We start from the raw sequence: 234,410 nt of genomic DNA, 5'->3' as shown, positions 1-234,410 counted from the left end.
GATGGCCTTGGTCTCAAGGAGGGACAGGGGATGGAAGATAGGAGGGGTCAGAATGATCCTAACTCCATAAATGCTTTCACTTTCTGGACGTGGGACAGAAGTGTCACCCTCGCCCAAGATGCCAGGTAGACCTTTGCAAGACCCAGGCCCTGTCTTGCAGCAGCTCTGCTGTATCACTAAAATCACATTGATAATAGCTAACTTAATCACCTCCTTCTCCTGCCTCCCCTGGAAGAGCCATTCTGAAGTGTGGCGATTAACCCTGTCCAGCTTAAGCTCAAGAGGCCTGGGCATGTGCACAGCAGATGGAGTGGCTCCAGTAAAGGTAACTGGCGTCCATTCCCGAAGGCCAGGGGAAACAGAGCGGAAGCTGACCCACGCCTGCTCTCAGCAACTCGTGGTTTCACTGTGGGAGGAAAGCAGCAACGACAGACCAGGACTTGGTTCAGAGGAGGGCCTGGTCTCTCTTCTTTGCACGGCTGAGCTCCCTTTTATATACCGTGTGATATGCTAAGCTGAATGGTTTTGTAAAAACCCACGCACAGAGCAATAAATGTTCCTGAATGCAAACTGCCTTTTTTAGTACTTTTTTGTTTGTTTGGCCGCAGTATGTGGGATCTTATTTCCCCGACTAGGGATCGACCCTCACCCCTTGCATTGGAAGCACAGAGCCTTAACCACTGGACCACCAAAGTCCCCTTAATACTTTTTTTTTTTTGCGGTATGCGGGCCTCTCACTGCTGCGGCCTCCCCCACGGCGGAGCACAGGCTCCGGACGCGCAGGCTCAGCGGCCATGGCTCACGGGCCCAGCCGCTCCGCGGCATGTGGGATGTGGGATCTTCCCAGACCGGAGCACGAACCGGTGTCCCCTGCATCGGCAGGCGGACTCTCAACCACTGCGCCACCAGGGAAGCCCCCCTTAATACTTTTATCTGTTCTACTCACCACCTTAGCAGGGAGAAGCTCTGGGTCAGATGGGAGGGAGGTCATGATTTTAAACATGAGAAACCCAATTTCTCTGCATCATCAAATACCCCCTAGATGTAAGCCTTCCCTGCGAATTGTGCCCAGGTTTGGACCTGTGGAAGCTGGGTTCATCGCTCCCTTGCCTGTGTCAGCTCTGCTTCTTTCTGATAAGAACTCATCGTGGGCTATTACTGGCATCAGTCTCTAAGAACAGAGATCTTTGATCAAAATGCTTTGTGTTGTAGACCTCTGCAACATAACCGAAAATCATCTGAGGAGACTGTTCTGCATGCTTAATTTACTCTTTCCTCAGTTTAAACAAATGCATTCAGAAATGTACTTCCAAGTTATTCCATGGCCTTCCAACTGAGCTCTTTTAAATCCAGCAACCTTATATCTAAATTGCCCTGAGAGAGACCTTCCACATGACCTTGTATTCAGCCCCTTCTATTCTGGTCCACACCACAGTCTCCAGTAAGTATTGGTTCTCAGTCAAGATCAGTTGCACTGGGCTTCCCTGGTGGCGCAGTGGTTGAGAGTCTGCCCACCGATGCAGGGGACACGGGTTCATGCCCCGGTCCGGGAAGATCCCACATGTCGCGGAGCGGCTGGGCCCGTGAGCCATGGCTGCTGAGCCTGCGCGTCCGGAGCCTGTGCTCCGCAACGGGAGAGGCCACAACAGTAAGAGGCCCGCGTACTGCAAAAAAAAAAAAAAGAAAGATCAGTTGCCCAGAAATGGTAAGTGTGCACTGTCTGATTCAGTCATGGGCATGATTCCTATTTTTGGAGGCTAAATTTTCAAGAAAATTACTATTACAAAAGTAATGTTTGCTATCTGAAATAATTCAAAATGAAGTGTATAGAATAAACGGTAAAAGTAATCCTTTCCCTTGATCCCACTCAGGTATGGAATGTTCATATATATATAACATTTAAGAGAAAGACGGGATCATGCTGTATATACTGTCTGCAAATTATTTATTTTTTCATTAAAAAGTATCTTGGATATCTTTCCATGAGTGTAAATTTTAGAGCAGGAAACAGGGGCCCGTGGATCCCCAGGGGAATCCACGAGTGGACTTTAGGAGTTCACGCACCCTGAAATTTTATGTGAATACACATGCATTTTCCACGGTTCACGGCATCTTACACGTCTCAGAGGGTTCAGTCACCCCCAAATCATATGAACAAAAACATCCCAACCCCATATTCAAGGCTTTTTTGGTACTGGCTGCTCTAAAATCACAGTTAAAACTTTTAGACATCATTGTTGAATTGCCATGGTGATATATTAGTCTAATGATGACTTTTATGAAATTGCTTTTAAATGCTAAGTATCTTCAAGCACAGAAACTCACTCTAACTCAGTAACTTGCTCAGTAGACCACATTGTACCTCTCTTTGCTCTGTAAATTTTGCAGCAGCCTTGGGCCAAAAGCAATAAAATCTGACCTGGACAAATCTGTGTAGTAACAACTGTGCTATTAATGGGGTCTCTGTGCTGGGAGGCTGCGTGATGTTCCATCCAAACAAAATGGAAAGTGAAAGGCGAGTGAAAGATGGTCCTTAAGTCAGGTAACCATTTCAGAAAAGAAATGGTGAAAGAACTTGAAGTCTAGGTTGCAAATCACTTTCTTATTCTTTGTTTTCTCCAAAGGTAGCACAGGTTAATGCTTGTTAAAAATTCTCCTAGCAACTCTCCAACCCTGCTTCATCACAGCTGGAAATTATCTCGTTAATTTATGCTTCCTTGTGCATTATTTGTCTCCACTGGCACCTCCCCAGAATGTGATCTGTCTTGGTAGTTTCTGTTTCCTCAGTTGCCTAGGAAAGTGCCTGGCAAACAGAACTTAATCAAAGTCAGTTGAATGAATGAATAAATCAGTGAATGAATGCTGCCCTGCTACAATCAATGAGAACTGAACGCCTGGAAAGCGAGGTTGGAGTCGTTCACCCTTCCTAATTGTCAAGACACAGGCCCACGTTCCCAAAGGAATAATGAAGAGAAAGATGCCCGTTTGCAAGTCACGACTCAGGCCTGCAGCAGCTCAGCCCTCGGCAAGCCATCTACTCCAGCTTTGAGGGGGTATGAAGGACAAACGTCTTTTCCATTCCCTGGCTATGGAATGGGAGAATGCTGCTTTTTAATTTTTAACCTCGTCTGCTTTCTAAGGTGACACAATGCACCAGCGTGTACCATGCAATGATTTCTCCCTCCGACACAAGTGGAAGGGGCTGAGTGGAGATGCGGAGCAGCTGCTTTGCTTTTCACCGGCACCCTGACCCTGTTCAGACCCAAAACAGTCAGCAGCCTGTCCTCTGGGCCTGCCGGGCAGCCCAAAGCCAGGTAAGGAGCCAAGGCTCCCGGGGGGAGAAGTGGCTGCCGCCCGCCCTCCACCACCCCCTCACTAGCACAGCCATGTCGTTTCTTGGACTCATAAATCCCAAGCCAGTATTTGATCCCACAAGGCAAGATTGCAGTTATCTGGGTGGATGGGCCTGTCACGGGGCCTGTAGACAAACCGCAGCCAGGCTGGGCCGCGCTGGATCATTAGTCACCAGGACAGAAGTTCTGCACCGGGTCAACCCCAGGGCCAGTCCAGCTCTGGCCTCAGACGGGGCCCCCAGAGGACAGCTCATTATTGTTCTCAGGAACTCAAAGTCAAGCCTTCCTGTTCTTTGGGAGGTGAGGGGGGAGGCAGGTGAGTAAATAAATCTCTCACATCTGTCGGCAGTGCTTTTCAAACGCTAGCGTGCATAGGAATTACCCCAGAGAGTGTGTTATAAATGTAGATTAGCTGACTCCATCTCCAGAGATTCTGATTCAGTGGGTCTTCTTCTAAGATGACCCTTAAAATCTGCCATCACCACCTCAAGGCTGTCTGTGCTGCATCCCAAACACTGGTTTCATGTTGTCTAGGCATTGCTCCCCTCCCTCCACCCACAACCCCCAGCCCTGTGTGGGAGGCTGCAGAACAGTGAGAAGGGAGGGCTCTCTGGATTTCTGGCCCAGTGCAGTCCACGCCTCCTGTGTTAGCTCACCTGCGCTGTGTGGGACTGGGACCAAGGAGCAAAGAAGGCCAAGCCCGGAGCCGCCTGGGCCTGACACTGGGGAAGCAGGTCAGCTTCTCAAACGATAACATTATGGACAATAATAACATTGGTTACCATTAACTGAGCACTTCTACATGCCAGGTACTGTGCCGAGCAGTTTCTGTGCGTTATCTCATAAGGCAACAACCCTACGTGAGAGGTGCCACGGTTCTGCCCATTTATCAGATGAGGTACTTTCCAACCTCAGCTCTATGACTACGGAGGCTGTTCTAAACCCTGTCTCTCCAGGTATGGGCCAAGGACCAGCAGCAATGGTATTTGCGATGGCTTTTAAAATATGTCCCCAGAGTCTTGAGTCTCTGCCTGACAAGGGGTGGAGCTTAATTTCTCTCACCTTCAGTGTGGGCTGGAGTTAATGACTCACTTCTGATGAATAGAATACACAGGAGTGATGGTTTGTCACTTCTGGGATTGTGTGTAAGGAGACTGTGGCTTCCGTCTTCAGGGAAGCCATGCCACGAGCTGCCCTATGGAGAGGCCACGTGGTGAGGATCTGAAGGCTCCTGCCATCAGGGACTGACGTGCCTGAGCCTGGAAGCGGAGGATCCAGTCCCTTCAGAGACTGCAGCCTGCTGCCATTTCACAAGCTGGCTCTTCACTTCTTAAGAAAGCCCAAGCCACAGTCATCCAGCTAAGCTGCTCCCAGATTCCTGACCCTCAGAAACTGTGTGGGATAACAAGTACTTGTTGTTTCATACTGCCCAGTTTCGGGGTAATTTGTTATGCAGCCATAGGTAACTAACATAGTATTGTCTGGGAGCCTTTGAGAAATGCAGACCTCAAGCCTCACCCCAGAGGGGCTGCATCAGAAGCGCAGTGTAGTGAGACCCCAGCCCAGATGATTCACACGTACCTGAAGTTTGAGAAGCACTGTTTTAAGCCACTCCATTCACAGTCAAGAATAGAGAGATGAATACATATCTATCTCCCAAGGGAAGTCTTTTAATCTAGCTCATCTTGTGTCTTTCCTCTTTTGCCCTTTTTCACTCCAGTAAGGAAAGCCAGCATCCTCTGCCCATCGCTCCACCCAGGCAGCCAAGTCCCTTGCTCTGCTGAGCATCCTTTCCCTCTGCCCCAGACCCGGCATGTGACAAGTGCCTCCTTGCACAAAAATCTCAGTAAGGGTTGATGGGAAACCGCTCAAGGGAGTACTTTAGATGGGAACCCCAGGAGAATCATGGAGGCCAGATAACACACGAATTGGGAAAAGTACCCGAGGGATGTGATGCCATAACATAAAAGTGTGAGTTTGATTCATTTCCTTGACACGGGGCCAGCTCGCCTCTAGGGGTCTCCTCCCTTTGGGGAGTTTTTAGTGACTTCAGAGGCCAAGTCAACATATTGGAGAGGGAATAGGAAGGGGGTGGAAGGGGGTGTTTTGATTTCAAGTTATGAACAGAGGGTCACTGCGAGAACCCGTATTTGGGTGGTTGTTTCTTTCTTGTGTCTGTTGACAATGTGTGCCTGCTCTGGCCGCTGGGCACAGAGACTTCCTGGGGGCCTGAAGGCCAACTCAGGCCTTCAGACTGGGGAGGCAGCCTCCAAACTGGGTTGGGTGTCCCTCCTCTGTGCTTTGATAGCACCCTGGGCTGTCCTCCCTTATGCTGTTTATCCTCTGTAATTGCTGACTTACTTCTCTTCCCTCCCACACTGGAAGCTCTGGGAGGGGCCGTGTCTCAGCCATTGTTCCATTTATCAGAGTGTCTGGCACACAGTAAGTGCTCAATATTTATTTGTTGAACAAATACATGAATGAAGATTCCCTGTGCCTAGAACAGTGCCTGGCCCTTGCTACGCATTCAGTAAAGGGTTATGGAATGAATGAGGGTGTGCTGATCAGTGTCTGGAGAGGTGAGGAAGTGGTGGAGCTCTTGAAGGAAGACCCCGGAAATCCTGGGAAGCCCCTGGAAAGCTGCAGCTGCTCTGCCTGGGTCCGTCCCTCTCACACTGGAGCTGACTGTAGGCTTAGCTAGAGCCCGGCTTTCATCATGCTTGTTGCTCCTCTCACTTCTCTTGACTTGATAAATAGAACTGAACTTTCTGGTCTGAAAGGTGCTGCCTTATTGATTCAAAAGCTGGCAACAGTGACCCCAGCACAGAAACATTTCCTGGGGATCAAATAACCGGCTCCTCTCAGCACTCATCAATCTGCAGCCTGGCTACACGTCCACTTACTCTAGGACTTACTACCTGAACCCTAACCCTAAGTCCCCCAGGCCAGGAGATGGCCTGAATAATTTACTATCATCTTGATTTCCCAGGGTTGTAATTTAGAAGGGCTTGCTGTCTGAGGCAAAACAAAGCAATACCTTGGTTCACTCAAGGTTCCGAGTGGTGCTGCTTTCATGGAATGAAAATAATAATCCCATATCAAAAATGCTTTTTTTTTTTTTTTTTTTTTTGCGTTACGCGGGCCTCTCAATGCTGTGGCCTCTCCCGCCGCAGAGCCCAGGCTCCGGACGCGCAGGCCCAGCGGCCATGGCCCACGGGCCCAGCCGCTCCGCGGCATGCGGGATCCTCCCGGACCGGGGCACGAACCCGCGTCCCCTGCATCGGCAGGCGGACTCCCAACCACTGCGCCACCAGGGAAGCCCCAAAGAATGCTTTTTACACAGATTTTCTTATCTGGCTTGCATAAAAAGCTAGAGATAACCATTAATACCTCCAGTTCATAAATAAATAAATGTGCTGACGGAAGTTGAACAGTTGTCCTCTAGTACAGGTACAATGCTACTGCAGATGATAATAATAAAATAGTGACGACGGTTATTTCTTTAGTGTTTGTCGTGTGTCAGGCCCTGTACTTAGTACTTTTTATAGATAATCTGATTAGACGGTCACACCAGTCTTATAGATGATGCATGACTATTACTCTCATCTGACACTTAGCAGTTACTGAACCTTAGAAAAGTTAAATGACTTGCCAAGGATTGTGAAGCAAGTCTGGTTCTCCTAGCTGCCACTCTGTAAACTCCATTAGGACAGGGACCACATCTACCTAACCCTCTACTGAGCCCTCATGGCCAGCACAGAGCTAGCAGGCAGTAGGGGGTAAGTGCCTAGTTCTTCTGTTTCCAAATCTGACGTTCTTTCTGATTTTCTGTTCCGTCTCAACCATGAAGAAGGCAGGTCAGTGCCATGTGTCAGGAGGCCAGCCGGGCCCATTTCGTATCCATTGCCAAGGCTTTTTATACTCTGAGCCTCAGCTAGCTCACCGTCAGAATGGTCCTGGTTACAGCCGCCGTGTATCGAGCAGACTGCACGTGCAGCCGTGTTTCAGGCACTCTGTGGACCTTGACTGGGTTCCCCACACCACCCTGCAAGGGAGGCATTACTACTTCTGAGACAGGTCAGCTGGATTCAGAAAGTCGAAATAAGTGGCTAAGGTCACGTAGTACCTAAGTGGCAAACCTGAGATGGAAGCCACATGAATGTCAAAAGCAGACTCCACAGTGTCATCTCTCTCTCTCTCTAAAACAGCTCTATTGTGATACAAGAAACCATGTAATTTGCCTATTTGACCTTTAAAATCCACTGGCTTTAGTATAGTCACAGAGTTGTGCAACGGTCATCACAATCAATTTTAGAACATTTTCACTACCCCCCAAAAGAAACCCCTTACCCATTGGCTGCTTCCTACGCCAATCCCTAAGGCTCTCTCAGCCTTAGGCAATCACCAATCTACTTTCTGTCTCTATAGATTTGCCTATTCTGGACATTTTGTATGAATGGAATCATATAATATATGGTCCATTGTGACTGACTTCTTTCAGTTAGTCTAACGTTGTCAAGGTTCATCTAGGGTGTAGCAATATCAGTACTTCACTCCTTCTTATTGTCCCATAATATTCCATTGTATGGATATACCACATTTTACTTATCCATTCGTCAGTTGGTAGACATGTGGATTGTTTCTGATGTTACGTCTCTTACCCACCCTATTTGCCTCCCAGGGATGTTCTGAAGACCAAATAAAAATTAGGAAAGCATTCTCTATTCTAAAGTTCTGTACAAGTAGGAGACACCAGTTCTGATTGAGCTGATGGAAACAAACGAGGGCAAGTTGGTTTATGTTTATTTGTTTCCAACGAAGCACAGCATATCCTGCAGCAGTAGTTGGAAATTTAGTGAAGGACTGAGAACTGTTTGTGTTCTTATCACCGCTAGTGCCTCTTCAGCATGCCATTCTGTGATAATAGTTTCTATCTTGACTTTTATTTTTTGCTATAAAACAAATGATAGCAAGTGACTCTTTAAGGGAATGTTTTTTATTTGGAGTGATTCAAAAGTCTGGCATTTCACTTTTTATGGAAAACAGATCTATCTTCTGTCACTAAACTGGGGAATTGTTGACTGGAAATAATCTTACTAAACCAATTAAAAAAACTATTCGTGGATCTTTCTCATCAGCAGCTCAGCAATTCATATATCTTTCAGATATCAGAAGGGGCTAATCATGTGTGTGTTTCTAAGGAATCCACTGTGTATATTTTGTAAACACACTTAGATGAACCCAAGAAGAAAACCAGGACAGTTAGGAAACTTGCATCCTCTTTTCTTCCTTATCCTGGGGTGAAATGAAACAGAAGTGGGAGATTACGTTCTTTTCCTCCTCTTAATTGAGCAAACAAGGAATTGTTTCAACTAAGTCCTATAAAGATGGCATATGCCCACAAATATCCCTCGTATATAACACACTTTCGGCTTAGGTTTTTCTGCAGCCAGCCTGAAGGCAGTGTAAAAATGTCCCTGTAAAATCCTTCCTGTTTTCAGCTAGAGGCTGCTTCTACTATTTTCAAAGGGGCCTCTACACAATTCAACAGATTTATTGAGTGCTGACTGTGTCTGGCAAAGGACGTGGAGACAGACATATAGAGAGGTACCAGCCGGAGCATGAGAAAGGTGATCACCAAGACAGGAAGGAAGGACTAGAGTGGGGTGGAGGTGGGCGGGGGAGAGAGAGAGTGGGAGAGAGGCTGTATTGGGATAGCAAGTAGAAGGGCCGAGATGAGATAGGCACGAAATACTAAGAGCTACTATTTTTGCTTATACATGTACTGTTTGCTAGATACTATGCCAAACACTTTACACATATTTCTTCATCCAACCAGCACAATTGAATACTGGTAACCACCACCAGAAGTGGAACCACAAGTAGGTATCATTATGAACCCCCCTTTTAAGATGGGGACTTACTTGTCCAAGTCATACCCTCAGTGAGTGATGGAATTCAGGCCAAGTTCCTAACCACTGCTCGAAACCACCTCTCAGTCAAACAGAAACCAGCCTACTCAGGATGCTCCATATAAGAGAATACTTTTTTTTTTAAAGGAAAATGAAGTGTAATTTTCTCACTGCAAATTAGGCAATTTAGCTCTGAAATCCAAGTGCTGAATATGAGAAGATCAGAGTTTAACACTTTCACCATTTGAGCATTCTTGGGCTGCATATGTTATTTTGGTGGCCCTAGGTAAGGCTGGGAAGAGGGTGACTTTTATCTGTGGTACTTCTAAACACCTCCCTTTCTCCAGTGTTCAGGGCTGCTAGCCTGTTCTCTACCACCTTTCAAAGGACCTTGTGGTTGCCCATTACACCCAAGCTGTCCTGTGTCCCAGATCCGATATTTGTTTCCTGAGGTTATAGAGGCAGTAGGATCTAGAGCTGGAAGAGACTGAAAGACATTATCTGCTCTAACCCTCCCATTTTGCAGATGAGGAAAACTGAGGCCCAGAGAAGTGAATCACCCCAACTCACAGCTGGATAATAGGTCTTTGATGAATTGTTCCTTCTTATGTATAACTGTTGCTGCTTTTTGGAGAAACATGAAAGGAGCCCACAGAATTCCCTAATGTCTGAGATCAAGACCACTGGCGGTTCTCAAGATGATTTAGGTGATGTTCAACAGCATTTCACTTCCTGTCAATCCTTCTGGTTCAGGTCAAGGAGATAATTTCCATTTGGCCCTGTGTTTAACACCTAACACTTGGTTACCTCTAAAACAAAGAAAGAACAAAGCTCAGGCTCAGAGTCTCTGACAGGCAACTAGCCAGCAAGAGTCTAATAACCTTGTTTTGTTTTCATTGTACTTATTACTATGCCACTATTTATGGCAAATGATACTGACTTTCTCCTTACAGTACTGATACAACATTTCTCCTAAAATGTATCTATTTATGTTTTTAAAAATTGCTAAACTCTTTTAAAAAAGATTTATTTATTATTTATTAATAATAAATTTACTATTAATAAATTAAAAATTATTTATTTTTATTATTTATTTTTGGCTGCTTTGGGTCTTAGTTGCTGGCATGGGGGATCTTTGTTGAGGCATGCGGGATCTTTTGTTGCAGTGTGAGGGCTTCTCTCTAGTTGTGGCACACAGGCTCCAGGACACGTGGGCTCTGTAGTTTGTGGCACGCAGGCTCTCTACTTGAGGCACGTGAGCTCAGTAGTTGTGGCGTGCGGGCTTAGTTGCCCCGTGGCATGTGGGATCTTAGTTCCCTGACCAGGGATTGAACCTGCGTCCCCTGCATTGTTAAGGCGGATTCTTTACCACTGGACCACCAGGGAAGTCCCCAAAATTGCTAAACTCTTAAGCAAATAAAATTTCAGATGGTTCACAAATATGATAAAAATCTTCATAATGGTAAGCAAATGACTTAAAAGCAGGAGACATTGCTGTAAACCATTTGAGTGGCAAAGAGTCATGATTTGGGCCCCTATACAGGCCCCTGAGGCAGGCATATCTCAGATCACACTGCCTAGCTCCTTGCCTATTACGAGAAGGGTCATCTTTGTGTGAGGATTAGGGATAAATTCATGTTGACAAATCACTTAGCCTCATCCATTGCCCGCCCCAGGATCCTAACATTCCCATGGTCTGGCTTCTCCCTGGTGTGCCCATTTGTTCCTCTTCCCCCTCGCTACCCACTTTTCCCTCTAATCCTGCAATGACCTTAAAGTTCCCCTCTCTTCTCACTGTAGACTCAGACACTAAAGATGCCAGATACCACAAAGGAATTACTTCACACGGAAGAATGGTGAGTCACTGTGGCCTCCCGGACCAGACTTCAGTGAATGAAAGAATGCTGTGTGGGGCAGTGAACGATGCTGGTCTGGGGGCTCCTCACCCCGCCTCTCGGGAACTTGGTGGGCCTCCATCTCTAGGCCTCAGTTTCCTCAGCTCTACAACAACTGCCCCGCTAACCCAGAGGACTCTGGGAGTTCAAATGGTTCTGTCCTTCATTGATCTCACCTCTTGGCTCACAGGGAAGGTGGGATAAAGAAAGGAGGAGAGAGGAAACTGTGAGGGAACAGGGGTTTTCCTGATCTGTGAAATGGGAGAGAGACGTGTAGCCAGTTAGGGGCCCAAACTCATAGGGTTGTTATGAGGATTAATTAATTAAGACAATGTCGGACTTTCCTGTGGGTCCAGTGGTTAAGACCCTGAGCTTCCAATGCAGGGGATGCGAGTTCTATCCCTGGTTGGGGAACTAAGATCCCACAAGCTGCGTGGCATGGCCAAAGAGAAAAGTAAATAAATAAACAGATTGTCTTAGAAAGAATAAAAGCTCAAATTAAAAAAAAAAAAAAAAGACAATGTCTAAAAATGTCATACCACAATGCCCAGCACACAGTAGGTGCTCAAACACGATGGCTAGTCTCATTGTCATGGGACTGCTGAAGAGGTGAGCCACCTTCTAGACACAGTGGAGGACGCTGAGAGGTAGCAGGCTTCACCCAGTGTCCTTGAGTGGTGGAGTCATCCCTCAACCTGGACCGGCCTCCGTAGAGTCTAGATGGAGAATGGGCCCATCCCCTTCCCCTGGCTCTGACCAGGGACAGAGGGCACAGTCAGAAAATTAACACCAGGAAGAGAGTTAGGGGATTGGAGGCCCCTGTTTAGAGAAAAAAAAAAAAAAGACAAGAAACTAGGCAAAGGTCAGGAAATCAATTTTTCTTTTCTCCTTACAGATCTATAAGTTTAGAGGCTTGTAAAGGTCAGTGTTGTTTTTTTAAAGTACCTCCAGGATTTACATCCTGAGTAACACTTGGTTTCCTCCATGGTAAACATGAAGATCCAATTAGTTTTCCCTATAATTCAAAGAGATCCGAGAAACAGGGACCTTTCCGGTTGGAGTCAGTTTGGCTATAAAGTTTCTTGCTACATTATTCTGAGGATGAACTTTAATCCATATCTTATCTCCTGTTTGAAAATGAACATCCCTTTTCTTCTTATCATAATGTTTCTGCTTTCTTTTTCACTTTCCCCCCTTTCCTTAGGAGCCTTGGCCATATTCCTTTTTGGCAATTAGAGTGGATTCTTCATACTTAGTTATGTGCTGCACTCAGTTACCTTAAGAATTTTTCTCCCTGACTTGACTCCAGAAGGCATTTTAAGGTCCTGTCAAAGCAGAATGTTGCTGGAACCTGAGCTTTCTGGGCCCCGATTCTAAGTCTTTTACAGTGACATGAAATGGTGATCACTGAATATTTCTCTTTTTTATGGCATCCTTGGTCAGGGATGAAATCACCGATGCAGCCGTTCCATGAACCCTGTTTACAAAGGCTGCTTCTCAGTCTCTAGGTCTCTCCCTTTCCCTCTGGGTTTACTAATCCAACCTGGTCTGTCCCAGGGGACTGCAGGGTGAGGTGGGCAATTGCCAAGTACAAACACTGCCCCCCTCCCCAGGGTGGGCTTTCTTCTCATGCTGTGCTGGTGTGCTGCCATGAACAGGGCTAGTTCTGGATTCCTGGGGTAAGAGGATGGGGGTGTTCTTCACCTCCTTTCATGGAGGGTGAGAATCAGTGCTCCAGGCCCTTCTGAAAGGCAGGACCGAGCTTTGAGTAAGAGAGTCTGTGCATGAGCTAAGAAGTTGTGCAGCTGGAAATCTGCAGGAATATTACTTTGTTCTCTTTTGACCAAAAGAAGAGGTGTGAGCTCTTCAGCGACAAGAGAGTGTCTTGTACAGAGATCATTTGGAAGATTTGGCAGGAGACACTGGTCCTCTCTAGCACAATCCCCAGTTGACTGAGGATCCTGATAATCATAATAATTAACATCTACTGAGTGTTCACTATGAACAGGCCCCGTTAGAGGCACGTTACATGTATTATCTCATTTAATCTCAGCAGATACTCCCTACAAGGTAGATACTATCATGGTCTCCATTTTACATACACAGAAACCAAGGCACAAGCAGTTTAAGTAACTTGTTCAAAGCCCAACAGACTTAAGTGGCAGAGCACATTCCATGTGGCAGTTCAATACATCGTTTTTTTTCTCTATCTTTGATGAGAGAAGAAAAGGATGATGGATGACCACGCACCTACCCAATATGGTTCATTTATGAAGAGGTGTTTTCCCTTTTGCCTCTTAAAAGATTGCCATTTGGCTTTCCTCTTTGCCTGTCGCCTAACAGTCTAGATAGGAAGTATATCAAATCAGAATGCATCCTGAAGTTGCAAAGAACAGAGAATCCAACTCAAACTGACTTTATAAAGGAGATTTTTTGCCCTCACGTAATGGCAAGTCCAAAACTACAGTGATCCAACACCTCGGTAACGTTAGCATAGGCTTAGTTTCTTTCTGTCTTTCTGTACTGCCTTCTGAGGCATGTACTTCTTCCAAAGGCTTACTTTACTTCATGGTGGCAAAATAGCATTCTTGGCTTCATATGTGAGCAGCTGAGAAGGTAAGAGAGCACTTCTATTCTGGCATTCCAAGCAAGAATCCAAAGATTCACTCTGGTTGGACAACTTAAGTTGTAGCTAACCCTTGAATGGAATCCTCCATTCAGTTCCAGGGGAGTGGAATTTATTGACTGACTTAAGCCAACCAAGGATCACCCCTATAAACAAGGGAAGAATCTGCTTCCACTGGCTACATGGGATATAGAGAGAGGTTGGATACCCAGATAAAATCTGGGTACAGTCAAGAAGGGGAGAGCATATCAACAGAATGAGCACTGGGTAAATAATTCGTATCTTTGAATCATTTAAAGATAAAGCATGCTTTTGGCTGAAAGTGATAGAATGCCCAATGGCTGAAACGTAGGAGATGATTAATCTCACTTTGCATGAAATGTGGAAGCAGGCCGTTCCAGTGGGTGTAGTGGCTCAGTGATATTCCCAGGGACTTGGGCTTTTTCTCAGTTTCATGCTCAGTGTTTCAGCAATGGTCACAAATTGCTGCTAGAGCTCCTGGCATTACCTTCTCAGATGTGACCCAAACAGGAAGAAGCAGGAAGAACGCAAATAAAAAGGCTCTCTACCCCATGCATCTTGTCTTTCACTGAGGTAAGAAAAATCTCTCCCCCAAATATCCCAGCCATCTCTCTCTTCATTCCAGCTGGCCTGACCTGGATCATACGGCCATCACTAGCTGCACAGGAGGCTGGGAAAGTGAATACCTGCCATATTCAGTCTCTGTCATGGGAAGAGACTGGCAAGGAAAAAATGGATGGAGAATGGCCTTGGGTAATCATCTAGTAATGTCTTGTTTTGGTAATTTTGTGCAAATGAAGTGAAGGCCTGCCCTAAGATTTTACTAGTATCCATTACAGAGAATCTGTAAAATCTGGCTTAAGGTCTTTTCAGCAAAACTCAGACTCACAAGTAGTTAGCATTCATCCATACTATCTTCGAATACAAAGTTCAGTGTAGCATTAGGTATTCAAGTGTTGACATCAATGAGAGGTTTATCGGAAACGCATTTAGGCGTCAGCCTACTTTACATTGTCAGCAGTCAAGGAACACCTCACACCTAGTTAAAAATCAGACATCTAAAGTAGGCCTATAAAAATTGGAAATTCCAGGATAGACTGTTAATTAATCTGAAGTCTGCTTTTTCGAGATGGTGAAAACATTTCTCTACTAATTAACTGCCTAATCTTCAGGGCTATAAGCTCAGTCTCAAAGTACATTACAAATATCCTGTCACTCAGTAAATTGCAGCTAGTATCAGCAAAATATTTTTGGCTTATTTGAGGACCGGCTCAACGAGGCCAAGAAAGTGACTCAACAGATTAGAGAAACGGTAGAGTGAAAGATGCTGAGAACAATCTGATTACACGCATATACATCCATTATGTTTTCAGTTTCGAACTATTCCAACTGTGGACATTCTTTTTCCTCCTAACTTCCTTTGAAAAATGACATGAACAAATTTTTCACTGCAGTTGGAAGCAGATTCTGTTAGAAGAAAGAGGCCAATACCCGGTGAAACTGTGACAAATGAATCTGCTAGGAGGAAAGAAAAACTTAGAACATTCAGAGAGCTGAGGATCCAGGAGTAATTGCAGTTGGGCTGGGTAGGGCCAATGTAGACTTACATTTAGTACTGACTCACAACCAACATTTCATGGTGCTTTAGCATTTATGAGGCATTTTTACTTACGCTGCCAGTTGGCCCAGGCTCTAATACATCTCCACCGGAGCATATTTGGTATGTACAATTATACTGGGATGTAATAGGTATTATTTTTGGCAACCCAGCAGGTTATTCCTCATCTTCCCTTTCTGGCAGCTGATTCAGTCCTGGCCAATCATAGTATCCATTCACCTGAACCCATGGAGGACCAATCAGGGTCTTCCCCTGGGATTTTGACGTACAGCCAATAGCGTTGCCCACCCACCTCATCAGCACCCCATGCTGCAAAGCTGGAAAGTAAGACTGGAGCTGTAGGGGAGAATAATGGAGATGAAGAGAGCTTAGCAACTCTTTTGGACCCAGGATCAATCTTTGCCAGATGCCAGACCCCTTGGGATGTCCTAGTTAGGTGAGCCCAAACATTCCATTTCTGGCTTAGCTAGTTTGGGTTGAGTGGCTGTCACTTTCATAGAAAGTCCTGATTGATGCCACCATTTAAACAATCTACAATCCATCTTTGCACGCACGTTCAGCTTGAACTGAGGCTCTTTGACACAGTCTCCCCTGATGACTCTCCTCCTACCCTTCTTCTTTCCAGTAGCCACATCACTCACTGATTGTACCAGCTGGCACAGTGTCAAATGCAATCGTAATATTCCGTGATTTTTCAAATGTCTTTTTAGCTGTATTGTATGTAAAGTCTTATGGGAATGGATAATACAGTCCCCAGTTAATAAACGGGAGAAGTTCTGAAAGGAATTTTGGAAGTTGTTTGGTTAGAACTTGAAATACATGTCTCCAGAGAAGTAATATAAGCAATGGTTAAATTCCCAGGCTAGCTCACAAAAGCCTATTTTATGAAAATGTGTGTACAATGGCAGAAAATCACAGAAGTATGCAGAAAACTACTGCTTAGAAAAAAGTAAGTTTGATTTGAGGAAACCAGGAGGTAGAAACAGGCTTTTCTGGACTTTCTGGAGAAGCTTTAGAGTTGTGTTGTTCTTCTTTTTTGAAAATCAGTTTCGATTTTTACCAAACTTATATATTCACGTGGTTTAAACAGTCAAACAGTTCTCCAAGATTTACCACAAAAAAAACAGCAGTTTCCAAACCACTCCGTGTCCTCAATTTTCTGTTTTATTTTGGAGGCAACTGCTTTTAAATCTTATAGTTGTTTCATTTGGTATTTAACACATATATCTAAGTCACTTCTTGAGTTTTCTATTTCAGGCATTATCTGTTGATTTCCGATAAGGCATATAAGAATTCAGTTTCCGTCCTCACCTGCCCACCCTGGTACGCAACACTCACACCCTCATCTTCTTGATGCAGATCTAGCATAAACCTTTGGTTAGATCGATATTTAGTGTTCCCATTATCACGACTAGATAGCATGCAATTCATTACTGAGTCACGTAGTACAAAAAAGTATGAAGATTACTTTCCCTTTGTATCACGACACTAAGTTTTCCTGGGATTAATAATTATCTTATTTTTTGTTTGTTTGCTTAAGTTGTTTTAAAATTAAAAAAAAATTTAATTAAAAAAATTTTAATTGAAGATTTAAAAATTTTTTAAATTAAACATTTTTTAACATTTTTAACAACAAAGTTTAAAATTAAAAAAAAATTTTAATTAAAAATTTATTTATTTTTTTTTGGCTGCGTTGGGTCTTTGTTGCTGTGTGCGAGCTTTCTCTCGTCGCGGCAAGGGGGGCTACTCCTCGTTGCGGTGAGCGGGCTTCTCATTTCAGTGGCTTCTTTTGTTGTGGAGCACAGGCTCTAGGCACACGGGCTTCAGTAGTTGTGGTGCACTGGCTCAGCAGTTGTGGTGAACGGGCTTAGTTGCTCTGCGGCATGTGGGATCTTCCCAGACCAGGGCTCAAACCCGTGTCCCCTGCATTGGCAGGTGGATTCTTAACCACTGCGCCTCCAGGGAAGTCCCTGCTAAGTTTTTATGTAATTATTAATTTAGCTTCAAATTCTCTCCCAGTTAGCTGTATATCTTCTCAGTAAGTTCAGAAAAATATCATGTCTTCTATCAATTTCATCTTTTTGGAAACTTCACTCCCTGCACCTTCTGAAGTGGTTGTGTTTCCTGAGCCTAATGCACAGCCGCTATCCCAGGATCTCCCTTCTTCATTACCCCGGGGGATTCCTTTGCCTTACTCTTGAGTCGGATTTCTTGCTTCCTGAATCTTAACTTTCCTCTTTCTTGCTTCACTCCCTCATTTGGGCGGCGTACTTTTTCCTATAGGAGCTTTTTCTTCTTTTTGGTAAACTTAACATAAAATTTACCATTTCAACCATTTTTAAGTGGCATTAACTATACTTACATTATTGTGCGACCATACCACTATCCATCTCCACTTCATCATCCCAGACTGAAACTCTGTACACATCAAACAACAACTCCTCATTCCTACCTCCCCACAGCCCCTGGTAACCAATGTTCTACTTTCTGTTTCTATGTATTAGACTATTCTAGGCACCTTATATAAGGGAAATTGTACAATAATTGTCTTTGAGAGTTATGAGAAGTACAATTTTTGAGAATATGCGTATCCAAAAATTATCTACTTTATCACTTAATAATAACTTGGCCAGGTATATAATTCTGAGTTGCATAAACTTTTCCCTTTTAATTTTGAAGGCACTGCTTCAGTATGATATACCAATTAGGATCATGGGCTCTGGAGCCAGTCTGCCTGTTTCAAATCCTAGCATTTATTACCTCTGTCATTTGGGCACGTTTGTCAGCTCCTTTGCACCTCAGGTTTCTCACCTGTAAAATGAAGGTAATAATAGCACCTATTTCATAGGGTTGTTGTGAGGATGAATTGTAAAGCACTTAATACAGTACAATATAGTTAGAGTCTACCTGAACTATTAGCTACTATTGCCTTGCAACTTCTGCTGCTGTTGAGAAGTCTGAAGCTGTTTTGATTCTTGATGCTTTCTAGGTCACTCATTTCTTTATCTTTAGAAGTAGCTAAAATCTATTTGTACAAATATTCTGAAATTTTATAAGGATGTTCCTCCATGTAGGTTTATTTTCTGGGCACTCAAGAGGTCCTTTCAATCAGGAGACTCATGTCCTTCAATTTGGGGAAATCCTATTGATTAATTAACTTATTTATTTAATGACAGTCTCCCCTCTATCTTTTTCTGTCCTCTCTTTCTGGAACTCCTATCATTTAGTTGATCTGGCCTGTCCTTTATTTTCACCTATATCGTTTATCCCTAGTCATTGTTTTTCTTATAGTTAATGTCCAAGAGCTCTGCCTTGTTCTCATTTCCCTTTTTTTTTTTTTAACAGCTTGTTCTTGTTTCATGGGTGCATATACTCTTTTATCTCTCTGAGAATTTTCATGAAAAAAAAATACGGGTTTTCTTTTCCATTAATAGCCTTGGTTTTTGCTGTCTGCTCTACCATCTCTTTAACATTAGAATCTTTCTTCTAACAACAAGTAATTCTTGGTATCTGCCAAGTGGGGCAAAAAAAAAAAAAAGCTAATTGGAAGTTGTGCATGTGTGGATGGGGTTTGTCAGCTATGGGCTTGGATCTGATCAGGAGCCTGTCATGTCAGTATCTTTTCTCTTTTCTCTTTGGCGGGCCAAATTCACCAGAGAAGAATTCTGCAATCTCCTCTCTGGAAGACGTATGTCAGGCTTCCAGCCTGCTGGAGAAGAGGGCTTGGGCAGTATTTAAATTTTCATTTAATCCTCTTGTTTTTAATGCACGTAGCCTCTCCGGGAAATAAGCCTCCAGTGTCTTGCTGGGGTGGAGGACGGTCACCCAGCTGTAATGACTTGGAGAGGGCATTGAATTGCTTCTTCAGTAGCCTTCCAACTACAGCTCTGTGTTCTGCGGTTTTCCAGTTGTGCAGTGCAAATTAGGATTCTTTTCACTGTTCATTATCAACAGCTTAGGAGTCTGCTTTCTTGGGTCTTCTGTCAGTTACCACTAGATTTTTTTTTTTTAAACGAGAGCAATTGTTCATGTTGCACTTTTCACTTTACTCATCAAGAACATCTCTCCAAGTCAATAAATATTCTCGAAACTATGTTAATAGTTGCCTTGTATTCCTTCATATAAATGTACCATCATTTATTTAACCCACTTTCTACTGCTGGATAAATTTGGATTCTTTCCAAATTCTTTCTATTATAAGCAACTGTGTGTGTTGAACATTTTTGTTGCAAATGTTCTGTTTATGCCTTTAATTATTTCCTCAACTTCAATTCAGTACTACTTCTGTCAGCACCGTCAACACTTTTGACCGCTCATTAGTCCCACGAGATGCTTTGTGAAATAGGTTCTGCAGACAAATACGTTTGGGACTGCTGAGATTCTGTGTGGGTCGGTAGTTTAAAAAGCTCCATAGGTGCCTTTGTTGTGCAGTTCAGTTTGGAAACCATCTTGATCACAGACTCTGCTTCTGTTTTATCCAAGAAAAGCTGTGCTGTTTGAGGCCTGAGTGAAGCAGTATTAGAAAAATTGGCAGGTGTCTCAGTCCCTTTGGGCTACTATAATAGAATTCCATAGACTGGGTGGCTTATAAACAACAGAAACTTATTTCTCACAGTTCTGGGGACTGGGAAGTCCAAGATTAAGGCACAGGCAGATTTGGTGTCTTGTGAGAGCCCACTTCCTGGCTCATAGGCACCATCTACTAGCTGCGTCCTCACATAGAGGAATGGGTGCAGAAGCTTTCTGGGGCCTCTTTTACAAAGACACCAATCCCGCTGGCCTCTGTTTTCATGACCTATCATCTCCCAAAGGTCCTACCTCCAAATACCACCACACTGGGGATTAGGTCTCAACAAATGAATCTGGCAGGCAGTGCGGGGGGAGCGGGTAGGGGGCATAAAACATTCAGCCTCCTGTAGCATGGCAGGAATATGTGCGGCTCAGAATGACAAACAGGGGCTTCCCTGGTGGCACAGTGGTTAAGAATCTGCCTGCCAATGCACGGGACATGGGTTCAAGCCCTGGTCCAGGAAGATCCCACATGCCGTGGAGCAACTAAGCCCGTGCGCCACAACTACTGAGCCTGTGCTCTAAAGCCTACGAGCCACAACTACTGAGCCCGAGTGCCACAACTACTGAGCCCATGTGCCACAACTACTGAAGCCTGCGTGCCTAGAGCCTATGCTCCACAACAAGAGAAGCCACCGCAATGAGAAGCCCGTGCACCGCAACGATGAGTAGCCCCCACTCGCCGCAACTAAAAGAAAGACGGCGTGCAACGACGAGGACCCAACGCAGCTAAAAATAAATTAAAAAAAAAAAGGCAAACAGCCCAAACAGCCCTTTGTGCCTTAGCACAAGGCACAAAGTATAGCCCACCTACCTATCCTCAGGATGTGCTCAGAGCTCTATACAGCGGGAAGTAATGCTTTGGGCATAATTTCGTTTAAAAAAGTTCATGAAATAAGGCACAGTTTGTTTGGAAGTCAAACTTTATAGTCTACACTTGGAAAAAAAAAACAGAAAAAAAGAATGTTTAATTACCGTTGAGAATTTTGAGAGAGGGCTCCAGATAGAAAAACAAGCACCATTTCAGCAATGTCAAACAAAGAGCCAAGTCTAGTAATTCTCAAATTATAGTGAGCAGACACTTCACAAGGCAAGCTTGTTAAAAATGCAGATTTCTGGGCTCATCGCTCGTAATCTAACTCGTCATCTATAGTGTAGGCCCTAAATCCGGAACCTACAACAAGGATTCCCCCAGGAATCTGCTGTAGGTGGTTCGTGGACCAAAATTTGAGAAACTGGCATCGGCAGTATTTTGCCAGAAATCACTAGCGTTGCTTGAATCTGGAAACTTCTCTGGAGTTCCCTTGTTAGTTGTCACAGGATCTTGGGGTTAAGGCTGAGAACACTTTTTCCCATCAAACAGGGCACCAAGCCCAGAAGATGTGCTGGAGTGACCCACTTTGGAGTGGTTTTAACGGAGCCCAGTGTGTCAGGCAAACGTTTGCGATGGAAGGGTTTTCTAACCTTCTTGTCTGGCTGGCTGTCTATTTCCTGGGCTCACTTAAAATTCATGCAACCCCCTCAGAAAACAAGGCTGTCTGGCTGAAAGGCTATACAGACCCTGGCAAAGGGCTTCAAAATTTTAAACAAGCAATTAGAGAAAATGAGAAAACTGGTCGGCTTGATGTTTGGTCCAAGGAATAGGAAATGGCTACTCAAAATTCGGAAGCACATTTTTGGGGGTCTTTTTGTTCCTCTCTGCACCTTAACTTTTTGTGCCCTAACATGCTCCTCTTTCATCTGAGGCCTGTCTGCTACTCTAGAGTGTGATCAAAGCGCCAGCGCTCCAATCTTTGACCCTAATAAGTAGCCAACGCCCTCACAGACGCTGGGCCGGATTTGGCGTTCGGGCTGCGGCGTGAGGCTCTCAAGCGCTCGCACGAATTTTACTGCGAGCTCGAAAAGGGGGCGCCGCCTTCGCGGCCCAACTGTCCTCCCCATCCCCAACTGTTGCCCCTTCCGGCCACCGGCTGCAGCCTTGCTCGGCTCGTAGGCTCTCGGGTCAACGGTCGCGGGCAGAGAAGCCCACGGGGACCTCGCGTAGAGCAGCCCCGCGTCCCCGGAAGCTCAGGCTCTCGGGCGCCGGGCCGCGGCGTTCTGGGAGGTCGCTCTGAGCGCTCCGCGGCCCGGCCCACCGCATCACTCACGACCGGTCCCCGCCGGGCCGCCTCGGTCCCTGGAAGACACCGAGGGTAAGCACGGCGCATCCCGTGGACGTTCTGGAAGCCGGCGCGGGGCCGCGGGCGAGCCCCGGGAGGGAGTCTGGGTCTCCGGCGGCTCCTCCGCGCGCCCCGGGCGCAGGCCGCCGTCTGGCCCGAGCCCGCCCGGGTTTCAAATTCAGATACGCGGCGGCTGTGCGGCTTCCCTCCGCTCCTACCCGCCCTACAGAGCGCGGTGGACCTGTGGGCCTTTCATTGCGCGCGGACAACGCTCCTGCGTGGCACTGGGCGGAAAAGTCCCTGGGCACCGGCTGTGTACCCCCAGCCCAACCTCACTTTCTGCCCTTGTACACACTGCCCTTGCCCAGCCAGGCCGCGTGCCCGTCTCGACAAGTTCACCCCCGCTCGCCAGCCAGAACCAGCTGCCTGCTTTCTCTTTGCTCAGCTCATGAATCCCCTCTAGAAAACAGACCGGAAGGGGGAGCTTTGGGCCTAGAGAAGGTTTTTCTGTCCCAAAAGGCCCGCCTCCCGCGCACCTGGTTTTAATAAGAGCCTAGGGAGGAATACGGCCAGGGACCTGAAGAATCCCCAAGAAATACTGTCTAGAGAGAGAAAGAAGGGCGCACACGGATTGTACTTGAGCAGGCGCAGTCACTGTACAAGGTTGTAAAGACCTCGTGCACTTTTCAACTTTCTTTGGCTTGGAGAGGATGTAGATGGTAGTGATGTTAGAAATGGCATATAAACAGCAGTTAAAAACACATCTATTAACATCAGAGGACAAGGAGATTGCACAGTTGTGGACAATGTATTCTTTTCTACCCAGTTTTAGTAATAGAAAAGGAATATTGAAAACAACTTTGCCCGTGCCCCATATTCCCCACCGCCTAGTCCATGTGCACACAGATGTTTACATAATTGCATTTCAAATTCTGGAACAAGGGAGGTGAGTTACCTCCTAACAGAACAGAAGCCTTCTTTAGTTCTGAGCAAAAGATCTCTCAGTACGTGAACTGGAAGTTATAGATTGTATCATGCTTTCAACCTATGTTATAAAAGTTTAAAGGATAAAGGACATGAAAGGCTTTTTTAAAAGACCCTAGTGAGACATATATATTCACACACATTTTCTTTGCTCTTCAGTTAAATCCAAGAACAAATTTTCCAGTATAGCGCTTTGATCTTTGCACTCTTAAGAACTCAACTCTACCTTGTACTAGAATTTTGAGAACATTAATTTTTCAGCAAACATTTCTTAAACCCCTAATCAGCGTTAAACCAGAGAACTCATGGTTGTACTGATGTCCCCTCTGCTTGGAACGATTATCTCTTGCCTTTGCTTCCCTTGCTTGGCCTAACTCAGATCTCTGCTTCCAGTATCCGTTTCCCTGCCCACCGTCATACACCAAAGATATTTTATTTCTTCAAGGCACTTACCACGATCTGAAATTATTAATTTGATTATTGCCTAGCTCCACCACAGTCATTTAGGGACCTGGCTGTTTTATTTGCTGTTAATGTCCTAGAACCATACACTGGCCAACTCCCGGGGTCTACCAGGACTTGTATTTAGTATATACTAAAAAAAAAAAACAAAAAAAACTTTGCAGTTTAGAGTGTAGCCTTGGGAGCATTTGCTAAGTGATTGTGACCCTCAAGGAAATGTATCCTTCCCCCCCACCCCACCCCTTTTTCCCCTGGGTAGCTTGGGTGCAGCTGCCGTGTGACCCACTGGCCCTTCTAAGGACCCACGCATGGTGACCCACCAGCCCCAGGAAGTAGGCCCTGGAGGCAGCTCATGCAGTTTTTTTGGGTCCAGATCTTGGACTAGAGAGCGAGTGGGATTCTCCCCCAGAGGCCTGGGACTGCTGGCCACACAACCCCCCTGACCCTTTAGCACTTCCTAGTGCTTGGCTGCATGCATAAGTTTCCAAAGTTCATGGTGGGAGCTGCTTATGAAAGATGCGCTGTTATTGTTGGACTCCCAGCACAGGGAATAATTAGGGGAGTGACATGCGCTACAGTCGAGGTCTTTTCTTGTGGGCTGGGTCATTCACGAAGCCACGACCGGCCTGTTGCTGGCAAAGGCTCTGGATTCCTACGTGGTTCACTTCTTGGAGGAAGCCTGGGTGAGGAAGACGCTGGGAGTGGGGGCAGAAAAGTTTGGAATCTTCCGTGGTTCCTCGGGGATTGATTGTGGTTGAGAACCACCTTGGGCAACACCGAGGTAGAGTGTCTGGGTCCGCTTGCCTTTCCTCAAGGCCACTCTGGGCTCCCGGGGCCTTACAGGCTGCCCTGCACGTCCTGGGGGCTGAGTTAGAGACCGCAGCAGGGGGAGGAACCCCGAGGTTCTGGAAAATGCCAGTTGCCAGCAAGGAAGAAGCTTTTCCTTAAGCTCTGCAGTGCCCAGCATGGTGTTTGGCACATGGTGTGTGTTTAATAAATGTTCATTCAAGTATGAAGCGTGAGAGTGCGCTTCGAACTGTGTTTCAAGCCTGGCTGTGTCGGTGGACAGGGACTCTCGAGGCATCCCCACGGCCCACACTCCTCACTGTAAGATGCGAAGAATGTTATCCACTTCATGGGGTGCTTTTGAGGGTTAGATGGAGTAAATACTGGAAAGTAGTATACTCAGAGCTTGGCACGTACTAATAGAGTAGGTGCTAACACATTTTTAAAAAATACAATATGGGAAAGGTAGCAGTTACCTCGTGGGGGAGAAACGGGAATGGAATCAGGAAGGGGCACACTGGGGATTTCAAAAGTAACCGTCGTTTTTTCTTTCTTAAACTGGGTGGGTTTTGTGATATTGCTGTCCTTTATACTTTACGTCTTATAAATGTTTTAGTAACTGCTCCATATATGATAAAACATTAAGACCGCTCACTCTGATGTCTCCTATTTGTGTGACCGTGTCTTCTTCTTGCACAAGCTTATGAGGGAGGAATTATTATTATTTCCAGTTTACAGATGTGGGAACTTAGGCTAAATAACTTGCTTAAGTTATGCACAGGTAAATAAGAGATCCCGGATTTAAATCAGTCTGTGTTCTTGACTGCTCTGTATGGCTTTCTTATGTGTTGCTGATATAGCAGGTTGTATCTACGCTTTAGAAATGACGAAATTCATTACCCTACCAATGGTCCACTGACATAAAACTGCACATTATGACTTACCTGTGTGAATCAGTATATTCTCAACTGTGTGAAACCAAGACTAAATATAGAAATAAGCGTGATCCAGAAATGGCTGATTGCAAATTGCCACTTCTCACCCTCTACTTGAAATTTTGTATTCATCAAAACTGCCTACTGTTCTCAGTAGTTCACTTAATAATGAGAAATGCTATATATTTTAATTTAAAATAAATGCATATAAAATGGGATGCCACTTATATGTGTTTTATTTACTTTTTATCTAAAACACATATGAAATCTCTCTATAAAATATGTATTGGGATTCCATCTAAGATTTCAACAGAAGAAAGGTCCAGGATGCAAGAAAAAGAAAATTGACTATTGCTGGTTTAAGAATATAATTGACGGGACTTCCCTGGTGGTCCAGTGGTTAAGATTTGGCCTTCCAATGCAAGGGGGTGTGGGTTCGATCCCTGGTCATGGAGCTAAGATCCCCCATGCCTCGCAGCCAAAAAACCAAAACATAAAACAGAAGCAATATTGTGACAAATTCAATAAAGACTTAAAAAAATGGTCCACATCAAAAAAATCTTTAAAAAAAGAATATAATTGAGGTTTAAAAATTTGATAGTATGAAACAGCTAAATGTCATTCAACAGACACTTGTTAAATGTTTTTTTTGTATAAAGCAGCGTGTTAGGCACTTAGGGAGAATACAGAGATGACTAGGATAGTTTGATATTCAGAGTTGTTTGTAGTCCTTCAATGTGTAACATGTTAATATACTATTGATTGTTTTGAGACGTGATTGTTTGAGACTTCTCTAATCAAAACTGATTGTATTATGAATTATGAGATTCCAACAATTGAAGTGTTTGGGAGAATGCAAAGCAAAGATCAATGATTTCACAGCAATTCCTGTATTTGAGCTGGACTTCAAAGTTGGATAAAGACAAGGAGAAAATGAGAAGGTTCATTGAGGAGAGCAAATGCGGGGGCGGGGCGGTGGTTAGGAAATCTTGAGGGCTGTAAATAGTTCAGTTGACTAGAACGTTAGGTGGGAGATGAGGCCAGGAGGGCAGGTTGGAGTGAGAACCACGAAGAACCTCACTTGCCAGACTGAGGGGTTTGGCTTTCCTGATCCAGTTGGCAGTGGGGAGCCACTGAAGGTTCCTAAGTGTAGTTGTGACATGCTCAGCACTTCCGCCTAGAAGCATTCTTCTGATGGTGGTTGTTAAGAGGGAAGAAAACAAGATGTGGAGACCAGTGAGGAGGTTTTGGGGATAGTCAAGAGGGACAATCATAAGGACTTCAACTAGCATGATGGCAGGGGACATAGAAAAAAAAAGTTTTGACGGAAGAGGTATGGCTGGAGCTGAATTTATAGTTTGATGACCGATGGAATGTGTTGACAAAAGGAGAAATTAAAAAAGACTCTAGGGCTTCTCTGGTGGCGCAGTGGTTGAGAGTCCGCCTGCCGATGCAGGGGACAGGGGTTCGTGCCCCGGTCCGGGAAGATCCCACGTGCCGCGGAGCGGCTGGGCCCGTGAGCCATGGCCGCTGAGCCTGCGCGTCCGGAGCCTGTGCTCTGCAATGGGAGAGGCCACAGCGGTGAGAGGCCCACGTATCGCAGAAAAGACTCTAAAGATTTGAGATTGGATGCCATTGACAAAACAGAGAAGTCAAGAGGAGGAGCTAGGGATATTTTTAAATAAATAGTGCATGAGGATGTGAGAAAGCTGGAGTTGAAATTTCTATCCTGCAGGACTTCTCTGAGCCTTTAGAGAAAGTATCATACACCATTTCCCCAGCTGACCACAGAAAGCCCCTTTCCTCCTCCCCAAACATTTTTCAGAACGCTGTTTGGAAATGTATCAGCAGACCAGGCCTGCAGGGAAAGAGCAAGCCGAGTACTTTGGACCTTTAACAACATCAGTACCACAGTACAGCCAGGACACACCTCATAGGACACCTCACACCCAGGACGCTGTGTTCTGGGACCCAGGTCAGTTAGTATTTGCCCCTCTCTTCCGGCTGCTGTTCTAGGTACCACTTCATCATGTCTTGGGTTTATAGCAAAGGGAAAGTGCAGTATCAACTTTGAATGGAAGATGAGTGCGAATTTCACACTCTTTCCTGAAGGGTTGGGAAATTTGGGGGAGATTTTGAATTTTCTTAGGAATCCTTTCTCTTCCTCCTGAAGGGCTAGAAGACATGGAAGCCCTGTTTCTATTATTGGTGCGCTGCTACTGTTCTTGTTTAGACATCATTTCCTTTAGAACAGGGTCCTTGGGTTTTGAAACCTCATGTATGTATTTAAAATCATCCAAATGGACTCATCTCTAGATTTGCTGCAAGCTCTCCAAGTGACATTTAGGGACATGATTCCAGTTAAATCAAAGGCTCCCCTTACCACAAAGTCATCTCCATGATTTTTAAAAAACTATTTTAAACACGAATTTATTTTAACTATTTTAAAATGTATAATTCAGTGACATTAAGTACATTCACACTGTTGTACAAACCATCACCATTATACATCTCCAGAACGTTTTCATCTTCCCAAAGTGAAACTCCATACCCACTCATTTCCCATTCCCAACCCCCAGCCCCTGGCAACCACCATTCTATTTTCTATGAATTTGATCTCAAGGGACATCATATAAGTGGAATCATACAGTATTTGTCCTTTTGTGTTTAGCTTATTTCACTTAGCAATCCATGTTGTAGCGTGGGTCAGAATTTCCTTCCTTTTTAGACGGAATAGTACTCCATCGTATGTATATGCCACATTTGTTGATATCTGTAGACATTTGGGCTGCTTCCACCTACCTGTGATCTTGATTAAGTTGTTTTTTTGCGTTATGCGGGCCTCTCACTGTTGTGGCCTCTCCCATTGCGGAGAACAGGCTCCAGATGCGCAGGCTCAGCGGCCCAGCCGCTCCACATGTGGGATCCTCCTGGACCGGGGCACGAACCCGCGTCCCCTGCATCGGCAGGCAGACTCTCAACCACTGCGCCACCAGGGAAGCCCTTGATTAAGTTTTTTAAGTGGTCCCTGCATGGAGCTTCCTTCTGCACAAGTTGGTGATGACTTTTGGGTTTGTTTTAATTATATTTGAGTTGATAATAGAAAATCACAAATCATCTCATTAAATCAAGATGTGAAATTGGTTTCATTAAACTTTAGAGAAAAAAATGCTTCTTAATCCCTATTTCAAGTGGATTTGGATAGCAGTTCTGGACTTGATTGGAGGGCTTGGTCCCAGGAGCTAACTGGTGATTCCTGGCAGGAGAAAATCCCTCATGATTTGGGAAGGGACCAGGGCTAGCTCACTGATAGCAGTTCAGTGTTAGGGCCTGCTGTGCTTTCCTGCCTCCTGGCGTGGCCTCAAAACAGTTGGGTAGAAGGGTGGAAAAGTCAGTAGGGTGTTTGGAGATCCAGGCTCAGACACCATGGAGAAGAATTTGGGAGTTTCCCGGGGACATGCTGCTTTGGAGGCTGCTTTGGTACTTAGTTTTGAGTTGGAGAGAATGGATTAGAAGAGGACTTTGGTGGAATGGGGGGGACGTGGAAACTATGAGTACAGAGGTCAGCTGAGCTTCCCACACTATCCTTTTCTCCTTCCCAGAAGGCTTTTGTTCGGAGAAAACAAAATAATTTTGACCAAGCTGTTAGGTTGGAATAATTTCAAGGAAATTTAATGAGGTTTCTTCCCCCTTTGCCAGCCTCACAGAGAACAACCAGCTTTATGATGTGAATCTATCGATTCTCAAATTATGCCCTGTGGTGCCTGGGGGTGCTGCAGTAAACTCACAGGGTGCTGTGAGATAGTTTAAATTTTTAAGGAAGACAGAGCTGTACTCAACATCTGTGGGATGCTCAAGAACCACTAGCTCGAAGTGTTCGTAGTTTCACCATGAGATCATGCTACATTCCTTTAATGATGTCACATCTTAGCGGAGTTGGGTTTTTGGTGGCTGCTGTGATAAAATCGAGTATGGGGGTGGAATCAGTGTGGAGTAGGAAATGAGGGGAGCAGTGTCCCATCTGATTCCAAAGTTTAGGAAGTTGTACAGTGCCCAATAGGTGTACACAGTACATGAATAAGTAATTGTGATCATTTAAGAATGAAATTAAAATTCTTTTTCACTTTATCTGTATTATTCTTTTAAATGGCTACTAAATTACTAGGACATAAATAGTAAGTTGTTTGGACTTAACTACTTAACAGGTGGAACTGGTAGGTATTTCTTTCATCCCAGGGGTGCCATAAAAAATTACTGAGACACCACCGGCACTGTGTACCAAGAGATTTTGAAAATCTTTGCTTCAGTCTATCAGAAAATTCTCAAAGTTGTGTATTTACTTTTAAATACATCAAATATGGAACTGGAGATGAGATGACAAGAGAAATAAACACTCTGCTTTGAGATTTTTCTGAATTAAATAGCTTTATTTTTCTATTATAAAATTATTATGTATTGATTATTTTAAAAATCCAGAAAGATACAAAATAAAACCCTCCATGTTACCACCCTATTTTTCCCTCTCCCCCACTAGAGATAACAGCTGCTAACATTTTGGTGGGTATTCTTCCAGACTTTGATTTTTCCTGTGTATGTTTAAGAATAGATATTTATAAAAATTGGACCATATAAATTCTATTTTGCTTATTCCTTTTAAAAATTCACTGTATTGCAGCTATCTTTCCATGTTAACATGAGTAGAGTTGTAATCACACATAATGTGTATATATTTACTTTAAACAGATTTACAAATACACTTTGAAGGGAGAAAAGCCTTTCAATTCTAAAGGCCTTATTACTGACTGGTGGATGATTCCACTATTAGAGTAGCTCAACCATGCCCCCTTGTGGCCTAGGGCAATATTTAACATTTTTCTTCAAATTTGTGTGTAAGGCCTCGTAGTCTGACATGGAGGCTACAAAAGTGAATGAAATAAGATCTTTTTAAGGAGCTTACAGTTTGTAAGAGGAGATGAAATATAGAGTTAAATAACTATGAAAGGGAATAACATGTAATTAGACATATCTGAAGAGAGCTACCCATACGAGGAAGGGGTTAGTTCATCTTTGAAGATTAAAGACTTCATGGCAGCAACAACAATGATAACAGATAAGGTGTATTGAGTGCTTATGAACCAGGATCTGCTCTTTGCACTTTTTTATCGAAAAGATAGAATTTCCCTCCTCTAGGCCTTTAAACATGGGTAGAATCTTGTCTTAGAGGGGTGAAGAGGAGATGGAATGAGGGCAGGGGACAGTACTCCAGGTGGGGAACTGCAAGAGCAGACGCTGGGAGTTTGTACAGAGAGGAGTGGTGGGCCTTGCACTGGACCTTGCACTCACCTTGGAGTGATGTGGGAAATGACATTAGAAAGAGGCAAGTGCCTTGAATCCCAGCCTAAAGGATGTGATCTTAATTCTGTTGTCAGGCAACGGGAGGCAATGATTCAAGGTTTTTGATCAGGGGAGTAATTTTATCAGAGCTGGACTTGGGAAGATTAACTTTTCAGCAGTGTGAAAAATGAGAGACTCAGGGCAGAGGGGCCAGTTAAGAGGCTACTGCAATGGTCCAGGCAAGATATAATGCCCCTCAAGAGGTGCAGCAGAAAATGGAGAGGAGGGAATGAACCTGAGCTTGGTTAGAAAGCCAGCAATGACAGGATCTCTTTCTTGAGTTTTATGTTTTGATTGTTAATGTAAAACACTACAGTAACATTTCGTGAACTTTGAATGAAGGTCTTCATACCCAGTGGGTTTATTCTACGTGAACTAAATAGAATGATTTGCCAGTGTTGACATGCTGATTTCCTCCCTCTCCTCCAAGAAACTAGTTCTCTTGAGGACACCAGCTTGCCCACATTAGCTGACCACATGGACTGGTCATTTTGGCAGGGCCCAGGTCCTCTGGTAGGGCTCGTGATTCCTAGCCAGTCTCTAAATTTGTGATGGTGGCATAGTATTTGGAGAATGGTGTCACAGGATGTCTCTTTTTCCAATGAATATAAAACCAGAGGGAATGTGCTGATCCTAAGCAAATGGGATTTGGATTAGACCCAAGGAGCTGATTCTAAGGATGGGAGCTTCCTGGAATTGCACGATCAAGGCCACTATTTTGTGGCCACTTAAAAAGATGAGACGGTTAATTGAGATGGTTGGAATTTAGTGTGTCTTCCGAAATAATTCATTTTACTTACATTTATGAACACTTATAAAAGAAATCCTACCTTTAATATTACAAGCAGAGAATCACTAGAGCAGTGATTCTCAGAGCGAGGTCACCAATTCCTTGGCAAGCCATCAGGATCTTCTTGATGGGCTCAAGCCTATCCCATAAATGTAAAGGGTGTTATTTTATAATACAGAGTAAGACACATCAGCTCACATTTATCTCTTATGAAGCTAATAATAAGTGGATCAGACATCTTCCTCCCAGGTCTTCCTTATCACTGGCTTTCCTGTGCCTGTGTAGGCATGTCCCTATGGAGTATGAGGGTCCCTGATGTGGAGAGAAGTGATTATTTTGACAGCTCTTTGTGCATTTCCCCAGGAACCAGTGAACGTTTCTGCACTTCATGGGCCCTCTTACATATGGTTTCTTGAGCAACTACCTTGAGTTATATCACATTTTAAAGATAAGTAAGTTGAATAGGGAAACTAAGTCAGGGGTTTCTAGGGCATCCAGGACCTAGAATTTTGAAAGATTCACATGGCTTTTTTATCTGAATGTTAGAGAATATGCTTCTGTTCATGGGCAAAGAGGTGTGACTGAATATAATATATAACATAATATAATGCAGTTCTTGAATTTGTGGATCCCTAATTATCATGCTTGAGCTATTTCAAACTTTGCTGGAGTCATAATTCAAAACTAATCTGTCATTGGTATACAGCAGTATCATATTCGAAACCCTATCAGATTACAGTTATGTACTTTATCACTTTTTTTTTTTTTTTTTTTTTTTTTTTTTTTGCGGTACGTAGGCCTCTCACCGTTGTGGCCTCTCCCGTTGCGGAGCACAGGCTCCGGATGCGCAGGCTCAGCGGCCATGGCTCACGGGCCCAGCCGCTCCGCGGCATGTGGGATCTTCCCGGACCGGGGCACGAACCCCTGTCCCCTGCATCGGCAGGCGGACTCTCAACCACTGCACCACCAGGGAAGCCCTTTTATCACTCTTTAACCATTTAAATTACATTCCTGTTAATAGGATCTGTGTTTTAACGTCAGAGGGCGAATTGGTGGATTGCACGGTTCATGTCTAGTTGAGTTTTTTGTGGCTAATTGGCCACATATATACTAAGCTAACCCCTCTATTTAGAAGTGAAGGATTTTACTAAAAATGAGCATATTTTTATTACAGGCAGCTTAGTTTCATCTGCTTAAGTAGTTTTTTTAAAGATGAACCATTTTTCAGTACAACTGTATCTCAATGTGTTAACTGTATTTTTCAAATGCAGATTTTTTTCACTAGCTTAATGGGAATTCACAGAAATCATAGCCTTTTAATTAAAGCCAGTATGTTTCAGTGCCAGACATTCTGAAGGATTCCAATGAACCAAAAAAGAACACAATTTCTGCACTGGAAGTGTGCATATGGGACCCTTCAGAAGCCTGACAGAAATGCCTGATGGAAGGATTTGAAACAGGAAAAAGATTAATAAAAAGAACGTCAGAGTAGGTTTCAGAACAGTTTAAATAATGTGTGTAGCAAAATAATTTTCTACACCAAAGGGTGGTTTGATTGAAAAACTGTGACCCTTGCCTCGTCTTAATATTATAAAGGCTAAATCGAACTTCAGTCCATTTGAACTAAAAAAGCTATATTTTTCAAACCTAAAGCTGGTACAAATGACTGTATTTTCAGAACTAGTTCAGGTGGTCTGACAAGCAAAATTTGGAAGATTGGAAGACAAGGGAACAGAACATTTGAAATTGAAAAAATCCTTGGAAGTCTGGAGTATACAGTCATTGCAATGGCAGCTGTAAGGAAATCACAGGATACATTTGGTTACAGTTTGATCAAACAGAAAGAGCCTGTGACCAGAAGTCAGATGACTTAAATTTTAATCCCCGCCATTATGGACTTAACTATCTGTGGGACTAGACAAGTCATTTAACCTTCCCATGTGTCTGTTCTTTTGGTTGTGAAATAATGGTTATATCTACTGTAACCACCTTATGGTTGTGAGGATCCTAATGAACTATTGTGTATAAAACCTTCTTGAAAAGTAATGCTAAAGTGTTATACAAATGGAATTATTTCTGTGGTTTTGAATAACCATGGCCAGACAGAGAACATGCTTTATTTGTCATTGCCTCGCTCAAGTGCCTGGTGTTAAGGAAAGACTCCATAGACAGTGCTGAATGCATGGAAGCATGAATGAATGGTTCCTTTCGCTCTAGTTTTATTTTTCTCTGTCAGAGACTCGGGTCAAAAAAATAGAACTAAATGTGTGATTTGGAATTCTTTAGAGTTTTACACAGGTGCACGTGCTGGTACCCATCCAAGTCTGAGACACATGTATAAACACAAACATAGTCTGGTAGACATCCTAGTATTACATGTGTACAGGATGTTTGGTGGGATTTTTTTTTTTTTCCTGCAGTACTGGATTTGGCAACTAGAGCCCTGATAGAAAATGCAACATTTTAAAGAAAGCCAGTGACAGTTGTGGCCCCTCCCTTTCCCTTCTCCATCCCCTGCCTCCCCTCCACCCCCTACTTTGGGGCAGCCTAGTTGGTCCTCTACCTCCGCTCATTGACCCAGTCTCCTCTCCCATCCTGAAGGCCTTTTATGGAGGTTATGGAGGAAGGGAGAGAGGAAGAGAGTCTTTTTGGCCACAGCCTTTTGGAAGAGCAGTGTTGATGATTTTCTCCTCTTTCAGCGAGGGAGAGATAGAGGCTAGGGGGTAATTCCTTCAACAAATTAAATGGTGGAAATTCCTTCTTGCTTGCAAGAAGGGAAAATTGGCTTTAGGTTTCCCTACTGCTTGGGCTTGCAGATCTGTCCCCTGGCCTGCTGGAGCAGAGGAGAGGGCTGGAGCGGGATGGCAGGAGGCTGAGGGGGCGAGGAGTTTATCTTGGTGTCAGGCGTGCACTGTGATGAGGGCTGTAGCGCTTGACTCTCTTGCTGGTTTTCCCACCTGTGAGGGCGGCCCACTCGGTAAGGGAGCATTCTGAAGAATCACACGTCCAGCCCCAGCCTGCCCTGCAGGAGAGGGAGGTGATGAGATTTCAGTCGAGTTAGTTTGAGATTTCAAACAGAACTAACTAGCACTCCGTGACAGGAACCCAGAGGTAATGGAACTTGCTTGAGATCCACCACTCCAAATGGGAAGGGAGATTTGACAGCAGTGATTAAAAGACAGAAAACAAAGCAAAACCCAAACTGTTTCATGTTTGTCTGGCACTGAGCAGAGACTCTTCCATAAAGTTATTACCCTAATTAGAAACTGTCCTCATGTGGTTTGACTCCAGTTACTTAATTACAGAATCCAGAGTCTGAGCAGAAAAGACCTTAAACATAATTTCTCCGAGGCCAGTTGGTTTCAAATGATGTTCCAGGAAGTCCTGAGTGGTGGTGGCAGCCCACAGAGGTTGCTCAGGACCCCCTGGGGGAGGGGGGAGGATGGGTTTAGGTGGGGGGTGGGTATGGAGGAGGGTAAAGATGCCGAGAAGGTAGGTCTTCTGGTCTCTCTCCTCACCTGTAGCTAGAAAACTTTTGCTTTTATCTGCTTTATACATCAGTTTTCATTGTAAGATAACTTTTGTCCAAAGAATTCCCCGGTTAGAACAAAAAAGCCTTCCTTCAAATCCATCCCCCTCATTTCTGAGCTAAAGAAACTGAAGCTCAGACTGGGGAAGTGACAAGCTACAGGCTACAGAGCCTTGAGTGGCAAAGTCAAGACACAGGTCAGATAGTTTGACACCCTGTCCCAAACTGAAGGGTAGAGTTAGCCTCATGAATTCAAGGTGCCTTTATTAAGCAGCTATTAGATAGAGTCATGCGGTATGGTTTTCTTCGTCTTCTTCCTAAAAGGTTAATGCAGTTATTGCATCCATTTGGTGCCTTTACTGCCGGAAAAATAACAGCCAGCAGGAGCTTCCTTGGGTTCCGTCGGTAAGAGATCTCTGCAAGTCAAACACTATTAACTTTAATGAAGCGGCTTTGATGGTGGGGAAGAGACAGCGGACACCACATTTCCCTAACAATAAACCACTCTGACAGATAAAAACAAACAGGCTCAAGATAACGTATAGCGTTTTGAGAACAGGGCCAATAACGAAGGCAGACGGATGTGAGTTGGGGTTTCCTCTAAAGCTGCGTCCCTCCATCTGTTGTGGAAACTTCTAAAAGGCAGGGCAGGACGATCTAATCTGGCTTTTACAGAAACCACTGCCTGGGTTATTATAAGAATAGCTCTGGGAGGAAATTTTAAATAAACCTAGCATCACCCTGGGCTCTTTCTGAAGACCCTCTTTGCTCTAATTTAGCCATTGAATCCGAGTGCTGATGGTTTGTTTATCCAGTTCTAGCAACCTGGGTCATATACTCCTCCACCTTCCCTGCCATGGGGTGACCCAGCCTGCTGCTGTCCTCTCCCTGGGGCGTGCGCTCAGCCTCCAGAACCGAGCCTGTGACTGGCCAGCATTACACATGGAGCTGCCGCGGCTTACTCCCTCTTAGCAGAGCCCCCTGGAGAACTAGGCCTAAAACAAAAAGCAATTAACAACGACAACGCCTAAAACAGTCACGGTTAGACTAGGTTTGGTGCTAAAGCCTGTTGGAAGCAGCAAAGAGGAAACTGGTGTGTAATTTTGAGCTCTGACATGATTTGGTCGTTAGACATTAAATCTAGATTTCATTTAAACTATGGTGACACATATTAGTTTTTAAAAAATGTTTATTTCAGTTCCCTCACCAGGCTGTGTCACTTAACAAAACACCCTATATGACGTCCTTTCATGAGGGGCTGCTTTTATGTGTACAGTGGAGGAGGGTTCATTATAATTATACTTTTGAATTTTTAAGTCATTTTCTACATGTATTTCATGTATTTTCTAACTGGATCTTTACAACTTCTCTACTGAAGTAGATTTTCGATAGTTTCACTGATTTGCCCAGGTTCATCCAGGTAGCATCAGACCCAGCACTGGATGGAGTTCAAGTTTTATTCCAGTCTGACGGAAAGCTCTTAGGTTTCTGCGTGTGCGTGTGTGTGCGTCTTGGGGGTGGGGGATGGGGGATAGTGGCTAGAAAGAAGAGTCTGCCTGAATTACTTATTGAAATCCACAGAACCCTAGTGTAGCCTTACATACGAGGCTATTTTCTCTGAAGTGTCTTTCCTCTACTGAGACAATTAACAAGTTGCCCAAGTACCTGCTTTTATAATGGTAGTAACTATTACATAGCAAGTGCCCATTGTACTAGGCACTTATGCAAACACATAATCATATCTTTACCTTTCACACCAGTTCTAGAGGTGCTCTTAGTACTCTGATGTTCTACGTGAGGAAACTAAGGCTGAGAGACCTTAAGTAACTTGCCCAAGGTCATGAAGCTTCTGAACCCGTGCTTGTCCCACTGCACCACACCATGTTTGGGTTTGGGTGTGAACACGTGGTCAAGGCTGAACAACAGGAGAAAAAGAGGCCCTAAATTGACCAAACTATACATTAATAATAATAAAAACAATAATAACAGTAGTTACCATATGTGCTAGCCCTTATGCTAATATTTCACCCACATTATCTCATTCACTTTGACAGTGCACCCTACAGGTAGAGACTCCCATCGCCCATCAATGCCCTCTACCCCTTCATCCCTTGGTACTTAGCTTTAGATATTAAAATCCCTCTCCTGTTCTGTGATTTGACCATGAAAAAAATTGTATGTTAAATGCATATAGTTTGCCCTGGACATGCCACCTCCCCCTGCAAGCTAGAGATGACTTAAAGCTGGGAGAGAATCCCACTGGAGATTCAGAATAATCTTAACAGGCTGAAACATGCACTGAAACCTGCAAGAATAAAAATATGCAATTCTATATTAAGGGCAAATGTTCAGTTGGAGGCGATGGAGGTCTGCTTTAGGGGTAGCCCATGTGAAAAAGACAGGGGGCTCTTAAGTGTCCACAAGCTTAAGATGAACCAGCTATGTACGGGGCATGGCTACTGAAGCCGCAGATGCAATCCTAGAAATAGTTTTGAACCGTGGATTGTCCTGGGATCCCTAAGGAAACTAAGAGGGAATTATGTATTATTTTACAGATGAAGAAACCAGACATCTATTTATGAGATCACAAGGTGAATTTGGAGTCATTTCCAGGTGATGCGCAGAAATAGACTTGCTTAGATTAAGGTCACCCTCCTTCACCACACGGTTTCTGGTGGAAAAGGAGACCATCCCGTGAGGTGGTGGGCAGACGGAGGTCTGCGAATAGAGGCTGACCAAAAAGTAACCGGCACTCAGGGCTTTGCACGGATTACCTCATTACCACATTCCGGCCTCTTGGTGATCCCATGACATAGTTAATCTTAGTCTTACTTTTTAACAGGTTAGGAAACTGAGGCTTAGAGTGGTTCGGCAGAGGCTGCCTGTATGAAAATTTAAATTATACCTGGTGTGGGACTCTAACTCAAAGTTTGAAAGAAAGAGAAAATTCCCATTGCCCCTTCCCACACTTAGCTGAGATCAGATTTCTCTCTGATAGACACGCTAGGAGGACATGGGTTAATGAGGACCCTTACTGCAGGGGTGGGTGATGATGGCTGGGAATTAGTTCTAACCCCTGTGTTCAGGTCCCCGAGCAGTGAAGGGATTCGGGGTCCCAGGAACATACTTCCTTGTCTTCCAACATGAGAATGTCTCTTAGAGGCCAGAGTGACCTCTGGGTTTTGTGGGGTTTTGTAGGAAACATCCGTGGCAGCCCAGGAGTGATTCAGAGCTCAGATTTCTCCCAGGCACTATTTTCTCTGTATCACAGCGGCCCTCAGGATACTGTCTTCAACTTTGGCCACTCCAGGCTAACAGCACAACAGAGGCCAGTGAGAGTTTTCAATGAGGGCTGAAAGTAAGAGCTGCGTTAGGCCCGGAGTGTATTTTCCTCATATCCTGGCCTTTCTCACCCAATATTTTTATGTGCAGATGAAATGACAGTAAAATGAACATCAGGGCCTTGCTCAAGGGGGGAAGGACCGCAGTGAAAAGTAGTCTCAGGCACGTGAGTGGAGTGCTCGGTGGGGGAAGCCCCTGCCCACCCGCCTTTGTTTTCCAGGCAGTGAAGGACGCTGGTGCGCACTGGATGTCTGAGCCTTGGCTGTGTCTTGACCCCTTCGGCATGGAGTGCCCCCTTCTGGGCGGCCCTGCATTAGGCAGTAACTGAGCCCCTCACAGCCACAGCCCTGGTTTCCTTTTACCAGGAGGGATACAGGGCCTCTCACTCTTCTGGGCCTCTCCCGTTGCGGAGCGCAGGCTCCGGACGCGCAGGCTCAGCGGCCATGGCTCACGGGCCCAGCTGCTCCGCGGCATGTGGGATCTTCCCGGACCGGGGCAAGAACCCGTGTCAGGATTGTGGTCTCAGCCATTCTTTTTTTTTTAAATTTTATTTATTTATTTTTATTCGAGTATAATTGCTTTACAATGGTGTGTTAGTTTCTGCTTTATAACAAAGTGAATCAGTTATACATATGTTCCCATATCTCTTCCCTCTTGCGTCTCCCTCCCTCCCTCCCACCCTCTCTATCCCACCCCTCCAGGCGGTCACAAAGCACCGAGCTGATCTCCCTGTGCTATGCGGCTGCTTCCCACTAGCTATCTATTTTACGTTTGGTAGTGTATATATGTCCATGCCTCTCTCTCGCTTTGTCACAGCTTACCCTTCCCCCTCCCCATATCCTCAAGTCCATTCTCTAATAGGTCTGTGTCTTTATTCCTGTCTTACCCCTAGGTTCTTCATGACATTTTTATTTTCTTAGATTTCATATGTATGTGTTAGCATACGGTATTTGTCTTTCTCTTTCTGACTTACTTCACTCTGTATGACAGACTCTAGGTCTATCCACCTCATTACGAATAGCTCAATTTCGTTTCTTTTTATGGCTGAGTGATATTCCATTGTATATATGTGCCACATCTTCTTTATCCATTCATCTGATGATGGACACTTAGGTTGTTTCCATCTCCGGGCTATTGTAAATAGAGCTGCAATCAGCCATTCTTGTGATTACCCCTGGTAGCAGCCAGGAAGCTGGGCTGGTTGAGCAATTGTTAATTTCAGAACATCACAAAGCTCTGCCCTCTAGTGGGTCTTTGGGAAACATTCATATTCTCTGGGGAAAAAGAAAGGAAGCAAGACAACATTTAATGCTAACATGCTGATGGTATTTTAAATAGAATGGCCAGAGAGCGGAGTGCCTGGAACTTCACTGTGTTGAACACCTCTTTCTGCTTCAGTCACTCTTTCCTGGCCCTTGACAAGTTTGGGAACTGTCCAAACCAATTTAGACTATTTTAATAAAAAATGAAATGACACAGCCCTAAAAGCAAAACTCAGTTTGGTTTCCTTGTCCTTGCTCAGGAGGGTGCCTCTACAGCCTGTTAACTTGTAACTGTGGTTCGTTTACATTACTGACTGATAACACAGTTGATTCTTGGATTGTATCAACCTCCTCTCTGTTTTCTTTATGAAAAATCCCTTTGGCATTTCTCACCCTATAACAAGTTTTCTATTTTCTTGTGTGTAGAGAAGAAAATCCCTTTAGTAACATGTGTACCTTAATATTTAATTTTTTCCATTTTTTTTCAAAGTGAGGACGGATCTTAATTTATATGGCAAGCTGAACTGTGTGCTCCCTTCCTAAAGTTTTTAACTTTACCCTTAAGTTGACTCTTGCCTACTCAGTGACCCCACACCCTAATTTTTCCGTTTACTTCCTGTACTGCATTTGAAGTGCCTATAAATCACATCGTAGGTCAACCCTTTCCTTAACATGAATAATATTTGTATTCTCGCTGTGCAACACGATTTTACAACAATGCCAATTTATTTTTTGGCAGTCTAGACTTTCATTCTTTTCTTTTTCAAAGCCCTATTAAATTTCAAGCCTCTCTTTTAGCACTTGCAGCGATTACTGCTTTAATGCACTAACTTTTCTCTGCTCAAGGTGTATCTGGAAAATGTCACATGTGAGGGTCTAGGTGGGCTGACCCAGTTTGATGTGGGTTCAAAGCAAAATTGGGCCCAATCAGGCTGTGATGCGGAGGCAGAACCAGAAGAAGGGATTGGTGAGCCCAACCGTGTTGAGTGGATTCTCACCTGATACTTGGGTTGCTGCTTACAGGCTTACTGCCCCTCCCCCCCTCCATGTAGGACCCTCCTTTAATTAAAATAACATACTTTAATGATCTTGTAATCATTGGTTTGTTTCCAGAAGTTATCAGATTGCATGTGGAAAAGTCAGTGGAGCAGAAACAAGATCCACTGACCTCATCTCCCCAGTCACGGAGGAGGGAAATTCAGCATTTGGTATAGGGAGGATAAAAGCAGATAGAATTTTTATTTCAATCATATCTTCTAAGAGCTTAGTTTTTTATGATAAACTCTGGCCAGTTCCTTTCTTGCTATTCCTCCCCCTTGTGAAAAAATCATTCAGTTGTACCCGTTTTCGCTTGTGTCCTTAGTAGCTGTGTGTGTGTTGAATGTTCTCTGTTGGAGGACTTAGAATTCTAATTATTTGTGCCCTTACACAGTGTGAAATCACTGTGCGCCTGCTCAGGCAGTGAGCAGTATTTACAAATCTGTGGGAACTCAGGTCTTCAGAGTATTGTACCTCTCATAAAATCATGAATGTGGCCCAGTGTTTTAAAAATTGAAGTATAGTGTATTTACATTATTGTGTTACGATTGTGGCCCAATTTGCCTTTCAGAGAGGTGTAGCAGAGTGTTAAGAGGAAGGGCCCTTCAGCCAGATGAACTTTCTCTGTGACCCTGGGCATGTCACTTATCCTTTCTAAGCCTTATTGTTTTAATCTGTAAAATGGGAATCAGGACAACATTGGGTGAGGATTAAACGAGGTGCATATAAAGCTCCTAGTACATAGTGCTCAATAAATATTAGTTATTATATTTGAAGATGGAAGATCCATTATAGGATCAGCTTGTGTGGGATGAACCTGGACTGGGGGATCAGAAAGGCCCGAATCTGGACTCCTACCTCATCCATGTTAGCTCAGTGACTCTGGACACCTCTTATAGCCACCTGAACCTTTGTGTTCTCATCCATAAGTTAATGACCATATCCCTCAACCCCAGGGGTGTTGTGAGGCTTCTGTGAGATACAGGATGTACCAGGCTTGGCACAAAGAATTTAACAAATGTTAGCTGATCTCCAAATCCCCAAGTCTCCTAAGGTCATATGTACTGTCTCCAATAGGCATTTCAACTTCATTTTACTTGATATAAGTCAGAGATAAAGAAAAGGCAACCCCTTAGAATGACGCCTCCCCCTAAGTTAAAAACAACTATTTAACACTTCCTTTCTGACATCTTCAAAAACCCAGGAGCCTTTGGCTCCACAGTTTAAAATACTAACTTAACTGAAACAAATATTGCTGTTCTGTTAAAATTCAGTGAATGCATATCTTGGTACAAAATGATGGATTGAAAATTCTAATCATTCTGCTGTAGAACGAAACTCCCTGACTGGGAAGTGGTACACAAGTAATTTGGGCACCAAGCGCTTTGGGCATTAACAGTCTGGCTGGAAAGATGCCATCACCGCATACCTCCGGCATGCCTTAGTCTCCTGGCTCGTACCTACTAGCACAGCTCTGGGCAGAATTTTTGCTTGAGTGCCCAAAAGGACTTTTTTTCTTTTGTAAATAAAGAATTCAGCCGATAATCAGTGCTTTCTGGGGGTTGAAGCAGTGAGAGAAGGGGTTCAATGACACGGGAACTATATGAAAGCTTCTTTCTGCTCTGCTGAGACGTCTGCTCTGCGGGCAGGTCTGTGAGAAACGGACCTGCCAGAACACCCTCTCTTGGTGTGAGTGGTCTGTTTTCTGCTTACATACACAGACTTGATTTATAATCCCAGTCCGGACAGCATCTGAGTCTAATTACCTGGGTATATGAAAGTTCAGGAGATCTCAACTAAGTTAGCAATTCAGGGATGCGCTTTACCAGAAGCAGATGGAAAAAATAAAACACTTTAGTTTATGACTATTTTTCTATTTGGGGGAAGGAGAAAGAACAAAAAGAGTTGCCAAATTGATCCTTGTCAAGCACTAATTAAATATTATTCATGATTAATTCTGATGTTGATGTATTCAGCGTTTTAGCAGTGTCATAAATATCTGGAAGAATGAAATAACTCACTTTGTGTAGCTATAATAAATCATGCATACCACAGTCCCCACGTGGCCTCCTGAGCCATCCCCTTATTATTATTTTTTTAAATACATACACTTGTAGCGACTTTTATGGTGTGTTATTAGAGATGTGAGAAAATAATTTCCTAATTACGCCTTGCTGCCATTTCATTTAATTAAAAACAAATATTTTTTAAATTACAAAGAATGAATCTTTTCTGTTATTTAGAGATAGATACTGAAATATTTACAGATGAAATGATATGAAACCTGGGATCTGCTTTCAAAGAAGATCCAGGTTGTCTGGAAGAGGGGTGAGTGTTTGGGGAAATAAATGAAACAGGAGTAGCCGTGAATTGATAATTCTTGAAGCCCAGTGATGGGTCCGTGGAAGTTCATTATAATATCCTCTATTTTTGTATATTTTGTAATATTCTGTAATAAAAAATCTAAATTATATTTCCTTGGGAAGGGGCTCAAGTTTATTCTCCAAGAATGATGGTATAGTCAGTTTTCATTGTAAGCATGTGTTCTTTAAGTTACAAACCATGGCTCAGTAAATTTTGTAAATCCAGTTTGGGGTTGATAGACTAATAACGATGATGGTGATGAAAATACCAATAATAGCTTTTACTTAATTGAACATTACTACTGTGCCAGGCACCGTGCTACTTGCTTTACACATTTATTTAATCCTTAAGACTACTGTTAAATATTTTTACCCTGACTTTGTAGATGAATAAACTGAGACTTAAGGAGATTCCACTACTTGTCAAAGGCTACGTACTCTACGACAGAAATGAGGTATCCAAGGTTCCAAAGCTAATTCTTACTCTGTTTCTCTTTTTTAATTTATAAAGAGACTACACTTAGTGAGGCAGTTCGGCTGGAACCATGAATTCAGGTAATTTGAGCAGGAAGGGACCTTAGAGATGACGAACAGGTGACACACGTACTCCCTGCTCCCGTGCCCATGGTGGTAGCCATTGCTAATGGATTGGGGAACGGAATCGCACTCCAACATTGTGCCCCGGACAGCTCAATGGGCTCTCACCGTCTCACCAGTTGAGAAAACTGAGGCCCAGGGAGAGGCAGGACTCACTCAAGATCTCACAGCTAATAGGGGGCAAGGTACTCGTCTCCTGATGTAGGTCCAGGGTGCCTTCTACCACAATAGCTGAGGCTCCTTCCAGGTCCAACTTTCGGTGATGCTACATGTACGTGTTCATACCTGCAGCCGCTTAGAACAGTGCCGGGTACATGCTGAGTACTGGATCAATATTAGCTATTATTATTATTACTATAAGGAGGGAAAATGTAAAATATACCAACTCTAAGATGTAAGGGCTATGAATAAAACCAGATCAGGGTGCGGAAGCATCTGCCGGTTTCCTAAAATGGTAACAGAGCCCAGGGCTGAAGCTGGCCCCACAGCTGCAGCCTCAGGCTCCAGGGCCCCCGGCAACACAGGCTCCTCGGCCTTCCGTCCCCGGACATCGCTCCTCAGGAATGTGCATGAAAGGCCCCTCTCTGAGGGCTCTGTCCAGTCTAGATTGATGATGTAAAGCAGCCGACCTTTTAGCATCGCCTTTGTATGGCGTCAGCGGCGCCCCGCCAGCCTAACTGGCTCAGGCTTGGCTGGCTCATCAACCACTGAGTCCCTAGCTCTGAGCTGGCGTCCAGGTTTGGGCTTCTCTCATAATCTCAGGCCTCCCTCTTCTCCTCTGAAGACTTCGGAATCCTTGGACAACTCTAACACTGCCATCCACACACAGCAGAATTTCGTACATGCGGAAAATGTTCTTCCCACAGCCTTTGTTCTTCAGTGGCTTTGTGGGTTGGTTCTGCCTTCCCCAGGAGATCCAGGGTTGATGCAGGTATTGTGAATGGAGTTCGTTGTTTTTGTTTTTAAATCTGTGAATTAAATGGCTAATAGAAGCCCATGTAATTTGTGTGACAGGTGACAGCTTGTGTGAAAACAACTTACCCATATCCTGTTACACATTTGCATCCATTATGCTGGGTAAAAGCCGTATGTCACTGGTAGACCATTAAGTCGTAGTCACCAGTGTTTTCCTAGGTGAAAGGGTAATTATTTTTGCTGTTTGTTCGTAATATATTAATAGTCAGTGAAGAAGTTAGGGTGAAGGATTATTTCAAACAAAGTGACAGATCAAATGTGTGGAAGGCATAGTGATCCAGAGGTTGATAAGAAAAGCTCTTAGTGCAGAGATAAGCTTTAGTTCGGGATCTGCACGTGCTACCACTGATTGGCCTTTCAGATAAAATAGGTGCATACAGAAGACTGAATAGAAACTATGGAGAATAGTTTCGCTTTGGATGGAATCAGCTGTGCTTTAGAGTAAAAGCACAATTTCCTATAATGTTACATGCGTACTACCGGAAGTACACAGGGTGATTTTTAAGGCACACATAAATATTTTTTGTCTTAATAGTTATGTATTCGTCTTAAATGTGCTAGGAAGACATAAAAGCATACCAAACCTGTGATTTCTTGGATTATTTATTATTTATTTTGCTTAGGCTGAGGTTAAACTGGATATTTATGTTTTGAAAAGTGAGTTAAAGTAAATACATAAATAAATAATAGTAAAGGTGGTATTCAAATATGACAAAAATTGAGGTAAGGATATGCGAAGCACTGATGTTTAAGGAACATTGGACTAAAGACTGGTGGCCTTGGAACCTTGGGATTTGCCTTTGTTCACTGGGGATGACCCTGTGTCTTGAAATAATATGTCTTATATGATGAGTCCGTCTGGAGCTCTTACAACTTCCCACTTTTGCTTTAAATTTTCAGCATTGTAGTATTAATCTGTAACTTGTGAAGCAAAAAACAAACAAGTAAAAAACCCAAAAACTTGTGAATGTGATTCAAAGCATGTACCGGGGGAAATTTACTGGATTTTTATCCTGAGTGTGGGATGAAAAGAGTAAGGTCTTGAATGTGTGATTGGTTTAAAGGTGAGCTGATGTCTTGTCTGAACGCTGCCAACAACTTCCTACTTGAGCTCTGGGATGACCTCAACCTGACCTCAGCTTCCACATCTGTAAACTGGGCAGGGGTTGAGATGATCTCCAAGTTAACTTCCAGCCCTGCCTTTTTGGTTCAGTCAGAATTCTGGGAGACAAGAAGAGTGATGCCACCCTTAGTGGTGTGATGTTCTGGGAAGTTTAATGTATTTCTTAGTAACCCTTCTAAGAGGGTTACTAACACCGTAAACCCAACTGATCTCTTAAAATGAACTAATGACTTCTTTAAAGGGAACACCACTCATTTGGAATGTAAATTCAGATGTGCTCGTTAAAGCAAAACCAGGTCCCATTTCTTCTCCATCACTCCCAGGATCTTCGTGGTTATTGGTGTCCTTCACCCAGCTCAGAGAGAGGGTCAAAGATGATTTCCCAAGTGATAAAGCTGATTCTTTTAAACAGAGAGGGACTTAGAGGAGTAGGAAAGACAGTTCAATCAGAGAAGTTAGCTTGAACCAAGACCTGGAGATAAAAAAAGAACATGGCTCATTTAAGGGAGATGCAAGTATTCACCAATACAGTAAATGATGGTTGCATTGTGCCCCTGTGTGCCAGGCACTGTGGCTTAGAGCGGGAGTCAGGATATAGACAATGGTTTGGTCAGGCTGCAGTATGGGTGGCGGGGAGGGAGAAGATGCGTGAGGGGCTGGCTCGTGAAGGAGCCTCACAAAGGGGCCTCAGAGGCCTTGCTGAGGGTTGGGACTTCCAGCAGGCGCCTGTCCCATGAGGAGGCAGTGGTTGAGAAAGCTTTGTGATCAGAAGAACCGTGGGGAAGATGGAGGCTTTGGGATGTGTTTGCCCTTGTTTAAAGGATGGGTGTCTAGCTCTCCTCCAACAGCTCAGTGCCTGTGAGGGCCTTTCCTGTGAGGGAACCTTTCTGGCTCCAGTGATTGGAAGGCCTCTTTGAGCCTCAAATGATATTATACCTTTGTCCCCCTGGCTGGGGGCAGCAGGGAAGAGTAATGCCTCTGTTTCCATTGTGGCCTCAGATGCTGATTCACAAATCACTTAAAAAACATTTTTTTTTTTTTTGGTGAAAGCTGACTCTTTTCTTTGAGCTTCCCTGCTTGGAGATATTTCTGTGGATTAAAAAACATGGGCTTGTTTCCTCTTGCAAAATTCTTCACCTTGTAGCGAATTTGCCCAGACCATGTAAGGTATTGCTCCAGTGACAAGCGGCTTGTTCCTTCTGATGTTTTTAGACACAAGCAGCCGGTTCCTTCCCAATAAGCAGATCTGGATAAGCCCTTGCTAATTTGATGAAAGTGCAACATTGGAGTGCATGAGAGAACTGCTGAGCCAGGCGGCCAGAAGTGGGCAGGGCTTTTCAGAGAGCGTAGCTACGTTATGGAGAGAGGGTAAGAGAACCTGGCAACACAGCCCCATGCCATGATTCACACAGCTATTTAAAACTGCAGTGAAAAGGAGCGCCCCTCCGACCTTAAGCCCAAAATCATAAAAAAAGAGTTCTGCCACTGCTATCCATCATTAGAAGAGTTAAAAAAGAAAGGATGACTACTTGTCTGGTAACTTGATGGACGCCTAAGTTCAAAATCAAGCTCTGCTGCTTCCTTGCAGTGGGGCTTTGTGCAAGTGGCCGAATGTTTCTTTGTTTCCTTTCCCCTCTGAAGAGGGAATGGTAATATACCTTCCTTATAGGATTTTAGGAAGGAGTAAATTGAAAGAACTTGGCAAAGGTCTTGGTAAGTGTTCAATGAATAGTAGCTCTTGTTATTATCTGGTGGATTTTTTTTTTTTTTGATAGCTATCACCCTTCTCCTAACCCTACACAGTGTAGTAACAATAACAATTTACATGTGTAGACTACAGAGTTTAGCAAAGTTCTTTTTTTTTTTTTACAAATGTGAACAAAACTGAAACTGGGAGGTAAGACATCTTAACTGTCCCTTCCATTTTACAGAGGAGTAAACGGGAATCAGAGCTCTTAACTAATGTGACCCAGTTCCCAGGGCGGATAGAGGAGAATTGTTACCCAGACTTCAGTTACTTGATGGGAACCTTGTGTCACTCTCACACCAATGATGTCTTTTGACATTTCCATATAAACTCCACCCACTTCCTGTAAGTGAACTGTCCTCGTTCCTATGAATCAAAACACCACCAGTTGGGGCTTCCCTGGTGGCGCAGTGGTTGACAGTCCGCCTGCCGATGTGGGGGACCCTGGTTCGTGCCCCGGTCTGGGAAGATCCCACATGCCACTCCGCGGCAGGGCCCGTGAGCCATGGCCGCTGAGCCTGTGCGTCCAGAGTCTGTGCTCTGCAACGGGAGAGGCCACAACAGTGAGAGGCCTGCGTACCGCAAAAACAAAAACAAAAACAAAAAAACCACCACACACACACACAAAAAACAAACCACCACCAGCCACCTGTGTCCTGATGCGAGCAGCCACTGGGACACATCTGGTTTCCTAGTTTCAGGGCCAGTTAGGCAGGCAAAGGAGTTGCTGGGGACACAGCCAGGGGGAAACTGGCAGGGCTTGTTACTGATCATGCCTGGGACAGACCTCAAAAATCACAAACCCAATATTCCATTCCATTTGAGTTCAGGGCAAATCTCCTTGAGGTTGCCAGGTGGCCTTGGAAAGGTGACAGGTGAATACAAGCCTGGAGAGTGAGGGTGGCCACATGTTTACAGGGGCAGCAGCAGCTGCAGTGGTGCCCCCTCGACGCCAACGCCACCTGCGTAATTCACAAGGCGTGGGAGGTTGGGGCCTGGGAGTGTTAATAAGTCATCTCTCTCAGAAGACTTCCATTCAAGCCCTTATCCTCCAGTATCACTTTTTGTTGGTTGGTTATGGTTTATGGAACTGGGTCACCTGTTCTTTGTAGATTTTGGTCGTGCAAACTGTAGATCCTTCTTGTTAGAACGGGCCTAGCATTCTATAGTTTGAGGTATAGCTTAAATGCCATTTCTTTGTGTCCACAGAGATTAAGGTTACTGCAACTGCAGACCCAGTGTAAGCTGTTTTTGCAGAATGTCCTAGGATGTAGCAGAGCGAGGCCCGGACTCTGAGCACACCCACCTGGTTCTGATCTGGGTCGGCTCCCTGGCTGAGCACGACACTTCATCTCTGTGGCTGATGTTGCGTCTTGTCTACCACGAGATTGCTGAAGGAGTATCCAAGGCTCTTCAGCTTTTAAATTCTATGATATTTAAGCAGTGGTTTAGGAACAGTTTAGAAGAATTGATTGTGATACCTGGGTAAAACTGAGAATTGGTGAGTTGTGGAGACATGAATATTTTTATTCTTCTAAAAGTTAGTTTTGTAGCTTTACCAGGGATCACAAAAACATATCATTGAGCAGTTTCTATATATTCTCTTTGTATGAAAGCTAAAGCTTTTCTTTAAATTAAAAATGTGATTATTCTTCTTTCCTTTAAAAAATATTTTAAGAGGGGCTGTCATTCATTTCAGAAGTTCCTATGCCTGGTTTATGGTCAGAAACATGGAAGAAACATCTAAAGGGTAGAGGATTCTTGGCTGTCTCCCAGACCTGTGGAATCAGAATATCTGGGTTGTGGAGCCCAACAGTCTACATTTCCAAACAAGCAGAGAGTCCAGCAAACCCTCTGGGCGATTCTGAGGGACAGCCAGTTTTGGGAAATCACTGCTGACTTAACCTGAGTTGTGTGATTTTGGTGGAGCCAGTGTCTGATTCCTGGCTCTGCCTTTCTCTTTCCAGTAGTTTCCTAGTGCCTAAGGTGAGCCATGGGGAGTAATGTTGATTCATTAATTGTAAAATGCTTGGACGGGTGTAGGAGAAGCAACCCAGGCCTGTGCCAAGGACCAGGGATGACTTTTCCAGTCTGTGCAGGTTGATCCTTTGGCTGCATATCACACCCTGTCTTTGGTGCCCTGCAGTCTCTTTGCCGTGCTCTTCCTCTCCAGGGACTTCCGATCTCCCACAATGTGCTCCCGACCCAAAGTCGCTCCCTCCTCATACAAGTCAGCAGTCCCACCCTACTCAGATTGCTTTCTTCCCTTTTTGGGGGGAACAGCTTTATTGAGATATAATTGAAATACCATATGATTTACCACTTAAAGTGAATAATTCAGAGGTTTTTAGTATGTTCACAAATAAGTACAGTCATCTCCACAGTCAGTCTGAGGACATTTTCATCACCCCACAGAGAAACCTGTACCCTCATGCTGCCATTCCCCCATCTCCCCATTCCCCAGCACTAGGCAACTGCTGATCCACTTTCTGTCCCTATAGATCTGCCTATTCTAGACATCTCATATAAACGGAAATCATGTAACACATGTAATCATGTGTCTTTTGGTGACTGCTTCTTTCACTTAGCATAATGTTGCCAAGGTTTACACATGTAGTAGCGTGTAACAGTACTTCATTGTTTTTTATGGTCAAATAACATTCCATGATATAGATATCCCACATCTTATTTATGTTTGTCCATTGATGGACATTTGGGTTGTTTCTACTCTTTGGCTCTCTGAATGCTGTACTCTCGTGTACACGTTTTGTGTGGCTATATGTTTTCATTTCTCTTAAATGTATACCTAGATGGGGAGTTGTGGGTGATATGGTACCTTAAGTCAAACTTTTTGAGGAACTGCCAGGCTGCTCTGCACCATTTTACATTCCCAGCAGCAGTGCAGAAGGGTTCCAGTTTCTCCATGTCCTTGTCAACACTCATTATTTTAAGTTTAAAAAAAAAAAAAAAGATAGTCATCCTAATAAGTGTGGAGTGATATCTCATTGTGATTTGCTTTCTGCCATTTTTAAGGTAATTCCTACCAAATATAATTTATTTAATCCTTCCAGGAAAGACCTTTTCAAAATCAAAATTAACTTAATTTTTCACTGTAAAATTGCTAGAAAATACAGGTAAACAAAAATGTAGAAACCCCAAATCACCCACAATCCTACTACCTAGAGAAAACCAGTTTCTTACTGTGGAGCATCTCTTTAGAATCCTTTACTATGTAATATTTGCTTTTAAAAGGAGAACTCTGTAGACTCAGTGAAACCAATTGGTGGGATTGTGAGGGAGCTATTTTTGAGCAAGAAGAATCCTGACCTTTCTCCTTCCCACCTAAGACAAGACCAGGGTTGGGCCTCCTGGCTTTACCCCTGCATAGGTTCTGACCTGGGTAGTGGGTGGAAGGAATGCTCTTCTCTCTGACCCCAACAGTCCACTGAAAAATGTTTTTAACTTTCAGTCATGTTGGGGCTTCCCTGGTGGCGCAGTGGTTGAGAGTCCGCCTGCTGATGCAGGGGACGCGGGTTCGTGCCCTGGTCCGGGAAGATCCCACATGCCGCAGAGCAGCTAGGCCCGTGAGCCATGGCAGCTGAGGCTGCGAGTCCGGAGCCTTTGCTCCGCAACGGGAGAGGCCACAACAATGAGAGGCTCGCGTATCGCAAAAACAAATAAATTAAAAAAAACAAAAAAACCCCTTTCAGTCACGTAGCTGTTAGCTGTCAGTGAATGAAGATCCCTGATGCCACTTAGACTTTAAAGATGGCCTTGGGGTGAGGGTTGAAGGTGGCTAGGTTCTCTCACACCCTGAACCTAAGAAATTTTTTTGACATGATGCTACGAGAGGCATACATTAAAAAAAAAAAAAAAAAATTGATCACACTAGACTCATTGGATGAAGAAAAGGATACTTACTGCTTGTTGCAACACCATCTTTGGTAATCAATCCCACATTTTTGCATTGATTTTGAACAGGCAGTCTTTTTCTAATATAGCTAACTGTTTAAAAGTTGAACGGTAACTTCTTTGTTTTCGTAACAACTCAAAAGTTCGTTGTAAACCTGTGATTTGCATCTTCGAATGTTTTCTTCCTTATCAACGGTGGCATTCTAATTGGCAGCCAGATTCTGAGGCACAAGATGATTTTAGCTCCGATAATAAAAACGAAATATTATGGAGCACTTACTATATGCCCCGCTTTCACACGGATTACTTCACTCAGGCCTCACAACCACCTTACAAGGTATGATTTATCACTATCCCAGTATTATGGATGAGAAAACTGAGGTTCCACAACGTGGTCTGGCTGTGGAGTCTGGAGTGCTAGCATTCTCGAAAATGGTACTCGTCTGAAACTTGAAACTAAACACAACAGTACGGTTGAAGAAGAAAGAATTTGCTAATCTGGACTGCCTGTGCTAGTGCCCTACTCTGTGTGGATGTCACCCTCTGGGCTACCTCAGGTGCGGCCTCCCTCTGTCCTCCTGCCCTTATTATGTGGGAAAGAGGTTTAGAATGAAGTGAGGTCAGCCTCTCCTGCAGGGGACATCACTACAACAATAGCCTTTGTCCAATTAAGCACTTGTCCTGTGAACGCACTTGAGGAGCGAGATCTGGGAAGCCAGGGTGGTTTCAGCTCCTTCTTCTTGACCTTCCTCCCCGCCATCCCAAGGTCACGAAAGGATGAAGAGCTGGGAAGGAGCAGGCACAGCGATGGAAGGCTTCTGCGAGTGGGATGGTGATGCTTGGGGGGAGCCCTTGGGAAGGCACTGCGGGAGGGTTGGGAGGATTGTGAGTGGTCCAGGGCAAGAGGCAGGGACATATTTACTGCCAGCCCACTGTGAGCCAGGCTCCGTGCTGGGCTCTTTATGGAGAGTCTCTCAAAACAAGTGCTGTTGTCATAAATAGGTAGTAAAATCATGTTTTATTCTGACCACCTCTCAGTGAAGTCGGTGTTATTAGCTGCCTTAAATCCTTTTGGAACAAGGCTGGGTGTGAACAGCTAAGGCTGTCATCCCTGTTTGATGGACGAGTTTGCAGGCTCAGACAGATGAGATAACTTGTTTAGTGTAACACAATCCCCAAATGACAGAATCAGGGCTACAGTTCTGCCTTGATTCCAGAGGCGTTGAGAGTACATATTTAGCTTATTTTCTGGAGCTTAGGATTCTGGGTCCCGTGCTACCTTGTGGGGCCTTGGCGTGGGGTCAGAGTGAGCAGCCTTCTGGCCTGGTAGGAAGGGAGCCAGGATTCCAGCCAGGGTCCCTGGCCCCAGGGGCATGTGGAGGCTGCGATTGCTGGCCTCATGTCCCATCTTCTGCCAAAAAATAACTGGAGTGAATTAAGAGTTTTAAGCAGTGTTTCTGAAGCTTTTATCAAGCCTTTAGTGCAGGGACTTGGGTTTCGGGTCAGACCTAGGTTGGAATTCAGGTCTTGGGCTGCTTATATAAATTCTGTCAGCTTTCATTTGTGAGGAGGGGATAATACTGCCCATTTGGTAGATTTGCTGGGAAGATAATGCTTGGTACATGGTAATGCTCAAGAAATGTTAGCTATTACTCTTATCACCACCCATGAAGGACCTTCATGTCACCCTTCTACCGTCCACCCCCACTGAGACCCATTAGATTTAACCATTTTATGGAAGGTTATTCATTGATGCTGCCCTTGTGTGGAGTTTGCTGGTGGATGGGGGCCTTCCCTATCTAACTGGGAGACTCATTTGCTGCACTGGGTCTCCCAAGGCTGTGAGTAGCTTCCCCATTGACACCCATCTGGGGCCAGAGCTGCTCTATCAATCCTTTATTAAGACCAGTTATTTTTTATTTATGCTGCTTGCGGGTTCATTAAAAATGGCACTCCCTGTAGGGGATACTGCAAGGCTTTTAGCCAGTTTTTATCAGGTTGTTAGAGTAGATATGAATATTTTAATAGAGAGAAAGAGCAGAGCCTTCAACAAACTTAATTTGTTCTGGAATCTAAGCGACAGGTTTAACAGGGGTGCCAAGAAATTCAGTATAATCAGCCCAGCTAGTGGAATAAAGAACACAACTGAATGGACAAGGGGCCACATTTCCAGAGGGGCCACAGCAAGATTTTCCACCCCTGAGTAGCTGTAAATCACTGTATCCCTGGATCCTTTGAGTCCAGGTAATCAAGAGTAGCCACAGGCAGCTTCTAGGCTGAGTTAAGTTCCCAGGAAGCCAGGGGGAGTGTTTTTGCAGATGCTCTTTAACATTTATAGAATTGTTTCCCCAAGATGCAGATCTTATTAAATTATGTACAAAATAATGGATAAGCCAGATCACTGCTGCTCATCAAAAGCCTATATGGGGCCTCAGAGTTGATCACAATCCTAGATACAGTGGCTGGTTTCTTGATGTAGTTTAAAAAATATCCACTTGGGGGAGCTTTATGATTGACTTTTAAAATCTATATCAGCTTTTATCTGCGATGTGAGATCCATATGACTACCCGCCCCCTACACACACCCACGACAGTGACAAGCTACTGAAGCAAGCAATGGTTGCAGAAATACAATGATAAATCAGTGGGAATGGTTTTACTTTATGGGCAGTTCCCCTCTGGATTTTGAAGTTATTCTTGATTTTTAAAAAGCTTCCCCTTCAAACTCATATAGTTTAAAGATAAAATAAAGGATAGCAGTACTTTCTGCTGTTTCTTGGATGAGTGTTTTGCATATGTGTGCAGACATCGATGCATACTGAAACAAATGCATGTCCCAGTTAATGTTAAATAGCCAAAGCACCAGAAAAATTTCCTTTGAAGTTTCATGAACATGGTCACTTACAAGGAAGATAAAATCATAAAGCCAAATGTTTGAGCAGGGAATGCTGTTTTCCACTGTGTTCACCATCACTCTGTCTCTCTCTCAGAGAGGTGGGGCATGGAGAGGTCTAATGAAGGACAATCCCTTGCTTCCCTGGGCAGAAGTCCAGGTTCCAGATGGTCTTTGGGGTCTACCCAGATTTGGACAGTTTTGAAATAATGGAAAGCTAGTTAGGATTCCTAATTAGGACATTTGCTAGAGAATGTTGTCACAATATGGATGTACCATTAACCCACTTTACTGTGGAATAAAATGAAACCAATTATAAACCCACGTATACAAGTGTGACTCTACGTGTCCACCTGTCCCCACAGAGGGAACTGGATTGTTTCTTAGAGCGGGGTGGAATGGCTGGGTTATTGTCTGAATCTCAGTCTTATTCTGTTCTCTTCTCCTTCGTCCTCTTCTTTTGAGTTGTCAGGGCATTATGAACTCTCTTCTCATTTACTTAGTGTCCAATTATTGTATTAATAAGGCTTTGCTATTTTGACAAAGCCTCTTTCTTATTTTTCCTGCTCTCTTTCCAAAAGAGGAAAGGAAGAGTTCCGGAGGGTCACTTTTCAGCCTTTTGTCCCTTTGGTGAGGGGTGTCCCTGTCCCTGAGCAGCTCTGCCTCTCTCTGCATTTGCTTCCCTCAGTGCCATTCCCTCCCCTGCCAGCGGGGCTCCTCTCACCTTGCCCCATCTCTCTCTTACCTGACAGCCTGGCCTGTCAACACACGAGCATCACACTCCATTGTCATTGTCCTAGGAGGACAAGTCTTAGGTACCTGCTCCAGTGAGGACCAGTCTCCCCTCCCCCAGTCACTTGTTCACCATCTTCACTAGCCACATCGATATGACTTCCACTGCTCAGTGCAGGAGAAATCTCGCCTTCTTCAGGAACCCTGTTGCTCCTGCCAGGAAGGCTTTTCTTCAGGAGAAAAAAAAAGTGCTCCTCATTCCTATTTTCATAGTATTTTCTGGCCTTTTTGCTCTAATGGAGTGGTTTTTAACCATGGACTTTTTTTTCTTAGGAAATAAATCATAGGCAGAAGCCCCGCCCAGTCCACGCCTGACTTCCAAGGGCCCTGTAGCAGGTGGTTTCTTAAGATGCCTCTCACAGTCCCTGCAGACCCCTCTGCAAGAGGACTTTGCTGCTTCTCCGGAGCATCAAGGGGTGGAATCTGCTTCTCTTCCCCTTGTGTCTGGTGGCCTTTTGACTTGCTTTGACCAACAGAATGTGTGGAAGTGACACTGCAAGCCCAGCCCCAGCTTCTAGATGCCTTGCAGCGCCCACTCTTCCTCTTGGGTCCTTGCCCTGAGACTGCCAAGACCACTGGGTGAAGAAGCTGCTCTAGTTACCAGAGGATGGGAGGAGACATGGAGACGTGAGGCTCCCCAGCCAGCACCCGGCCCTGAGTGCCGGGAGGCATCTTGGACCCTCCAGCTCAGGTGCCCGCCAGCTGATTGCAGTAAGATGTGCAAGCCTTCCAGTAAAGCAGAGGAATCACCCAGCAAAATGCATAGCCAGGAGAGCTGGTCGGTCCTTTTTATTTTCAGCTGCTAAATTCTGGAGTGGTTTGTTATGTAGACATAGAACGGAAGGAGGTGCCCTTCAGGGAGGGGCTGGTCTGGTGTGTTAAGTCTGGTGTGTGTGTGTGTGTGTGTGTGTGCGCGCGCGCGCGTGCGCGCAAGCCAGCTTATTTTAACTTGTGAAACTGGTTTCTGCGTGATGCCAGTGTAAACAGGGGAGAGATGGCTTCCAGCTGCCCCGTGTTGCTGCTCCCTCCTGCCCACTCCCCGCCCCCTTCTCTCTGTGCACCGTACACGTCATGGCTGAGCTTGCTGTGTATGTTTATGCACCGTGAGCACTTTATAGATGCTCTGTGGAAAGTGTTACATAGAATCAGATTTATGTTTGTTCAGTCTTACATCGCTCACATCAGCCAAGAGATGCCTGCATCTAAGGGCACAGAAAGCCCCATTTGCTCTGATGACGGCAGGGGGAGGATCTGGGCTTAGTAGCTAACCCTACTCTCTTGAACTTGAGGTGCTCCAGTGAACCCCAGAACTGTGGATTGGAAGGCCGCTGCTTTAACACACTCCAGTGCCTGCTGGAAAACTTACAGTCACCAAGATCCTGAACTCACTAGGTGTGCCGTTAGGTACATATGTTTCTTTCCTACTGAAAGTGCATGACTTTTTTAAATCCTAAGGAGACAGCTCCTGGGCTGCTGTTGCACGTTAACCTGTTCCTGAACACTAAGCGTCCATTCTCCTAGTACCACCTGGATAATATAATGGTTACCATGTTCTCACTCCTTACCACGTGCTGCTTTCTGTGCTAAGCACTTCACATACATTGTCTCATTAGTCTTCCTAAAGGCCCTGTGAGGCAGGTACGATTGCACTTATTCTACAGATAAAGAAATGAGGACTCAGAGGGGTAACGGCATTAATCCATCAGGGCTGGGGCGTCGCACAACTCCAGGGGGCGCCATTCACCTTGTCGTCTATGTAGATGGTGCCCTTTGGTGTTGTGCAGTTCACAGGGTGACCCTGTCCAAAGCAGCGATCTAAGGGTTGGCAGAGCTGGGATTTCAGTTCTGAAGCCTGAGCACTTCATTTTATACAACTTTATTAAAACTTTTCACTTCACTAAGCTACTTCATTTCTTCTGTCTCTGTATAGTTATATATTTGAATGTCAGTCTATCCAGCCACCTATTCATCTGTCTATCCATCCATCCATCTATCCGTGCCTCCGTCTGCCCATCCCCTCACGCAGTCATCCATTTAGTGGAATCAGTGAAGGTATGGAGTATCTATTAAAGGTCTGAATACTCAGTTTCTTGAAATATACCTAGAAACGCTAATTTTATAGTACCTTTTCTTATAAGTTCACGTGGCATAAAATTTTTAATTATTGAATATCTAAAACAATTAGAAAAGCAAGTAATTGTCTAGAAACCCATGTACCCACAATTCAGATTTCATATTGTGCTATATTTACTTCAAATTTCCTTTGCCTCTCTTTTTTAAAGAAAGAAAATAGAACAATGAAAGTCAAAACCTACCCCCTCTCTTTCACCTCTTTCTCTAGCCTAAAGATGGCACGTCATATCCATGTCACATTCCCATGCATGGTTTTTTTACATTTACTACATCTGTATGTATTCTTAAATAATCTTTAGTGTTGTTTCGAGTTTTACAGTTTGCATTTACTATCAATGTGCTTTTGTACCTTGCTTTTGTCCTTCAACACTATATTTTTGAGATTTATTCATTTTGACATATACGCATCTAACTGATGGGCAGTTAAGTTGCTTTTACTTCTTTTGCTGTTACAACCGATGCTGTAGTGAACATCTTGGAACGTGTCTCCTTGTTCACACGTGCACGAGCTTCTGGAGGGTGGACACCCAGGAGTGGAATTGCACATCTTCAATTTTCCTTTTTAAAATACTCTCCAAAGTGGTTGTGCCTATTTACCCACACCAGCCCTATACAAGAGTTTCTATTTTCCCATATCCTCAGCAACACGTGGCATTATCTAGCAGCTATCAAATGGTACCTCTAGTTCCCTGAGAATCATTGCATAGTTATATAGGTCATTCAGGTTTCTTCTGCTGTGAAATGCTTATTTATAATTAATACCCTTTGCCTATTTTTCTACTAGATAGCCTCTGATTTTCTTATTGATTCATAGGAGGGTTTTTGTTTTCTTCTTTTCTGAAAATCTTTTCTGGAAACAGATCCTTTGTTAGTTAATTGCATTGCAAGTACCTTCTCCTAGTACTTGCTTTTCTTTTAATTTGGTTCTGCTTGTTTCTATAGGTCTTTGCCACTTTTATCCTTGAACATTTTAAAAGAGCTAAGTCATTTAATTATAGTACCCTTTCACAATATAATGGAGGTGTACACAGGTAAGTTTTCCCTACCTTTCTGCAGGAGAAATTTTTAGAAAACCATTTATTGAGCTCTTACTATTATAAGAGCAATGCATTATCCTAAGCACTTTACATGTATTGAGCAATCCTTTTAATAACACAAGGAGATGGGCACAGTTGTTATGCCCATTTTAAAGATGAGCAAACTGAGGCCCAGAGAGATTAAGTTATTGCCCCAAATTATGCAGTGATTAAGAGATAGACCTGGGATTAGAATCCAGGGAGTTAGTTCCAGGGCTTGTGTTCTAACACTAAAAGGAACTGCTTCTCAGTGCCAAGTTCCTGCTCTCCAGAGCCCACTGGAAGAGAGACACACGTAAACAGGCTCCATTTTGCAGTGAGACAAACTTGGGGCAGCACATGTTACTGTAGGAGACGAGAGGACTTCCTGGAATGGCCTTTGAGCTGAGTGAATGAGAATGAGATATTTGTGCTGGAAGTTGATGAAAGCAATGGTGAATGTGTGTGTGTGTGTGTGTGTGTGTGTGTGTGTGTGTGTGTGTGTGTGTGTGTACACTCCCTATGGAGGGTGGGGAAGGACATTCCAGGCAGGGGGAACAGCATGTGTAGAGCCCTGGAGAGAGCAGAGCGTATTCTGGGCATTGTGAGCAACCCAGTGTATTTGGAAGGTGGAATTTAGGGATGTGTGATTAGAAAAGAGGCCAGGCACAGTGCCTGGTATTTGGCTGCCATTATTATTTAATATATGAATGAATAAAAGGTTTTATTGTTACAAGTGCCATCATGAGGCAATCTCTTAATAACTGGAATGCCCAAAGCATTGTCCTTAATAATTAGGAGGACTGTTCTCCAAACCTCTTTGGTTTCAAACTTTGTTCCTGTATATATGAGGAAATGTGTGAGTCTTAACTTCCCTATATCAATAAACACAGTTTAGCGAGCTCAGTGCAGTCTTTTGCAGCTGAGGCTCCTTCAGGTCTCCTAGGTAAGCATTCAAATGTCATAGGTCATTACCGATTACTGGTCTTTACCTATTACTAGGTCATTACCTATAGGTCATTATTGGAGCTGTCGATGTGGCTGGTTGAGAAATTTGAGTTAAATAAATGTATTCCCTTGAAGACACATGTGGTGTAATGTGGGTTATTTATGCTTGGGATTGGCTTGTTTTCAGGTATGTATTGATTTTTTTCATTGATTCAACTCATTAGTTAGCACGAGGAACAGGCAGGACTTTTGGCTCCTGTGCCGACTCAGTAGTCACTAGAGTGTGGTTTTGTTAGGCAGAGGTGGAGGAGAGGAGAAACACAAGTCTGGCAAATGAAGTAGTTAGCAATGCCTTACTTCTTACCGCGGTGGGCTTTTGGCCTTGCCTGGTTGGGATATTGTAGTCATGAGGCTAGGAACAAGGTCACCACGTGGATCTGCTTTAATCTGTGTCCAGGGCTAACTCCACAAATGTTGTTCTTCCCCAGGGAGCATGTGGGTGATTCATAGCTAGATCCTCAAAGCAATTCAAAGCGCGTACTCTAACATACTGTAATGACAGTGGGTCAGTAGCTTCCTCTTTGCCTGTAAAATATTTATTGGGGCATTTATTGGCATAGCCAGAGGTCTGGTGCGGGGAGTTTCCTGAGCCCCAGGGAATCAATGTGCCTGGTGTCTCTTTCCACTGGACGACCTCCAGTCCTTGTGGCCACTGCAGGGGGTGGTTAAGGGGAGAAGGGAGGGACTAGGGATTCCCTTCTGGCTTCGGGGAGAGTTTCCTTTATTCCAAGCTAGGGGTCACTTTAGTCTTGGGGATGGGGTTGAGGGTATTCAGGGAGGCAACAACAAATCCCATCTTGCTGCTCAGTCAGTGGGAAGTTGCTGGTGGTGAGGGAGATGTGTTTTTGCCATCTTGAATTCAGATTCATATTTTTCCACAGGATCCATGTTATAGATGATACTTAAAATTTTCAGGGTAGCCCAAAATAGAAAAAAATTCTGTTTGCCTAAAATGTAACTGAAGAAGAAATGTGTTTTGGTTATGTTATGTTTCTATAAAAGGCAATAGTTTTCAAACGTTTTGCCCCCTGCAATGGAATCTTTCCTTCAGACGAATGTACAAGGAAGTGCAGTATATATAACAGATAAATGCAGAACTACTGTGGTTGATGCAGGATTCAGCCTCACTGTCGCTAAGTCTTGGTCCCTGAAATTCACTTTCCTTTCGGGTTGACATAACTAGTTAATCACTGCTGCCATCACCCATTCTCTCTTGAGGGGGCGCTGTCCACCTTTACTGCTGTATTGCAAAGGGAAGGGGTGGATACACAACTCTGGTCAGGTCCCTAAGACCAGAAGGGATAACAAGTTATTCCCAGAAGGGAATAAACATAACAACAGGGGGGAAAAAAAAATGGAAAACTAGTGGTTCTGAAAACTATTCTGTGGATCAGTGTGGGCTGGTTGCATAAGAATCACCTGGGAAATATAAAACAGATGAATTAAAACAAAAGAAAACAAAACATCTGGGAGCATTCCTCAGAATTCCAATTCAGTTGCCCTTGAGCAGGTCCTGGAATCTGTATATTAAAAAGCTGCTCAGGGCTTCCCTGGTGGCGCAGTGGTTGAGAGTCCGCCTGCCGATGCAGGGGACACGGGTTCGTGCCCCGGTCCGGGAAGATCCCACATGCCGCGGAGAGGCTGGGCCCGTGAGCCATGGCCGCTGAGCCTGCGCGTCCGGAGCCTGTGCTCCGCAACGGGAGAGGCCACAACAGTGAGAGGCCCGTGTACCACAAAAAAAAAAAAAAGCTGCTCAGAGGATTAGGAAATTTGCAAAGCTGAACCCCACTCTGCCTTCAGCTCCAGACTGGTCTCCTCCTTTGGCAGAGGGTGTCCCTCCCAAACACGGGGAAGGAAGCACATCCAGGTATGGGAAGAGGGTCCCAGGGAGGGACAGGAGTTTCTTCCCTGACTAAGGCTTGCCCCTACAGACTGGCTTCTTATGGAAAATCTGTCTCACTCCCATTAATTGCCATTAGGAGTCTTCACAACCTTCTCCACACAGGGCTGTGGCCTCACCCTCTGGCTTTAATGGAAGAAGCACAACAGGACACAATTCATTTAACCTCCCCCAAAGTGAAACCACAGATGGGACCTGAGGGATTGCTTTCTTTTCACTAATCTGGAACTGTTTCCCTGAGGTCTAAGATTTTTTTTTTCTTTAGAGATGTGCTCTAAGCCTAATGATCCATTTAAAGGAACAATCACAGCCACTAAACCTCTTGGGAAGAACCCTTAAGACTTTGTGTGACTCTGCGTTCCTCCCAGTCCTGGCTTGTTCCAGAGTCAGGCAAAAGGGAGCCCAAGGGTGGGTCTGAAGGAGAACATGAGTGTCCTTGATGCCTGCAAGAGCTGTGCGACTTTCTGGAGTGATTGTTGGGACACGGATGGACCAACAATTTTCTGTGCTGCCTAAACTAAGAAAGCATTGTGTTGAAAATATTTTTAAACGTTTCATTTAAACAAAGTGACAGGGTCATTCTAATCCTTGACTACTTTAGTTTTCCAAGGAACACAGGAGCCTCCAAAGAGTTGGCCAGTTTTTATGGGAAAGCACTTCTGGACTTTTCTTCCTGTATGTGATGTTTCTAGAAGGGCTGATGAGTGCCTGCACCCTTTCCATGTTCTACTCAGACAGTCTTGTGATATAGAGCCTGGCACGGACTATAGAATAGCCTCCTTCTTGGGGTGGCATTAGCTGTCAGCCTAAACCCATGACCTTGCTTGCATAATCAGTCAGGAACTGGCCCCCAAATAGATGGTAATATCCTAGTTTCCTGGCTTACTTGGCTTTCTTTTTGTTCTCCTTTATCCCATTCTCTATCTTTCTCTCTGAATTCTTTCCATATTCTCACGTGGAGAGAGCTTGTCAAATCCTATCACTTCCTGGCTGTTTGACTTTAGGTAGGTCCTTTAACATCTTCAAGCCTCAGCTTTCTCATCTTTAACTTGGAATTATAATAGTGCCAATCTCATAAGGTGGAGTCAGGACTGGTTACATAATTTGTGGGGCCCCTTGTTTAAAAATTATTAAGAATTTCAAAATGGTGATAGCAGGGTATTAAACCAAGTGCGGGGCGCTTCTCAGCACAGGACGCTGTGTGACTGCACAGATCACACACCCATGACTCCATGGAATCAATGAGATCAGAGGTATTACCATTGCTCTTATTATTTCATGTCTTCCACTTCCTCTTTGTACTCTAGATTTGCCAATAACAGCCAAACATGCCTCCACCAAAACACACACACACACACACACACACACACACACACACACACGTATTATTCAGTTCTTAGGGTCTCTTAGGTGGAGTCTCTGTGGAGTTTGCATTTTTAAAAAAAAATTTCTTGCTTGAACCTAATGACAGAAATCCGTAGGTATAAGTGATTTACTAGAACGTCTACATTTATACATTCTACTTTTCCTTTGATCCTTTTCCATGTTTATATCTGGGTGTAATTTTACCAGTTAATTTTGTATTCTCTTGTTTTCCATGTTGTTCCATAGTTTTCCTAATTTAGTTTTTAAAAAGAAAATCACTTTAAAAAATAATTAAATGTTAGTTCGTTGTTAACAATTAAAGCAGAGGCTCGGGCTTCCCTGGTGGCGCAGTGGTTGAGAGTCCGCCTGCCGATGCAGGGGACGCGGGTTTGTGCTCCGGTCCGGGAAGATCCCACATGCCGCGGAGCGGCTGGGCCCGTGAGCCATGGCCGCTGAGCCTGCGCGTCCGGAGCCTGTGCTCCGCAACGGGAGAGGCCACAACAGTGAGAGGCCCGCGTTCCAAAAAAAAAAAAGCAGAGGCTCTATATCCTGAAGAAGGAAACAGGCTAGGGCGGGAGGGAATAAGAAGGAGCCAAGACCTGGAGAGAAAGACAGAGGAGAGATTTCAAGGGATTAAGTGCTTTTGGTGAGTGGGGTTTGGGGTCCTAGATGAGTGAAGAGCATACTGGTTAATAATGATGATAATAATAGCTAACTTGTCGTGCTGAGGTCTTTACGGAGCTCATCTCATATGATCTTCACAGTAACCTAAGACAAGAGACGTGATTGGTATCACTAGTAAACAGAAGAGGAACCCAAGGCATTGGGAAGTTAAGTTACTTGCCTTAGGTCATATAACTAGTAAGTGTTGGATACAAATTGGAGCTACTCAGGCAGGCTACTGCAGAACTTGTACTCTTGTGTGTTTTGTGTTTTGTTGTTATAGCTGTTATTGTGACTGAAGTATTTTAAAGCAAGTTCCAGTCCTTATGTCTTTTCACCCCTACATACTTCGTTATGCATTTCTAGAAAATATTTTCTACATATTTTCTTATGCAACTATAGTACCGTTATGATACCTAACACAATTAGCAGTAATTCCTTGATATTACATATAATCCAGTCATATTCAGATTTCCCCCATTATTTCAAAAATGTCTTCCTTTAATCTTGATTCATGCACACCAGGATACAAATAATGATCTATACATTGCAATGGTTGTTACATCTCAACATTATTTTAATCTACAACAGACTCACTTTTTTAAAAATGCCATTAACTTGTTGAAAAACCTGGTCAACTGCCCGGTAAAAGTACCCAATTTGAATTTGTCTGTTTGCTTCTCCATGATATCATTTAACTTGCAGAATCTGTAATCCCTACACTGTATGTTGCCTCCTTTGGATATGTTGTTCTGGATCATCCAAAGCAAATGTTTGTTATCTCTTTGAAAGATAACGGGAAAGGTTTGATTTATTTCTCAATACCTTTGCTTTGGATTTGTTTTTAATAGTTTTTTTTTTTTAGATGTTGGGGGTAGGAGTTTATTAATTAATTAATTTTTGCTGTGTTGGGTCTTCGTTTCTGTGCGAGGGCTTTCTCTAGTTGTGGCAAGTGGGGGCCACTCTTCATCGCGGTGTGCAGACCTCTCACTATCGCGGCCTCTCTTGTTGCGGAGCACAGGCTCCAGACGCGCAGGCTCAGTAGTTGTGGCTCACGGGCCCAGTTGCTCCGAGGCATATGGGATCCTCCCACACCAGGGCTCGAACCTGTGTCCCCTGCATTAGCAGGCAGATTCTCAACCACTGCGCCACCAGGGAAGCCCTGGATTTGTTTTTAAATATCAGCCTTGTGTTTCCCCTAGGGATGAACCATCATTTATTTAACTATTTTTTCACTGCTGTTTTATATTTGGTTTACAGTTTTCTCCCCTTTTTACAATATGCTTCAGTGAACATCTTCACAAATATAATACTTTTTATCATTTCTTTAAAATGAGCACACAGATGTGGAGTTAAAAGTTATGATCATTTTAGTGGATCTTTAAATATATGAAAACTACTTTCCACAGGAATGCTTTTTTTTTTTTTACTTTAAAAAATTAAAACTTAAGGTTTCTCAGATTCAGTTGGAAGATCCCATGGGTTCTTTGGGTAACCACAGACTCAGGGGGTGGGTGTATAATTGAAGATTGGCCCCTACGGTATTTCCTGATATCTTTCAAAGAGATGACAAAGGAGGTTACATTGTATGACCCAGAACAACACGTCCAAGAGAGGCAACACACAGTGTAGAGATGAAATGAAGATAATTGAAGTGATGTCCAGATATACTGACTTAGTATGTTACAGTATTATGATTTGGGCTCATTTCAGTACACCTGTTTTAAAGGGGATTTTGTTTTCTTATGTTCTAATGGATTCTAGCTTGGTTGTTCTAATGAATTCTACAGAGAGCCAATTTAGATATCATTTCCAAAAGATTCTTAGTCAGCTGAAGTGTCATAAAGCAATGTAAAAACAAGAAATGAAAATCTCACCACTTTCCCAGTACTTGCTGTTACATTCCAGGTTGTTGTTTTTGTCTTGTTTTGCTTTTTTCATTAGATGATGTTTTACAGGTATCTTTTGTTCAGAATACTTTTTTTTGTCTTTAGGAATGAAGAATATACTACAATGGAGATTTAATAGAAAGGGTAAGTAATTAGAATATTAGTCTCACTGATTCCCTCACACCCTCATGCCTGCCTTCTTATCTAAGTCTGTAGCATCTTTTCCTTGCTTGTGTGATAGTACTTGCTGGCTATATTAGAGTTCAGCTAAGCTGCTGTAACAAGACACTCTAAAAGTGCAGTGGTTTAGCAATGTAGAAATTTGTTTCTCTCTCATATAACGGTTCCAAGGTGGTCCAGATATATGGGGCAGCCGTGCTTTATACAGTCATTCAGGAAATTGGGCTCCTCCAACTTTTTTTTTTTCTGAAAGCCTCTTTTTTTTTTTTGATGTGGACCACTTTTTGTTTTTAACCACAAATTATTTATCCATTTCATTTTAACTTTTTATTTTATATTGGAGTATATCCAATTAACAATGTTGTGATAGTTTCAGGTGCATAGCAAAGCAACTCAGCCATACATACACATGTATCCATTCTCCCCCAGACCCCCCTCCCATCCAGGCTGCCACATAACATTGAGCAGAGTTCCCTGTGCTACACAGTAGGTCCTTGTTGGTTATCCTTTTAAATTATAGCAGTGTGTATATGTCAATCCCAGACTCCCTAACTATCCCTTCCCTCCAGCCTCCCTGCACACACACCCACCCCCATCCGGTAACCATAAATTCATTCTCTAACTCTGTGAGTCTGTTTCTGTTTTGTAAATATGTTCATTTGTATCATTTCTTTTTAGATTCTGCCTATAAGCGATATCATACAATATTTCTCTCTCTGTGTCTGACTTACTTCACTCAGTATGACACTCTCTAGGTGTGGACCACTTTTAAAGTCTTTTATTGAATTTGTTACAATATTGCTTCTGTTTTATGTTTTGGCTTTTTGGCCTCGACGCATGTGGGACCTTAGCTCCCTGACCAGGGATCCAACCTGCACCCCCTGCATTGGAAGGCGAAGTCTTAACTACTGGACTGCCAGGGAAGTCCCTCCTCCAACTTTTGCACTTTGTCATCCCTTAGGATATAGTCCTTGTCTGTATGATTGAAGCTTTGCCCCTGCTATTCTGAGGTCCAGTTCATGAGAAAGAGAAAGAGGAGGTCTGTGACCATGGAGTTCCTTTTGACTCAGAAGTTGCACACGTCACTTCCACTCATGTTCCTTTGGTAAGAACTTAGTCAAATGGTCATATATAACTGCAAAGGAAGCGTAGAAGTGTAGTTTTTGGCTAAGCAGACGCATACCCAGGAAGAAGAGGAGAATAGATTTTGATGGGCAAGTAGCAGCCTGTGACATTATCTATGAAAGTGAGCTCTAGTGTCAGACAGACATGAGTTCCAGTCTTGCCTCTGCCACTGGCCAGCCATGTGACCTAGAACAAATGATTTATCATCTTGATTTTCTCATTAGAAAAACAGAAATAATAATTTCTACTTTATTGGGATTGTTATGAGACTTGAAGGAGTGAGTTCATGCGAAGTGCTTAAGAAAAAAGCACTGGCGGTTAGAAGCACAGAATTGGGAATCAGACTGGCAGAGTTAAAATCCTGGCTCTGCCGTTGCTAGTTGTGTGATTTTAAAGAAATTCCACAAAATTCTCAGAGATCTACTTTCTTCTATAAACTGGAGAGGCTATTAGTGCCTACCTATAGAAAGAATTCAATGAGGTCCCCCAGTGCTGGATTTTTTAAATGATTTATTCATGCTCAATAAATCATGGTGGCGTTTTTGTAGTTATTATTATGTCTGTTCATTTTATAAACTCCTGAGTTTATCTCCAAAAAAGAAGTAGTAAATTTAATTGTGTAAGCATGCACCTGTCATGAGTTGCTGCGTTCTCTTAAACCTCTTGTTACTGCTTTGCTCCTTCATCCTCTTAACATGCTTCGTATGCAGCTTGTATACTAGTTCCTGTTGGATTTCTTGGGCAAGCATCTACTGATGACTTTCTATTCTAAGTCACATAGACTGGGCTATTTAGTGTGAATTCTACAGCTTGTCTCAGAAGTTGAGCACAGTTTTTTCATAATGGTCTCAGTCTCATGCAGCCATTTTGAATGGATTTAGCTGGCCCAAAGAAAACGCTGTGGATAGCTAAGCAGTGTAATAAAAATGGAAAACTCAGGGATGATACACGGCTGCTTTAACCTCAGGATATCTCTCTCTTGTATCATTGCAATGACCCTGAATTATATTTTTCAGGTCTGATTTTGGGATTTCTTTGTAGAATTCTACTTCTCTGAGTTTATGCAGATAACCTATGGACCCATGATTGCTCCTGTTCCCTTCCATTGACCCTTCCATGATTCCCATGTGACTATAGGGACACTTTCCTCTTCCCCATCTTGCCACCCACTACTTACAGAGCTGACATGCTGCTATGTTGTACCATTGTGCTGTCCTGAATACTGTGGCATTCAGCCTGGCTCCAATGATATAAAATGAGGGGGTATAGATGCCTTTTTCAAACTCGAGACTAGCAAAAGACCAAACCCCCTTTTGTTTGAAACCATTGGAAGTGTAGTCTTGAGTTCTTGTTCTTTTAGAGAAACTGTGGGGTGGGTCCTTTTCTTTCCCACACACGCACTCACTGGCTGCTACAGTTTTGCATGGAGTAATTGAGCAAATGAAATACCAAACCTATAAAAGGTAGCATTATCAAAGTGAATGAACGAACACTTACCTAGCAGAACCATAAGACATGGAAAAATAGGAAGACAAGTTAATGATCTAGAAATTGTATAGCTTTGCTGTCTTAGAATCATGGCAGATGGAACATATGGCATCGGGTCATTTTTTGCATTGATATGAAAAGAAAATGAGTTTATTTTACAAATAAATGGAGTTTGTGTTTCTGTTTGCTGTTCATGACTATAATGTCTACTTCACTTGAAATGGAAATATGTCACCTAAATATTAAATATAGAGGACTTTTTCAGCTATTAATGAATAATTTTTCTTTACATGCCGTGACTTCATCCACTTCAGTAAACATTTTATGCTTTTCTCTTCGTTTGCTATTACTTTGTGTGATGAGGCTGTCTGTGAACAGAGGCATCTTAAGAAAAAAAGAGGGAATTGGTGAAAAGACAGACACGTTAAAATTATCATTTGCCTGAGTATTAGGATTTTAGATTAAGGCGTAGAATCAAATTCACTTCGTATTCTCATGGATTTTTAGATAAAACAGTATTTCTATTTCCTATTTTGAGATTCAGAATAGGCCCCGAATTCCACTGAAGTTGCCATTAAAAAAATCTACCACATTCATTGTCGTCATTGTAGTGGCCATTTATTATTTTTAACTTCACAGCATCCTTACATCAGAAGCTTCTTTTCCTTGTGGAAACCACCCCTGCCCTATTCTCAGTTCATGTGACCCAAGCCTGGCCAAAGCCCACAATGGGGTAAACAATGGGCTGTGTTTGAAGCCAGGTTAGTCCAAGTCAACTGTAAGACTTTTGAGTAAAAGGAGTTCTCTGTCCATTGAAATTTCTATTTTTTTAAAAAATTTTATTTATTTATTATTTTTGGCTGTGTTGGGTCTTCGTTGCTGTGAGCGGCTTTCTCTAGTTGCGGCGAGCGGGGGCTACTCTTCGTTGCGGTGCGCGGGCTTCTCACTGCGGTGGCTTCTCTTGTTGTGGAGCACGGGCTCTAGGCACGTGGGCTCATTAGTTGTGGCTTGTGGGCTCTAGAGCGCAGGCTCAGTAGTAGTGGCGCACGGGGTTTAGTTGCTCCACGGCATGTGGGATCCTCCCGGACCAGGGATCGAACCAATGTCCCCTGCATTGGCAGGCGGATTCCTAATCACTGAGCCACCAGGGAAGCCCCATTGAAATTTCTATAGGGAATGAAGTATGAAGCTGACAGAGGTGGTCTGGGCTTCTACATGGTAAGAGTCTGCCTGAGATTGAAGCCAGCTCGGAGAAAATTGATCCAAGAGATGGAGAAAGATTCTGACCCTATTGTTTGAGCCTGAAATGAGATTACCCCTGCCATTGAATTTCTTATTTTACCCCCAGACTATTCTGAGCTTGTTTCATCCACTTGCAGGTAGAAGAGTTCTGTCCACTACAATCATTATCATTTTCCTCAGGAAACATTTGTTCAACACCTGCATCATTGCATATTAACTACTTCACATGTAACAGGAAAATACTAATTATTAATAGCAGTATTAATAGCACAGTAAGAATAGAAGGGGTGCCTGTTCCAGTTTCCCATCCAATGTGGAGCTCCCTTCCTCTTTATTCTTCATTGATAGTCACCTTAGAATCAAAATCACTTCATTTTTTCAAGGATTGCAAGATACAGCAGTGTTTTATTTCCTATCCTGAGTTTCAGAAGAAGTCCTGAATTCCATTATCGTCCCTACTTTTTAAAAAATCCACTACCATGTCAAATAACACACTACCTTACAAAGTAGTGCATTCCAGTTTTCGAAAGTTCTAATTCTCAGAAGGTTTTTTCTTTTATTAAGTTGAAATATGTTTTATTTTTATTTCACTCATTGGTTCTAATGCTTGAAACCATGCAGATTAAAGCAAAGTCCTCTTCTACAAGATAGCACTTCATGTATTTGAAACACCAATCATATCTCTTCTCTGTCTTCTTTGCCCCCAGGTGCATAACTCCAGTTCCTTCTCCCATCCTTCACAAAATGGGGAATCCAGACACCTTGGTTGCTGTCACCTCAATTTACTTTTGTTTGTTAAATGTCCCTTTTAACCTGAGACCAGCACTGAGCTAGGACCTCCTTTGTTTTCCTCTAGACACTCATATGAGGGCAGCCTTATACCGAATTATATTTTGGGGCTTCTAGTTCCCATCCACACTTTCTGATTCATAGCAAGCTTGCTGTGAGCTAGTACTTTCCCTCCCTCTCATCCCTCCCCCCTTTTTTTTGGTCCAAACAGTTCTTAAGCCAGGTCTGTGTTTGAGTTTTGATTATTTGAATCTGTTTTAGGACTTTACAAAACAACCATAAGCTTTTGTTCCCCTAAATATCCAACACCATGTGGAGGGTACTATTTTGCCTATGTGTTTCTGACTCATTTGGGACCTTTGTTGTGTAAAAGACAGTCACTGTTGCTTGGGTCACTGACATAGCCCATTGACTAGATAAGAGTATTCGTTTTATCAGTTAGGAACTGTATTCAGATGTGGGTAAGAAAGAGTGGCTTAAATACACATGAAGTCGTATGGAGAGAGGCAGCCCAGAGCTGGGTATGATGTTTGCATAACACCACGTAGGACTCAGGCTCCATCGGTATTTATGTTCCACCATCCCAACACCTGGCTTCCATTCTCAACATTGCCTCATGGTCTAACATGACTTTCTGATATCTTGCCCACATTCTAGGCGGTAGGAAGGACAAAAGGTTGCTTCTCCTAATAGAACAAGCTCCTTTTAAGGAGTTCCCTCCAGTCCCCTCAGTCTTTTCACTTACATTTCACTGGGCAGTATTAAATCATGTGGACACAACTAGCTGCAAGGGAAGCTGGGAAATATTCTGGGTAGCAGCATAACCAGCCAAAAATTGGCGTTCTGTTACTAAGAAAGAAAAGAAAGTGGATATTGGGAGACTACCAGCCACACTCCTGGAAAGCTGTATGGAAACATTTTCCTTCTGGCCTTGGAAGTAAAGAGTGGTAAAAAGAGCTACTTAATTTTGACAATGTCTTTCCTTACTTTTGTATGACCTTTGGGTTTGGTGTGCTCTATTTTCCTCTAGGCCTATGTGGAAAGGTTAAAACGCAGTTGTTTCTTCAGTCCTCCCTCCTCCCCTCTTGTTTGCTTGCATTTAGTACTAATCTGCTGACCTTGCAGTGGCAAAGATGAAAATTGTTGGAGCTTAATAGTGTTTGAGTTAAATTGAACTCCTTCTTTAATACAGTAAGAACGAGGTCTGTCTTTCATTTTTTTTAAAAAAAATAATTTATTTTTATAAATTTATTTGTTTATTTTTTGGCTGCGTTGGGTCTTCGTTGCTGCACGTGGGCTTTCTCTAGTTGTGGCGAGCAGAGGCTGCTCTTTGTTGCGGTGCACTGGCTTCTCATTGCGGTGGCTTCTCTTGTTGCGGAGCAGGGGCTCTAGGCGAGCAGGCTTCAGTAGTTGTGGCACTCAGGCTCAGTCGTTGTGGCTCGCAGGCTCTAGAGTGCAGGCTCAGTAGTTGTGGCTCACGGGCTTAGTTGCTCCGCGGCATGTGGGATCTTCCCGGATCAGGGCTTGAACCCGTGTCCCCTGCACTGGCAGGTGGATTCTTAATGACTGTGCCACCAGGGAAGCCCCCGAGGTCTGTCTTTCTATCTTTAGTAACAACTGTGACAATAATTAAACTCAACATAATCTTTAATAAGGTCTCACTCTGCATAGTTCTGATACGCACAAATTTCAGTTACTGCCATTTAAATAACACCAGTCTGCCAACAACACAGTTTAAATTTTAGCTACCAATGTATTCACTGAGAAGTTGCATAAAGTACAAACTTTGCTGCTAGCTCTTTAGTCCACAGGTCACTACATAAGTGACAGATGCACATCATGATCAGTGACCAATCTTGTCACTTCTTTCAGTGATTGGTACTATGCATCTGTTACTGAGTTCACAAACAGACAGCAAAGTGTATACTTGTGTTGCTTCCTGGTTTCCCAGTGATAGACTCATGTGACATTTTACAAATATGGAAAATTAAAAGAGAATTATCCAATGAAAATGAAAGTGCAACAAAGAAACAAAAGTACTAATGCTGAAAGTGAAGTTAGAATCAAACATAAATGGAGAGTAGAAGAAATAGCGGATTGTGGGAATGTTGATACTACTGCCTCTTGAAAGACATGCGTCTGAAGGAACTCAGTGAAGGCAAATTTATTGACATAAATGAGGAAGGTGGTTGTATGAAAGGATAAAAATGTCCTAGAGAAGTGACACCAGCAAAAAGTTCACATAAAAGGAACTCTTGGAGATATTTCATGACATTAAAAATACAAGGGATAAAATGTTAGAAGCAGATGCTTCCAAGGCTGAAATAGAGACACAGATATAGAGAACAAACGTATGGACACCAAGGGGGGAAAGCCGGGGGCGCGCAGGGGATGAATTAGGAGATTGGGATTGACATATATACACTAATATGTATAAAATAGATAACTAATAAGAACCTGCTGTATAAAAAAAAAAAAAAAAAAAAAAAGCAGATGCTTCCAACGTAAAAAGCAGTGTGACGATTTACCAAGGCATAGAAAAGGTGCTGGCTTGTCAGTTATATGATGACAAGAAGGCAAGCACCACCCAAACTAATCTTGAAAATTTTTGTACAAATAAATAAGACACTTTATTTTTAGTGTTTTTAGTATAATACTTTAAATAATAGTGTACTAAGCAAACATCAGTTTTATTCTTTTTCTCATATCCTTATACATTTATAACCAATAGTGAGAGAGTTTTTAATGTTTTGACAAAAATTTTTAAAGGTCAGGAAACAATTGTAGTGTTTCCCATAAAGACAGTTTTGCACAGTCTCAACTTGCATGGTCATTTTATGGTCCTGTACTACAGTGCAAAGTGAGGATTGCCTGTGGTTCACAGAGTTGCACTGTTTCATACCCCCAACAATATTTGCAGCTCAGGAAAATCTTATCACCCCCATTTCATTCAGTTATTCATTCATATATGTCAATGAAGTCACAGAGATTATGTAGGTTCAAAATTACACAGCTAAATAACTGGCAGGACTTGAACCATGATAATTTCACTTGAAATTCATTCTTCTTATAGCCCCACTACCATGACACCACATTCTTTCCAAATAATCTCATTAATATGTGATGTAGAATCAGGGAAAATGTCCTAAAGGTTGAAGCCCCCAAATCTAATGTGTTCCATGTCACAGTCCACTGATTGGTGGATTAGTTATCATTCTTAGGTTGCAAGCCACAGAAACTAACTCTAACATGGTAGATTCATACAGTAATGGTTCCCAGTGGATCATGTCTCCCTGTAGCCCCTTTACTTGGGAAGGTTTCTTTGTCACTCCTCCCATTATCAGATGAAGTCTCTTCTCCCACCCCTTAAATCTGGGCTGGTTTTAAACTATCTGATGGGGGGGCGCGGATGGCATGAATTGGGAGGTTGGGATTGACATATGTACACTATCGATACTATGTATAAAATAGGTAACTAATGAGAACCTACTGCATAGCTCAGGGAACTCTACTCAGTGCTCTGTGGTGACCTAAATGGGAAGGAAATCCAAAAAAGAGGGGCTATATGTATATGTATAGCTGATTCACTTTGCTGTACGGTAGAAACTAACACAACATTGCAAAGCAACTATACTCCAATAAAAACTAAAAAAAAAAAAAAAAGTATCTGACCAATAGAATGTGATATAAGGGAAGTTGCAGCTTCTGCTTTTGTTCTCTCTGAACATTTCTCCAGTTTAGCGTACTGGAAGGTGAGATGCCACATGGAGAACTGAGGTGTTCTAGTTGATAACTCCAGCCAGCTTCCGAATAAGTGAGTGATTGAGGCAATCCGGGGTCAGTCAGCCCCCAGCAGATCTACCCACTGACTGCAGATGTTTAAATGAATCCAGCTGGTACCACATGGAGCACAGATACGCCATCCCAGCTGAGCCCTACCCAAATTGCCAATCTGTAGAATTGTGAGTAAATAAATTGTTAATATTTTAAGCCATTAAGTTTTGGAGTTGATTGTTATGCAGCAAACCACTAACTTAAATAGAAAAAAGAATTTATTGGGAGGATACAGGGTCGTTTGTAGAATCGAAGGGAAAACTTCAGAATGAAACAATAGAAAGCCTTGTAGCAGGAATTACTCAACAGTCTTGCCTGGGTATCAATTCTGGAGTGAATGAACTCCAGCTGTTTCTCTTGTTCTTGCGTTGTTCTACAGATTCAGAGTACTGAGGGAGAAAATTTGATGGGTCACATGTCCATCCTATGGATGTATTGATTTATGAGAGGAGAATCTGGCAGAAGGAACTTCCAGTTTCCTCTTAAGCTTTTGTACTGGGGGAGGCGATAGACACTTGGACTTATCTCCCCCCAGTTGTACACAAATACTCCCCCCTAAAGAAACCTAGGTGCTGCCAAGGAGGGGGAATGGATGCTGGACATCTTCAAAGTGACAGCTCTCCACTACTGTCACTTCTTTTCCCTGATGAGGATTTTAAAATATTTATGCAAAATTTGTTGTTTCATGGCAAATAAATGTGTGGGAAATAAAAAAAAATTATGCCCATATGACAGGCATATAAGTCAACATATGGAGAGAAATTGCATCTCGGATTGAGAAGGTTAAAGGTGAAAAGGGCTTCAGAGCTCATCACGGCCAAGGTCCTCATTTTATAAATGGGCAGAGTGCATTGAAGGTGATTAGGCCAAGGGTACATTGAATTCATGACAAAACCAGAACTAGAACCTAGATCTTTTTCTTTTTTCCTCTCTAACTCTCCGTAGCCTCAGTTGGATTTGGGAAGGAAAAAAAAATTGACCTAGAGTGTTTGAAATGTGCATGTTACCTTCCTTTTGGGTATTCTCATAGCAAGGACCCTTTGGAAGGCTTCTCCGACTGTGGGTGGCACCCTGCTTAGTTTCCCTCCCAGCATCCATCATCTCTTTCCCACTTCTAAACACTCAGGCCAATACAGGTTTCCCCCGCTATCAGAAAGTAGAGCGTTCCTGTGAAACCCTTCCTGAGCTGAAATGGCTGAACGTGAAGGAGTAATTAACTTAGGATACATGTTGCTAATGGATGCACAAAATAAACTGAGATAAAGCACAGGCATGGTTCAAAGCTGTGGCAGCTTGATGCTGAGATGCCCAGTGTATTTCCTGGGGAAGGAGCTTGGGGGTGCCACTCTCCCTGCTTAGGGTTCGAGCTGCCTCTGTAACAGCTGCCTGCAGAACAAATGCTGAACGCTGTTTTCTCTTTTTCATAAAAACGAAAATCCTTTTCCGATTTCTTTTGATTAGTGCAAACGTGTACGAATGTAGGTCTTTTGTAAAAGCAAAGTAGTATAAAGCAAACTTTAGAAAAGCAGAACTGTATCGCTCTGGACCAATCTAAACCTGAAAAATCAGAAGCGGTTGATGTTTCAACATCCAAGCCAGCTGGCGCTTGAATCAGGATAACACTGTCCTGTCAAAACTTAAACCCGCTTAGAACTTTGGTTTGGTGGCTGCTCCACACTGTATTTTCTACTTGTTTTAAATCTCTTGGTTTTTTGAAGGATATTTGCAGAAAAATAGCATCTTCGCATTCTTGTCAGATTCTGATGCATACTGTTTTTTCTAAAGTCCTAATCCTGTTAGTGAGACATGTTGATTAAACTGTATCATGGGGGATTATCGCATCTGAGAAGAAACCGCCAATTGGAGAATCTCAAACTGTATAAACATAGACCTATCAAGGAGAAAAGACCCTGATTATTATTAATGAAAAACTGTTGCAAGAGATAAAAACAAGGTAGTAAATAGGCAAGAACGTATTGAAGGAAAATTATTATAAAATAGAGTATAAAAAATATTTAGATCTCTGGTCTGGAAGGAAACAAGAAACAGTGGTTGCCTCTGGGAAGAGGTGGATGGCTGGAGATCAGGGTCTCCAATGGATCTCCAAAATTGAGATCAGACTTCTCAATGTTGAACCATGTCTTTGAAGCCTTTACCTCATCCCATTTCTTGTATCCTCTTTCAAATGTGGTCATTATATTTAATGGACCAATTCTGCTCACCCTAAAGGTAGATTCATGTTGCCATTTGTTGGCTGTTTCAGTGTGTAATGCACTAAATCAGGGTTTGTGACTAAAGGTTTCACATTGGCATATATGGAGATAGCGGTTCTCAGCAGCAGCTTCATGGAAATCTTTCCCTTTTGAAAGACATGATTTTTGATGTTCCTGCCATGGTTCTGCCTTCTCTGGAAATAATGCCAGGATTGCCATTATTTGTGATAGGAGAGAGCCTGGAGAAAGAAAGGATGTTGGCTTCAAGGTAAAGGTTTTGGCAGATCCAGCGCCATCTCACTGGTTACAAAGCCTTTCTGGAAAGCGTGCAATTATTCAGCTTGCACAGCACAATTAAGTGAACAATTCATTTAGTCTCTCTATTGATACTCCATCGCAGAGGGACTCGCGTGGCTCGGGAGATTGGAAATGGGAGCTGTAGCCTTTTCCCTAGACGTTGGTGCTTTGGATCTTTTCGTTAGGGTAGTGACCACATAGTGTCTCCCACCTGATGGCTGTGCAGCGACCCAGGTGAAACAGATTGGTGGTTTCAGGCCCACGGAGAGGCGGTCACATCTGAACATCCAGGATCCCAGCTGGCAGAAATATGTGAGGATTATACCAACACGATTCTATTCCGTTTGTGCTTTAGTGAAATTCATATCTTGAAAATCCTACGTGCGATAAAGTGAACTTGAGGATATCTTCGTAAAGCTCTGAGTGGAGGTCTCAGCCTTCTACATTTGTCTGATGATTAGCACATTTGGCCTGTTTACTTTGGCTTAGAGACTTTAAGACTCTTTAGGGTCATAAGATTTCTCCCAGCTCTCTCCCACATTTGTGAATGTCGGGGGATAAAGATCTACTCACAGTGCAAACTGCCTGAAGAAACATGGTGCTTGGGTAGAGGATCCTGTTTGCAACTTGTACTAAACCATGGCACATCTTGGTAGTTTTAGGCAAAATGAGGCTTCTTCTGAAGAAACAGATATGCTTATAAACTATAAAGATGTGCTTATAAAGCACCATTCAGACCTAAGATATTTCTTAACCTAGGCCTGGGGGGCTATGTTGATTGAACGACTAGTCTTTCCCAGAATTTTCATTTTCCATTCCTAACAATCTTCTCCTACACATATACACACACATGCGTGCACACACACACACACACACACACACACACATTTACTAGTTCTATTACTTTTTCTAGTTGGAGGGAGGAATCCAGATCTGGACCTCAGGTAGGTAAGCTTTTCAAAATTGAATGTAATACTTATAAAAGGAATATATATGTGCAAAATCCTAGGGTGCCACAGTTACCGGTGACATCTGCATAACCTTGTGATATTATGGAAAATTACTATTTGCCTAAGGATGTTTTTGAAGACAACATATGTTGCAGTGTTGGGTGTGTAAATAAATATTAATACAAAACGGATAATAAAATCCTCTTTAGAGCTTTGAAGGATGGAGTGGGCCCAAGCAGGGGAAAGTCTAGGCCCTTCTTTTCCACCAACTCATTCACCCCTAATATTTTGCTGTGATCTGAGGATGTTCCTAAAAAAGTGGGTGCTTCTTGGTGTGGACACCAGCTGGGCCTGAGATTCCTGGAATTTGATTTGTCAATGTCAGGCACTGTCTTTCAGGTGAAACATGCACCACCCCCCATCCACGTGTGTGACAGGTGGAACTGATGGGAGAGCCCACAGGTGAATTTAGCGTGGTGTCAGTTGGCACATGCCTGAGCCACGTGCCTCTACCACTTACCCCAAGTTGTGGTCTTCAGAGGAACTGTCGAGGCACCGCTAGAGGGCGGTGATTAGTCACCTGATGCACTATTTTCCTGGAGCCACGTTACAAGTCAGATCAGTGCGTGCTGCCTTCTGTCCTGGCAGTGGACTGGGTGATGCGGCTGGGGGTTGGGATGGAGGTTGGGATGGAGGTTGGGATGGAGGTAGGGGTGGGGGTGGGGATAGCCCTTGAATGGAAAACTAGGTAAATAATAAATGCTGGACTTCCCTGGTGGCGCAGTGGTTAAGAATCCGCCTGCCAGTGCAGGGGACACGGGTTCGAGCCTTGGTCCGGGAAGATCCCACATGCCGCGGAGCAACTAAGCCCGTGCACCACAACTACTGAGCTTGCGCTCTAGAGCCCGCAAGCCACAACTGCTGAGCTCATGTGCCACAACTACTGAAGCCCGTGCGCCTAGAGCCCCTGCTCCACAAGAAGAGCCACCGCAATGAGAAGTGCTCCCCGCTCGCCGCAACTAGAGGAAGCCCGTGTGCAGCAACGAAGACCCAACGCAGCCAAAAACAAATAAATAAATAAATTTATATTTAAAAAATGAACAACTTAGCAAAAACAAACAAACAAATAAATGCTTACCTCTGTGGAAGAGGCACTCACCTCGTAGTAGCTAGTGGTAGTATTTATTTCTCTATATTAAGAAGAATCATGGACTCTTACTTTCTTTTGGGTCGCTGTGAATAGATTACTATCATGAAAATGTTTTAAAAACTCCTTTGCTTTCTTGGCAGAAAACACTGGAGAAAGGCATGGGGTAAAGAGTAGGCTTGGACCATTCATTGTCTCTCTTCCTCTTTTCTCCCCAGCCTGACGGGATTAAAGGCCCACGAATCCCTTGGCTGTGGACTGAGTCTTTATACATTGGTCCTGAGATAGTCTGGGATGTGGTGGGGTTGAATTTGTTTATGACATAGTAAAATGCCAGGGGTCACCTTATTTCATTACTTGATTAAGGTTTATTATTTAAACTGCAAGGTATCACTTACAAAACTGAATTGGAAAAGAGTGAAGTTGGATCTTTCTGTTGACAAGAAAATTATCAACTCTCGTAAATTCATCAGTGAATTACAGAAACACAGTGGGATGTTCTTTCAACTCCTTTGGTGAAGGCTGTGCTAATTCTTTTGCAAATTATTTGAGAAGAATCTTGTGGGAGGATATAGAACTGATTCATTGGCTTGCAGGAGGACTGATTTGACTTTCCTCTCCTGTGGTTGGCAGTAAGTGCTTTTATTTAGTTTAGAGGAGAAAGGCTTTATAACCTCCTCTTTTCCATGACTCATAACTTTCTGAGCAGTCACACTGTGCTTTACAATGAGGGGTGTTTGGAGGAAAATGTTATCTAAATTGAGCCACCCATTTTGAGTGTGAGAGCATGAAATATAGAAAGAGAGGCAATTGATCTATCCAAACTTCAAAGTTGCAATGTGCCCAGATCCAAAGAACTAACTTTCCTGTTAAGAGGAAAGATACTTGGTGGCTATCTTAAAACAAACAAAATTTATTCTGGCTTTAAAGCTTTCAAACAGACATTTTCAACTTGCATAGGGTACCCATAATTTTAGGAAAAGTAGGTTGCTCTAGGCTAGATTGTTTTCTCTGTTGGTGGGTGTAAATGTGCATGAAAGCTATTTGTTTCTCATGTAAAATTGTATCTGTTGACATAAGCATTCTTTTTTTTTTTGAAAGCTTGGAGATGTAAGTTTGCATGGAAGACTTCACTCAGTGTTGTCTTTTCCTGAGAACTTGAATTTAGTCAAACATGTTACTGTGAGATGAATAACAATTTGAAATCTTTTACCTAGATTTTTCTCTAAATTTGTATCGGAATGGGTTTGTAAAGGAGAGTTAAAAATAAATGTGAGTGGATTGGGGCGTGGGTTGAGAAGCCTCTAGGGTTGAAATATCATTTGGGAAGGGAATACTAGAGCTAAAATCATAATAGTTTGCATTTATCATCTCTCTTTTCATTGGTTACCTATTTCTGAATTCATAATCCGTTTCTTTCTTGATATTAGAAAATTACTAGAATTGGAAGACTAGAAAAATGTAGAAAAGATTATAAAATTAGATTCTTAGACTTAGGAATTGAAATATTCAAAGTTTTCACATAAATTTCATATCATTTATAACCTAGTAAAGCAAAGGAGGCATCACATTAAGGTTCATATAGGGTCCAAATTTGTTCATTTTCAACAATGTAATTTGAGGTTAAAAATTTCAGCTTTCTCCCTCTCTCTTTCTCTCTCCTCCCTCTGTCCTTCTGTCCTTCCCTCCCTCCCTTGCATCCTTCCTTCCTTTTCTTCAATAACATTTAGACCTCTACAGTTTAGTGTCCCACAGAGTATGTTTAGCAGGCTCTCTTCAAAAATCGATGCAAAATATCACCTGCCCACACCCCCTGCAATTTGCATTCAAATGCCATACCTCTTTCACCAAGGATTGGAGGAGGGAGGAAAGGAAATTATGGATACATGGCTACTAAGTACATGTAATCATTGTACTCATTTGTCATATTGCTTCATTTGTATTTGGTCCAATCAGAAGAACTGGATTCTAGCCTTCGTTCTGCCTTTAACTGGCTGTTAACTTGTCCTGCTCCTTCACTTCTCTGAGTCAAGCTTTTCTCATCTGTTAAAATAAAATGGTTGGAATATATGGTCAATGAAGACCCTCTCTGGATTCTGTGCATACTCTTAACTTCTCAGCCCTCTTTCTGGAAGCATTTTATTTTTTTCCTGTCTGATTTCCCAATGAATGGAAGATTTCGCCTGTGGCTGACGGGATACTAAGAAGTGACGATTGGGTTCTTCAGAATTTTTCTTGAGGCACATGGGAAGCTGTTTTCTCAAAGCCAAGAGGTGGTCACGTTGAAGCATACCGCTCGCCACGTTATTAACCCAGACACATGGAAATTGTCCACATAGAAGTCATCTTTCTTCCTCTCTCTCTCTCACTTTCTCATTTTCTCTCTCCACCTCTTTCTCACCCTCCTATCCAGTCTCACTGCTTATCTTTACTTCCTAAATATTTCTTGCCTCTAACTTCTGTTTCCACTAACAATGCTCCAGATTGAGCCACCACCATCTCTTACCTAAATTCCAGCAGCAGCCTCGTAACTGATTTCTCCACGGCCAGTCATGCCCTATCCATTTCCCTCTGAGTAGCTGGTGTGATCTCATTTTACTCCGTTCTCTGCCTCATCCAGAGATGGCCTTCTTTCGATTCCTGCAGCATGCCAGCCTCTTCCTCTTATCAGGAAACATGCTATCCTCTTGATGCCGAAAGCTCGGCCTCTGTGCACCAGTGCCAATTCAAATCTCCGAGACAGAGTTTTGGGTGAAGTAGAAAAGGATAGCTTGATTGCCTTGCCAGGCAAAGGGGGACACAATGGGCTCCTGCCCTGAAAAACTATGTGTCCCAACTTGGGAGGATCTGATGAGGAGTTTTATAGCAATAGTTCAAGGGTGGGGTTGCTGATAAGATTAGGGTGTGTGCAGCGTCTGCATGCCTTTACTCTCATCTCAGGTGGTCGGTCTCCTAATCTTGATGAGCTTCTCTCGTCCCTTTAATCTCGCCTCAGGCGGTCTCTTGGCTGCTTCTCCCTTGATTAGCAACTGTTCGAATCTGCCCTTTGGAACCCAGGGAAGGTCACGGAGGCTGGAGTCTTGCCTACAAGAAACGGGGGACAGGAAGGCTTCCATGCCCGGGAGCCCCACAGGATCTTGCTCAGTTTCACTCTCAACCTGGAAAACCCCTTGTCCTACTTTTTACGTGCCTGGAAACTTCTCTCCTCCATCATGTCTCAGCTTAAATATCACCTCTCTAGAGGGATCTTTCTCGACAAAGCAATTCTCTATCACTCTCCCTCTATCATTTTCCCCTCTTTCCTTTTTGGCACTTATTACAGGTTGTAAAGTATTTATTTGCTTGTGTAATAGGTCTTTTTCAAAAACGTAGGTGTGCAAAATGGAATATTATTTCTCTATAGTTGAACCTAAGCCATCTTGTGAGTCCCCGTGTTTTGATTGGTGGCAGGTGGGGGGGGTGAGGGGGGTCTTGCCAACTCAAGGTAGATTCAGATAATTCTGTATCTTCTCAGTTTCTTTTTTTAAATTTTTAAATTTTATATTGGAGTGTATTTGATTTACAGTGTTGTGTTAGTTTCAGGTGTACGGCAAGGTGATTCAGTTATACAGATACATATATCCATTTTTTTTCAGATTATTTTCCCATATAGGTTATTTCTCAGTTTCTTTTTGGTAAACGCTCTTTCAGTAAAGAATGTGTTCCTGGGAATTCCTGGCAGTCCAGTGGCTAGGACTCTGCACTTCTACTGCAGGGGGCGTGGCCAAAAATAAATAGATAAATAAATACACACCTTAAAAAAAAATGTGTTCCTTTCACCCTTCTCATTTTATTCTCCCTTGAGGCACTTAAAATTCTGGAGACACTTAAGTGTTTTCTTAGCATCAGGGACAAGGTGTCTAGTTTATATTATTTACTGTGGATAGTCCCTGCTTAATGTATCAATATATTGAATTTTGAAGGGAATCAGTAAATAATACCCCTCTTCCTTATAGCTCAATTCTGATCAATTGAGCTATAAGACAGAAGAGGAAGGCATATGGGGATCAAAATAGCACTGCTATCATTATTAAATCTCGTGTTAGAGAATGTGGGGTTTTTTTTGTTTTTTTTTTTTTGCGGTACGCGGGCCTCTCACTGTTGTGGCCTCTCCGGTTGCAGAGCACAGGCTCCGGACACGCAGGCCTAGCGGCCATGGCTCACGGGCCTAGCCGCTCCACGACATGTGGGATCTTCCCGGACCGGGGCACGAACCCGTGTCCCCTGCATCGGCAGGCGGACTCTCAACCACTGCGCCACCAGGGAAGCCCCGAGATTGTGTTTTATATCTGTGGGCAAGTGGATTTGCTTGTCACTGCTCTAGCTTCAGAAGACATTCTTAAAATAGTCTGTAACAGTAAATGCTGAGGTGGTTTTAATTAGAAAAGAACAATGGTTGTCTTAATCTTTATTCTCCTTTGTCTCTGCCTGGGGGGAAAGAAGTGGTCCTGGTGAATTTTTACAACACCATTTTAGTTATTTCTTTTAGAAAACGTTCAATAACAGTGTCTGGTCCTGTTAGCCACTCTAAATACTTGTCGAATGACTTTTCCTAAATGTGTTCATTTCGTTTTGAAACAGAAATATTGGGAAATAAGAATTATTTTATAGATTTTCGTGTGTGTGTGTGTGTGTGTGTGTGTGTGTGTGTCTTTTTCCCTTTAGGGGCACAAAAATGCAACATTGGAAGTAGGTAGGCAACCTTTAAGATGGCCCCCAATGGTTCCTGACTCCTGGTTTTCAAACCCTATGTAATCCCTTGTCATTGATTGTAGGCTGGACCTACATTCAATTATAACAAATAGAATATGGCAAAAGTGGTGTGATGTCACTTTGGAGATTAAGTGACATAAATACCATGGTTTCTATCTTGGCCTCTCTCTCTCTCCCTCTCATTCTGTCTCTCTCTGAGGGAAGCCGACTGCTACAGTGGGAGCTGCCCTACAGAGAGGAGCCATGTGGCAAGGAACTGAGGGTGGGCTTTGGCTAACAGCCAAAAAGGAACTGATACCTTCAATCTAACTCCTCTTGGGGAAATAGATCTTGCTGACAACCATGTGAATGAGCTTGAAAGTACATCCTTCCCCACTTGGCTAGAGCCTTCATGTGAGGTTGCAACCCCACCTGACAGTTTGGCTGCAATTTCTGGAGAGACCTTGAGCCAGAGACACCCAACTAAGCTGTGCCCAAAATCTTACCCACAGAAACGGTGAGATAATAAATGTTTATTGTTTTAAGCTGCAAAGTTTCAGGGTCATTTGTTATACTACAATGAATAAACTAATACAGTATCTATGTGAAGTAAGGATAACAGAATGTATCCAATCTGGCATGTAGTAGCAGAGAGAGGGCACTCAGACGGTGCCCAATGTGTGCCTATTAGTATTTATTTTGTCTACCAACCAAAATATTTGTTAAATTTTTCTGGGATTAACATATACACACTACTATATATAAAATAGATGACTAATAAGAACATACTGTATAGCACAGAGAACTCTACTCAATACTCTGTAATGGCCTACATGGGAAAAGAATCTAAAAAAAGAGTGGAGATATGATATATGTATAACTGATTCACTTTGCTGTACACCTGAAACTAATACAACATTGTAAATCACCTATACTCCAATTTAAAAAAAAAATTAGGGACTTCCCTGGTGGTGCATTGGTTAAGAATCTGCCTGCCAATGCAGGGGACATGGGTTTGAGCCCAGGTCTGGGAAGATCCCACATGCCACAGAGCAACTAAGCCCGTGTGTCACAACTACTGAGCCTGAGCTCTAGTGCCCATGAGCCACAACTACTGAGCCCACATGCCACAACCACTGAAGCCGACACGCCTAGAGCCCATGCTCCACAACAAGAGAAGCCACCACAGTGAGAAGCCTGTGCACTGCAACGAAGAGTAGCGCCCGCTCGCCACAACTAGAGAAAGCCCGCGCGAAGCAACAAAGATCTAACACAGCCAAAAATAAATAAATTTATTTTAAAAAACCAACAATGCACACACACACAAAACAAAAGATTTCATGTTGTCTTACAGGAAAATGAGGTCTTTTGGGGAGAAGGCAGACAACTGTAGAGAGGTACTTATTTGTTTTTTGTCTGAGTTTATTGTTGAGTAGAGGTGCCTGTATTAATTGCTGCTCCTAAAATGAGGAGGGAGTTGGCGGGGGATATAATCAATTACAGCACATCACATTAGGTAGACTATTGAAAATGATACCTGCGAGAGAAAATCACATTGAAATATAGGCTAGAAAATCTGGTAGAGGAAAAGACAGCTATGTCAGTGCAAAGGGACCTCGGCTTTTGATGAAGTTAACAGATTTTAGTTCAGGGATTGTCTTTATAAACATCAAGTTATAACAAGTTTCTGCCATTACCATATATTTGGAGTATTAATGCAACATATTTTCATCATGTCTTTTTCCATCTGGAAGGGCCGAGAGCATCTGATATTGTTGTATATAGCCTCTGAGATAAGGTAATACATGCAAGAGGTGGGAACACATAGTGGTTGGGAGCGTAAGCCCTGGAGTCAGATTGACCAGGTTGAAATCTGGGCTCCCCCACTCTACTTACTAGTCGTATGACCTGTGGCACATTGCTTAGCATCTCTGAGCCCCAGTTTCCTCACCTTAAAATCATAATAATAGTAACTATTGTCAGGAATAGATTTCCATATAAAGATTTATCACAGTATCTGTCACATAACTAAATGTTAGCTCTCATTGATTATTTTTATTACAAGTACTGTACCCTGTGGCTGGCATGTAAGTAGGCATCCAATTAATATCGAGTTTCCTGCCCCTTCTTTTCCCCCCTACTTGCTAAAATCTAGCCCGTAATATTTTCTGAATTCTATCTATTGATTATTTATTCTCCCAATTCAATAAATGTTTTGATGCAGGAAATTTTAAAAAATGCATGCTTATTTAAGGCTTCATTTCTCCTTTTACTTCTAAAGGTTTTAATGTTAGCGAAGCCTTTTGAGATCTTTCAGCATAAAACTGCAATCAGCAGTTTGAAATCGTTAGGTAACAGGTTTTCTCTTTAAGTTTAGAAATTAGTAGCCAGCAGAATTAGAGGAGAGATTTCTATCATCTAGTTATTCGGACATGTAGGATCCAGTGCCAGTTCTTTGCATTCTCTATGAGCATATCTAATTAGCAGGAGGGGCTGTAGTTGTCTGAAATTGTAGGAGAAAGATGAGTGAATTCAGTGCTGTATCAACAGGATGGAATATTGTAGGAAAATTATGGAAGGAAAATGAGCAATAGGGGATTGTTTTAGACAAAATGCAGAAGGGGTAACCTACATTAAAATAATTGTTATTTTTTCCTATTAAATAAAACTTTAGTTTCAATTTGACAAGTTCAACATTGAGATTATCAATAAACTCTCAAAATAATTCTGCCTTTGTTAGCTTTTGCATTTAAAATACTTCTGTTGAAAGGAGTAATTTTTTATCTTTGTCACCACCTCGATGCCTGCGATTGAACGGAATTCATTATTCAGTTCCTAGGAAGAGATTATGCATATCAAACACAAGTAAATTAGGGTACTGCCAAGGAGCTGAGAAGTTTACAGAATTCTACAAGATCAGGTTTTCTCGATATGTAAAAGAAAGGGGGATTGTTTAGGATATTGAACAGTGGCGAAGAGTTTAAATGCAGAATAAACCTAATATAAGAAAATAGCACCTTGAAAGTGAAACCCTCCAAATTCAGTATTTGATTTAACTTCCTTCAATTCTTCCTTTGGATGGAGGTGATTTTGTTCATTTGTTCTTTAATAAAATCTTATCAGTGGTCAGGTTCAGGTGCCCAAGGGTTATCTCTAAGCAAAACCACTGGGGGAGTTACTTCTTTGTTCATTCATTTGTTCCTTTGATTCATTCGTTCAACAAATACTGATGAGTACCTACTATTTGCCAAGCCCTATATTAAGGCTTGGGATATAGTGATGAATCAAACAGGTCTGGGTTTTGGGAAATGCTGCCTTTTATATTGAACCCCACCCTCCTCTACAGGAATATTCACAATACCTATTAGCACATTAAAGGCTCTGAGAAGTCCTGCAGTGAAGAAGCCTGTTGAACCTTCTTTGACATAATGTTTCCTAGACATTTTCATCCTCAAGGGTCTATTCTTTCTTGGAACATACTCTGGGAAATCTAGAGTAAGATGAAATATGGTGCCAAGAAAGACAGGATGACAGTGAATAACAAGGCAAGTAAAACACTTTTAATTCATACTTGTTGATTGCAGGGACTCTGTCACCAAGAAGCTTGGCACTGCGGTTAGTGACGAGGGAGCACGCTACTGCCTTGATTTTGTTAAGACCTTTTCTATTCTCCATTTTGCAGTGGCCACATTTTTCAGCTTAGGAAATCATACAAGTTCAGCATGACCAGGGAGATTTTTCAGTGTGTTAACAACGGTCGTGGAGCTAGCTGTTTGCCAAAGGGAACCTCCTTAACATTCAGGACCCACCGTTTGGGAAGAAATAGATAAAAATGTTAAATATGTGGTTGAACTGGATTCTTTAAAAAACATTCCAACAAATATAACTGATCTGAAAAAAGCGATAATCTGCCTTTTTTAGAACTGCGTCCTTTCATGAAGTTAAAATACCCATCCAAACTATATTAGTGCGTAGCAAAAAATTAATACATGTAAAGAAACGTACGCACACAGTACTTTTAATTTTTCAGCGTGCCGCGGGACACCGTTGTCTGCTCTTTTCCGGAAAATCACTCATCATGTAGCTATTGGGAAAGGGAACACTTCGGCCTCCTTTCTGGGAGAAATCCAATGCAGTATGGATATTAATTAAATTTATTAAACAAATAACACAGCGACTCAGGGAAGCAGGGGTCCATCTGCCAGTTCGGCAGACAGATCTCTGCAGAGACGCGAGCTGAATGGTAGTTAAAGCGAAGTTGCCGAGCTCAGCAGATGGGCTCTTGTCTCCAGTGGGAGAGATTTGGTGGCGGTCCAACAACTCTTTTCCCCCTCCAGGTTTTTGTTCCTTGCAACTGTGATTGAAGAAGCCCTTCTCTGTCTTTTCCCAGCCTTGTGCCTCTCTCCCCCACCCCACCCCCTTTGTTTATGTGAGCAATGTTTAAATCGGAGTGATTTGTTAGAGAGGCAGGTCCCGGCTGATCTCATTTTGTGTGTGTGCTGTAAAGCTCAAGGAGAAAATAATTAGGAAAATGTAATCCCATTGACTTTACACCCCACTTGTGTACATGACAGCAGCTCAGCCTCGTGCCCTGGAATAAAGTCTCTGAACAGATTTGAATTTAGTCAGCATCCCCATTCTCTGCATTTGGAAGTTCACATTATTCTGAGGTTTAGATGCTTATTATTCTTGAACTTGTTCCTTAGATTAATTTTAGACCTCTATGCCTTTTAAACAACGCAATTTAAGGATTCTTGTTTTTTTTTTTTTTTTTCCCTAATGTCTTCATATTCTGTTGGCAAGTGTCTAGGTGCCTTAAATCCCAGTGTCTCCTTCACTTGCCATCTGGGATGAGATGTCATTGATAGTGTTAGATCAGCACATTTGTGATCCGCAGAGTCTTTCAGAAACCCACTTCCCTATCTCCAGATCCTCCTCTCCCATTACAAAGATGGTGAATTTGAAACCGTTCTGTAAGGAAGGACCACTTTGCTTTCAGCTGATTATCATTTCCCAGCATTTGGTATGATTTTTGACAAAAGCCCACTTGGACTGAATTTAATGCTAGGATGTTAGATTAATGCAAATCATCCCCTCCCCCGCCCCATTCCTTATCACTACCTGAACCTTTGCAAAAATTATTTTGTGAAGCCTCTCTCTCTCTCTCTCTCTCTCTCTCTCTCTCCCCCTCTCTCTCCCCCCTCTGGCTATTTCCCCTCACCTGGGATTAGTGCCTTTCACCAGGGATGGGGTTGGGGCAGGGGAAGTGGGGAACCACACAGGCCCTGCTAGGCAGATTGTGGGCTCTATTGATGGTAAACTTTTGAACTAAATAGATGCCACCTTAGGCTGAGTCCTGAAATGCCCTTGCCTTGGAGAGATAGATCTGGTCCCAGCAAACCTGCCAGTTGGACATATCTGCAGAGATAAAGGCACCTCTGTGGAATAGAAACTCCTCCAATCAGAACGTGTTCCCTCCCTCCCCACTAAGTCCTCAATTCTCTGCCAGCAGGGATCTCAGCTGGTTACAGAACTCAAAGAGAAGAGTGGGTGAATCTGGGATTATGATTATCCCCAGGTGTGCTTACTTTTATGGGAATGTGGAGGTGAAATCTTTAATCCAGTTTGTAAGAAGAATCAGGCTCCCTGACTTCAGACTATACTACAAAGCTACCGTAATCGAGACAGTACGGTACTGGCACAAAAACAGAAATATAGATCAATGGAAGAGGATAGAAAACCCAGAGATAAACCCACGCATTTATGGTCACCTTATCTTTGATAAAGGAGGCAAGAATATACAGTGGAGAAAAGACATCCTCTTCAATAAGTGGTGCTGAGAAAACTGGACAGGTACATATAAAAGTATGAAATTAGAATACTCCCTAACACCATACACAGAAATAAACTCAAAATGGATTAAAGACCTAAATGTAAGGCCAGACACTATCAAACTCTTAGAGGAAAACATAGGCAGAACTCTATGACATAAATCAAAGCAAGATCCTTTTTGACCCACCTCCTAGAGAAATGGAAATAAAAACAAAAATAAACAAATGGGACCTAATGAAACTTAAAAGCTTTTGCACAGCAAAGGAAACCATAAGACCAAGAGACAACCCTCAGAATGGGAGAAAATATTTGCAAATGAAGCAACTGACAAAGGATTAATCTCCAAGATTTACAAGCAGCTCATGCGGCTCAATAACAAAAAAACAAACAACCCAATCCAAAAATGGGCAGAAGACCTAAATAGACATTTCTCCAAAGAAGATATACAGATTGCCAACAAACACATGAAAGAATGCTCAACATCATTAATCATTAGAGAAATGCAAATCAAAACTACAATGAGATATCATCTCACACCAGTCAGAATGGCCATCATCAAAAAAATCTAGAAACAATAAATGCTGGAGAGGGTGTGGAGAAAAGGGAACCCTCTTGCAGTGTTGGTAGGAATGTAAATTGATACAGCCACTATGGAGAACAGTATGGAGGTTCCTTAAAAAACTAAAAATAGAACTACCATAAGACCCAGCAATCCCACTACTGGGCATATACCCTGAGAAAACCATAATTCAAAAAGAGTCATGTACCAAAATGTTCATTGCACTCTATTTACAATAGCCAGGAGATGGAAACAGCCTAAGTGTCCATCATCGGATGAATGGATAAAGAAGATATGGCACATATATACAATGGAATATTACTCAGCCATAAAATGAAACGAAATTGAGCTATTTGTAATGAGGTGGATAGACCTAGAGTCTGTCATACAGAGTGAAGTAAGTCAGAAACAGAGAGACAAATACCATATGCCAACACATATATATGGAATCTAAGAAAAAAAAAAGTCATGAAGAACCTAGGGGTAAGATGGGAATAAAGACACAGACCTACTGGAGAATGGACTTGAGGATATGGGGAGGGGGAAGGGTGAGCTGTGACTAACTGAGAGAGTGGCATGGACATATATACACTACAAAACATAAAATAGATAGCTAGTGGGAAGCAGCCACATAGCACAGAGAGATCAGCTCGGTGGTTTGTGACCACCTAGAGGGGTGGGATAGGGAGGGTGGGAGGGAGGGAGATGCAAGAGGGAAGAGAGATGGGAACTTATGTATGTGTATAACTGATTCACTTTGTTATAAAGCAGAAACTAACACACCATTGTAAAGCAATTATACTCCAATAAAGATGTTAAAAAAAAAAAAAAAAAGAAGAACCAACAAACGGATCCACTTACCCACCCGTAACACAAAGAAGTCTTAGCTGGCCCAGCCCCTATCCAACCAGGATGATCAGTTCATTTCTGCTGCACATGAAGCTGTTTGGCTAAGTCCATCCTTGATATTGATATCGGTCCGAATTTGTGCTTTTTGAACCCAACTTGGAACTCGAATCTCATTGGGTTTAACCAGGAGATGCAGTATTTTAGCTGCTGTTGTCCGTCCCTGCCCCTCACTGAGGTTCTAACTCTTCCTCAGGCCATGCTAATATTAATAATATGAAGGCTTCTGTTACTATGGCAAATTGTTGGAAGTAGGTGGAGATTTTTGTTTTTCATTAGAGCCCTGCCAAGGGTTATTGTGCACTCCAGCAGTTATTGTTACAGCCCAGTCCTTTATGGAATTTTAAAAGGCTCACCTCAAAAGGCGGTCACAAAGTAGCTGCTGAAATATGTTTGTTTACCAGTGAATCGTAGGTGAACTGCCAATATATTTCTCTAATTTGTTGGAAGTCAAAATTGGCTGGGGCCAGGAGGAAGGCTCTACGTTTTGAATTCATAGGCTATCTACCAGTGTCTGTTCTGCCTCTCCTTCCACCCTGGTGTACCTGGGCTAATTTTGTTCTCTGATTTAAATCGCAATCTAGTTGCTCTGGCATCTCAATTTAAGGGAAGATTGGACGTTGTTTTTCAAGCGGAATTGCAAGTGTTTTACTCTTGTCTGAAAACAGATTGTGGCTTCTTTCCCGAGGATAAGCTTAGAAATTACATATAAAACTCAGGGGTTCATTCTTAGCAAAATGTTTTCAACCCCCTTGTCCACACATTAGTATAAATGAATAAAACAGAGGAAAAGCCAGAAAACACCCTGACAGACAGTGTGTGAATATTTCTGATCTGCTTCCTGAGCCTGCCATCCTACCGAACACATTTTGTTTACTCTATGGCTTCTAATTGCTTTATTGCAAATATTGTAGGCAGCATGACAACTTGGGACCAAATGCATAAAAAAGCTTTTGATTGGGAACAAAGTTAACATTCATCTGTAAGGAACTGGAAAGCAGCTTTAAAAATCACAAGTTAGGGCTTCCTTGGTGGCGCAGTGGTTGAGAGTCCGCCTGCCGTTGCAGGGGACACGGGTTCGTGCCCCGGTCCAGGAAGATCCCACGTGCCGCGGAGCGGCTGGGCCCGTGAGCCATGGCCACTGAGCCTGCGCGTCCGGAGCCCGTGCTCCGCAGCGGGAGAGGCCACAACAGCAAGAGGCCCAAGTACCGCAAAAAAAACCCACAACAATTTATTTTAAAATTATCTGATAAGGACAAGTATTTTTCAGATTTTTAAATTTCTTTGATTTGATGTATTTTTCCTTCAGGTGCTCAGGTGCAAACTTTAAAAATATTCAGGCCAGAGGCGCTTCTGTTACTCCTTACCTTCACGCTTCTGATCAATATTTTGCAAGGGAACAATATTTTGGGAATATCATCACCAGCCTTGCGGTAACTGTCTCCAGAATTAAATGCTGTGGCTCTTCAAAGCATGTGCTTCACTATCTAGGAGAGGAACTGAAGAATGGTATCTCTGAGCAAATTTGAGTGAGACTTAGGCCTGGCAGCTTACAATTGAAAGCACCACGGTTGACCTGTGCCTCAGAGGACACAGCCCAGATCCTGAGATAAAAAGGCAGGTTCATGGTCACTGTCATCCTTAATGACCTCATATTCTGTTTCTGGGACCATGTCTGGAACTTTTCATAATCCTGGATACGATAAATATTGACTGATTATTGGTTAGATTTGCATTTGGTTTCCAGGAACCAACGAAAATAATTCAGCACTTTTTGTTCTGGCCTCTGGCCAGATGAGTCTTCCCAGGTCCAGGAATCCCTTATCTTTGCAGTGCTTCAGAAAACTGCCTTCAATTTTTCTTTTTCTTTTTTTTCCTCCTGATTTATTTATTTATTTTTTATACATCAGGTTCTTATTAGTTATCTGTTTTATACATGTTAGTGTGTATATGTCAATCTCAATCTCCCAATTCATCCCACCACCATCATCTCCCCCTCCCGGCTTTCCCTCCTTAGTGTTCATATGTGTTCTCTACATCTGTGTCTCTATTTCAGCCTTGCAGACCAGCTCACCTGTACCATTTTTCTGGATTCCACATATATGCGTTAATATACGATATTTGTTTTGCTCTTTCTGATTTACTTCTCTACAAAAGACCCAATTTCATTCCTTTTTATGGCTGAATAATATTCCCTTGTATATATGTACCAGATCTTCTTTATCCATTCGTCTGTCGTTGGGCATTTAGGTTGCTTCCATGACCTGGCTATTGTAAATAGTGCTGCAGTGAACATTGGGGTGCATGTGTCTTTTTGAATTATGGTTTTCTCTGGGCATATGCCCAGTAGTGGGATTGCTGGGTCATATGGTAATTCTATTTTTAGTTTTTTAAGGAACCTCCATACTGTTCTGCATAGTGGCTGTATCAATTTACATTCTCACAAACAGTGCAAGAGAGCTCCCTTTCCTCCACACCCTCTCCAGCATTTGTTGTTTGTAGATTTTCTGATGATGCCCATACTAGCCAGTGTGAAGTGATACTCATTGTAGTTGTTTTTTTTTTTGTTTTTGTTTTTTTTTGCGGTACGCGGGCCTCTCACTGTTGTGGCCTCTCCCGCCGCAGAGCACAGGCTCCGGACGCACAGGCTCAGCGGCCATGGCTCACGGGCCCAGCCGCTCCGCGGCACATGGGATCTTCCTGGACTGGGGCACGAACCCGTGTCCCCTGCATCGGCAGGCGGACTCTCAACCACTGCACCACCAGGGAATCCCTGTATGTCTTCTTTGGAGAAATGTCTATTTAGTTCTTCTGTCCATTTTTTGATTGGATTGTTTTTTTAATACTGAGCTGCATGAACTATTTATACATTTTGGAGATTAATCCTTTGTTAATTCGTTGGCAAATATTTTCTCCCATTCTAAGGGTTGTCTTTTTGTCTTGTTTATAGTTTGCTTTGCTGTGCAAAAGCTTTTAATTAGGTCAGAATTAGGTCCCATTAGGTCCCATACAGTCCCACAGGGTGCAGGATTGTAGTTCTTCTTGCTTCTGCTGTCTGCCCTCCGGTGGATGAGGCCATCTAAGAGGCTTGTGCAGGCTTCCTGATGGGAGGGACTGGTGATGGGTAGAGCTGGGTGTTGCTCTGGCAGGGAGAGCTCAGCAAAACCTTAATCTGCTTGTCTGCTGATGGGTGGGGCTGAGTTCACTCCCTGTTGGTTGTTTGGCCTGAAGTGGCCCAGCACCAGAGCCCACAGGCTCCTTGGTGGGGCTAATGGCGGACTCCGGGAGGGCTCATGCCAAGGAGTACTTCCCAGAACTTCTGCTTCCAGTGTCCTTCCCCGCATGGTGAGCCACAGCTGCCCCCAGCCTCTGCAGGAGACCTTCCAACACTAGCAGGTAGGTCTGGTTCAGTCTCCTATGGGGTCACTGCTCCTTCCCCTTGGGTCCTGATGCACACACACTGCTTTTTGTGTGCCCTCCAAGAGTGGAGTCTTTGTTCCCCCCAGTTCTGTCAAAGTCCTGCAATCAAATCCTGCTAGCCTTCAGAGTCTGATTCTCTAGGAATTCCTCCTCCCGTTGCCGGACAGCCAGGTTGGGAAGCCTGTTGTGGGGCTCAGAACCTTCACTCCAGTGGGCGGACTCTATGGCATAATTGTTCTCCAGTTTGTGAGTCACCCACCCAGTGGTTATGGGATTTGATTTTATTGTGATTGCGCCCCTCCTACCATCTCATTGCGGCTTCTCCTTTGTCTTTGGATGTGGGGCATCTTTTTTGGTGAGCTCCAGTGTCTTCCTGTCGATGGTTGTCCAGCAGTTAGTTGTGATTCTGGTGCTCTCGCAAGAGGGAGTGAGAGCACTTCCTTCTACTCCACCATCTTGAAACAATCTCCTCTGACACGTTGACCTCCAAATGGAAAAATCTTCTTTGTGTGAATAAAGGTGGCCTTCAAGGTCCAAGTTTCAGGGAACTGGCCCACGGTCCCCAGGACGGTCGCGGCTTTGGCTAGTGGGGCCCCTCCAGAGCCGGCAGCCTCGGTGAGGCCGCCCTCCCTTTGGGCTCCAGGGCAGCTCAGTGACAGCAGAGGGAAGAGACCCTGAGCCAGCAGTTCCAGTTATGTGGAAACTCAGGCTCCATTCTCCAGTTTTTCTAATCTCGTCTTCTGAGGTCAAGCTAGCGTGATTCTTTTGTTCTCACTCTACGGTAGATTTAATTCAAGTTCAGGGTCTTACAGTAGGAAAGAAATTTGTAAGACATGGAGCCCAACTCCCTTCCAATGACAGTCATGATGGAGGGGATCTTGCTGCTTGTCCGCTTGTAACAACAGAGAGTTTACCCCTATGTTGTTGCAGTTTTTTAAATGTTTTGGTAGTTAGAAACTTATTCCATATACTAATAAGTAAAAATATCAGTTTGAGGAAACCCAGAATTTGTTTCTAGAGCTGATGATAATGAAGTCACAATTCAGCTCACTGGTATCAAGATTTCCCTTTCTACCTAATATGTCTTCAAATCTGCTTACATTTAATGATAACTATCTACCAGTGCTTGGCCACTTACTGTGTGCCAGCTCCTGCTCGAAGTGCTTCACGTGTTGTGTTGGCCAAAAAGTTGGTTTGGAAAAACCTGAACAAACTTTTTGGCCAACCCAATACATCATGCCATTTAATCTTCACAATGTATTGATATTCTCATCTTAAAGATGAGGAAATTGATGCTAAGGGGTGTTAAATACTTGTCCAAAGTCTAATCTTGGTTATCTAAATGCATCTAATCTAAAAATCATAGCTAATAGCCAGGGCTGCTTGGATTTGAAACCAAAATAGCTGACTCTAAAACCTCTGCACTTGACTGCTCTGCTGTATTGCTGCCCTATATTTACTCATTTCTAATTTATAACTTACTTAGATCCAAAAGGAAGTTAAGGTCTCTTCAAATAAAAGTGCACATAAAATAGCATAGTTAAAAACTGAAAGGAAAGGTAAACCCTGTTGGAGCCCTTCAAATTTTGGAAACAGCAATCCAGTCTCCCTAAATTTCAACTATCTAAACAACATGGCCAGTTTCTTAAACTGCCTGTCCATTGGGAAGAAGGTGGGCTGCTGGACTGTGAAATCTTTGTGGGCGGTGGCCTCGTCTTGTCACTGTTATGCTTCTGGTTCCTAACCAACTGTGTTAAGTAGGGATTGAAGGAGTGTGCTAGAGAAGATGACGCTGAATACGCAGATCTGACTCAGGCTGCTGTTGCTGAAGCAGGCTTATTGGGAGTAGAGGTTGGGTCAAACTGGATGGCAGTTGTGTCTTGGGAACGCAAGGTAAAATGGCTGTCGGGGAGGAGAAGAGGTAGAATAAGAGTATTTATCTTTCTTATCTATACTCCACTGTATGCTACTTTGCATTTTATGTATATATCACTGTAAACCACCTTGAATCCCTTTTATATAACGAGGCAGGATATAAACAAATGCTTATATATTTAAACAGACACACATACATACACAAAAAATATTAGATCAGATTGACCCGTTTAGTGAAATCCTTTGTTGTCCGAGGGTGGTTTCATAATAGGAAGAGGCTAACAATGGCTAGATTCGCATAAAAGGTGGTGAGGCAAGAGCAAGGTGGTCAGCAGGGTTGGGTTTCTGTGTACTTACTGTGGGAGCCATCCCTGCTGGTCTCACCATGATCATCCCAGGTACTGTGATTTCTAGGCCTTTGCCATGCTGGTCATTTTACCCTGGAACTTAAGAGAGTTCCTCTTGAGACTGAATGCTGTACCTCAAAGCCATGCAGAAAGAAGAGAAATGTTCTTGCCTTATTTATTGCAAACAGTTTTACTTCTATTCATGCAGCTGGAAACTGTATTTGTTTTTTTTTAACTTTCGCATGCATCACACTGTCATACTGACCTTGTAGTCAACTAAAATCCCTGGTTCTTATCAGAGATTCTCCTCCCTATATTTGTGCAGGTGTTAACTTATACCTAGTTTCAGGACTTTACAATAATTATTCCCATTTTATAGATGAGAGTGGTTCTGGGAAGCTAAGTAAGGCTTTCCTCTCTTCATCTCCTACCTTTTCTCTGTCTCCCTGGTGCCCTCTTCAGTTTTTATTCATTTGTTCCCAATCCTCAGTGTTTTACCTCTTTCTATGCTGGTTGATTCCCTTGTGTTCTTGACCAGATGGCACTGGGGCACTGAATGTTGGGGTTAAACGGGATTTTCACAGTGTCTTTTCTGGGTGGGGAGTTATTTGCAAAGTATGAGAAACAGCTCATTGGGTGTCTCCTCTACTATCATTGTGCTGAAATGATTGCCTTCCTCTGTCGTCTTCATGTACTAGGTCTCCAACCCTGGGAGGAGGGGAGAAGGAGGAAGAAAGTCTACACAGTTTGATCAGAACCCAGTAGCCCAGTTGTCACTGAGTACCCTTGGCACACCCTTGCTTTGTTGTTCCCAGGGAAGGTTTGAGGGAGAGCTTGTTGGGCCTGTACCACAAGGCTGCATTGGCTAACCATTTCTAATTAGCAGCCCTGCCTGGCCATGTCCAGGATACCAAAGTCAAAGGTTTACTTTGGTACCCTTATGAAGTGGCACACCACTTATTTTCCATCAAGACAGAGGCTGGATGAGTCCTACTCAACGTGAGAATCTCTCAGGTATCAGAATCTAGTTTATAAAGAAGGGAATGTTGGGAGGTAAGGAAAAGCCTGATGAAAAAGCTTCTTCCTTTCGACAAGTCAACGGCACAAGGAAGAAATCCTTTTTTCCCTCTCCTATAAGCCCTTAATAGACCAGGGCTGCTGCTCCTTGGCTGAGGTGACTGAGGTAACAGGGAAGTCTTGACTTGAATAATGGGTGTAGCCCTTTTTGTCTCTGACATCTGTGTTCTTCCCGGCCCTTACCAGGGGTCACTGAGGTGCAAAGACAGTTCTCCAGAACTTTCACTATTTGTAATATTCATTCATTTATTCATCAAATATTTGTTGAGGGCTTGCTAGGATGAGGGTATAATGTAAAGAAAAACAAAAACAGTGACAGCAACGGGCCCTGTCCAAGTGGGGATGTCATTCTTGAGTGAAGCTTTCCTTCCCTTTGGGCATTTCAGGGCCCACTGTGAGTGAAGGTGTCAGCCTCAACCCATATATTACATTTCAGTAGTGCTTATTTTCTCTTAGTTTTGATATTAAAAAATCGCATGATTTTAGTGTTTCCTTCCTGCTTCTCCAGCCCTCTCATCCTTGGATGATCCTGGAAACCCCTTGGTGCACATCCCATACTTTGGAGATCACTGGTGAAGAAGACAGGAAGATTATTGGAGATGCTGAAAGCAAACACAGTAAAGCACCATTTAAAAAATGTAGGGGTAGGAGAAATGACCAATTCTCTGACTGTGGAGCCTGTGAAGAGTTTCTTTCTTTCATTTGTTCATTGAACAAACAATAAACTGAGCAATTCCTGCCAGGTTCTGAATTGTACACTGTGGAGGAAAAAGATAATTCACTTAGTCCCTGCCCCTGGAGAACTCCCAGCTTAATGAGGAAGACTGAAATGCAAATGAGAGATGCGAAATGTATGTGGGGAGAAGTAGTGCAAAATGTTCAGAGGCCCTCACCTTCTGCATGTCTTTCTCACTTCCTTAATTGGCTCTACTTTGACCACTGCTTTTAATTGCAGCTTCTCCTGTGTGCAGTCCTCCCCTCGACCCTCAGTCCCACTCTCCTCACCCTACCCATCTCTTTCCATGCCACTTATCAGCTTATAACATTCCGTATAATTTGCCTATTTCTTATATTTATTTTCTCTCCCACCACAAGAATGTCAGCTTCCCAAGGGCAGGGATATTGGTCTGTTTGTTCATAAATCTGTTTCAACTGCAGGAATAGTTTGTTGAAAGAACGAAAGAGGTGACCATCAAACTCCGTCTGATTATTCAAGGTTGTAGACAGACTGTGGGGAGTGATCAGGAAGGATGTCATAAAGAAGGTGATGTTTGAGCTGGCTTGTACATGGTGAATTGAAATATTAGGAGGAATAGGCATGCTGTGCAGAAGCAACAGCGTATGTAAAAGTATGGAGGGTGAGAAGGAGCCCCATGAGTTCGGAAAATATGAGCGGCTCAGCATCGTTGGAACTTAGGGCACATGGTGGAGAACAATGGAAGAAGAGTCTGGTGAGCTGAGGAAGACTGTGAAGCCCCTCATATATTTTGTTTAACGCTGGGGAATTGCAGACAGCAACAGTACCTGAAGAACTGGAAAAGAGAACTTGATTAACTTGTATAACGTATAGAAAATCTTACTTCCTCTATTTTCAAGTCCACCGTTTTTGTCCAAAGCGTGGCATTTGAGGAAAGGACTCCTAGTGGATGTCCCTTCACTTTTGGATGAGGCCTGGGAGAAGTAACTGAAAATCCAGGTTAGGAAATATGTTGTTTTCATTTTTCTCACCTGGCACAGTGCCCAACACATAGTGGTTGTTCAGTAAATACATACAGAAATAAATGAAAGAATGAACTTGCTAATCAGTGTCCAGATGACCCCAAAGTGAAAAGAATAACACTTAATTGGTGTCGAATTCTGACCTCATTGCAATTAATTTTTACTGATGTGAATGCCTCTGGATGTGTTTGCTGCTAATCTCTGTGACTTCTTTCTGGTGTTACAGTTTTGTGATAAAGATCGTGAACTTTGGAGTCATACCAACTTGAATTTGAATCCTGGTTCCATCACTTACTAGCTGCGTGGCCTTAAATAAGTTGCTTAACCTCTCTGAGTCTCACTTTCCTAATGTAAGGATGTCAGTACCTACTGTCTAGGATTGTTTGAGAATTAAATGAGATAGTCCACGAAAGAGTTTCATAAAGTTCTTGGAATTTAGTAAGCATTCAATAACAGTTGACTATTAACTTTTTATATTAATGGGGAGGAACGAGGTACTCGAGTCAGCCTTGATAAGCATGTATAGGATTGAGAAACACTGATGGTTTTATTTGCTTTAGATAAAGTCCGACTAAAGTGAATGTGGCCCATTCCATTACTTAATAAGTTGGTAAACTTTTCCTTTGTGCCAAATAGTATGAATGGAAATATAAATCCAAAAGTAGAATTACAGAAAAGGTGTGGTGACCCATAATGACCAAATGCACCATGTACTGCATTTCTCTTACATGCTGACACCTTGAAGTGAGGTCTAATAAAGAGAGCTGGTTCTGCTGGGATGATAATAACAAGGTCAAGGTTGTAGGTTTGATGCCTGAAATCAACCAGTTAGTGTGATATAGGGAAATGGGCTGCCTTTTCATTCCAGACAATGCTGGAGTATTGAAAATGACACAGGATGGAAGGGAAGAAAGGTGGCTCATCACTCCTAGGAAGGTCCCTGAGACTCAGGTCCTATTGATGGTTCATTAATCTCAGCTAAATTTTGAATCCTGATGATATGTCAGGCTCTGTGCTAAGTGCTTTCCACCTGTCATCTTCTTGAATGTAATGTTCATAACAGCAATGTGGGTGTTCTTTCCCCCAACATCTACTCATTTATGAATCTTAGAGAAGTGAAGAATGTTGTCCAGGTTCCCTTGAAGAGCAAGTGGTGGAGTTGGGACTTGAATCTTGGTTTTTCCACCCTGAATTCTTGACCTCCAAGCTACGCATTTTTGCTTCAAGATGGTTATACTGTGTTTACAGCTTTGTTAATGAGGGATAGCCATTTTCTTAACAGAGATTAGAGCAATTTGACTTCCTGCTGGACACAAGATGTGTGTTTTTTCTTAGTACCCAATGTCTAAAGACTATAAAATGCCAGCAAAATCATTCATGAAGGTGGCTCTGACAACCATCCACTGAATGAGTTCAGTGCTAGACTGTTCTCTTGCTTTGTTTGTTCATTCAAATGAGCCTTTAAAAAGTTGCATATATTCGTTTAAATACTGACTTCAATAGAGAGGGTAGGAAGAAGTAACATATTTAAGTAATTCATTTTACTTACTGCTCTTTGTGATGTTTTGCCTGGGAATTTGCATACAATATGCATAATTAATGTGTCATAGAGCTAAAATAATTTCTAAAGTTTCTAGTTTCAGGTTAATATATTTTTTTTTTTTTTTTTTTTTTTTTTTTTTTTTTTTTTTTTTTTTTTTTTTTGCAGTACGCGGGCCTCTCACTGTTGTGGCCTCTCCCGTTGCGGAGCCCAGGCTCCGGACGCACAGGCTCAGCGGCCATGGCTCACGGGCCCAGCTGCTCCGCGGCATGTGGGATCTTCCCAGACCGGGGCACGAACCCGTGTCCCCTGCATCGGCAGGCGGACTCTCAACCACTGCGCCACCAGGGAAGCCCTAATATATTTTATAATAAAAAATAAATCATAAAAAATCAATTAAATGATTATTTGAGTCATAGCCAGCTATAAGATACCCAAAGTGTCAGATTAGTTAAAATACTTCCTGGAGCATAAATTAAGCATTTTAGGAAATGGCATTAATTCTGTTAGACTCATTCAAGATAATATTTCAGCAGATTAATACTCTGTGATTCCAAAAAGCCCAAAACATCTGATACTTCTAAAAGTCCTGGGCATAAGCCTGAGCTGTAAATAGGCTTGATTCTTATATGATCACTTAGCTTCGTGCTATTCCCTGGCCCTTGACTGGCCCCAACCCTGACCAGGTATTATCTACACGTTGGCTTTTGGTCTCCAAGGGACCAGATGAATGAAACAGAATGAATTGCTTATGCAAATTTATCACCACTTCCAAAACAGAGAGCATCCCGCCCCCAACACATACCCCTTTGTTGGTAAATTCAGCAACTATTCTTAGAGAGCAATTGACAGAAAATATTAAAATGTATATAATGTGCTAAAATTTAGCCTTTGTTTACTTAAACGTTATTCAACCTAAGTATAAAACACACTGCTAGGGCCCTTTAAATTTTTTTTGGTTAGACTTTTTTTTTTTTTTTTAATAACATCTTTATTGGTGGTTAGACTTTTAATTCAACTATAAAGACAGTTCAAGTGAGAAACTTCAGCGCGTTGATTTTGTTCTTTGAGTCATTGCACTGTAATTAGTTGAGTTGTGTTTTAAATGCAGCACAAGAACATCTTTCTTGTCTGTTTGTGTCAGAAAAAAATGACTAATGAGCACTTATCAAAAAGATGAACATTTTTTCATTAGATTAAGTACAATCAAAACAGATTTATAATGTACTATTATGTTTCAGCTTGGAATAAATTGAGTAAAATAGCTAATATCTTCACAGCTTCCTGAGAATTTCTTTGCACGGCAGGCTCCTCCTCCCCCACACATTTAGACTTCAGGAAAGTGCCCATTTTTGGCAACTTTCTCTCTGGAGTCAAGACACATTCCCAAAGGATTTAGAATGCCCTTAATATTATTTGTAAAGTCTGAATATTTGTGAAGTACTTGTCAAAATTGATTTCCTTTGGATTATGCCAGTGTGCTTAATGACATAGCTCTTTAAAGTTGTTTTAAGAAATGACTTCCCCCTGCTTTCTCTTAGTGGTCAGTCAAAATGCCAGCTGGTACTCAGTACCACGCAGAGCACTCTTCTATTTTGAGATTTTTGTATTTGCCCAAGTGGATGAATTTTAGCCTGCGTGTGACCAAGAGGTGCAGACGATGAAGGTTGATTCCTTGGGAAAGTTTCAAGTAAAGATGTTTAAGTTAAGAAACGTCTCTTTTTAAATGTCACTTGGATGGCAGTTTATTTTCAGGTCATCAAAAGATTCTAAGTAATTACTTGCTCTTCTACTACGTGAGAATTAAAGTCCATCTTTGTCAGTGCCTGCTTGGGGCTGTATAATTATGTACATATCCACAAAGCAACCAATATAACAAGGCCTTATGTGGATAAAGAAGAACCTTGACTCCCTCAAGTTTTCTGAGTTTGCATGAGGGTGAATGGACAAGAGATAAACTCCTTGTATGTATATGAAGGAAAAGTAAATTGTTGTGGCCACTAGAGTCTTAACTTAGTGTAATCATAATTTTTGTTTACATTGCACTCTTTTGGGGAAAAAATATTAATTGAAGTATAACACATTTATAGATGAAAGAAGCTTGACGAATTTCTACAAAGTAATATACCCATGTAAATGCCACCCAGACCAAGGTATAGGACATTACTAACCCTACAGAAGCCTTCTTTATGTCCTTTCCCTGTCGTTATGCCCCACCCAAAAGTGAACATCATTCTGATTTCTATCATCATAGATTACTTCTGATGTTTGGGAACTTTATATACATGGAATCATACAGCAGCTACTCTTTCGGCTTCTTTCCCTAAAAATTATGTCTGTGAGATTTATTAATGTGATTGTGTGTAGCAGAAAGTCTTTTTTCAAGGTTGTATAGTATTCTGTTATAGGAATATACACTTTTTAAAAGTACATTTATTTATTTACTTATCTTTTTATTTTTTTGGCTGTGTTGGGTCTTCGTTGCTGCACGCGGGCTTTCTCTCGTTGTGGTGAGCAGGGGCTACTCTTTGTTGAGGTGCATGGGCTTCTCATTGCTGTGGCTGGCTTTTCTTGTTGTGCAGCACGGACTCTAGGCACATGGGCTTCAGTAGTTGTGGTACACGGGCTCCGTAGTTGTGACACACGGGCTTAGTTGCTCCACGGCATGTGGGATCTTCCCGGAACAGGGCTCAAACCCTTTTCCCCTGCATTGGCAGGCGGATTCTTAACCACTGCAGCACCAGGGAAGTCTGAATATCCACTTTTTCTTCATCCATTCTACTATTGATGAATACTTGTGTTGGTTTCAGTTTGGGGCTATTACGAGCAGTGCTGCTATGGATGTTCCTGTATGTGTTTTTTGGGGGACATATGTATGCATTTTTATGGACTATATACCAAGGAGTGGAATTGCTGGGTCATAGCACATGCAGTTGTACAATTTTAGTAGATATTGTGAAAGATTGCTAAATTTTGTCCACCAATTTACACTTCCACCAGCAGAGTATTAAAGTGCTAGTTGCTCCACATCCTCATCAACAAAATAAAATTTTAGCCATTATGAGGGTTTAAATGGGAAATAATTATGGTTTTAATTTACATTTCCTTGATGGCTAATGATATTTAGTACCTTTTATTACGCTTATTGGCCAATTGGATATCGTCTTTCATTATGTCCCTATTCAAATCTTTAACTTATTATTATTTTTTTAAATTTGGGTTGTGTATTTTTTTTTCTCATTGATTTGTAGGGGTTCTCTATATATTGTGGATATTAGTTCTTTTTGGATATGTGTATTGCATACCTTACTGGTGTCCTTTGATAAACGTAAGTTCCTAATTTTAAAGAAGTTAAATTTATTAATCTTTTATAATAAGAGATTTTTGTATCCTGTATAAGGGATTATTTTGCTTACCCCAATGCTAAAAATGTAGTCTGTATTACTTTCTAGAAACTTTATTGTTTTTCCTTTTACATTTAGTTCTGTAATTCATATAGAATTGAATTGTGTGCATGTTTTGAGGTGGGATAAAGTTTCATTAAAAAATATAAATTATTAAAAATATTATCCTGGGCTTCCCTGGTGGCGCAGTGGTTGAGAGTCCGCCTGCCGATGCAGGGGAACGGGTTTGTGCCCCGGTCCGGGAGGATCCCACATGCCGCGGAGCGGCTGGGCCCGTGAGCCATGGCCGCTGAGCCTGCGCGTCCAGAGCCTGTGCTCCGCAACGGGAGAGGCCACAACATTGAGAGGCCGCGTAACGCAAAAAAAAAAAAAAAAAAAAAATTATCCTTTCCCCCATTGCATTCCAGTGGCACATTTTTCATAAATTGCACCGTCTTATATGAGTGGCCTGTTTCCTAGACCCTGTTTCATCAATATATTTGTCTATCCTGTGCCAATACCACTGTTTTAATTACCCTATACTTTATAATAAATCTTAATATTTGGTAATGTAAATTCTTCAACTTTATTCTTTTTCATGTTTGTTTTGACTATTCTAAGTCTTTTACAGTTACATGTAAAATGTATGATCAATTTATTAGTTTTCATAGAAAAGCCAGCTGGGGTTTTTTTTTTTTTTTTTTGGTGGTACGCGGGCCTCTCACTGTTGTGGCCTCTCCCGTTGCGGAGCACAGGCTCCGGACGCGCAGGCTCAGCGGCCATGGCTCACGGGCCTAGCTGCTCCGCGGCACGTGGGATCTTCCCGGACCGGGGCACGAACCCGCGTCCCCTGCATCGGCAGGCGGACTCTCAACCACTGCGCCACCAGGGAAGCCCCAGCTGGGGTTTTTATTGCCTTGAACTTACATCAGTTGGGAAGAACTGATATCCTTCCAGTACTTAGTCTTCCAGTACACGGATGTGGTATATCCCTCCATTTATGTCATTCTTAATTTCTCTTAGCAGTGTTTTGTAGTTTTCAGTGTACAGGTCTTGCACATTTTTGACTAGTTTTGTTCCCAGGTAGCTGGTGTTTTTGATGCTAGATATTCTTAGGTAGCTTATGTTTTACTAATGTAAATGGTATTGTTTTAAAATTTCATTTTCCAATTGTTTAGTGTTAGTATCTAAAAATACAATTGATTTTTAAGTATGATTTTTAAGGGACTTTGCTAAATTCACTTTTTAATCCTTAATTTATTTGTAGATTATTTTGAATATTTTAGGCATATACTCATAGCATTTGTGAACAACGGTGGTTTTTTTTCTTAAAATTAAAAACAATAAGTTTATTTTCCTTGGGCCACAGTACAGTGTTTTAATAGAAGTGATTGTAGACATTCTGATTTCATTCCCAATTTCCGTGGAAAAGCTTTCACTATTTTACCATTAATATATTTAATGCAGATTTTTAAAAAAGGTATTCTTTATTAGTTAAGGCAGTTCCTTTCATTCCTACTTTGTGAGGATTTTTAAACACCACAAATGGGCATTGAATTTTATCAAATGCTTTTTTTCATATATTCAATGACTATATAACTTTTCTTATTTATTTAGTTAATGGGGGTAAATTATATTGATGGACATTCAAGTTTTAAACCAGCTTAGTATTATAAATTAAGTTGGTTGAGGCCTATTCTTTTTATATATCACTGGCTTTGATCTGCCAATATTTAATTTGATTTTGCCAAATTATTGCATCTATGTTTATAAGAGAGATTGGCTTTATACTCTTCCTTTCTTGTAATACTTTTTCTTTATTGATAAGTTTTAGTATCAAGGCTGTACAGGCCTCATAAAATGTGTTCAGAAATGACTTCACTTTATTTGTTCTTTGGAATAATTTGTATAAGATTGGTGGTAGTTCATGAAATGTTTAAAGAATTTACTGATGAAGCCATTTGATCCTGAAGTTTTCTTGGTGGACAGGCTTTAATTACAGATTCACATTTTAATGGATATAGGACTATTTGAATTTTCTGTTTCTTCTTTTGTCAGTTTTGGTAAGTTAGTATTTTTAAATATGAATTTGTCCATTTCATCTAAATTATCAAATTTATTGATCTAAAGTTATTTATAACATCTTATCTTTTTGATACCTGTGATTTCTGTATGATGTCCCTTTTTCATTGCTTATATTGGTAATTTGTCCCCTCTTTTCTTTCTACAGTCTTACTGGGGTTTTATGAATTTTATTTGTTTTGTTTTATTTTCTCAAAGAACAAACTTTTGGCTTTATTGTATTTTCTACTGTAGGGATTGACAAAATATGGCTCATGGGTCAAATCTAACCCATTACCTGTTTTTTTTTGTTTTTTGTGTGGTACGTGGGCCTCTCACTGCTGTGGCCTCTCCCATTGCGGAGCACAGGCTCTGGATGCGCAGGCTCAGCGGCCATGGCTCACGGGCCCAGCTGCTCTGCAGCACGGGGGATCTTCCCGGACCGGGGCACGAACCCGTGTCCCCTGCATTGGCAGGCAGACTCTCAAACCACTGCGCCACCAGGGAAGCCCCTTTGTGAATACAGTTTTATTGTAACACAGCTATTTCCATTCATTTATGTATTGTCTATGCCTGTTTTTGCATTACAGTGGCAGAGTTGAGTAGTTGTGACATATCTTATGGCCCACAAAATTTAAAATATTTACCATTTGTTCCTTTATAGAAAAAATTTACTGACTTCTCCTCTATTATTTTTATGTCTATTTTATTGATTTTTGTCCTTATCTTCATTATTGCTCTCATATCCTTTCTTTTAGTTTAATTTACTCTTTTTCAAGCTTGTTGAGATAGATCCTTAGATCATTCATTTTCATCCTTAGATTTTCATTTAACTATTGTATTTTCTCTAACTGCAAGTTAGGTATATCCCACAAGTTTTTATATGTCATATTTTTATTACTGTTCTATTGAAAATGTTTTCTTATTTTCCATTGTGATTTCTTATTTAACTTTATTAATTGATTTTCAGGCTTTTGGGGAGTTTTAAAATTGTGTTTTTGTTGTAGTTATTGTTATTGATTTTTAGATTAATTCCACTATGGTCAGAGAATAGACTCTGATTTTAATTCTTTAAAATTTGTTGAGATTTGTTTTATGACCCAGTATATGCTTTATTTTGGTAACTTCTATATGTACCTAAAAATAATGTGTATTTGCGCTTCCCTGGTGGCACAGTGGCTGAGAATCTGCCTGCCAATGCAGGGGGACACGGGCTCGAGCCCTGGTCCGGGAAGATCCCATGTGCCGTGGAACAACTAAGCCCATGTGCCGTGACTGCTGAGCCTGTGCTCTAGAGCCTGTGAGCCACAACTGCTTGAAGGCTGTGTGCCTGGAGCCTGTGCTCCACAGCAGGAGAAGCTGCTGCAATGAGAGGCCCATGCACCGCAACAAAGAGTAGGCCCTGGTCACCTCAACTAGAGAAAGCCTGCATGCAGCAACGAAGATCCAACACAGCCAAAAATAAATAAATAAAATAAATAAATTTATTGAAAAAACCCCAATAATGTATATTCTACAGTCAGTGGGTCCTGTGTTAAGTTTTTAATCATGTTGTTCTAATTTTCTATAGATTATTTTCTGCTTCTTCTTTGAGCTATCGAGAGAGGTGTGTTAGAGCTGTGCATTGCAATTGGGAATTGGTTTATTACTCCTTTAGTTTTGTTAGTTTTTACTATATTTGAGTCTGTGTTATGAAATCTTTGTTGAATTGACCTTTTTATCTTTACCGAAAGTTTCTCTTTTATATGTAGTAATACTTCTTAACTTAAAATCTGTTTTGTCTGTCATTAGTATATCTACACCAGCCTTTTTTCTTGTTTATGTTTGTATGTTTTCCATCATTTTACTACCAACTTTTCTGTGTCCTTATATTTAAGGTGTGTCTATTATAAATAACATGTGGTTGGGTTTTAAAAAAATCCATTCTGACAGTCTATGCCTATTATTTGCAGTAGTTTGTTATAATTCATGTAATTATTGCTAAGTTTTATTCAAATCCACTATACTGTTTGTTTTTTTCATCTATTTTTTGGTCCTTTCACCTGACATATTGTCTTCTTTTGGATTTGAAAAGTATCTTTATTGTTTAGTTTTCCCTTTGTTAATTAAATATTCTTTTTCTAATATTTTTCTGATTATCCTAGAGGTTATACCATGCTTCCTTGACTTATACTCAAGCTTAAATTAGGATTGTTATCACTTACTAAGAAAGGAAAAGATCTTATAACACTGTAACTGAATTTACCCTCCTATCTCTTTTGCTACTGTTCTGGGATATTTTAATTCCATATATATTTTAAATGCCACAAGATATTATTAATATTGTTTTAAGCAGTCATTATTAATTTAAATTTACCCATCTATCTACTCTTTCCATTGCTCTTTATTCTTTTCTGCATTATTATGCTTTCATTGAGGGTCATTTTCCTCCTATCTGAAGAGTGCCCTTCAGCATTTCCTAGTGTAGGTCTGCTTGGGATAAATTCTTTCAGTTTTTGTTAAAATGACTATTTATTTTGCTTTCACTTTTGAAGGATGTTTTCTCTGGGTGTAGAATTCTAGCTCTGCAATCATTTACTTTAAGAATTTTAAAGGTGCCGCTCTTTTGTCTCTTTTATTGTTTCCATTGAATAAGTCATCTTATTGTTGTTGCTTTGAAGGTAAAGTGTCTTTTTTTTTTTTTCCTGTATTTAAGATTGTCTTTGTTGTCAGCAGTTTTGTTATGTTTGGTTTTCTTTAATTTATCCAGCTTGTGTTCATGATTCTTGAATCTGTGGCTTCATTTCTTTCAGTTTGGGGAAAATTTCTGCCAATATTTCTTCAAATATTGCTTATTACCCATTATCTCTCTCTTTCCTATTTTTTTAAAAAGTAGTGTCCTATCTTTTGCTTATGTTTGTTTTGTATTTTAAAGTCTTCTATCTGTTTGTGCTTCAATCTAAATATTTAGACTGATTTATCTTCCAGTTAATTAGTTCTCCCTTCTGTGACTAGTCTATTGTTTAACTGAACTATTGAATTCATAATATAATGATTGTATTTCATAGATTCCAATGCTCTGGTAAAATTATCAAATTTTTTAATCTGTTTTTTGAACATATTAGTGATAGCTTTTCAGGGTAACTTTTGATTTTTTTATAACTTCACATTTACAGAAAACTTGTAGGAATAGCAGAAAGCATTACTGTATATCTTCTAACTAGATTCACCAAATTTTTACATTTTTGTCCTCATTTACTTTATCATCTTCCCCTCCATGCACATGTATTATCCCCCCACCCACCCAACGCACACACGTTATTTCTTTCTGAACCATTTGGCAAGATGTTGCAGATGTCATCCTTCTTTATTCCTAAAATCTTCAGTTTGTATCTACTAAGAACAAGGAATTTCTCTTATACAACTAAAGTACAACTTCAAAATTAGAAAGTTTGATATTGATACAATACTGTTACCTGATCTACAGTCTAAATTACAATTTTATCAATTATTCCAATAATGTCCCTTCTAGCAACATCTTTTTCCCAGTCTAGTGTGTAATCTAGGATCATACATTGCATTTAGTTGTCATGTTTGTTTAGTCTCCTTTAATTGAAACAATTCTTCTTTATCTGTCTCTCATGATCTTGATATTTTTGAAGAGTCCAGAACAATTACTTTGTAGAATGTTCTTTAATTTTGGTTTCTCTGGTGTTTCATCATGATTAGATTCAGATATTGCATTGTTGGCAGAAATAACACAAAAGTGATACTGTGTCCTTCACAGTCCATCATATCAGGAGGCATTTGATGTTCATTTGTTTCATTATTAGTGATATTAACTTTGATAACTTGGATAAGGAGCTATCTTACCAGTATGAGCCAACATAAACGTACCATTATTAATTTGTAGTGAGTAAATAATTTGTGGGGAAATAGTTTGAGACAGTGCAAATAATCTGCTCCTCACCAAACCTGTACCCAGTATATTTTAGCATCTGTCAATGATTGTTGACTGAATCAATTATTACTATGATATTTGAATCAATTATTACTATGATATTTGCAAAATGATGATTTTCTAACTCCATTATCCTTTCTACATTTATTACTGAGCATACTTACGTAAGGGATAACTTTCCTTCGCCCCCCTTTATTAATTTGGTAGACTTAATTCTTATTTAATTCAAAAGGTTATAATGCATTGATCTCATTTTGAAATTTGATGCTCAAATGTTTCAAATTTGGCCATTGGGAACTCACTCAAGCAGCCTCCATGAACTTTAAAAATGTTTTTTAATTAATTTATTTTTGGCTGCACTCGGTCTTCGTTGCTGCATGCGGGCTTTCTCTAGCTGTGGTGAACGGGGGCTACTCTTCGTTGCGGTGTGCGGGCTTCTCATTGTGGTAGCTTCTCTTGCTGGGGAGCACGGGCTCTAGGCACGCGGGCTTCAGTAGTTGTGGCTCGCGGGCTTAGTTGCTCCGCGGCATGTGGGATATTCCCGAACCAGGGCTCAAACCCATGTGCCCTGCATTGGCAGGCGGATTCTTAACTACTGCACCACCAGGGAAGTCCCTCCCATGAACTTTTAACATGCCCATGATTCTTTGAACATTTCTTTACTTTCTGACACAGTAAGATATTCCAGGATCATCTTTTACTTTATCTGTCCCATCATTAGAATCAGTTGTTTTCTTTAAGGAGCCCTGGTTCCTTTTTGTGGAGATGGGTATTTACAAACTAAGATCTGGGCGCTAAGTGCGCTGATTTTCTACTGGAGTGCCATTATGTCTAGGCTCAGCTGGGCTAGGAAATCTCTATCTCTGCCTCTAATCGAGGAGTTCATATTGATGCTCCCAGATCTAATCTAACACCAGAAGGTTCATTTTAGTCTTTTTCCTTTCCATATTTGTAAGTCCTTTTTCCAAGTGACAAACTTGGTTCACATTATCCTCAGTATATTTATTCACTTGCCCAGGCTTAGATTCACAGAAACTGTTTCAGAATTGCTAACCCTACCACTATAAAAAATCATACTGACTAACCAGTGTTCAATACTTGTTAAAAGATTTTTGTTTTTGGGGGCTTCCCTGGTGGCGCAGTGGTTGAGAGTCCGCCTGCCGAATCAGGGGACATGGGTTCGTGCCCCGGTCCAGGAAGATCCCACGTGCCGCGGAGCAGCTAGGCCTGTGAGCCATCCCACTGAGCCTGTGCGTCCGGAACCTGTGCTCTGCAACGGGAGAGGCCACAACAGTGAGAGGCCCGCGTACCGCAAAAAAAAAAAAAAAAAAGATTTTTGTTTTCAAACTGAGGGTATAGAATGAAAACTCTGTATTCAAAAGTAATTATTTTTCCCTTCAGTGTTATTCATTTGAATTATAGGCTTATTTGTTTTTGTTTATATTCCATTTTTGGTTTCTTTCCCCTCCATCACTGTTAATTTAACTTCATCTTCATCATCATCATTATTTTATGTATGTAAAGCATTAACATGCTTCCAAAACTCGAAATTACACAGAAATCTATATTGAGAGGAGGGTCACTTCCCCTTTCTCACCCCATGCACCTTAATGCACCCTTATTAGTTTCTGGCTCATTCTTCCTGAGTTTCTTTTTTTTTAAATACAAATAAATACATTTATATTATCTTATTTCCTCTTCTTCCTTACACAAATGTATCATACTATATATACCCTTTGGCACTTTGCTTTTATTGATTGACAGCAAATATATCCTGGAAATCACTCCATATCACATCTTCTATAGTTTTTATTTATAGTTGCATAATATACCATTGTGTGAAGATACCATAGCTCATTCAACCAATCTCCTAAGTGTGTTTTTTCCCAGTATTTTTCAATCACAAATAGTGATATACTTTGTTCGTATGTTTTGTGTTTTGTTTGTTTGTACATTCTTGAAGGTGTATCTTCAAGGTAAATGCTTAGATGCAATTCAAAAGGTAAACTCACTTGTGGTTTTGTTACATATTGTCAAATTCTCCTCCCATAAAGGTGGGGGGTCATTCCCACCATCAATGTATAAAACTCTCTTTCCTCATGGCTATGTCAAGAGAATGTGCTATCAAGCTTTGTAATTTTTACCAAATATAATCATTGAGAAATGGTATCTCAGCATAGTTATAATTTGCAGTTATAATTTCCATTATAACTGAAGTTGTCCATCTTTTCATATGTTTAAAGGTCATTTAAAATATTTATTTGTGAATTGTCTGTCTGTGACTTTTGCTTATTTTTCTATTGGGTTTTTGATCTTTTTCCCCCTTCAGTTTTAGAGTTCTTTATGTGTTGGGCCTTTTATCTGTGATGTATGTTATTCATAGTTATTTTTAAATCTGTGTGAGTCTGTGGGACTATTTTTATTTTATTAAAAAAAATTCCTCTGTTCCTCTTTCCTGGTTGGCCTGGTATTTTGAAACTCAGAGTCTGGGGTCTTTGCCCTCCTCCCTGGCAGCTCTGAAAGCTCATTTTTGGGTTCTCAGTGCAATGAGACTCCTGTTTCCTTCTGAGATTTTAGTCGTGTACAGTTGCTTCTGCTGGTTTCTTTGTTTTCTGAGCATGTGCAGCTTGTGAGTCAGCAAAGTCCTTGAGGGGAATCTGCCCATTAGGCTCACTTCTCTACAGCTCACTTTCTCCAGGATGTTGGCCTTTCAGTTCTTGTCAACTCTTCCAACACAGCAAGACCACTGCAAGCTCTAGGTTGCTGTTACCTCTTCAGCCTTTATTCCCCATGTGGTGAATTGGCAAGTGCCCTGATGAGAAACAGCAGAGGCCAGTGTGTTACCCTGTCCCTGGGGGTACAGACTGTAGAGTCCTGCTGCTGTGATTTTTTTCCTCAGATGTTCAAACAGCTCTTCTTTTATGTTTCATCTAGCTCCTGTAGTTGTTCTCAGACAGAGAGGTTATTCTGATGCCGGTTATTCCATCATAGCTGGTATTCCATTCCAGTCATCTTTCCACTTAGCACATTTCATTAAATTTGTATGGAAATGAGAGAACACAGTCAAACTGACAAAGCATTTTAAAATTGACAAGGAAATTGGCCTGCTCGTACACTGCTGTGGAAGGTATGAATTGGTACCACCTTTCTGGAGGGCATTAATTTATATCAAAATCCTTAACAACTCACTTACCCTTTGACCCAGCAATTCTGCTTCTAAGTATTTATCCTAAGAAGATGATCGTGGATGTGTGCGAAGGTTTATTTACAAAGATTCCAATGCCATTTAACAAACTTGGAATCAAAATTCTCAATATGCAGCAAAAGAATATTTGAGAAATTTTGGTGCTTCAATATAATGGAATATAACAGAATCCAGCACTGCAAATGATATAAGAGAATATTTAAGCATATTTAGACACTCTCTCTATTTAACATTAGAGAGTATTGTTAAGCACAGGAGATTACAAAACAACATGAGCAGTACGGTCCTATTTAAGAATGTGTACGTAGATACATAAATATAAGACTGGAATAATGCACACAGAAGTGTCAATAGCTGGTATTGTTGGGTTGTTGGGTTTTTTTTCCCCTTTGTGCATAATCTAAACATTTTCCATAGGGCATTACTTTTGTTCTGAAAGAAAACTAATGCACTTAAAAGAAAAAATCCTTATAGTTGATAGGCCCAATTGATAATACTGTTTACCCAAACTCTATCTTTATGCCCTTGGTGTTGTTACAGATTTTGTCAGAAACAGTACCCTCCTTGAAATACTTTGTGGAATAGAGCACCCCCATACAAATATACTTTAAATTCCTACTAGTCAAATTCAAACAAAGGCTTCACTTGCTTCTGTCAGTATGTGCCAAAGCCTTTTAAAATAAGGAGTCCTTTTAAAAAGTAAGGGACTAAAAAAAAAAAAAAAAAAGTAAGGGACTTCCCTGGTGGCACGGTTAAGAATCCGCCTGCCAGTGCAGGGGACACGGGTTTGATCGCTGGTCCGGGAAGATCCCACATGCGGCGGAGCAACCAAGCCTGTGAGTCACAACTACTGAGTCTGCACTCTAGAGCCCGCGAGCCACAGCTACTGAGCCCATGTGCCACAACTACTGAAGCTCACATGCCTACAGCCTGTGCTCCACAACAAGAGAAGCCACCGCAATGAGAAGCCTGCACACTGCAAGGAAGAGTAGCCCTCGCTCGCCGCAGTTAGAGAAAGCCCGTGCGCAGCAACAAAGACCCAACGCAGCCAAAAATAAATAAATAAATAGGTTTGTGGCAAGGACCTGGATTATCAGGGAAGATTTATTTCCTAGCAGAAAAAAAAAAAAATCTAATTTCCTTCTTTTTTTTTAAATTTAATTAATTTATTTTTGGCTGTGTTGGGTCTTGGTTGCTGCGCTTGGGCTTTCTCTAGTTGCAGTGAGCGGGGGCTACTCTTCGTTGTGGTGCGTGGGCTTCTTATTGCGGTGGCTTCTCTTGTTGTGGAGCATGGGCTCTAGGCACGTGGGCTTCAGTAGTTGTGGCTCGTGGCCTCAGTAGTTGTGGCTCACGGGCTTAGTTGATCCGTGGCATGTGGGATCTTCCCAGACCAGGGCTCGAACCCGTGTCCCATGCATTGGCAGGCAGATTCCTAACCACTGCGCCACCAGGGAAGTCCCCTCTAATTTCCTTTTGAAACCAATGGCCAAAATGTAATGCAATTGCTTTTGTAAAACTAAAATCAAGATTTCTTGAGACTATTCTTATCCCCTATTGCTTTTTTTCTTGAAGGTACTCTCCAACGCAGCAATTACCAGCCACGACCTTTTGGGTTTTGAGGCTGCTTCCTAGGAATGTCCGTTCCTTGGCTACATCATCAGGGAATCAGAGAGTTGAGGCTTGCCACCAGCACCACGAGGCCTATGGGTACTTCTTGCTCATCCAGACGAGGTGGCAGGACAATGACCAGTACGGCCGTGGGAACAGTGCTGTGTACTACAGCTACTTAGACACGATGATCAACCCGTACCCGATGAGGTAGGTGTGGGTTTTGCAGCCCCCATCCTCATGTCACCCCTCTGGCATGCTCTCTGGTGGGAGTTCACGCAGGGCATTCCTCTAGTGTTTCTGCTAGTGCACCGCCTTTGTTGAGCCAGATTATTCTGGAGAACAGCAGGACCGCTAGGTTAGTGAGGATAGTGTCCTGCTGCTTCTGCAGTTGCAGGTGTTTGTCTGTCTTGGTCCTTTGCACTAAATTGTCAGCAAATGTGCGAGCTTTGAGTCTCAGTTAAACAACTACACAACAAGCTACATAATATTCAAACCCTGGAGTTTGAGCAGACAGTAACTTCAGCCCTCAAGGCCTTTTTGTGAGAAAAGCAGCTGCTTCCCCCACCAAGGGCACATCAGGGGGAGGAGAGAGAGTAAAGCTGTTTATGATAGCCTCTGAATGCCGTGATGACACAGTTGCCATCGGAGGTGTGTTTGCAAGATTGGTTACTGTACGTTTGGTTAATACAATTGTCTGTGTGAAAGACTGAGCTGCACAGAGAGATCTGTGTAAATCCCAGCTCCACCTTGCATTAACTGTGCAGTTTGGATCAAATTATTTAACCTATTGCATCTTTTGTAAAAATAACTTGCATTTACTGAGAGCTCTCTCTTTGTTTGGCACTGTAAAGCCTTTACACAGCCTTTCTTGTTTAATCCAAAACAACTTGATGAGAGAGTAGCAGATTATTGGTCCACTGCCCAAACCTCCTTGCCTGTAACTTTCAGGGCACACTGGTCTGACCATCCACTGTCAGCACCAGCATTTCTTTGCCTAAGGACTTTCTCTGGCCACCAGAGCCCCTTTGGCCGGGCAGGCCAGAAGTGCAAGGAATCAATGTTCCCTAAAAGCAACCTTCAGTCACTGACTGATGGGAGTTAGTGTATGAATACCCCAGCTTCCTTACCTCTTGGATGAGATAACTCTGAGCTGCACCCTGTAATACAGGCTCCCAGCCTTCCCTAGTGGGATTAGGCTCCAGGTCCCAGAGTGGTAGCTTTCAAAAATGGAGATAAAATGTACATAACACAAAACCTACTATTTTAACCATTTTAAGTGTACAATTCAGTGGCTTTTAGTATATTCGCAATGTTGTGTAGCCATCACCACTACCTAATTCCAGAACATTTCCATCCCCCCCCGAAAGAAGCCCCCTACCTGTTAATAGTCACTCAGTTCCCCTCTCCTCCCATCCTCTGGCAACCTTTCTGTCGCTATAGATGTGTCAATTCTGGACATTTCGTATAAATGGAATCATAGTATATATAATCCTTTGTGTCTGGCTTCTTTCACTCAGCTTGATGTTTTCGGGGTTGGTCCACGTTGCAGCTTGTGTTTTTCTTATGGCCAAATAGCATTCTGTTGTATGGATAAGCCATATTTTGTTTACTCGTTTGTCATTTGATGGACATTTGGACTGTTCCCACTTTTTGGCTATTATGAATAATGCTGCTGTGAATATTTGTATACAAGTTTTTGTGTGGACATGTTTTCAGTTCTTTTGGGTATGTACCTAGAATGGAATTGCTTGAGTCATATGGTAGCTTTATATTTAACTTTTTGAGTAACCATCAACAGTAACCATCACTGTTTTCCACAGTGACTGTGCCATTTATATTCCCACCAGCCGTGTCTGAGGATTTCAGTTTCTCCACAACTTGTAATTATTTATCTGTTTGCTTATAGTCATCCTGGTGTGTATGAAGTGGTATCTCATTTTGATTTTCATTTTCATTTCCCTGATGACTAATGATGTTGAGCATCTTTTCACATGCTTATTGGTCTTTGGTACATCTTCTTTGGAAACATACCTATTCAAATCCTTTCTCCATTTTTCATCTGGGTTATTTGTATTTTTATTGTTAGGTTGTAAGAGTTCTTTATATATTCTGGATACTAGACCCTTATCATAGAATATGATTTACAAATACTTTCCCCTGGAGATCCAGATGGTGGAGTAGAGGGAGGTGGAGCTCACTCACTCCCACAAATAAATCAAAAATACGTCTACATGTGGAACAATTCTCACAGAATACCTACTGAAAGCTGGCAGAAGATTTCATACAAGCAAAGGTGCAAGAAAAGATCCTCACGTCACTGGGTAGGATGAAGGGAAAAGGGAGAAGAAGACAAATACTTTCTCCCATTCTGTAGGTTTTTTCACTTTCTTGCTAGTGTCCTTTGACACACACAAGCTTTTAATTTTGATGACAGTGGTAACTTTTTGAATAGCAAATGCTTTATTGGCTACTTTCCCTTCCTGTCCCTTCCTCATTTCTGCAGGATCACTTCACCTAAAAGAAGTACCTTGTAGTTCTCACATTACATATTTACTATGTGAGGGAAATTAAATTTTTTTTCTTCGAAAGGATATGTTTTCACTTGAAGAGTGCCTCATTCTCTTGGATGCTATGTGGTCCTGAATTGTCACACTAATTTTACTTTTTGTGCACCTGTCAGTGATTCCTCTAGAAGTAACTTGTACTTGCTTACTTATGAATAATAAACCGTCTTTTTCAGCACTCATGATAGCTTTTAGGAGAATGTGTGCTTTATACTTTGAAATCCACAGCAGGAGGTAAAAACAGTATTTGAGGCTATTTGTAATTTCACATCATTTGTCATAGGGAAACTTGACAATGAATTTTCCCAGTTCACTCCAGGGCTACTTACTCTTTTCTAAGGAAGGATCAGCCTTGTAATTTCTTTGGATTGACTCTCAGCTGTATTGCAGTTGAGACCTAGTGGTGTGTCTTAGTCAGTTTGGGCTGCTATAATAGAAATTTAAACTGTAAACTGTAAACCACTGTAAATTGGTGGTTTAAACAATAGAAATTTACTTCTCACCATTCTGGAAGCTGGGAAGCCCAGATCAGGGTACCAGCATGGTTGAGTTCTGGGGAGGGCCCTCTTCTTGGTTTGCAGACAGCCGCCTTCTTGCTGTATCCTCACATGGCCGAGGGAAGAGAGATCGAGCCACCCTCATGACCTCTTCTAAATCTGATTACCTCCCAAAGACTCTACCTCCTAATACCATTCCATCAAAGGGTAGGGTTTCAATATATGATCTGGGGGGAACACAGACATGTGTGCAGTCCACAACATGGCTTTTGTGACTTTTGAAGTCTTCCATTTGTAAATGGGGCTTCTAGAAAGACAATGTGAGGTTAATGATTGAGTCCTTTATCCAGTGGAGATTGTGTCTGTGTGGTCTCAGCTTGTTGTAAACCGTTTCATCCAAGGTTTGCTTCTGCCAATTTTGGGGGTAGGGATGGGGGTTGGCAGCATGTAAGGAAGAATTTCTGCCAGAATAGTGTCCTGTTTCATGTAGAAGCCTCCAGGTATTACACATTGACTCCAAAACTGTGAAAATACCCTAACTATTGTGGTCAGGGACTTCCTGATCATGACAAAAAAATGAGTTTACCTTTATACGTTTTCTAAGAGATCTGAGGATTGTTTAATAGGTTGCTCACTGACTGTCAAAAGGCAAGCCAGCAGCATATAGAGGTGTGAGGACACTGAGAAGACCAGCCAGGGAGAGGCAGCCTCATTTCACCAGTGTGAGCCAATGTGAGGAAGGCAGCTGGTCAGGTGGAAGCAATGCATCCCAGCCTGGCTTGCACACTCGCCTCCTTCCACTTGGCTTTCTAAGGATAGGTGGCACTGTACAGGTGCCAAACACCATGGGATAATCAATGAGCAACATTCTTGTCTAGAAGATTCCCTCTTTGGGGGGGGGTGTTTCTCTGCTCGAGGGAACCAGGGAGTAATGGAGGGCGTGGCAGGGGAGGGAGAGAAAGACAGCAGAAGAGGCCACGGACTGCCCAAAGTTCCCATCACTTTGACACGCGGAAGGGGTTAAGTCATTCTCGAACAGTTTATCGCTCATCAATTGTAATTAAATATGTTTATATTAAATTATGTTCTGTAATTAATGTAAAATCCTTTAGCCTGTGCTGTTATTAGAACCAGATGCTGAAGTACCAACAATATTTCAACATGACCGTGCTGCCTCGCCAGCTGTCTAGCTGTAATTACTTTAATCTCAGCTTGTTATCTAATTATCACCTTTGTAAAGGGAAAAGTACTCTCTAATGCTTACTGATTGTTTCAGATGATGATGAAGAGCGGGGAACAGCTGTCAGAGATCGTGGGCCCTGCTTATCACAAAGAAGGAACTTATCCTGAGATCTGTTCTGGGCCAAACTGCTGAAAAAAGATGTCCCAGGCAGGAACTGGGGACTAGTCAGTAAGGGGAGACAGTTGGTATGGTAGTTAAGGGTCTGGCCCCTGTGGATAAACTGTCAGGTGACATCTGCCTCCTCCAGTGATGGCTGGGGGACAAGTTACTTAGTCTGTTTAAGACTTAGTTGCCTCGTCTGTAACATGGAGACAGTAATAATACTAAAATCTACCTCGAGGATTCCTGGGGAGATTAAATGAGATAAAACCTATGAAGCCATAGCAGTGCCTGACAAAATGTCCATACTTAGTAAATGTTAACTATTTTTTCTTTTTGAAAAAAATCAATGTTGGTTTTCAACATTTCCATCTAAGCCAAATCTGAAACAACTGAAATGGGTATCTAAATGCCAGCGGCTTGGCATTACCAGTTTGTTTTCCAAATTATCTTTAAGTCTGTCCTTTGGGGACTGAAATTCACCTTTGCATTGCTTATTCAAAAATGGTTCACCCAACCAGTATAGATGAGTATTGTCAGGAAAATCTCTTGAGGGGGAATAAACCATTTTGAGTATTCTTCAGTACTTTATGCATGTACTTTCATGTCAGCAGTTGATGTGGTAACTGTAGTTCATTCCAAAATAATCATTAAAGCAGATTCTCTTAGGATGTTTATTGAGCTTCTAATATCCTCCAAGCTTTACCTCTCAGGGCTGCACTCCCATCAGAGGGGAGCTGGCAGCCTCTCCCTGCTGTGGAATAGCACGTCCATCTCCCCAGTTAGATTGTGAGCCCCATGAGGGCAGGAGAGGGCCTTCATCATTCTTTTGTATCCTGAGAAGATTGCCCCGCCTGGCCTGCCCTCCCTCAATACATATTCCTGAAAGAACTGAACAAAATAACGCCTCCTCAGACCATCCTGATCCCCCCAGGGTTTCTCCTTTCCCAGTGACACGAAGAAGCACTACCTCTCAGAGCCGTGGGGCAGGTCTCAGTCTCCCAGCACTGTTCCTGCATCCTCGTTCCAGGAAAACAAAAGGCAGGCCTGCAGGGAGACCGGTCAGAGCGCTCAGCTGGGGCTGACCATCATGGTGACGTGTCAGCTCTGTGTGGTTTAGCAGTGAGAGGGGCAGGAGGGCTGGCGCATGCTGAGGCATTCCCCCTGAGAAGGGCAGGGCAGTGGGCCTTTAACGTCAGGGATGCCCGGGTGCAAAGAGGGCTGCTTCGCGAGACGGGCTCCCGCTGTTCATCAAAAGAACGGAATTGTCCTGAACTCCCCATAAACTCCGTTCAGTAGAAGGCACACACCCAGCTCTGGAGTTACTCTTTGTTACAGTATATTTGACTATTGAAGGAAATATCCTAAAGTGAGAGAAATAACCGAGTAGCAGAGACCTTAGATCTCTGCCTGAGCCTCATGTCCCATCACTCCTCTCATGGTCCCTTTCTCTCCTGCGGTGGTAAACCACCCGTGGTTCCTCGCCAGCAGCGTGCTGACGCTGTGCCTTCGGTTCAGCTGTTGCCTCTACCTGGAATGCCCCTGCTCCTGTTCTTCAACAGTCCAACCCTCCCAGCTACCCTCAGAAATAGGATGTGTGCCCATTCTCTGTATCCCCATAGGATCCTGGCTTTTCTCTATCAGAGGTCCACACACTTTTCAGTAAACGGCCAGATATGAAATAGTTTTGGCTTGGTGGGCCGTGGGTCTCCATAGCAACTACGGGGCTCTGCTGTTGTGGTAGGAAAGCAGCCATAGACGACATGTAAATGAACGCGTGTCTGCGCTCCAAGAAAACTTTATCGTACCTCCCTGCTTATTTCACTTCTCCGTGCTCTTGTACTGTTACAGTTCAAGTCACTCTTGTGGCTGCTTCATCATGGGTTGTTAATGCATCGTTACTGAGTTTTTCCTGTGGTAACGACGTGTCACCCTAATCTGAACTCCTCAAGCTATGAACTGTAATGTCTTAGCCTTGGTTTCCCCACAACGCAGAGCTGAGGTAAGCTCTTGCGTACATGTAGTCTGTTTTATTAGAAGTGGATCCCAAGGAGGTAGAGTGGGACCTAGGAGGAGTGAACTAGAAGGAAGGCCAACCCAACGTTACTGAGCTGATCAGCAGTGTGGGCCACAGCAGCTGTATTCCACTGAGATCCCGAGGAGCTGTGTAGAATGGGCCTCAGAATTCTCTGCCCACAGGACAGAAATAGGAGCATTTATCCACTGGCTCCGTCCCTCACTGGTCAAGGTTTGCCCCATGGGGTGTTAGGTCCCTCCCTCTTCCAAGTGTGTGCATGCGTCAGAATCATTGAGCAGATTTCTGCAACCTTAGGGCAGAAAGCGAGAGACTCTCCACGCTGTCCAGGCAAGGTGCTGCCAGGTCACACCTGAGCACCAGCGTGGCCGGTTGCTGTAGCGATGGCTGGAATACAAAATGGGGCACCAGAGGAGGTGAGGCAGCCTGGTAGAGGCGTCCAGTACGTATACTGTACATTTTCCTTTGCCCAGTGCAGTAAGTTGTATATGCTGAGAAGCAGTGCTTAAGAGGGCAGCTCTTGGTACCAGACTGCCCAGGTTTTGATCCTGGTTCTACTGCTTACTGATTGCGTAATCTCAGGCAACCTGCTTAGGCCTCTGTCCTTCATTCTCTCCTCTCTGGAGTGGGGATAGTAGCACTTACCGCAAAGGCTGCTGTGAGATACAAAGTGCTTAGAAAAGGGCCCATGTTACATGCTCAGCCATGTTTGCTACTGATAGGTACTTAGTAAATACTAAAGGATTTTTAACAGTGGGCTTTTTTGTTTGTTTGTTTTTGTTTTTGCGGTACGCGGGCCTCACACTGCTGTGGCCTCTCCTGCCGCGGAGCAACAGGCTCCGGACGCGCAGGCTCAGCGGCCATGGTCCACGGGCGCAGCCGCTCCGCGGCATGTGGGATCCTCCCGGACCGGGGCACGAACCCGTGTCCCCTGCATCGGCAGGCAGACCCCCAACCACTGCGCCACCAGGGAAGCCCAACAGTGGGATTTTTTAAGTCATGCTTCTTTGTTTATTTTTTAATGTTTTAATAAATATATTTAATAAAGTACTCCTTTCCAAAGGAGTATTGAAATACCGAAATACCTCAACAAATAAAAAGCATTAAATCAATCTTTTTCACTAGAAATAGAAAAATAAGAAAAATAGAAAATAAGAAAGAAAAAGACACAAAACATCAACCTAATTCTACGACTGAGTATAACATCAACCTCTGGGCTTCCTGGCACCCAAGAAAACAAGGGGAACCAGATGAGCTGCATAGTTCTCATTATCTAATAAAAGAAAACATATTATTTCTTCCAGAAAAAACAAACTTTTTTCTCTCAAATTAAATTCTAAAGGGAATTTAAAGGAATTTATTAAGGAGGCTTGAACAACAAAACCAGAAGGATGTAAATAGCCTGGAAGAGAGACTTCATCTGTTGTGAGCCTTACTAGTACTTGCCATATGTGGGTACTCAATGAATGAATGAAACATGGGAATGAAAAATGGGCATATTTTCCTAAGAGCTGGCATCCTGCCTCTGATGACAGGCGTAAAAGTGTGACTCTAATGGTAAAGCTTGGAGCCAGCGTGGAGGTCAGAGGTGAGTGGGTCGGTCCCTGGGGGTGTGTTTGGGGGACTGGGGAGCAGGCGGTAGGTCTGTCAGCTGCCTGCTTGCTCAGGCTGCTGGCCTGACCCTGCCGGCCTCTACTGCTTCCACTTTCCAGATCTCCTTCCTTGGTCCCCTATCTCAGGCTTACGGGGCAGACTCTTTCTGCATCTTCTCCAAGGGGCAGGTGAAGACCGCCTTGCTGTGACCCTCCCAGCACGATGTTTGCCCTGCTGGGCTGGCCCTGGGCTGTCCCAGTCAGGCAGGCACCTCAGGGGGCTCTACCTTTATTTCTCCTGCTGAGTTGCATCTCCGAGACCCCATACAGGCCACTTGCCCTCTTGAGTACATGTGCGTCTCAGGGTCTCTGTTAACATACAGTTTCTCCGTCAGTCTGAAGGCCTCGGTTAAAATATTATGATCTACCTCCTTGAGCCCGTGGAAATCTCATTATAAATAAAGTAATCTCATTTGCGGGTGTGTTCTATCACGCACAGGCTTGGAAATGTATGGATTCAGTATGCCTGGGAAGTCGGGCTGTCAGATAAATACACTGTGAAAATTGGGGCTGGAGGTCACCAGTCTCCTGATACACATCTCCCTCTGAAAAATCTCATTTCATTCAGACTATCAGTTAGATTAGAAATACCCTAATTATCCCACCGAAGTTAAATTACTTTATGTTAGGGTGATATAATGAACAACCATAAAGAGGATATATACAACCAGTCACCTTGTTAGTCACAGCAAGACCAGATCATACACTAAACGGACCTTGTTGACTATTGTAGCTAGTCCCTGTCTCACAAAAATAGGGTGAGGGAAAGAGGAAAATGAGAGAGGTTACCGGTTGTTCTTGTGGTGAGAGTTCCTGCTGCATTCCTCCAGCGAGTTGCTAAAAGTTTCTCTGCAAAGGCACTGCCTCTGGTCATTAGGGGTGAGAGAGCTATGAAGGATCCACTGTGCTCTTGACTTATTAACCCCCATGGCACTGTGAGGCTTCATGACTTACAAGATAGGACCAGGTGTCCACTGCCCTTCCCTTTACTCCACAATCCTTCCCAGCACCTGCCAAGTCATATGGCTCTGTTGCTAGGGTACACTTGTCCTCCCAGAAGGACTAACCTCTACCAGTTGCACTTGTTAAAGTAGATAACGCTAGCTGCTGTATTGAATTGCCTCCAAATCTCAGTGACTTAACACAACAAAAGTTTATTTCTTGTTTCAGTCACTGTCAAATGGAGGTCAGTGTGTGTGTGTGTGTGTGTGTGTGTGTGTGTGTGTGTGATGTTCTGTTCATGCAGTTACTCAAGAACCCACCTTGTGGCTTCGAGCCCCTGTAGATCAGATTTCTCAATAGCGGGATTATTGGCATTTTGGGGCTGGGTAATTCTTTGTTCTGGAGGACTGTCCTGTGCATTGTAGGATGTTTAGCTGCATCTCTGGCTAAACAGTTAGATGCCAGTTAGACATCCTTCCAGGGTGACAACCGAAAATGCCTCTACATGTTGCCAAATGTCCTCAGGGGAGGGGGACAAAATTGCCCTGGTTGAGAATCACTAAATAGACAGTGAGTGAAGGTTAAGTTTTGAAATTATTACCATTTTAAAGAGCATACACTTGAACTTCTCTCTTAGGCAGAGGATATATACATATAGTTGGGAAGAGATCACCATGTGTGTGCTGATAACCCATCACTGGACTTGGTACCTTCGTGCTGGTTATTGTCAGTGTTGTTGTCTGTGTCAATGGGTAGTTTCACAGAGAGGTGAAGGAATATGACAACGTCACACCGTAAACTTGTGCTACTGGGTGATTCTGTAGTGGAAAGGGTTTTGGGGTTGCACACTGTGGTCCTGAATTCCTGAGTTGGCTGTGCCATTGCCCTTGTGATTGTGGGGGACTCAGGTCACTGCCAGGATAGGTGAGACCCTGAGCACCTACTTTCCTTGATGGGAAACTCCACCCGGCCATCCCTTCTAATATGGCCACCATGCTGCAGCCAGAGAGACGTTTTCTAATGGCCCTCATCCGCATTACAACTTTTCCATGGCATCCAATTTGCATTTCAAATAAAGACAAAACTCCTCTGCATGTCCTGAAAAGCCCTGCAGGGTCTCCCCTTTTTCAGGCTCCTTTGGTGCCTTGTTGCCCTCGCTCACCAAGCTTGGTGTATACTAGCCTTTTCTTCCAGTTCTCGTCAAGCCCCTGACCTCATTGGGCTTTGCCTGTGCTGTGCTCTCTGCCATGAGGGTTTCCCTTCTCTCTTCTCTCGGCTCTTTCTGACCTGTTAGTTCTCAGCTGAAAGGTCACTTTCTCAGGGATGTCTTCCGGATGCCCTGGCCAGGTCTAATTCCCCTCTCCTGGGCTCTCTCTCGGGACCGCCCACAGTATCACATTGTCAGTGTTGCAGTTTTACATTCGTTGCAACAACTATTTGAAAGTGTTCTGTCTCTGTCATTTGTAATCACCACGAGAGCCGTGACTCATAGTTGTATCCCTGGCATAGTGCCTGGCACGTAGTAGGTGCTAATACCTTTTTCTTGCGTGAATGAATTAGAGATTTGGGCTGTCTGGAAATATTAGTCAATCAGTCTTGACACTGAAATGCAACCTCTTTTATTCACTGTAGAGCTGCTGACTATTAGGAAATACGATTCCTACATTAAGCTCAAGGGGTACCCCCAAGAAAGCTAAGGTGGTTGGTGAAAATGGTGCGGCATTCGGCATAGCTTTGTCAGCCTGACTCGGTCATTTCGACTGGAAATCTCATTAGAGCTCAGAAACCCCATAGACTTTCAAAGCCTTTCACTTAAAATGTGTGTACCTGGGCAATCCATAGCCAGCTAGCAACCCCTAGGAGCCTGACTGTGTAGAAAGCACAGTTTGTGGGTAAATAGCCTGGTTAGGGGGAGGGTTAGACTACTAATTATGTAGCAGTGACTCCAGTACTCTCAGTTCACTAATTCCCTTCCCAGGTTAAGGGATGGGGAGAGTAGTCTCTGTCTAGATGTCGAAGTCAGTCGGAGGAAGGTTCGGCAGCCCCACCAGAGCCTCAGTCTCTTATGATTCACAGCATGCGGCCACCTCTCAGCTCTGAACAGAGTGAGGTATGAAGTGATTTGCAAAGCAGTGTCTGTGAAATTCCGTTACACGGTGCTTTTCCGTTTAAGGGGAAAGACCTTTGCGGAAACGAATTTGCAGTTGCTTTAATCATGCAGCTCAGAGATGGCGCCCTTTCCCCATCAGTGCAGCTAAAAGGGCTCACACTGGTTTGCAGATTTGGTGTCCCTTTCCCCACCCCACCCCAGCTCCTGGATTCCATCTGTGGTTGTTGTACATCCCCTAATTTTTGCAATTTTTTAGACCAAAAGGAAGCCATTGTACTTAGTCTTCCTGGTGAATGTAAATATTTTGGAATCAGAACCCATTTGAAAACACTGAGAGTCAAATCAAAGCAAATGGGATGTGTGCTAGGAAGGGGATCATCCCGGGGTTGTTTCCTCTCCCCTGCCGACCTCTCCTGCCTCCCAGAGGACTGCCTTTTGGGTTTCTTTGGTCCCTTATTCACTCACAGCCCTGGGGTGGTTGTTCAAGACTGGGAGAAGGGCAGCCAGGAGTTATAGAAAGTGAAAAGCACCTGATAGGAGTCAGGAACTCTGGGTCCAGTCTCAGCTTTGCTGTTTAACAGATTTAGTGCCTTGGGAAATTCATTTAACCTTTCTGGGTATCTCATTTATCAAATGAAGATAATTATACTTACCCTGAAGATCTTATGAGGTTTGGGGGGAAGATCGGGTGACATCAAACATAAGCATGTGGGTCTGCTCACGGGGAGTTGGTGATACTGATTTATTCCAGGTTACTTACTGAAGAGTGGTTGCCTCAGTCAGAAGACCTCCTTGCTGACCAGAACCTCTCCAAGGTAAATTTAACAGATGCTTTAAATCCCTTCATGGCCCCTGGAATCTCCTAGGGAAAATAGGAAGATTCTGGAAAGAATCAGGCACTAACTAATCCATTTTCAGTTATCAGCACTTAGCACAGATTTGTTTATCAGATAGGCATTGGCTTCTTGGGGAGAAGAATAAAGGGACTGGGATGTGGAGACAGGTGGGTGTTACAGGTGGGGAGTTTTATGGGGTTTTGGGGCCACGTGGGGTGGCTGTGAATGTCTTTACAACACAGCATTCTGATACTGTGCTCAACCCAGACTTGGATAAGATAGTGTATAAGGGTGACAGGGAACACATCAGGTACTGGTTTATTTCACTTGTTAGTGAATATTAGTCATTCTTTTTGGCTGTTAGCAACTGAACACATTTCCTATAACTGCAGAAAACTCCTCTCTCCCAACACACACGTTTAGAAGCTGAAAATGCCAGGTACTTATTCTCCCAGCCTCCTTTGTATCTAAGATGCTGGCATAGGACCCAGGCTTTGTCAGTGCACCTGCCTCAGGCTCAGCAGCTACCGATGTGTTGATGTAGAGACTGCAGAATCCATTCTGGCCAAGATGGAGGACCAGTGACAGCTACATCCCGCTTGAGGTGGCAACCATGACAGTGACCCTGTGTCAGCGTCCAGAGTGTGTCTGGGGATAGTGGCCGTGGCAGAGTTTTCTTCGGGGACTCATTCTGGGATGTGCTTTCAGGTGTTGTTCCTGGCAACATAAGCTTTAGATCCATTCTCCAGTCCTTCTCGAGCTCTGTGGGCTCTCCAAAATCCTTTCAGTAAATCGCTTTTCTTCCTAAATTCACCAGACTTCATTTCTATGGGTTGCAATGAAAAATCCTGATTAGCATACATATATAATATACTTAAATCCTCACAACCACCCTATGAGGTAATCTACCTATTGCTTGCATTTTATGAAGACGAGACTCAAGCGCAAGGGTGGGGGTCAGGCAAGCCTGAGTTGCAGAGTAGATATTTCAAAGTAGGAGCATTGAACTTCAGCATTCAGGCTCTTTTTCTAGGGCAAGGTAAGTGTGAGTATGCTGAGAAGACCTCACTGCTCTACCTGCTGGGGGGACTGGAGCGTGGCCTGGCTGAACTGGTCAGGAGAAAGGAGCACTAGGAAACACGCCCCTGTGTCACCTCTGCTAATACACGAAGTTCACTGTCAACTACATGGGGACTATAGAAATGAATGGTACCACAAGAGCAGTAACTATAACCATGATGATGACCATGGTGTCTGGGTAGGGGCAGTCAAGGCCTGGGTTATTCCATGGCACATTCCACAAGTGCTGTGAAGCAGCCAGTAACTTCTGAGTCCTCTCCAGCTATATTTTGCAAGAGAACTCAATTCAGTCCCTACTACTGCAGTGGAAATGTCTGTCTCTTTCGTCTTCAGCCCAACAGCAAGAGGTAAGAAGCACCATGCGACTCCCTGCTTTGCTGAGGTGCCCAGTGGGGAAAAACAACTTCGATTCAAGGCACAGGATGAGTTTGTGTTACTCTGGAAGACTTGAAGAACTGCCTCTTTAGCTTGGCTTACCAAAACAATTTTCTTCTTTTTGAAGATTTTGGAGGTGGTTGTAGCTAATGCTGCAGGGTCTCCCTCTCTCCCTCCAGATCTTCCAAAATCCCCCCAAAACTTTGGAATTAAACACACACTTGTTAAACTTTATGACTGTGTGATAAAAGATTACAAAGCAGAGTTATAAGAAAGTAAACAGGTGACTACCAACCTCACCAGTCTGCAACCACAGCAGGGAGGAACTCTACGCATGAACTTGGTAGGGTAGGAATGGTTCATTCTATTTGCTCATGAGCTTTGGAAGTAAAAAATTTTTCTTGAACTTTTTCAGTAAACGGATTCGGGGAAGGTATCTGTCTTGGAGTGTGTGTCCTTTTAAAATAATTCACAGTCAGAAAACATACTTGCTTCTCCCTCTCTTTCCATTAGGAATTGAATTTCATTCCACCATTAGCCCATAGGGTTTACTTCAAAAGAAGTGTCCACTCAGTGGCTTAATGTAAAAGCATGGTTGATATCAGTGTAATACACGTGCCAAGCCCTCAGCTGGGCATTTAGGCTCATGGGAGGGTTCACAGCCTGCTGGCCAGTCAGGTGGTATGGACCCTTGGTCACACTTCCTCCCCCTGTGCCTGTGACCATGCTCCTTAATTGCTTAGAAGGATAAGAGATACAAGAATAAAATAGTTAAGGAGCCACCTTGGGAAGAATGGCTCCTATGGCAAAGGAAAATTACTAAAATTACCGGTTATCTCCTGCTTCTGTAGCTCTTTTTCTTAGTCCTGCTGTTACTGGCAAAGGAAGCCCAATGGATTAAAAGTGGTGAAGGTTTGCTGCATTTCTAACATGCTTTGGAAGTTTTGTAATTGTGAGGAAGGAGTCCTGTAAGGATGAGAAACGCTGGGCAATGGGAAGATCCTTATTCTTGTTCCTGTGTCGGGTGATGATTTACAAGTGCAAGTTCTGGAACGGGAGGCTGGGGTGGAACTGTGGCATTTTGTAAAAAGGCCTTAGGGCTTCCCTGGTGGCACAGTGGTTGAGTCCGCCTGCCGATGCAGGGAACACAGGTTCGTGCCCCGGTCCGGGAAGATCCCACATGCCGCGGAGCGGCTGGACCTGTGAGCCATGGACGCTGGTCCGGAGCCTGTGCTCCGCAGCGGGAGGGGCCGCGATGGTGAGAGGCCTGCGTACTGCAAAAAAAAAAAAATGTTACTGTGAAGTGGTTAAGCTTTTGAGAGTTAGGGGTGGTGTGTGGTCAAGAGAAGGCTTAGTGGTTTTTTTGTATTATTAAGATGAGAAAATCATGAACATGTTTACTGCTGTGGACACAGTTGAGAGGGGGAGGTTGAATTATAAAAAATAGAAGGGAAGACAAAATGAGAGTTCCCTGAGGAACAGGAGGGATGGGACTCAAAGTCCTGGTAAAAATCCTGGCCGGGACGGGAGGAGGGACATTCCCATGGAGTCACAGGTTGGGTGCAGATGTCACCTAAAGTGGTTGGGTAGTGAAAGCTGAGAGAGTGCTCGCTCGTGTGCTGGCTTCCTTTCTTTCTGAAATAGAAGATCAAGTCATCTGCTGAGAGTGTGGGGTTGAGTGGACAGAGCGGGTCAGAGATTTGAGGAGAGTGAAGGAAGTTTAAATGTCAAGGTCAGAGACGACGAGTATGAGTTAATATTGGCTAGGCTGCTGTAACAGGAGACACCCTCCCCCGCCTCCCCCCCCACCCGCCCCCCACCCCCACCCGCCAAATGCTGGGCTGAAACAAGAGAGAGGTTTATTTCTCTCTTACCAGCAGTCCAGGTTGGGGATCTGCCGGGGAGCTCAGCAGTGTTGAGGGGAGAGCCAGCCAGATCGTGCAGGGCTTTGTCGGCCAAGGGGAAGACTTTGGATTTTATTCTAAGTGTGATTAAAGATACTGGAAGGGAAGGCAGTGGGTGGATATTGGGGAGGGCACCAGGCAACCGATGTCTTACTAATGCCTAGAAAGCTGAGGAAGTCTGGCAAAGTGGAAAAGGGCAGGGGCTCTGTCCACCTCTGCCCTATGAGCATAGAGGAGCTGTGGGCTCCACCTGCACACCCCCAAATGTGTGGACCTGTTGGTGGCGAGAGGATGAGGTTTGACTTCACTCTGTTCTGAAGTCCTTCTTGCTTCTTGGATGTTCAGTTGCCCAGGGTGCTTTGCATTTTATGTTAGATCATCTCACATACACACACACACACACACACACACACACACCACACTCAGATACACATACACTCATGCAGTCCCACACCCGTATACATTGATTGGGCACAGGCTTTGGAATCAGGTAGATTTGGATTTAAACCCCAGCAATTGCACTTGCTAGCTGGGTGTCCTTTGAGCAGTGAATTAACCTCTTGGAGATGCCATTTCCTCCTCCGTAAGATGGTGATATGACTAGAATACTCTTCATACACTTGTTGTGAGGAGCAAATTAGAGAAAGCACGTAAAGCATAGTTCCCGGCATATGCTAAGTGCTCAGTAAATTACAGCTACCATTATTAAGCTTAATAAGTAGTAGCTGTCATCATCATTTACTTTTTTCTAAGAAATTTCCATTATCTATTAAAACAAAATGCCAAAATAATTCCAAAGGTACATTTCCATTTCAAAAGATCTCTGTATCTTGAGCCAGCATTTCCCTTGCTCTCTGGGCCCGAGCAGGCAGCCTGGAGTCTGGAGAGGAAGTCATGGGTGATGCTTTTCGATGGGAAACCACCTGTCCACTCTTTTGCGTTCTCCTCAGAGAAATCTGTTGTCCCAGGAAATCTTTTCTTTGGATGGCAATTTGGCTGCTAAAATGAAGTCGGGCTTTTTTGTGTCTGCACGCAGACTGGTTCCAGGGCTCTGCTGGGGATGGAACAGCTTGTCATTAGCAGGTGATGGTGGAGCGGCCTGCTGGCGGCCCCTCCTCCTCACAGAGCCACGGGAAACCCTGCTGTCTGCTGGTGAGCGCTTCCGTGTGTGCGTGCGCGTGCCCGCGTGTGGTGTTCTTATAGACTCTCCCAAGGATCTGATCTTCGTCTTGTCTGCCACCTTGAGAGGCTGTGTGTCTGTGTGTCACGGATACAGCACTACCTGTTGTCTGAACCGCCCTCCAAGAGGTCAGGACATTCCTCTTCGCCCTGAGAAGGATGTGAGTAGCTCCAGGTGAGCCATTCCAGTGACTCAGCCCTGCAAGGCGTGGGGACCCTGGCCTGGGAGGCTGTTTTAGTGTGGAGAATAAGTGTTTGAGTTTCTGAATCACACACTGTCAGGCTTGAAGCCCAGCTCTAACCCTTAGTAGTTGTGTAATTTTGGACAACTCAACTCTCTGAGCCCCAGTTTCTTGCTCTGTGAAATAAATTCCTGGCACATAGTAAGTGCTCAACAAACAGTAAGTCACTGATAAGATCTGGGCCCCAGTCTTGGCCAGTAACTAGCTCAGTAGCCTTGCCTGTCGTTTCACCTTGATGTTCTGACGGGTAGACATGTGGGGAACTCAGAAGTCTCTTCAGGCTCTGAGGTTCTGTGATGCTACCAGTGGCTCCTAGTCTACAGGTCTTGGTTCCTTTGGCCATTGCCTGTCCCTCCCGAATTACCCCTCTCTCTCACTCCAGAGGATCATTCTTGCCAGTGTAGACACATGGTCCACTATATCCCATCTTGAATACCTTTTTCCATCACCCTTAATCAGTTATGTATCTTTCCCAATAAACATCCTTAATGCTTTATTTCCTCAATTTCATAGGAGCGGGGATTCTGGGGAAACCAAAAACGTGATGTGAAGGATAAAAGCTGCACAGCAGTCTTACTTCCTCCAGGTCTTGGCTCAGGAGATGCTCTGAGAAGTCAGTCCTCCTTGCTTGCTAATGATTGTTAATTTTATGTGTCATCATGGCTGGGCCACAGTGCCCAGATATCTGGTCAAACATTATTCTGAATGTTTCTGTGAGGGTGTTTTGGATGAGATTTACATTTAAATTGGTGGACTTTGAGTAAAGCAGATTGCCCTCCATAATGTGGGTGGGCCTCATCCAATCAGCTGAAAGTTTGAATAGATCAAAAGACTGACCTCCCCTGAGCAAGAGAGGATTCTGCTGCAGATGGCCTTAAACTTGAACTATGACATCAGCTCTTCCTGCATGTACAGCCTGACTTCCTTTGGATTTGAACTGCAGCTCTTTCCTGAGTCTCCAACCAGATTTTGGACTCACCAAGCCTCTACAATTGATTGTTGATTGATTTCTTCTCTTCTCATAGAGCTCTTATCCTGACAGCTGCATAATTCAGGAGAAAAGTGACCAAGGCATTAGAGGCAGATGTGTCCCCTCCCATGTGGGGCTCAACTGTAGAAGAGGAAGAGGGCAATGCTCAACACAAACATCACCAAGAATGGACACTCAGGCATCAGTGGGGATGTCACCTCACATGTCCAGAAAACGAGGTCTGGTAACAGTGTAGCCAATGCTAGCTTCTTTATCCTCTTAAGAGAGAGGTTTGTTTGGGGGTAGGCAGGGACAGTGAGAGTTAAACCTATATGAGGAGTCGCAGCAACTGTGGGCTAGAGTGCATCTTTCCGTGGTGACTTCCCTGTGTTCTGGGTTTGCAGATGTGCATTTAACTGCAGGAGCAGCAAAACTGTAACAAGCCGTTCACCTTTGCAAAGTGGCCTGGGAGAGCTTCCCCTCCTTCTGCGGTTGTTTCAGGGCATGGATAGGAGTAGGATTGCCATGCCTCATAGCTTTTGAGGGAGACTCTTTCTTCTTTTGTCCCACCATGCATCTCTGAGCCCACCTGGGTCGTACCTGCATTGATCAGAGTAAGGCCGGATCCAAGGTGCTCTTCCTTCTGTGGTCCCCTGGGGGAAATGGCATAGACATCATGAGGATGAAGATGCAACAGAAGCCTCAAGAACAAAGAAAAAAGGTGACACACCTTGCCCTTCTGCTCAACTCGAAGACATTCAGTTTATATCTGTTGTCCTAATGAGTAGCTTTTGAGAAATTTCATTTTGCTCTGGGCTAATCTTTCTAATTCAAAACTATCAGTGTCTATTTTCAAAAGGAAATTCCCTTTTTGCAAATATCTGGGGAAACCTAAAAATTTCCAACCATGTATTCTTCCTGGTTTGTCATTCTTCAAAAAGCCTACCTTGATTTGGGAATGGAGAAACTAGCCTTATCTCAGATCTGCTTTTTTCAGCACAGGAGGCTGATAGAAAATGATATTGCCTGGTGTAGGTTCCCTGTACTGACTTGCATCTCACGTGGGATTCACCAAGCGATTGACGTGCATTTAGTGAGAGGCTGCTGTGTTCCCTGATGGTGCTGGGTACCGTGGGGACACACGGAAGGAAAGAAGAGTTAAGTCATGGCAACCAGCTCTCAAGGAGTGGCGAGGGGGGCTTATAATTTTGAAGAAGCTTGCTAATCTCACTATATCTACCTTTCACTCCATGGCACCCTATGATCAGGTGGCCATATAAGTTATCATCCGTTATGGGATACTTTCAAAGTGAAAATAGGTGCTATTAATAATTATATCAGGGCAACAGAGTAACCACTCTACTTAGTATTAAGAGCTATCTAGGTGCTTAATAAGTCTGAATAGAGTAAGTGAATGAAGACCTGATTTTTTTTTTAGTTGATTTACAATGTTGTGTTAATTTCTGCTGTACAGCAAAGTGATTCAGTTATAAATATATATACATTCTTTTTTCATATTCTTTTCCATTATGGTTTATCACAGGATATTGAATATAGTTCCCTGTGCTATATAGTAGGACCTTGTTCTTAAGACCTGATTTCTTTCTCTCTCTTTCTCTTAAGTATTTAGATTTTTCTCTAACTTCACCAATTAGAGAAGTGGGGGTCGAGTGGGGTGGCCAGGACTTGATCTAAACGTTGGGCAAACTAGAGTCACAGATGGACAGACTCCAGACAGTACCTATAATAACATGATGCATTTGGGGCTGAGTCAGCCAGATAGCAGCAGAACTGGAATAAATGCCCTCCTTCTCAACCTCGCCATGCTCTGGCCTTAGAACAGTGGGTTTAGAAGGAGGATGACTGAAAAGAGAAGTGAACTTTTGTTGAGCTAAATAAGAAACTTTTTGTGTCCGTAAGTTCTAGAAGCATTGGCCCTTAGGACCCCCACTCCAAAGTCAACCAGCCAAAAAGCTCCAAGAAGTTTGATGATGCTGTAAGTGCAAGGCAAGTGTGACGAGTGGCTGAGCATTTCTCTCCCGGTTTTGGATAACGGTTTTTGCAAGTGACATTTTGTTTCGAAGTCTTGTCCATCCATCAATCCTTGTCCATCCTTCTGTTGCCTTCCCAAGTCAGCAGTGCCTCTTCCCAGCCCACCTGGCACCAGATGTTCTGTCAGCCACCACTGCGTGTCCTGTGTCCTCCGAGTGGCAGAATGCGAAATCTCAGGCGACATTCACCTGGAAGCGCTTAGCCCTCAACAGCTGCAGCCCCTTGATTACCTTGCCCGCCTCGGCAGCTCGGTGCTGCCACCGTATCCATTGCTTGTCAATTCGGTTTAGCCATGACTTTGACTGACTGGATTGAGGGGAGTGGAAGTGGGGTGTAGGCGAATGGTTAAAATTAATTGCTACATAAGAAAAAATTGAAAGATAATTATTCCTGCTTTCCTGTCAGTGCTCGAGGGTAGATGACCTCATTAACTTGCAGCTTGTACACAATTCAATTACTAGGAAATGGAAAATACATTTTTAATTACCTCGGTGGCCTGCGTACCATTTATCTCCATTTGCATGCCCTTTTTTTTAGACTGTCGTGCTCTGAAGAAGTAGCACCATCTTAGGAAGGTTGTCATGAAAGCTGCTTCCTGGCTCCTATAATTCCTGTTTAAGGTGGGGTATTAAATGTGTGAGATTAACCCCTAGATGCCAGGTGAGCTGCAAGGCAACCCTTGCGGTAGTAATGTGTTTTTAATTAGCTTCTTATGTCAGAAAATTCCCAACTTCTAGTGAGAGAGAATTAAGGAGGATAAAATTCTGTATTTGGTTTCCAGTCATTGAGAGGAAAAATGAAAAGCCGTGGAAAGCATGGAATTCAGGTTCATGGGCCAGTACCAATATCCATCTGGATCTCAAAGGAGAATTCCGGTCCTGTTTTGATGTCTGTTATTTCATTGATTGAATTAAGTAATGACTTAATTACCTTAAATGTATGGCTTGGTATCCTTTTTTTTTTTTTTAATTCTATGCACAACTTAGGAAACTGTCTAAGCCATGGCTGGTTTTGCAGCAGTCCCTGTGTGGGTATTGCCAGCTATTGCTGTCAGGATCAGTTGTGTTCTGGAGAATAGCAGTCACCTCTCTGCATCTCAGTCTCCTGTCCCCAAAGTACCCTGGGCACGGGTTCCTACATACTCTGAAACAGGTAGACGTGATACCCCCTGGATAAAATTGTACATGTGGGACCTACTTCCATCACACAGAGTCACACAACCATGGGTTGTTCTTGCCCCTACTCTACAAATACAAAACTTGAAGAGGCAAGTCTACATTGTAAAGTGTCTTTAGTCCATATGTTTGGAAATTTGGGGGTTATATTTGCAAAGGCGGCTTATTTGTCTGTATGAACTCCAAGGATATTGTTCATTAATTGTGATGGTCATGTATCCTACATAGTAGGAACAACGAGTATATGTGCAGTATATTTTGAAAAATTTAGATGACTTCTGAATTGAATTTGGATGACTTATTGCATCTATTTGGATGTAGCATCACCATCAAAACATTGCTCTTGAACCGTGCAGGAAATACCTAAATAACACAGCGAGACAGATGTTAATTCTGCCAACACCAGATTTGTAAAGGAGATCCTTCCTCCCTCTCTTTAGGCCTTCATGCATGAGCTCAAGAACATTGACTGAACTCTAGCTGAGCATGGGATGAATGAGAGACACCCCTGTTTTCATGGAGGTCATGGTCTAGCAAGGGAGATTGACATGTAAATCAGTAACTATGTCACCTGGTAAGTGTGACAATGAAGTATTCACATGTAACTAAGAGGCTGTGATTGAGTTTTTCCAAGGTTCCAACCCAGTTTATTTTGTTTCCAGCTCATGGTCCAGGGGAGACTTTCTAATTCTATTAAGAGATCTGTGGTTAGCTCTTTGAGAGATGGGCCTAGAGATCAAGTGACCTTAAGAAGTTGGGAGTTGGGACACGTGTTTTTGAGAAGGGGCCAGGTCTGAAATGTCACTCCCCTAGGGATTCCTTGGGATCCCCGAAGACTTTGTACAACTATGAGAATTTGTTGCTGGAGGAGCTATGTAGGTTGTCCGTGGTTCTGTCCAAGGGTATGCTTAAAATGTTTAACATAAAAGTTATAACATATTGACATGAAAGACATATAGCCCACAACTTACAAATAATAATATAACACATTTTATTTTAAATCTCATAGAGTCAGCTGATTATCACAGAATGCTTTTGTTGATTTTTTGCTGAACTCCTGTATCTGTAGCCAACCTATAGTAGTAATCCAAGCATAGTTTGACAAAGCTAGACTGCAAATGAATGTCTGATTCCAATCTGATTCAGCAAAGAAGTTGCTCACATCATTGATGAGTGAGTACAGTTCCAACATGAATGACCCAACAAAGACGTATATCAGTACTTTATTCAGTTGTCAGTGACATGAGAAACTTCTGTAGTGAGGCAGATATTAGATACTGGAAGAATATTTTTTCATCTCTTGTGTACTACTCACAGTATAACAGCCAAAGATAACACAGTTTAAGTTTAATTTATATTATTAACATTTACTTCATCACCTTCTTAAGTCTAGACAGTAAACAAAACAAAAAATCAAGCCTTGATTCATAGCATTTGCTAATTTCCATGTTGTAAATACTCCCACCGTGACCAATTTCAAGCTACCAACAAGATGTCATGGAATGCAGAATTGGGAAGAGAGATGCAACAGCGTACCATTTTATAGTATTTCCACCACATGTGTAAGACCGTAGTTGGTGGGAGAATGTAGTAAATTAACGAGGAGGTGACGCGTTTTGAATAGAACATTTAATACCTTTTTTTAATATAATTTATTGTCACAGCTGCCACCTATTACCTCACATTTGACAACTTCCTGGATGGAGGTTTTCATTCCAGTCCCAGGACATTTGGAAGACCTCTTTCAACACATATGCATTCTCTATAAAGATTAATAAATGGGTTCCTTACAAGGACAGAATCATATAACTGTAAAGACTGAAGAAGGTTTTGGAGTCAGACAGACCAGAGTTTGAAACCTGGCTCTGTCACTTACTGGTCATTAGGGATTAGGCTAGTGACATATCTTTGGGCCTCTGTTTCCTCGGCTGTAAAATGGAAATAATGGTTCCTAACTTTCACAGTTGTTGAAGGGTTAAATGAGGTAATTTGAAGGTGTTTAGCACAGAGCCCTGCATGGAAATAATGCATAATAAATGACAGCTCTTACTATTAAATAATAGCCTATACACACTAGGTATGAATTGACTCAAATACCTTTTTCCCATTAAATGAAATAACAGTGATGGAATGGAGAGGTTGAGAAGCATATGCTCCAGTGGACAGGGGCTGTGTGAGGATTCAGTCTCTACTTTCTGATATCCAACCTTGAATTCTGTGCCTAGGAACAAGCCAGGTCAGAGAAATAAGAGCCAGGAATCACAGCCAGCCACATACTTTTTCTAGGTCTTTATACTGGGTAGAAAGAACATTTAAAATTGACTTCTTTTTTTTTTCTTATTTCAAAAATGATAAATGTTTATTGTAGAGACTTTAGAAAATATAGATAAGCCAAAATCGTCAGTAAGTCCACACTCATCAATAATCATATAACCTCTATGAACGCTTTGGTGTTTTTCTCCATACATTATTATTTTTTGTAAGAATTGAATAATATTCTAGCACTATTTCATAATTTAATTTCTTTTACTTAACAACTATCATGGACATCTTTCAATGTTAGTAGGTCTTCTCCCCCAACATTAATTTTAATAGCTGTGTAGTGTGTGGTTATAGGAAGGTATCTTAATATATGTACCAAGCACACTACTATTGGACATTTATGTTATTACAATATTTTCTGTAATCAGATCTCTCCTTCGGAAGGAGAATTTTCCAGGTCAAAAGGAATGCACGTTTTACATTTTATATTTAAAACAAACAAGCAAACAATCTCTGCTCATTTTAAGGCTCTTCTGGCCTCATCTTCTGGAGGAAAGATGTTGTTCACACCTGGCTCCTGAGAAGGAATTTCAGACCCATCAAGGTTGTCAGGTACAAACCTTGCTCTAGCTTTCACTCATCTTCCTCGGCATAACAAGGGGAGCAAAGGCAGAGCTTTCCTCATCCCTGAAATGCCCCCTGTGTGTCCAAGTGTTCCTTACTGTGCCCATGACATAAGGACGACTTTTCATCCCCCGAACATACCTCATACACTCTCCTGCCTTTGCTTCCTTCTGTCCTCCTGGTTAAATATAAACCCTGTGGCCCTCTCTAGCATGCATCTTCAGCAAAACCTCCCCTTATTTCATGCAGTTGGTTACACTTGCCTGCTTCTGCACTCGCATTTACCATACTTGCCTTGCACTGTTGCTGTCAGGTGCAGTACTTCTCTCCTCTACTGGAATGTAGAAGGTGTGAGATCAGGGCAGTGTCTTGATGTCTGGTTTGTTTTCATAATGCCACTGCCAGCACAGGAAGCCTTGCACGCAGTAAGTGATTAGTATGTGCCTATGTAGTGGGATTGATTGATGGTTAAAGGGATGTGTGAACCAGATGTGGCATGGTACTGTGGTTTTTTAGCAATGGGACCCTTTCATTCCAATAAACCCTTGCCTGGAGCTGCCCTTCCTTTACAAAGCAAATTAAAATGGAGTGCTTGTTGATGTGACGTCAGAAGCCCAAACCTTGTCCCCTGAGTCTGCTCTTCACCCCACCCAGGCACATCTGTAGAACCCAAGGGGATTCTTCCTAGTCTTGAATCAGAAAGCTGGCTTTGAATCCTTGCTCTGCTGCTGTGTGGTCTTGCACAAGCATCGTCTGCAAGTTGGATGTGTTAACTCCTACCTCATGTGATAGTTGCGAGGACTATGTAATACGACTTACCAGAAACACATAGCACAGTGCCTGCTGTTTAGTAAGCACTCAGAAAATGTCGCCTTATTTATTTCCCTCTCCTTCACTCTTATTCTCCCTGACTTTGCTCTCTTTGCTTGGCTAACAAAGCTTCTTTCTAAATGGAATGGGCCCGTCCGGTGCAGGTGGTGGTGCTGCCCAACCTTTCCTGCCTCTGTATGGAGGGAATCCACTGCCGTCTGTGACCCTGTCCAGCCCTGGACTGTCTGTAGTTCAGGGATACTTCTGTGTCTGATGGAGGGGTCAAAGAGCTGGGTGGAAGCATGGGGGTTTTCCAGTGCCCTGATATGTCTCTAACTCGTACTGTTTTTAGTTTAAAGGCTTAAATGTCCCTTCTGACTTAAGAGATGAGGCCCTGAGGGGCCTGTGAGCCAGCTACTATTTCTGTTGGGGGACGTTGTGTCCCTAACAGGGACTTCTGTCACTAGCAGTCTGGTGTAGTGGTTAAGGATGGAGGCTTTGGAATCAGAAAACCTGGGTTCAAATTGTGACTGTGTGTCTTAGACCTGTGTCCTTGTGCAAGTCACCTAAGGCCCCCATGCATCAATTCCTTCATCTGCGAAGTGAGAATTATAATAGTAATGGTGCCAGCCTTGCAAGGTTGTTGGGAGAATAAAATGAGGAAAAGTATGTAAGATGTTTAACAAATATAACCATTCTTTCAAAAAGTAATCGTACTTCAAACATACTAATACAGACCCCTGTTCAAACTAAATGACAGCCTTCACCTAATCAAGAGTAAAGGCACCTAGATGGCCCAGAGGAGGTGGGACCATGTGGAGGTGTGCTTGGAACAGGCCTTGCACATAGCCAGTATTAGCTATTGTTTTTCTGCAAATATTTGTTAAGAAGCTAGTAATGATACACTATAATGAACACAGTGGATAATTACACTGTACAGTAGACAATTGTACCGGATTCAAATATATTTAATACAATATAAATAACTGTGTTGTGCAATAAGCAACTGTATAATTGAATTAACCAAAAAGATGCTCAAACACACGAGTAATAAAAATGGGGATTAAAACAATGAAATGTTACTTTTTATGTTCTTTCATTTTGGCTAGGATTAAAAACAATAGTAGTTCTAATTTGGTGAGGACCCCAGGAAACAGGCATTCTTTTGCACTGTTGCTGGGAGTAGCTAAAACTGACGTTAAGTGTACCCTTTTGAACTAGCATACCACTTTTCAGAATTTATCCTAAGAAAACGATCATTTTTCTAAGCTGTAATTTCAAGGCTTTCCATTGTAGCGTTTTTTGTGGTTATAAAAGAACGTGAAACAAAGTCCGTCAGTGGGGGACAGACTAAAGTCAATTTTGATATTCTAATACTATGCTGTCATTAACAATTATAAATTTGTATTTCTTTACATAGGAAGAGTGCATAATTTATTAAGTGATAAGAGCAAGTTACAAAACAACCTGTTATGGCATGATTCCTCATCAGTTTTAAAATGTGTCTCAATGTATATGTATGTGTATGCACATGTAAGAGCATGTATGTGCTGTGTGCACATAGCAAAAATTCTGGAAGTACATACGTGAAAAATTGAACAGTGGAGGAGGTTCTTTTTAAATTTATTTATTTTATTTATTTTTATTTTTGGCTGTGTGGGTCTTCGTTGCTGCGCACAGGCTTTCTCTAGTTGCAGTGAGCGGGGGCTACTCTTTGTTGCGGCGCGTGGGCTTCTCATTGCGGTGGCTTCTCTTGTTGTGGAGCAAGAACTGCAGGCACGCGGGCTTCAGTAGTTGCAGCACTTGGGCTCAGTAGTTGTGATTCGCAAGCTCTAGAGTGCAGGCTCAGTAGTTGTGACGCACAGGCTTAGTTGCTCTGTGGCATATGGGATCTTCCCAGACCAGGGCTCAAACCTGTGTCCCCTGCATTGACAGGCGGATTCTTAACCACTGCGCCACGAGGGAAGCCCAAGTGGGGGAGTTTTAGAATGGACTTTATTCTTGAAACATCTCTATGAAATTTGAAATTTTTACAATAAATATTTGATAACTTTATAGCCAGAGGAAAAGACTAAAGTTATTTTCTGTCCTTCATTAAAGAAAAAGGAACCTATTGTCTGCAAAGCAAGGTGCTGCCTGAGGGTGACTAGCACAAGCGCCCTGGTTCCACGCTAAAGGAAACTCTGGGAGATGGACAGCGGTGTGCGGTGGGAGCTAAGCGATGAGAGAGTCATTCCAACTACGTGGGGGAGGGGCTTCATAGAGGAAGGGACATTTGAACTTGGCCCTGAAGGGTGAGAATCAGTGGGACATAAGAAGAAGCTTTGGGATTGATAAAGTCAGCTGTGCATAAGCTGCTTATAGTCTGAACTAAAGTGTTGGGTTTTCCCCCCGGAATTGCCCCTCAGAAAAGAAGTTACTTATGTTCAAGTCTTTCAAGTTGTCTCATGTAACGGGATTCTCTTTCAATTGTTTTACTTTGAAAAATCACAGTAGCCTGAATTGACCTAAATCAACCTTAGTTTTCAATGCTTAGAGAGGTTCCCAACACTGATTTAGGAATTACTCTTTGGGTATGATTTCACAATGGCAACAGTTAGAATTTGTCATAAATGCACCTTTTAGAAATCACTTTACAAAGCAATGTGATCATGCTGTGAAGGTAATGAATAGACTTATAAGTACAAATAAATTTAAAAACCCACAACACTTACAATGGTATGGGAAAGTAGTACTGTGGTGTAGGATAAAATTTTTGTGTTAGCATCATACACAGACTCAAAAGTGCTGCATCTCAAGTAACTTAGACGGAAACAAAGATGAAGTTCTCTTGAAAACAGACTCAAAAAAGTCCTAGGTGATGAAGAGTGATGTTAGAATAAAACTATTTCATGAAATACGGAAATGGGAAAAGCATTATTTATAAATCAATGTATGATTTTTTATATATGCGATTTTGCACATGTATGTGTCACTCAGTTACACTACGTATTATAAGTAGGCGTTTGGCTATTTTGTCTATATCCCTAAAAGGTTTTTCCCTGGTTTTCTCATTGGAAACAAATGGGAAATTCGCATTTAGGGAGTTGACTTATATGCAGACAATAGGATATTTCCTGTGTTCAGGATACAGGTGCGTCTGATATCTATGTTATTTCAACTTGTGATATTCTTTTTTTAAAAAATATTTATTTATTTATTTATTTGGCTGCGCCGGGTCTTAGTTGTAGCATGTGGGATCTTTGTTGCCGCGTGCGGGATGTATTAGTTGCTGCACGCAGGATCTTTTAGTTGCGGCATGTGGGATCTTATAGTTGCGGCATGTGGAATCTAGTTCCCTGACCAGGGATTGAACCCACAGGGATTGAACCCAGGCCCCCTACATTGGGAGCACGGAGTCTTAGCCACTGGACCACCAGGGAAGTCCCTCAACTTGTGATATTCTAAGTAGTAATAACAACAGCTACCAGCTTTGTCACCTAGCTGTGGAATGTGTTTTTTATAGCTTTATCTTGACTCTTCATGATAAGCCTACAAGGCAGATGTGTTAGTTTGCTGCCATAACAAGATACTACAAACGGTGGTGTAAACAACAGAAATTTACTATCTCTGTTCTGGAGGCCAGAAGTCTGACATCAAGGTGTCTGCAGGCTTGGCTCCTTCTGAGGGCTGTGAGGGAGAATCTGTCTACGCCTCTCCCCTAGTTTCTGGTAGTTTGCTGGCAATCTTTGGCGTTCCTTCACCTGTAGAAGCATCACCCCGATCTGTTGCTTCATCTTCACTTGGCATTTTTCCTGTGTTCCTGTCTGTTTCCAAAGTTCCCCTTGTGCCTCTCTGTCTCCGCAGTTCCCCTTTTTGTAAGGTCACCAGTCGTATTGGAGTAGGACCCACCCTGATGGCCTCATTTAAACTGGATTACCTCTGTAAAGAGCCTATCTCTAAATAAGGTTACATTCTGAGGTACTGGGAGTTAGGATGTCAACCTATGAATTTGGGATGGGGGCACAATTCAGCCCAAAGCAGCAGGTGTACTATTGCCCTTCTACAGATGAGAAAATTGAGACTTGAAGTTGCACAGTTAGAAACTGGTGGAACCAGGAATTGAACCCAGTTAGGTCTGGAGCCAGCCCTTTCTCCTGCTCTGCTCTGCCATGCTGCCTTCCCGGCCTGTGTACTGACAGACGCTGCCTTATGGAAATTCGCTCAGCACCCATGGGGTCTGCAAGGTTTTATCTGAAGCGTTGACGCTACAATTAAACTCTTTCATCTTGATAGCTTTATGTTCAATTGTGAACCAGAGTACAAATAGATAAGCTTTGATGTTTGTATAACTAGTCTTCACCCTTAGGGAATCTGGTAGCTAGAACCTGAGGATACGGTCCTTTCCTTTGTTCATTTACTATTTATTAGGCACCTGCTGTAGGTAGGTAATGCTGCGAAAATATAAAAAGACAGGACCGTGGCCCTCATCCATTCCGGTTGCTAGTCTGAAATGTGCATAATCAAATTAAAATTTAAAGTGGGAAGCCCATATGTGAGAATAAATTTGGCTTAGAAATCATGGCAGAACTTTTGATTTTTAATTAATTTCAGAAAAATAAACCCACCCCAGTGCTTTAGAGCTTCCTCTGGCTTGACAGTGCTTCTTTGAAGAAAAGAGGATTCAGGGAGGAAATCGTGATACCTTTCAGGATTCTGAAAGAGCCAGCAGATGGTTACTAGTTTTTAGATGGAGGGATAGCAGCCTTCACTGAACTGTGTCCAGCCCTATGCTGGGAGCTTGAACTGTTGACACATGATTTCACTTCATTGCATTCTTGCAACAGCTGCTACCCTAGGTGCAATTTTCTCCATTTTATAGATGAAGAAAGTGAGTCTGAATGAGGTAAGAGCGAATGAGTGCAACCATTCCTTCCACAGATGTGTCCCGGGTGCCATCACTTTTCAGGGGTTGAATATGCAGTGGTCGTGACACAGCCCCGTCCCTGCCCTTCTGGGGTGCACAGACCACTGGAGGAACAGAGAGTGCAGTCTGGCTCTGCCCGTCTCCAAAGCCCATGCGCTTAACCCGACATGAGAGGAGAAATGCCATTCAGGTTAAAAAAGAAGATAAATAGGACCAATCCCAGTGAAGCCCCACAGGCTGGATAAAAAAATCACTCGACTGGCCGCAATGGCATTAGCCTGCTCATAATCTCTGCTAACACCATGGAACTACAATCTAACCCAACCATGATGCCATCAGTGGGTCCCAGAATTCCACCGCATAAAATGTAGGGTCGCATTATTGCTTATTGAGAGGTGAATGGAAAGGCTGGGGTGAGTTTGCTGCCAACTGTTGATTACCATATCTCCAAATTCGCATTGTCATGTGGTTTGGGACCACAGGGATTCCCTGTAATTTTTCTAAAATTATGAGAAGTACTCAGAGAAATAGAATCTAGCTGAACCTCCCGTTTCTAACAATGTGTTATTGATGTAAGTGTATTTCCCAAATCTTGTTTCTTTTTATTCTTCTTATGGCCCTAACCCAGTCTCTCAACATCAGCTCTGTTGACATCTTAGGCACGATAATTCTTTATTGTGGAGAGGTGGTTGTTTTGTGCATTGTAGGACATTTAGCACATCCTTGGCCTATACCCTCTAGATGCCAGTAACGCACCCCTCCAGGTGTGACAAGCAGAAATGTCTCTAGACATTGCCAAATGTCCCCTGTGGGCAAAATAGCCCCTGGGGCTGAGGGGTGAGAACTACTTCTCTAGCCCTACGGTACTTCGCATTATCAGAAAACTAGTCAACCAGCAAACATTTATTGGGTTTCACTGTGCTGTGAGCAACACACTGTATTAGAAGGTGCCAGGCCCACAATATGGTTGGAGTCTTGCAGGGGAGACAGGATTGTGTGTGAAGGCAGAGAAGGAAACAGCAGATTAGAGAGGTCACTGGTGGTGACCAGCACCTGCTGAGGGAGGCATCAGGCAGAAGGTTAAGTCACAGAGTGGAGACACCTGCGAATAATCCAGGAGACCTGGCTATAGAGGCTAAGCTCTTAGCAGCTATACTGTGTTTCTTTTGAATACATGATTAATTTATATACATACTCCATGAAAAGACTAAACCCTTAATGGATGGCAACGACTTAAAAAAATCAACAAAACCTTCTCATTAGAAGTTAGTTTCTAAAAAAAATGGGAAGGAAAGAATAGTACCTCAATGCCAGGTATTACACAAATGCCTGTTAGCTGGACAATCTCTTTGTCCCTCTGTGGAAATTTGGTATATTTAAAAATAATAGTCAATGTTGACATAGGGTTTACTATGTTCTAAGAACTTTATATGTGTTAACTCAATTAGTTCTCTCAAAGATCCAGTGAAGTAAGTATTTATTATGCCCTCCATTTACAGGAGGAATAAAATGAGGCACAGAGAGGTTAAGTCGTTGCCCAACATCACACAGCTAGTAAGCAGTGGAGCTGGAATTTGATTTCAGGTGGTCTGGCTCTTAATCACTAGGCTATAATGGGCCAGAAAAGTCCCCTGTTTGGACTGATCATGATGACATAATCTAACAGTTACATGCAACAATATTAAGACTTTTCAGAGAGTCTTTGTTTCCCCAAACGAAGTCAGTAGTATTTTAAATCTTAGATGTGATTTTGTCACGGCGTGAAAATACCTCTACAGGCTTTATAAGTTGTGTGCAATCTCTGCTTCATTTTGCATGCATGCTTGAAGAACATTGTTTTTCTTTACATTACTTTGTGGCTTTTAGTGACTGGACATTCACCTATGTTATCTGAAATATATTATGAGCTCCTTGAGAGCCATTTTCTCTTCCAGAGCTGCTTCATGCCATGATCCTGACCACAGGTAGGAAGCTATTTAAACACAACTGGTAACTTCTTTGATTCATTTGTTTCATTTGCAGTTAATGGAAATGCACTGAGCATCTGTTGTGCTCAAAGCAACTGTGGAGGATCACAGAGGTGGATGAGGTGAGATTCTTGCCCCTGAGAGCTTGCAGTCTAGCAGGGCTGGTCTGCAACGTAAGCAACAAAATAAAATAACAGACAGAATGAGGGAGTACTCAGCTAAGAAACTGTGTGGTGTGCAAATGCTGGCAATGGAGGGACTGATTTCTCCCGGAGAGAAGGGGATATTTTATCAGGATTGAGAGGAGCGGTGATAATTCTGCTGGGAAGGAGGGCAAGCTCCTTGTAGGCCGGTGATCAGAGGTGAGGCAGCAAGTCAGGACTAAATCCTTAGAGAATCTTAAATGGCAGGTGAAGGCTTTATTCTGTAGGCAGTGGGGAGCCATTGAAGGATTTTGAGCAGGAGAGTGACATCATCTCCTTGTATTTTAGGAAGATAACCATCTCCGATGTGAAGGGTGGACTGGGAGAAAGGGACTGGATGCTGGGAGGTCAGCTCATAGGAGGTCACTTCAGTGGCCCAGGTGAAGGATGACGAGGTCCTCCTTAGGGCAGTGGAAGTGGACCTGGGAAAGGGAGATGAATATGTGCGCCTGTGGGAGGGAGACCTACATAACCCAGTTGCTGATCAACTGTCAGAGGCAATGGGGATGGCGGAACTGAAGATGACGAGTTTAGTTTCATCAAGATGAGTTTGTAGTGAGAGAGGACACCCGAGAGGGCCAGATCCCATTCTCCTGTCCCCTAACCCAGGAGCACTTCACAGTAACAGTCGGATGCCATACAACCTACAATGAGACATTCGTCTTGTCCTTTGAAGAATGCCTGGTAAAGGAAGATGCCCAGGCCTTTTCTCCCAGAAGCTGAGTTAATCAGAGGCAGGGTACAGACCGAGGTCAATTCTACCAGCACCAAACCCACAGCCAGGAAGCAACTGGGGACAGGGGTCGTGTGAGCAGTCAGGTGAAGAAAATGTTTGAAGAAGCAAGTTCAGAAAGGGGAGAGGTGTGACTCGGGAATGTGGGCCATCTGACCAGGGAAAGTGGGGAGGCTCCAAAGTTCAAGCTCACCGATGAGGGCTGGGTAATCCCACAAAGACCTGCAGGTGAGTTTTCCTCGTTCACCAGAGTCTGGCTCCTAGGTCGGTATCTGTGCACAAAGTCTGCTCTTCCCTTTTACTGTCATTCATTCCTCAAAACTGTTGGTCCTTACATAGGAGAGGTGCAGTATCGGTGCTGGAGATGCAGAGATGAATTCACACCAGGCTCTAGACTCAAAGAGCTGACAGTCCCACTTGGGAGGCAAAAAAGGTATGAAGGAGTTACAGAGCGCAAAGGAGGGAGTAATTCATTCAGCCTGGAGTGGGCAGTGTGTAGTTTGGCGGTCTCCATCCCAGAGCGGGTGAGGTGAACTGGATTTTGAAGAATGAGGAGCACAGCAAACCAGAGAAGTGGGAACAGACTTTAGGGGCGACACCACAAACAGGTGAGCACGTGTCCTTAGGGTAGAAAGCAGGAGTGCAGTACTCCTCTACAGATAAGGAGGAGGATAGAAAAGTGCATCTGGGCCAGATGGTGGTGTTGAGGGGTTGGCAGTGGGGGAGACTTGATCACGCTGGGCTTTAGGTCTGCAGTGTGGAGGAGAGATGAGAGGGACGAGAGACGGGAGCCTTTGGGACAAGCCCAGGCAAAAGGTGCTGGAGGCTGGCGTTTCTGGTGCCGTGCAGAGAGAAGAGGCTATAAAATAGCCATTGGAGTCATAGAATTTTCGGAGATTGCTGACTGTGGATGCACAGGAAGGAGGAATACCCGGGAGATGTTGGGTCTCTGTGTCCCCAGCCTGTCCCGTTCCTTTTCAGGATGCTGAGGTCTCACAGTGGTCACTGATAAGCCGATGATGACCCAGCCCTGTGTCCATTGCAGAGCTGAATAGCTGCCCATAAGCATACAACCTTAACCAAAGCGGCCTTGTTAGACCGCCAGAGGAAAAGGGATTTCATTTTCACTTCACAAGTCAAACTTGCAGTTTCAAGAACGCTAGATTTTAGCCTATGGTTGGCTAAGGAATGAGAGGTAGCCTCCATAGTAAACTGGGGACAGCCGTTCAGGACCGGCCCCATCCGGCCCCCCTCGCAGGGCTGCAAGGAGTGGCTTTCCAGAGGATGCTTTTAGGAAAAAAATAAAGTGGGGGTGGGGGGCGGGAGATGTCAAAATTCAGGAAGAAGAAAATCTCAGGCACAACTCCAGACCCGGCCGTGGAGTTGCCAGGCGGCCAGATACTGCTGCCGCTGGAAGCGGTGCTTCCACTTGGCAGGTCCCCGTCGTGCCGCCCGTTTCCTGTGCCCGCCTCGCAGGGCCCAGGCTCACTCCCCCTGGAGGGCACTACAGCCACAAGCATGGAGGGGCTCACCAAGGTGGCGGAGAGACAGAGGGAGAGAGGCGTCTGAAGGCCCCGTGGAGAAGCTCTCTCTGAGGGCTCCCAGAAGGGGTGGCAACAGACCTGATCTCTCCTCTTCTCCTGATACTTCACTTCGTGGTTTCTCAGAGTCTCCTGAAGAGAAACAAAGGTCTTCTCCTGCCCAATTCTGCGCATCCTCCCAGGGCAGGAACACGTGCTTGGTGTGTCATGGGGACTCAATAGGTGGCAGCTTTGGCCCTAAATGGGAGTTTAGTCAGTGCTCAGTATTATGGGGAGACCAGGAGCATCCTCGCTGTGGGACCGGGGGAAAGCCTTGCTGGCTGGGCCCCGTCTGGCCCCGGCCTCAGCCGAATCTCTGCCGGGAGGCTCTGGAGCCCCTTCAAGGATACCCTCTAAATCCTGTTCTGAGTTTGGCGCTGTTGTCTTCTGGAATCCGAGCAGAGAGCTGGGGCTGCCCCCCCAGGGTGCTGTTCCTTATGTGTGTGGTTTTTTTTTAATTTTTTTTTTTTTTTGTGGTACGCGGGCCTCTCACTGTTGAGGCCTCTCCCGTTGCGGAGCACAGGCTCCAGACGTGCAGGCTCAGCGGCCATGGCTCACGGGCCTAGCCGCTCTGCGGCACGTGGGATCTTCCTGGACCGGGGCACGAACCCATGTCCCCTGCATCAGCAGGCAGACTCTCAACCACTGCGCCACCAGGGAAGCCCTATTTTTTATTTTTGACTGCGTTGGGTCTTTGTTGCTGTGCAGGGGCTTCCTCTAGTTGCAGCGAGTGGGAGCTACTCTTCGTGAGGTGCATGGGCTTCTCATTGCGGTGGCTTCTCTTGTGGAGCACGGGCTCTAGGTGCGCGGTCTTCAGTAGTCATGGCTCGCAGGTTCAGTAGTTGTGGTGCACTCGAGGGCTTAGTTGCTCTGTGACACGTGGGATCTTCCCGGACCAGGGCTCAAACCCGTGTCCCCTGCATTGGCAGGCGGATTCTTAACCACTGTGCCACCAGGGAGGTCCCTCCTCATGTGTTTTTAAGCTGCCGTTGGTTCTGTCTTCTTTCCGTGAAGAATTGTGAGGAAGAAGTGTGGACTCTTCCCAACCACGCATCCCTCGGCAGTACAAGGGCGCGTCTTGAAATGAGCTTCCATCCTCAGCGGTGGGTCACGCTGCCCATAAACAGACTCCCGTTGAACCCCAGCTCTGGGGCTGCTACTTCCAGGCACAGAGACTAATTCTCAATTTCATCTGGTGACTTTTAACCCAAGTCTGTGTGGTTGGATAGGAATGAACTGATGCTGTAGCAGTCAGTTATTCTGCCGACGTTTATTGAGTAGCCTCCTGGACGCTGAGCCCCGCAGGGATGGGAAGTACACAGAGTAATAAGAGGCTGCCTCTGGTCTACAAGAAGGTATGACTTGGCCTCTAGGGCCAGATGAGTTTGTTGAATCATTACTTTGTAATCTTGGGATCATAACTGCAAGGCCTCGGGTGGGTTGTTAGCTTCTCTAAGCCTCGTATCCTCATTTATAAAATGTGCACGCACCTACCTCACAGGAATGTTATGAGGGTTAAATGAGATAGTCCACGTAGAGCACCAATTAGCACAGCACCTGGTGCCTAATAAGGACCAATAGATGGCAGCTGTTATGAGCGGTGAGCGGTAGGTATTATGGGAACACCAGGGAGCCTTGTCTGGAGGAGGGGACACCGGACAAGAATCTTAAAAGACAAGGAACCAGTCAGGCAAGAGGGAGGTACCTGAAAGCTTCAGTTTGGGGAAGGCTGTGGTTAAAAAGTCGCCTTGGGACTTCCCTGGTGGCTCAGTGGTTAAGAATCCGCCTGCCAATGCAGGGGACATGGGTTCGAGCCCTGGTCCGGGAAGATCCCATGTGCCGCGGAGCAACTAAGCCCGTGCACCCCCACTACTGAGCCCTGGCGCGACAATTACTGAAGCCCGCACGCCTAGAGCCCATGCTGTGCAACGAGAGAAGCCACTGCAATGAGAAGCCTGCGCACCGCAACGAGGAGTAGCCCCTGCTCACCGCAACTAGAGAAAGCCTGCATGCAGCAACGAAGACCCAACGCAGCCAAAATTAAAAAAAAAAAAAAAAGTCGCCTTGGAAGCTTTGCCCAACATTCTGTGATGGGCACGATTACGCATTCTCCACAGGGTCTTGGGAGTTCAGCTTTGCCTTTGGGGGGCTGTGGCGTTTGTAATATAATGGAAGGACTGAAGTGCCACAAAAGCAATATGACTTTGTGGTGGTTTTCTGGCTTGTAATTTGCATTAGACATAATTACATTTCCTAATCATAAAATGAAATATTTGTGGTCTGCAGAGAGGAGGCCCTAACACACAAAGGCAGGTCTCTCTTGGTTCCTTGACCCATTAACTGACAATTATGGTGCCTGTGTTAAACATCTTCTAAGTGAAATAACTTGCCATAGCTCTGTGCTGTTAATGCTTGAAATAATGGCATTTTCTCCCTCAGTTGCATAAATGTCAGCATTTATGATTTTAAATAATAGCACATAAAAGCCCAGCTCTGAAATATTTGCTGGCTTCCTTTGCCAACCCAATTTAGAATTTAAAGTCCTTTGACTGCCTTTATTTTTCCTCTAAATAACTGTTGACCCCACTGTAACAGGGAGGAGTAGAGATGACTGCATATAGCAGAAAATCCAAATAATGGGCACATAAACAAGGATGTAATTTTTTTTATGTAGAAGAAGTCCAGAGATGCGCGGACATGGCGGGGATGACAGGGACCCAGGCGCCTTCTACCTTTCTGCTCCACCGTTCTATCACAAGGCCTCCAACCCAAAGTCACCCATGATTTAGGAAAGCTGTTGGAGCTGCAACCATCAGGGCAACAAGAAGGAAGGAAGGGGGAAGGACAGATGGACAGAACTTCCAGTGGAGTCAGCTTTCTTGAAGAGTTTTCCCGGAAGCCCCACATAACACTTCTGCAAATGTCTCCTCGGGCAGCACTTAGGCTCAGGGTCACACCATCTGCACGGGAGGCTGGAAAATATAGTCATTTAGCTGAGTGATTTTCACCCAGCAAAACATTGGGGTTTCATTACCAAAGAAGGGGGGGGGAATGGGTGCTGGGTGGCAGAGTCTTAGCCAAGCAAGATAACAGTTTCCTAAAATCTGGGGATCATATTTCAATAAGAGTAGGAATAGCTCATAGCTGCATGTTTAGGTTTCTAAAAAATAATTTAAAAGAACTCTTTTTTTTTTCTTTTACAAAAGCAACACAGTTTTATTGTTAGAAAATTAAAAATTGCAGATTCGCAGAAAGATTACAATGAAAAAATACCAGGACTCTGTGACATAGTGATAACTGCTGAGAACCTCGTAACTATCCTTCCAGAACTTCCTCTGGACGTTCACATGTTACATATATTTTTAAATAAAATGGGATTACACTGTAGAAACTGATCTAGTCTGTGCCTTTTGATTTAATAAGGTAGGATGAACGTGTTTTTCTCTGCCGATAAATATTAATCTACCTTAGACCGCTGGTATTCCATTGACTGGGCACCACAGTTTCATTAAGGAATCTATCTATTGTGGAGCATCTTTCCAGCTTTCCCTAAATAATACGGTAGCGAATGCCCATACAGCTAAATCTCTGAACACATCCACAATTAATTATTTGGCATAAATTCCTAAATAAATTGAGGGTCCTAAGGATGCACACATTTTTAAGACTTTAGGGGAGTGTGTGAAACCTCCCCCAGAAAGTTCCTCCCCAGCGATGTGGAGGGAGCCCTTTGGGGTGGTCAGTTCAGATACCCGGGGAGCCATCCTGCCTTTGTGATTCAGATGAAGAGCTGAACCTCAGGTAGCTTTGTAACTGCTATAGCCCCAAACCACTCATTCCATCCAATGGCGATGAAGTGCGCATACATTTATTCCGTAACGAAATAGTGCAGTATGGGGAGGGGGGAGTGAGGGGGGGGTCAGAGTGTGAACCCCAAAGCACATGACAGGATAGGATTGGCCTCCTCTGTCGGATGGTCCAGGGAAGCAATGTGCCCAGCAAAAGAAGCCCAACAGAGAGACTGAAGCCAGAGGATTTGGTGTGTGCCTCTGAGCAGCTTTCGCTCCATTGCCCTCAGCCAGTAGTAGAAAAACTTCCCTGTGAACATATTTGGTTGAAAATGTTTGCATCTTCTGATACCTGTGGAGAAACAGAGTGGACACCAAGTGGTTAACGGAGAAAAGAGTTAGGAGGAGGGGAAGCAAGCCAAGGTCACTGGGACATTAAGACGCCCTCTCCTCTTTGACGGGAACCGGCTGCCAACCTATTCCAGCCTGTGAGCCCACGGTGAGGTTTCTCCCGCCCTGCTGGCTGCCCCAGTGATCCTGACACATGCTGAGTTCCCAGACCCCATCTCTTCTGCTCAGGAGTCCCAGTCCTGTCTCCTGGGCTAGAGCCAACCCAGCCCCTGTCTCCATCACTCTGACCCCAGCCTGTTAAAGTGACCTGGCTGCTGGTCTGCTCACTTTGCTGAAGGACTGGGCTTTAGTATCTTTTGACCTTGGGCCTCTCCCAGCTCCAGGAAACAAAGCCATCTGTGTCCAAGTTATCTCTGAGGAAAAAGACTGTGTTCTCCGGGTCCTCTCAACCATTATCTTTTTTCTCTATCTGGTTTCTTGTACCCGTCCTCTTTGCCAGGCTTCCTTGGTGAAGAAAAACCTATGAGAGAAGGAGGCAGGCAGACAGACAGACAATGAAAGGTCTTCCTGCCACAGCAAACAGAGACTGTGACCACTTTCCCCCAACATGAGGACCAGCATGAGGGACACAGAGAAGCAAATCCATGAGACCCTGTCACCCAGGAGATGTGAGTGAGGATCATTGAGTGATTTAGTTCGACTAGCATATTCTGAGCCCTATTAAGTGCCAGGTATCGTTGGACACAGGAGAGAAGGAAGGAAGGAAGGGAGGGAGGGAGGACAGAGAGAGGGGAAGTGAAGGGAAGGAAAGGAAAGAAGGGGCACTAAAAACACGCCCCTTGTTGACAGGGAGCTCCCAGTGTGGCAGGAAAGATGCAGGCGGACCTAAATATTCGCAGTCAGCTGTGCTGGGTTCTAGAATAGGTGAGGGCAGCACTTTGGGAGCAGAGGGCAGAAGAGACTAACTGTGCCTGAAGGGTGAGAACAGTTTCACAGAAGAGGTATCAGATGAGCTGGGTCTTGAAGGAGGAGTGTGCCGGGTCGAAAGAGGAGAGACAGCAAGGCAGAAGGATGGTATGGGCAAAGGGGCAGAGATTCGAACATGGGTGGTAAGTGGGGAAAAGCAGGAGTTCCGTAGCCTGAAGCTTGGGACACGCAGAAGGTAATGGCAGAAGCAGGGTTGGGGTCAGATAGTGAAGGGCCTTGATTATTGTGCAGAAAATTAGCCTTTGAGGAGAGTGGGGAAAGGTTTGGTGGAGAAAGGAGGATTTGAAGAAGTGGAAAGGCAGAGGAAAGGCAGCCCAGGGCGGGACGGGGGAACTGTGTGTACAGGGCCCGGAGGCCTGGTTGGGCATTGGCTGGAGGATTTGTGTGGGGCAGTGTTGAGATATGAGGCTGAAAACAGACCTGTGTGGGGAGGAAGGAGGCACTGAGGGTTTTGAGCCAAGATGGGTATCTTAAAGTAAATATTATAGGAAGCTTCGTTTCTTGGCCATGTAGAGACGGTTTGGAGAGGGGAAGAGACTGAAGGCTACCGGGTCAGTTATGAGGTTCTTATAAAACCCTGTAAATTCTGTGTGAGAAAAAGTGCTTTTTCCTTCCTGCTTGTCTGGGTCCTAAATCTACTGTTATCACAGGAACTCAAGAAAGATAATCAGAAAGCATATACCTAGACTGTATTATTTTAGTTCCCTACAGAAATGGGTTTGCCAGTTTCAGTTTAAAGCTTTGTGCTCGCCTTTTATGGAGTGATAGCACAAGGAGCACTTTCTGAAGAACATCTCCATATCTTTTGCTAAGCCGTAATTAAACACATTGACTGTCATCTTCTTATACAGTGAGCTTTCTGTAAGTAACCACACAATTAATTTCTCTCAAATTCAGCATGAAGAGGGAAACATGTCTCTCCAGACAAACTTATATGTTACTGTAAAGGGCATCAGATAATGATAACTATATATCCCAGCGCACTTAGCACTTTTCCTTTGGCTGCCAGGAAACTCAGAACTAAATCTGCTCTCTTTCTCACTGACTCCTTATCTTTTTTTTAAACAAAATTATATGCTTTTTATTTACTCTTTTTTTTTTTTTTTTTTTTTGCGGTACGCAGGCCTCTCACTGTTGCGGCCTCTCCCATTGCGGAGCACAGGCTCCGGACGCACAGGCTCAGCGGCCATGGCTCACGGGCCCAACCACTCCACGGCATGTGGGATCCTCCCGGACCAGGGCACGAACCCGTGTCCCCTGCATCGGCAGGCAGACTCTCAACCACTGCGCCACCAGGGAAGCCCCTATTTATTCTTTTCATATGTGTTTGAATAATGTAAATGCCTCAGATACTTCTGGGAAATAGGCTGGGTGTGTAGTCTGATTAAATCTTAAATGAAATAGTTTCCTTCTCCCTGGGAAGGTAGCTCCTACCGTGCTTTTCCACGCAGCCGAGAGACCTCTCCCCGCTCCTCCTGTTGGCCCCAGCTCCTGTCTGGTTGTGGCACCCAGCCTGCCTCTGGATCCGCTCGTCCTGGCCAAACTCCTCAGTAAGATGCGCTCACTCTGAGCCCAAACGCCTCTGTTCCCTGGCCCTTTTGGCTTGAGATGTTTTCTATCTTTTCTATATTTCAACGCTTTGTGGTAAATAATCAATTCAAACCAGCACCGAGTCTCTCTTTCTGTAATTCTAAAAACCCATTAAATTATATTGTTGGGAGAAAACAATAGCTGTGCTAATCATGCCCTGTGCACACGGATCTTAATTTCCCCAGAGGCCTGAATATGAATTTTTACTAACATGTTAATTTTGTGTGTTAATCAGTAGCTGTAGGCCAAATGAATGGATTGACTGTGTAAAACTGTTTGATACTGAAACAACTCCTTTTGACCCCCTCAAATTGGCTTCATTCCCCTAAAGACGGTTAAAGTTAATTAAGCACTCAATAGGTTTATGGTGTTTAAATTAAAATATATTACTCCTCATTGTGTAGTCATCAAGTGAGAAAGACATCCTCCTCCTGGCTGCCTGGCTGGCTAATGGGCTTATCAAAATTCATGATGTAATAAGAAGGCCGACAAGTGCATGAGACTGTGGCTGTCACTCAAGGAAAAACACTGACCACCTCTGCCCACGAGAGGGCACAAGAAAGCCATGAATGCCCTTGGCTTGGTGCGTTGGATTGGGAATGGAAGTAGGAAAGGCCCCTTGTAGGCCTGATTCTCTCATTTGTAAGGAAAGCAGTTTATGATTCCTTTTTCTTCTAAAGTCTGAGCTGTCTCAGTTTCTCTGATTCCCCTCTTTTTTTCCCTTCTCTGTTCATATTTTACACCCCTCTTCTGCTTTCTTGGATTTATCTGTGACTCTGTGTTTACAGTAGCAGCGTGAGGCAGAAAGCAGCCCACACATGCCTCTGAGGGGGGGGAAATGTTGCCTTCTTTAGTCTGGATAACTTTTCCATGAAATTTTCATTGTTGGGGGGAAAAGCCTGAGGCTTGTGCTTCTGGAGAAAATCACTGACATGGTGCAGAGAAAATATATAAAATAACACTTAAGCCTTCTCTCCAGAAAGACACATGAAAGCTATGATTGTGCCTGCTGACTTTCCCTCTGCGCTTCTCTGGGGCTGCGGGTAGGGAATGCGGCTTTGCAGCCTGCCACGACAGTTAGCGTTGAGATCTGGGAGAACTGCTTAATGAAATAGGCAGAGTGCAAGAAGGGGAAGGTAATGGTGAATCCTGCAGGAATACTTTGAATTAAAACCGGGCCTAGGCAAAGCTGATCGGAGGAGCTCTGCTAATAAACCTGCCAGCAAACTCCTTTCTTGACTATAGGGACACTAGTCAGCCACGGACAATTACTACTTACGGAAACGTGGCTGACAGTAGGGATCATTGCGGGGTTCCAAAGGGCTCTTTATTAATGAATCTGTAGCTTATTTTCTTAGACTGGTTTGAAGAAACTTAAACTTTTATCTAGCTATTAAGAGTTTGTGTGTGCGTGCGTGTGTGTGTGTGTGTGCACAAGGGAGTCACAAAATGGACAGAAGTTAACTCCTTTAAAGGATAAACAGCCATAAGTATAAGACACAGAGGGAGCAGGGTCATACACTGATGTGGTGGTAAATGGAACAGGAGTCACCATGAGGAAGCTTAAATGACACCAGGTTATTGTCATAAGTTTATACTTAAATAGGTGGGAGTCAGCCCCATCTTGGACTGATAACTTTCACGGTGAATAAGCATTTGAACGCATTGTTTGGCCATCTTCCATTCAGGTTATTGGTAACAGCATGGAATTTTATTTTCAAAAGACTTTTGATTAGTAATTTAGTGGCTGTGACTTGAGGGCAGTGGTTTTCAAACTATGAAGCAGAGAATAAAACCTGGAGGATGTGGCCAAGGAGATGGGGGCTCTGTCCCTGTTCTACCAGAACCATGTGCCTTTCCTCTGTTTTACATTAGGATGTCATTTGGAGAAGAGGCTGCCGCTGCTAAAAGAGAAAAAAAGAGAGAAAGGGACATTTTAAAAATTTCTAGTTTATTGCCTTCTCGTTTATAAAGTTTTCCATTATTTCAAATGAAAAAAAAGAGCCTCATAACAGACTCTTTTTCCTCTGTGATCTGTTTTCAGAAAAGGAAGCAAAGTTCAGAGAGGTCAAGAAATGCATTTATTGTCACACAGTGAACGGCAGAACTAGGACTCCAGCCTGGGTTTTCAGATTCCAAACTTAGGGCTCCTCCCTTACAGCAGGGTAGGGCAAGGGCCTAAGATCGGACTTGAAGAGGGTCACGGGTGACTCTAAGAGAAGTCTTGAAGGGGAGGGAGGTGGTGTTGAACCAGAGGGAGGGAGAAACCTGAGATATAATAGGCATGACAGCAGGAGGCACAGGTGCCCGGGGAAGGGAAGGAGGAACCGGGAGGCTAAGGGGCCTGACTGCTGGCCATCTCTCCTCCCGGACCCACCTCTGTCCTGCCTCTGGGCATCTCCCTTCATCATCATTCCAGTCCTTCGGCAGGTGAGGAAACTGAGTCACAGAAGGCTGAGCCAGTCGGGAATCAGCTCTGCAAACCTCTGGGCCCAGCCAGCAGAGCTTCCCATGTCTTTCTGGGGGAAATGATTGACTCTGGGGGTATGAATGGAAACAGTTGTTTCCTAACAACAGCTCCCTGTGTTCAGAGACTGCCCCTCCTGGTGGCCTCCTTTCCAGAATTAACTCCTACCGACCCTTTGACAAACCTGTCAACGGGGCCATTTCGTTCACCGTATTAAGATGCCGCCCTTTCCCCCAGTATGTCCGGCTCTTCCGTACAGTTAACCAGTACCTGGACTTTTTGTTGTCCCATTTCTGTGTGAGGAGCCCTTCCAACAGTCCTCACCGAGGGAGCACTTGTGATTTTTGTTTCCTTTCTCTTTCGGGTCTGCAGAAAACCGTTCACGTCCCTTGGTGTCACTTCACACAGCCCCCTCCCGCAGTGAGCTAAGCTTCCTCCTCTCTTTTCTCAGCACCCCTGACGCTGCTCTCAGTCTCTCCCTTAATTCCCATCTCTGGCAATAAAACGGGCAGGAGAATCAGTGCTCCTCCAACAGGATGTACTCTTTTTTATTTTTTATTTTTTTTTTGCGGTACGCGGGCCTCTCACTGTTGTGGACTCTCCCGTTGCGGAGCACAGGCTCCGGGACGCGCAGGCTCAGCGGCCATGGCTTACGGGCCCAGCCGCTCCGCGGCATGTGGGATCTTCCCGGACCGGGGCACAAACCCGTGTCCCCTGCATCGGCAGGCGGACTCTCAACCACTGCGCCACCAGGGAAGCCCAGGATGCACTCTTTCTTAGGAGACTCTGGGGAAGGAGCAGGCAGAGAGCAGAGATAATTACATTTAAAGTTTGCTCTTCATTTGTGTACTTTTCTTCCTTTGTGTGGAGTTTTTCCCTCGGAAGAGGGGCCTGATAAACAGCAGAAAGCCTACAGAACCAATTAGCTGGAAAAGAAATGACAATAAAAGCCACCCAGAATAAAATCTTCTGTCAGCACCCATTGAAGTAAAACAGGTTTACGAGCTGCAGCAGAGAATTAACTGTTTGATTTGCCATAAGCCAAGAGGATTTTCAATGCTTAGAATGAGAAAAAATTTTATTTCACTTTTCGTTCATGTCTTAAACCACCCTCCCCCACCCCAAACCAAGACCTAATTGCAATATTTTCCCCATCTGGGTCAAAGGTATTCCTTGGAAGGTCCGAATAAGGGGCCTTCGAGCTCTCTGGAAGGGTCTGTAGTTTGCAGTCTGGGAGTATGCTTTGTTGTACAAACCTCTCCGTGTCATCTCTCCTAATCTGTGCACTTAATTGACAGCTTGTTAATAACAGTTCATTAGGAACACTGAAAACCATGTGGCAAAAACAGATCTATCTAGCGGAGAGGATGCGGTCCCTTCTTCTGAACCACTGTTTATTAAATTTCACCAGAAACAAAATAGCATGGCAAAAACAACCCACAGCCTCCTTTCGAAGCAAGGACTGTCCGTCCCTCCCTGCTGACCTCCTCAGGACACCGTGTCATCTGCTGGCTGGGGCTTTGTTCTCGCAGACTGGGAACCCATTGGCCTGTGATGGGGATATAACACAAAGGTTCCTGGGGCCGAAGAGGGAGGACTCATCCATCTGTGAAGACAAATTGGCCACTTTTAAAGGCTCCAGGGATTACAGGGCACCTCTGATCTTCCCACCTGCTACTCACCGTTCCTCTGGGTCTCTGGAGACTTTAAGTATTGTCTTCATGGAAGCTTCTGGTAGGGCCAGTTACAATCCAAAATTCTTTCCTGTAATCCTCCTTGATCTTTCTAGGGAAAATTAATTGTCCTTTCATCTTTGTGCCCCATCACTTTATACACTTCCCTCTGTTATATATTATCACATTGTGCTATCACTACTTCGGTGTCCCCTGAACATCTGTGGACTTGAGTTCTCTCCATCTCTGTCTCTGGATCCCCAGCACTGGGCAACCCAGGGTTGACTTGTTGGAATGATTGCTTTTAGGTCATATTTAAGCACTCTGTTCTCAGCTCCTCCCTCACTGCCAGCACCCCCACCACCCGCTCCACCTCAGTCCAACCACCTAGAGGAATTACATTAGAACACATGGAATAGTCTTCAGACTGAATCTGTGTGTTAAAATAGGCTGGTTCTACAAAATAAATTCAATCTGATTTCATTGCATCAAATATTTACTGAGTGCCTACTGTGTTCCAGGACTTGGGTATCCGGTGGTGAATAGAACAGACACAGTTCCTGCCCATATGGATGTCACTGATTATTAATTACAGTAATTGCTATAGATTATAAATGGAGGAGGAGCATTCCATCTTTCAAATGAATGTGATATTTTAAAGACCTCTGGAGCAGCAATATACCAGGGGATGCTCTAGTGTCAAGAATTATTCTTTTTCAAAGTGCATCCCTTGCTTCCTTATCCCTGTAGATTCTCCCCACCCCCAGCCCCACCCCTTACATGCATAGTGCCCTCTTGTCACCAGAAGGAGGTGGCACACAGCAAACTATGAGTTTAAGAGAAAAATTTGAAGAGATCTTCACAGAAATTTGACATCACAAGCTTCCTTAAATTTTTTTACTAGATGTTGAAAGATGTGCTAATCTCATGCTTGACCAGGGTTTATTTGTGTAATCTTAGGGTAGTAGCTGATAACACTTGAGCTTTGTCCATAAAATCTTTTTGTACTTTTTAACTCTTATGAAGCATCTGTGTCTTAATATCCCTGGATTTTATTCAGGATTTCAATAGAGCAGTCTGGGGGAAATCCCATCCAGGACGGGGGGCTTGTTTTCTTAAACGCATTGTGCTGGGGAGATTTTCCTCCAGCCAAAGGAGTCCACTGGTTATGACAGTTCTCTGGAAGGACTGAAATTAATTTTGTGTGGCATGGTTGAAGCTACCAGAAAATTCAGCAACTCCCCAGTTGAATCCCCACACATCAGGCAAGATAAAGTAACAACCTTGGACACATCATGTTGATTGTGGTGGACGTTTGTTGGGGCCTCTCCATATTTACCCCCAGCTTCTCACACTGAGGGACTTTGATTTTTTTCCTTTGAGGACTGTACCATTCTGCATTATCTGCCATACAGTTTGGGTGGAATGAACCCTCCTCCAGCTCCTGGGATGGGCCCTGATTGGTCTAAGCCAGTTAGGGAAGCCAGCAATCACTTGCACATGTGATTGGTTCAGAAATGGACACGTGGCCTAGTTCTGGCCAATGGCAGAGGATGATCCTAGGATTTGTGGGATCCAGGGAAGAGGCTCTTTCTCTTCCACTGGATGTGAGGTGGTCTGCTGTTGAAGCCACTCTGAGACGTCAAGGTGCGTTCCTGGAGCTGCTAGAGACCACCGTATGAAGCTTGAAGCTTATGTCCACGTAGAAGAATACAGAATGGAGAGAATGTGAAGTCAGGTCCTTGGTGAAACTGATGAAGCCTTGCCTGAAGCTTATCTCCTTTGGGCTTTCTAGTTAGGCGGGCTGATAAAGCACTCATGCCCTTTGCCTGTTGTTTACCTGAGTTAATTTGAGTTGGTTATTGTCACGTGCTGCTGAAGAGTTCCTGACTGATAACTGTACTAATATCCAGTGTCATACCTTAGAATCTACTGGTCAGAGCCGATAGTGGAATGGAATTCAGTCAAAGACAGCAACCGTGAAAGCCTTTGGGTAGCGTAGCTCAGCTACCTACCTATCAACAGGCTCTTTTTACACCTCGTAAAAAGTAGCTATAGGAGGACTCCCAAGGAAGGCATGCTGTCGGAGGTCGGGCAGTCTGGGTGCTAACCGTGCCGAGCACAGGCTGTGATCCACTCTTGCATCTGTTCCATTGCCTGGCATAGAGCACTAAGGGAGGGGACAGATTCTGAGTCTGGACATCACTTTACAGGGAGAGGTGGTTAGAATGGGAACGTCTTCCAGCGCCACTGAAATGTCAGCCTCTGGAGCTACACTGTCTAGTACAGGGGCCAGTAGCCACCAGTGGCTATCAAGGAATGTGGCCAGTCTGAATTGAGATGTGCTGTAAGTGTCAAGTACATGTGGGATTTTGAAGAGGTAGTACAAAAAAAAAAGAAGTATTTCATAATTGTTATTAATTACATGTTGAAATTATAATATTTTGATATCTTGAGTTATGTAAAATATACTATTCACTTTAATTCCACCTGTAATTTCTTTGTACTTGTATTCATTTGGCTACTGATGTGGAAAATTTAACCTTACCTACATGACTCACGGAATATTTCTATTAGTGCCTCTCTCAAGGAGAAACGACATTCCATTTGCTTTGTGTGTCAGTGTCTGACCCAGGGAGCATCCTCCATGCTGTTTTTAAGTGGATGACTCATGACTGAAACCTGCCATTGAGAGCCTCGTCAGCAAATACCCACAGTCTGTGTTCCACTGTGTCTGTGACCTTTGTGTGTGTGTTGTATCCTGACCTGGTGGGGTCCTGAGTAAGGCCCATGCTGAGAGGCTGAAGGCTAACTCCCCCCCTGTGAAGAAGATGACCGTCCTAGAGTGAAAGTCCAGGAGAGAGGGGGCCGCAGACAGGGATGGGGCTTTGGAAGCTGGAGAAGGGAGTCCTGTCTGTCCCTGACCTCACCTCTTTGGATCTAGACAAAGAGCGTTCTAGATATGCCTGAGGGCACTCATGGAGTGGGACTAGAGAGTGTGGCTTCTGCGACACAGAGGTGGGAGGACACAGATGGGGAAGGGGTCTTCAGGGACCAAGTGTGCGATGAGAGAGAGCTCAGCTTCACGATCCAGATTATCTGTGTGTGTCCCTCTGTGAACATCCTTAAGCAAAGCCTGATCGTGTTGCTGTCTGGCCTCTGTTGAGTGGGGTCCGCTGGTCTGGGCTAGCTGAGCCCTAGTCACAGCAGCAGAGCTGAGTGAGACGTCCCTAGGAGAAGGAGAAGCCTGAGACCTGCTGCCCCTCTGCATGGAGATCGACAACCTGGTCGAGACTGAAATGGCAATTGAACACAGGCAGGTGCTTCCCTTTTGGGTCGTCTGCATCTGCCTACCTTTTAAAGCTTGGTGTAGACAAATGAGTGACCCAAGTCACTGCATGATCCTGGGAGCTGTGAAGCCAAGGAGTTCCCCAGAGCAGACTCCCCAAAGAAGGATCAGAGTTTAATCCCTTCCCTAGCTTCTCCATAACCCCAAAGGAGCTCAAGTGGACTGATGACACAGGAGTTATCCTTTAGAGAAAAATGGTTTGGACAATGTCATTGATGTTTATCAAGGTCTTATAACCTTTCAGATTGCCAGCATGGCCATTCTCACCATTTTCCACAGTGCAGGGCTGGGGAGTGACAGGCTTTAGTTGTCTGGGGGAGCTCTAGGGAAATCGGTACCAGCTATTTATTTTTAAAGTTGTTCCCAAGATTAGGAGTTTTCTGAAAACGATTCATGAAGTAAACAATTCAGTGTAGCTTGTTAAGAAAATCAGTATGATGGTGGCACTGAATGATGCCAGAAACTCTGGAAATTCTGGGTGAGAGCCTGGTGTTTACTCTTCAAGGAGAGCTGTTGAAACTCGCAGCTTTCAGGTTCACTGGCGCATTCACTGAGTCAAGATCTTAAAGAGTGACACTAAGAAAGATTGACAGTTTAATAAGGAATTGGCATTGATTCTCGAGATCAAATCAAGCACTGCCGTCATTTTTATCCATGCCAAGAGACCTAAAATCAACCCTGTGCCCCAAATTCATTTTGGAGGTCCACTCTTTTCTTGCCAAAGACTGTCCATCTTCCTTGATTTGGTGTTTTAGCCTTTGTCCATTTCCATTCAACCTGTCAGTTTCTAGCTTTAAAACTGGGTGGACACTCTTCCATTTCCACTGAACCCCATGGAGACATCTCAACGACATCCCTTTCTGGAATAAATGACCTTGTTTCCTGATCTTTGACTTACAGCCTCAACTTACTTCTGAACTGAAATATTGTCTTCATCCATCCTGACACTCTCCTCTCTTCTCCTTGGAGTATATGGTCTGGTGCTAAGCCTAGCACCTCTGAAAAGAATTTCCCCTACTTTCTGGTCTTGGTTGCTCTTAGTGCCTGTTTCTTTCTTAAACGTGAAGCATCAAGCATACCTTCCAGGATGCAGGAATTGGTAACCTTGATCAGTTTTTAGCTGCAGCCCAAGAACTCCAGCACTCTTTGAAGAAAAAATTATTGCATCATCTCCTATCTACAACTCTTCACAGTTTCTGCTTGTCACCACTAATAGCATGTGGCTAGAACTGGAAAATGTTTACTCTGTAGAGAGTCATTTTTCACTCATCTTTCTCCCTGATGTTGTTTCCATCTCCCCTAAACCTCACTTTCTTTGTTTTGGAGTTATCAAACTACATGTATTAATTTTTGAGAACTACAGTTGGGAATGAATTCTGGGCTTTTCTGAGTGATTCTTTTCATGTATACTCTAAGTGAGAATGGTCATGGGTAGATTCAAGTATTTAGTTGTCTAGTGTGATGGAATTGATCAGACTCCACATTTACTCAGTTATTAATTAGTTACATGACTGAACTTAAGCTGGTTACTTTGCCTGTCTGAGCCTGTTTCCACAGCTAATGGTATTTACCTCATAGAATTATTCTGAGGTTACTATTAGCTTTGTACTAATACCCGGGAAAAGTCAAGTGATCAATGAAATTAGATCTTTTTACCCAATTTCTTAATGCTGTATTCATAAGAAACTCTAAGATGAAATGTAGTTATACAATGATTTAAAAAAGACTCCAGACAGTCTTTAGAGAAATAATTTGTGAAATCTGCAAACTTTTGATTACTGAGTTGAGAAAAAGAGGCAGAAATTTTAGATATTTTTATGGAGTTTGCAGAACATTTGGGATTGAGCTATACATAAATTAAAATTTTAAATCAGAGTAAAATTAGAAATGGAATTTTTAGGAAAATTTCAAATGTTTAGGCAGAAGCCAAACTATCTACCATTTGGCAAGTTTGAACATTTTAAAAGACCTGTGCTTACTCAAAACTGGTGAGAATCATTGCTTTGGAATGCCAAGGTTCATTTCAGAGGTATCTGCAAATTTTCATTGCATATCAAAAACAAAGGCTAACAAAGTGTTGATAACATGCTTATTTTAACAAAAGAAAAATCAGATCAAACCATCTTTTACTATAGTATCTGTCTGTATCGTACAAGGAGCGTCACACACCGACCCTGTTACTCGTGGTACCAGCTGCTCTCCACGTGGTGTCTGCCTGTGGTATAATAATGTCAAGGCAGCCAAGCCCCGGTTGTGAAGGGATTAGGAAGGGTTGGCATTTTGTGATCCCTGGCATGGCTCAGATGCTTAAAGAAGGTTCATCCATTCTACCCAGGGGCAATTTTTGTGGGGCTTGAAATGTATGCATTTGAGAGAACTTATTTATAAGAAAAAAGAGCACAAAATTAGGTCCATGGTCTTGAGAGAGGCCCCAGTGAGTGAAGGGCCTTGAAGCTCAGGCTTCAATAACCCCACGTCAGTTCGCCCCTTCTCCAGATCAGCATGAAACGTGCAAGGAGCTGAAATCCTAGAGACTGATGGGGAAGTTAAGTTTAAAGCTGGTAATGGTCGATTGTCCCTCATCTCCAGTCGCTGAGCAGTTGTCAGAAAACTAGGGATTGCAAAAGATGAATTCGAGAATGAACACCAAAGATGTTTTCTAATTATAATTTGTGTTTCATTACGCTGAGCAAAATGCCAGTGCTAAAATCATTTTTAAGCTAATAGAAGTGCCAAGAATTACCACATAATTTGGTTTCTGTGTTCAATTTATCATACTTCTATAGATGCATTTCAGTGTCATATGTTGTCTTTTAAAATAATTTGCAAACTACGTGTAACATAATAGTGTATTTCACTAGAGATTGTGATTTCAGGGCTCATTGTGATTTCTAAACTACTGGAAATGTTTTCGTAAAGGGTGGAGCAAAATTGCTCCTGTGAGATCTAATAAATATCAGAAGGATGATTTTTAGAATTTCTGTTCAAACCCAGGGCTGGGAATTTCCTATCTGACCATTTTAAACCTCATGCTTAAATTAGTGTGTCAACCATCATCGAAGTCTTTGGGCTATTTTAACAACTTAAATGGTATATTTCCCTTTACAGACATTTTTTGAATATAATCGTACATGAATTCTGGAGTCTGAAGATTCAGGTTTATTTTGAACAACCACATGGGATTTTAGAAATAACATTCATTTTTCTCTTTTTTGCATTTTCTTGGTGGAACCCTCGCTAAATGCCCTGAAACAGTTAATTTGGCCCTTAGGGCAGCACAAGGCCGTGGTTTCTGAGAGCTGCAAACTAGGTTGCTCCCTTTTCTCTGTTCCTTTGGCATCTCTCCCTTTGGCCCTTCTCTTGTCTGGATTCCGTGGAACAGTAGCTCGCTCCAAAACCCCCTCTCCTGTTTTGCTCACAGGCTGCCTGCTCACAACCATTGTAATGTACAATTAGCACTGAAGCACATGCAGATAATAAGAGAATCATCATAAAAGCGCTAAACAGAGCAAATAACATTTCAAGCTGGATTTAATCCCAAATACCTGGCACTCTGAATCAGGGAGGTACAGAAACCCAGAAGCCAAGTAAGATGACACTCCAGTTAGCTGTGGAGGACTGGAATTGTATGTAAAAAAATATATATACGCACCACCGCCATGGTCGAATTCAGAAATTAATCAGGGCTGCATGCAGAGTGAGTAAATATTGTAAATTTGAAGCTAAAAGGTCTGGGAAGAAAAGGTGAGACTTTTCGGTTTAATGTAGCATTAAAATGGTTCTTCTGGCCTCAGGATGCAAGAGAGACATTGAGATTAGCTGGGAAGAACGAAGCCTTCATGAGGTTGGGACCCTGGGGTCTCGGCCAGGACTTTAAACCAAGGAGCTGAGCTACCATCTTAACCTTGGTCTGGCCGTTTACATCTCTGAGCATCAGTTTCCTCTGTAAGAAATGCAAATAAAAATACTGGCTTGTATTGCTGGGCAACTTCTACCAAGTGTCCTGGGATGATCGTTCCTGAAGAATCAGAACCCACGAGGAGGTGTTTCCTGGGGGTGAGAGGCTCTTGCTGCTGTGCTAACTAGTAAGTTTGTTTTCATCATCGTCATAGCTAATAGCTAAGTGCTTACTCTGAAGTGGGACAGAGGTTCAGAAAGGGTAAGTCCCTTTTCCCAAGTTCACAGGGCAACGTAGAGCCTGGGTCTGAACCTATTCAAGTCTGATTCTGATTTGAGGATGCTCTGTTCCCCTTGGGGAAGGAATGTGCCTTTGGTCACAGGAGGGCTTTGATCAGGCCCTGGAGCCCCCTTGAGGAGTACTGTTCTTCAGCCTTTCCCTCCCTCATTCAGGCTATGAGGTCGAGATGAGTGATAAGCCTGGGCTGGGGGATCCAGTGGTTGGCAAGAGCCCGGACAATTCTTTGTGCTCAAAGGAGAGAGCCGAGTTTCTCCAGATAAACCCTAGCACCTTGTTTTCCTAGAGATCCAGGGATAGAGAGTACAAGGCAGCACCAGGGGCCGATACATAATAAATAGATCTTAGTCTTTCTCTCTCTCTTTTTTTTTTTTTTGGTGCACTTTATAAGGCAGTGTGCAGAGCTGAGAACTGATGATTTATTAATTACATTTTCCAGATGGAATGGCAGCCTAAGGGATGATTTTCTACCTAAAATAGACACTGAAAATGCAGAGATGCTGAAGATCTAGTAGCCAACCTTAACTTTTTCATCTTTTCAGCTAAGCTGGAGAAGCCTGCTCCTTTTCCAAAAGACTGGTTTTATACTATGGAGAAAATAGTTCTTTATGAAGAATCTCCAGCCTTGGAACTTTAATTTTTACGAAATTCAGCCACAAAGCTGGATTATATTAACAACTTACTATTGCATTTATATCAAAGTTAATTTTTAACAGAGCTCACCAAGAGTGCTGAGAACAGAGTCCTCATTTTGGTAGAGAAATTGTTTGAAATTGTGCATGGTATTGATACCTTAAATGCACAGAAAGGCATTTTTGCCCAAACAGTTTTTAACCTATAAGCTGGACCTGACTTTAGCACACTGTGTTTTCACACCCAAAGTAAATGGAGCTGTTTTGCAAAGCTTAAGTGTGTATGTGTGTGTCTGTATTTTGCATCCTTTCTAATCTCCTAATAAAGCTTCTGAACTTCAGAAAACAAATCACTGGCTTCCAATGGTTGCTGGAAGTTATTATTTTTGTTTCCTCGACATGAAGATTGCTAATCCTCCAACACATCACATTGTGTGTGTTTTTCTTCTCATGACATTAGGGTACTAGTATTCAGTACAGTATATACTTATTACCTCTTTTTTCCAGTTTTCGTGGTGTGTATTTTAATAGCAGAAGGGGATTTGCTGATGATTAAGAAGGAAAATAGAGGGAGAAAAGTTCTTATTACATAAAATGATGCTTTGCTTGCATAAAGAGGATTCTCTGGGGCTTAATTGGGGAAAAATCAGACAGGAGGTAAATGTCCTAGATGTTTATAGGTTAAACATTCCATAAGTGTCTCGGAGATCAGCCCTTCCTGGCAGCCTCGAGGTGGCTAATTGCTGGAGCATCGAAACCGTTTGAGCGACTTCATTTTCCCTGGGGATTGACACTCACAACAGGATAATGCTTACCCTGATAGAAGTGTCACAGTGGGGACTCGGCGTAATTTACTGATATGATATCAAAAATAGCATTAAGGTAATTACATTTTGCACTTGTGATGTTTCGCAGGCAATAATACCGTTGAAAATTGCACTTTTTTTTTTTTTTCCCCCAGTAACCTGGTCATTTAAAACTTTTTGTTTTAATGGAGCTGCAATGAAGCTGACGTATTTGACGGGTTGTTGTTTCTTAAATGTGTGCTCAATTTATAAATGCATAAATGCAGTCATTAGTCTAACCATTTGACCAGGGTTAAAAGACCGAGAGTACTAAACGGGAACCGTTTCAATGGGTATTGTAAAAGGTGTCTTTTTAATTGTAGTAGCAGAGAAATGAGAAAGGGTGAGAACCTCCTTTGCCAAGGGCAGCTGGTTATAGTAGAAACACTGCCTTAAGAGGCCGAAGACATGGAGTCCAGTCTCCCTTCCCCTACCCTTGCTGTGTGACCTCATGCTAGTTATTGAACCTCTCTGAGCTATTGCTTCAAATAGTGCTGGATGGACTGATCTTTTGCACACCATCCAAGTTTTAATATCTATGATTACAGAAAGAATTTAAAAATTTTAATATTTATTTATTTAGGAAAACATTTTCAGGGTCATTTTTTTAAATCCTGGGTTTCAGTTCACCACAGGGATAAATTTTCTTTTTGCCCAGGGAGCATCATAGCCCTTTGAATATCAGGATTCACACTGTTTTCTTTGGACTATTGAAATTTTGGCAGTGACTTCTGGTGAAAAACGTTACTGATTTAACTTCACTGAAGAAACCCTCATCTTTCTATTGTTCCAGGTGGGCTTGATGAGGAGTCTCAAAGGCTGCCACTTTCTCAAACCATGCATGTCACAACTTTCTCATCCAAGCATTCATTTGGCAAATCTTCACTGAGCAACTCTTATGTGCTGACACTGTACGAGGCTCTGAGCATACAATAGTGAACAAGATCCAGGCCCTGCCCTCCTGAAGCTTAATCACAACAGGATTTTTTTTTTTTTTTTTGCTGTACGCGGGCCTCTCACTGTTGTGGCCTCTCCCGTTGCGGAGCACAGGCTCCGGACGCGCCGGCTCAGCGGCCATGGCTCACGGGCCCAGCCGCTCTGCGGCACGTGGGATCTTCCCGGACCGGGGCATGAACCCGTGTCCCCTGCATTGGCAGGCGGACTCTCAACCACTGCACCACCAGGGAAGTCCCACAACAGGATATTTTTAATTACAAGAAACAGAAAGCCACTCAACAAAGCCAATGAAGGGAATTTATTAGAAGGACCCTAGGATATCTCCTACAAGCCTAGGGCAGGGAGCAGAGCTGAGTGTTACAGGGACTGGAACAAAGTGTTTGATAGCTTTCAGGACCCAGGCAACTTCTCTCTCCATCTCTCGCTTTCTTCCTCCCTGGGGCTGATGTCTCTCATCACTGTGGCCTATTCCTCCATTTTTGTCTTTGCTGACCACCTTCTCTACACGCTCATCTGTTTACACACAGGACCAACTGCTAGCCTACGTTGACAACTGTGCCCTTCCAGGGCACACAACATGGCAAACTGGGTTTCAGTGCTCACTTGCCTCTCAGTTGGGTGCCTGTGTACATGATGGCCCTGCTTGCATATAGCTTTATCTTGGCAAACCCTAAACGGTGTTTTCAGCTCCCAATTCCATGTGACCTCATAGCTAGGCTCTCCACAGGTAAATGATCATGCCTCTGTGACCCAAATCCAATTTCCTCAGAAAAAAAGTTAGTTGGGCCAGGTGTCCATTCTTCATTCACTCGAATGTGTCTTGGGTGGGTGAGAAACAGACCCAGGATGAATAGGGCTGTGGGAGGAGATGCTGTAGATCTCTAGGAGACCCGTCTGTGCCTGGGCTGGGGCATTCCACAGAGGGGAGACACTGTAGCGGATGCTTGGCATCTGAATCAGATGGAACTGTGTGGGATGCTATGTGTAACTGAGTCCCGGTCTTACATCTAAATTGCTCAGACCCCGTAGGTTTGGAAGCACAAGATGTTCTTGTTCTTGTTCTAATGACGACAGCTGTGCTCCATCCAACGTCAGAAAACTTTAGGGTATGTTGTGGAAAGAGACAAAGAAGGTCATTATATAATGATAAAGGGGTCAATCCTTTCCATATTCCACTCCTATAATCTCACTTGAGGCTGAGACTCATGCCTTGGGCGTTTTGTAGCTGTCCTCTTGCTGTATATTGTAGATCTCACTGGGTCACCAAGCCACAAGGAAGCAGGAATATAAGTCACAGGGGAAGGAACTTCTGTTTGTTGAAATGTAACTCTCAGCTGATTCTTTCCTCTTTATTGTGTTCTAAAATTTTTGTACTAAAAGTACACGTGTGTATATATATATATTTTTTTTCCCTAGTGATAGTTCTATAAGTTTATCAGTAGGGTCTTTATCATTTTTACCATTTTGTAAAGGACTTACGATCTGTTTGATAATCATACATGTTGACTGAGATCTTATTGATCTTCATATAAGAGGTTCATATGTGAAATCATAGATATCTACTTGATAATTCATATCACATATGTTAATTTTAAACTCTGCATTTATCTCATAATTTCTTAATAAACAATGAATTAAAAAAAAAAGAAATGTAACTCTCAGAAATCTCAAACCAGGGACTTCCCTGGTGGCGCAGTGTTTAAGACTCCGTGCTCCCAACACAGGGGCCCGGGTTTGATGCGACAGGGAACTAGATCCCGCATGCATGCTGCAACTAAGGAGCCCGCAAACCACAACTAAGGAGTCTGCCTGCCGTAACTGAGACCCGGTGCAACCAAATAAATAAATACATAAATATTTTTTTTCTTTTTTCTTTTTTTTTTTTGCGGTAGCCCCATATGGGGAAGCCCCATAAATATTTTTTAAAAATTAAAAAAAAAAAAAAAAAAGGAAACCTCAAACCAGAACTCCCAGTGTCCTGTAAATGTAGGAGAAGCTCCTGTGAAAGGTGCAGGCATTCATCAAGGTATGGTGATCTTTTTAAAGGCCTGTTTTAGCTGATGAAAAGTAACTGAGAAGGTTCTCTCTAGGAAGTATTATCTCATTATACTGCAGGTTGTATCAGAACATATTGCCAGATATCTGACATTTTTATAGAAAGATAAATTTTAAAAAAGGAACAAGACATGGTTGATTCATGTAGACTTGCTCCACTAGAAAGTTGGCCTGGGTTAAGATAGCTCAGTGAGTTCATGCTTTGGGCCAGTATCTCTGCTTCAAGTGTGTAGTAATGAGATATAAAATATTAAAGTAGAAAACCAGAAAGGTATAAAAGACCTGGCTCAGATATGAGCTTAATTCTATGGACAAGAAATGCAAAATGAATGGGGCTGAATCCTGGGGCCTGTTGACTCTGGGTCTGGAAGTCAACAAGGATGAGTAGAAGGTCCACTTCTGAGGGTAAAAAAAATTACCAGCACTCACTGGGCCACACTCCCTGTTGCTTAAAGCTGGGGGCTGGTACGTGGCTCCCTTGTGAAAGGGGCTGGCAAGTACCGACCACTGCCTGGGAGCTGTGGCAGAATTTCTTACCCTCGGGACTATTAACACTTTGGGCCAGATAATTCTTTGCAGTGGGGTTGTTCTGTGCATTGTAGGATGTTTAGCAACATCCTTTACCCACTAGATGTCAGTAATAGCAACCACCTCCTTCCAATTGTGACAGCCAAATATGTCTCCAGACATTCCCAAATGTCTCCTAGGGGAAAAAGTAAGCCCTGGTTGAGAAGCATGGGGCTATAAGAATGATGGAAGTTGGAGAACACAGACCCTCCTGAGTAGGAATTTAACCAAGTTGCCCACTTTTTCATGACTGGATCTCCATTTTCCCATTAATACATGGAAACAGGTGCCCTGAAATGCCATTAAAAGATCTGACTGGGCGTAACCTGCATAGAGGTAACTGCAAAGCTCCCAGACAAGAGAAGTTGAACAAGCAATGAGAGCAAAACAAACCAATAAATGAAACAAGAACTAATTAGAAATCTTGGAAATAAAAAATATTCTCGGTTTTTTAATAAGATAAACTCTAGATTATACACAGTTGAATAAAGAATTAGTGAATTGAAAGATAGCACTGAGGAAGCAGAATATGGTACTAACAAGAAGGATATTTTAATAAAACAAAACAAAATTTTTTAAAAGGCAAGAGACATAGAGGATAGATCAAGGACTACAGCATTAAAAACGGAAGAGAAACAGTATCTGACAAGAAATTGAAGAAAGGCCTGACTTTTTATTTTTTCACATCTTTATTGAGTATAAATGCTTTACAGTGTTGTGTTAGTTTCTGCTGTACAACAAAGTGAGTCAGCTATATGTATACATATATCCCAAAGGCATGACTTTCTTAAGTTCAAAGTGTGTGCCAAATTCAAAGCAGTAAATATAAAGAAAAAAATCACAGCTAGACACATTAAAGTAAAACTGTAATACATAAAGTACAATTTCTTATTAGCAGTAGTTAAGGCCAGCAGACACTGAAATAATATATTCAAAGTGTTGAGGAGCAGTAACTGTCAACATAAATTTTTCTACCCCACAAAACTATTATTCTAGAGCAGGGGTCTGCAAACTTTTTCTGAAAGGGCCAGATAGTAAATATTTTAGGCTTTGGGGCCTTAAGGTCATTTTTGCATGCTAGTATCTGTGTCACATTTGGGAGGAAGATAGAAATACTGAGTAATTTGAGACTTTATTGTACAAATATACATTTAAGTGGGTAGGTTAAAATATTAAAGAATAACCATTAGAAGAATAGAAATACAATCTATAGCTTTTAAACCAACAGAATAAACAAGAGGAATTATATATATATATATATATATATATATATATATATATATATATAAAAACTTTGTCAATCTAAAAGAAATCAGAAGAAGCAAGGAAAGAAGCTGAGAAAAATGGATTAGCCAACAGAAACAACTCAGAAATAAAAAGACAGAAACAATTCAGAAATGTAACTAACCCATTAAATAAGAGACTAACAGATTGGATCAAAATGAAACAAAACACTTCAAAATCCAGCTAGATTCTGGCTCCAAATTTTAAAGAACTATCATAAATTGCATTGGGAGGGAAGGACTTTCAGATTATTCCTCTGCTCTAGCTAACGTCCATTTCCTACAAAAGATTATATCTTGTGGTTAGATAAATTCATCTATTCCCTGCCCTGAACTGATAGATCAAAAGTGAGAGAATTGGATTAGCAGACACCTAAGCTTTTTTCAACTCCTAAGTTCCAAGATCGAATGCTTTCCCGGATGTGACATCTTTGTGGGCAGAGCTTTGTCAAGCAAACAGTGTATACTACTGTCCACTTCACGGAGCCTGGCCTTGTCACTTGGCCATTTAACATTTTGATTGCAGTCTCAGTTTTCACGTTGTCACTGCCCTATGTTAAGGAGTCTTTTGCAGATGGACACATGCTTGTTATTGCCATACACTTATAGGCAGCATGGAGATTGACCTGTGAGAAGCAGGAGAGGGCTTTTTACTCCTAATGTGTTATGAAAGTTTGATCAGAGTGGGAATTTTCTGTCATGGGTGATTAGTATCAGTTCAGATTAATATTCACTTTCCCTAATTCAGTATGAAAAGTGCCAAGATAAGAGCACATTGCTAGGAGATGGAGAGAGAATGCAGAATGATGGCACTCACAAGGTCTAGGGTCCCCTTTTCAAAAGATGAGAGGCTTCCCCCCCACCCCTGTTTATTCTTTTTTTTTTTTTTTTTTTTTTTTAAACATCTTTATTGGGGTATAATTGCTTTACAATGGTGTGTTAGTTTCTGATTTACAACAAAGTGAATCAGCTATACATATACATATGTTCCCATATGTCTTCCCTCTTGCGTCTCCCTCCCTCCCACTGTCCCCATCCCACCCTTCCAGGCTGTCACAAAGCACCGAGCTAATATCCCTGTGCCTTGCGGCTGCTTCCCCCCAGCTATCTACCTTACTACGTTTGTTAGTGTGTATATGTCCATGACTCTCTCTCGCCCTGTCAAAACTCACCCTTCCCCCTCCCCATATCCTTAAGTCCGTTCTCCAGTAGGTCTGCGTCTTTATTCCTATCTTACCCCTAGGTTCTTCATGACATTTTTTTCCCTTAAATTCCATATATATGTGTTAGCATACGGTATTTGTCTTTTTCTTTCTGACTTACTTCACTCTGTATGACAGATTCTAGGTCTATCCATCTCATTACAAATAGCTCAATTTCATTTCTTTTTAAGGCTGAGTAATATTCCATTGTGTATATGTGCCACATCTTCTTTATCCATTCATCCGATGATGGGCGCTTAGGTTGTTTCCATGTCCTGGTTATTGTAAATAGAGCTGCAATGAACATTTTGGTACATGACTCTCTTTGAATTTTGGTTTTCTCAGGGTATATGCCAAGTAGTGGGATTGCTGGGTCATATGGTAATTCTATTTGTAGTTTTTTAAGGAACCTCCATACTGTTCTCCACAGTGGCTGAACCAATTCACATTCCCACCAGCAGTGCAAGAGTGTCCCCTTTTCTCCACACCCTCTCCAGCATTTATTGTTTCTTGATTTTTTGATGATGGCCATTCTGACTGGTGTGAGATGATATCTCATTGTAGTTTTGATTTGCATTTCTCTAATGATTAATGATGTTGAGCATTCTTTCATGTGTTTGTTGGCATTCTGTATATCTTCTTTGGAGAAATGTCTATTTAGGTCTTCTGCCCATTTTTGGATGGGGTTGTTTGTATTTTTGTTATTGAGCTGCATGAGCTGCTTGTAAATTTTGGAGATTAATCCTTTGTCAGTTGCTTCATTTGCAAATGTTTTCTCCCATTCTGAGGGTTGTCTTTTGGTCTTGGTTATGGTTTCCTTTGCTGTGCAAAAGCTTTGAAGTTTCATTAGGTCCCATTTGTTTATTTTTGTTTTTATTTCCATTACTCTAGGAGGTGGGTCAGAAAGGATCTTGCTGTGATTTATGTCATAGAGTGTTCTTCCTATGTTTTCTTCTAAGAGTTTGATAGTTTCTGGCCTTACATTTAGGTCTTTAATCCATTTTGAGCTTATTTTTGTGTATGGTGTTAGGGAGTGATCTAATCTCATACTTTTACATGTACCTGTCCAGTTTTCCCAGCACCATTTATTGAAGAGGCTGTCCTTTCTCCACTGTACATTCCTGCCTCCTTTATCAAAGATAAGGTGTCCATATGTGCGTGGGTTTATCTCTGGGCTTTCTATCCTGTTCCACTGATCTATCTTTCTGTTTTTGTGCCAGTACCATACTGTCTTGATTACTGTTGCTTTGTAATATAGTCTGAAGTCAGGGAGCCTTATTCCTCCAGCTCCTTTTTTCGTTCTCAAGATTGCTTTGGCTATTCGCGGTCTTTTGTGTTTCCATACAAATTGCGAAATTTTTTGTTCTAGTTCTGTGAAAAATGCCAGTGGTAGTTTGATAGGGATTGCATTGAATCTGTAGATTGCTTTGGGTAGTAGAGTCATTTTCACAATGTTGATTCTTCCCATCCAAGAACATGGTATATCTCTCCATCTATTTGTATCATCTTTAATTTCTTTCATCAGTGTCTTATAATTTTCTGCATACAGGTCTTTCGTATCCTTAGGTAGGTTTATTCCTAGATATTTTATTCTTTTTGTTGCAATGGTAAATGGGAGTGTTTTCTTGATTTCACTTTCAGATTTTTCATCATTAGTACATAGGAATGCCAGAGATTTCTGTGCATTAATTTTGTATCCTGCTACTTTACCAAATTCATTGATTAGCTCTAGTAGTTTTCTGGTAGCATCTTTAGGATTCTCTATGTATAGTATCATGTCATCTGCAAACAGTGACAGCTTTACTTCTTCTTTTCCGATTTGGATTCCTTTTATTTCCTTTTCTTCTCTGATTGCTGTGGCTAAAACTTCCAAAACTATGTTGAATAAGAGTGGTGAGAGTGGGCAACCTTGTCTTGTTCCTGATTTTAGTGGAAATGCTTTCAGTTTTTCACCATTGAGGATGATGTTTGCTGTGGGCTTGTCATATATGGCTTTTATTATGTTTAGGAAAGTTCCCTCTATGCCTACTTTCTGGAGGGTTTTTATCATAAATGGGTGTTGAATTTTGTCGAAAGCTTTCTCTGCATCTATTGAGATGATCATATGGTTTTTCTCCTTCAATTTGTTAATATAGTTTATCACATTGATAGATTTGCGTATATTGAAGAATCCTTGCATTCCTGGAATAAACCCCACTTGATCATGGTGTATGATCCTTTTAATGTGCTGTTGGATTCTGTTTGCTAGTATTTTGTTGAGGATTTTTGCATCTATGTTCATCAGTGATATTGGCCTGTAGTTTTCTTTCTTTGTGACATCCTTGTCTGGTTTTGGTATCAAGGTGATGGTGGCTTCGTAGAAGGAATTTGGGAGTGTTCCTCCCTCTGCTATATTTTGGAAGAGTTTGAGAAGGATAGGTGTTAGCTCTTCTCTAAACGTTTGATAGAATTCACCTGTGAAGCCATCTGGTCCTGGGCTTTTGTTTGTTGGAAGGTTTTTAATCACAGTTTCAATTTCAGTGCTTGTGATTGGTCTGTTCATATTTTCTATTTCTTCCTGATTCAGTCTTGGCAGGTTGTGCATTTCTAAGAATTTGTCCATTTCTTCCAGATTGTCCATTTTATTGGCATAGAGTTGCTTGTAGTAATCTCTCATGATTTTTTTTATTTCTGCAGTGTCAGTTGTTACTTCTCCTTTTTCATTTCTAATTCTATTGATTTGAGTCTTCTCCCTTTTTTTCTTGATGAGTCTGGCTAGTGGTTTATCTATTTTGTTTATCTTCTCAAAGAACCAGCTCTTAGTTTTATTGATCTTTGCTATTGTTTCCTTCATTTCTTTTTCATTTATTTCTGATCTGATTTTTATGATTTCTTTCCTTCTGCTAGCTTTGGGGTTTTTTTGTTCTTCTTTCTCTAATTGCTTGAGGTGCAAGGTTAGGTTGTTTATTCGAGATGTTTCCTGCTTCTTAAGGTGGGCTTGTATTGCTATAAACTTCCCCCTTAGAACTGCTTTTGCTGCATCCCATAGGTTTTGGGTCGTTGTGTCTCCATTGTCATTTGTTTCTAGGTATTTTTTTATTTCCTCTTTGATTTCTTCAGTGATCACTTCATTATTAAGTAGTGTATTGTTTAGCCTCCATGTGTTTGTATTTTTTACAGATCTTTTCCTGTAATTGATATCTAGTCTCATGGCATTGTGGTCGGAAAAGATACTTGATACAATTTCAGTTTTCTTAAATTTACCAAGGCTTGATTTGTGACCCAAGATATGATCTATCCTGGAGAATGTTCCATGAGCACTTGAGAAAAATGTGTATTCTGTTGTTTTTGGATGGAGTGTCCTATAAATATCAATTAAGTCCATCTTGTTTAATGTATCATTTAAAGCTTGTGTTTCCTTATTTATTTTCATTTTGGATGATCTGTCCATGGGTGAAAGTGGGGTGTTAAAGTCCCCTACTATGAATGTGTTACTGTTGATCTCCCCTTTTATGGTTGTTAGTATTTGCCTTATGTATTGAGGTGCTCCTATGTTGGGTGCATAAATATTTACAATTGTTATATCTTCTTCTTGGATCGATCCCTTGATCATTATGTAGTGTCCTTCTTTGTCCCTTTTAATAGTCCTTATTTTAAAGTCTATTTTGTCTGATATGAGAATTGCTACTCCAGCTTTCTTTTGGTTTCCATTTGCATGGAATATCTTTTTCCATCCCCTTACTTTCAGTCTGTATGTGTCTCTAGTTCTGAAGTGGGTCTCTTGTAGACAGCATATATAAGGGTCTTGTTTTTGTATCCATTCAGCCAATCTGTGTCTTTTGGTGGGAGCATTTAGTCCATTTACATTTAAGGTAATTATTGATATGTATGTTCCTATTTCCATTTTATATATTGTTTTGGGTTTGCTACTATAGGTCATTTCCTTCTCTTGTGTTTCATGTCTAGAGAAGTTCCTTTAGCATTTGTTGTAAAGCTGGTTTGGTGGTGCTGAACTCTCTCAGCTTTTGCTTGTCTGTAAAGGTTTTAATTTCTCCATCAAATGTGAATGAGATCCTTGCTGGGTAGAGTAGTCTTGGTTTCAGGCTATTCTCCTTCATCACTTTCAGTATGTCCTGCCACTCCCTTCTGGCTTGTAGGGTTTCTGCTGAGAGATCCGCTGTTAACCTTATGGGGATTCCCTTGTGTGTTATTTGTTGTTTTTCCCTTGCTGCTTTTAATATGCTTTCTTTGTATTTAATTTTTGACAGTTTGATTAATATGTGTCTTGGCGTGTTTCTCCTTGTATTTATCCTGTATGGGACCCTCTGTGCTTCCTGGACTTGATTAACTATTTCCTTTCCCATATTAGGGAAGTTTTCAACTATAATCTCTTCAAATATTTTCTCAGTCCCTTTCTTTCTTTCTTCTTCTTCTGGAACCCCTATAATTCGAATGTTGGTGCGTTTCATGTTGTCCCAGAGGTCTCTGAGACTGTCCTCAGTTCTTTTCATTCTTTTTTCTTTATTCTGCTCTGCAGTAGTTATTTCCACTACTTTATCTTCCAGGTCACTTATCCGTTCTTCTGCCTCAGTTATTCTGCTATTGATCCTATCTAGAGTGATTTTAATTTCATTTATTGCATTGTTCATCGTTGCTTGTTTCATCTTTAGTTCTTGTAGGTCCTTGTTAACTGTTTCTTGCATTTTGTCCATTCTACTTCCAAGATTTCGGATCATCCTTACTATCATTCTGAATTCTTTTTCAGGTAGATTGCCTATTTCCTCTTCATTTGTTAGGTCTGGTGGGTTTTTATCTTGCTCCTTCATCTGCTGTGTGTTTTTCTGTCTTCTCATTTTGCTTATCTTACTGTGTTTGGGGTCTCCTTTTTGCAGGCTGCAGGTTCGTAGTTCCCGTTGTTTTTGATGTCTGTCTCCAGTGGCTAAGGTTGTTTCAGTGGGTTGTGTAGGCTTCCTGGTGGAGGGGACTAGTGCCTGTGTTGTGCTGGATGAGGCTGGATCTTGTCTCTCTAGTGGGCAGGTTCACGTCTGGTGGTGTGTTTTGGGGTGTCTGTGGCCTTATTATGATTTTAGGCAGCCTCTCTGCTAATGGGTGGGGTTGTGTTCCTGTTTTGCTAGTTGTTTGGCATAGGTTGTCCAGCACTGTGGCTTGCTGGCCGTTGAGTGAAGCTGGGTGCTGGTGTTAAGATGGAGGTCTCTGGGAGATTTCCGCTGTTTAATATTATGTGGAGCTGGGAGGTCTCTTGTTGACCAGTGACCTGAAGTTGGCTCTCCTACCTCAGAGGCAGAGCCCTGACTCCTGGCTGGAGCACCAAGAGCCTTTCATCCACACGGCTCAGAATAAAAGGGAGAAAAAGTAGAGAGAATTAGTAGAAGTATGAGGAAAGAAAGAAGGAAAGGAGGAAAGGAAGGAAGGAAGAAAGAAGCAAAGAAGGAAAGAAAGGAGGGAGGGAGGGAGGGAGGGAGGAAGGAAGGAAGGAGGGAAAGAAGGAAAAAAAGACAGAAAGAAAGATGATACAGTAAAAATAAAATAAAGTATAATATAGTTATTGAATTAAAAAATATTTAGAAAAAAAAAAAGGGGACGGATAGAACCTTAGGACAAATGTTGGAAGCAAAGCTATACAGAGAAAATCTTACACAGAAGCATACACATACACCTTCACAAAAAGAGGTAAAGGGGGAAAAATCATAAATCCTGCTCCCTGAGACCACCTCCTCAATTTGGGGTGATTCGTTGTCTAAAGGAGGGAGGGAAGGAAGGAAAGAAAGAAAGAACGAAGGTAAAGTATAATAAAGTTATTACAATTAAACTTAATTATTAAGAAAAAGAATTTTTAAAAAAAAAGTCATGGACGGATAGAGCCCTAGGACAAATGGTGGAAGCTAGAGTATACAGACTAGATGTCACACAGGAGCATACACGTACACCTTCACAAAAAGAGGAAAAGGGAAAAAAATCATAGATTTCGCTCCTAAATTCCACCTCTTCAATTTGGGATCATTCCTTGTCTATTCAGGTATTCCACAGATGCAGGGTATATCAAGTTGATTGTGGAGCTTTAATCCGCTGCTTCCGTGGCTGCTGGGAGAGATTTCCCTTTCTCTTCTTTGTTTTCACAGCTCACAGGAGCTCAGCTTTGGATTTGGCCCTGCCTCTGCGTGTAGGTCGCTGGAGGGCGTCTGTTTATTCGCTCAGACAGGACGGGGTTAAAGGAGCCGCTGATTCGGGGCCTCCGGCTCACTCAGGCCGGGGGTTGGGGGATGGGGGAAGGAGGGGCACTGCGTGCGGGGCCGGCCTGCGGCGGCAGAGGCAGCGTGACGTTGCGGCAGAGGCCGGCGTCACGTTGCACCAGCCTGAGGCCCGCCGTGCGCTGTCCCGGGGAAGTTGTCCCTGGATCCCGGGAACCTGGCAGTGGCGGGCTGCACAGGCTCCGCGGAAGAGGGGTGTGGAGAGTGACCTGTGCTCGCACACAGGCCCCTTGGTGGCGGCAGCAGCAGCCTTAGCGTCTCCCGCCCGTCTCTGGGGTCCGCGGTTTTAGCCGCGGCTCGCGCCCGTCTCTGGGGTTTGCGCTTTCAGCCGCGGCTCGCGCCCGTCTCTGGGGTTCGCGCTTTTAGCCGCGGCTCGCGCCTGTCTCTGGAGTTCCTTTAAGCAGCGCTCTTAAACCCCTCTCCTCGCGCACCAGGAGACAAAGAGGGAAGAAAAAGTCTCTTGCCTCTTCGGCCGGTGCAGGCTTTTCCCCGAACTCCCTCCCGGCTAGTCGTGGTGCACTAACCCCTTCAGGCTATGTTCAAGCCGCCAACCCCAGTCCTCTCCCTGAGCTCCGTCCAAAACCAAAACCCGAGCCTCAGCTCGCAGCCCCGCCCGCCCCGGTGGGTGAGCAGCAAGCCTCTCGGGTTGGTGAGTGCTGGTCGGCACCGATCGTCTGTGCAGGAATCTCCCCGCTTTGCCCTCCGCACCCGTCGCTGTGCACTACTCCGCGGTCCCGAAACTCCCCCCTCTGCCTCCCGCAGTCTCCGCCCGCGGAGGGGCTTCCTAGTGTGTGGAAACTTTTCCTCCTTCACAGCTCCCTCCCACTGGTGCAGGTGCCGTCCTTATTCTTTTGTCTCTGTTTTTTCTTTTGCCCTACCCAGTTACGTGGGGAGTTTCTTGCCTTTTGGGAGGTCTGAGGTCTTCTGCCAGCCTTCAGTAGGAGTTCTGTAGGAGTTGTTCCACGTGTGGATGTATTTCTGGTGTATCCGTGGGGAGGAAGGCGATCTCCGCGTCTTACTCTTCCGCCATCTTCAAGGTCCCCCCTGTTTATTCTTTTCCAGAAAAGCTTAGCCTCCTTTTTTTTTTTAAAAAAAATACATTTATTTATTTATTTATTTTTGGCTGCGTTGGGTCTTTGTTGCTGTGCACGGGCTTTTCTCTAGTTGCTGCGAGCAAGGGCTACTCTTTGTTGAGGTACACTGGCCTCTCATTGCAGTGGCTTCTCTTGTTGTGGAGCACGGGCTCTAGGCATGTGGGCTTCAGTAGTGGTAGCACGGGGGCTTCAGTAGTTGTGGCACACAGGCCTAGTTGCTCCATGGCATGTGGGATCTTCCTGGACCAGGGCTCGAACCTATGTCCCCTGTATTGGCAGGCAGTTTCTCAACCACTGCACCACCAGGGAAGTCCCTAGCCTCCTTTTTTTTACCACTAGATTTTTTTCCCCAGCTTTGTTGAGATATAATTGACATATAACATTGTGTAATTTTAAGGCGTACAACACAATTATTTGATATATGTATATATAGCTAAATGGTTACCACAATAAGGTTAGTTAACACTTCCATCATCTCACATAGTTACAATTATTTTTGTGCTGAGAACTTTTAAGATCTATGCTCTTAGGAACTTTCAAATATATAGTATTGTAAACTATAGTCAACATGCTGTACATTACATCCCAGAACTTATTCATCTTATAACTGGAGCTTTGTACCCTTTGACCACCCTCACCAATTCCTCTTCCCTGCCCTCTCCTGGCAACCATCAGTCTACTCTCAGTTTAGATGAGTTCAATTTTTTCAATTTTTTTAGAGCACAGGCTCTAGGCATGCGGGCTTCAGTAGTTGCGGCACAGGAGCTTCAGTAGTTGTGGCACATGGGCTTAGTTGCTCCGCGGCATGTGGGATCATCGCAGACAAGGGCTTGAACCCGTGTCCCCTGCATTGGCAGCTGGATTCTTAACCACTGCACCGCCAGGGAAGTCCCAACACTTGTTATTTCTTGCCTTTTTGATAATAGCCATTCCACCAAGTATGAGGTGATATCTCATTGTGGTTTTGATTTTCATTTCGCTGATGATTAAGTGATGTTGAGCACCTTTTCATGTTGGTCATCTGTATGTCTTCTCTGGAAAAATGTCTATTCATATTCCCTGCCTATTTTTTAATTGTTTGGGTTTTTTTTTTTGCTATTGAGTTGTTTAATTTTTGATATTAACTCCTTATTAGATATATGGTTTGCAAATATTTTCTCCCATTCCTTAGATTGCTTTTTCATTTTATCAATGGTTTTCTTTGCTGTTGCAGAAGCTTTTTAGTTTGATGTAGTCCCATGTGTTTATTTTGATTTTGTTGCTTTTTGATGTCATATCCATGAAATCATTGCCAAGATCAATGTCAAGGAGTTTTTTCCTATGTTTTCTTCTGAGTTTTATTGTTTCAGATCTTACATGTAAGTATTTAATCCATTTTGTATTAATTTTTGTGAGTAGTGTAAGAGAAGAGTCCAGTTTCATTCTCTTGCATGTGAACATCCAGTTTTCCCAGCACTGTTTATTGAAGAGAATGTCTTTTCTCCATTGAGTATTCTTGGCTGCCTTGTCAAATATTAGTTGATTGTATATGCATGGGTTTATTTTTGTCCTCTCAGTTCTGTTCCATTGGTCTATATGTCTGTGTTTGTGCCAGTATTTTACTGTTTTGATTACTATAACTTTGTAATATAGTTTGAAATTAAGAAGCAAGATGCCTCCAGATCTGTTCTTTCTCCAGATTGCTTTGGCTGTTCAGGGTCTTTTGTGGTTCCATGAACATTTTAGGATTGTTTGCATTATTACTGTGAAAATGCCATTAGAATTTTGATAAGGATTGCATTGAATCTATATATGGCTTTGGGTAGTATGGATGTTGTAACAATATTAACTCTTTCAGTCCATGAACATAGGATATTTTTGCATTTATTTGTGTCTTCTTCAATTTCTTTCATCAGTGTTTTATAGTTTTCAGTGTATAGATCTTTAACCTCCTTGGTTAAATTTATCCATAAATATTTTACTGTTATTGATTCTATAGTAAATAAGCTCACTTTCCTTATTTCTTTTTCTTGTAGTTCACTGTTAGTGCATAGAAACACAACTGATTTTTGTACATTGATTTTTGTATCTTGCAACTTTACTGGATTCCTTATTAGTTCTAATTTATGTTGTTAATCTTTCCTTTTTCCCCCTCTTTTGTATTTTATTTATTTCTGCTCTCATCATTATTATTTCCTTCCTTCTGCTAACATTGGGCTTAGTTTGTTCTTGTTCTTCTAGTCCCTGGAGATGTAAAGTTAGGTTGTTTATTTGAGATCGTTCTTTTTATTCAAACTTTCCTCTTAGAACTGCTTTTGCTGCATCCCATAAATTTTGATATATTGTGTTTGTATTTCATTGGTCTTAAGATATTTAAAATTTTGATTTCTTTTTTGATCCATTGGTTGTTTGGGAGTATGTTTTTAATTTCCATGTATTTGTGAATTTTCTTGCTTTCTTCCTGTTACTGATTTCTAGTTTCATAACCACTGTGGTCAGAAAAGATACTCAATATAGCTTCTTTCTTCTTGAATTTGTTGAGACTTGTTTTGTGGCCTATCATATTACCTAGCCTAGAAAATGTTCACTTATGCTTGAAGAAAAAGGTGTATTCTGCTGCTTTTGGATGGAATGTTCTTTATACGTTTGTTAGGTCCATTTGGTCTATAGTATTGTTCAAATATAAATTGTTTGTATGGAATAGCTACCCTGCTTTCTTCAGGTTACCATTTCCTTGAAATATCTTTTTCCATCCATTCACTCTCAGTCCATCTGTGTGCTTAAATCTAAAGTGAGTCTTGTAGGAAGCATGTCATTGGATCTTTTATTTATTTAACTCATTCAGCCATTCTGTGTCTTTTGATTACATAATTTAATACATTTACCTTCAAAGTAATTATTGATAGGCACGAATGTACTGTTGCCATTTTGTTCATTGTTTTCTGACTGTTTTGTAGATCACTTGTTCCTTGCTTTCTCTCTTGCTGTCTTCCTTTGTGATCTGAGGATTTTTTGTGTGTGTGGTGGTATGCTTTAACCCTTTTATCATAATCTTTTGTGTATCTACTAAAGGTTTTTCCTTTGCGATCACCATGAGGCTTACATAAATTATCTTATATTTATAATATCCTATTTTAAGCTGATAACTTTGATAGCATACAGAAACTTTATACTTTTATGTCTGCCTCCATATTTTAGGTTACTCGTGTTACATTTACATCTTTTTTATGTGTGAATCCAATAACAAATTATTGTAGTTATGGTTGTTTTTTAATATGTTTAATATGGTTTTAAAAATATGTTTGTTTTTAAACTTTTAAACAATAGTTGTAAGTGAATTACACACCACCATTACAATATTAGAGAATTTGACTTTGACTATATATTTACTGTTACCAATGAGTTTTACACATTCATACATATTATGATGTTAATTAGCATCCTTTTATTTCAGCTTGAAGAATGTCTTTTAGCATTTCTTATAAGGCTGGTCTAGTGGTGATGAAATCCCTCAGCTTTTATTCATCTGGGAAAGTCTTTATTTCTCCTTCATTTCTTAAGGATATCTTAGCCAGGTATAGTACTCTTGGTTGACAATATTCTTTTTTTAGTATTTTGAATATGTCATACCTTTTTCTCCTGGCCTGCACAGTTTCTGTTGAGAAATCTGTTGATAGTATTATTGGGGCACGTTGTGGTGGGACTCCCTTATATGTGACTAATTGCTTTTTATTTGCTGTTTTCAAAATTCTCTCTTTGTCTTTGACTTTTGACAATTTAATTATAATGTGTCTCAGTGTAACCCTTTTTGAGTTCAACCTATTTGGTGTGCTTTAGGCCTCACGAATCTGGGTGTCCCTTTATCTCGCCAAGTTTAGGAAGTTTTTAGCCATTATTGCTTTAAATAGACCTGTCTCTTTTTCTCTTTCTCTTCTTCTGGGATTCCCACATTGTTTCTCTTGATGATTGTCCCCTAAGTCCCATAGGTTTTCTTCATTCTTTTTCATTCTTTTCTTCTTTTTGCTCCTCTGACTGGATAATTTCAAATGACCTATCTTCTAGTTTACTTATTCTTTCTTCTGCTTGGTCAAGTTTGATGCTTAAGCTCTCTATCAAATTGTTTAGTTTAGTTCCTGTTTTCTTCAGCTCTAGATTTTTTGTTTGTTTGGGGATTTTTTTCTTTCTTTATGATGTCTATTTCTTTGCTGAACTTCTCATTTTGTTCATGATTTGCTTTCCTAATTTTGTTTATTTGTCTGTATGTTCTTGTAGTTCACTGAACTTCTTCAAGAGATTGTTCTGAATTCTTTGTCAGCCTGTTCACAGATCTCAGTTTTTTTAGAGTCAGTTATTGGAGCTTTGTCAGTTTCCTTTAGTGGTGTTATATTTACCTGATTCTTTGTGATCTTTGATTTTTTGTGTTGGTATCTGCACATTTAGTAAGAGATCTCCTCTTCCAGTCTTTAAAAGTTCTCTTTGTCAGGGAAAGACCTTTACCAGTCAGCTCAGCTTGGTGTACTAGACAGGTCAGCTGGTAGCATATATGAGCAAGCAGGATTTGCTACCTGGGTCTCTACTTGGGTGAGGCCACTGCCTGTGCTCTGAAGTCAGGGAGGTGTCACTGGCTGGGCTCCACAGTTAGGTGATCCTGCTGGCTGGGCTGCACATTCATGTCCACATTAGGTGGACTCCCTGATTGGGTGAGGCTGTTAGCTGTGCTCCACAGTCAGGTAGGACCACTAGTTAGGCTCTGTAATCACCTCTGGTTGGTCAAGGTTGCAGGCTGTGTTCCCTGCCAGGGTGGTACCACTGGTTGGACTCTGAGATTTGACAGGGTTATGGGCTGAGCTCTGAAATCTCTCCTGCTCAGATGCGGTCTCAGGATGTACTCCCTAACTGGATGGTGCTGCTGGCTGGATTTTGTGTTCAGGTGGGGCCACAGGCAGGGCTTCATGATTGAATGCCTCCTCAGGCTATGTTCTGTGATCCAGTGAGGCTTCAGGCTGTGCCCCAAAGTTGGATGGAGCTGCAGGCTGGACTTCACAATCAACTAGGCCACTGGCTGTGTTGCGCTGTTGGGCAAGGTTGCTGACCATGTTCTCTAGTCAGGTGGGGTCACCAGCTGTATCCTGTGGTTCGGTGGGGCAAGAAACTGCTCTTCAGTTGGGTGGGGGTCACTGGCAGGGCTTCCTGCTTGAATGAGGCTGCAGTCTATGTTCAGCAATTGGGCAAGACTGTAGGCAAGGCTCTGCTGTGGACCAGGGCTGTAGGCTGGGCTCCAAGGCTGTCCAGGGTCACGGCTTAGGCCCCCTGGTTATGCAGGGCTGAGGCTATACTTAACACTTGGGCAGGGCTGCTGGCTTGATTCTCTGCCAAGTGGGGTTGTAGGATTGCTCTGTAGCTGCCCAGATTCTCTGGCCAGGCTTCCTGACTGAGCAGGACTGGAGGCTATACTCAGCAGTTTGGGCAGGCTAAGAATTGCTTCCCTGCTGGGAAGGGCTATAGAATGGACTCCACAGTCAGTATGACTGGTTGGCAGGGATCCCAAATCAGGCAGAACTGCTAACTGAGCTCCCTAGCCAGATTCGGCCACTGGTTTGGCTCGGCAGATGGGCAGAGCCACTGTCTGGAATCTCTGCTCAGGCACCACTGCAAGCTGGAAAGCCGTCTGCCGAGATCTGAGCACTGGTTGTTGTAGGCTCCACCCTCCTTCTCCATCTCTATCCCCATTGGTCAAGCCCTGCAGACTCCCCCAGTGACCCCTGTGAGGTGAGACCTGTATGGGTTTCTTGGGAAGCATATCTCAATGCTGGGGGGAGCTGGATGTTTACCTTGGGTTCTCATTTTCCTACTGCAGAAACTGTAGGCTCACAGAAGCCCTCTCACTGTGGTGCTACACCTTTTAATGAGACCTCTGTGGTCCGGGGGTGCGGGGTGCTTCAGCCTCATGTCCACGTTCTGGGATTTTCACGATGATGTCTTGTCAATGGTTAGTTGCTAGTTGGTCTTCTTGGGAGGAGGACTGAAGCTGGAAATGACCTGTGTCACCATCTTGCTGACATCACTACCTTCTAGATTTTTTTCTACCACTGTAAAATTTCCTGAATTAGTTGAGCTATCTATCCCAAATCACAGAGGCATGGAGTAATTCCTCCACATTTTCATTCAAAATAAATAATAATAATATTGGTGCATAATGACCCTATGTTGAGTACTCACTATGTGCCAGACACTGGGCCAAGTTATTGACAGCTATTAATTCATTGAATTCCTTCCATCATCCCTATTATCCCATCACAGGTATGAGGAAACAGAGGCTTAGAGGTGTTGTGGCTTACCCGAGCTCACTCAGCCAGCAAGCAGCAGTGTAGGACCCCAGATCAGCAGGTGGGACTGAGATTCAACTATGTAGAGCACTGTTGCCCCTGCTGTGGATGAGAAGACTAAAATTTTTTGAGGATCTTGTAGGCTCTAGACCAGGATTTCTCAACCTCAGCACATTGACATTTCAGACCAGATAATTCTTTGTTGTGAGGGCTGTCCTGTGCCTTGTAGGATGTTTAGCAGCATCTCTGGCCTCTACCCATTAGCTGCTGGAAGCATCTCATGGCCCCCATCCAAGTTGTGAAAACCAAAACTGTCTCCAGAAATTGCCAAGAGTCCCTGGGTGGAAAAGTCTTCCCCAGTGGAGAACCACTGCTCTAGACCCTCTCCCACCCTCTGCTGGAGTGTCTCACACAGCCTGATGGAAGTCCAATTCCTCCTTGCCCCTATACAATTGATAGAGGCTGTTGTTTGCAGAGATGGGAATAACTCTAAATTGTGTTCCATATGAGGGTGGGTTTCCTGAATCCTGAACTTTTGCTGTGATGGAGGCTTCAACTAGTCCAGTAAAAATGAAAGACTTCCTCGTGCCTCATAGCAGCCACACTGGGTTTTCTGCCAGCTCCCCTTCCCTGGGAACTGTGATATGCCCATAGTCAGCCATGTGTCTGGCCATAGCTGATGGCTCGGGGTAGATACAGTACTCCAACTGGGCTAGGCAGTCCTGTCTCCCAGGAAGTGGGCAGTAGGACTAAGGGTGAGTCTCTCCTGGTGGCTAGAGCTGTGACCTGCAAATGTGTCAGCTCCGGTGGCCATCTTCCTGCTCTGTGCACTAACTGATGTAAAGCAATATTTCTCAAAGTTGGTGCCCAGACCAGCAGTAGCAGCATCACTTGGGAACTGATGAAAAATGCAAATTCTCAGGCCCCTCTTCAGACCGACTGATGCGACATCTCTGGAGAGGAGCCCAGCAATGTGCATTTTAACAGGTCCTCCCGGTGACTGTGACACACATTAAGTTGGTGTAGAGGGTGAGAGAGACCAAGGGAATATGACTGATGGGAGAGAAAGTTGGAACCCCTATGGATGAGGTAACTTCCCAGCTCCCAGTTCCATTCTTCCCGATGCCCAGCCACGTTCCTGCCCTTGGCTTTGGTGAAATACTTCTAGGTCCTAATAACAAAATACACCCCGACATATTGTTTTTTCCCTTAAACTGATTGAAGTTGTTTTCTTTTGCTTGCAACTAAAAAAAAAATCCTTAGTCATTGACTTCACCATATGACTATCTACAGTTCATTCAGAGAGGAAATTATGTGGAGCGATAGCACCCCAGCTGCTCAGGAAAAGACTGTAATTTTATCAAGGGCTCTTGGAACGATTTAGAAACTCCAGAGAAAATACCTCATGGTTTTTTCTTATTATCAAGAGCAAGAATGTGTATATTTAATGAAACTTATCTATTAAAAAACGAACACCTTCCCCCCCCTTATCTCTCTTTGTATTTTTTATTCTTCATTGCAAAAGATTTGGTGCTTTCTTGACTTTTCTCTCATTTTTATCCTAAGTTAGCCTAGAGATAAGGTAAAACTCAGTCAGCTGACAAATATTTATCGATGCCTAAAAAGTGCCAGGTGTTTGGAGGGTCAATTAGTCATGGTTCCCAAATGGTCTCCCATCTAAGAGCTTACAGTTTTGGAGGAGAGAATGCAATGATCCTACTATTGTACATTACAGTACAGTGTGATAAGTCCTGGATGAAGTTCCACCTGAATTAGACTTGGAAATATGATTAGATACCCACTGGGTAGAAAAGGCAAGCAAAGGAGAGTGTTTGGTTTGTAGTTTGAAAACATCCCAAGGGAGGAATTTGATGTTTTATTGCTCACCCCATTTTTGATTCTGACTGACTTGGAGGGCTACAGTATTGTATAAACATTGAAAACAAGGTAAAGACTTTTCTAACTTCCTAAAGCCTCTAGAAACTGTCTCTGTTATAGCACTGGTGATTCCTCATCCTGGACATAATTTATAAACTGGACTTTCAACATGATGTGGCCTTTTACAGCCATCCTTGTGAGGAGAACAGGCTGTATGTTGTTTTATCTTGACTAGGAGAAAAATTAAAAGTATGAAGGGGAAAAAATTCCTATTAAATTTTATAATTATAATATGAAAATTCAGTTAATTTCTTTTATCATGGTGAGTCATTAAAGACTGAAGTAGGTTCTCAGCCTTTTGTTTCCAGAACAATCCCCTAGAGGCTTAGCGCTCTGTCATCCGAATGGGCCTGATTAAAGCGGGGAACCTCTATCTTCAGATTACTGCCCTCTGTCATTAGCATTACGTTATCTTGCTCTTCAGACTGATTTTTAATTTTTATGCTTGCAATTATAAATAATTTACAGGGACATTCATCGCCCGACCTGTCCTGAGTCATTAAATTCACCTAGGTTGAATGGCCTGATGTGCACCTGAAATTAACCAAATCAGTGACATTATCTTGCTGGATTTTCCAGAGGCTTTCAAAATAGAGAGGAGATCCTCTCTCCCTCTCAACTTCTTGGCTTAATGGGAAAATATTTTTAATTGATAAAAGAGGTAATTAGCCAAGGCTAAGAGGTGCACACTAATTGTGCAGTATATCTTGCAGAGTTGGTTTGGCCGTGGTTTCTGGAATATAGGAGGGAAGATGATCCAAATATACATCTGGCTATAGGAACATGGAGCTAATTTGAAAGAGTTTAATCTCCCTCAATCATGTCCAGGAAAAGAACTCTTCTAACGCTTATTGGGTGTCAGAAATGGAATGCTCACAGTGGTCCTTTTTCTCCTCTCAATGTTCTGTTTTTGTTTTTGTTTTTTTTGTTTTTTTGCGGTACGTGGGCCTCTCACTGTTGTGGCCTCTCCCGTTGCGGAGCACAGGCTCCGGACGCGCAGGCTCAGCGGCCATGGCTCACGGGCCCAGCTGCTCCGCGGCATGTGGGATCTTCCCGGACCGGGGCACAAACCCGTGTCCCCTGCATCGGCAGGCGGACTCTCAACCACTGCGCCACCAGGGAAGCCCCCAATGTTCTGTTTGGATTGTTTTGATATAAGGCGTAGACACTTCCTCAGGCTGGCCCAGATGAAGTAGAGACTGGGATCACTGAATCTGAGGAAGAAAGAAACAGAGGTAGGCTCTTCTCTTTTCTATCATTCAGGAGCCATGTTACTGTTCTCATCCTGCTTCTTTCTTTCTTATAGCATCTGTTTACCTCAAAGCTCTCTCTTTTCTTGAATAGCATCCTCTGCTCATCTGTTTTGTGCTTGGGCCCAAATAGCTGTTCCAACTCCATTCACCAGGGCCTTTTACCTCAAGCACCCACTGACTTGGCAACAGTCTCTACCCTTCTTAGTTGAAATTCTCTGTAGCATATCAGTGGTTTCTTATCAGCTAATGAGTGTTCTGCCCTTGTGTGAAGAATATGTCCCTTTCCCACTGTGGTGAAAAGAAGAATAAGAATAAGAAGAATGGGGATAATAATATCTTTTTGGTGCATCTTTAAAACAGGTGTGATCCTTCACATTTTTCAGATGAGAAACAAAGGCTGATGGATGTTGTTATTTGTGAGAGTTCATATAGCCCACAAGTGTCAGAAGCAGGAATTAGGGACAAGTTGGGACTGACTCCATCCCCCTGCTGACTCTGCAACACCCATGCTATTTGTTTCACAAGGTATAAGAACAGGGAAGCTCCACAGCCAGGCTGAGTGCTGGTTAATTTGGTTGGGGATCCAGTGACCACCTGTGCAGTGAAAACAACACCGTCTTGCCCCATTTTTTTTTTTTTTTTTTTTTTTTTACTTCTTTCTATGTGTTCAGGGACATTGATATAGCACATCCCACCCTCCCAAGATCTTGCTACATCTTGAGCTTTGGAAATAGCCCAAAGAAAATCTGGCTGAAGGGACATAAAATATATTTGTAGGGCTTTGACACTAAGACCTGGTAAGAGAGGGGGTCAGAAATCAGCACTTTCCTCACTCAGAGGATGAAGACCCGTGCCTCCGTTTACCAGCTCTGATGCTTATTAGTTGTATTACTTTGGACAATTACTTAACCTTCTGATCCTGTTTCTTCATCTGTAAAATGAGGATGACATAATAACAAAAATTAGATGAGGCAGCGAGTGTACCAGCAAGTACAGTCCCTCACACAGTAGCCATCCAGTGATTGTTATCTATCCCTCCCCTCCCTGCCTTGTCAAGACACTGAGTCCCTTGCATCTTAATAATTGCAGCCTTGATATTAGCAGTTGCTCTGGGTCTGAGAATCCCCTGTAGAGTTCTGCAAATCAAGGGACTTCAGCTTCTATTTGTCCAGAATCCCTTCCCTCCTTTAAGTGACAGCATCCCTTTACTTGGTGGGCAATGCCCCTTTCTTCCATGTGGTTCTGGTGAGGCCACCGATGCAGCATCACACCAGGCCTGTGCAGACATAATACTCCTTTGCCCGGCCTCACTGATGGACCAGAGATGGGCACACGGCCGAAGGTAGACCAATGAGATGTTGGCAGGCTGGAGCTCTCTTCCTTTTGGGTGAGTGTTAAGCTGGGATGATGTAGCCTTGAGTTGTCTCAGTCATGCCTTCTACCTGCTGCAGGAGGAAGTGTCTACAGGAGCAAAGAGAAGCAGAGTCAGAGAGGAAGCATGACAGAACTAATTTCTGAGACTGTTGCTCCAGTCCTTAGTGTCCTGAGGCCACTCTTAAACCTCCCAGTTACACGAGCCAATACATTCTCCTTTTCTGTTTAAGCCTTTGAGCGGACTTTTTATCACTTGTCGCTGGAAGAACCTTGAGGAAAACAGGGACTCAGTGTCCCCTAGTCAGGTGCTTGGGTGCAGCATGGTTAAAGTCCCAGTGATGACCTCTCCCAGCCGGAGCCATTCGGCCATGGGAGGCGCTGCCCCAAAAGATGCTGTCATGGTGCTGTTCTGTTTTCTCTTGTTCACGCTCTGTCAGAAAGTAGGCAGAACTCTGAGGCCCACTTTCACTCTCTTACTTCCTTACTTCCCAAGCCACTGCATCAGCACAAGTGCAGTGCACCTTACAGCCCACGTGCTGCGCTACTCCCAGCCATGGCCCAGCACCGCCCGTTAATCTCTGACTGCATACCACTTAGAAAGCATGCTCCATTTCCTATCACAAAACGATTTAATGGGATTATATATGCTTGCACTCACAATTTCTTCATCAGTACAAACCACCATTGATGAGAGGAAATGTGCTTACTGTTGCAGCCCTGACATAGGAAGTCATTCATCCCCATCTCTGTGTCCAAATGTTTGCTGTCTGCCACGTTTAAAATCTGCACCTATGCCTGTGGCCCCATCATAGCCACCCCTTCCTTTTCCATAAGCCTGCCTGGCCTTCACCTGGGTATTGACTCATGTGGAATTTCTCCACGCCTCCACTAGGCCATTTCCAAACGGAGCTCACTTACAACTTCCATGTTCTTCTGAACCAGATACATGGTGTCTAATGAGGCAGTCTCCAGGGATAGGCTGTGGAGTCAAATACACTTATGTCTGGATTTCAGTGCTGTCAGTCACTAGTGATGTGACTCTGGTCAAACCTGAGTTTTCTCATCTATAAAATGGAGATGTGCTAGGGTTCCCAGGCAGGCCTGAGAGGAGGTTCATATATAGTTGGTTTGTGATATTTGGCAACAGCTCCCTCCTCCTGGATCTATTTACATCTACTGTTTCGCATCAGGACTGGATGCCTTTTGAGTCATGTGCTGGTAAATGTTTTTAACAACCACCATATATGTACATACGTAAGTTCATTATACGTTTTACTGATAAAAAAGATTCTTGGCACACAAGTACAAATTGTAGTAAAATATACAATCCTCTTTATTATAAATTCCATAGAGCCAGTTGGTTCTCACAGAATGCTTTCATTGATCTTTGACTAGATTCTTCTATTCTTAGCTAACCTTTAGTTGCCTTGACAAGTATAGTTCTGACATGAATGTTGGTTGATATTTTTGTTCATGTTAACGAGTAAGAAGTATGTTGTGAGCTAAAAGAAATAAGAGTTTTTGAATACTGGAAGAATATTTCTTCAATTTTTGCATGATTCACACTACAGACATGATGCACTTTAAAATTTAATCTATTATTAAGATGGTCTCAAGTTTAGTCTAGCCCAGGGATCAACAGATCATGACCCTTGGGCTAAATCTGGCTTGCTACCTATTTTTGTAAATCAAGTTTATAGGAACACTGCCATGCACCTTCATTTAGGTATTGTCCATGGCTACTTCCATGATGCAAGAGTGGAGTTGAGTGGTTGTAACAGGGACCAAGAGGCCCACAAAGCCTAAAAGATCTACCACCCAGCCCTTCACAGAAAATGTTTGCTGACCTACCTTCCCTGTCTTGATAATCAATAAAACGATAAATTAATGAATAAATCAAAACAATAAATTTGTAGTGTTTGCTGATTTCTGTGGTGTAAATACTCCCACCATGGCCAATGAGTTCAAGTACTAACTTAACTTTACTGAAGACAGAGCTGGGAAGAGATGTGCAGCATCCCATTATGTAGTATCCTCGCTATACAGAGACCGTAGATGTAAATAACCTCAAGGACATACATAATAGTGAAATGTAGCGAGGATGCTTAAATTCAAATTAAGCATGTTGAGTTTTGAATATGTATTACTTTGTTTTAGTAGCAAAGGAAGAGAGCAGGCCCCTTGAAAGAGAATTCTCCCTGAGGAGCAAGTGTCAGACGCAGTCCCAGAGCCTGAGAAGCAAAGGAGAGAAGTGGGAGGGGTCTTCAGGCAGCTGTTCCTTTAATCCACTCCAGTCCAATGCAGCTACTCTGGCAAAAGATGCATTTCCAGGCTGCACCAACCTCAACCTGGGAGAAAGCCCCCAGGAGGAGAGTTTCAGTGGGATGCCCCTGGCACATTTGGAAACAGTGAGCGCTGAGCACGTATGGGCAGGGCAATGAGGGCGTTTGCCACAGTCCCTTAAATGCAGGTCTTGTCCTCTGCTGCCTTCTCTTCTTATACTCAGTGGTCTCCACGTGCAATCTCATATCTTTCATGACTTTAGCACCCAGCGTTATACCAGTAATTCCCAAATTTCTATCCCCAACTACATACACCCTCGTTCTTCGGCTCCAGAACTCTATCTCCCATTGTCTACTGAGCTTCTCCACCTGGGTGTTCCACAGGCATCTTGAAGGAAACACGTCTGAAGCTAAACTCATCACCTTATTCTTCTCGGCCCACCCCAAACCAGACATTCCTTTTATAGTCTCATTCATGGTGGATGACATCACCATATTTTCATTCTCCCAAGCTAGAAATTTCAAAGTCATCTTTTTGCAATAGCCCTATGATTAGTCCTCCTGCAGTCAAATTCTGCTCCAACCCATCCTACGTTTAGCTGCCAGAACTGTTTTCATACAATCTGTTCACATCAGATTCCTCTAAAAATTGTCTGTTATTTGTTGTGAAAGACGCATCTTGAGGTATCTGTCTTGTGCCTATTGATCCTTGTAATTTACCCCTATACTCACAGAAATGGGCCTGTAGCAGCCATATTATCCCTAAGACTATTTCCATTCCCATCGAAACAGTTAATTAGACAAATTGCATTAGTCAGGTGCTCCCAGGGACTTTGAATTGGAGCTAAAAGTTTTTGAATAAGGAAGGTGTAACTTGAGCTGAGGGTGGCAATATTTCTCTTGCCATACTGATTGAAAAGACAGAAAACTGCTCTGCAGAGAAGGAAGGAAGAAGTTGTGATGGACATGTTTTGACTACCCAGTATCTGCTTGGGAAATCACCTTTCTTTCATTCTCAGTCCATGTGGTTCAAGAGGAACTGGCTTTTGCCAGAGGACTCTGCTTCCCAGGCTACAGTGATTGATTCAAGTTTGGACACATGACCCAGGCTTGGCCAATCATAGTACTCTACTCCCTGGCTATAGTGATTGATTCAAGGTTGGACACATGACCCAGGCTTGGCCAGTCAGAATACTCTACTCCCTGGCTACAGTGATTAGTTCAGGAATGGTTCTATGACACAACACCAGGCCAATCAGTCATCCCCTGAAGTTCAGCTGGAACTGTCAGGCAAAAGGCTCTCTTTTGACTGTGGTCCTTAGCTCTATAGATAATTTAAGATAAGAGTGACCATCTTTACCTCCACTAAACTTTCTTGAAAATGAATACGACACAGAAGAAAGTGGAGCAAAATAGAGAATGCCAGAATTTCGATGATGTCCCTTGATACATGAATCTAGCAGTTCCTGAAGTTGTATTTACTCCTAGGTTTCCCACTTTCTAAAAAATTGTTAACATATACATAACAGGGACTTCCCTGGTGGCGCAGTGGTTAAGAATCCACCTGCCAATGCAGGAGACACGGGTTTGATCCCTGGTCCGGGAAGACCCCACATGCCGCGGAGAAACTAAGCTTGTATGCCACAACTACTGAGCCTGCGTGCCACAACTTCTGAAGCCCACGTGCCTAGAGCCCGTGCTCCGCAACAAGAGAAACCACTGAAATGAGAAGCCCATGCACTGCAACGAAGAGTAGCCCATGCTCGCCACAACTAGAGAAAGCCTGCACACAGCAACAAAGACCCAATGCAGCCATAAATAAATAAATTTATTTTAAAAATACATATACATAACATAAAATTTACCATTTAAACCACTTTTAAGTATACAGTCCTGTGGCATTGTGTATTTACATTGTTGTGCAGCCATCACCACCATACATCTCCAGAACTTTTTATCTTCCCAAACTGAAGCTATTAAGCAATAACTCCCCATTTTTCTTTCCCCCAGACCCTGGAAACCACCATTCTACTTTCTGTCTCTATAAATTTGACAATTCTATATACCTCATGTAAATGGAATCATACAATATTTTTCATTTGTGAGTAGCTTATTTGACATAGCAAAATGTCTTCAAACCAGTAAGAGCTAGTTCTTTGAATAAACAAAATTAATAAACCTTTAGCTAGACTTACCATTAAAAAAAGAGAACTCAAATAAAATCATAAATGAAAGAGGAGCTATTACAACTGATACCACAGAAGTACAAAGGACTACTATGTAGGAGACGACAACGAACAGTTATACATCAACAAATTAAAAAACCTAGAAGAAATGGATAAATTTCGAGAAACATACAACCTACCAAGACTGAATCATGAAGAAATAGAAAAGCAATCTACAGATTCAATGCAATCCCTATCAAAATTCCAATGGCATTTTTCACCGAAATATTACAAACAATACTAAAGTTTGTATGGAACCACAGAAGACTCTGAATAGCCAAAGCAGTCTTGAGAAAGAAGAACAATGCTAGAGGCATCATGCTTTTTTATTTCAAACCCTATTATAAAGCTATAGTAATCAAAACGGTATGATTCTGGCATAAACACAGACACATAGATCAATGGAACAGAACAGAGCCCAGAAATAAGCCCATGCATATATGGTCAATTAATTTATGACAGAGGAGCCAAGAATATACAATGGGGAAAGGACAGTCTCTTCAATAAATGATGTAAGGAAAATTGGACAGCCACATTTGAAAGGATGAAGCTGGACAACTGTCTTACACCAAACAAAAAAATCAACTCAAAATAAAGACTTGAATATAAGACCTGAAACCATAAAACTCCTAAAAGAAAACATAAGTGATGGGACTTCCCTGGTGGCACAGTGGTTAAGAATCTGCCTGCCAATGCGGGGGACACGGGTTCGAGCCCTGGTCGGGGAAGATCCCACATGCCGCGGAGCAACTAAGCCCGTGTGCCACAACTACTGAGCCTGCACTCTAGAGCCCGCATGCCACAACTACAGAAGCCTGCGCACCTAGAGCCCATGCTCCCCAACAAGAGAAGCCACCACAATGAGATGCCCGTGCACCGCAACGAAGAGTAGCCCCCACTCACCACAACTAGAGAAAACCCTCGTGCAGCAACAAAGACCCAACACAGCTAAAAATTTAAAAATAAAAAAGCATAAGTGGTAAGCTCCTTAACATAGGTCTTTGTGCTGATTTTTTTAAAACCTGCCATCAAAAGTAAAAGCAACAAAAGCAAAAATAAACAAGTGGGACTACATCAAAGTGAAAAGCTTCTGCACAGCAAAGGAAACCATGAACAAAATAAAAAATCAACCTACTGAATGGGAGAAAGTATTTGCCAATCATATATCTGATAAGGGGTTAATATCCAAGATATATAAAGAACTCATACAACTCAACAGAAAAAAAACAAACCACAAACAATCTGATTATAAAATGGGCAGAAGATCTCAATAGACATTTTTCCAAAGAAGATATACAGATGGCCAACAGGTACATGAAAAGGTGTTCAACATTATTATCAGGGAAATGCAAATCAAAACCACAATGAGGTATCACCTCATGCCTTTTAGAACAGCCATTATGAAAAAGATAAGAAATAACAAGTGTTGGTGAGGGTATGGAGAAAAGGGAACCCTTGTGCATTGTTGGTGAGAAGGTAAATTGGTACAGCCATTGTGGAAAACAGTGTGGAGGTTCCTCAAAAAATTAAAAATAGAACTACCACATGACCCAGCAATTCCACTTCCAAGTATTTATCTGAAAACAAAAACACTGACTCGAAAAGATATGTGCACCCCCATGTTCATTGCAGCACTATTTACAGTAGCCAAGATATGGAAACAACCTAAGTATCCATCAATGGATGAATAGATAAAGAAGCTGTGATATATATATATAAAATTCAGCCATAAAAAATGAAGGAAGGGCTTCCCTGGTGGCGCAGTGGTTGAGAGTCCTCCTGCCGATGCAAGGGACACAGGTTCGTGCCCTGGTCCAGGAAGATCCCACATGCCACGGAGCGGCTGGGCCCGTGAGCCATGGCTGCTGAGCCTGTGCCTCTGGAGCCTGTGCTCCACAACGGGAGAGACCACAACAGTGAGAGGCCCGTGTACCGCAAAAAAAAAAAAAAAAAAAGAAGGAAATCTTGCCATTTGCGACAACATGGATGGACCTCGAGGGCATTATGCTAAGTTAAATTAGTCAGACAGAGAAATACAAATACCATACTATTTCTCCTATATGTGGAATGCAAACAAACAACAACAAAAAGTCCAAGTTCCTGGATACAGTGAAGAGATTGGCGGTTGCCAGAGGCAGGAGGTGGGGGGTAGGAGAAATGGGTGAAGGGGATAAAAGCTTAAAAAAAAAGATTCATCTATGTTGTAGCATGTGCCTAGACTTCTCACTTTACAGAGTAAATAAATTCCCTTTTTGGCCTGAACTCTTTGGGTTATTTTTGTCACTTATGACCAAAAAAATCCTGGCTAATATAAAATAGATGTGGAGAGAAAAAAAAAGACAAAAGGTAGAGGAGAGTATTCTAACTTTCCAGTTCCCAAGTCCAGCCCCTTTCTAGGACTGACTACAGGAAGTCCTAGAGGGCTCTAAAGACAGAGGAACAGTGCTTGCCTGCTCTCTCTCTCTTTAACAAATTCATTTCTGCTAAAATGAAAGAGTTGTAACCAACACACCTCCTCATTTCCTCTAGATGGGGTAAAGGGCCTCCATCCTCAGGGCCTCTCCCCTCCAGGTGAATCCTATTCTTAATCCTCACTGAAGCTCTCACCATTTACCAAACAATCCAGCTTTCTCATGCCTCTCTGTCTCATGTTGTCCTCTGCCAAGGAAGTCCCTCTTTTCCTAAGCAGAGAACTCCTACATAGCCTTCAAAACCCTCCTCAAGTGTTACCTCCTCTCTGTAAGCTTCTCTAACTTTTTCACTCTCCCAAGCCATGGACACTTTGTGTCGCAACTGTTTGCAGATTTCCTAGTCACTAGATTAAGAGCTCTAAGAGTGCATGGGTTGTTTTTGTTTCTTTATAACCTAAGACCTAGCACAGTTGCTGACAGTGACTTCTGTTGAATAAATGAACATAAAAAATTACTTGATAAGCCTCAGTCCTTGATATTCAAATAATTAATGCACTGAGGGCTTTACAAAATTATTTATCATCTAAGTAGGTTAGATATGTTCCCTGAAAGCTTTTAAAATTATTATTTTCACTATTAATAAAAATTCAGAGTGAATCCTTAGCCCAGTACAGACAGATTTAGCAAACATTTCCAAGAGTGGAAACCCAGATTAATGATTCTTGACCATATTTGGTCAGATGTGGAATAGCATTTTCCATGGCCTAACTTGTCCTTTTCAGTATGTATTCTTTTTAAGGATATACAATTCAGGTTACTTGCTAATTATGTTGGATTGTTCCTTAATCCTTATACTCCTGAGTGAACTCAAGAAATGATGGGTCATGACATCATGTAAAAATGCACCTTTCCTTGCTGTCTGGCATTCTCTCTTCCTTTTCCTGATTCTCTGCATCTGCCTCCTACTGATGTATTTGAAAGACATTTGAGCTGGACAGTCCAGCTAAATGATCCATTTTGTTAATATGGTACTTTTCCATAGGTGGCTTTAGATTTAGATATTTTTATTCTTGTGGAACATATAAACCTTCTCATGGTCCCCTCTGGCCTACCATAGCTTCTGAAAGAATAGAGGACCTTTTGTCTTTGATTTTATTTTACCCAATAGTCTTAAAGTTCATAAGTACAGACTGTTTTCTCCAAATTTCTCTGTACACCTTTTACTTTTTCTGCAAAAGTAGCCTTTTTTAACATTTTTTTTTTTTTTTTTGCGGTACGCGGGCCTCTCACTGTTGTGGCCTCTCCCGTTGTGGAGCACAGGCTCCGGATGCGCCGGCTCAGCGGCCATGGCTCACGGGCCCAGCCGCTCTGCAGCATGCAGGATCCTCCCGGACCGGGGCACGAACCTGGGTCCCCTGCATCGGCAGGCGGACTCTCAACCACTGTGCCACCAGGGAAGCCCTAGCCTTTTTAAAAAAAAAAGGTTTTGGCTGTGTTGGGTCTTTGCTGCTGTGCGCGGGCTTTGTCTAGTTGCAACGAGCGGGGGCTACTCTCCATTGCGGTGCACGGGCTCCTCATTGTGGTGGCTTCTCTTGTTGCGGAGCATGGGCTCTAGGCACGCGGGCTTCAGTAGTTGTGGCACGTGGGCTTGGTAGTTGTGACTCGCGGGCTCTAGAGTGCAGGCTCAGTAGTTATGGCACATGGGCTTAGTTGCTCCGTGGAATGTGGGATCTTCCTAGTTCAGGGATTGAACATGTGGACCCTGCATTGGCAGGTGGATTCTTTTTTTAAAACTATTTATTTATTTTTACTTTTGGCTGTGTTGGGTCTTCGTTTCTGTGCGAGGGCTATCTCTAGTTGCGGCAAGCGGGGGCCACTTTTCATTGCAGTGCACGGGCCCTCTCACTGTTGCGGCCTCTCTTGTTGCGGAGCACAGGCTCCAGACGCACAGGCTCAGTAGTTGTGGCTCGCAGGCTCCAGAGCGCAGGCTCAGTAGTTGTGGCTCACAGGCCTAGTTGCTCCGTGGCATGTAGGGTCTTCCCAGACCAGGGCTCAAACCCATGTCCCCTGCATTGGCAGGCAGACTCTCAACCACTGTGCCACCAGGAAAGCCCGGCAGGTGGATTCTTAACCACTGTGCTACCAGGGAAGTCCCCAAAGTAGCTTTTTTGATTTAAGTAGTATAACCTGCTCATTTTGGACAATTTGGAAAATTCTGAAAAGGATCATTGTTAATAAGCCCACCATCCCATAATCAGAGACTGATTTTATTTAGATATTAGTATATTTGCTATTGCTAAGATATTGGCATACTTCTCTCCATTATGTGATCTTTTTCAAACAGCTTTACTGAGGTATAACTGACATAAAATAAGCTGCACGTATTTAAAGTGCACAATTTGATGAGTTTTGGCATATTTGCACACTTGTGAAATCATCACCTCAGTCAAGAAAAGGAACATCACCCAAAGTTCCCTGGCGCTCCCTTTGCAATCCCTCCTCCCAATGCTCCCCACCCCCCATCCCTAGGTAACCATTTACCTACTTTCTTTCACTAGATTAGTTTGCATTTTCTGGAAATGTATGTAAGTGGAATCATACAGTATGTACTTTTGTTTTGGTCTGACTTCTTTCATTCAGCATAATTACTTTGAGTTACTTCATCCATGTTGTTGTGTATTCATTTCTTTTTATTGATGAGTAGTATTCTGTAGTATGAAGGTACCACACTTTGTGGACTTGTGGGCCAACATTTGGTCTGTTTCCAGCTATTACAAATAAAACTGCTGTGAATATTCATGTATGGGCCTTTGTATAGACATGCTTTTATTTCTCTTGGGTAATTACCTAAGAATGGAGTGGCTATGTCATATGGTAGGTGTATTTTTGCCTTTTCATCAGGAAACTGGCAAAGTATTTTTCCAAGCAGCTATACCATTTTCCATTCCCATCAGCAGTGTATGAGTACTCCAATCCATCCTCCATATTACTGTCAACACTTGATATAGTCCATCTTTTTCATTTTATCCATTCAAGGTAGTGTGCAATGGGTATCTCATTGTGGTCTTAATTATCATTTCCCTAATGACTAATGATATTGCACATCTTTTCTTATTCTTATGCCACTCATATGTCTTCTTTGGTGAAGTATCTATTCAGATATTTTGCACATTTTAAAATTTTGTTATGTGTCTTCTTACTATTGACTTGTAAGTGTACTTTATATATTCTAGATCCAAGTCCTTTTTTGGATAGGTTTGTCTAATATTTTCTCCCAGTCTGTTGCTCGCCTTTTCATTTTTGTAATAGTGGGTTTTCAAGTGCAAAAGGTATTAATTTTGGTGAAGTACAGTTTATTGATTCTTTTTCTTGATAGCTTATACTTTTTGTGTCCTATTTAAGAAAATCTGCTAAACTGCAGACCAGTAAGATTTTCTCCTATGTTTTCTTCTGTTATGGTTTTAAAGTTTTAACTCTTAAGTTTTGATTTATAATTAGTTTTTAGTTAATTTTTGTATATGATGTATGGATATGGATATGAGGTATGGATCCAAGTTCATCTTTTGCATATGGTTCTCTACTTCCAGCATTATGAATAATTTTATATCATCCATTAGTACATGCGCTAGGATGAGCTTGGTATCTCTGCTGTATCATTGCATAGTTGTGTCACTTTGACTTTCTGTATCTCAGTTTACTAATCTGTACAATGGGAATAATAGTGATTGGCCCTATCTCTCTGACAGGATGGTTAAAGAGATCAACTTGAGATAAGTAATATTGTTCATAATTTTTCCTTCTCTGGAAAGTTGAAAACATGGAAGTCAACCTGAATCCCTCCATCATCATCATCACACCCAGGCACCTCTTAGGTATTTCTCGAATCTGTTATCTCCTCACAACTCCGACTCCCACTGTCCTGGTCAGGCCAGACTCTTCCTTTCTCATCAGGCTCATTGCAGTGATCCTACCAACTGATCTGCTGCTTCCAGGCTTGCTGCCCTCAGACCCAGCCTCTCTGCTGCCTCCCGGCTGATCCATCAAACCTTGTCAGTCATGTTATCTTCTGCTGACACTGTCTCATCTGCAGGATCAAGTCCAGGCTTTAGGTCAAGCCCTCCATGCTCGGGCCCTGCCTCCCCTCTAGTCTGCCCACTTGCACACATGCACACACACACACACACACACACACACACGCACACATGTACACACACATCCTTGCCATTGTTCACCTCCATGACTCTTGACTCTGGCTGTGAGATGTGCTCCTTCCCTGCATTTCCATTGTACTCTGGGCCACCTCCATGCCCAGAGTGTCACGTTGCTTTTCCACATTGCACTGTAAGTACCATTTGCGTCTCCCGCATCTAAATGTAAGCAGTTCAAGAAATGGAACTGTTGGGCTTCCCTGGTGGTGCAGTGGTTGAGAGCCCGCCTGCCGATGCAGGGGACACGGGTTTGTGCCCCGGTCCGGGAAGATCCCACATGCCGCGCGGAGCGGCTGGGCCCGTGAGCCATGGCCGCTGAGCCTGCACGTCTGGAGCCTGTGCTCTGCGACGGGAGAGGCCACAACAGTGAGGGGCCCGCGTACTGCAAAGGAAAAATAAACACTATAGGGGAGATGCACAAGAATATGAATGTACTTACTGCCACTGAACTATACACTTTTAAAAATGGCTAAAATGGTAAATTTTGTGCTGTGTGTATTTTACCACAATTTAAAAAGTAGACAAAGGGGTAAACTATATAATAGAAAAACTAGGCAATAAATACTTTAATGAAGTGATCAAAATTAACATCACCAAAATGGACAAATGGACATCTTGTGCCTCTGGAGGTGATGGCCTGAAAAGCATTTATGCAGCATTCTAGCAAAAATGCACAACATCAATCCAACCATGAGGAGTCATCGACGGACCCAAATTAAGGGTCTTGATATGCAGTAACTGGCCTGTATTCATCAGAAAAATATCCATTTCGTAAAAGATAAAGACAGACTGACGGACTGTTCCAGATTGAAAGGTGACTGAAAAGCTATGACAGCTAAGTGTAATACATGATCCTGAATTAGATCCTGAACCAGGAAAAAGAAGTTTCTTCTTTTTATTAAGTAAAGCACCTTATTAGAACAACTGGGAAAGTTGGAATATAAACTGTAGATTGCTAAGACCATTGTTAAATTTCCTGAATTTGATAACTGTCCTGTGGTTATGGACGAGACTATCCTTGTTTTTAGGAAACACACACTGAAATATTTAGGGCAAAGTGGCATGACATGTACAACCTACTCTCAGATAGTTCAGAAGTAATAAACATTAATGGTAAAGCACATGTGGCAAAATGTTAAGAATGGATGACTCTGTATAAAAGACATGAGGAGTCCTATGTACTGTTCTTGCAAACTTTTCTGTAAGTTTGAAAGTGTTTCAAAACAAAAAAGTTTTCTTTTTTTTTTGGCAGTACGCGGCCTCTCCCGTTGTGGAGCACAGGCTCCGGACGCGCAGGCTCAGCGGCTATGGCTCACGGGCCCAGCCGCTCCGCGGCATGTGGGATCTTCCCGGACCGGGGCACGAACCCGTGTCCCCTGCATCGGCAGGCGGTCTCTCAACCACTGCGCCACCAGGGAAGCCCAAAACAAAAAAGTTTTTAAATTGCCTTGGGGTTGATTCAATAAATGTCGTTACATCCATACAAGGGTATATTTGACAGTCATTAAAAATATATTTATTAACATAGAAACAAATTCATAATATATAATTGATTGAAGCAAGCAAATTGCAGTATGATCTGCTTTATTCAGAACAAAACAAAGATCTCCTTTTCTGAAAAACAGTTTGAAAAGATGTATACCGAAATGTTAATTTTGGTTATCTCTGAGTTATGGAATAAAGGGAAATTTAAAATTTTTTATTTTTGTTTATCTATATTTTCTACTTTTTCTACAATGTGTGTGCATTAATTATGTAATAAAAATTATTTAAAAATCATGAAGAAACAAGTGACAAAAAAGCCTTAAAGCCACCCAAGTGCGTGGACTGATTGGGAACCCTCTGAGCTGGGTACCTGCATTCTTTGGTAGCCTCTTTCTGCGGCAGAAGCTCCAAGTCCTTTCAGCTTCCAAAATCACACTGTGGTGAATTAAAGAAAAAGAAAAAACTCCGTATCTTCCATCCTCTGTCTTCTCCAACTTTGCTTTCTCTAGATGGAAAGCCCTCAGAGAGTTGTTGCTGGTGTATTTGGTATTCTAAACTGTTCTCCACGTGTTTAAGTGTTTTCTGCTCCCTGGTCAATTTAAAATAGGTTTTTAACTGCTGCTCCTCACAGGCTCCTGGACTTTTCCATAACTAATTGGAAGATGTTGGATTTTAAGGACCTCATGGAATGAATAAGCACCTTCCTTAACTTCCGTTCTCCCTTTTTCTCAGCAGGCCCAGGAACGATTGCCGCATTCCTGGCGAGGAATTTCAGGCAAGGGCCTGAAAGATCTAATAGTCACTTTTCAAAGATGCTTTCTTTGAACTCTCTCACTCAGAGAGCGACTACAACAAAGACAAAAAGCACAGCAGTTGTGATATCATTAATGTGTCCCCCTAATCCACTCTCTCAGGGCCGTCGCTCATGGTTGACTCTACTTCTGGATGTCCAAAAAAATCAGATCATCATCTACCACATTTACCCTTTAAGATGGTGTTTTCCTGTGAATTGAGCATCATGTCATGGTCTTCTTATTTTTATTCAAAATGTTTTAATGAATTTGTTTCATATCCTTCATTTCTGGGTCTTGAGTTCTTCATCAGACCCTTTAATATTCAGTCTCTGAGCACGGATTTAAAGATTTTTGCTTGTTATATATTGTGCCTCTTGAGATATGTTGGACTTTCTTGTCATCTTGACACTGATTTACCAGAATGAACTTCCTGGGAGAACAGTGTTATGAAGAAATTGTTCCACTCTGACAGCAGATGATTTTCATTAGTTTTGCTGAGTTTAGAGACTCGATGCAGGCACTTTGAAAATTGCAGTAGCGATGATCTTCAGGCAGCTGTGTCTGGGCATTTTCCTAATGTGACCTACTGCCAGCTCATAATATTAGCTTCTTATGTTTGGAGATAGGCAACCGAGTTTATATATAGATTTCATTTTTTTAAAAAATATTGCCAAGTGGCAAGTAAACATAGCATGAGGTAAAGCCTTGTTTATTTATTCAATCTCATATCTTACTCTAGTTCTAACAAATCTTTCTTATTACTTATGATATCATTTGTCCTTTAAAATAAAGCCAAAACATGCTTAAAAGCAACATGAAACTAACCAAAGGAAAAATTCAGTATTCTTCGGGTCATGGTTGTTCAAAATGTGAAGTGGTCAGAAAATGTTTCTTCCTATTTTTATCTTAATTACCTCTGATCCCTTTCAGGAGCAAAACAGCTTAAAAGTTTGCAAATAAATTCATTTGTCTACGTAGTCATTTCCTTTGGGTTTGGAATAATCTTCCTTAACTATGTGAAAAACCTAGACTTAAGGTTATACTCAGAGAGAAAGTGAGACAAGACCACAGGTATAGCCTTGCCAAGTGATAGGTAACTGAGGATGCAGAGGTACCAGTTAGGAAACTACTGAGAACTGGGTTTGGTGGCAGTAGTGGGATGAAAGCTCGTGGCTCCAGAGGTGTTTAAGGAGGTACTTGTGCCTTTACTAGCTGACTGGCTTGGACTCTGGATAGGGAGATACTGACTTGGGTGATTTCCAAGAGCCATTTCTGCACTGAACTGCTATAATTCTTTACAAAAATAGTCATCCCTTTCCTAGTATCATGTTTAGTTCTTCAAACAACTCTTGGTTCTGTTCTGGGCCAGGCTCTATGCTGGATGTCAAGAAATAAAAATGGATAGAGCAACAGTGCCTTTTCTTGAGCTGCTTACATTTAGGTGGGGGAGACGCAAATGGTACTACAATAGGTACCTGAGGTAGAAATCGACCTGGAGAGTGCAGTGTTACAGTGAGGAACCCATTTCATCATAGCCTCAAAGACTAGAAGGATGATAGAGGCCCCTGTTTTTGCTGTAGGTACTGTTTACTGTCAAACACTGACCTTTGTGAGAGGTGGAAGCCAGTCAGCCAGGAAAGGCCCAGGTATCATTCCTTTGAGCCCCTCCTTAAACATCTCTGGAGCCACGAGCTTTCATCCCACTACTGCCACCAAATCCAGTTCTCTGTAGTTTCCTAACTGGTACCTCTACATCCACTCTTGCCTTCACCAGTCCATTCCCTACAGGGCTAATCTTGAAATGCAAACACGATCATGACTCTCTCTCCTCTTTAAACCTCCACAGCAGCTTCCCATTCTGTTAGGCTAAAATCCAATTTGTACAGGACTGGGTCCAGTCTTTCTATCCTGTCTCATCCACTACCATTCTTCTCTCCTTTTCTGTGGTCCAGCCACAGGGCCTCACTGGCCTCCCTTCAGTTCCTCAGAAGCTCTATACTCCCACCTGCCTCCATCTGTGTCAGGCTCCTCTGTTATAGCGTCTCACACAACCATGTCCGTCTCCTGCAGAGCACTTCCCCTCAGTTTGTATTGATGTATTCCTCATGGTCTCTCTTTGATTAAGTGTAAGCTCTGCCAAGGAAGAGAATCCATCACTGCCGTATCACCGGCACCAAACCCAGTGATTGGTTAAGTCGGTAAAACTTAAGGTGAGGTCTAGGTTGATTTACCATTTTCTGTTGAGAAGGATTAGCTCCACAAATTGGTATGATTGCATCATTGCCACAAAGGGACCAAGCGACTTCCATTGTACCTCTTGAGTACATTCTTGTCTGTTATGACAATGCGGCAATCATTAAATTCTGTAATCATTTACTATGCAAATTACATTGGCTCAAACTTACTCTGGCTCAACTGCTGCACCCGTCCTCTCTCCCCTTCAAAGCATCTCTCAGCTCTTCCTGGAAGACCCTAAAGTGCCACGCCTCATCCATCCTGTCCTTTCCCTCGTGCTCTACTCACCTGATTCTCATGTCCCAGTGTCTCGAAACCACTTGAAGGAACAACAGAGTGGCCTTGTCAGTAGTCCCCCTGTGAGATCACCATATCCACACCCCAGTTGGCTACCAGGGTTTTGACACAAGGGGTCTTCCCCACATAAAGGAAATGTTTGGCCCAAAGACAAATGTAAGGTTCTACCGCTAGAGACCAAAACAGTTCAAAAAGCTTAAAAAACAAAAATAACAACGAAAATCTTTAAGTTGCCCAAATCAGCCCAGACGTATGAGATATGCATTGCCTTATTTAATTGTCACAAAAATCCTATCATGTCTGTGCTACTGTCTTCATTTTAGAGCTGAGAAAAACTGAGGCTCTAGGATGTTGAGTGACTCACTGAAGTCCAACAGCATCGGGGCCATGATTCAAACCCAGGTCTAATGACTTTAGCTCTTAACCAGTATTTTATATTGCAGGCCAAGGTCAACAGAAATGGCATGGGGACTTGCATACAATTAACTTCAATTAGCCCTTATAGACCAAAATCATTCTGTAAAGGCAATATCCAAAGAGGCTTGACTGAAGATAAATTTTTTTTTTTTTGCTGTACACGGGCCTCTCACTGTTGTGGCCTCTCCCGTTGCGGAGCACAGGCACCGGACGCGCAGGCTTAGCGGCCATGGCTCACGGGCCCAGCCGCTCCGCGGCATGTGGGGTCTTCCCGGACCGGGGCACGAACCCGTGTCCCCTGCATCGGCAGGCGGACTCTCAACCACTGCACCACCAGGGAAGCCCAATAAATTATTTATATAAAGATACACAGGGTATATTCCTAAGTGTTAGTTTCATCATCTTAATCTTTTAACTTTATACATGCTCACATTTAAGGCGTTTTCTCCCCAGGTCTGTACTTCTAAATGTTTATGTATTTCTCCTTGTAACCGCATAACCTCCTAACACCACCCAGGCAGGGTGCAGACTCTCAAGGCCTGAGCAGACTCTCAAGGCCTGAGTTCCCCTTCAGCCGCTCATGCGATGCTCCCTGAGGACTCTGCACAGTCATGGGGTCATGCCGCCCAGCTTGTGCTTATTCTTAGTTTCAGGTAGTGTGGGGATGGATTTCCTGCCAGAATCCTGCCTTGGCATGCCATGTAACTGACCACAAGCCATGGCCCATCGTATGCTATTTATAGCAAGTGACAAAAATAGCCTCACCCCTCTGAAAGGTGTATTTGTGCCATATGCCCCCTGGCCTCCTACCATCTGACAGGCACTTCTCTCCAGACCTCAGAATGCAACAGGACTGTCTCCTCACACTGACCCAGAGGCACTGTGTCCCTCTTGTGTGCACGCCTCCTGCTCCAGAGGCAGCCAGGGGTGGGGAGGCACCAAGGCAGGGCCTCAGCCCTGGGGTCAAGGCAGAACATAGTAACAGACCCAAGGAAGGAGCTTGGGGAGTGGGAGTAAGATGAGACCAAACCCAGTTGTTGGAGTTGGGTACAAAATCAGGGTGAGATCATGAACACTGCAGATCTGATTCTGAGTTGTGAATGCCCCAGAGACCCACTGATCTCCAAGCCCGGGCTGGGCCTGAGTTTGGGGATGGGGAGGTTAATGGAAAGGGCTGGAGTGACCAGCAGAGTGTGGACAGACCCTGCCCCTCTCTAGCCGCGTGCAGGTGAGCAACTTACTTCATCTCTCTGGGCTGTTTCCTTACCTGAGAGGGTAGACCCAGAGGAACAACTCCTATGCTAGGTGTGTGTATCAGAAGTACCTGGGACCTTGTTAAAATCAGGGTGCCTGGGGCCCTCCTTGTACATTGATTCAGAGGGTCTGGGAGGATCCTGGGCGTCTGGACATTCTGCAGGTTCCCCAGGAGATTCTGATCCGCACACCAGTGTTGGAGAGCCCCTGTACGAAGTGAGCCCCAAGGGGTCTTCCAGCTCAAACGTCCCTTTATGCTAAAGTTTACTGAACCAGGTGTAAGAAAGCATAGAAGATAGGCATTCACCTCACTTAATTACTAGGCAGCATTAGAATCAGACACTTTATCAGTCGCTTGTTGCATCCTGAGAAATATCAGTTGGGAGCTTATTCGAAGCCAGCTTTTTGCGTGTTAGGCTGAAACTCTGGGCTTGATTTCACCCTCTTCTATATCCTCTTTTAGGCCATCCCTCCCTGTCCCCTGGTTTAATTATGAGGGGTCACAAACTGGGGACCAGAAAGACAAATCCAGGCAGGCCACACATGAGCTTAGTCTGACCAGTGTTAAAAAAACAAAATTCAACTGAGTAAATTTGAAGATCTAATTGGTTTTATTCATCCCATCTAGTTAAATAGAAGGGTGCTCTGAGGAGTTGTACAAAGTGAAAGGTTTTTATAGGTGAAAGGAGGGTGGGTCAGGAAGGTATTAGCAGGAGAAAAGAAAGGGGTGTTTCAGGCCAGACTGTCTTCTTTGTGGGGAGGGGAATGGCAGGGGTCTTTATCAGGCAGATAACCTTGTTCCCATAGATTGTTTCAGATTGACTGTTTCAAAGGTCGCGTTTCTAGGAGGGATTGAAACTGCAATTAAGTCTTGGTTTGCTGTCTGAGGGGGCAAGTGACTCCATTTGGGGCTTGCCCTTTCTTTTCCATGCCAGTATTTTTTTGTAAGTCTGAATTTGTGCGGGGTCAGACTGGGCATTTGCTTTCCAGCTCCCCCTGGCCCTGCCGCACCAAGTGTGTTACACCAGTGGCTTCAGCTCTTCGCCCTCACTGCCTAGACCCTGACGTTAGATCTGAGCTCAACTCCTGTGTCTAGCTCGAATCTCTTTCTGAGCAGTAGCCCCAGAGATCCAGATGCCTCTTGATAGATAATCCAGTTTGTGTACTTAACAGAAGGCCTCGCATGTAGTACAGGGCTAAATAAATCTTAGCTAGGGGTGTTATTATCCCTACTGTGCACCTCTTCTTCGGGTCTCACAGGCACCTCAGCTCAACCTGTTCAAAGCAGCACTCCTCACTTTCCTCACCTTCACCCCAAGCTGCTTCTCCCCGTTTCCTCTTTCCACAAATGATCTCATCATTAAGTCATCTAGGCTGTGTGGCCCTGGGCTCTTTGGTCTCCTTTATTCTGATTCATCATCACAGCTTATGAAAAATCTCTCTTGATTCCATCTAGTTTTCTCCATCTCTGCTGTCACCATTCTAGTCCCAGAGACCATCATTTCTGCCCGAACTGTGTAGTTACCTAATTATTCTCCTGCACACATTATTGTTTCCATCTAACCCATTGTTCAGTTCGAAGCCGCAGTTTTGTTAGGGGAACCACTGACTGAAACTGCCTGTCCTGGCCAGGCACTATAGTAACCACTTGCATCAGTCATCTTACAACAGGAGGTCAACAACCAATTGGAAGAATTTGGGAAAGGTCAATAGGAGAGAGGAGACTCCAGTCCATATGTCCTGCCAACCTCCCAGAATCCTGCTCGCTGGAATCCATCTTGGCTGAGTGATGTGCGCGCCACCAGGAAGCACCCTGAGTCAGAGTGCTTCATCAGAGACAACCTGGCAACTAACCCCATCACCATAGAACCTGAGACTGCGAGCCACGTGGCAGAGAAGTTCTCCTGGGTTCCCTTATACTACTGCTCTCCACCTTGGGGGCCCCTTCCCAATAAAGTCTCTTGCTCTGTCAGCACGTGCGTCTCCTCAGACAATTCATTTCCAAGTGTTAGATAAGAGACCACTCTTGGGGCCTGGAAGGGGTCCCCTTTCCTGCAACGGTTTTACTAAATAAATTTGATCTTGCCTCTCCCCTGCCTGCAGTGGCTTCCCAGGGCCCCAGGCTAAAACCCAAATTCCTTACCAAGACCCTCCCCAGTCTGGCTCCTGCTTCCTCCCCAGCCTCCCCCGGCAGTCTGCATTCTAGCCATCTGGGATTTGTGTTGTCTCTTGGATTGGCACAGGGAAGAGCTAAATCAGACTCAACCTTGGATCTGTTTCTTTGACTTTAACCTTTGCTTTTTAAAAAAAATATATATATATATATATATATATTTGTTTATTTATTTATTGGCTGCGTTGGGTCTTTGTTGCTGTGCATGGGCTTTCTCTGGTTGTGGTGAGCGGGGGCTAATCTTCGTTGCGGTGCGCAGGCTTCTCATTGTGGTGGCTTCTCTTGTTGCGGAGCACAGGCTCTAGGCACACGGGCTCTAGGCGCACGGGCTTCAGTAATTGTGGCTCGCGGTCTCTAGAGCGCAGGCTCAGTAGTTGTGGCGCACCGGCTTAGTTGCTCCGTGGCATGTGGGGTATTTCCGGGCCGGGGCTCGAACCCGTGTCCCCTGCCTTGGCAGGTGGATTCTTAACCACTGCGCCTCCAGGGAAGTCCAAGAAAATGTAATTCTTAAAGTCACAGGAACACTTAAAGAAGATGCAGTTCCTTCACTGGACTAAAATGTAGATTTTGGCTTTACCTTTGTCTGTAGAGAGCCTGAGGTTTGGGCCTAGACCACCACTTACTGCATGCATGCCTTTGGAAAATTTATTCAGCCTCCCTGCTTTACTTTCTTTCTTGTAAAATGGAGAAAATAAGACCTACCTTGCAGGATGGTTTTGAAGACTGAATACAAAATGTAAAGGATCCAGCACAGCCCTGGTGACCAGGTGCTCATCGATGGCATTGTTTAAAAGTCCTCCTGCATTTTAATTATTTAAAGGTCTCATGGCCTGGCTCAGAGTTACAGGGAGCTCAGGACATACTGTACTCCCGGTGGGAAGAGGCACTATGTCTTTACTGTCAGTGCCTTAAGAGAATGAGGAAAAGCTGGCAGAACTAGGAAAGCAATTGCAGCAAAGAAGCATGGGAAATGAAAATGGGAGAATTTGGTTCTCACTGGATCTCGGAGTCACACTGAAGAGCAGGGATTTCTTTTCCTGTTCCCTTTTCCTTCTCACTTGCTCAGGAGGGAGGCTTCTCAGGGAGGGCAGCCAGGGGCAGGATTCCAACGGGCAGAAGAAGGAGCCTTGCTTCTCCAGTCTGCTTCTCTCTCCAGTGCTTTAATGAAATTCATTTAATTTCAAAGGCAAATCATATTCATTCTGGAAAATTCAGACATTAAAAAAAAAAAAACACTGGGGCTTCCCTGGTGGCGCAGTGGTTGAGAGTCTGCCTGCTGATGTAGGGGACACGGGTTCATGCCCCGCTCCGGGAAGATCCCACATGCTGCAGAGCCTGCGTGTCCGGAGCCTGTGCTCCGCAACGAGAGAGGCCACAACAGTGAGAGGCCCGCGTACCGCAAAATAAATAAATATATATATAACACTTTGTTTTTTTAATTTCAAAGGCAAATCATATTCATTCTGGAAAATTCATAGAGGCAAAAAGAAGAAAAAAATTATCCAAAATTCTACTGCTAGATAACTACTGAAACCATTTGGGAGGCTATCCTTTCAAAGTTTTTTCTAAGCAATAAGGACATAAACCAGTATATTCTTATAATAACAAACGGGATGGAATGGTACACACTGTTCCGTAATGTGATCTTTTTCACTGGACAGATCTCCATGTCAGTAAATGAATGTATCTAATGTCATGATGGGTGACATCAGTGGATGCTCAGGTAGCCAGCCACAGGCACCCATGGTGCCCTCCCTGGATGGAGACTTGTAGCTTGTTTCTGTGAACCATGGTTCAGTGAGCAGCTTTATAGGCGAACTTAGTACAACCCACAATTGTTTCCTTACAGTGAATTCTCACATTCAGTCTTAACTTTCTCAAAAAAAAAGAAGACAATAAGACAATGTGATTAAAATTTTTAAATCACAAGGAGGCCTCTTTGGAGCGGAGGGAAGAAACTGTAACTCAGCATATGATGATTTTATTTCCGATTCTGCTCAACCTCCATGTTTATCTCAAGCACAGCCTTATTTCTCGTCAACAAACTTCAGAAACAAAGTCCTTGTCCTTAAAGAGATTACAATCTAGTAGCCGATATAAGAGACACAATAATTCTCTTTCATTTACACAAAAGTACCTGATTTTTTACCATGAGAAGCGAGGACAAGATGGATGCAATAATAATAATAGCCAATGTTTAATGAGAACTTACCATATCTGTGAACTGTTAGTATATTAAATGTTATACAATGTATACACAATGTTACAATTGTATAACAAATGTTACACAATGTTATACAATGTATAACAACTGTTAGTATATTAAATGTATACAATATATACAATGTTATATACAGAATAAGCATTGTGATGTAACTTTCCAGATATTGCGGCCTGAAAACGGGCTTGCTGATGTCCCCCATGGTGGGGTTCATAGTGACCAATCAGTGCACCTTCCACTCGCCGGTCGGCTTTCCTCAGATCGCAGTGGCTGTGTTGGTCATGGAGAAAGTTGGTCATTCCAGCGTGCATTACCGCCTTGCTCTGTTTCCCCCCACGCCCACCAAGGAGCCACCTTCCATTGATCTCCGGCACCTCAGTGATGGCTTTTTCTTTGGCCACCCCAAGCTGGCGCAGTTTGCCACTTTGGCCTGTACCACTGGGTCTTCAGTCCATGTCTTTGTGAATCCAGCCATCAGCAAGCCGGTGGGCCTTCCTGAAGACTTCCGGTGGGGCTTCCTGTGGCTGATGAGCCCGGCTCCAGTGTGAAGGTTTGTATGGGAATCGCGCCTGCCAGAAAATAAAGTGTAGATGCTCCTCTAAACAATTTTTTTTTAAATTTAAGTATAGTTGATTTACAATGTTGTGTTAGTTTTAGGCGTACAGCAAAGTGTTTCAGTTATACATATTTTTTCAGATTATTTTCCATTTAGGTTAGTACAAGATATTGAATATAATTCCTGGTGCTATACAGTAAATCCTTGTCGCTTATCTATTTTACGTAGAGTAGTTTGTATCTGTTAATCCTATACTCCTAATTTATCCCTACCCCCTCCCTTTCCCCTTTGGTAACCAAAAGTTTGTCTTCTATGTCTGTGAGTCTGTTTCTGTTTTGTATACAGATTCATTTGTATTATTTTTTAGATTCCACTATTAAGTGATACCAAATAATATTTGTCTTTCTCTGTCTGCCTTACTTCGCTAAGTATAATATTCTCTAGGTCCATCCATGTTGCTGCAAATGGCAATATTTCATTCTCCAGATGGTTTCTTCTTATTCCTTAGCATGTCTTTTCACCCTTAGGAGAGGGTATTTTTTACCCTTTATGAGAGTCACCTAGCTCCACCGATCAAGCATCTCCTCGCGTCAGGCCTGGGCAAAGTGCTTCACACTCAGGGCCTCACTGAGCCCCCCACAACCACCCAGCCGGGCTGGTGCTGCTCTTGCCTCCTTTTACAGAAGAGGAAAAGGAGGCTTGCAGAGTGGAAGTAATTGGCCTGAAGTCATTCAGCTAATGAGTGGGTCTGACTCTCAAGTCACCTGGGCGTGCTCTCTACGGGCATCTTTCTTTATCTCAAATATCTTAGCAGCACGGCCACATACTTGCTGTGGCTTAGGACCGCTAATCTGATGTGAGTCATTAAATGTCCTCAGCTTCTTATACTTAATAACCATGTGAACTCTTTTATTTTTAAGTTGTGAACCTTAAAAAAAACACAAAACTTTCATATATTTAAAACAACAAACACCTTTGACAATTTTCTGATAAATCCACAACCTCCATCAGTCACTAATGCCACACGTGGAAATCTAAAATGAACCACAAATAAACAAAATCTTTGATGCTGAAATACGCAAGGACCTTATTTTGGTGTAATAATAAAAATGGTTACCATTTCCTGAGCACTGACCACACAAAATGCTTTATGTTCGTTACCTTAATTCATCCTATTTCTCTTCTACAAGGTAAGAGTTATTGTGGCCATTTTTCAGATGAGAACGTTAAGGCTTTAAAGGGAACATCTGGAGTCGGCGAAGGTGTTCTAGTCCAACCTCTGCCTCAGTCCTGAGAAAGGGAAAAGCACAGGCTTAATTTCTCTGGGCCTCAGTTTCCTCCTCTGAAAATATAACCTTTCCCAGCTGGGTCTCTGAATGTTTTTGAATGTGCAGAGAGTCTTTGATCTGCTTTTGAATTACATTCCAAATCCCTACCACATATAACTAGCTTTGGAATACCCTGACCGTGACAAAAACAACATTAAAAGCTATTCCTGGGCTTCCGTGGTGACGCAGTGATTAAGAATCCGCCTGCCAATGCAGGGGACACAGGTTTGAGCCCTGGTCCAGGAAGATCCCACATGCCACGGAGCAACTAAGCCCGTGCACCGCAACTACTGAGCCTGCGCTCTAGAGCCCGTGAGCCACAACTACTGAAGCCCGTGCGCCTAGAGCCCGTGTGCCTAGAGCCTGTGCTCCACAACAAGAGAAGCCACCACAATGAGAAGCCTGAGTACTACAATGAAGAGTAACCCCCGTTCTCCGCAACTAGAGAAAAGCCCACACGTAGCAACGAAGACCCAACACAGCCAAAAATAAATAAAATAAATTTATAAAAAATAAAAAGCTATTCCTTTGTCATTTAATCCATTCAGTTTCACCCAATAATAGATCAGTTTTCAGGTTTTAAAGCACTTCACACAAGAATTCTAAATCTTGGCAAGACCACTAACCAGCAGCCTGGTGTTGGCAGGCATTGATCTATCTTACCTTTGGCATTTGATCACCTGAGGAAGGTCATCAGGGAAAACTCAGTCCTTGCAGTTCTTGCATGTGCATTACTTACCTTACCTTTATAACTACCTCAAATCCAGTTTGAGTGTTTCCCCAGACCCAGACCCTGGAACTGACCAGAATTGAGAGTGCAGATGGATTTTTGGACATAGCTCCAAGTTCATGTAAATCTCATGAGTTTAAGTGCTGATGACACAATCTTCCCACTGCTCAAAATTTTAAAACTTGAATGTGAGCCAAAGTGGTGGGTGTTATGACACTCATTGGTTTTTAGTGGTAAGTTCTAGAGCTATGAACTTGTTTTAAGAATACAGAAAGAGGGACTTCCCTGACCGTCCAGCGGTTGCAACTTTGCCTTCCAATGTGGGAGGTGCGGGTTTGATCCCTGGTCCGGGAGCTAAGATCCCACATGCCTCGGGGCCCAAAAACCAAAACATAAAACAGAAGCAATATTGTAACAAATTCAATAAAGACTTTAAAAATTGTCTACATCAAAAAAAAATCTTAAAAAAAAATACAGAAAGAATAATAATAAAAAAAATACAGAGAGAGCCAAATCTTTAGTTGCATGTACTTGGAGGAAGCTAGATTTTACTACAAAGGTGGCAAAATAAATCTAGACTTTTTAAAAATCCAGTCAGCCATTCACCACTTTACGCCATACAATGTTTTTGCTGAGCTGCTAACAAGTAGGCATGTAGCTGTTGTTTGCTGGGCACTTCTGAGCAGATATGACTCCTGCATTTGCTAACAAGGAACAAGTACAGTAGTAATCCAAGCGGGTAAAGAAAACCTTCAGGTGTGCAGATTTTCTAACTACATCTTTGTTACACTCGAATTCGTTCAAAAATCTACAGTAAGAGACAAGAGGTACAAAATATGTGTTCATGTTTTGCTTGGACAGATTTTGGCTCCTAGCAATTAATGCTTTCAATCACATTAAGCATATAAATAATGCTTTGTGACATAACAGTATTTCCCATTACAGATCGATTTTGTAGCATTTGTTCATAATCAGACTTGAAATGTTACCTAGAAACAAAATATGTTTTCCTTGAAACAGTCAGACCCTATTAGAAATCTAAGGCTTTACAAATCACCATGTTAACAGCTATGTCCCCTAGCTAAGGTTTTCTTTCCTTAAATAGTGTTAAATTCAGCCCCAGAAGCACTAGTCTCTTTGAGGGTTCTCTTCTTATGTGCACTGACTTGAAAGGAAAAACTTAGTGCTCAAAATATATCTAATGTCTTACTATGTATAACTTAATAAACTAACCAGTATTCCCTTTTGGGGGGAAAATAACGTTAGCACCTTTTAAAAGTGTTATGCTTGGGCTTCCCTGGTGGCGCAGTGGTTGAGAGTCCGCCTGCCAATGCAGGGGACACGGGTTCGTGCCCCAGTCTGGGAAGATCCCGCATGCCGCGGAGCGGCTGGGCCCGTGAGCCACGGCCGCTGAGCCTGCGCGTCCAGAGCCTGTGCTCCACAACAGGAGAGGCCACAACAGTGAGAGGCGCGTGTACCGCAAAAAAAAAAAAAAAAAAAAAAAAAAGTGTTATGCTTATAATTGGGTTATATTATTTTCTCATGTTTTAAAAGACAGGGTCTCATTGCTTGAAAAAAATGTGTCAGCCTATTTAAGAGGAGTTATTTATATAAGAGGAGTTATTCTCATTTCCTGACCACATCTACTGTGGGTGAGCAAAGAAATAAAGTGAACATAGATTCAGAGATTTGGAGCAGTAAAATTTAGTGTTAAACTGCAGAGATTTTGGAGCAAGGAACACCTGGATTTGAGTTCTGGTCCTGCCATATAATCACTCTGGAATCTTGGGCAAATTACTTTTCATTCAGCAAATGTTAGCTATTTTGTAAAATTTTTTTGTAGCATCCCCCCAGGAGTATTCTCTTTGATTAAAGCTACAACCTCTCATTCATTCAGCAAATAATTACGGAGTAGTTATTGTAGGTTAGGCTCTACAGTTCTAGGTCCTGGGAAGCAGCAGTAAATTAGACAAATCAGGCTCTTATTGTCACAGAGCTTATGTACTAGCTCGGAGAAGATGGACAACATACAAACAAGATAGTGTCAAATGGTACATTTGGTTGAATGGTGGCACCCCCAAAAGATATGTCTACCTCCTAACTCCTGGAACCTGTGAATGTGAGCTTACTTGGAAAAATGGCTTTTTGCAGATGTAACTTAGGATCTAGGATTAGATCACCCTTGATTATCCAAGTGGGCCCTAAAGCCAATAACAAGTGTCCTTATAAGAGACACACAGAAGACAGACACAGAGAGAGGAAGAAAAGGCCGTAAGATGGAGGCAGAGTGGAGTAATGCAGCCACAGCCAAGGAACGCCTGGAGCCAGCAGAAGCAGGAAGCAAGGAAGGAAGGATTCTCCCCTAGAGCATTCCGGAGCCCAGTCCTGCCAACACCTTGATTTCAGACTCCAGCCCGCACTGTGAGTTTCTGTTGTTGAAAGCCACCCTCTTTTGTGGTAATTTGTATGGTAGCCCCAGGAGACAAATATAAATGGCAATAGGTACATACCAAGGAGAAAATAAGACAGGGAAATGAGATGGGGACTCAAATGGGACTGCTACAAATAATGGAGTCGGGAAGGTCCCGCTGAGGAAGTATGTTTTGAGTTACCCCAGGATGTGTGAGATGGGGGTTCCAAATCAGAAGGATAGCAAGTGCAAAGGGCCCAACCTGGAAATGAACTTGGTGTGTTTGAGGACCAGAAAGTCAGTGGGGCTGCTATGGGAGGTGAAAGGGAGTGGGGCTGATGAGTCGGGAAGGGACCAGTTGCTATAGGGCCTCCTAGGCCTTGATAAGAAGTCCAGATTTTCCTCCAACTGAAACCTGTCTCTGAAAGGTCTTACCATTAAAATGACCTGCACGTTCTCTAATTAGCATAGAGAAGTATGTATCTATTAAATAAGTAAATATGAATATGTTCTGAACATTCTAATAGTTGGATTTTTAAAATGCAAAACTTTTATAATCTTACTCATGTCATCTCATCCCACTGTTAAATTCTCTATCAACAGTGAATAATGTCACAAATGGTACATATGAAGTCAAACACCACAGGACACAGTAGAAAATCCTCAGAGGGATCCTTTATTTCATTCACTTTCTCCTTATAAGGTGGAAGTCCAACCTGTAAAAGTTATTTCTTCCAGTTCAGCCAGTGGCTTGGAACCTGCTTTGTCAATTACATGGTGTAAGTGGTCCCAGGGCAGGTCCAAGGGTTGTGGATTCACCAGGACTGGATGAGATGGGTTCCAGAGCTCCACTAAGCAGGCTTTCCTAGGACCCTACTCCCTATTCCTATCAGAGATCAGCAAGGAAATGGATTGGATTTCTATTCACTTTTTCAAAGATCAGATCTGCTTCATTTACATGTCAAGAAAAATTTCTCAAGTATGATAAAGTGTTTACCATTTTCCTGTAGTTCTTCAAATGCCTGACATTCATCTTTTCTCCCTACCTTTAAAATTCCTTTCTTTTTCACATAACCTTTCTTAACTGCTTCTTATTGTAAAAAACAAAGACAAAACAAAAAACAAAGATGGGTGGATCTGTTGTACACATTAGCAGGTCCATATAGAAGAATGCACAGAGATTTATATGCCATTTACAGTAACAGCTCAGAGTACAAAGTCAAGAAGAAGAATCTGAAATATCAGCCTTGCTCTGAAAGAAGCCTGTGTAGGATGCGATACCACTGAAGCTTAATCAGAATTTTCCCTCACCAATTATTTAACAGTGGCAAATGTAAAAACTCTGCAGTTAAAATACATGGCGGTCACTCCCTATACTGCCCTCTCCCCGCTCACCCAACTTCTGAATCATAGGGCTTTTTCAAATTTTATTCCCCTTCAGTTCAAATTTCATGGAAAAAGCTAAAAAGTCATGTTTTAGCAATGTATCCCCACAGAGCATTGTAATTTACCAAGATTTTAATGTGTTTGGACAGAAACCTTACTCAAAGATCAGTGATGACTATTTTCCAGCAAATATTGAGTAAAAAATCATTTTAACCCCAATCTGAGGTGACAAACTTGCTTTTGGGGGGGACGCAACTGCTGTAAATGAGGTAATTGTAGCAATTATCCAGGACAATAAAAGAAAGCCTATGACAGTCTGCCATATGGTGAATGTGCATCAAAGCTCATCATGGTTTTTGGTGAGATCTTCCCCATAATTAGTAGCCTGACTTCCAACAAACATGTTCCAGTTGTCCAAGATCTCCTCTTTAGTGAGCTTTTCATCCTGCAGGAGAGAGAAAAGAGCTCTGTCACAGCAACTCTGGTCACTCGGAGTCGTCACAGCATGAAGCTCATGGTATTTCATTGATCTGCAACATTTAAAATATTACGTTTCATAATAAGCTACTAGGTACCTCCTTCATCTACCATCACTACCCTGCAAAGCCCCAAATTGGAACAGCCTCCTGCTACAAAAGCTGTGCTAAAATACATCAGAAAAGTCCTCAAGGAATTGAGGAGCCGGAGTCCAGTTATGTCTACACACAGTGCTGGCATTCCCAAGACAGGCCCCAAAGAATTCTACTTCCCTTTTATGGCTTGACTGCAAAACTTGACTGTCTCCCGAGAATTTGCAGCTGTGATCAAAATGGGAAGAGGCAGGACTTCTTTCTAAACCTTATTTCTTTCTTTCTTTATTTGGATACTGACCAATAGATATTGGCTCGGAGCCAGCACGGTGAGCTGGCCTGAGGATGCCGAGGCTTTAATGTGATGGGCTTCCTTCTGCCTCACATGCTGCAGAGGTCTGAAGAGTGTCTGCTGACTGAATGAATGGATGAACAAGCTTGTCCTAGGGCAACACAGGGCACACCTCTTAAATCCATGCCTGCCCACAGCCAACCAAGTGACCGGTTCTGCGATCCTAGGAGATGGCAGTGAACGTTAAGTGTGACCCACAGCAGACTCTCCAGGAACAGGAACGTCTGGGCCTAATGAGCTCACCGTGGGTTATCACGGTGTTGGCTGAAGTTCACAGGTCTCTGATGTAGGGCAGGAATGAGAGAAGTCAATAAGGACACGGCCACATGGGCCAAGGCAAACATCAAAGAAGCAAACAGAACCAATCTTATGTAAACTGTCTCCCTTCAAGGAATGATTCCAGAGGATGCTGAAATACCTTATTTTTGTCCGACTCATACACCAGGTGCCTGGCCTCAGCCTGTGCGTGGTCATAGTCTTGTGGGAGGATCCAGTGGCGGATCTCATCTTTGTCCAGCTTCCCGTCCTTGTTCAGATCTCGGAATTCATTGAACTGCTCCCGTTCTGACAGCACCCAATCTGGCTCAGGGCCATTCTCCTCGTGGGAAAACATATCAGCTGGAAGGAAAGGCTGTTCTTGGTTATAAAGACAAGTGGGAAGGTAAGTCCAAGAAAACCTGACCTCTTGCAATCTAGAGACCTAACCAGACAGCTGGGGGCAGTCTCTTGGGTAAATAATGCAATGATTTATCCACTATGAAGGCCGCTTAGTGGGCGAGAAAGAACTGTGCTTGGGAGCCAGAAGATGAATCCTGGCTTTTGACTTTTCGTCTGTAAAGTGGAGACAATAACTTATTACTCAAAAGGTTATTATGAAGGTCAAATGTGAAAGCCCTCTACAACCCAGTCTGGAACTATACTATACTATTAGGTGAAAACTAATAACAATGACCAATAACAGCACTTTCTATGGTCCAGATGCTGTGTGAAGCACATACTTTTTTAAATTTGATTTTTCATTACAATCCTATGAAGTTAGGTGTCGTTATTCCCACTTTATAGATGAAAACACCGAGGCACAGCCTTAACCCAAGGACCCACAGCTAGTATGAGAATGTAGTAGGCTACACAGGAACATGGGCACTCTGCTTCCAACCCATAGTCTTAACCACTGTGTTTACTACAATTGTTGTTTACATCATTTCCAGGGGGCTTTCACATATATTTCATTTCATCCTTATAGCAATTTTATAAGATAGATAAATACCCTTATTTTAGAAAATGGCAGGGAAAGGAAAAAGAAGGCAAAGTTTATCCATTGTTTGCTAAGCTACTAGATCTTCTTGGAAAAGAGATACCCTGAGGGCAATTTCTCTTTTGATGGAAACAGCTTGGAAATGTCAGATGGTAGAGACAGTAGGTAGTGAACGAAGGAAAAAGAGAGGCAAGACCCTGCGTTCAACTACAAGTAGACCCACACCATCCTGGAAACATGGGTGCTGTGTCTTCCCGTTTTACAGATAAGGAAACAGGCTTATACTGAGTGATTACACGACTCCCACAGGGTCTCAAAGCTAGTAAGCGGAGAAGCCAGGACTCTTAATTCCAGTGTTCTTCCCACTACACTACATCACCACCGGTTTCCACTTGTCTCTGCCTGCCGAGAAGGCTCCTCCATAAATTGAAGTCACTTGCTAGACAAGTCTGGACATCCGGTCTCTCTGACTCCAAGTCACTCAGAATTCAGTTTTCAAGAACAATGAGCCTACCTCCCTCTCTGCCAGTGTAAAGAATGTAATGTTTCTTTTAGACAAAGCCGCTCAAGGAGTTTGCCCCTGACTTTGCACCCTTTCAATGCAGATCAGGAGGAGGGTGGGGAGAGCACCTAGTTTTAATCAAAAGTGCTACATCGTTTTAATCAGTCAGCCTTCCCTGTCAGTCTAATTCCGCCACCACTGTCAAGGTGTCCGGGGATCTGAACCTTCCCGCACACGCACGTGTACCAGGCCTGAGGCAGGCTCTGCTGCTTGCACTGATGACGGGGCTGTCAGCATTGGTTATTCTACAAAGAAAGGTAGTGCCACCGAGATGGCTTTAATTACTGTGGCGAGAGCTGCCCATCTGTTACCACAGACAGAGGGGGACAACGTTTGGTTCTTCAGATCAAATATAATTCCAAACGATTAGAAGCAACTTTGCTCTTCATTCAGAAGGCACTTATTCTTCTGTATGGGGTGGCAAAGTAGTACAACTACACACCAGAGACTGATGGCAACACGGGCTCTTCTTTTATGTTGAAAGGTAATTAACTGCCTCTGTTAAATATCTGCACAATGGGCTTCCCTGGTGGCGCAGTGGTTGAGAGTCCGCCTGCCGATGCAGGGGACACGGGTTCGTGCCCCGGTCGGGGAAGATCCCACATGCCGCGGAGCGGCTGGGCCCGTGAGCCATGGCCACTGAGCCTGCGCGTCCGGAGCCTGTGCTCCGCAACGGGAGAGGCCACAACAGTGAGAGGCCCGCGTACCGCAAAAAAAAAAAAATCTGCACAAAAATTATATCCATCACATCCTTCAAATGATTTTTCCAGCTTTTACTTTACTGAGACATGGGAAAAGAAGAGCTATCACGATAAGGTGGCCTGCAGCTGGGGCCACGTGCCAAAGCACTGAAGTAGCAGCCACAGAGGATCAAATGGAAATATCCCTGCCGCCTTCTCTAGTCCTTCATGCTGGGAGGGCTCCTGGGCGGCGTCTGACCCAGGGCACTAACTGGAGCCTCATTCAGCCAGGGCTCAGTTACCTGCAAACACACTTCTTGATGTTGCTTAAGTGGAGCCCTTCAGAACAAAAAACTAGGAACAGTACTCCCAATGAAAGACCAAAAACCAGAGGCGTAAGACGGCTATATCATGGGGCAATCGTGCACTTTGTAAAAGGATTTACCTAAGAAGGAATGCCTTTCTGCAGAGAACTCGGGCATGTAAACAGTTCTGTTGACCACAGCTCCGTCCACCCAGTTTCTAGGCCCCGCTGGCTAACAGTCTGTTGTAAAGTCTGTCCCCTGAGACTGTCCGCTCTAGCTTCACTGTACATCTCTGGGATCTCCAGTCCCATTTCGCAAAGGCAGAACTACACGGAGTGATGAAGGGCACCTCTCAGAGCCGAGGGATCAACTGCTGGCCAGCCCTGGGGTGCGGCCAGCCTTTTGGGCTCTGCTTCACTAAGAATGCCTCCCTGAATCTGCACCGCTAGGGCTGGTGTGACAAGCCCCTCTCACTGGGAAGTCACAGGAGTGACACCTACAGACTTACAGCTGCTGCTGAAAGAGTCATCTGAGGAAAGTAGCCAGACATGTGGGTGGAGGATGCTGCCCAGGTGGGACACTGGAGCAAGACTCCAGGCCAGCACTTACCAATATACTCTTCCTGATCTACAAAGCCATCCCCATTCTTGTCGATGTCCTCCAGAGTCTCCTAGGAAGCAAAGGGGGGGGGGGTGGATTTTAAAAGCAGCACCCTCTCTGCAACTGAAAATGTACCTACAAGCCCAGAGGCACTCTAATTATATCAGGAAGCCCTGCCAGGTCAACCGTCTCCACCCTCCGGCCAGATCATCTCTGTGTACTGGGAGGAACCCAGCCTGAGAACCACTGGACTAAAATGATCACAAAGACAGATTCCAGTGCTGACTGGACCCTGAACACCGAGTTGGTGTCAGAAACATATGGAACTATTTTGGGCAATTAGAAACTAAAAGTATATCTGACTTCCGAATGTATTATGTTGTGTATTTAGTATCAATACATTTGACTTCTGAACTAGGTTTTCTGCTAATTAAATGAGTCTACTGTCCATGTCACAGAAACTCAAAGGCATCCTGGAGAAAATGGCCAACCTGAGAACAGAGCCAATCAGAAGCCCATAATCCACTTCCCCATCTTCACCGTCTTGTGTCAGATTAGCTATCATTAAGCAGGTGTTGGGTGGTAAAAAGGAATGATTCTTAAAGCCACTGCCCAGCCCCTGGGGTCACTGTGGTCATAAGGATGAAGCATGAGGTGAGAGTGAGCCCATCCACGACTGGGTCCAGAGCTGGCTGTCTCCCAGCATCAAAACAACTGGAACTGCCTTGGGAGATCGGCCCTGAAAACAGGTGATGGCATTTATGTTATTGTCGTGGAAAATGAAGACAGGTGGGACCCAACAAGACACTGGAAAGCAAATACACTCCAAGGGGAGCATCCTTTCCAAGCATGGTCCGACTTTGAGTTTCTGTATGATTTAACAGTACAATGCATTCCATTTCTGAGTCTTTTTGTTCTTCCCTCAGATAGGACAGAGAGCTCACTGCTTACTAAGCGCATTTGTTCTTTCTGGGCACACATCTAGACTGCATTCCCCTGCCTTGTTATGTGTGGCAGGAGCCCTCGGGACAGTGAAGGCAGGCCATGCCTCCTCCTTGGTCCTTCTCTTCTTCTATCTACCAGCTGGTAGTGGCCAGGATGACCTCAAAGCCACAGGATGGTGGACGACAAGATGGAAGTAGACTGGGAGCCTGACAACACTGGAGAAGAACTGCCCAGGAGATCCCCCTGACCGGGACCATCTGCCGGGACTGGATATAACCTTTGATTGTGTTAAATGGCTGGGATTGGGGGCTACTTGCTACGGCAGCTACCCTGCCCTGACTGATCTCCTGGGTACACAGGTATTCCGGTGTATTCCACTTCAGGGTCCTTGTCCCATCCCCTTCAGGCTGAAGAACGTTCTCACTTTGCAGGAAGGGACAAGGTTTCCGTGCAGCTTTCGTCCTGGTCTTTTGCCAGCACAGGCTCTTTCTATATCTTACCAAAACCACAATTTCCTTCATATGCTCAAACTCCTCAGGGTGCAGAAAGGCGGTGAACTCCTCCCGGGTGGCTGTCTGGTCACCATCGAGGTCTGCAGCCTTGAACCTTCTCTCGTCACGTGGCAGCATTTTTTTAAAGGTGTGATGATCTGAAGTATCATGAAACTCTGTGGGGTTTCCTGGAGGATGTACACAGAAACGTGGAAACCAGGCGCCTAAGGCGTTTTCTCCCACATCACTCCTCCTTCACGCCAAATGGTACATAGAAGACAAAAGGTCCTGACCTATCGAGTTCTTTAAACATTTTATTTCAGAATGCCTCTAGCGTCTGTCCCTCCATACCACCATACAGTCCATGCCCTAAAGACTTGTTAGGGGCATTACAGCAAGCGGTGAAAAAGCATAGGCTTGAGACCATATTAATGCCATACTTCTCTCTGCAGAACCCTACTTTCATTATATTCTTTGATCCAGAACATACAGAGGCTCCCTAGTACCCAGGACATCTATTCTAAATGTCCCTTCGACTCTTTTCAAGACCTCTCTTAATCTGGCTGGCAGTGTATGTGTCTTTGGTTCTCCTCAGGCCTGTCCCCTCTCGGCTCTGCCAGGCACCTAGCGGGTCTGCACCCAGTGCTGGGCACACACCCCCTCCATCATTCCTCCAAAACAAGCATGACTTATGTCCAAACCCTGCCCCTCCAGGGCATTGCTGAATGCATTGCTGCACCTTTGCCCCTCCAGCTGACCCACCTTCCCCACCCGTCTCTATCTCTCCAGATACAAATCCAGTCTTTAAGGCCCAGTTCCCAAGCCACCCTCCACCAGGAAGCCTTCCTGGACTGTTCCAGCTTACTTGGTCCTTGCTGCCTGAAACTCGGCAGCATTCTGAAACTGTAACATAAAACATGCTTCCTCTCTGCTTTGTTCTCTGGGTGTACCTCTGAGACTGTAAGCTCAGGTTAGGGAGCAGTTTATTTTTTATTAGACCCTTGCCCCCTTCCACCTACAAGTTCACTCACAGTAAGCAACTTGGTGTATTCTTAGTAAGCAGAGCAGGATGTTACACAAGCAGTTGTTACTTAGGAGGTTGAGATGTCTCCCCAAAGGGGGTAGATAGGATGAGACAGTATAGTTTCCCACAAGAAGCTTGTTACACAGGCCCCAGCTGTGTAATCGCTCTTGCAGCACCTCTTACCTAGGTAGTAACCGTAGGTGGCTTGTTTGTATTCTTCCCAGGAAATTTTATCGTCTTTGTCCCGATCATAATCCTTCCAGACTTTGGCGACATTATCGTAGATGTACCTTTTCTGCACCCGTTTGATCCAGGTTTTCAGCTCCTCAGTGGTGACAAAGCCATCCCCATCACTGTCGATTCGATCGACAATCTTCCTGTAGTTAAAAAAAAAACCCACAAGGCTATTATCAAGGCTTGTGTGATCCTGCTCCAGAAAGAGATCAAACACCTGCAGAATCTAAGATGCATAAATGCTAAAATAAAATCAATGATCCGACGGTGCTGGAAAGGATCTTGAAGTTTATCTTTTCCAAGGATGATATGCCTTCCCCACAACCACCCAATGCCAATGGCAGACACTACTAGTGGATCAGGCCCTTCTGTCCTGATAAAAACCCTTGATGTGGCCTCAGAATCCTTCTCAACACAGTGCTCTGCAGAAACTGAGTGAGTTGATTTGTAAGATGAAACCTAGAAGTCTTCCCTGATATAGTCTAACTCCCTCATTTTAGAGCAATGAGGGAGTATTTGGTACCACTGTGGTAAGAATCCATGTCCTCTGGCTCTAAGCCCAATGAAAAAGATGGAAGATTCTAACTAAACCAACCAAAAAGTAAGTGGGTTTTTAAAATTTTTTTTAATCTCACCACTTTGGATTCAAAGACTTGAAACTTAATGCAGGAGGAGACCAGATCTTGGACAAAGCAGAAAATGCCAGGGATGAGGGGCTTCCCTGGTGGTGCAGTGGTTAAGAATCCGCCTGCCAATGCAGGGGACACGGGTTCGAGCCGTGGTCCGGGAAGATCCCACATGCCGCGGAGCAACTAAGCCCGTGTGTCACAACTACTGAGCCTGCACTCTAGAGCCCGCGAGCCACAACTACTGAGCCTTCGCACCTAGAGCCCGTGCCCTGCGACAAGAGAAGCCACTGCAATGAGAAACCTGTGCACCGCAACTAGGGAAAGCCCGCGCGCAGCAACAAAGACCCAACATAGCCAAAAAAAAAAAAAAAACAGTCAGGGATGAAAGAGCCTTGACATTTATTCAAGAAACTTGACCACCTAAGCAGCTGCAGGAGCCTCAACCCCTTGCTCTTAAGGTGAAGACCCCTATGCCCACTGGCATCTCCTGCTCCACAGCTGGCCCAGGTTCCAGCAATTCCCCACTGGACTTCACTAAGGCACCCCAAACCCCTGTCCAGAGCAAACTTCAGGCTGGGAACTCAACAGTGTCCATCTCTAGGCCAAAAGGCCCCAAGCTAGGGATGCCATCCCTGAAGGAAACTTCAAAGACACCTGCAAGCTATTTCCAATGTTTAAGAAAGTTTTACCCTAGTAGTCCATTTACCAGGGATGATGTCATACAGGCTAATTAGGGATTTGTTTCTTTGCTTTGGGCTGCAATTTTATCTTTCTTACTGTGAACGGAAGTTCAAATCGGCAGTTACTCTTTGATCAATTAGAAATGGAAATGAATTCATTAGCACTTAAATCCCCATCTCCTATCCGAACCTGGGTAGCCCAAGCTTCTGTTTCTCAGGAAGGTGTAAACTTTACCAACAGCTTTGACTTGTCCCTTCATTTGCAATTTTAACAGGTCTCAAGACCAAAAGACTAAACCTCAAGTATCTTCCTTCCAGGAAATCACAGCTAGACACAGCAGAATTCTTTCAACCCAGTGCAGTGTTCAGCCTACCTACTGTGCGCCAGACTCTGCTCCAGTCCTGGGGACACAGTGGTGGCACGCCCATCGTTATCCAAAGCCAACTGAGAGGCAGAATCTCAAACCAGCAAAGACCAAACGACATCAGACAGTATACAACCTGTTTTTCTGGAAAGGACAGCATCTAATCTATGCCAAAGAAATATCCAGGACATAGGTCAGCCCGACACGTAGTGGGAGCTCAATAAATATCTGTTGGAAGCATATATAATCTTAACCTCTCTCTTTAAAAATATCAAACATGAGCTCTAGGGATAGGAGGCTATGATGTAAATAAACCAAATGCTATAATCAGAACACCTGGACCCCAGTCCTGTGTGATCCTGGGCAACTGACTTGACTCTCTGAGTCTCAGTTTCCCCATCTGTAAATGGAACACCTACTTTACAAGGAATGTTGTGAGGAGTAGAGGAGAGAATGTGTGCCTTTCCTCACTAAGGATGACAATCCCCTCCACAGGAGGATGGAGAACTCAACAAACAGGTAACAGGTAATGGAAGTAAGCAGAGCGTCCTGGGAGCCCGGGGATCCCCTGACAGCTGCCAATAAGGCTGCCCAGCTCTGCTCCAGACAATGACTGCCTCATGGAAAAATGGGCCATGGGTGTCAAGAGAAGCCGGAAATCGGGGGCTGTATGGGAAATCGCTTTGATGTTAAATGTTGGCAAGTAATTTACATTTTTTTCTCAGACTGCGCAGCACATTTGTGACTGCATGAAGCCTCTGGGTCCCCACTTTTTTTTTTTTTTTTGTCTTCAGGGGCCTTAGAGCTGTCATGTTTTCAGAATCTATGGGCAGATGGTGGTGACAAAGCTGCCTGGATCCAGTCATGCTCTTGCCTCTGCAGTCCGGACTTGGAGGGGACTGTTGCACCAGGAGCTGTGGACAGAGAAATGGCTTCTTACGCTCTGCCAGTCCCATACCGCACCCATCATTTCCAATGCTCCAGCCTCCTCTGCATTTAGCCCAGATTTACCTTATAGGTGAGCGGTGTGTCCACTACCCATCCAGTGGCTCAAGACCAGAAAACAGATGCCACCCTTGACTGCCCCCTCGTCTCCCCCACCCACCCTGACGCTGAGCCAAAAGCAAGCGCTGTCAGTCCCGCCTCCAACGTGGCTCTGCGTTTACCCTCTCCCGCTGTGCCTGACTTAGGCGCGCACGGCCACCCTGTGCCCCTGGTCTTGCCATCCGTGCCTCAGTTATGTTCTCTGCCCTACTGCCAGTCCAACTTTCCTAATGAATTTTTGGGATGATGACATTTCTACCATGTACAGAATAACGTCTAATCTCCACCTCACAGAGGTCCTTCCTGCTCTGCCCTCGGCCTCCTCGCCACTCCCACCTCCCACTTTTCCTGCCCTGTCCCTTTACTGTCCCAACACCCCGAATCCACAAGAACAGATTTCAAAACCTGTATAAGCAGGCTGTTCTCTCTTCAGATGCCTTTCCCTGCTTATACTCCTGGTAACCTCTGAGTCGTGCCACAAGCTCTGGTCAGGTGACTTCCCAAACCCCCAAGTTACTTTCTCCAACCCGAAGCCTTAGGGAGCTCCTTTTCTCCGAGATGCGGTCATTGTGGCTTTTACATGCCACCATCACAGCAATGATGCGTAGCATCTGCTTGAATCTCTCCCCTCCGCATACGATTATAAGTACGTAATAGTACGTATATAGAACGTAAGGTTTTATTTTTGTAGTTGTCAGGTATCTAACACGGTACCTGGAATACAGTAGCCATTCAAATGTTAGTTGCGTGAATCAATGGATGCAGATTGACGTATATACACTATTATGTATAAAATATATAACTTATAAGAACCTGCTGTATAAAAAATAAATAAAATTAAATTTAAAAAAAAATGAATGCAGCTAAGGTGTTCATACAAGGGTCAAATGCAGACCAACTCCATTACCACTTACTCATCACCACTTGCTCTCTTACTCATCATGATGAAGGCATTGAACTGGAAGCCTTACGACTGCAAAGTGGAGTTCCCTACTCCAATCCCTCAAACCTCTCCTCCTCCTCCCTGGTGACAAACGGCTGCCACCCGGGGCCCCAGGATAAATCAGCTTCCAAGTGCCTCAAGGCAATACAATGGACTGAACTCCTCAATGGCTCCCTTTGTTAAAGCCCAAACTGGAAGAGAAAGTGTACTTCTCTGCAAAATAAAAGGTGACTGTTGGGAGGTGACTTTGAAGCTCAAAGATGTTTTTATCAGAGCAGGCAGATGGTGCACCTACACAATAGGTATAATTTAGCCTCATATTCTAACCAACCACATTGGCCTTTGGTAGCCCCCATCAGCACAAGGATGGCTGTGTTCTTTTTTTGTGCAACAGGCCAGAAAGACCCTCCACCCCCAGGAACCAGATTCCTGGAGGCCTGGTGCCCAGTAGGCAGGGCTCTTGGGACCCTCCCTAGACGGGTCTCCATCTGGGATCAGGCTGACTGCTGATTCCTCTGTGGAAGGGTTCCCAGATACCTTTGCACAAAGCTCAAGTGTCTCCCCAGGGGCCGTGGAGAGGGTGCACTGAGATGTACCCAAGTTTTGTTTCCCAGGTTTGGTTCCTGACTCAACTGCCTTCAACAGTGAAATTCACAACCTGTCACCACACCACCCTCCAGCTTTTTGCCCCCAGCTGCCAAAAGACTGGGTGCCTCTGCTGCCATCAGAAACTACTGGAAACAGAAAGGAGGACCAGTTTCCATTTCCACCTCCCGTCCCCAAATGCCCCTCCCTTCTTAACAACAGGATTTTTATACCCCTTACTTCCGATATCGGGGCGATTAAGCAGAAGGCAAGAACACCCCAGTCCCGGCCCAGGGACATAGGCCAGGAATCAACCCTCTCCGGCTGCCCCTTCATCTTCTACCCTTTAATGATAATCCTTGAGACCTTAGCAGTGTCTCATGCCCTCCTCTCTTGTTATGCGGGGGAAAGAGAGAAACCGGGAGGGTGGGGAAGAACTCATGTCACTAAAAGGCCACCGTGGACAAATTTTTCTTTTGTACGCTCTCTCCCCTCCTTTCTGATGCAACCCAGGGGAGGGGGCGGGCCCTGGCCGTCCTGGCTCCCGCGACCGCTGCCACGTTCTCGCCTCCCCCCGGGAAGCCACCCCGGCCCCGGCGGCGATCAGCACGCAGGGTCCCGGGGCCCGCGGGCAACTTTGCCCCAGCCCAGCCGCCGGGCCCGCCGGGTCCCCGCCCTTGGGTCCCGGCGCCCGATTTCTCTTTCGCTTTGCGGCTGGCGGTCCGCGCGGCTTCCGCGCGAGTGGCCCAGCGGGCACCTGCGGAGCCCCCGAGCGCGGCCTCACCCCAGCCTCTCCTTGCTCTCCTCCGAGGTGAGCTGGTCGAAGGTCTTGGAGTCCTCCTTGCCCAGGAAGGCCTCGTGGTCGTACTGGAAGCTCTGGTTGTCCTCGGGCGGCCGCTCGCCCAGCTCCGAGTCGGGCCGCACCACGCGCTCCTTGCGCACCGTGGGCTTGGCCCGCAGCGCCGGGGGCGCCAGCACCAGCGCCAGCAGCAGCCCCAGGGCCAGCCCCAGGTGGCAACCGCGGCCGCCGCGCGCCATCGTCGGGAGCTGAGAGCGGCCCGCGGGGAGGGACCGAGCGAGCGATGAGAGCGGCGGCTCGGGAATGCGTGCTCGAAGCGAGCGCGGCGGCGGCGGCGGCTGGGCTGGGGCCAGCGCGAGGAGGGAGGGGACGGGCCGGCCCCTCGGCCAGCGCCCGCCCAGTGCCAGACCGGAGGGCGCGCCCCAGGCAGCGGGCAGGGGAGCGCCAGTCGGCCCTGCTCACGCGCCCATTGGCCGCCGGGCTGCGGGGGGAAGCCGGGGCCGAGGAGCCACGTCGCCCGCCCGGGTGGTGGGCGCAAGGCTCGGGTTTCGCCTCGGCCCCTCCCCGCGATCTCGTCGCGAGGGGCGGGCCCAGGCGGACTGGGCTGGGGACTGGCGGGCTGGTAAGAAGATCGGGAAGTTCTTTGTCAAGCAACAGATGTTTGGGGTAAAATTCCCTCTCCCCTTTCGGTTCCATAGAACTGAACGGAGGGAGGCGCTGGCTCTCCCCAACTTCCAGCTGGGAGCCCGAATCTCAGCCCCAGACGCCGCCCCAAGAAATGCTCTTAAAACAAATTCAACCCCACTTACGCAAACTTGGAGTGTGATTAGAAACGCAAAGAGACTGGAAGGAGACCCGGGTGGGCGAGGTCTCCTAGAAACAAGGGTCGCAAACTCAAACGTGGTGGAGGGCCAAGCAGATGACGTCAACATGACGAGGGACCATCTTAACAGAGCAGCCCTGTGCACTCCGGCTGCCGGGAGGAGTGCAGGCCCCAAGTTGGCAGATGGTCTCAAAAGAAGTCAGGATCTCGGATGTCTGCTTTCATTTCTAAAGGATGGCAACTCACTGTACAAAAGGACTACATGTCTTAAACAAATCTTGTCTGTACGTTGAATCCGGCGTAATGCTACCGCTATAGAGAAGCTCTGTAGAACTTTATGCAGTGATGAAAACGTTCTA

At 43.4% G+C, this 234,410-nt stretch overlaps 2 protein-coding genes across 5 annotated transcripts; one reads left to right on the top strand and one right to left on the bottom strand.

The window, feature by feature from the left end:
- The first annotated feature begins 7,197 nt into the window (after window positions 1–7,197).
- LOC116758368 lies at window positions 7,198–139,621 on the top strand. Its single transcript, XM_032641182.1, has 5 exons — window positions 7,198–7,210; window positions 21,820–22,186; window positions 114,523–114,768; window positions 138,306–138,390; window positions 139,565–139,621. The coding sequence occupies exons 1-5, from the start codon at window positions 7,198–7,200 to the stop codon at window positions 139,619–139,621; spliced, it is 768 nt and encodes a 255-aa protein (XP_032497073.1).
- Window positions 139,622–220,428: 80,807 nt separating this feature from the next.
- RCN1 (reticulocalbin 1) lies at window positions 220,429–233,776 on the bottom strand. Of its 4 annotated transcripts, XR_004350954.1 has the most exons (7): window positions 233,214–233,588; window positions 228,133–228,326; window positions 226,935–227,113; window positions 225,499–225,559; window positions 222,506–222,705; window positions 222,037–222,178; window positions 220,429–221,611 (listed from the first exon to the last, which is right to left on the bottom strand). XR_004350954.1 is itself a non-coding variant. In XM_032638894.1 (6 exons), exons 1-6 carry the CDS (start codon window positions 233,465–233,467, stop codon window positions 221,504–221,506), a joined length of 996 nt encoding a protein of 331 aa, XP_032494785.1. In that variant the 5' UTR covers window positions 233,468–233,776; the 3' UTR covers window positions 220,429–221,503. The 4 variants fall into 4 exon arrangements, 3 of the variants coding, with proteins under 3 accessions (XP_032494785.1, XP_032494786.1, XP_032494787.1); XM_032638894.1 differs by lacking the exon at window positions 222,037–222,178 and having other exon boundaries at window positions 233,214–233,776; XM_032638895.1 differs by having other exon boundaries at window positions 220,429–222,178.
- Window positions 233,777–234,410: the final 634 nt, after the last annotated feature.

This window comes from Phocoena sinus, chromosome 8, assembly GCF_008692025.1.
Source record: "Phocoena sinus isolate mPhoSin1 chromosome 8, mPhoSin1.pri, whole genome shotgun sequence".
Taxonomy (NCBI): Eukaryota; Metazoa; Chordata; class Mammalia; order Artiodactyla; family Phocoenidae; genus Phocoena; species Phocoena sinus.
The sequence above is the reverse complement of the archived record's forward strand: the minus strand, read 5'-3'. Positions and strand labels throughout refer to the sequence as shown.

Bases quoted from the DNA above. Each gene is read 5' to 3' on its own strand.
- LOC116758368 (XM_032641182.1), top strand. The intron at 22,187-114,522 runs GTAAGCACGGCG...TTTTTCTTGAAG, and splicing joins GTCCCTGGAAGACACCGAGG to GTACTCTCCAACGCAGCAAT. The intron at 138,391-139,564 runs GTACAAACCTTG...TACTGTTTTTAG, and splicing joins AGACCCATCAAGGTTGTCAG to TTTAAAGGCTTAAATGTCCC.
- RCN1 (XM_032638894.1), bottom strand. From the start codon at position 233,467: ATGGCGCGCGGCGGCCGCGGTTGCCACCTGGGGCTGGCCCTGGGGCTG. The intron at 228,327-233,213 runs GTGAGGCCGCGC...TTTTAACTACAG, and splicing joins GAGAGCAAGGAGAGGCTGGG to GAAGATTGTCGATCGAATCG. The intron at 222,706-225,498 runs GTAAGTGCTGGC...CTTTCCTTCCAG, and splicing joins AGATCAGGAAGAGTATATTG to CTGATATGTTTTCCCACGAG.